This window comes from Natator depressus, chromosome 7 (genome assembly GCF_965152275.1).
Source record: "Natator depressus isolate rNatDep1 chromosome 7, rNatDep2.hap1, whole genome shotgun sequence".
Lineage (NCBI taxonomy): Eukaryota > Metazoa > Chordata > Testudines > Cheloniidae > Natator > Natator depressus.
In genome coordinates this window covers 46,138,024-46,421,301 of record NC_134240.1, presented here as the reverse complement: position 1 = coordinate 46,421,301, position 283,278 = coordinate 46,138,024, and the positions used below count along the sequence as shown (strand labels likewise).

At 51.1% G+C, this 283,278-nt stretch overlaps 6 protein-coding genes across 11 annotated transcripts in view; 1 reads left to right on the top strand and 5 right to left on the bottom strand.

Moving 5' to 3' along the window:
* DNAH1 (dynein axonemal heavy chain 1) overlaps positions 1-100,341 on the top strand; it is a 126,979-nt gene extending 26,638 nt beyond the window's left edge. The window contains exons 11-79 of the mRNA XM_074958318.1: positions 827-1,125; positions 1,633-1,783; positions 2,242-2,435; positions 3,353-3,578; positions 4,336-4,455; positions 5,815-5,897; positions 6,578-6,719; positions 7,873-8,028; positions 9,630-9,828; positions 10,847-11,100; positions 11,891-12,103; positions 17,388-17,552; positions 18,670-18,791; positions 19,473-19,578; positions 21,164-21,343; positions 22,188-22,301; positions 23,443-23,606; positions 24,254-24,367; positions 25,084-25,272; positions 26,274-26,379; positions 27,240-27,353; positions 29,659-29,808; positions 30,337-30,423; positions 30,701-30,887; positions 33,435-33,526; positions 35,783-35,937; positions 37,329-37,506; positions 38,344-38,538; positions 39,246-39,365; positions 40,042-40,200; positions 40,514-40,618; positions 42,562-42,702; positions 43,236-43,396; positions 44,321-44,478; positions 44,675-44,848; positions 45,251-45,289; positions 46,626-46,804; positions 47,655-47,885; positions 49,228-49,424; positions 50,253-50,388; positions 51,130-51,338; positions 52,038-52,209; positions 52,618-52,809; positions 54,166-54,276; positions 61,901-62,086; positions 69,860-70,051; positions 71,437-71,604; positions 74,820-75,011; positions 75,555-75,686; positions 76,264-76,389; positions 77,028-77,147; positions 78,353-78,502; positions 78,849-79,009; positions 79,956-80,181; positions 80,285-80,480; positions 81,697-81,848; positions 83,656-83,852; positions 84,114-84,258; positions 86,565-86,723; positions 87,283-87,414; positions 90,092-90,262; positions 90,781-90,960; positions 91,713-91,889; positions 93,052-93,222; positions 94,616-94,746; positions 95,464-95,608; positions 98,002-98,208; positions 98,982-99,216; positions 100,065-100,341. Coding sequence (XP_074814419.1) covers positions 827-1,125; positions 1,633-1,783; positions 2,242-2,435; positions 3,353-3,578; positions 4,336-4,455; positions 5,815-5,897; positions 6,578-6,719; positions 7,873-8,028; positions 9,630-9,828; positions 10,847-11,100; positions 11,891-12,103; positions 17,388-17,552; positions 18,670-18,791; positions 19,473-19,578; positions 21,164-21,343; positions 22,188-22,301; positions 23,443-23,606; positions 24,254-24,367; positions 25,084-25,272; positions 26,274-26,379; positions 27,240-27,353; positions 29,659-29,808; positions 30,337-30,423; positions 30,701-30,887; positions 33,435-33,526; positions 35,783-35,937; positions 37,329-37,506; positions 38,344-38,538; positions 39,246-39,365; positions 40,042-40,200; positions 40,514-40,618; positions 42,562-42,702; positions 43,236-43,396; positions 44,321-44,478; positions 44,675-44,848; positions 45,251-45,289; positions 46,626-46,804; positions 47,655-47,885; positions 49,228-49,424; positions 50,253-50,388; positions 51,130-51,338; positions 52,038-52,209; positions 52,618-52,809; positions 54,166-54,276; positions 61,901-62,086; positions 69,860-70,051; positions 71,437-71,604; positions 74,820-75,011; positions 75,555-75,686; positions 76,264-76,389; positions 77,028-77,147; positions 78,353-78,502; positions 78,849-79,009; positions 79,956-80,181; positions 80,285-80,480; positions 81,697-81,848; positions 83,656-83,852; positions 84,114-84,258; positions 86,565-86,723; positions 87,283-87,414; positions 90,092-90,262; positions 90,781-90,960; positions 91,713-91,889; positions 93,052-93,222; positions 94,616-94,746; positions 95,464-95,608; positions 98,002-98,208; positions 98,982-99,216; positions 100,065-100,186 — 11,112 coding nt within the window. The 3' untranslated portion in view covers positions 100,187-100,341. The remainder of the gene's footprint in view (positions 1-826; positions 1,126-1,632; positions 1,784-2,241; positions 2,436-3,352; positions 3,579-4,335; positions 4,456-5,814; positions 5,898-6,577; positions 6,720-7,872; positions 8,029-9,629; positions 9,829-10,846; positions 11,101-11,890; positions 12,104-17,387; positions 17,553-18,669; positions 18,792-19,472; positions 19,579-21,163; positions 21,344-22,187; positions 22,302-23,442; positions 23,607-24,253; positions 24,368-25,083; positions 25,273-26,273; positions 26,380-27,239; positions 27,354-29,658; positions 29,809-30,336; positions 30,424-30,700; positions 30,888-33,434; positions 33,527-35,782; positions 35,938-37,328; positions 37,507-38,343; positions 38,539-39,245; positions 39,366-40,041; positions 40,201-40,513; positions 40,619-42,561; positions 42,703-43,235; positions 43,397-44,320; positions 44,479-44,674; positions 44,849-45,250; positions 45,290-46,625; positions 46,805-47,654; positions 47,886-49,227; positions 49,425-50,252; positions 50,389-51,129; positions 51,339-52,037; positions 52,210-52,617; positions 52,810-54,165; positions 54,277-61,900; positions 62,087-69,859; positions 70,052-71,436; positions 71,605-74,819; positions 75,012-75,554; positions 75,687-76,263; positions 76,390-77,027; positions 77,148-78,352; positions 78,503-78,848; positions 79,010-79,955; positions 80,182-80,284; positions 80,481-81,696; positions 81,849-83,655; positions 83,853-84,113; positions 84,259-86,564; positions 86,724-87,282; positions 87,415-90,091; positions 90,263-90,780; positions 90,961-91,712; positions 91,890-93,051; positions 93,223-94,615; positions 94,747-95,463; positions 95,609-98,001; positions 98,209-98,981; positions 99,217-100,064) is intronic.
* On the bottom strand, positions 64,752-68,247 carry LOC141990751 (HAUS augmin-like complex subunit 3). Its single transcript, XM_074958324.1, has 4 exons — positions 67,006-68,247; positions 66,354-66,790; positions 65,223-65,439; positions 64,752-64,967 (listed from the first exon to the last, which is right to left on the bottom strand). The coding sequence occupies exons 1-4, from the start codon at positions 68,245-68,247 to the stop codon at positions 64,752-64,754; spliced, it is 2,112 nt and encodes a 703-aa protein (XP_074814425.1).
* On the bottom strand, positions 99,550-120,045 carry BAP1 (BRCA1 associated deubiquitinase 1). The gene is made up of 17 exons (XM_074958323.1): positions 119,937-120,045; positions 117,046-117,075; positions 116,887-116,941; positions 115,491-115,623; positions 114,358-114,477; positions 113,752-113,813; positions 113,522-113,664; positions 111,668-111,746; positions 109,729-109,852; positions 109,074-109,221; positions 108,440-108,624; positions 107,560-107,693; positions 105,363-105,835; positions 104,949-105,109; positions 103,826-103,918; positions 103,108-103,180; positions 99,550-102,567 (listed from the first exon to the last, which is right to left on the bottom strand). Exons 1-17 carry the CDS (start codon positions 119,971-119,973, stop codon positions 102,434-102,436), a joined length of 2,184 nt encoding a protein of 727 aa, XP_074814424.1. The 5' UTR covers positions 119,974-120,045; the 3' UTR covers positions 99,550-102,433.
* Positions 120,046-131,818: 11,773 nt separating this feature from the next.
* On the bottom strand, positions 131,819-241,456 carry SEMA3G (semaphorin 3G). 3 transcript variants are annotated; one of them, XM_074958322.1, is made up of 16 exons: positions 241,432-241,456; positions 171,452-171,612; positions 165,195-165,257; positions 156,027-156,146; positions 153,293-153,383; positions 152,642-152,758; positions 151,911-152,053; positions 144,755-144,869; positions 143,991-144,060; positions 142,640-142,784; positions 141,715-141,946; positions 138,010-138,101; positions 137,289-137,330; positions 136,009-136,234; positions 135,207-135,346; positions 131,819-133,517 (listed from the first exon to the last, which is right to left on the bottom strand). In XM_074958322.1, exons 1-16 carry the CDS (start codon positions 241,439-241,441, stop codon positions 133,059-133,061), a joined length of 2,226 nt encoding a protein of 741 aa, XP_074814423.1. In that variant the 5' UTR covers positions 241,442-241,456; the 3' UTR covers positions 131,819-133,058. The 3 variants fall into 3 exon arrangements, with proteins under 3 accessions (XP_074814423.1, XP_074814420.1, XP_074814421.1); XM_074958319.1 differs by lacking the exon at positions 241,432-241,456 and adding an exon at positions 198,290-198,497; XM_074958320.1 differs by lacking the exons at positions 137,289-137,330; positions 241,432-241,456 and adding an exon at positions 198,290-198,497.
* A 9,243-nt stretch (positions 241,457-250,699) lies between these two features.
* Positions 250,700-273,590, bottom strand: ACY1 (aminoacylase 1). 2 transcript variants are annotated; one of them, XM_074958316.1, is made up of 15 exons: positions 273,432-273,590; positions 268,842-268,999; positions 263,214-263,278; positions 258,368-258,472; positions 256,955-257,049; positions 256,151-256,227; positions 255,197-255,286; positions 254,651-254,707; positions 254,418-254,491; positions 253,899-253,948; positions 253,176-253,320; positions 252,791-252,859; positions 252,470-252,549; positions 252,104-252,164; positions 250,700-250,930 (listed from the first exon to the last, which is right to left on the bottom strand). In XM_074958316.1, exons 2-15 carry the CDS (start codon positions 268,978-268,980, stop codon positions 250,766-250,768), a joined length of 1,272 nt encoding a protein of 423 aa, XP_074814417.1. In that variant the 5' UTR covers positions 268,981-268,999; positions 273,432-273,590; the 3' UTR covers positions 250,700-250,765. The 2 variants fall into 2 exon arrangements, with proteins under 2 accessions (XP_074814417.1, XP_074814418.1); XM_074958317.1 differs by lacking the exon at positions 273,432-273,590 and adding an exon at positions 272,015-272,103.
* Positions 273,591-280,775: 7,185 nt separating this feature from the next.
* The window catches only part of ABHD14A (abhydrolase domain containing 14A), an 8,274-nt gene continuing 5,771 nt past the window's right edge, over positions 280,776-283,278 (bottom strand). For all 3 annotated transcript variants that reach the window (XM_074959857.1, XM_074959856.1, XM_074959855.1), the window contains exons 3-5: positions 283,084-283,199; positions 282,314-282,549; positions 280,776-281,728 (exon numbers count right to left, since the gene is read on the bottom strand). In XM_074959857.1, the coding sequence (XP_074815958.1) occupies positions 281,546-281,728; positions 282,314-282,549; positions 283,084-283,199 (535 nt within the window). In that variant the 3' untranslated portion in view covers positions 280,776-281,545. The remainder of the gene's footprint in view (positions 281,729-282,313; positions 282,550-283,083; positions 283,200-283,278) is intronic.

Sequence of the window (283,278 nt, the reverse complement as noted above, 5' to 3'; positions counted from 1 at the left end):
CTCTTAGTAGCATTTTAATGAATCAAAGCATTGCAGGACTCTGCTGCCCTTCAGTTAGCACCTTCCCATCACTTTAATCAGTTCCAAAAGAAGACAAATGTCCACCCCTCATTTCTCAGTCATATTTTACAGAGAGTTTTATGGGGGACCCTATGAAATACAGCTTCTGATACTGTTCTGTAAAAAACCATGGGGAATAGTAAATTGGAAATTAGGAGAGCGGTAAGTAATGAAAAGGGCTGATCCAGAGCAATCTGGATTGCTTGGTAGACTGGGCACAAGCAAACAATGTATTTTAAGGTGGCCAAATATAAAGTCATACATATCAGAAAACAGAATGTAAGCAATACTTACAAGCTGCAGGGACTCTGTCCTTGGTAGGTTGTAGTAGATTCTCCATCTCTGGATGTTTCTCTAAAAGACAGACTCTAGATCAAAGAGGAAGTATTTCAGGAAAGTTCTGTGACCTGTGTTATGGAAGATGTCAGACTAAAATATTATCATAGTGGTCCCCTCTGGTCTAATTTGTGACAACGGGGATAGAAAACAGAAGCTTAAGTGAAATGGAGAAACACAGTTCTGATGTTTTCTCAACAGCAGGCCTTTTCATGACCCTTTGTTAAGGAACTAGATATATAATATGTTGGGTATGTATGCATAAATATGAGGGTTATTGGTCAACCAAAATGGATCGGAAATTACTTGTTTCACAGCAGATTGGTATTGGACTGGGCACTAGTGGTCCCTGCCAGTGGTCAGTAGTTGCCCTACTGTTTTCCCATCAGTCCTCTGAGGATAAATTCTTCACTGTATATCTTTGTTCTAGGTTCAGCTGTTTCTCAAGGACACCTGGATCAATACTCTCAAGATAGCAGTAAAGAGCAGTCTGAGGGAGATTGGTAAAGGGTGGTACAATCTGTATCAGTCCAACTGGGGTGTATACCAGATGTCCAAGCTACATAAACTGATGGAGCTCATCAAGTTCAACTTGCAAGACTCTGTGCGCTTCCTGGTCCAGGACTCACTGGTCAGCTTCACTCAGCTTTTGCTGGATGCTTGCGGCAGTGTCCAGAATTGCTCAGAGGATATGGAATGGGGAGGGGACCTCATCAACAGCCCATACAAGTAAGGAGGGGAGAGATGGGAAGGTCAGGCTTGGAGGAGAACAGTGGAGGAGGGAAGAATAGCTATCTCTTTGTATTTGTAATTACCATAGATTTTTACAGTGACACTTTGCATTTGGGTTGGGGTTTCATGGTGGTGCTTATGATGAAGAGCAACTCAGTTCCATCCGTCTCTCTTGACATGTCTCCAGCACGCACCCTGGAGCCAGGGAGGGAGGCGTAGAGCTGGGCGAATCCCCAGCTGTCCTGTTAGTGCAGGCCTTATTGGAGGCCAGGATTTGGTTCAATATTTTCAATGTGCTTTACTAATGTTAGCTAATGAATTCTCTCACACCCCAGGGAGGAAGGTGACTGCTACTAATTCCATTTTAGAGCCTGGGAAAGTGAATAAGGCCACACAGCTGGTCAGTTTCACTGTTGGGAGTTAAACACACAGCACAATAGCAGTGTTGCGGGTGCCATTCTTTCTGCAGACAGCCACGTAAAACCCCATCTCCTCCCTTTGCAGGCCACGAAAGAATCCTCTCTTTGTAGTGGATCTGATTCTGGATAACAGTGGGGTTCACTTCAGCACACCTGTGGAGAACTTCGAGACCTCCCTCATTTCTCTGTTCGACAAGGGAATCCTGGCAACCCACACCATACCACAACTGGAGACGGTGCGTTACTCTGGGGAAATGTTAATATGACAGAGACTAAGTGGCCTAGAGACCCAGAATGTATGGTAGCTGATGAGGGTGGAATCATGAATGGCAATAGCATGTAGACTAATGGCCTCAAACCTGTTAGGGAAAGTCCCTTTGCAGTATATCCTCTTCTCTCTGAGAGGGATATTTGTCTTCCAAGATCCTCCCATCTTTCCTCTATATTTATCTTTTTATTGGGGCTGGGGTCAGATGAATGAAGTAATTCCTGATGCAATGGAGAGGGATGGACCACATAACCTTCTAGAGGTACCTTCCCTCCTGATGATGATTGTATGACCCATCTTACAGAGCAATACATTGTGGAGAATGTGAGTTCTTCACGCTGTAAAACCTGTTCCCCTGCTGGAGACCGAGAAGCAGCAGGTGACAGCTGCTTGTTTTGAATGACCTCTCCTTTTTCACTCTTCCAGTTTGTGCTGGAGAACATGTTTATTAGAGGCACACCACTGCTGGAGTCGGTGGGCCTGCACGAGCCCCTTGTGGAAGAACTGCGCAACACTATCCAATCTGCCATCCGCAAGGCAGTGATCCCCCTCCAAGCCTACGCCAAGCAGTATGAGAACCAGTTAGAGCTGAATAATAATGACATCCATTCCTTTCTAAAGTAAGTAACATCAAGAGCGGACACCACAGACCTGACTTACATGTCTTTAGAAACTTATTACTACAGTACATCCCCATCTCATGTATCCTTGCTTAAGTAAGTATGTGTATTCGCTGTTCTGTGCTTGCAAAAGTGTGTGGCATGCACTTTCAGTGAACAGGTACAAGGGATTAGCCATACCAAATCAGAACACTGGTGTATCAAATCCAGCCTCCAGCAGTGGCCAATAACTGATGCTTTCAGAGGAAGGCAAAATAGCTACTGGTGCAATGCTGTATATTGTTGGTAGCAGTGAGAATTCCTGTCTGCCTCTGACAACAGTCAAATTCCCTTCTGATCTTATTGGTCAGAAAATTACTCATCCCTTTTGAAAGTCTGGTTAGCGTGTTTGACCTCCTGCAACTCTGCCTTTTCAGGCTGATCACATGGTGTAGGAAGTAGTATTTCCCTTTGTTTCAACCTGCCTGTTCCCATGGCTAAAACCCCCATCCACACCTCAGTCATCCTTCTGCCTCATTTACTTTCGCCGTCTTCTTTTCAGGCCTCCTATCCTCGCCAGTCTTTAAATTGAGCTTTAAAACCCAATTCTCCCAGGAATCCCTCCTTCCTACTTCTCTCCTCATTCTCTCTTCCTTGACCAGTTGTCAGTTGGGTTGTGTGTTGTCATCTCTATCTTAGATTGTAAGCTCTCAGAGGCAGGCAATACATCTCACGCTATGGTTCTAAAATAAGTAAATTCAGAGAAATCTGTGGGTTTTTAATAATAAATGCACCTGTCATTAATTTAATGTCCTGGACTTTTGGACAAAGGTCTAATGACATCTATGTGAATGTGTATTTATGACATGTAGGGATGAGTGTTCTCGTGTGCTGTATGGTATGGGTTGGCTTGTCTTTGATTATATTTCTGGTTGTAGAGAGTACCAAGCCCAATGCCCCTCTGCCCAGGACGTGAGAAAAATAGTAAACCTGCACTTGTCTGAAAAGGAGATGCTGGACAATACTCTGCCAAGCTCCATCATCATTGGTCCCTTCTACGTCAGCATTGAAGGTGTCAAGCAAAATCTGTCCAAAAAACGCAAAGTCCTTGCCACCTCCATGTTGGACCTACTGGCTAAGAACCTACACCTACAGGTGGAAAATGTAAGTTTCACACTTCTCTGTTTTGTCTTGCATCTGTCCCCCTATTTCAGGAGGCACCACGGCAGAGAATTTGGGATTGCACAGTGGCCAAATGATAGCAGTTGAGGCCACTCTAATGTGGAAGTTTTGCAACTCACATTGGAATGGTTAGATGGGACTAGTGGTGGAAGCCAATTGAAAAAGACTAGAAGGGAGCTGTGAAGAGCCAGTTAAATCAAACTGTGCCTGCATTCGTAACAAATTCTGTGCAAGAAAGCTATACCTAGTGGCATGGAAATATCTGTGGCTCTCTATCATCTCCTAAATAGTTGTGTTCATGGATTTAAAATTATCTGCCTCGCTGCCAGTTGGAAGTTCCTGCAGGGAGCTGATGAGGTTAACTAGAATATATAGACAGTTACATGTGTGAGGCAGGTGATGAAGGGCTACTAACAGGAAGAACTAGAATAGTATTGTATATTTGTAGCTTTAGACCACCCTTACAGTGGGTTACAGCCAGCTTTTTGACTTACACTGGAGTCTGGCATATGGGAGATTGGTGGCCTGATTTTCAGAGGTCCTGTGCACACACAATTGCCATTAACTCTAATGGGAGTTGTGAGTGCTCCTCTGAAAACCAGGTCTTAAGCCTCTGTTGTAGTCCACTGATTAAAGGTAGTGACCCCATAGGAATGAAACTCTATAGCCCATTAGGGAAGGCTGCAGATGCTCCTCTATTCAGTGTGTGTATTTACACATTCTCTGTGTCCTCCTGCAGATCTGTGAAGCATTCAAAGTCATCAGCCGGAAAATGTATGAGAAACCAAACAGCATTGAGGAGCTGGCTGAGCTGCGGGAGTGGATGAAGGGAGTCCCTGAGCAGCTGAAAGTGCAGGAAGTAAGGCATGCTTTTCTGATCAAAAGGGGGTGCCCAGTAAAGCCAGGGGATAAAAACTTGGGAATAGAGTGGATGGAGATCTCCCATGGTTTTGACATTTTATTATCCAGCTCTGAATCTGTCCTGGAACAATAGCTCATAGAATCATAGAATATCAGGGTTGGAAGGGACCTCAGGAGGTCATCTAGTCCAACCCCCTGCTCAAAGCAGGACCAATCCCCAATTTTTGCCCCAGATCTCTAAATGGCCCCCTCAAGGATTGAGCTCACAACCCTGGGTTTAGCAGGCCAATGCTCAAACCACTGAGCTATCTCTCCCCCCTGGTTCAGCTTCTTAAATAATCCATGTTTGAAGAAATGAGATCTGGCCAGTCAGTCCAATTACCTGTTTCGTTGCTTGGGAAACCTTGCCTCTGATCCAGGCTGCTATGAAGCTTTGAGAGTTTGTGTTCACAAGCTTTGTAGCTACCGAGCCCCTTAGATCCAGATTTTCAGCTGGCATATGAAATTTAAACCCAATGTCATTTATGCAGTTGGGCATGTGTGTATAAAACTAATGTGTCTATGCAAATTGGGCAGTCAGATGCCTAGCTACTGTGCTGGTATGTGCTAAGGCAGCTTATGTGCATGCAAATGTCTTTGCAGGGGAAACCTGCAAAGGCAATTGAAAATGTTGTCCTTAATGTATGTTGTATATCCCTTCTATTTCTTGGTTAGCCATTCAGTACTTCTGCACAGATATTGGATCTTGACTTTTTCTGTCTTCTGAAAATTAATTACAAACTTTCAAACCATAAAAATATTGTGATAATTTTCCTCTCATACCAGTTATAAACAGGTGTAGTGCCGGGGTCTTCAATGAAGTTACTCCTACATTGTACTGGTATAGTATATTAATATTATAATTAATTTGGCAGTAATACCACTAAGTTATTAGACAGAGCTTTTTATCTGTAGATCTCAAAGCACTTTACAAAGGAGGGATGTATCATCCCAATTTTATAAACAGAGAAACTGAGGCACTGAGCAGTGAAGTGACTTGCCCAGGGTCACTCAGGAGGCCAGTGGCAAAGCCTGGAATAGAGCTGGGTTTCCCAATTCCTAGTTCAGTATCCTCCCCACTGGGTCACACTCCCTTTCATATATGTAGTCTGAGGATCACTCACACCACAAGAGGTTGGAGAATCAGACCCACTGCTTTTGTGGTATAGAAGTACTCTGTGTTGGGGTAAGGTTGTGTGACGATGGCATGTGTCATGCAAATGCAGTGTGTATCCTGCCAGACAATCCCAATAAGCAACATGTTCAATACATGTGATTTGGAGGATGTCTACTTTTCTCTCTCTGTCTCCCTGTGTAGGAACTCATAAGTAAGGTCATGGAAGATTATGACGTTATGGAGGAATTCCTTTACAACCTTACTCAAGATGATTTCAATGACAAGTGAGCATTTCTCTTACTGTCAAAGCAGCTTATTTTGCAGCTATTACCATTCTTAATGCCTCAGGGTTTGATTTGTATACCAGGTGCTTCAGATCTTTTCATGTGGCAGTTCAGGCTAGATGTTCATTGAACACCTGATTCAGAAATTGAGTCTGTAGAGGTGTGCAGATTCACACTGCCTCCTGGCCTGGGCATGGGGCAAACTTGTAGTGATCAACCTCCTTAACAAATAAAAGACCTTATCTGTCAGCTTATTTTTATTTTTTGCTTTATTTTATTATTTCTATTACAAAAGCACCAAGAGACCTCAACCAAGATTAGGGCCCCCTCTTGTTAGGTACTGTGCAGACAAATTGTAAGAGGCACGGTCCCACTGGACTTTTTGGAATTGTTTAGCAATCCACTCATCTTTTACTAATATACTGGATTTCTCTCTTTTTTTTTAAATTCCTCTCCCTTTCCTTAGCCTCTTGTTACTGAACAGTTTAGACGCAGACACTGCATATCAAATAACAGAGCACCAAAAATATGCTTTGAAACCATGCACATTTCTGTAGCTGGTCAGCCTCCTTCATCAGTTTGATCGGGTTATCTAATTACTATGCTCATTATCATTCAAGTAATAGGCCTCAGGTTGCTGCTCCTCATGTTTTTTGTATTCTCATTCCATCTGAGCTCAGGTGGGCTGCGAGCAACTGGCCTCTGAAAATCGCCACACAAACGGAGATGATTCGGCAGCAGCACCTGGAAGATGAGGAGAGGTTCCGCAAAATTCAGCTCATGGATCAGAACAACTTTCTGGAACGGCTGGATGGTCTGCAGGTACTAATAATCCAGCACTAGGGGAGGCTGTCCTGAGCCAGCCCTAATCACAAAGACTTGAATTCATTGCTGTCGGTTAGCTGGGGTATCTTCAGGAGCATTTGCAATTCTAAGATCAATGGTAGGGCCAGTTAAATTTTTTTTTCTAAAAACTGCTTTTGGATGAGAAATTGTTTGAATTCCATGGAAAACTTTCATTTTTCATGGAGAAACTGAATGCTCAAAAACAGAAATATTTTTATTCTGAAATGCTGTCACAGTGCCTCGAGGAGCTGCTATGGGCTGAGCTCCCCAGCTAGACTTCATCTCCCATGATGCACCACCTCTCCTCAACAACAGGGAAGACCATGGTGTACCATCGGAGCTCTAGGCTGGGTTCCATGTCCAGACTAGATAGGAGAATGAGACTATGAGGCACCTGAACAACGATTCCCATGAGATGCAATGGCCGTGTTTCAAAATCAAATATTTAAGATTTGATTTTTCACCAAAAACTTGAAATTATCCATAGGAAAAACTCCCCATTTTTGGACCAGCTCTAATCAATGTCTGAACTGATTTCAAAGACTCTCTCCAAATGGATATCACTGGGGTAATGGGTCGAAATTAAGCAAAGAATTTCCTAACAGTGAAGACTGGTTGGCTGTGGAATAGTCTACCAAAGGAAGTGATAGAAGCCCCGACACTTTAGTTTATTAAAAAAGATTGGACAGGGCCCTGGAAAATATAATATAGGGAACAATTTTGGGGGATGGAAAAAATGACATAGCAGATCTTTCATTTTAGTTTCTGTGGTTTCAAGTTGCTGGCTGTACAGCTCAGTATAGACAAATTTGGGCATGGACTGATGAGTGGGTGGCAATCAATTGCAAGAGGAAGAGGCAGCCAGCGCCCACATTTGTTCTTTCTGTCAGCTGATCTTGATCCAAGCTTATCATTGCCTCCTCACCAGCTTCTCTGTGGCCTGAAGAGAGCTGGAATTAGAGTAGGGAAGAGAGAATATGAAATTTAAAATGGGCTTTAGTGAGAGCTGTCCAATTCTTTGCATGCTGGAGAGCAACGAAGAGTAGACAGTGAAGCTGAGATTCTAGAAAGCAGCATTCAGTGTTTTGAGCCTGAGTTCCACATACTGCACCTGCCTTTTCTTTTCCAGCTGGTCGTGGCTGGATTTTCTGTCCATATGGACATTACCCGAGCACATGAGATAGCAAATGAAGCAAGAAGGGTCAAGAAGCAGTTGAAGGAGTCTCAGCAGATGGCACTTCTTTATAACAACAGGGAGCGGATATTTGGATTGCCAGTTACTAATGTAAGTGTCAGATCATAGGTTCTGTTGTGTTAGGCTCTGTGCAAACAACAGGCCCTTGGTCCTGACTGGGGCCTTTGGGTGCTACTGCAATGCAATAAAATAAATCCCCTAGGTAATAACATCCCAATTGTGAGAGAAGGAAAGAAATGATTTAATTTACCATTCTGGCTTATGCATCAGTTCTTATGTTAATTAGAGAGGACCAGCGATCCATTCTGATGGTCACTCCATTCCAATGCTCTCTGCTCATCTCTTCTGTGCTGTGGAAGAGGTGGCCCAAGAAGACATGGAAGGGTGAGCAAGTTCATAGGACATTTAATAGCCACTTCTGTAGCAGAGCTCTATCTATCCATGCTCCTGGATCAAGAGTTCATAGGGCAGTGGTAGTCAGGTGTATGGGAAGCTTGGCTCCTGGATCATAAAGATGGTAACGCTCATGAAGTAGCAATTAGTTACATTCATTACTGTTGGAGAGTTACTGCACAGAATATCCACTGAATGCATCCGATGAAGTGAGCTGTAGCTCACGAAAGCTTATGCTCAAATAAATTTGTTAGTCGCTAAGGTGCCACAAGTACTCCTTTTCTTTTTGCGGATACAGACTAACACGGCTGCTACTCTGAAACCACACAGAACATGGGCATGACTGGCTGTAATTACTTATGTCACTAGTGGTTTATAGTCACATGTACAGAAAAGTGAATTTGGAAGGCAGCGTGTTGTCTTAAGAAAATAATTTTAGTCACAAACATTAGTGGCTCTAGCTACTCATAAATGCTCATGCACATTTTCTCTCTCTCTTTCATTTATGGCTATTGAGTAGAATTATTTTCTCTAATAATTTTCTGTATCTTAACTTTCAATAGCTTAGTGTGAATTTTTTCTTTACTGTTACATCTACAGTTGCAACTTAGGTCCTTAACAGGTACATCCTCAAGATGTGTATGGGTCCATTGCATCCACAAAAAATCTCATATTACTGATGCGACAGAGCATTTGCAAATGAAAATCAGCTAACTGCTCATCAGACTAAGTGTTTGCATGCACGGATATGGACTTCTGCAGGTGCAACTCGAATGTATGCATTTTGGGCGGCATGCCTGATGCTCCCTCCTTTGAGAAGTTGGCACTAAATGTCATAGGAATAAATAAGTCATGGTTTTAACTTGGATTGCAGTTAAATGGAATTGTGCCCGTGTATGTGAGGTTGAATTTGGCCCAGAGGGCCTTTGCTTTTCTGTGTTTGTCCTGTCTCTATTCCACAATTCTGTTTTGTTTCATGACTGATTAGTAAGGGCTAGGTTGTGCCTTGGGAGACCACAGGGTCTGCGCCCTCCAAGCATCCCCAGGGTTGTAAGTCCCCTGAGAGGGAGCAAGCTGGAAGTGGCCCTGTGCCTGTCTGCTCTGGCTAGCAGTGTAGAGGGGAGCCAAATAAATCATCTTAAAGGATATTGGACCATGTTCGTTCCCCTTGCTTACTCAGGAGCTCCAGGTGGGATTGTGCCTTTTTGCCAGGGCCACATGGTTCTGAAAAATATGAGCCACTGTTAGAGGAAAATATGCCCATTGTTCATTAAAACTCTTTTTTTTTTTTCACAAAGTATGATAAACTGTCCAGGATGGTTAAGGAATTCCAGCCATACTGGGATCTTTGGACCACAGCATCAGACTGGATACGCTGGTCTGAGAGCTGGATGAATGACCCCCTCTCTGCAATTGATGCTGAACAGCTAGAGAAGAATGTCAATGAATCCTTTAAGACCATGCACAAGTGTGTGAAGCAGTTCAAGGATGTCCCAGGTAACTGGTAGAGTTTGGTTTGTGCACCCCAGCACACAAGGCTATGAGGAGTGTCGTGAAAACCTCATTCCTGTGATTCAGCAGTTTATCCCACATGTGTTCTGTGTGAAGTGAGCTTGGGTGGTCATATGCAGCCCTGCAGATTTGTGTAAAACTGCTTCAAGTAAATGCCCCCACCCCCAAAAAAAATTAAAAGAGATTTAAATTTGTAGGTAAACTTCCCCATGTCCCAGTCCAGGATTCCCAAAGATGCATCCACCAGTCTTCTGAAGTAGTTCTAAAACCATCTTCCAGTTGGGTTAGAGTAAAATATATCCTGCAGTGGGAGATTTTGATTCATCCTTTTAAACTTGATCTCTCTCCTGAACAATCCAGTGAATCATCCCCAGTGGAGGAGGTGGTGAGTGGATGTGTGAGTGAATATGACTCATGATAAGTGGAAGCAATAAGAATACCTGCTTTTGATCTTTTCATTCCACTGCTCCTCCAGGATATAGTACAATATCCACTAAGGCCATCAGTCTGCCAGTCCTTGTGTGACACATAGCAGGGAGTGCAAGGTTGTTGCACTTCCGATGCAAGTGCAACCAGAGGCCACACTTGGCTGCAATTAAAGTTAAGCCCTAGATGTAATTGACATACTAGATGGAAGTACTACTAAATTTCATGGCCTTTGCATGCTTGCTGCCTTACTCTAAAGGTGCTAGAAAAGTGCAGGGTGTGGGCAGTGAATAGATGTGTCTGAGGAGACGTGTGGTTTCCAATATGCAAATATGGCACTTGACTATGCTCCTCCCTTTTTGGCCTTATTCCTGCTATGAGGCAGCATCTTCATTAATGCAAGCTTGGGTTCACCAATGCTCCCTGTCCTGCTGTTCGCTTTTTACATTGTCAGAAAGCACAGCACCGCTCACCTGCACTGTGCAGAATCCAGCTCTATATGAAGCAGCATCCTCCACCCATCATCTCATTGTTGCTGATGTTATCTTTTTTGGGTTTTTTTCCCTACTTCTTTAAGCATGCCAGGATGTAGCTGTGGAAATCCGGGGCGGGATTGAAGAATTCAGACCATATATCCCCCTGATTCAGGGCCTGCGCAATCCTGGCATGCGGAACCGGCACTGGGAGATGCTTTCCAAGGAGATCAACATCAACGTTAAGCCTAAGGCCAATCTGACATTTTCTCGCTGTCTGGAGATGAAGCTGCTGGATCACATTGACAGCATTGCCAAAGTAGCTGAGATAGCGGGCAAGGAGTTCTCCATTGAGAATGTGAGGAGAGCATCTAATGAGGGTTTCCTTTCAGTGTCATAGTTCATGCCCCAAAGTTGTCTCTAGATGGAAGCTTTCCTTATGACAACTCTATGTTTCATGAGCATTAAAATTCTCTCTGAGTGTTACAGAAATCCCAGAGAAAAGCAGAATGCAGCTGAGAATCTTGGCATCCTCGCATGTCTGGACTAATCCTCTGTATCTGTGTCAGGGAGATTAGACATTGGTATGGTGAATCAGCTACCATACAGTGTGTGTATGAAAACAGGGGAGGGGACTGGATGGCTCAGTGGAGTCATTGGTTATATAGATATCGTCTTTCATCTTCACGTCCCCAGTTCAAATAGGGCCTAAGATGGTCAGGACTGAAAGTCACTTTTTCTTCTGTGAAATGGGTTTGTGAGCTCAGCCCACTTCCCAGTGGGCAGATATCCATACTGCAAAAGCCAACATTACCACGGTCTCTAATGGCGCTGTACTGCCAGACTCAGTGGAGGTGCCATGGCATCAGTGGGCATGGAAATGAAGTTTCTCTTCCTTGAAGATGGTCCTTGAGGAAAGGGTTGAGGCTCTTTGGATGGGGCAGAGGAAATTTGTGCTGCTGCTGAATGTTCTGTGGATTAAATAGATGGCTGTAGTTTCCAGTGTGGAAACCAGCACCTTCCACAGGAACGAACATTCACCTAGTTTTTTAAACGATGGTGTTTGAGAGACATGTAAATGGAGGAAAGCATTATGCAATATCCCTGTACTGAGACCTAAGGTTAAATTGCTTCTCCTCATTTCCCAGGCACTTGATAAGATGGAGAGCGAATGGGTCTCCATCCTGTTTAATGTACTGCCCTATAAAGAGACAGAAACCTTCATTCTGAAGAGCCCTGACGAAGCTTCGCAGCTCCTAGATGATCATATTGTCATGACTCAAAGCATGTCCTTCTCACCATTCAAGAAACCCTTTGAAGACAGGATGAACACCTGGGAAACCAAGCTGAAGATGACACAGGTACCAATTTCCCACCTGCTGCCATGTGGTCAAGGGAGGGATTGGGGCTTTTCAACTCTGTTTGAATAGAAAGAATATGCAGTTGCAACTAAGGAGCTTGGTGCTGTGTAGTTATTCACGGCACATCTGTGCTCAGGGCGTCAGGGGGCTCTCATAATTCTTCTGCCCTTCAATGGGAGGAAGATTCTACCCTGGGTGTAGTTCCTCTCACAGTGAATAGTTCTATTGACTTGCATAGTAGTTAGCACTTTGCCTAGTGATATTCAGGCCCTACCATAGTCAAACTTCATGTTAAGGGCTTGATTCTGCAAGGTGCTATGCATTCTTGTCCTGATCCTGCAAAGCACTTAAAGCACATGCTTAACTTTTATTAGCATATGAATAGTTCCACTGGACTTTAATGGTCTACATACATGCTTAAAGTTAGGCACATTCTTAAGTACTTTGCTGGTTCCAGGGTAGAAGAGAATGCTGAGCACCTAACAGGGATCACACTCTACTTGATGTTAGTTGTAGATGGGAGCAGGAAAAAAATCCTAATTAGCTAATGTTTGTAGAGTGCTTTGTAAATTCTAGAAGTAGCAGCATTGTTGTTTGTTGTTTATAATTATTTCATTTTACTTATGGGAGCTTACCTGCCCATGTGTAATTGGGCAAAGGGTTGTCAAACCTGCTGTACTTGGCTAAAAAGGACACACAAAGGCACCATTGACCCTATGGAAGCAGGTGATGTGGGAATCTGGCTATATATATATATTGTGTGTTAGTGTGTATTTTGGCTGTGACACTGTGTGTATGTTTGTCCCTGGCTGCTGTTCTTCCTTTATGCCATTTATTCCTGTCACTAAAGGTACAGGGCTCCACAGAATGATTGCACTGATATTTCTGCCAGGATAGCAAAACTTCTCCATGTATTTCTCCTTTCTCTGATGTAGCAAAAACAGTCTCTGAAGTCCTGAGAATGAGGGAGATGGCCTTTTAGAATTGAGTGGATCTAAGGGTTGATCGACTTAGTTATTACCAGATGTACTTGTCACATTGGCTGGAGTGTTTCACAACTGAGTGTCAACCTCAGGGCAGACTATCAAAAAGCAGAGCAGACACCCCAAACAGATTGTATGTCTTATCATTAGAGTTCATCAACCCAGTAACAAATGTGAACTCCTGACGCACTATAAAGTCTTACCATAGAGTCACTGACAGTCCTCTTGGGCATTCCAGGCAGCTTGCCTGGGTGTCAAGATTGGACTTAGTGATAGTTGGTTGCCAATACACCAAAGATCACATAAAATTCAGGTTGCTTCCAGTCCCAAAAGACCAGTCACTTACCCCCAGGTCAATTTGTACCTCAGATCTCACACCAAAGACAATGTCTGTAGCCAATCCTATAGTAAACTAATCAAGGAATTCTTAACTAGAAAAAAGAAATGAGAGAATTATTTACAGGTTAAAGCAGGCAAACACATACAGAAATGAGTTACTGTCTAGCGTTTTAAAAGGTGACAGAGATGTAGCAATCTGTCACACTGAATGTCTTTTGGGGCTAACCCAGGTTGACTCTGGGGATGTCTGCTTCGGTTTCCTAGCTCCAGCCCTGTGAGAGTCCAAACAGCAGAGATGAAAAATTTTCACATCAGATATCTTTATTTCCTTCTTCCAGAATTCAAGCTGATGGGACAAGTTCTTTTGCACGTAGCCCGTGCAAGGATGATTTAGCAAAGTCTTTGTATTGTGACATTCCACAATGGCCCATTTAGGTTTGATAGCCCTTCCTGATGGGCAAGAGGTAATACCTTTCATAGGGATTTAGCACTAGGTAAAGTTTCTTATTTGGTGATATACATAGTTCAGAACAAACATTTCACAGCTCTATAGCAAACACTTAAGTATTACCTTATAGCATGGGAAACAGACATTATAAGTTTCAGAGTAGCAGCCATGTTAGTCTGTATTCGCAAAAAGAAAAGGAGTACTTGTGGCACCTTAGAGACGAACAAATTTATTTGAGCATAAGCTTTCGTGAGCGACAGCTCATTATAAGTAGGATTAATACATGTAGCAACTTCCAAGCATTTTGTAAAGTCTAAAGCCACTGTTATATATCCAATACCCATCTTAACCATACTAACATACACTGCACTGGTTTCCAGGGATGAATTTTTCAATGCTCAGCTGAGGCCTACAGCCTTGGCAAGAGCTGGCATTTTGTCTGCCAGTGTCACAGTATGGACTATACTTAATTGGGGTTGCTTTAGACTATTTAAAGACCATCTACACATTAAAAATACATGGTAAATTCCATGAGAATTACTGTGGGATTCTATCCATGGGAATAATAAAAGATTTCCTTATTGATGGGATCACAACCAAAGCCAAAAGGGGAAATCCTCCTTTAACACTTAGGCAGCTTTGAAAATCTCAGCCTAGGAGATTTGGCCACTGAATTCCTAGTAATTTTAATTGGAATTGGGTATCCAAATCCCTTAAATGACTTTAAAATCTCATATTTAGTGGGTTTCAACTTCATCTACACATTTATTTTATGTATAACTTTGTGAGTGCTCACAGAAGCCTCTTTGGCCTGTCTTTATAGAAAAGACACTTAATTATACACCTGTCTGCCCATGCAATATGAAGAACAGTGAGTAAAGTGAACCTGAGAGATCAGCTGCCAGCGAAGTTGAGTGCTCAGCACTTCTGAAGATCAGGCCCCTGTGCTGTGCTTTTCTGTTTTTAACCTGGCTAAAACACTTTGCTAAATTTTTTTTTTAAATTAAAGATTGGGGCCCTCCTGTCTTTAAGTAGCTACTTTGTCCAGCTGCTCATATAATGCATCACTGCATCACTGAAGTTAATGGGAGTTTGGCCACTGATTTCCATGGGAGCTAGATCAGGCCTACAGGCCCAAACTATGCCACTCTTACTCACACTGAGCAGTGCCTTGCGCCATGAAGTCTCATTGATTTCCATAGGGTTATATATGGCATACGGTGCTAATCACTGTGAGCAAGTCTGGCACAGGCTGGCCCATTGTTTTTTCCGTAGTTCCCTTAACTCAATATTTTCCTTCTTCCTAAATTACCACGAGGCATGGTATTTTCAAAAGTGCTCAGTCTTGGTTTAACTCTTCTAATGGGAGCAGAGTTCAGCCAGTGCTGGCTCTTCTGCAGATCCCCTCCAAAGGGGTTGTAAGGAAATGACCCTTGCTCTTTATACCTGTGGAAGCTTCTGTCAGGGTGTGGCTGGCACTGCTGCTCTTGATGTATTCACGCTCTCAGCAAGTCATCAGGTTGCATTCGCTTGCTCCTCCTCTTATATACATGGAGGATTTAGTTAGGATGAACAAATGGTTATTACAAACACAACTGATTTTTCCAGAGTGAATACATTGTTTAGCATACGTTCCATTGTGTTCAGCTTGGTGCTCTGGAAGACCCCAGGGTGAAGTTTCTTAGTGTTAAAACCCAAGTCACATAACACTTAGGAGCTTCTTCCTGAAGGCTGCCATCTTCCTGAAGAATGGCTTTGTTTGAGAGATCAGCAGTAGGAGATGGTCCAGCGAAGAGGCAGTAAACAGGCCCTGTCTAAACTAAAAATAACCCATGTTTAAATGTGGCCGACAAACATGGTTGTGACTAAATCATGTTATAACATGACTTATTGTTGCCTGTATGGACAGGACCATGTTTTAATTTAAGAATCTGCCTGGGTTAATATGTGGTTCTTTAACCTCAATATAAGATGGCATTTTTTTCCTGCCACACAGCTGAGGAAAAAACAGAGTTTGACTGCATCTATGTTTAATCAGTTCTTTATAATTTTTGTCCCTCTGTTTGCCCCTGAGGCTGCATTCAGCATGTTCTCTCCCCAACCCCGGTGCAGCTCCTCCAGTGCTAGCGATGGCAGGAGCACTGCTGTGGGTCAGATTCAGGCATTCTTATCACTGTGTCGTTGACAGCTGCTCTGATCAGGGTTGGCTGACACAGTAAGTAATAAAACCAGCAGTATCCGGTCCACAGTAGCAGGTGCACCATTGCTAGAGTTGGAGGGGCTGTCTTGGTGCCAGAAAAGCACAAGGAGAATTTAAGAAAATCTTCGTGTGGACGCAACCTTCAGTATATGTTGCCAGCAGCTGAAAGCATGTCACATCCTAGGGACACTCTACAAAGCTTTGCAGGATTCTATGGAGCTTGGAACATGAAGTAAATGAACACTGAACAATGAGATGTTATTTCCATGTCTTAGCTGGTTCTTGAACACCGTGTTCTGAATCCCTTTCAGGCAGTATTTCCTGTGTATTTTCTTATCTTAAAGACTTGGAATTTACCCAAATATTTGATTTGAAATGTTCTTAATTGAAGTTTTCATTGAGCATTGTGTGGACAAGGTTAGACTGAGCTGTTATTGGCAGGAACTGTGTGCCAGCACTTCTCTGGCAGCCACATCAGATTCTGCAGCATTTAAGCTTTCATCTTAAAACATAGTAGAAACTTTGCACTTCCTGTTGCAAAGATAACCACCTTAGGACTAGTTTCAGAGTAGCAGCCGTGTTAGTCTGTATCCGCAAAAAGAAAAGGAGGACTTGTGGCACCTTAGAGACTAACAAATTAGTCTCTCTGGAGCAGCAATGCACCCCATGGGGATTTGATTTCTAAAGTGCACTGTGTTGCACATTAATTGGTCCGTGTAGCCCCTGCTGGTATGCAGTAAAGGTTCCCTGGCGTGCCTTAACATAGTACTGTTTGAAACAGCACTTTGTTAAAGCAGACTAGGGAATCTTTAGTGCACACCAGCAAGGTCTGCACAGACCAATTAATACACAAGACATTAGTGTGCTCTTGAAATCACACCCCATAAGGCACATTACCCCACAATTTAGACAAGCCCTTAATGTGACCTGATGTTGTCCTGTGATCTACAGGCAGACGGAAGGAATAGCTCTAGCAGCTTAATGCTGCACCGTTAAGTCTGTGGCTGTTTTAATATTTACTTCAGTGGGAGAAGGATAGGGCCTATGTACAGATGTGAACCACCCACATTCATCCCAGTGGTGCCTGTTAATAAGAATTTAAATGTCAACGTTGTTAGCAATGAAATAATAGGTAATTATTTTAGTAGAAACAACCCGCTGCTCTGGGTGGATTTTAATATTGTGGGTGACGTTTTAGGAGAAGATCACCTCTCTTATTTCCAATCTGAGCCCAGGGCATGTAGAAAGGAACTGTTTTAGGAACTGTACTTATTGCAGTAGGCCTCTTGACCTGATTACATGACTTCCCACCAGGATGTCCTAGAGGAGTGGCTGACATGCCAGCGCTCTTGGCTATACCTGGAGCCCATCTTTAGCTCAGAGGACATCAATAGACAGCTGCCAGTAGAAAGCAAACGCTACCAAACCATGGATAGAACCTGGAGGAAGATCATGAAGAATGCTAATGAGAACAGAGAGGTGAGGCTGTGTGTGCTCACATGGCGTGTGTGTGTATGTTTGCATGTGCACACTTGTATACTGCATGCACACATCTTTGCCTGGGTATTACTATCTTAGCATCTTGAGTATAAATTACAATTAAATCCTTTTTTTCCCTCTTGCATTCTTTGTTCACCTGCTTAGATTGCAGACTCCTCAAGGTAGAGACCATGGGCCAAATTCAGTCCTGTTAGAAACAGATTCAGCGATAGTGACTTATCTGCAATTGTGCACACTTATTCCAAAGCTACATTTGTCCCCTTTTTCTATACTTGTCTGTAAAAGCACCATGTACAGGTATGGCACTGCATGAATAATACCCTTGGTCAGGGAAGCTTGCTAAGATTCTTCTTTTAAAATGCTGTTTACAGAGGCCGAGGTGTTTCTAAACTGTGTGCTGAGCCACTAGCCACGGCTCTGGCACTTTAGTAACTTGCCCACATTTCCACCTCCCCATCAAGGGTGAGCTGCAGAGACCTGCACCTGAGATCTGCCCCACGGTATGCAGTGGGGCGCAAAGTCCGTTGTTTTCCCCTACCTTCCTATACAGCAGAGCCACAGCCTTTAATTTGCTTTGGGTCCTTACAAATAGGGCATCTCGTGACTTGTTCCGCGGGCTAATTCTGTCAGGTGCTTTCGCAGCATGACCTGGCTCTATCCCACCACCCACCTCCTGGTGCCTGATTCCCACTTTCACTTCCACCCACCACCTGGCTTCCTCCCCTCACCCCACACTCTGCCTCCTCAGCCCCATTCCTCTGATGCTGGTACCACCATTCTGCACTCTCCTGCTGCCCGGCCCTTTCCTCCACAGAGACTGTCATTGTCTGTATTCAGTGTCTGAATGTTGATCACCACTGTCTGGTATCTGGACAAATCCATAAATGTCGATTTGTCTTATCTCTGAATGTAACTGCCTCTCCTCCCCCACAAAGCTCGTGTCTCTATAGAGCCATGTGAAAAAACTCCTGTGAATGAGTCTCTTTGAGCCCAGCAATAATATCTCTCTGTAGCCAACTTGCCTCCAATGTGGTTATTGAACTTGGACTAGGACTTAATATACTGATGCTTTTTTTGATGTTCATGTTCTTTCCAGGTGATTTCCCTGTGTCCCGATCCCAGGCTGCTGGAGAGCCTTCGGAAATGTAATCAGCTACTTGACCTTGTGCAGAAGGGGCTGAGTGAATACCTAGAAACCAAGAGAGGCTCTTTCCCCAGGTAATCCGAAGACTGAAGGCCATTCTTAGGTGTGAAGTCAGAGAATCACTCTGATTACGGCTCCCGGGAACAAGTGCATCATTCTTTCTCATCCAAAGCACAATCTCATGGAACTCTCATGAGTTTGCAGGTCTCAAGGAGGCTGCTTCCTTTCGATGGAGGGAAAAATAGGGCAGACTGTGTGGAAGTGACAACGTGTCATGGACCAGGGTTGAGGCAGGGGTAGTCTGATAGCATCACCACACGCCTGCACCTTTAAATATCATCATGAGGAAGGGGGGGATGAAGGGAAATGAGGGGAAATTAAATACTCTGGGCCTTATTCTTTTTAGATCTACATCTAGAGTAGTGTTGATTGCAGTACAAAATGGGAGTAAAATACTGCCATTCATATTGGCTGTTGTTTTACACCCACTCTATACTGGTATAAATGACTGCTCCAGGGGAAGCACATCAGAGAGTCAGGCCGTTTTGTGGCAGAGAGACTCTCATTTAACTGGACTATGGTCACTGCTCTTCTGCACCAATGCAAATAATGGATGCTGACCAGCAGGATATCTTGAAGACCACCTCAGTTGCTCTCACCAAAATCTCAGGACTGTTGCCCAGTATGGCCAGGACTGAGCACCAAACCACAGAGCATAGACCAAAATCAGCTGCTAGCTCTGTCTCTGTTTTCAGGTTCTACTTCCTTTCGGATGATGAATTGCTGGAGATACTGTCTCAGACAAAGGACCCCACTGCTGTACAGCCTCACCTCCGCAAGTGCTTTGAGAATATTGCACGGGTAGGTAAAGCAAGCTATTTCCTCTGGGGCTAGCAGGCATGTCTTGATGTTGGGAGTCACGTATTATGGAAATGTAGAGCAATTCTCAAGCATTGTAGTAAGGGGAGGAGTAGGGTAGGACACAGGCTCGCTGCCTTGTGAAGACAGCACCTGGATTCTTTCAAATAGCCTCTACATCTCCATGTGAAAGAGAAGAGTTGAACTGGCTTTGTTCTCTTCTAAACTGCAGTAAGGTTGCAGATAGTTTTAAATTCTACACTTTTCCTCAGTTGTGATTATCATTAAAACGCATCTCCAACATTCTCGGTGGAGACATATCCACACCACCACCACCACAGCTGGTCGCCTTGTTGGTAGTCTCAGGAGATGCCAAGAACTGAACGGGCCACAGAAGTTGAATTACCCTCTTGGTCCTGGGTGTCCCACCTAAATCAGGGTTGAAGCTCACTAGCCCGGTCATATGGGGGAAGCTTACACAGCTGATTTGCCTGTTTTATTATTTCTAGAACAATATCTCTCGACCTTTCCAGAATACTGTACCCCTTTCAAATGTCTGATTTGTCTTGTGTACCCCAAGTTTCACCTCACTTAAAAACTTACAAAACCAGACATAAAACTACACAGCACACTATTACTAAAAAATTGCTGACTTTCTCATTTTTAACACATAATTATAAAATAAATCAGTTGGAATATAAATATTGTATGCACATTTCAGTGTATAGTATACAGAGCAGTATAGACAAATCATTGTGTATGAAATTTTAGATTGTACTGACTTCATTAGTGCTTTTTTATGTAGCGTGTTGTAGAATTAGGCAAATATCTAGATGAGTTGATCTACCCCTGGAAGACCTTTGAGTACCCCCAGGGGTACATGTGGCCCTGGTTGGGAACCACTGTAGTAGAAGACTTCAAACTCCAGGACTATCAATCCCACATCTCACACCAGCGCTAAAAATACATCTGATAGTCACTAGCCTGGGAATAAGTGGAAAGGAAGCTTAGTTGGGGGTCTGATGCAAAGCCCCTTGGAATCATTAGACAGACTTCCATTGACTTCTTTGAGCTTTGCATCAGGTCCTTACACTTTTATTCTTAACTCTGGGGACAGTGGAAGAACAGAATTGACAGTAAAAAGGATTTACTGATTCCTAGCCATGCAATGAGATGAATTCATCCCATATGTAATTTGTTTCACTTCATTCAAGTTATACCAGAGATGAAGTTGGGCCCCATTTTGTCATAAAATCCTCTTTCACTTCATGGAGAGACATGTTGATTTTGCACATGTGTAGTACGTTTATTATCAGTAACCACAACCAAATTGTGGGCAGATCTATAAGTAGCCTAAATCAATGTAGCTCTATTGACCTGAATGGAGCTACACAGCAGTCTGGTCCTGTGTGGTTATTTTTGCTGTAGACCTGGAGGCACAGCCGTTTTACTGTCAGTAGGACAAAAATATTACACATATTCATATTGAAACAATGTCTCAATTCCTTGTGTCTTGACCTATGTTGATAGGAAGGCAGGGATAGAAGGGAAACTCTCCACTAATATCGTGCTGTGATTCCCCCATTAGCTGCTCTTCCAGGAGGACCTACAGATCACGCACATGTACTCTGCAGAAGGGGAGGAAGTGAAGCTGTTTTTCCCCATTTATCCCACTGGCAATGTGGAGGACTGGCTGCTGGAAGTCGAGAAATCTATGAAGGCCAGCGTGCGGGACAATATTGAAAGATCGATCAGGGTTTATCCACATGTGAGAGTCTTACACCCCATGCTGTTCTTCGGCTCTTCACCTGCAAATACAGGTGGAGTTCAACAGGTGGCATTTGGCATGTCCTGTCTCAAGAGGAAGTGGTCATCGATGACAGCCAGCAGAATTGTTTTTCTTACTCCCTACAGTTTTTATAGTGTAGCCTTTGACCCTGCTATATGATTCCATTTCTACTCCTTGCTCTGTTCTGCTCCCTCCTTGGGATAGGGCTCACTCTTTTTATCTTCTCCTCCAGTACTTGGGTCCATCACACAGTGCAAAGAGATGGTAGTGGTAACATAGGGCCAGATTAATTCCTGAGGCCAATTGATGTACACCAAGGATGAATCTCAGCCATATGTTTCTATGGACGCAGGTAGACAATCAAGATCATACTTTAGTTGGTGGTTGGGAGAAAGGAAAGTAAAAAGAGATGGGGCATCAGAAATCTCAGGCATTATTACACTCTAGGAATCTGATGCTCCAATAAACTGGAATTCACTGTAGGATTGGAAGCTTGTTCTGCTGGTTCCCATGGATTCCCAGTCTTCACCTGCCTTTGGCAGTTCTCCACATCTTGCATAGCCCAATGATCTGTTGCAGAGAAGGCACCTAAGCATCCATTGTCTGGATGCCCAGCATATTAGGGAAGCTTTTTCATTGCAACTGGAGAAAATAGGGTAGACAACTAAGTAGAAATTGTCATATGTGACATGGAATTGGATAGGTTCCAGGCATAGGGCATGAGACAAGGGATCATGAAAGAAAACATATTCATAGTGCTTATTACCAATATAATGTATGTGTGTTTTTTTTAAAGACACCACGTTGTTCATGGGTCTTGCAGTGGCCTGGGCAGGTGACCATTGCTGGCTGTCAAACTTTCTGGACAAAGGAAGTATCTGAGGCCCTGGAGGTTGGGGATTTGTCCACCAGACTGTTTCCACAGCTGAGTGCTCAGGTAGGAAAGATGAATAAGTGCAGACCAGGTTTAGATTTCTCCACACAGAGACCTGGTCTTTTATCACCTTCTACGTGTAAAACAGTTCTGACTTCAAATCAGTCAACAGCCATAACCTGAGATATTGATGCATCAGTATCTAGAGAAATTTTTCAAAGTTAGGTCAATTGTTTTCAACAGCATGTTACATTAGTATGTGAAATAACTGAACTCCAAAGGTAGTGGGAAAAATACTGAATGCAGTAAAATGAGATCTCTAAGAGTTCTGCCATTGTTTTCTTAACCTGCACATAACTCATCAAGCATATGACCTTATCAGAGCTATATTCCCATAACTTAGTCATGCTCTAGCATGGCACTATGGGATACTGTCCTTCTGGAGGTGTGGTCCTATGTAACCATGGGGTGTTTCATCAGTGCACCCACACCCTGCCCTAAGTCACAGTTCAATATCTTATATGAACAGTGATACCTCCCAGCATCTGAATGCCTTGCAATCTTAAATGTATTTATTCTCACAATACCCCTCAGAGGCAGGGCAGTGCTATTATCCCATAGTACAGATGGGAACTGAGGCAGAGAGAGACTGAGTGGCTTGCCTAGTGTCACAAAGGAAGTCTTTGGCAGAGGAGGGAATTGAACCTGGGTCTCCCATGGTCCAAATTAGTGCCCTATCTATTGGGCCATCCTTCCTTTCCTCCTTCAGCCCTCGTTTAGTACAGGGGTTCTCAAACTTCATTGCACCGCGACCCCCTTCTGACAACAAAAATGACTACATGACCCCAGGAGGTGGGACCAAAGCCTGAGCCTGCCTGAGCCCCACCCCCCAGGTGTGGGGGTGGGAGGCGCAAAGCTGAAGCCCAAGGGCTTAAGTCCCAAGCAGGGGGTCTGTAATCTGAGCCCCAGTGCCCAGGGCTGAAGCCCTCGGGCTTCAGCTTCAGCCCCGGTGGTGGGGCTTGGGCTTCAGCCCCATGCCCCAGCAAGTCTAAGCCAGCCCTGGCGACCCCATTACAATGGGGTCCCTACCCACTTTGAGGTCCCACAGTTTGAGAACTGTTGGTTTAGTACCTTGTTGGTTAGAGAATAGAAGTCAGAATGCAGTTCAGGGCCAGTTCTGACTAGCTTCCCTTTCCTTGCACAGCTAAGTGATCTGGTAGCCCTTGTTCGAGGAAAGCTGTCAAGGATGCAGCGAACAGTGTTGTCAGCTCTCATTGTGATTGAAGTCCATGCCAAGGATGTCGCTGCTAAGCTGGTTGAGGAGAATGTGATGAGTGAGAATGATTTTGAGTGGATCTCTCAGCTCAGGTAAGAGAAACAGCCATCAGACCTGGTCTGGATTCCCTGGCCACCATCCATTATCATTACCTATCGGCAGCATCAGTAACATGGAGGGAAATCAAGTGTGTTTGCATAGTGTGTCTATTTAAGACTAATCTTAGAGCCAAGTGGATTGAATGTCTTAGGAGTATATCAGTCAGTTACACCATCACGATTGGTTATCTGTAACCCAGCTCATGCCTGCCTCTGTCAGGATACGTTAAGACAGACCCAGGCTCTGGGGCATTTTCTCCTTGCATGTGATACATGGATTAGACTGTGCCATGACAGTCTAAAGGTCTGCCCATGCCCAGTGGGGAGGCATGATTCTTGACAGTGTCATCAGATGTCCTGACCAGTGAGGATCGTAGACATTCCTGTTGCACAGCACCTCCTGCTTACAATTGTTTCCTGGCACCCAGAGAAGTCAGGATTGTCCTTCCAGCCAACACCACTGCCTTCCTAAAGCAATTACTTATTATCTCTGACCCAGTGCTGAGGTGACACATGTCTCCTAGGGCCTGGAGTGCAGTGAATTTTATCAGTCACAAACAGTGTCCCTTTTAGCTCTTGCTATTATTGTACCCCTGCCAGTACTTGTTTGTCTTTGAGATTCCATTTTCACTCACCATTAGATACTACTGGACAAGGAATGATCTGTACATCCGAGCAGTGAATGCTGAATTCATCTATGGCTATGAATATTTGGGAAACAGTGGACGCCTGGTCATCACACCCCTCACTGACAGGTACAGATTATTCAGAGAATAATAACTAAGCATCTGAGTAGTTCTGGGTGAACAGATTTTATTCTGAGTTAAACCTAGGATCTTCCTCTGCCAGGTTTACTCATGCTGAGCAGCACTTAATTACACAAGTAGCCTTGGGACTGTTTGTATACCCAGGTGTTACTTGAGATGAGGTAGATTGGGCCCTTACTGACGTTGGATCTACAGAATTCCTAATGATCCATGCTCCCACCGACCAGTTAAAGATTTATGCTGTGGCATGATTCTTAGTGAACTGCTCTGAGACATATAAAAAAATCCATTTGAATAACAAAGGGCTCATTCTATTCTTGGTGATTACACACCCTTGGACAGATAAACCAGTACCATGGAGTATGTGTGTTTCCTAGTAACGATAATAATAATACTTAGCTTTCTTATAGTAATCATACTCCTTACAGACAGCCCAACAGACAGTGAATTTCCATCAGACTGTACAAAAGTACAAAGACTGTACTGCAACTCCCATTAATGTTAACAGAACCCGCTTAGCTAAATCCCTGTACACTTTGCTAAATATGTAAGTAAAGCTCTCTGAATAATATGGGATAGATTTCCAGTGATCATGCCAGGCAGATAGATAGAACAGATCACCTTAAATAATTAAATGGGATCTACAGTTCTTAAGCCCAAGTAGGAACACTTCCTAATGCTCACTGGTTTCTTCATTGCTGTAGGTGCTACTTGACACTTGCTGGAGCCCTGCATCTAAAATTTGGAGGAGCACCTGCAGGACCTGCTGGAACAGGCAAAACAGAAACAACTAAAGATCTGGGGAAAGCTCTAGCTATACAGACAGTCGTGTTCAACTGCTCCGACCAGCTTGACTTCATGGCTATGGGAAAATTCCTGAAGGGACTAGCCAGGTGCAAAAAGTGGTTTGGGAAAAATAAATTGCCACCTGTGCCCTACAAGGGGCGGGAGGGGGGAGGTGCTGGCACCCTGGACGGGGGCCTTGGAGCGATAGCCACAAGGGAGAGAGGGGAGCTGTGGCATAGCGTTAAGGCAGAATGAAGGGGGCCTTTCTGCATTGTTTTAATCTAGGAGCTTTGCGGTTCCAAAGCTAATGAGTGATGGGACGGCTGCAGGATGCTAGTCTTATGCCTGTTGGAAGGAAAGATAGAGGCATTGTTGTGCCAGTATAAAGGAACAGTTGGATTCTTGTCAAGCAAAAATAAAATGCTTTGCACCATTTTCATTTGAAGCTGTCTACAAATGCTACCAGCTCAAATGTAGGTCTTTGACCCTTTGCATACTATCTTACATGTCCGGCTAGGGTCAGTCCTCAGCAGAAGAGAACCTGCTGACCCTAGCCATGACTGAGTAGCCAGGAGAGCCTGTTGTGGGTCCCAAGGAATCCTTATAGAATTGGCCCCCTGTTCTCTGCATAACAAACAGAGCTGGTCCAATTGTGCATTGCACACATGTAGCTAATGCATTCCAATATCCTTCCCAGACCGTTTTTGCAAGCAGTTTTATGTCTTTTTTTGAACATCCCTAATGATGAGAGCATCTCTCTCATGCACAGACTTCTCTTCTTGGAATGCAATACAGGCATCTTAGATGTCTAAATTATGCCAGCTGCACCCACATTATGGGTACAAAATGAGAGGCTTAGTTGATGTCCCTTTCAATAGCAGGCCTGTCATATGCTGTGTTTGTATCAGGCTGCCCATGTGGTTACCTCTCCAGGTAACCATGGTGTAGTATCCTAGCAGCAATGCTGAGAACTGTTGGATTCATTTCCTGCCTCTCTCTCGCATGGCCACCCACACACAGAACTGATACTTTGGGCTGGTTGAACTGCTAGAATTTCTCCCTGTCTCTGTGTTCCTGACACTTCTCTGGTTTTCCCTTCCCTGATCAGCTCTGGAGCGTGGGCTTGCTTTGATGAGTTTAACCGCATTGACGTTGAGGTGCTTTCTGTAGTGGCTCAACAGATCACAACCATTCAGAAGGCCCAGCAGCAAAGGGTGAGTCTTCAAAAATAGAGAAGGGCAATCTAGACATTGTCCTTTACTTCTCTGTCCTATATTAGGTTCTAATCTTAGAGCCAATGTGAACACTTAGTGGCACAGATGAGACTGTGCTACCATTCCTGATGACCTCCACTGCAATGCAAGAAGGAAGATGTACTATTGTGACTAGGTACAAGCCAGCATGGTTGCTCATAAGTGATTGCAGGAATTCACGGTGTGTTATCCGGACTCCAGATATTTCCAAAGCAACCCACACACACACACACCTCTGAATTCTTGGTCCCATATGGAGAGTCAGCAATCAGTAATTCTAACAGCCTACCTCTGTGCTGCTCCTGGGAAGACTGATAAAGGTTAAGATCCAAAGTGCTTGACATTGGGTTAGTATTAGAAACTTGCTTGCAATGAATTCTGCTGCTTTATCTGCCACCTGAAACTGTCCCCTCTCTCTTAAAAGGGATTTCAGGCTTTTTCTTGCCTCATGCTACAAATTAATTCTGCCCCCAATTCACAGACAGAATAAATGTGAAGGCAGCTGTCTGTTTATAGCTGGGGGTTGGAAGCTCTTCATGAGCAAAAGACATATTGTAAGTGATCAGTAAATCTTCTGTGTAAGAGCTGGGCTCTTCATAAAAGGAGGAGAAATACTGCTCCTAAGACTGAGTGTCTGTATGGGTGCTGGAGCTAGTGCTTCATACCAGTGGGGTGACCGATACCTGTCCCCAGTAGCTAATTTCAATACAGAGAGGAAAGTGGTTGTTTTTCTGGTGCAGAGGAAGATCCTGTCATCTTCTTATTTAATTCCAGAGTCCCTGCCTTTGTTTATTGGACATGGCCATGTTTTGGTTTTTTAGGTGGACCGCTTCATGTTTGAAGGAGCTGAGATCCCTCTGGTCCCATCCTGTGCAGTCTTCATCACCATGAACCCTGGATATGCTGGACGCACTGAATTACCGGATAACTTAAAGGTCAGTAAACATCATCACTGCACTAGCACAGAGAGGGAGGATGGTTCTGTGGTCTGCTAGTCTGATTTGGGAGACTAGGGTCCAATTCCCTGTTCTGCCACAGTCTTCCTGTGTGACCCTGAGCAAATCATTTAGTATCTCAGTGCCTCAGTTCCCCACCTGTAAAATGGGGATAATAGCTCTGCCCTTTCTCTCAGGGATGTTGAGAGGATAAATACATTAAAGATTACTATGATACTATGGAGATGGGGGCAAAATAAGGACCTAAACTACCCAGATAATTACTGAAAATGAATATATTCTGTAGCTCACCCTCAGGGATGAGAGTTGGATATAACTGCCCACTTGGGATTATGGCAAGTCACAGGAGTTGAACAGACTAAGATATAAGAGATTGAGATACCTAACATTTAATAAGGGAAGCCTGTGGCTGCTGTTCCATACAGTAAAGAGGCATCTTAGAGTGGGCTGACCTGGGGATTTAGCAGCAGCCTGGCATGGAAAACGCAGTTTCAGGAACAGTTTATTGACTTCTTGGTTCTGTCTCTAGAGGGGATTTAAAAGAATGACACAGCTCATGATTACAATGTCTTGTGGCTACAATGCCTTTTGTCCAGGCACACAAATTGCCCAGATGTTGTGGAGACTCCTTGCTACCTCCAGTGAAATTGCACCACCTGAGCACGAGTGTTTGCATTATTTCCTGATGGACCAGTGCTCTGCCAGGGTGTACAGGAGGCCATGTGCACTGCAGTAGCCCTGGCATAGCCAGTCCCACAGCTCCATCTCACAATGCCATACACCCTTTAGCAAGCATGAAAGCTGAGATGCTTGCTGAGGCTGTTCTCTTCCCTGCTGGGGAAATGGCTGGAAAAATACTCAGCACACAGTGGATGCAATAAGAAAAATAAAACGTAGTTAGAAACATCCAGATCTCCCTCTCCAAAGAGCCGAGCAATTTTGGGGGCTCAGCTGGAGACACCTTAAAGGGCCTGATTTCCTAAGTGTGCTGAGTGCCCGCCCTCTGAAAATCCAATCAGGCATGTCAAGTTGGGCTCCCAGAAATGGAGGCACCTAAAATCACTACCTTCTTTAGAAAACACAGGCCCTTAACTTTACAAACTTCATAATGACTGTGAAAGAAGCAAACAGGTTTTCTTGTTGCTTGCACCTGAGCTGAGTGTGGCCTGGCCTGGCTTGTGGGTCCAGGTGAGCATGTGGCACAGATAGTTAAAAATTAATCAGTTATAACAATGTATTATTGAGAAACACTAAACCTGCATCTCCATAATGCCATTTTTATGCTGTACCTTTTCAGAATAGAACTCCACCTTGGTATTTACACTATTAATAGTGAAACTGTGGATTGTGCAAAGTCTGAGGCCAGAGTCACTGATACTGTAAATTGCTCCTCCCTGCCCCACCTGGTGACCCGCCAGAGATTTACCCGAAGAGAGGGCAGAAGCTGTTGCAGCTGCTGCCCTCCTCCAGGATTTTAACTGGAACAGGGCAGCTATCTGTTGTGGTTGGGGATCCATAGGAGTCCACCTGTGGAGGCTGCTGGGGAGATGGACTGAATCAGTCTGTTCTCCGGCTGTCCAGGCTATGCCTTCTCCTCCACCACCATTGTGTTCTATGTGAATAGCACTGATCTCCAGCAGACCTCCCAGAAAAGGGGAGCTTGTGTGGCTTTTTTGTGCAGCTTACCCACCCCAGCTTAGCCAGCATGGACTGAGGTGTGATTCCGAACCATGGTGTCCTCCTTACAGAACAATGTATCCAGTATTGTAAGAAATGGACAACGCTGTGCTTCTGCCAGTCAGTGTAGCAGGGTGGTTGGTGATCTGGGCATGCCCATGCCACAAGAGATAAGAGAAGATGCTTTTGGTAGGATTCTAGGATCATTTTGATATCAAAAACCACATCTGTAAGTAAACACTGAGACTGGGACAGATCCCACAGAAAAGTGTTAAAAAAAGAACTCAATAAATTCATGGAGGATAGGTCCATCAGTGGCTATTAGCCAGGATGGACAGGGAGGGTGTCCCTAGCCTCTGTTTGACAGAAGCTGGGAATGGGTGACAGGGCATGGATCACTTGATGATTACCTGTTCTGTTCATTCCCTCTGGGGCACAGGATACTGGGCTAGATGGACCTTTGATCTGATCCAGTATGGCTACTTTTGTGTTCTTATGTTCTAAAGCACCTGCTGCAGCCCAGGAGTAGAATTCACACAGGTCTAGACCTGCTGGAGGAGGGAGCACTGGTGTCTTCATCCTGTCCTAATGGATTTGTATATTCCAGGCTCTCTTCCGTCCTGTGGCTATGATGGTTCCAGATTACTCCATGATTGCAGAGATTTCTCTCTATTCCTTTGGGTTCAATGAAGCCAAGGTCCTAGCAAAGAAGATCACCACTACATTCAAACTGTCATCGGAACAGCTCAGCAGCCAGGTCCATAACTTCTTGATATATAGCCTTTTCTAAAATGGGAAGGGCCTGGAGTATTGGAGTGTCTCTCTTAATTCAAGACTCCACAGTAGCTTAATGTTTCACAGGCCCTCGATTCTTTCCCACTTTCACAACCACATCTGTGGCCCTCCTTCATCCATTTCATTCTTCTTTAATGCTGATTTGCATCCAATTGTGGCCCAGCTATCTCTCATGCTGTTTCATATACTTTACACGAATGTGCAGAGCTGCTCTTGCATGACCCTTGGGCCCAACAGCAGTTCCTTTTAATATCTCTCTTCATCCAGTTACCCTCTACCTCCTCACCCAGGATAATGCTCCTGGGGCATAAGACTAGCTGTTAAAGGAGATGACTTTTCTAGCTTTTCTAGCAAACTGATGTGGGCGGGAGAGCTGCTGTTCCAAGGAAATACTCCCTTCCCCCTACCTAATAGATTGAGATTGCAGGTTCATTGTTCCAGGATGATACACTAGTGTCTAATTTAGTCATTTCCTCCATGCCTGCTACAGGACCACTATGACTTTGGAATGAGAGCTGTGAAGACTGTGATCTCAGCTGCTGGCAACCTAAAGAGAGAGAATCCTACTATGAATGAAGCAAGTACACTCTAGTTTCATCCATAATGGTTCCACACACATTGTTCTATATTCACTGCAGGGGTCACTGCAGTCAGTAAGAATTCCAGGGAGATAGAATTCTAAAAGGCTTACAGAGGTGCAACCTGAGAAAAAGCAAAGAACAAAATAGACATGACTTCTGTAGTGAAGACCCTGGCAAACCAGGCTGAGGATGATGGATGTGACGGACATCTTGCAAAAGGAAGCAGGAAGGGGAGCTGAGTTCGTTTAACTATTGGTCCTTAATTCTTTGCAGGAGCTGATCTGCCTTAGGGCCATCCGGGATGTCAATGTACCCAAGTTCCTCCAGGATGACCTCAAGCTGTTCAATGGTATTGTCTCTGACTTGTTTCCCAAGATCAAAGAGGAGCCTATTGAATATGGCATCCTTGAAGACGCAATCCGAAAATCCTGCATCAAAGACAAACTGAAGGATGTTGAGGGTAAGTGGAAAAGCTCTTTAAGGTGAATGACAAAGTGAACTAAAGCGTGTGTGTGTGTGTGTGTGTGTGCGCACACATGCATGTGCTGCCACCTCTGTGGCATGTGAAAATAGCTGCATCAACTTTTTTCCTAATGGTTTACTGCTTGTTACAGCAGAAATATCAGGCCCTGACTTCCCTCTCTTTCACAGAGATCTGAAGCAATGTTTGGAGGACTTGGAGAGTGACATCACAGTTGGAGGTTAAAGCCCAAGTGGCAGCCCTCCCATCCCCTAGATGACTGTGTGAAGGAAGTTGACTTGCACTGGGAGACCTGCACCTTGGATTTCAATCTCCAGCTATGGTGTCATTTTCAATGTCTCCAAAACTTGTCAGAGACCTCCAGAAAAATGGAATAAGTCAAGACCTGATATTTCCAATACAAAATAAAAGTCAAAAGTTAATACAACCAAAACACATATTTGAGACGATCTTTATACATTATAAAGGATCAGTAAAGGGCTAAAAACAATTGTTTTTTACATTGTTTTGCTGTTTCCCCTTAATACTGCAGATGATACCAGGTGCTCCTTTTATTCAGTGCCATGCTACTCAGGGACAGTGCTAAACAGTGAAATGCAGGGATCCAATACAGAATGTGGTGTCATCTGTTGTTGTTATTGGATGCATCATTCTTTAATGAGCCATTGAAATACGATATAGATATTAAGGCATTGGGTGATTGATAAGGGCTGAATTACTCTAATGCAGTGATACTCAGACTGAGGCTCCCAAGAACCAAGTGGCTCTTTTATGTGTCTCCTGCTGCTCTTTGCAGCACATGATATTAAAACACTGTGTGATTTAATTATTAACCAATCTAAAGCAATCAGGAGGCTTTTGCTATGTTATGAACCAATTGTAGTTGATAAAATAATAATACTTGGTCAAAAGAAAAGGAGTACTTGTGGCACCTTAGAGACTAGCCAATTTATTTGAGCATAAGCTTTCGTGAGCTACAGCTCACTTCATCGGATGCATAAAGTGGAAAATACAGTGAGGAGATTTATATACACACAGACCATGCAAAAATGGAGGTTTACTATACACATTATAAGGAGAGTGATCACTTAAGATGAGCTATTACCAGCAGGAGAGTGGGGTGGGGGGAGAGAAAACCTTTTGAAGTGATAATTTGGTGGGCCATTTCCAGCACATTTCCAGGAGTTAACAAGAACGTCTGAGGAACAGTGTGGGGGGGAGGAATAAACAAGGGGAAATAGTTTTACTTTGTATAATGATTCAACCACTCCCAGTCTCTATTCAGGCCTAAGTTAATTGTATCCAATTTGCAAATTAATTCCAATTCAGCGTTGAAGTCTGTTTTCGAAGTTTTTTTGTTGAAGAATAGTCACTTTTAGATCAGAAATCGAGTGACCAGAGAGATTGAAGTGTTCTCCGACTGGTTTATGAATGTTATAATTCTTGACATCTGATTTGTGTCCATTTATTCTTTTACGTAGAGACTGTCCAGTTTGACCAATGTACATGGCAGAAGGGCATTGCTGGCACATGATGGCATATATCACATTGGTAGATGTGCAGGTGAACAAGCCTCTGATAGTGTGGCTGATGTGATTAGGCCCTATGATGGTGTCCCCTGAATAGATATGTGGGCACAGTTGGCAACGGGCTTTGTTGCAAGGATAGGTTCCTGGGTTAGTGGTTCTGTTGTGTGATGTGTGGTTGCTGGTGAGTTGGGGGGCTATCACTTCAAAAGGTTTTCTCTCCCCCCACCCCACTCTCCTGCTGGTAATAGCTCTCTTAAGTGATCACTCTCCTTACAATGTGTATGGTAAACATCCATTTTTGCATGGTCTGTGTGTATGTAAATCTCCTCACTGTATTTTCCACTTTATGCATCCGATGAAGTGAGCTGTAGCTCACGAAAGCTTATGCTCAAATAAATTGGTTAGTCTCTAAGGTGCCACAAGTACTCCTTTTCTTTTTGCGAATACAGACTAACACGGCTGCTACTCTGATACTTGGTCAGTCATTTTCCTGTAAGAATAATATATATGTGCACACACATTATGTGTGTATATGTATAGATAGATAAATAGATAAAATAGTAAATGAAACACTGAATTCACACTCTGGTGGCTCTTTTGGGCAATGTTGATTGCTAATTTGGCTTCTGAACCACTGAGGTCTGAGTATCACTGCTCTAATGATTATGGCCAATGACTGTTTGGCCAAAAGAACCAATGATATGCATCACTACCTATGGGGCCCCGATCCTACTTAACTTTGTGGCACCTGCTTAACTTTAAGGATAGGACTAGTCTCATTGTCTTCAGTGGGACTGCTTTTTGCTTAAAGTTCAGCATGTAGGCAAGTGCTTTGCTGGATTGGAGCCAGAGTCATTACAGGCCAATAAAACCACACTGGCTTATGAGATATGGGCAACAAGTCCATTGGTCTGCCAGCTGGAGCATGCAGCCCTCGGATTTTCTGCCAAGTGAAACAGATTACAAGATCCACATTCAGAATCTTGTTCCTTCTCAGGTTTTGTGACAAAGTGCATCCAGCTGTATGAAACCACTGTGGTGCGCCACGGCCTCATGCTGGTGGGGCCAGCAGGCTCGGGGAAAACAAAGGTAAAGGTGATTGAGATGCTGCATTGGGTACAGTCAGCCATTGCATGTATATGAATAGCTAGATGGGAGTGGAATGGGGAATCACAGAAGAGTGTTAAATCTTGCACAAAACACTAATGCTGTAGTATTTTCAGCCTCTCTGTGCATAGGAGCTATAGGAGTGAGAGGTTTTTGTTCTGACTTGAAATATAGATGAAAATTTGGATTTGTAGCTGTGGTGAAGTATATTAGCAACCTGCTCTTCTGGGCTTTGCGATCAGTCTCTGAGGTTTACTCGCTGTGTCCTAAACTTCAGAGTGCCATGCAGAAGTTTTGAGGATGGCTTTGAGGCTGGCCAGCTTCAACTACTATGATGTCTAACAAGGACAGCTCCCAGACTGCTGCGCTGGGCATCGCAACATGGGGAGTAGATGGCCAGCCCTCTGTGGAGAAAGAGGTGGTTAGGGACTATTTAGAAAAGCTGGACGTGCACAAGTCCATGGGGCCGGACGAGTTGCATCTGAGAGTGCTAAAGGAATTGGCGGATGTGATTGCAGAGCCATTGGCCATTATCTTTGAAAACTCGTGGTGAACGGGGGAAGTCTCAGATGACTGGAAAAAGGCTAATGTAGTGCCAATCTTTAAAAAAGGGAAGAAGGAGGATCCTGGGAACTACAGGCCAGTCAGCCTCACCTCAGTCCCCGGAAAAATCATGGAGCAGGTCCTCAAGGAATCAATCCTGAAGCACTTACACGAGAGGAAAGTGATCAGGAACAGTCAGCATGGATTCACCAAGGGAAGGTCATGCCTGACTAATCTAATCGCCTTCTGTGATGAGATTACTGATTCTGTGGATGAAGGGAAAGCAGTGGATGTATTGTTTCTTGACTTTAGCAAAGCTTTTGACACGGTCTCCCACAGTATTCTTGTCAGCAAGTTAAAGAAGTATGGGCTGGATGAATGTACTATAAGGTGGGTAGAAAGTTGGCTAGATTGTCGGGCTCAACGGGTAGTGATCAATGGCTCCATGTCTAGTTGGCAGCCGGTGTCAAGTGGAGTGCCCCAGGGGTCGGTCCTGGGGCCGGTTTTGTTCAATATCTTCATAAGTGATCTGGAGGATGGTGTGGATTGCACTCTCAGCAAATTTGCGGATGATACTAAACTGGGAGGAGTGGTAGATACGCTGGAGGGCAGAGATAGGATACAGAGGGACCTAGACAAATTGGAGGATTGGGCCAAAAGAAACCTGATGAGGTTCAATAAGGATAAGTGCAGGGTCCTGCACTTAGGACGGAAGAACCCAATGCACAGCTACAGACTAGGGACCGAATGGCTAGGCAGCAGTTCTGCGGAAAAGGACCTAGGGGTTACAGTGGAGGAGAAGCTGGATATGAGTCAGCAGTGTGCCCTTGTTGCCAAGAAGGCCAATGGCATTTTGGGATGTATAAGTAGGGGCATAGCGAGCAGATCGAGGGACGTGATCGTTCCCCTCTATTCGACATTGGTGAGGCCTCATCTGGAGTACTGTGTCCAGTTTTGGGCCCCACACTACAAGAAGGATGTGGATAAATTGGAGAGAGTCCAGCGAAGGGCAACAAAAATGATTAGGGGTCTGGAACACATGACTTATGAGGAGAGGCTGAGCGAACTGGAATTGTTTAGTCTGCAGAAGAGAAGAATGAGGGGGGATTTGATAGCTGCTTTCAACTACCTGAGAGGTGGTTCCAGAGAGGATGGTTCTAGACTATTCTCAGTGGTAGAAGAGGACAGGACAAGGAGTAATGGTCTCAAGTTGCAGTGGGGGAGGTTTAGGTTGGATATTAGGAAAAACTTTTTCACTAGGAGGGTGGTGAAACACTGGAATGCGTTACCTAGGGAGGTGGTAGAATCTCCTTCCTTGGAAGTTTTTAAGGTCAGGCTTGACAAAGCCTTGGCTGGGATGATTTGATTGGGGATTGGTCCTGCTTTGAGCAGGGGGTTGGACTAGATGACCTCCTGAGGTCCCTTCCAACCCTGATATTCTATGATTCTATGTTGGATATTCAGATATTTCACCAACCACTAGTATTGGTGATTTAAGTTCTTTCCCTTCTTTTCTGTGATCAGCCTCTTTCTTACAGATCCATTTCCCAGGCTACTTCCAGACACTTGCGCAAAGTCCTTCATTACATCTCCTCCTTCCTCACTATCTTCTGAATCATGTCCCTGTGAGTTTACTTCCCCTCTGATTGCTGTCATAGAAGCCATGTTTAATTCCCTTCCCTTCTGTCTCTGCAGTGTTACAAAGTTCTGGCAGCTGCAATGACCTCTCTGAAAGGTCAGCCTTCGGTCAGTGGTGGGAACTATGAAGCAGTCAACTACTTTGTACTGAATCCGAAATCCATCACTATGGGCCAGCTTTATGGAGAGTTTGACTTGCTAACGCATGAATGGTAAAGGACAAAATCCACCATCCTCCTTCTCATCTGGTCTAGGGCTTCTTGTCGTCCGTCTAGGTCTATGAACTCTCTAGGATACAGTACCTTAAAGAGCTTTACTTGCTTTAGAGGCATGAGTGAAGAATGCCTTTTGTGCCATGTAAATCTGGCTTGTGCTGATGGCCTTCTGTAACTAAGGGAAGATAGTCAAAGAGGAGTTGGGTTCCCAACTCTCCTTGCCTGCCATTGGGAATTAGGAGCCTATCTTTGTGCTTGAATATCTCCCCCATACTTATTATTTCAGTAGTTCTCCATCCCCATTATGTAGACTCCTTATTGAGAGACTCTCTGATGGGTCATCTACCCTTCTCGACAGCCCACTTACCACAGGCGGGGTTTCTAAATGTTCCTCTCTGAAGCTGGCTCAGAAGGGCTTGGTGGATTGATGGAGATCCACATGCTATAATGTAAGATCCACTTGCATTATTCTAATGCTTCCTGTCATACCAGCCAGATGCTTTGGAACAAAGTTAAAGAACATATATTCCAGAAAACTATGAAAACCAAAAAAAAAACCTCTGAGAAAAGCGAAAGCAAATAAATTTCTCATACTGTACCCTGAAGCTCACTAGCTCTGGGCTCCAATGAATCTTTATTGAAGGATATTTCTATAGTATATTCGAGTTAAGCTTGACAGCTTATTTACTATGTGGTTCCTGCCCAAGGGCAGCACATAGACATATCAGTGTGACAAAAAATACAGTCTCCATATAAAACAAATTTAGAGACATAAATCCATCTCTTTTAATCAGCTGGGCTTCAGACGAGTCTGTTTTCTTTTGCACTCGGTAACAAGGGCCATGAACATCTGTGGTGCTATATAAATAACAATAATTATTTAATAATGGGAGTGCAATTGAGGGTCTGAGCAGCAATTTCACTGTAGACATTCACATACAGATTAAATCCCAGACATCAACATCCATCACTCTCTCCTCCACTATCCCACTCATCACCAGCAGCACCACTGGCACTGTATGGCTGCATTATTAGTGTCAATGTTGTGCTATGTACATAGAAGCAACAGGAATCAGGGTCTTCACTCACAAAGTGGGGTGGATTCAGCCACATCATTCCTAAAGAGGTTATGCTAAAAGGCTGTGCAGATTCTAGAGATTTACTGGGGAAGGAGAGAGAGTGAGAGAGAGACATCTTTATCTGCTCACTTTAATAAACTCGTGAGGCACTCAGATACACAGTATATGAACCCAGAGTGAAATCCCGGCTCCAGGGAAATTGGTGGAAATTTTGCCATTGATTTCAACGGGGTCAGAATTTCACTTGGAGATAGATATAGAGAAAGCAACTGTTACAGCTTCTCTTGCCTCTTTCCTCCCATGTTACAGGACGGATGGGATTCTTTCAACACTCATTCGGGTGGGAGCGATCGCCAGTGATACGAATAAGAAATGGTATGTGTTTGATGGGCCAGTCGATGCGGTCTGGATCGAGAATATGAACACCGTGCTAGATGATAATAAGAAGCTGTGTCTTAGCTCTGGAGAAATCATTAAGCTAACAGAGGTGACTAACCTCTCTTCTCTTGCTGTCCTGTTTCTCTGTCCTCTCTAACTGTTCTCTCCTCTGTTCACTCCCTCTAACATGGAACAGAATTGCCTTTTCATTTCCAGTTAACATTATGTGCAGGACGGATTCCTGCAGAGATTACCATCTGTATAGCTAAGAGACCCCAGTGTGCTAGGTGCAGTACAGACAGAGAACAACAAGGCGGTCCCTGCTCTAAAGAGCTGACAAGCTACATTTGGTTCTTTCTGTTTGACTGCAGTATATACGCCGTGCCTGTGCAGGCAGGCACTGAGCCTCAGATTTTCAAAGGAGAGTTAGGCCAAATGCTACTGACATTCAAGGGGCATTGGGAACTCTAACTTCTTTTGCTTCTTTGACAATCCCAGCTTGAGTCTGAGTCCACTGAGGTGGAAATCCCAGGAAGCCCCAGCATTCGCTTTACTCCCCTGCGGCATTACCTGCTTCCCTCCCAACACCAGTGGCAGAGAACTGCATTATTAGAGCCGGTTTCAGAGTAACAGCCGTGTTAGTCTGTGTTTGCAAAAAGAAAAGGAGTACTTGTGGAACCTTAGAGACTAACTAATTTATTTGAGCATGAGCTTTCGTGAGCTACAGCTCACTTAGAGCCGACTCCTTTGAGCCAGATAGGTGACCTTATCGCTGAGCCATGCTGAAAGATCCTAGGATCCTGTCTTTCCTAAGGCTGAGCTATGCTGACAGATCCTAGGATCCTGTCTTTCCTAAGGCTGAGCTATGCTGACAGATCCTAGGATCCTGTCTTTCCTAAGGTTGAGCTATGCTGACAGATCCTTGTTGTCCATCCACGGTTTTCAGATGATGACCATGATGTTTGAAGTACAGGACCTGGCTGTTGCCTCCCCCGCCACAGTCTCCCGGTGTGGCATGGTTTACCTGGAGCCCAGCCTCTTGGGGCTCAAGCCCTTCACTGAGTGCTGGCTGAGGAAAATTCCAGACATCATGAAGCCTTTCTCAGAGCAGTTAACATCCCTCTTCAGCAGATTTCTAGAGGTGAGCTCCTGTCATGTTCCAGATCTCTTCCAGTCTATCTGACAGACCTGGCTTTAGGACGCCAGTGGCTCAGAACCTGTTGGGTTAGTTTGAGAGTAGTCGGTCCTTCTAAAGAGCTAAGATTTTAGCCACATCTGAGATTAAATGCCTAAATGATTAAATGCTACCAGTACCCAGAGTGAATCTGCTGGTCTTAATAGCTTATGTACTCACTAATCCATATAGATGTGACTTCTTCATACTGGTCCGAAGGATTGTGTGGTTTTTTGATAATCAGCACACCAACTTCCTTCCTGCGGTAACTCTGTTTCCTTCTATGGAGTTATTCCATGGAGGGACGTAGCTCTGAATTGTAAAACTGAGTCTTGCTATTTCCATCATTTTGATGGAGAACAACAGAGTACTGTCAGAAATATCTTAAAAGCTATTTATCAGCAATGACGGCAAAAAGAGTAGGACTGTTACTGTATTATAATCTATTCAATATTAAATGGAAAGGTTTACTCAGACTCTTTTCTCGGCCTCCATTCTCTGGCTGAAGCGATCGGTATTTGGGGCACAGCTTGAAATAGCAGAATTTTCAGCTGTGACCTCCCTGATAAATGTAACATGCAGTGAGAAAAGGGGAAACTGAGCCCTAGGAGGTAAATAAACTCTTGAAAGGAAGATTGCCCAGGAGCTGAGCTGTGTCTGCCTGATCCTTGCAGGAGTCCATCAGCTTTGTCCGGGGATCAGTGAAAGAGATAATTGCCTCAACAAACAGTAACCTGACGATGAGCCTTCTCAAACTACTGGAGTGCTTCTTTGAACCTTTCATTCCCATTGAGGTAGGAATTTTTGTATAATCTGTTTATTGTTCTTGCTGCTCATAGCACTAGAGGGTTAAACTGCAGAGTGCAGGAGGAACACCAGAGCTACCAACTGGTGCACATTACAGGATGGAAGTTACAGGGAAACAATGTGTTCTGTGCATAGTGCTGGAGGGAGCTTGGTCAGTTACTCTGAAGCTCATCTACATATAGCATTGCCCTGACTCATGTTGAATGCATGGTTATATTGAGGATTATGTGCAATACACCAGGGAAGGATGACTCTAGCTCTGTACACAATAGAGGATTATACTATAAAGCAAGAGGATAATCTGCTAACTACAACAGTAGCTCCACAATTATAGTGCTGGATGAAATAGGTTGCACATTTATATTTAGGAATACACCTGGGATGGTGGTTTCTTTGAATTGATATTGAAGGAGACAGGAAATTCTAGCATTAAAATCCACAGGCCAAATTCTGCTCTCAGTGACAGATTTACACGAATGTAACTGAAAGCAGAATTTGGCTCACAGTCTGTAATGAATGGACTCATCTAAGAATCATTCAGAAAAGCAGTAAATAAACTAAATGGAGGTGTCAAGATTTTCAGTGAGGTGTCCATATTTAACCCCCAGTCCAACTGAACTGCGTGTGTGAGGATTAAATTTACTCTGCTTATTGGATGTTCAGGGAATTAGGAAGCTTCCCCATGAGAAGACTGACCGACTTGGGGAACTGATTGAACCCTGGTTCATGTTCTCCTTGATCTGGAGTGTGGGTGCAACTGGAGATGCCCAAAGCCGTGTGGCCTTCAGCTTGTGGTTGAGAGAGAAGATGGCAAGTGAACAGGTAAGTGGATGTTATTCGGTAATATTAGCTCATGATGGTAGCACCTGGTAACACGGGTAACAGAGCTCCCTGAATTTCCAGAAGATTTGTGCAAGGGTCCCTCCTGGGGTATTATCTACAGGGGGGAAACTTCAAGCTTCATCAGAACATCTGCATCAAAACCTCTAGGAAAGAGGACAGAGATAAGCCATATGGACTGGACAGAATTTCATTGCTGAAAAGCAATGTTCTCCACATTACCCTGGTTCCTGTTGGTCAATTGATCTGGAGCAGAGCCAGGTGTGACATTCATGCTCTGCTTTATTTCCCACAGATCCAGTTACTTTTCCCAGAGGAGGGGCTGGTTTATGATTATAAACTGGATGATGCTGGGCTCAGCAATCCTGAGGAAGATGTAGATGAAGATGTTGTCAAGGAGGTAAAGACTCTACCCATCTCGAACTTGTGTATTAAAAGCCGAGCAATTCATCAAACTAAAGAATAGAAGGGAGGGACCAGCAGCTAAGGCTAAGGTACTGCACACACAGTAAAATCTATTCACCAAGGGTGAGCAGGAGCCTTGCCATACTGGTTGGAGATGTCTAAGGGTATGTCTATACTACCCGCCGAATCGGCAGGCAGCAATCGATCCAGCAGGGGTTGATTTATTATGTCTAGTCTAGATGCGATAAATCGAGCCCCGAGTGCTCTCCTTTCGACTCCATCGCCGTGAGAGGCGCAGGCAGAGTTGACAGGGGAGCAACTTCAGCTACATTATTCACATAGCTGAAGTTGCGTAACTTAGATCGATTCCCCCCTCCCCGCCCCCGCAATGTAAACCAGGCCTAAGGAGAAACTGAACATTGTGCTTTAAAAAACGGTTTCTTACCCTTGTGATTGTGAAGCAGATCTTCCAAATGCAAGTCTGCAGACAGTTCCAGTACCTCTGCCATTGCTCAGGGCTTTCCCCTGGTTGGGAAATGTCCAAAGTCTGGTCAATTTCACTGCTGTTATTCAGAAGGCTGGAAGGGAAAGAGGGAAAGAGAAGTAAAAATGAGAAAATTCATGTCAATTTCATGGTGCTGGTGCTTGGGATAGCCGTGAGCAAACTGAATATAAGTCCTCAGTGTGATGCAGCTGTAAAAAAGGCTAATATTATTTTGGGGTTTGTTAACAGGAGTGTTGTATGTAAGACACAGGAGGTAACTGTCCTGCTCTAATCGGCACTGCTGAGGCCCCAGCTGGAGTACTATGTCCAATTCTGGGCACTACAATCTAGGAAGGATGTGGACAAATTGGAGAGAGTCCAGAGGAGAGCAACAAAAGGTTTAGAAAACCGAATCTATGAGGAAAGGTTAAAAAAAAACTGGGCATGTTTAGTCTTGAAAAAGAAGACTGAGACCTGATATTAGTCTTCCAGTATGTTGAGGATGGTGATCAGTTTTTCCTCCATGTCCACTGAAGGTAGGACAAGAAGTAATGGACTTAATCCACAGCAAGGGGAGTTAGGTTAGCTATTTGGAAAAACTTTCGAACTATAAGGGTAGGTAGGCTCTGGAATAGGCTTCCAAAGGGAGGTCATGGAGTCTCCATGATTGGAAGCTTTTAAAAGCAAGTTGGACAAACACCTGTCTGGGATGGTCAAGGTTGACTTAGTTCTGCCACAGTGCAGGGGGCTGGACTTGATGACTTCTTGAGGTCCCTTCCAGCCCTGCATTTCTCTGGTTCTCTGAGCAGTGGCAGAGGCAGCATTGGAGCTATTTGCACCTCAGAAATGGAATCTGGAAGAGGATTCTCTGAGCCTCACTGGTGGACCCATTCCCTAATCTTTGGACTGGCCTTGAGCTAGTAGGTTTTGGCCTCTGACTTGTTTTAAGTGGGATGGTAATTCATTTCATGCACACATACAGCCTCCCTGCCCCATACGTTTCAGGTGAACACAGGAATGGAGACTGCAACAAACATAAAGAAAGGTTTCCAAAGAAACAGTCTTCCTCCTTTTCAGTCAGATCTATTTCCCCCTTATGGTTTAGTTCTCTGTCTAATGGTACTGTCTGTTCTTGCAGCTATCTCAAATGTTCTGTCAACATTTGAACCAAGTGTTCGGAAAGAATTAAAGAGCGAGTTACTTTGGGGACAACAATCTCTAACCCTCAGGCTGCCCTTAGTCCATAGTAAAAGTGTCAGCTGCTTTGGGGGACAATAATATATAGGGAGGTTTTGTAGAGAGGAGAGCAAGGGACTGGGAATCAGGACACCTAAAAAATCCATTCCTAATCTATGCAAAGAGCTTTGAAGAGGAAAAGCACAGTATAAGCGCTGACTCTTATTATCACCATTTTATAGGCAGTTGCTTCTTCCAGTAACAACTCTGTCTTTCAGGTGGGCTGGGTGAATTGGATAGATTCCGCTGCACAGTTCACCATAGTCCCTGACACAAGCTTCTGTGACATTATAATCCCCACAATGAATACTGTCCAGATGGCCCATCTGCTGGAAATGCTGCTCACCAATCGAAAACCAGTACGTGTCTTGACCTTGCCTTTGCTTTTGGATTTAACCTTTGTCTCTTTGGCTGTGGTCCCATTTTCTATATGGTGATAGGTGCCTTAGAAATACCTAATATAGTTAGATTCTCCCCCTGCTGCAGACGTTCATTCCTGTAGTTGGACGTGGTACCTGGCTTACAAGCATCATTATTCCTTTCCCTCGGCAACTGAGCGGGTGCCAACTTTACATAGATAGACCGAGGCAGTGCAGATGCTGGGTTCAGCCTCACTTGCTCTAACAGGTCGACCAATCACCACCAAGATTTCCCTGCTCTCCAGGGCTCCCTCCCCTACTTTTCCAGTTTGGTTCTTTTCATTGTGAGAGAGATTTGTTATCCTGATCTGCCTCCCTAACTAAGAGAGTAAACTTTTTGTCCTTGACTGGTTTTGGAAGGAGTCTGTGTCGTCCCAGCTGAGCCAGTGAAAGCAAACCAGTTGGCAAATGATTATTCCATCTGCCCGGGTTTACACTGCAATGATGACTGCATTTCCTTTTTCTCACTGCAGGTTCTCTGTGTTGGTCCGACTGGCACTGGGAAGACTCTCACTATTTCAGACAAGCTTTTGAAGAACTTGCCTCTAGAATACATCACTCACTTCCTAACATTTTCTGCTCGCACCTCAGCCAACCAAACCCAGGACCTCATTGACAGCAAACTGGATAAAAGGCAAAACTCTTATGCTAGCAAAGGCAGCACTCCTGTCGTTGATATACTTCTCTGTTAACACGTTTGCCCTTCAGTTTCATCCTGAGCACTGAAAGGACACAGTCCAAGTGTAACTCTGGCGGAGGGAAATAAAAGGCACTCCAATCCTAACTCTGGATCAGGGAGGGCTAGAAACATTGGATGCAATGGCCAATAAAAGGCAGTCAGTGGTGTGAGTCTGTTGACGTTGCATCGTTCCTTGTTATCCCTTAAATGCTACACAATTTGGCCTAACTTGCAGCGATCATTCTTGAAATCCGGGTACTGGATCTTCAAGGAAACTGTTGAGGGGAAGAAACGTTAGCCATTGCATGCCAAGAATCATCCAGCATGGGCTAGCAGCATTAATTCTTGACCCCAAAGAGGCTTGCTTTATCCTTCACCATTCACAATCTGGTTTGATGCATCCAGTGATCGATTGTGTGAAGCCCATATAAGATATTCTCTCTGATTCACTTCAAGTTCTCCTGACTGAAAATATAACATTTAGGGGTATATTTTGCTACTTGAGACATGCAGGTGACTCTCATCATCATTAATGGGTCACGCATGCATTCCATCAAGGGGGGCAAATAGACTGATGGGACCAAATTCTGGTCGATCTTACACCACTGCAACTGTACAGGCTTCATTGGGGTTGCACAGGTGTAACTTGAGACAGACTTCTGAAGTAACCAGAGGACTTCACCTGAACACTGTGTTGTGCCTTTTCGGGAGATGGAGGGGGGGTGGAATGCAGATCTCCAGAAGGGGGGTGACTCCACAGACAGCTTATTCAGTGGGTCCTTTGGACTGGGTTATGTCAGGAGTGCTTTGGTGATGGAAGCGTTGGGCTGTGCTCCCTTCAGCCATCTCCATTTTCACATACTTTCTCCATCCTTGCAGGAGAAAGGGGGTGTTCGGTCCTCCTCTTGGCAAGTACTTCATATTTTTCATTGATGACCTAAATATGCCAGCACTGGAGACATATGGCGCTCAGCCCCCAATTGAGCTGCTTCGGCAGTGGATGGACCACCGGGGCTGGTACGACAGGAAACAGATTGGTATGATCCAGGTTCTTTGCCTAACACTATTTACATTCTCTAGGGTTGGCATGCTGGCTAACTAGGCTAATGCAGAGGTACCCAGCCTCCAGTGTATATACATAGCTAGCGAGTGAGACTAGGATTCATAGAAAACATTTCTGGTTTAGGCTTGGCATGCAGCTATGCCATTACTCTCCTCTGGACTATTTCCCAGGTACCTTTAAGAGCCTGGTGGATATTAATTTCATCGGTGCCATGGGGCCCCCAGGTGGAGGAAGGAATGCCATCACGCCACGCCTCACTCGCCATTTCAACTATCTTTCCTTTACGGAGATGGAGGACAGCAGCAAGAAGACAATCTTCTCCACCATTCTTGGCAGCTGGATGGGTAAGTTCTGAGGAGACAAGGCTTTTCCTCTTCACTTCACAAGTCTCTGCCCATTTACATCCCCACTTGGTTAAGAATTAAGCTAATGAGGGGATAAAGAAATGCTGGAATCTGGAATGGAAAGTGTTTCTGAGAAACTATCATTTGACTCTGAGCAATGGGGGAGCACTTCAGTCACAGGGCCAAATTCCCTGCCGGGGTAAATTGGCACATTTTCATCATGTTCGGTGGAGATGTGCCAATTTACAACCATAGTGAATCTGGCCTTGAAAATTGTACGTAAAATCTGACATAGCCTAGTCCTCTTAAAAAGGATTTTCTCTGTGGTGGACAGAGTGCTGTGGATATTATTTATCTCTGCCAATAGAAAACAATCTTTGTTTTTCTTCCTTGATTTTCTAGCTGGACTCCTTGGAGAAAGAAGTTTCAGAGATCCAGTCCGTAAGTAAGAGTGGCAGAACACAAACCATACATTGTGAACAGGACAGGGCTCACAGAGTGCTCAGAAGGATTCTAAAACTGTGAGTGACCTGTATCCTGCAGTAGACTGTGACATTTGCCCAGATTACTGGGCAAGATGTGTTGCATGATCTCTGCTGGCTTCAGACTTTGTGGAAGAAGCAAGGGTTTCTTTTATTCTCCAGTAGCTGTAGTCTATGAACAGCTGAGCAGTGAGTATTGGAGTCTGCAAAGGTGCTGTAGCCACCCAGAGAAATGATTTTCAGAATAAAACAGGTCTCTTAGAATTGATTTCGTTTTGTGTCATAGACTCATCATCATTTGTCAGTTTCTGGTTGATTTTTATTCCCATCCATGGGCCTGAGCTGGGTGGTTTGGGACCAAGGTGTGAATTTGATGTCACATCCACAGAGCTGAGTATCTGAGTGTAAACACTGGAAAGGAATAGGAACATCAAGCTGTAACCAAGGGCCAAAGCAGAGATTTCCGGGCACCCATGCAGAGATTCTAAGCAACGACAGGATATGTTGGCTCCTAGGTATGAACTTGGGACTGTAGCAAGGTCTGTGGGTTTGGGTCAAAGGTACAAGCAGTGAATTTGGCCATGTGGGTGGGATCTCAGTGGGCATCGTAAAAAGTGGGCATGATTATAGGGTGTGACAGGGGTGTTACAAAGGTATTTTTTTAATAAGAAACTGGATTAGGATAAAAAATTTTTGGTAACTGGCATGCTTTTAATCCTGCCATTCACCACCATCAAGGGAAATCTTTCCTTGAGGACCCCAAGCTAATTGAGTTTGATGTATGACAAATGTATCCCAGAAACCCAAGATGACATAGTGCTCGTTAGGCCCCCCCGCACCATTCCCTTATTAGTGACATCCTCCATTGCTTCCTACTCTCTTTTCTTTAATCTGTCCCCACACATAAGATACTTTTTTGTACATGTTCAGTCTCTACTGATGCTTCTGAGCTTGACCCTTGTACTGCAGCTGCTGCTTAGCAGCTCAGGGTTGCCCCCTTGGTAGGACAGGATTGATACTTCGTTACTGAGCTCACGTGTGTGGACTAGTTGGACAAAGTCTGGCTATGACTGGTGGAGAGTCTCCCCTTGAGCATTGATCAACACTGTGCCCGTTGGCTGCAGATTCAACAAGAATGGCAAGCTGAGGAGATGGCCAGGTCCTCAGGCAAGGTCCACAATGAGTGTTACTGAACAATAGCAATGGTGGCATCAGTGTCAGTCTGCCTGCCTATTGCGCTTGAATTCTGTCAGTCCTTCACACCCCAAAAATGCCGCTGCCTTCTGTTCCTGCAGCGGGAGCCCCCGGAGTCGAGCACTTGAATGAGCCCCTTGTCGATGCCACCATTCGTGTGTATTCAACCATCACGTCCCAACTGTTGCCTACCCCAGCAAAGTCGCACTATACCTTTAATCTGAGGGACCTCTCCAAAGTTTTCCAGGGGATGCTCATGGCTGAAGCCTGCAAAATCGAGGTGAGTCCTCCCACCATTTTATCTCCCATCATTCTGTACTGCCTGGGGAATTTCAGATCTCACTGTACGCAGGTCAAGGTTCAAAATAGACATAGAAAAGGCAAGAAGCTGCCCGAGGCCTTGCATTATTAGCAGGGGCTTGTTGCACTTCCCAGGTTATTCAGACTTGTGCATTTTGACACTACCCAGCGTGTACTAAATGCACAGAAATACCCGATTTGTTGTTTCTTTTTGTACAATTATAAATATGAAATCACCTGTAACCTGGAATGGATGCTGCTGGAGGAGTTCCAACACCCAGGATGCTGTCTTGGGTCAGTTTCCCTGGGGGCGGAGGGAAGACAGTTTACCTAGGGATGTGGTGGGTTCTCCACCACTTGGAGTCTTTAAATCAAGAGTGGATGTCCTTCTAAAGAATATGCTGTAGCAAGATATGGATTTATTACAGGAATTGCTGGCAGAAGTTCTTTGGCCTGTATTCTGCAAGGCAGGTTAGATTATCATAAAGGGTCTTTCTGGTCTTAATCTCAGACCTTGTGAAAATAGTAATGAAGGAAGAATTAAAATCTAATACGAGATGATGGATTGAATTCTAACAATGTGGATTTTAAAGTTACCCCGGCATGGGAAGGAATAGCACAGATATTTATTGCAGTGTTAATTAACCCCTCTGTAGAGCACCTGCTTTAGCATGGAATGCTGCTAAGAAAGGGGCTTAGTGGTGTCCTTCCAAATTCTTCCTTTTCTAACTGAGAGTTAGAAAATGACCACATGTTCTGGAGGTAACCTAGCAATCCTGCAGGAGGGACTCGTAGCCTAATGGACATATCTCACTGAGATTCTCTGCCAGGACAAACTGCACCTGCTCAGGCTCTGGTATCATGAGAGTTGCCGCGTGTTCCGTGACCGCCTGGTTAATGATGAGGACCGCATCTGGTTTGATGATCTGATGAAAAGCATGATGGCAGAGTGGGACACCACCTTTGAGGAGGTTATCCCCTACCAGCCAGTTCTCTTTGGGGATTTCATGATGCCTGGTGCTGATGTCAAAATATATGAACTAATTGATGACCAGGAAAAGGTAGGATGCTTTTGATTTCTCCCCATTTTTATGATTTTCTTTTACTTGTATTCAGTCCTATTCAACACTAAGAAGGCATAGCTGATACAAACTATGGATCTTCTCTAGCTGAGTGTTTGGAATGTGTCACCTACCCAGTGTTAACATTGCCAGGCTGTGTTGAGGGGGTTAGGATATGATCCCATACCCAGTGCCAACTATGTAAGGCTCTACCAGGTCAGGCTAGGCTCTAAATGTATGATGAACACAATATGAGGACCTGAATGGAATTGAACTAGGAAGTGATGTCTTTCCGAATTCCCCTACTTCTTCTGGTGTTTGGGCAGGTAATAATGATCCTGCAAAGAGCAGTAGGCAACCTTCTGTGCCAACCCTCCTAACCTGAGTGCAACACTCAGAACTAGACTAGGAGGAATACCAGCTTTATGTTCAATAGGACAATGCTAGCCAGTAAGATCTTTACAATTGACCTTTACAAGTAACTATCATTACTGCAGGATTCTCTACTGGGGGGAGAGTAGTACTACTGTGGTAATGTTAATAAGCAAAAGGTAAAATTATAAAGATTTTAATGATGAGCAATATAGTTTGCACTCGCTACCAGAAACAAATAATAATATCATCACCTCTCATCTCATGATTGCTAAATGAAGTACATTCATTCATTAATTCAGCCTCACAACATCCTCTCTGGTAGGTAAATGTACCCATGCCCATTTTATGGATGGACAAAACACACAGTGAGATTAAGCATTTAGACTTCTAATTTCCACAAAAGCATTTAGACTTCTAATTTCCATTGATTTCAATCCGGGCCCAAGAGATTAAGTTACTTGCCCAAGTTCCCACTGTGAATCGATGGCAGAACTGAGAGTAGAACCCATAAAATATTAACCCCTGGTCCATTGCATTAACCTCTGGGCAACACTGTTGAAGAAGACCCTGATGGAATTGGCACAAGATACTATTTAAATAATCATGTGGGTGAGACATTTTGGCTAGGGAGGTTAAACTCAATGTAGTATTTCCTCTTTTCTGAAGGGATGGATTCAGGTGAGTCTTTTTCTGGTTCATTTCTCTCTTTCCATCTTGAGTCCAGAGAATGAGACCCACGTGGCCCCTAATAGATCACTCCATGGCCTAGTCAGCAGGAGATGATCAGATGTAGTGCTGGTGGCCCCTTCTTGGAGTGAGCACCACATCAGGTGTATGTTATTTCCACCTACATGTGGTTCTCAAGGATGATTTCTGCCATGAGAGGCTGGTCTTTCCCTTGGATTGCCTCTGGGAAGCTGCTGCGCTTGCCATGTTACTGTTCTTATCTGTCTCTGTTTGCCTGCAGCTTATGCGTGTGATAGAGGAGTACATGGATGAGTACAATCAGATCAACACCACCAAGATGAAGCTGGTGCTCTTTATGGATGCTATGCAGCACATCTGCCGGATCAGTCGGATCCTGCGCCAGGCACTGGGGAATGCTCTCCTCTTGGGTGTTGGAGGAAGCGGAAGGGAGTCTCTCACCAGGCTGGCATCTCACATGTAAGAAAAAAGACTTCTGTATGGCCAGCACCGAGCAGATGTGCCAGGGCTGCCTTTCTATGAATCTCATATGAATGCATCCGATGAAGTGAGCTGTAGCTCACGAAAGCTTATGCTCAAATAAATTTGTTAGTCTCTAAGGTGCCACAAGTCCTCCTTTTCTTTTTACAGTCTGTTAATTAATACCATATCTGCTATGGTAGTGCTAGCTCTCAACACCTCCCATTCTGTCCCATGAGAAAACACCAAAGACTAATCCAGCCCAGACCAGCGGCCTAGTGGTGTGCTCTACACAACAGTATGAGATACACACACTGGTCTCTCTCCCATGCCAGCAGGAGCTCTGGACAGCAGGAAAGCAATGGCATGAGTTACAAAGTAGTAACCCCTTAGTAAGGCAGGGTTTGGTAAGGGTGTGAAAACAATGCCAAGCCATCCTTCAGAGCCAGGGGCTGGGAGGTATGTATCTTGATAGCAGAGAGGTGTAAACTTGGGGGGGGAAGGGTCCTGGGGACTGATGAATATAGAGAACAGCTCTACAAAAATACACACGGTGTTTCTAAGGAGAATGGACTAATCCTTTTGCGGGGTAAATGCAGATTTTATTCCAACCCTCCCTTTCATTTATCTCTGATTGCACTACAGTACCATGCTCCTAGTGAAATGTGCATAAGGATAGCAACATGCTCATCATGAGGAGGTGTAAGAAAACATATGCAATATGTTCATTTCACATACAAAAAATCCTGGAGCGTCTGGAGTCTCTTATAAAAGAAGCAGAGTCCTGTTTAGAGCATGATTTTTACTTTGAGTCTCTCTCCCCTCTAGGGCCGATTATGAATGTTTCCAGATTGAACTTTCCAAAAACTATGGGATGGCAGAGTGGCGAGAAGATGTCAAGAAGATCATGCTGAAGGCTGGCCTGCAGAGACTGCCTATTACCTTTCTATTCACAGACTCACAGGTACCAGAGTGTTATCAGAGTGGAATGGCTGAAAAAACAGGCATGCCTCTTAGCACTAGTTCCTGGGAAATTCTCCTCGAATTTTAAATACATGATGACTTCACTTTGAGCCAATCATATCCTTCTTTTCCTCAGCATCCCACCAGTCTTCTTTGATGTCATCCCAGGAAATGAAAATTGGAATAGTTGTTTCCAGAGAGACTCTAGGGTTCAGTACATGCCAGGGCTGATTCTGCAGCTGTGGAATTCTCTTTGATGTCAGTGGGTTCCACTTGTGGGGTAACTAAAAAGCTGGGTCTGTTTTCATACCTGGGTGCTTGAAGTTAGGTTTCTAGCCATATTTAGACACTTCACTGGGAATTGATGTTCAAAGGTGCTGAGCAACATGAGGTTACTTCTGTTTAGGTAGCTAAATGTGGATTTAGGTGCCTAACTTTGGGGATCCAAATTTGAAAACATTGGCCCATTTCTTTAAACTATAGTTTAATAATAACAAGGTCATATTTCAGAATTTCACCATGGATTGTGAGCTCTGCGAAATGGTTCTGTGTCCTCAGGAAATGGTTGAACATTGTTTTGTAAATGTTGATACGTGCCAAGCATCATAACACACTCCACTGGAAGCCAGTCAGCTTTACAAGGGATCTCCTATCATGGAAGCTGAGATATTTGGGGTTGTGATTTATATGACATCTGGAGAACCAGCTCTGTTATTACCACTATTTTTATTTTTCCATCTAGATTAAAAGTGAGTCTTTCCTGGAGGATATCAACAATGTGTTGAACTCCGGAGACATCCCAAATCTGTATGCCCCAGATGAGCAAGATCAGATCATGACTACTATGAAGCCCATCGTTCAGGACCTAGGGCAGCAGCCCACCAAGGCTAACCTGATGGCAGCATACACAGGACTAGTTCGCAGTAATATCCATATGGTCCTTTGCATGAGGTATGAGCCCTCCCAGCCTGTGGGTCAAATCGTGAAATGATGTTGGACCATAGAGCTGCCTAGACTAAGCACAAGGCCTCCTCTCAACTAGTGCACAATTAACCCATTTGATCATGGTAATAATGTCTCTAAATAACACACTAATGCATTTGGGGCTCAGTTCCACCACACCTACTTACATAAGTAGTACTTTATCCATTGATTTCAATGGGGCTACTTGAGGAGTAAGGTACTGCGCCCATGGTAAGGATTGCAGGATTGGGGCCTGGTGAAACAAACACTACAATAACTTGCTCCAGATAGACTTAACATCAGTTTTACTTCTCAGATACCATCTTATAAACTGAATATTCCTGTACTGTTGTTGTACTTCAGTAGCCCTCTGACAATCAAAGGAGGTGGATATCCCTGAATACACACCTTAAACCTTCCAAAGAGATACCTATCACTATAGCCATTCCTGCCAAGGGGTCAGTAGTAACCGTAGAGCACTGTATAGAGTGATCTCACTCCTCCTTCCTTTCTCCCCTCACGATTCATCCTGTAATATACTCCCTTACTAACTGCCTCACCTCCTCCTTATGCTGTTGGTGTATAGTATGCGTTAAGTGAGAGTCGGTATTTCACCCAGCTCTTTGGAAGCTATTATAATGTGCCGTTCTCCATTCTCTCACCCTCAACCCAATCCTTGCTGCCTAGCCCTATTGGAGAGGTCTTCCGTGCACGGCTGAGACAGTTCCCCTCTCTAGTGAACTGCTGTACTATTGACTGGTTTAATGAGTGGCCTGCAGAAGCCCTGCAGTGCGTTGCATCTTCCTTTTTGCAAGAGATCCCAGACCTTGAAGCCACCTCTGAAGTTATAGATGGAATGGTAAGTGACATCCTTAAAATATAAGGCAGGGGTCCTGTGTATTCAACACGTATTTGTGCTGGATGGTTGTTAGACACAAGCGATGCAGGATGCATGTAAAAAGTCCTCATTTACCTTGTCATGGAGAAATATTTTCTGGTGGTCTGAGTGAAATTAGGAACTAACTTTGTTACAGTTTGAGATGGTCGTCTCCTTTCCTTTTCTTATACTTCTGTGCTATCTTGGCCTTCAGATGGGACTGCTTAGCCTTTCTCGCTCATTGTAGCCCAATTGTATGTAAGGGAATAGTAGTTTGGCTACTTCTGTGCTCCTCTCCAAGTCTCGTGCCACTTACTTCAATTTTGCTGGTGCATATACCCTATATAGGACGCTCCTAATAGATTGGTTGTCTTTTCCTGCTCCTTGTAGATTCAAGTGTGTGTAGCGATCCACCAGAGCGTAGCAGTGAAGTGCAAAGTGTACCTGGCGGAGTTGGCCAGACACAATTATGTCACTCCCAAGAGTTACCTGGAGCTCCTCGGCATCTTCACAGCCCTGATCGGGAAAAAGAAACAGGAGCTGAACACAGCGAAGAAGAGGATGAAGAGTGGCTTGGACAAGGTTGGTTCCTCAGAATCAGGGGAGCTTTGGGCTCCTGTCATCTATTTAATTGGTGTACTGTTTACAGCTAAAGATCCTGCAGCGATATCCCCTACTCTGCAAGCTGCTGCACTTCCGTTTACTCATAGTTATGCAATGAGAGAAAACATCTACATCTAGCTCATGCTAATATAGTGTGGGGCTTTTCCCCCCTCCTCAAGTGGCTAGTCCCCATCGAGGTTATATGAGCCTGCTACAGCCACTAAGCTTGTCCTTCAGCTCGCGTAGTAGGGGCTCATGTTTTTAGATCCAGAGGCCCCTGAGTTCAATCCCATCTGCCAGTGACCCATCTAGGATGCATACAAGCGCATGTGTTAAGGCTTAGAGTTGTTCCGAATTACCTGGACTGAAAACAGAACTTGAATGACCGTGGGCCACAAATGTGCCTTTTGAGAACCCAGAGCCATATTACTGGGGTCATGGCTGTGCAGCACATGGGCAGTAGCTGCCAGAGGCGTTCTGCCTAGAGAGGAAAGCAGCCTCCACTGTTGCTGGGAGGACTGTATGTAGATGTGGCAACTACTAAACCTTTGCTAACATCTGGTGTGTTCTCCCCTGGCCATGTAACCCCTTTGGGGGTGTTTAGCACTGTGGGTGCCCTTATCTTGCTCATGCGGAGTGCAAGCACATCCATTCTGGCTGTGCTCACTTTGTGTGGAAAGGGCAAAAGAACATAAAAGGGGCTTTCCTTTCCCATTCACTCCCTGTGCAGCTGTTTGGGGTAGCTAGTATCTAACCCTGTGTCCTCCCACCCTACCACTGTGTGTATAAACTTTATACAATCCTGGAGCAGATTCTGAGCTTTCACGAGCACACGCTTGTCCTGTAGGCTTGAAAATAGGATCAGCATTAGGACTAGAAACACCCCCGACCACAGCTTCAGTTCATTGCTTCTGCTCCCGAGAGCAATACTGCTTGCAAGGTGTGTTTTGCCAAATTTTCATAAGGGCCCTTTCACATAAGTTGTGTACCTGTGCAACAGACAGTTGCTCACACAAATGTTCCCAGCTCCACACAGATGTGAATATGTGCAACAGGAGCGCACCCATTTTGCAGGCAGCACTAGGTGCCTAGAGCTGAAAACGTGACCCATGCATCAGATACTGTGAAGTTATTTCACAATTATATTAATTTAAAAGGGCATTCGCGAGCCCTCTGCAAGCACCCACTCATTGTCAGACACCATGCAGCCAATTCCATCCCTGGGGGCAATATTCCTGACCTTCACTTCACCTTCTCAAATGCTATGGCATCGTATTACCTTGGCGTTCACTGAACACGGTACCTGAGGGACTGAATCGCTCTCGCTTCCTCTAGCTACTGCGAACAGCAGAAGATGTAGCAAAGATGCAGGAAGAGCTAGAATCAGCACGTCCCCTTCTGGCAGAGGCAGCCAAAGACACACTGGCAACCATGGAACAAATAAAGGTACAGAGACACAGCCTTTCCCCCAGCAAATGGTGCAGAGGACACAGGAAAAGTTAGGTGGGGTATTTTACACTTTAAAAACAGATTATTCTCCTTTCTCCCTCCCCACTCCCTATAACATGGTATAATTGACGTTAATATGCGGCTTCTTGAATAGGCACCGACTCTGGGGCTGGAGCTACAGGCGCCAACTTTCCAATATGCTGGGGGTGCTCACTGCTCAACCCCTGGCTCTGCCACAGGCCCTGCCCCCACTCCACCACTTCCCACCCCCTCCCCTGAGCCTGCCATGCCCTCACTCCTCCCCTTCCCCCCCCCCGAGCCTCCTGCACGCCACGCAACAGCTGATCGGGAGGTGCAGGGAGGGAGGCACTGATCGGCGGGGCTGCTGGTGGGCAGGAGGCACTGGGAGCGGGGTTGGGGGGAGTTGATGAGGGGCTGCAGATGTATTACTGTGGCCCTTTGGCAATGTACATTGGTAAATTCTGGCTCCTCCTCAGGCTCAGGTTGGCCACCCCTGCTTTAATCTTTCTCGTGGCTCTTCTCTGATCCCTCTCCAATTTATCAACAGCCTTCTTGAATTGTGGGCACCAGAACTGATATAATATTTCAGCAGCAGTCACACCAGTGCCAAATACAGAGGTAAAATGACCTCTCTACTCCTACTTGAGAGTCCCCTGTTTATGCATCCCAGAATCACATTCACTCTTTTGACCACAGCATCATTGAGGGAGCTCATGTTCAGCTGATTATCCACCGCAACCCCCAAATCTTTTTCAGAGTCACTGCTTCCCACGATGGAATCTGCCATCCTGTAAATATGGCCTACAATCTTTGTTCCTAGATGTATACATTTACATTTAGCTGTATTAAAATGCATATTGTTTGTTTGTACCCTGGCAAGCTAGAGCTCTCTGGATCAGTGACCTGTCCTCTTCACTATTTAATACTTTTCCAATTTTTATCATCTGCAAACTTTATCAGTATGATATTATGTTTTCTTCCAGGTCATTGATAAAAAAGTTAAACATCATAGGGCCAAGAACTGATCCCTGTGGGACCCCATTGGAAACAGGCATCGACTGGTCACCTGTCGATGCCTGTTTCCCGTTTACAGTTACATTTTGAGACCTATCAGTTTGCCAGTTTTTAATCCATTTAATGTGTGCCGTATTAATTTTGTATCATTCTAGTTTTTTAATCAAAATGTCATGCAGTACCAAGTCAAACACCGTACAGAAGTCTAAGTATATTACATCAATACTGTTACTTTTCTCAACCAAACTTCTAATCTCATCAAAAAAAGATAAAGTTAATTTGACATGATCTATTTTCCATAAACTCCTGTTAATTTGCATTAATTATATTACTCTCCTTTAGTTCTTTGTTAATTGAGTCTTGTATCAGCCACTTCATTATTTTGCCTGGGATCAATGTCAGGCTTACAGGCGTATAATTACCCGGGTCGTCCTGTTTATCCTTTTTAAAAATTGGTACAATATTTGCTTTCTTCCAGTCTTCTGGAAATCCCCCTGTGCTCCAGAATTTACTGAAAATCAACATTAATAGTCCATGGAGCTCCTCAATCAGCTCTTTTAAACTTCTTAGATACAAGTTATCTGGACCTGCTGATTTAAAAATGTTGATCTTTAGTAGGTTCTGTTTAATAGCCTCCAGAGCTACTAGTGAATGGAAAGAGTGTTATCACCATATGATGAGACTGCACCATCCGTTTTCCCCCAAATATAGATAGAAATATTTATTGAATATTTCTGCCTTTTCTGCATTATTGATAATTCACCCATTTCCATCTAGCAATGATCCAATACCAGTAGCAGGATTCTTTTTGTTCCTTTTAAAAACATCCTTTATTATTTGAATGTGTATTGTCAGGCACAGTCAGCCATATGAGCATTCTATCAATGCATCCCCAAGTACTTGGTATAGAGCATATAAAGTGTTTTTTACCATGACCATGTGTAACCAATACCATGCTGAGCCAGGCACTTTACAGTTAGGAGCCTTGAAACTCACGATTGCCCTCTGCTGGAGACCTGGTATTGATGCTGAGCTCTGTAATTGTGGCTCTACTTTTCTTTGAGAGAGACAGGTGCTCCTCAAGTGGCTGTGTCCCATTTTGTCTAAGCCCTGGTCTACACTAGGACTTTAGGTCGAATTTAGCAGTGTTAAATCAATGTAAACCTGCACCTGTCCACACGATGAAGCCCTTTATTTCGACTTAAAGGGCTCTTAAAATCGATTTCCTTACTCCACCCCGACAAGTGGATTAGTGCTTAAATCGGCCTTGCCGGGTCGAATTTGGGGTACTGTGGACACAATTCGACGGTATTGGCCTCCGGGAGCTATCCCAGAGTGCTCCATTGTGACCACTCTGGACAGCACTCTCAACTCAGATGCACTGGCCAGGTAGACAGGAAAAGAACCGCGAACTTTTGAATCTCATTTCCTGTTTGGCCAGCGTGGCAAGCTGCAGGTGACCATGCAGAGCTCATCAGCAGAGGTGACCATGATGGAGTCCCAGAATCGCAAAAGAGCTCCAGCATGGACTGAACGGGAGGTACGGGATCTGATCGCTGTATGGGGAGAGGAATCCATGCTATCAGAACTCTGTTCAGTTTTCGAAATGCCAAAACCTTTGTCAAAATCTCCCAGGGCATGAAGGACAGAGGCCATAACAGGGACCCGAAGCAGTGCCGCATGAAACTTAAGGAGCTGAGGCAAGCCTACCAGAAAACCAGAGAGGTGAACGGCCGCTCCGGGTCAGAGCCCCAAACATGCCGCTTCTGTGATGAGCTGCATGCCATTTTAGGGGGTTCAGCCACCACTACCCCAGCCGTGTTGTTTGACTCCTTCAATGGAGATGGAGGCAACACAGAAGCAGGTTTTGGGGACGAAGAAGATGATGAGGAGGTTGTAGATAGCTCACAGCAAGCAAGCGGAGATACCGGTTTTCCTGACAGCCAGGGACTGTCTCTCACCCTGGACCTGGAGCCAGTACCCCCCGAACCCACCCAAGGCTGCCTCCTGGACCGGCAGGCGGAGAAGGGACCTCCGGTGAGTGTACCTTTCAAAATACTATACATGGTTTAAAAGCAAGCATGTGAAAGGATTAATTTGCCCTGGAATTCGTGGCTCTCCTGGATGTACTCCCAAAGCCTTTGCAAAAGGTTTCTGGGGAGGGCAGCCTTATTGCGTCCTCCATGGTACGACACTTTACCACTCCAGGCCAGTAACACGTACTCGGGAATCATTGTACAACAAAGCATTGCAGTGTATGTTTGCTGGCGTTCAAACAACATCCGTTCTTTATCTCTCTGTGTTATCTTCAGGAGAGTGAGATATCATTCATGGTCACCTGGTTGAAATATGGTGCTTTTCTTCAGGGGACACTCAGAGGAGCCCGTTCCTGCTGGGCTGTTTGCCTATGGCTGAACAGAAATGTTCCCCACTGTTAGCCACGGGGAGGGGGGAGGGTTGAGGGGGTAGCCACGCGGTGGGGGGAGGCAAAATGCAACCTTGTAACGAAAGCACATGCGCTATGTATGTAATGTTAACAGCAAGGTTTACCCTGAAAGAGTGTAGCCACTGTTTTATAAAATGTGTCTTTTTAAATACCGCTGTCCCTTTTTTTTTCTCCACCAGCTGCATGTTTCAATGATCACAGGATCTTCTCCTTCCCAGAGGCTAGTGAAGATTAGAAAGAAAAAAAAACGCACTCATGATGAAATGTTCTCTGAGCTCATGCTGTCCTCCCACACTGACAGAGCACAGACGAATGCGTGGAGGCAAATAATGTCAGAGTGCAGGAAAGCACAAAATGACCAGGAGGAGAGGTGGCGGGCTGAAGAGAGTAAGTGGAGGGCTGAAGACAGGGCTGAAGCTCAAATGTGGCGGCAGCGTGATGAGAGGATGCAGGATTCAATGCTGAGGCTGCTGGAGGATCAAACCAGTATGCTCCAGGGTATGGTTGAGCTGCAGCAAAGGTAGCTGGAGCACAGACTGCCACTACAGCCCCTGTGTAACCAACCGCCCTCCTCCCCAAGTTCCATAGCCTCCACACCCAGACGCCCAAGAACGCGGTGGGGGGGCCTCCGGCCAACCAGCCACTCCACCACAGAGGATTGCCCAAAAAACAGAAGGCTGGCATTCCATAAATTTTAAAGTTGTAAACTTTTAAAGTGCTGTGTGGCATTTTCCTTCCCTCCTCTACCACCCCTCCTGGGCTACCTTGGTAGTCATCCCCCTATTTGTGTGATGAATGAATAAAGAATGCATGAATGTGAAGCAACAATGACTTTATTGCCTCTGCAAGCGGTGATCGAAGGGAGGAGGGGAGGGTGGTTAGCTTACAGGGAAGTAGAGTGAACCAAGGGGCGGGGGGTTTCATCAAGGAGAAACAAACAGAACTTTCACACTGTAGCCTGGCCAGTCATGAAACTGGTTTTCAAAGCTTCTCTGATGCGTACCGCGCCCTCCTGTGCTCTTCTAACCGCCCTGGTGTCTGGCTGCGCGTAACCAGCAGCCAGGCGATTTGCCTCAACCTCCCACCCCGCCATATACGTCTCCCCCTTACTCTCACAGATATTGTGGAGTGCACAGCGAGCAGTAATAACAGTGGGAATATTGGTTTCGCTGAGGTCTAAGCAAGTCAGTAAACTGCGCCAGCGCGCCTTTAAACATCCAAAGGCACATTCTACCACCATTCTGCACTTGCTCAGCCTGTAGTTGAACAGCTCCTGACTACTGTCCAGGCTGCCTGTGTACGGCTTCATGAGCCATGGCATTAAGGGGTAGGCTGGGTCCCCAAGGATAATTATAGGCATTTCAACATCCCCAACAGTTATTTTCTGGTCTGGGAATAAAGTCCCTTCCTGCAGCTTTTGAAACAGACCAGAGTTCCTGAAGATGCGAGCGTCATGTACCTTTCCCGGCCATCCCACGTTGATGTTGGTGAAACGTCCCTTGTGATCCACCAGAGCTTACAGCACTATTGAAAAGTACCCCTTGCGGTTTATGTACTCGCCGGCTTGGTGCTCCGGTGCCAAGATAGGGATATGGGTTCCGTCTATGGCCCCACCACAGTTAGGGAATCACATTGCAGCAAAGTCATCCACTATGACCTGCACATTTCCCAGGGTCACTACCCTTGATATCAGCAGATCTTTGATTGCGTGGGCTACTTGCATCACAGCAGCCCCCACAGTAGATTTGCCCACTCCAAATTGATTCCCAACTGACCGGAAGCTGTCTGGCGTTGCAAGCTTCCACAGGGCTATCGCCACTCGCTTCTCAACTGTGAGGGCTGCTCTCATCTTGGTATTCATGCGCTTCAGGGCAGGGGAAAGCAAGTCACAAAGTTCCATGAAAATGACCTTACGCATACGAAAGTTTCACAGCCACTGCGAATCCTCCCAGACCTGCAACACTATGCGGTCCCACCAGTCTGTGCTTGTTTTCCGAGCCCAGAATCGGCGTTCCACAGCATGAACCTGCCCCATTAGCACCATGATGCATGCATTGGCAGGGCCCATGCTTTCAGAGAAATCTGTGTCCATGTCCTGATCACTCACGTGACTGTGCTGACGTCACCTCCTCGCCCAGTATTGCTCTGCCAGGTTCTGGTGCTGCATATACTGCTGGATAATGCGTGTGGTGTTTAATGTGCTCCTAATTGCCAAAGTGAGCTGAGTGGCCTCCATGCTTGCCTTGGTATGGCGTCCGCACAGAAAAAAGGCGTGGAACGATTGTCTGCCGTTGCTCTGACGGAGGGAGGGGCAACTGACGACATGGCTTACAGGGTTGGCTTCAGGGAGCTAAAATCAACAAAGGGGGTGGCTTTACATCAAGGAGCATTTCAGGCAGGACTTCACAGAGGGTTCCAATAAGAAATGGTGCACCTAAGTTATTGTTCTTATTGGAACAAGGAGGTTAGTCTGGCCTCTGATTGATACATAGCTAGGTTTACCTCGCTGCACCTTCTTTGTGAGTGACTGCAGTGTGACGTAGAGGAATGAGTCCCCTAGACGGGGGAGGAGGGGAAGCAAATGAGTACAAAACAAATCTGGTCTATTTCTTGTTTTGATCCACTCCATCTATCTTTTACATCTTTGGCTGACAGCAGACGGTGCAGTAGGACTGCTAGCCATCCTCATCTCTTGCCTGCCTGGCAGAAGATGGTACAGTACGACTGCTAGCAATCCGTATCGCCTGCCTGCTCACCATAAGATGGTTCAATAGGACTGACTGCAGGACTAAAGAGAATGACCTGGTCAAGTCACTCCAAATTTAGTCCCTGCGCCCATGTCTGCCCAGGCGCTCCTGGCCGAGATGGCCAGGAGCACCTCGGACATGATGATGACGGCTACCAGTCCTATTGCACCGTCTGCTGCCACAAGGCAATGGGTTGCTGCTACTGTGTAACAATGCAGTACCGCGTCTGCCAGCACCCAGGAGATATACAGTGACAGTGAGCTGAGCGGGCTCCATGCTTGCCGTGGTATGGCGTCTGCACAGGTAACTCAGGAAAAAAGGCGCGAAACGATTGTCTGCCCTTGCTTTCACGGAGGGAGGGAGGGAACGGGGGCCTGACGATATGTACCCAGAACCATCCGTGACAATGTTTTAGCCCCATCAGGCATTGGGATCTCAACCCAGAATTCCAATGGGCAGCAGAGACTGCGGGAACTGTGGGATAGCTACCCACAGTGCAATGCTCTGGAAGTCGACTCTAGCCTCAGTACTGTGGAAGCACTCCGCCGAGTTAATGCACTTAGAGCATTTTCTGTGGGGGGACACACACTCGAATATATAAAACTGATTTCTAAAAAACCGACTGCTATAAATTCGACCTAATTTCGTAGTGTAGACATACCCTAAGGCTATACCCAGCAAGATATGGTAAATCAGCCTGATCACACATAATAAGCTGCTCAAGTTTGCAAACAAGCCTAGATCTATCGTGGCCCTGTGTGACAGTCATTTTCAATCTATTTATTTTCCCCACACCTCTTCCTTTAATTGATCCACTCATAAGAAAGGCCCTGCTTCCATTGCATTTCCCAAGTGTTTTTTTAAACCACGCAAGTCTGAAGCTATTAAAAAGCCTAGGTACGATCAGAAAAGGGACTTAAAAAAGAAGTGCCTCGTTACTCAGAGCTGTCACTTAGGTGTGTCGCAATTCACGTCTGCTCACTGTGCTGCCAAAAATAAGCATTTACTGCAGTTTATACCTGCAGAGCAAACGCAGCGATGGGAGACAGAGCTGGAGTCTCTTCCGGCTAATCCATCAACAGAGCAGTGACATAAATGTCAGCTGAAAAATCTGTACTGCTACCAGTAATGCACAAACTAGAATAGACTCCCATGCTTGCATTCAGATCCCAGTATGAGTCTGTGATGCTCGAGTAGGAGAACGCATCTCGTACCCTGTGCAATTTCATCAGGCATCAATGACTATCTCTCTCTCACTCACACACACACACTGTAGTGGGAAATGCTGGATGTTGTCAATGAAACCAAGGCCCTGAGCCAAGCAGCACAGGTGCATCGGCTCAGGCCTTTGGAAAATGGTGCCCTTGTTCTGAGTCTGTGTCTGGCACTGCAGGTGGACACGGCTGTGGCAGAGGAGACGCGAAATGCTGTGCAGGCTGAAGAGATGAAAGCCAAAGTGAAAGCTCAGACAGCCCAAGCCATTGCAGATGATGCCCAGAAGGACCTGGCCGAAGCTCTCCCTGCACTGGATGCTGCTCTAGCCAGCCTAAGAAATCTTAACAAAAATGATGTCACGGAGGTAATAGAAGGTGGAGGGATTAATGCTTTTCGTAAGTATGTCTTTCTTGTGCAGCCCTCTCTGAATCGCTGTGTCAATGAGTGCCCCGCGGCACTGTGCTATGGAGCAAGGCTGCATCGTAGCTGTAAAGGATACCAGCAGGAGAATCTATACATATGCACAAATCTGCAGTTTCCCCAGCCAATCTCCTTTCTGAAGCCATGACTGGGTTCTAGCATTCAGGATTCCCGGTCCTTTAAAAAACATAAATTACATTTTTGTAGAGCCTTACCTTGCTGAGACACCAAGCTGCTTCACAGTAATGTTTACTAATGTGAATCCATATCATTAGACAAGATGAGCCAAGGGAATAACAGTGGGTAGGGCCCTACCAAATTCATGGTCCATTTTGGCAAATTTCACTGTGGTAGGACTTTAAAAATCATAAAATTAAATGACTTCAGCTATTTAAATCTGAAATTTCACAGTGTTGTAATTGTAGGGGTCCTGACCCAAAAAGGAGTTGTGGGCGGGTCGCAAGGTTATTGTAGGGGGAGTTGTGGTACTGCTACCCTTACTTCTGCGCTGCTGCTGGCCAGAGAGTGGAGGCTGCTGGCCAGGAGCTCAGCTCTGAAGGCAGAGCCACCACCAGCAGCAGCACAGAAGTAAGGATGGCCTGGTATGGTATTGCCCACCCTTCTGCACGCAGAGCTGGGCCCTCAGTCAGCAACTGCTACTCTCTGGCCACCCAACTCTGAAGGCAGGAGCGCAGAAGTAAGAGTGGTATGGAAAATATTTCGACCCTTACTTCTGCATTGCTACTCTGCTCTCCAGCCACTCAACTCTGCAGGCAGTGCAGAAGTGAGGGTGGCAATACCACAACCCAACCTAAAGTAACCTTGTGACACCCCCCCCACACACAACTCCCTTTTGGGTCAGGACCCCCAATTTGAAAAATGCTGGTCTCTTCTGTTAAATCTGTATAGCATAGGGTAAAAGCACACAAAAGACCAGATTTTGCAGGGGGAGACCAGATTTCATAGTCTGTGACGTGTTTTTCAGGGCCGTGAATTTGGTAGGGCCTTAACAGTGGGATTTGGAGCAGTCACATTGAAGTCACCATTTCAAAACCAGCCCAGGCAAACAGTGATCAAAGAGTTGGCTACCAGGTGAAAGCATTTTAGTAGCTTTGCAAAATGGATCTAAGTGAGCTAATGACATTAGGAACTGGACCAGCATCCACATAGAATCATAGGACTGGAAGGGACCTTGAGAGGTCATCTAGTCCAGTCCCCTGCACTCATGGCAGGACTAAGTATTATCTTGATCATCCCTGATATCTCTAACCATCATCACAAGCAGCAGCCCCTGACCCCCTAAGGCAAGGGATGAACAGTCATATAGGTTTGGCTATCTGTACACACCTAAGTGGTCTTATCTCAGCAGCGACAGCTGGCCCCTAAACAGTCCAATCACTTCACAGTCTAGATGCACACTATTAAACAGCAGCTTTGGTCACAGGCCTCTCACTCCTAGCTGGCACATGCAGCTAGCTGGTCTGCCTTCAGTATTTTTAGGCTGTCTATAGGACACCAGGGATGATGTGTTATTGTGACCAGCTGCCAACTGTCCACACCGTCATGGTATAACAGGCCAGTCAGATCAGGTTTGGAGGTTTAATAGCAGGGCAGCATAATGTAGCTTGCACTGCTGCTACAGGAGCTCTCTCTTTTCTGGCCAGAGAGGACTTCAAAGTAGATGCAGGCTTGAGAGGCTAGACACTAAATATCCTTTTATAAAAGGAGGAAGTGAACAGAATTAACATGGTTGAACGTAATTCAATAAGTGTCTTTACTTTAGAGTTAACCATGGAGAAAGGAGGCCCGTTCCTGATTTCAGTAGGTGAGCGTGCCAAGCAAGCCCACCGTCAAAAAAGCTCTGAACTAAGCCACACATTCAGCTCTGGAGCAGTACCGGAAGAAGGTCTTTAGCAGATGGCCTTGGGAAACAAAGGGAAATAAGCTCACCTTGAAACCCCTGCTCCCCATTTCCTTCACAGGTTTGGAGCGGCAGGGGAAAGGAGACAGACGAAACCAGGAAGGACAGAGACAGATACACGCCCCTTCCCCATGATTATGAATCAATATCTCCTTAGGAAAATACCATGAAACATGCCTTTATTTTTTACCTGTCCACTGCTGCCCCACTCACACAATCCTTCCAGCCAGCTGTAGCCCACTGCACTGGGAGAGGAGCAGAGAATTCCAGGCACCCACCCCTCTCCTGGTCTGTCCGCTCAGTGCACTCCCCTCCCGACCCCTCAGCCTGCATGGGCATAATGCAGAGTTCTTCTGTGAGGTTTCCCCACTGTGAATCATGGAAGAACGTTAACTTCTCTTCAGTGGCCTGTGCACCATGAGAAACCCACCCAACCTCAGTGTGACAGATTTTATACATGGTTGGGGCAGGTTTCCACCCCAGTGTAAACCCCAAGTACTAGCCCCATGTGAAATTTGATCTTTTTGCTGTGAGGAGGAGAACAGGACAAAGTAATATGTAACTTATCAGCATAGCAAGGATCTCTGCCCCAAAGGATGGAGAATCACAAACGCTTCCAGAACAGGCAGCAAAAATCTCCTCAACCTGCCTCCTTGTGTGCTGGGTGGGGTTGTTCCATTGCTGAGCCCTAGGAGAAGGCCAAGGCCTGTTTCTCCAGCTGCTGCACCACCTCCCTCAGCCGGTTGGCATCATGGAAGAAGTGCACGTAGAGATTGCGCTCCGTCTGCTGGAAGTGGGTCTGCAGGGATTTCCGTTTGGCCTTCAGGTCACTCAGGAGGTCCATCAGCATCTGATAGAGTTTGGCCTGTGTGGCATAGAGTTGCTCAATAGGCTCAGCCAGCTCCTGCAGGGAAAGAGGAAAAACCCAACTGTGTTGTGGAAGTGTAGGGAAGGAAAATCCTCCTCCTGCTACAGTAATGAATCATGGAGCGGCAGGAGAAAGCAGCTCCACACCAGCCTATCAGGATACCCTATAATCTAAAGGAGATGTTGCAAGCAAAATGCAGATGCCTCCGCAACATGACCCATGGCTGCTGATTGGCTGGCAAGGTCACATGATTTTAGAAGGCCTCCAGAGAGGCCATGTGAAGATGCACACCTGGGCATTCAGCAGTAGTTGGTTGGAGTCACTATACATTATCTTATAGAGCATCTCATTATCAGACTCCAGCATGGGGAGCTGGGCTGGGGACACTGCAAGCTGCACTTCCAGCATCCTCTGCTCCTGGCGCAGGCGCGAGCCACGGCTTGCCAGCGTCTCATAGGTGCGGAAGAGTTCCTTCTCCTGGCCCTGCTTCTCCAGCATCTCCCAGAGCCTGAGAGGGGAAAGACAACACAAGAGTGAGGGCACCAGCCAGAGCTAAGGAGCAATGATTCCGTTGGGGACTGGATGGAGCTAGCACCCCCACATCTCTGGGAGCAAAATCAGATTTTGCAGAATTTAAGCCTTCATTTAAAGAGTGTGACTAGCTCTAACAGTTGTGAATAGGAAAGTGCCCAGATGCAGTAGGGCCTGCCTGAACCTCTAGGCCGAGAAGATAGCGGCTCTGAGTGAACTACACCCATTCATCTCAATGGGGACGTGCGATCTCTCAATGCCCACGAAAGCAAATCAGGCACACATCTAGGGACTGCCAGACTGGATTGGAACCATGATCAGTCCATTCCATTGTCTCATTGCTAACAGTAGTCCGCACCCGGTGCTTCATTGAAACTTTAACTGTCCATTACCAGGTTCTGCCCACAGAGGAAGTTTGTGTCGGCAAAGGTGTTCCAAATAGCCGTACTACCTTCTGGCTGGGGCATGCCCTCTCTTTGGCTGAACGCATGCCTTTATTGATGCATAAGGAGGGAGATGGGTGTGGAAGGTCCATGCTCCTCCCCATGCCCCCAGCTCTGCATCCGTCTGGCAGAAGTGTCTGCATCGTTGGCGCTAGACAATTTTTGGTGCAAACCTGGCAGAGGAACAGTTTCATTTTGTAAGACTGATAAGTCAAACAGGGAGCTTACCACCCAGTTTCTGGCCCTTCCCCTTGTATTATGAGGGGGTAGAAGGAAGCAATAGATTTGCCTTTTATAGACTATTCATTATTTTGGATCCATCGGACCTCCTCTTTTCTAAACATCTCTTCATATGGCAGCATCTCCAGGTCTCTAATAATTTATGACTTACTCCCCCACTGATGGGCATCACACCACCTCCCCAGCTCCAAGGCAGAGCCATCTTTACCGTATGGTGGTGAGATCACTGGGATCTATCAGAGTGCGTGGACAGATCTTGATGTACAGGCTGGAATCCTCAAAGCAGGCAAGCCGCCTTTGAAGATTGGCACTGGCTTCCTGCAGGGCAGCTACTATCTCTTCCAGACAGGTCCCCACCTGCTGCTGCTGCTGCTGCTCCAGCTTCAGCTGTAGTCCCAGCAGCTCCAGGCGGCTGTGCTGGGCCACCAGCTGCCCTGCAACCTCTTCCTGCTTCAGGGTGGTATACCCAAGGTGAACTGCTTCCCCATCGAGCTCTGCTTGCAGGACAGGCAAGTGAAGGAGGCGAGCAGTGGCCTGAAGGAGGGGCACAAGGTGTTGGGTTTGGGTCTGGTCTATGTCACTTTGGAGGGCGCACAGCTGCTCCTGGAAGGTGGCTATGCGAAGGCTGAGCTCATCCTCCACCACCTGCAAAGCAGAGCACAACCAAGAGACGTGCACTCACAGATATGAAAGGTCTTCCTGCACTCTGCAAAAGCAGCCGTGGACAGAGTTTTATCTCCCCTTGTAATATATACTGGCTCCTACCCACACCTAAATCAGAGGCTTTCCCATGGCCCATGTGCCACTGCTACTGGAAGGGTGGAGGACAGGAGCAGAGAGAGAGAGGAGCAGACCCCTACCTTGTTCTCTTTGCTGCTCTTCAGGGCCCTCTCTGCCCACTGCAGTCCAGCCCAGATACCTTCAACTTCTGCTGAGGTGATGATTAGCTCTTTCTGGCTGCAGATGTAAGCCAGTGCCATGCGCTCCAGCTCCTCCTGGTAGCTGCCTAGGCTCTCTAGGAGCTTGGCTTCAGGACCCCCCATGCTCTCCAACAGCATTACATGGGCAGCTTCTGCTAGTCCCTTCACCATTTCCTGGCAGCTGTCCTGACCATATAGGGCTTCCACACCCACAGCCTCTGCTTTGGGGCCATTGTCCTCTTCTGGCAAGGATTTCTGGGGGAGCCCTGCCACTGACTCCCTGACCAGCTCCTCCTGGGTCTCTACACCCACTTTGGGATCTGCCACACACTCATTGAGACTCCCAGTGTTCCCTGGCAGCACAGTCTGAGCTAACCCTGCCGGGGCCTGAGTGTCCAGCTTTGCTTGGGGGCTGCCCTGTCTCTTCACTTCCTGTAAGCCTGCCCCCTCAGCATCTGGAGCCTGGGTGGTGCCTGGCAGTGCCTTCTGGATGAACGCCACTAAAGCCCTTGTAGCCAGCTCCTCCAGCTCCATGTAGTGGCCCAGATCTGCCTCAGACATCAGCACCAGAAGCCTCCCATTCCCAGCTTCCCTGTACCACTCCGCGAGCTGGTTTGCTGCCTTGCAGACCTGGCTCAGAATACTGTTGGTTTGAGAGTTCTCCATCTCCAAGTCCAGCTGGGCCTTTCTCAGCGCCCGGCCCACCTTCCTTTCCTTGTCTGCCAAGTGGCACAGCTGCTGCTTCAGGCTAGCCACGTGGATCTGGAGCTTGTTGCGCCGTCGCAGCTGGCAGGCACTATGGCTATGCAATGCCTGTGCCTCTCGCTCCAGTGCCTCCAGGGGCACAGCCTCATCCTCTGACATGGCACCCTTCAACTGCGGGCATTGGCAGCAGGTTTGCAGCACCTGCTCTAGGGCTTCACCTTCCAGAATAGGCTTCCCTGAACTGAGCAGGGCCTGATAGGCTTCCACTTCCCCAGGACTCAGTACGTTCTCCTCCCCCACTGTGTTACAGAACCACTCGAGGAACTGCTCCGTCTTGGGACAGTCAAAGAGCCAGTCAAAGTCCTTCTCATGAAGGGCATCAGCCTTGGGGTAGACAGTCTTCAGGGTCTCCACAAACTCTGCCCCTCTATTGACCGTGTCCAGTAAGAAGCCCCTGGAGCGTCTCCGGGTAAACATGGCAAGAGTGGTTAATGCTGAAGAAAACAAAAGACATGGCATATTTCTGTTATTCCCCCCCGCAAAGGCACAACACTCCCACAGCTCTGCTCAGCAGCCACCACCTGTGCAAAACTCTCTGGCTCCAGCTCCAGGAAGGACTCCAATCAGTCTCTTCTCCAGTTTGGAAGACAAAGCCCTGAGTTCAGGACACACCTTCCAGCAAACCCAGCCCCCAGGGCAGCAAGAGATCAATAGGAAAACCCACATCTCCCAGGGAGTCAAGCAGTGAAGCCACCCTCACTGCCCATTGTCTCAGGCCTATTGGCTGAACCCATCTGAACACACTAGGTCTGTGTGGTTTCTAATGAAGGCAGATCATATAGCTACCATGCAGTAGCATTTACAGCCCTAAGGAAGCTGGAGAGACATCCATCCCAAAGGATCAAGGGCAGGCTCCTGGTAATACACACCAGCATTATCCTTCCCACTCAAATCTACCAGCCCCCTAAAGTCAGTACAGCACTTGAGGGCCTCACTTAAATGAGTCTTTCCTCATCAATCATGCTGATTTCACCTGTAGCCATGAGGACCCCACTCCCACCCCCTCCTGGATCAGAAGCCACACCTGCTGGCTCAGGTGAGATGCTTCACCAATCACTGTATTCAGTAATAATTTTGCCCGTGGCCTTAGCACTGAAAGAATGACAAAGCAGAAACCCCAAACCCTGTAAGACAGACTGTGTAGCCTTAACAAAAAGGAGGGATAATTACATAGGGGTAGGAAATCATAACATGCATGTTAAGGTTCTGATTAGGTATAGGCAGTAGTTAGGTTATATCACACACCACTGAGATCACTAGCTAGTGATATAATGTGCCTCACATCGCTATTTTACAGAGTGAACGAATAAGCAGTATGCATAAAATCTGCTTGTATGTTAAACACAAGTCAGCATGTGAGTGAGAGATCCTGAGCTGGGGGAATGGCTATAGCAATGAAACAGAGAATCCTGCCAAATAGAGACAGTCAACTCTTACACTGTTGGGCTCAGCAAACCCAGATTAAAAGGGACATTGTAGAGTTCACCATCATAGGGGAAGTGGTGTCTGGCAATCTGAACAGAGGACTTGGTGTTTCCCTGGATGTGGTTCCTGGCTGTGCCACTGACTGACTCTGTGGCCTTGGGCAAGTTGCTCCACCCCTCTACGTGCACTGTATGGAAGGTCGTGGTAAGAAATTCCACTTTGGATAGTATTTGACAATAATACAGGATTCAGTCCCCTCCCTGTGTCAATAGCTGGACTGGGCAAACTGGTGTTCCCTAGTGCTAAGGGAAGGAGTTACATCTCCACATTGGTGCCATGAAGAGACAGCCCCTGCTGCCCATCACCACCCCTGCGAAGAAGACCCTTCTGCAAACACAGGGACCATATAAACAGAGACCACCTTTTGAGGCCTACAAACAAGGAGACAGAGTTAAAGCTCGTAGTGCTCAATTGCTCAGCCCTTATGTGGTGTCAGCACAATCTATTTTTGGCATGCAATAGTTGCCAATATGCAGTGCCGAAAATCAGGTTAAGGGCTGTGCTGACCCACTCCCCGTCTTACAGGGACACTTATTTTTTCTAGGTGCGAGCTATGCAGAGGCCTCCCGTTGGGGTGAAGATGGTGATTGAAGCTGTCTGTATTATGAAAGGAATCAAGCCCAAGAAAGTGGCTGGAGACAAGCCAGGCTCTAAGGTGGATGACTACTGGGAGCCGGGCAAGGGTCTTCTTCAGGACCCAGGGAAGTTCCTGGAAAGCCTGTTTAAATATGATAAGGTAAGTAATGGCAGAAGGAGGGGGGATAGTCGTGCAATTGGAACTCAGGGATCTGACCACGCTTGAGTGCCCCAAAAGTGAGAGGTGATGTGTTAGGCCTACAGGTAATGAGCTGATGTTATGGGTGATGGTATTATGCCAGAAACAGATCATTGGAGCCAACTTTCAACTCAGAAGCCACTAAGGGAAGTAAATTTTAAGGAGTGTGAAGGGGATGCTAGGGTACATGGCCTAGGGTGGGGATTCACTTTTGCTAGATTGTCAGTGGTTCTTGCGTGGTTTTGTTGTTTGACCACCTTGAGCAACAAGAAATTATTAAATACATAATAAATATCCCCCTTCTGATTCTCTCCTTGCCTTGCTCAGGAGCAGCGTTGGAGCACACAGAACTGCAGTTCTAGAAAGGTGGTTTCCTAGTCTTGCACCAGGAGATGAACAAGGAGCCATCATGCCTCTGTGCTGCAACAATTTATTTTGTAAAGCTCTTAAGTGTCAGCAACACAGAAACATAACTGTCCAGCCCAGAGCCCAGTGGGTGCAGTGCTTGGGAAATCCAGGCTCACAAGCAGTCTTGGATTTCTCACTACATTGCAAGTGGAACTGAGATTCCATAGCTTTCTTGGGGTCTAGCAGGAGGATGATTATCTGCTCACTACCCCCAAGTCTCTGGTTAGCTGGTTCAGTCAGCAGCAGTGACATAACAGGAGTCCAAGTGTTCCCCCTCCTGGTGGGAGGATAACTGTAGCCCTCGCTGTGGTCTGGCAGGAATGGGGGAGTTAGAGGCTGAAGAAAGGTCAGTGAGGACTGTGTCTGAGGATATGGGAGATGCTTGCAGCCCTGTTTGAACTGGCCTGCATTTAGTACCCGACATAGCAAGGAAAGACGTTCACTTACAGGGCTTGTGACCGGGACTAGGATAACACAAAAATAAAGAGAAACACAGGTTTCAGAGTAATAGCCGTGTTAGTCTGTATTCGCAAAAAGAAAAGGAGTACTTGTGGCACCTTAGAGACTAACCAATTTATTTGAGCATAAGCTTTCATGAAATAAAGAGAAACACAGTTATTTTAGCCAGATTTTCCTGTTCTACAAAAACCTGCTTAACCACAAGAGTGTTTTTCTACAGCCACAAAGACAATCAGAGGGAATAAATAAACAGAGACTGATTCACCTTTGTCCCAAAAACCAGCGAGGGAAGGGCACCAGCATGGAAAGAGGGGCAGCACACACACTGTTCCACACAACAGCAGCATGGGATTTCACACTGTCATGCCCATAGCACTCTAAGCCCTTCACTGTATCACTGCGGGATCTCCCACTGGACCCCTACTACTCTCAGCCCTTTGCTCACCATCTTTCACCCCTCTCCCCATCATTTCTTCCAGGACAACATTGCAGATATAGTGATTAAAAACATCCAGCCGTATATTGACAATGAGGAGTTTCAACCAGCAGCTATAGCCAAAGTGTCCAAAGCCTGCACCTCCATCTGCCAATGGGTGCGGGCCATGCACAAATACCACTTTGTGGCCAAAGGAGTGGAACCAAAGCGGGTAAGAGCATTGCTTGTGTGTGACATACAGGGTACATGGCACCTGGTGAGCCTGGAACAAGGGCTTGCCTACATTTACAGTGCTGCACCCATGCAGCTGTGCTGCTGTAGAGTGTAGTGAAGATGCTACTTATGCTGATGTGGGAAGGTACTCCACCTCCCTAAGAGGTGGTAGCTGTGTTGACAGGAGAAGCCCTCTCATCAACATAGCACTGTCTACATCAGCGTTTAGGTCAGTAAGTCTGCATTGTTCAGGGGTGTGGCTTTTCCATTAAAGTGAATGGGACTTACAGCCCTTTCTAGTGGGAGGTACTGAAAACTGCCAGCCACATGGGAGAGACCAAAGAGTATTTAAAAATGAACAGAACAAACCTTCCTGGCACAGCATGGCTTTACCAAAGAGTCTGAGCCCAAGCGCGGGGAACCAGGTATGAAATGTCAGCCCAGAACAGGCCCTCTGGAGGAATACAGCAATCCCAGCAAAATCCTTTATCCCAAACATTCCCAAAACTAATACTTTGACCAGTGTAAACCCTATGTAAAGGAGCTCCCCCACGTCCCACTTGTATAGGATGACTATGAGCCACCAATGTGATATGGCCGTGAAAAAAGCTAATATGGTCTTGGGATGCATCAGGAGAGGTATTTCCAGTAGAGATAAGGAGGTGTTAGTAGCGTTATACAAGGCACTGGTGAGACCTCACCTGGAATACTATGTGCAGTTCTGGTCTCCCATGTTTAAGAAGGATAAATTCAAACTGGAACAGGTACAGAGAAGGGCTACTAGGATGATCCGAGGAATGGAAAACCTGTCTTATGAAAGGAGACTCAAGGAGCTTGGCTTGTTTAGCCTAACCAAAAGAGGGTTGAGGGGAGATATGATTGCTCTCTCTAAATATATCAGAGGGATAAATACCAGAGAGGGAGAGGAATTATTTAAGCTCAGTACCAATGTGGACACAAGAACAAATGGATATAAACTGGTCATCGGGAAGTTTAGACTTGAAATTAGAAGAAGGTTTCTAACCATCAGAGGAGTGAAGTTTTGGAATAGCCTTCCAAGGGAAGCAGTGCGGCCAGAAGACCGATCTGGCTTTAAGATTAGACCCAATAAGTTTATGGAGGAGATGAGGTGATGGGATAACATGATTTTGGCAATTAAATTGATCTTTAAATATTCATGGTAAATAGGCCCAATGGCCTGTGATGGGATGTTAGATGGGGTGGGTTCTGAGTTACTACAGAAAATTCTTTCCTGGGTATCTGGCTGGTGAATCTTGCCCATATGCTCAGGGTTTAGCTGATCGCCATATTTGGGGTTGGGAAGGAATTTTCTTCCAGGGCAGATTGGAAGAGGCCCTGGAGGTTTTTCGTCTTCCTCTGTAGCATGGGGCACGGGTCACTTGCTGGAGGATTCTCTGCTCCTTGAAGTCTTTAAACCATGATTTGAGGACTTCAGTAGCTCAGACATAGGTGAGAGGTTTTTCGCAGAAGTGGATGGGTGAGATTCTGTGGCCTGCATTGTGCAGGAGGTCGGACTAGATGATCATAATGGTCCCTTCTGACCTTAATATCTATGGATCTATGAATTTTAACTTAATGCTCTGTACTGGGGGGGGGGCACAGGGAGGAAGGGGAATGCAACCCAGGGCCAGCTCCTCAGCTGGGTGTCAATCAACAAAGCTCCACTGAAATCAGAGCAATGCTGATTTACACCCATGGAGGAGCTAGTCCCTGAATCCTGCTTTACTACTTGGCTTGTGGACTGCAGTAGCCATCTGGAGACTGAGCAGGCAGTTGGATGGGAATTGAAAAAAAGTTATAAAATCATCACATCCCAGCACAAAATCTATTCCTCCATCCTTTACAGTGATGGAAGCGAAGAACACCAGCGATCTTCATTTGCTTGTCAAAATAATTACATGCCCAGGCCAACTAGAGGGTTTGAGAAGTTACTCCAGAAATTCCCCCAACCCCCCATCCCATTACAACAAGTTCCACCCCTTTGGAGGTTGTCAAGCAGTGATCCAAGAGCATCTGAGCTGGATCCTCAGCTGGTGTAACTCTGATTTACAGGAGCTGAGGAGCTGGCCCACGTCTCCCTCTAGCTGTAAGAACCAGCTGGTGGCTTTTTTCAGGGGTAAAGAGTTGATGTGGGTTTAGACTATTGCGTTTGGTGGCGAGGCAGACACTGCTCTGTGCCCACAGAGGGCTTACCTTCCCCTCCTCAGCACATGCACTCTGGAAGGGGTAAGGACACAGGGCCCTGGTGTGATGCGGGGGAAAGTTTAGATGCCATATTTGTCATTGGATTTTTTGTACAGAAGGTGAAATGTAGTTTGTGGTTTAGAGACAATTGTGGTCTAGGGGGCTAAGATGGGATTGGGGATTATTCTTTCATTCTAATCCTGGCTCAGACAGCAGCTCTTTTGTGAGCTTGGGTAAATCACCATGTATCTGCTTCCGTTTCCCTATATATCAATGGATGATAATACTCACCTGTCTTTAGGGGAGTTTGAGGAGTAATTAGTTGATATTTGTGTAGTGTTTTGAACATGGAAAGTGCTACCATTGTATTATTATTATTTTAGTTCCTATGGAACATTATCTTTTCAAGCACCTTATTGGAAAGGTCTTGGTGCTGCATTTCCTGGTTAGAGCTCCCCAAACATCCATTTGTCACCACTATGTACAGTCTGTTTTCTCTGTAGAGTCAGGATTTCGGGGGAGGGGAGGAGTAACAGTAAGTAACAGTGCTTAACTCATGTCTGTGGCTGCTACTACTAACAGCAAATCAGGCTCTACCAGCCAGTGGTTAATATTGATAGACCTGCCCCTGAAAGATATTGGGCCCCCAGCTCTTTCCGCCAGTGGTTTCAGAGGGACCTGGGAATGCTCAGCATCTTTGAACCTCAGGCTGTTTATTTGGGTGCCTAAACACTAAAGTATGTTCTTAACATTAAACACCCTATTAGCCCAAGTGGCTTGGCCAAGGCAGTGATGAATTAACCTATGCGTTGGATGAGCTAAAGCCCATGGTACCTTGGAGATAGGATAGTGGGAAAGCTGTAGCATTCCGGGGTGGGGTTGCTGAATTCTGACTGCATAGCATAAATAGCCTAGGTAGTTTCTCATGAATATAGTCCAGCTCTAAGCACTCTCCCTTGGTGGATGGAAGTCTGATCTGGAGTTCCAGTGCATCTTCTCTTTTCACAGCAAGCCTTGCGGGAGGCAGAAGAGGACCTGCAGGTCACTCAGAAGATCCTTGATGAAGCCAAGGACCGCCTGAGAGAAGTGGAGGATGGCATTGCCACCCTGCAGGCCAAGTACAGGAACTGCATCGCCAAGAAGGAAGAACTGGAGATGAAGTGTGAGCTGTGTGAGCAGAGGCTGGGCCGGGCTGACAAGGTGAGGGACAGAGCCAAGTTTCGACGCCAATTCCATGGCAAACATGCTTTTGGCATATTCCTTACTAGTAATGAGACATTTGCGGGGGGCTCATGGGGCTAACAATAAAGGTCTCATCTCTACATGTTGCTTCTAATGGCATTTTCTGCCACACAGCTCATGCCAGTAACAGGATAGACCCACCGGGCCAGATCCTGGCCCCAACTGTGACAACACAAAGGGGTTAGGAAGCCGGTTTAAACACCCAGCTGCTGATTGCTCTGGCATGGGAGAACCCCTGGGTGACAAAGCTGTCTTCCACCACCTTCCGTCCCAGCCCCAGTGTGGAGGGTGTGCCTGAGATAGGCCAGGGGCAGGACGAAAGCATCACTAAGCCCTGGTGATATGCAGCGTCTGGGGGGCCATTGCGGCTGATCATAGTTTAAAAGAGTTGTTGGAGCTGTGGCACAGCTAGGGCACTCCTCGTAGGGATGTGGGCCATAGGAATGGGGCTGTGCTATGAGAAAGCTGGCTGGTGATCTGATGTGTGTGGTGATTCCACAGTTAATTAATGGACTGGCAGATGAGAAGGTGCGCTGGCAGGACACAGTCCAGAACCTGGATTATATGATCAACAATATCGCAGGAGATGTGCTGATTTCAGCTGGCTTCGTGGCATACTTGGGCCCTTTCACAGTAAGCAGATAACAGGAACTCTTTCTTTGAAGGATCTGAGTACAGCTTTCCACCTCTCTTAATCCCAGGGTCTAGAATTCAGCCTCTCTTCTTTGTTGGTAGATCAGCTTCCAAAAGCTGAAGGGACAAGCAGATCACTGGGGCAAATTCAGCTCTCAGTGATGCCAAGGCAGTTGCATTGAAGTTGAAGGGACTGTGCTAGTGTTACACCACAGAACTCAGGTGCCCAAGAACTTCTCAGGCTCACTACAGTTATCCAGTTCAGTAATTTGACTGCCTGTGGGGTTCCCAAAAGCATATTCTCTATGTCTGACCCTTAAAGAGGGAAATTTCTGATGCAATTTGAAGGATGTGACCAGCAAGTCTAAACCCTGTTGAGGCTGTGCCATGGAGCATGCATGCGGCAACCAGGCAAATGGGCCTCAAGTTTCCCCTTGGTCTGTTGAAGAGGTTAGGCTGAGCCATGGAGCTGGATTTGAACATGAACAGCAGTAGGAGTGTTGATTTTAAAAGCAAATCACGCCAGTGCATAATTCACACTAGTGTCTAGCTGATGGAGCTTTGCTTCCCTTGGCAGGGCCAATACCGCACAGCACTATGTGAGGACTGGCTAAAGAAACTGGAGGAACACAATGTCCCGCACACCAGTGAGCCAAGCTTGATAAGCACTCTGGGAGACCCAGTGAAAATCAGATCATGGCAGGTATGTGGTGGACAAAAGCATTAATGCAAACTGATGCTCTACATCACCCAAAGAGCCCCCTTCACAATGGGAATCCTGAAGTGGCTGGTTATGGTGACTTTAGAGCTCTTTTGAGCAGTGTAAAGGAACTTTAATGTGGTGGAGGACCTGGCCCCGGTCTCTGCACTTCTGTAGCACAGCTCTGCGTCATCGCATGGTTCCTTCCACAAAAGCAAGACCGGATCCTGTTTAAACACTGCTGGTGCTAGCAAGGCTCTAATGCAGCTTCCCTGATAGTGAGGAGAGGGCTTTCTGGTGAGAGTGATGTGTTAGAACCATGCTTGGGGATCTAGCCTAAAAAATGGTTTGGCTAGTACATTTTCTCAAGAAAAGAATCACTGTCCTCCCTGGTCAGAGAAGCATTGTTAGAACCTTGCTAGCTGCAACCATGTTTAAGTGTGGTCGTAGCTGGCCAGGTTCTGAGTCCAGTGTGTATAAGACACTTGTGAGTTACCCAGATGTGTGCATCAGATGTTAATGTGCTGCGAGATGGATAGCTCTGCAGTTTATCAAACACTGAACTGTGGCAGGAAAGAATGCCTATGTTGTAAGACACAGTTGCTGTTAGACATCTGATGTGCGTTTTCGGCTGTGATCAGATTGCCGGCTTGCCTAATGACACCCTGTCTGTGGAGAATGGAGTAATAACACAGTTTTCACAGCGCTGGACTCACTTCATAGACCCCCAGGGACAAGCCAACAAATGGATCAAGAACTTGGTAAGGGTTTCTACCACTCTTGACAAAGGGGTAGCTAAGTTTGCTGGGATCCTTCCATTGTTGTAGCCTCAGGATCAGAAGATTCCCAATGGTTCTTTCTATTTTGTTTCCTCCCTCCCTCTTCCTTTCCTTCCTTCCTTTTACAACAGACTCTGTTTGGAGCTGTGTATAGAGAGGCCTTAAATGCCTTGGGGGTGGGATTTTTACAGAAAAAGGACAAGGAAAAAAATCCAACCCACCCCAGAGTCAGGCAGAATAGATGGGCTTTGCAGTTTCCCTTAAAGGTCCATAGATTCAGGCTACTTTGACTAAGTGGGAGAAGAGTCCAGGGCCCTCACTGAGCACTCCTATTGTTTTATACGAAGGGGGGTCCAGCCTGAGACCGTTTCCTGACCATAAATGTAGCAGGATAGCTCAGGGAGGAGAGAGGAAGTCTCCCTTGCAGGCTTTGAGAGGCAGTGTGGCCTAGTGACTAATGTACTGGACTGGGATGCAGGAGACCTGGCCTGTTGGGTGTCTTTGGGCAACTCACTTTAACCACTCTGTGCCTCAGTTTCCCCCATCTAAAGTGGAGATAATGATACTGCCTCTTGTGTAAAGTGCTTTAATATCTACTGATGAAAAGTGTATAAGAGCTAGGTATTATTATTAGAACCAAAGCACTCACCATGCCTTGTGTTCGCCTGCCAGGAGGCAGTTTGTTCTATATGGTCTGCCTCCAGACTGCTGTACAAGTGGAGTGTTTCCAGAGAGAGTCACTGGTGCTTTAAAGCAGCAGCAGCTCTCTAGTGTGTGTGTGGGGGGGATTTAGCAACTTTCCTTGCTGCTGCTCCTCTACTCCCTGGAGGCTTCTGTAGTCCCACCTTGCTGCTCCTGCCTTGCAGGCTAATCAGAGGCAGATCTTTGAGCCCTGAAGCACTGAAGGGGCGGGATTCCACTAAAGTTGCAGCAATGAACGTAGGAAGTCAGGAAATGCAAAACATGCCCATGTTACCTTGGCCGCATTGCACTTAGTAGGCATTTGCTAAGTCTGATGTAAGGCCCTGATAGGTAACACAGACGAAGCCTTTGTACGTCCTTTTTTTTTTTTTTTTTTGTATTTGCAATCTTAATGCAGTAGCGCACTTATTTGTTTAATGCACAAGCAGTTTGGCTTCCCTGCTTTGCCCACACCTAGACTCCTCTCTCACCATCTTGTCCTTCAGGAGAAGGAGAACGGTTTGGAGGTGGCTAAGCTGAGCGACCGGGACTTTCTGCGCAGCTTGGAGAACTCCATTCGTTTCGGGAAGCCGTTCCTGCTGGAGAATGTAGGGGAGGAACTGGATCCGGCTCTTGAGCCCGTCTTGCTGAAACAGGTTCTTCCCTGCTGTTTGTCTGACGAGATGAGCAGGAAGCCTGGCCAGCCTAGAGCTGGGGTGGAGTGGGCTCTCCAGCACTGGCATGAGAATGGCTTTGTCCTTCCTTAGTGAAGATGTGTTTTGTAAGGTTGAGATTTTGGAGGCAAGGAATTTAGATGCTCAGTACAAATTAATGGAAATTGTGCATCTAAATCTCCTAAATGGCTTCGAAAATCTTAATCTAGCCAGCCTGCAATGGAGCCAAATTAATAGTGGGACTCCCTCTTTCGCAGGCTCTCAACACATCTATGTTTTTTAAACGTAGAGGTTCTGACTTGTGTTGTCCGTGTCCCTCTCTTTACAGATTTATAAACAGCAAGGCAGCACGGTACTGAAGCTGGGTGATACGGTTATTCCATACCATGAGGACTTCAAGATATACATCACTACCAATCTGCCCAATCCCCACTATACGCCAGAGATCTCCACCAAGCTCACGCTGATTAACTTCACCCTCTCACCCAGGTAACCAGTCACCCCTTTGTACCAGTAGCCACTGAACTGTTGCAAACATTGGCCACTCTCCTGTTCCTGAGCTATTGAAATCAAACTCAACATGGAGTGAGTAAGGATGGTCCTGTGCTGAGGGTACTAGCCTGGAACTCTGGAGATCTGGGTTCAATTTTGTGCCCTGACACAGACTTCCTGACCTTGGACAAGTGACTTAGGGCAAGCCTACACTACAGGGCTAAGTCGACCTAAGTGATGCAACTTCAGCTACGTACCTTAGGTCAACTTATTGCAGTGTCTACACCGCACTGGGTTGACGGGATAAACTCTCCCATCGATTTACCTTATGCTTCTTGTTCCAGTGGAGTACTGGAGTTGATGGGAGAGCGATGGGTGGTCAATTTAGCGGGTCTTCACTAAACCCACTAAATCGCCCCCGGGTGGATTGATAGCTGCGCAAAGTGGAGACAAGCCCTTAGTTCCTCTGTGCCTCATGAAGATAATAGCCTTTCTCTGCCACACTGTGCTTTTGTCAGGTGCTCAGGGATTATAGCAATGGGGGCCATGTACGTACCATAGATAGTTGCGCCATGTGGCTCCAGAGCAGATGGGACATTTAGGGCAGTGGTTCTCAACCAGGTGTACGCAGAGGTCTTCCAGGGAGTACGTCAACTCATCTAGATATTGGCCTAGTTTTACAACAAGCTACATAAAAGGCAATAGCAAAGTCAGTACAAACTAAAATTTCATACAATGACTTGTTTGTACTGCTCTATATACTATACACTGAAATAATTTTATAATTATATGGTAAAAAGGAGAAAGTAGCAATTTTTCAGTAATAGTGTGCTGTGACACTTGTATTTTTGTCTGATTGTGTAAGCAAGTAGTTTTTAAGTGAAGCGAAACTTGGGGGTACGCTCTGACATCCCAGCGATAACATCCAAGGGTTTTGTTACAGTGGCTTGGAAGACCAGTTGCTGGGACAAGTGGTAGCTGAGGAGCGACCGGACTTAGAAGAGGCGAAGAACCAGCTGATCGTTAGCAACGCCAAGATGCGACAAGAGCTGAAGGAGATAGAGGATCAGATCCTCTACCGGCTAAGCTCCTCCGAGGGAAATCCTGTTGATGACTTGGAGCTCATCAAAGTGCTGGAGGCATCCAAGCTAAAAGCAGGGGAAATCCAGGTAAGTGACTGATTCACATGCACAGACACCCAGCCCTGGTCAGTTTAATCCTTTACAGGAAACATGAAAATGTGCAGCTGTGATGCCTCTGAATGTTCCCCAGGCCAAAGTGAAGATAGCTGAGCAGACAGAAAAAGACATTGACATCACTCGTCTGGAGTACGTGCCTGTAGCTATCCGCACTCAGATCCTTTACTTCTGCGTTTCTGACCTGTCCAACGTTGACCCCATGTATCAGTATTCGCTCGAGTGGTTCCTCAACATCTTCTTGTCCGGAATCACAAACTCCGAGAGAGCAGGTACCTCTGAAGGGTTAGGGTGCTTGCTGCTGTGAAAATGTGATCATTGCACTCCTTTGCTCAACACCTGGGGGCAAACTCAGCCCTAGTGCAAATGTGAGACTTAGATCTGGCATAGTCACGTTTAGTGGAGTTGCTGCTTATGCTGGATCTAAGTCTGGCCCTAGTTGTTTACTGCCAGAGCTGCTTGAACGTGGTCTCATTGCCGTCAAGCTTGAAAGTTCCTTCTTTTCTGAGACACATAAAGCTGTAATTCAAGATGAGACATGAAGGCATCCTACATCAGCCAGCTTGGCATTGCCAGCATGAGAGAATTCTCTCTTGCTGGGAGCATCTTTCTCCTCCAATGGTTCTCCTCTAAAGGGCCAAATTATTACCTGGTACAAAACAGGGGTAAGCAGCTTGTCCTTACCAGTGAGTGTCTCTGCTCTTCATTTGGGGATTGCTTTTTCCTTGCAGTAAACTTTATTAAGCCCTTCAAGCGCCTCTCCGAGCCTAAGCATCTACCAATTCTCTCACTCCAATGTCCATCAACATGAAGTCATCAGCATGACTTTCTGAGGAGCGAGACAAACCTCAGAGGAGCTCTAATCCACTCTCTGACAGCATTTTTCCGTGCCTCTGGGCCACCAAGCCAGTCCCATGCAAAGATGTTTAATTTCTGGTCAGACTGCTGCTGTTAATTAGAAATACTGAATTTCATGGATCAGGGCATTTAAAATACTGGCAGCACAGAGTAACCTTGAAATTGATGCAAGGGTAAATTCATCTTCCTCAGCCACTCCCACTTTGCTATCATCCCAGGAACAGCACAGATATCATGGCCAGATGCATGTGCCAAGATGTAAACAGGGGGCACAGTTCATTAACATATCACAGCAATATTCTATGCACCTGCGCTTAACAGTAATAGCGTAAGTGTATTTATAATGGGCCACATCTGGAGGTAATTATCAGTGTTTGTCTGAGGCAGTGCCCTCTGGTTTGGATACCCCACTGTTTCTTGTGAAGGAGCAAACTTTCATGGGCCAGATCTGAAGGAAGCTGAGATTGACAGCAGGAAGGAGCTAAGAGGGATGTGAGCTCCCTGCATAGTTTACATGTGTAAACTCATCCACTGAAACATACCCAGAGCCTGGCTGGCAAAGGATCGTGTCAGTAGCAAATGTGGGTCCTTTCTCCTCCACTCTCAGCATTGCTGTTTTGCTCTTTTCAGACACCCTGAAGAAGCGGATAGTGAACATAAACAATTACCTCACATTCAGTCTCTACAGCAATGTGTGCCGCAGTCTCTTTGAGAAACACAAGCTCATGTTTGCCTTTCTGCTGTGTGTCCGGATCATGATGAATGAAGGGAAAATCAACATGGTGAGTAAACAGACTCCCTCATCTGTTTAAATGGGAGGATATCTTGGGACAGCCAAAGTCCAGACTGCTCTTACTCCTGAAACTGGGAGCCAGCGTACTTTGTCTGTACAGATGATTCTCCACTGGTGTCTGATGATTTGGATTATCTGCCTAAATTCCTATTCATAAGGGAAGAGTTACTCATCCTGGTCATCTATTAGTTTGGTGTTCTGAATCTTCCAAATGTTCATACATCAAAACACAGAGCTTACCCTTGTTTTGTACCAGGGGTCTCTTCTAGGTAATTTAGTATACAACACACACCTTTCTCCAGTGTTTGGCTGTGACAAAAACAAAGGGAATTCAGGGTGGTCGAGTCTGGCTCATTCATGGATGATCTGCTATCTGTCCCATTAAAATGGCTTTTCATTGCCACACAGGAGGATTGGCAGATGGTAGAGTATCTTACCATGCTTAAATAACCAGGGGTTTGCAAGGGTTGGGCTTTCATACAGAGCTTTGCTTCCAGAAAGATCAAGATGAATCTGGCTAAAGAGAAGGGATTTTACAGAAAGTGGGCTAACCAAAATAAGATTAAGTATCAGAGGGGTAGTCATGTTAGTCTGTATCCACAAAAACAACGAGGAGTCCGGTGGCACCTTAAAGACTAACAGATGTATTTGGGCATAAGCTTTCGTGGGTAAAAAACCATGCAGCTGAAGAAGTGGGGTTTTTACCCACAAAAGCTTATGCCCAGATACATCTGTTAGTCTTTAAGGTGCCACCGGACTCCTCAAAATAAGACTTGTGGTTTTCTTTCCAGGTTAGATTTCAGTGTCCTCCTTTTCTTGCCTTGTTAATTAGCTTTCTGCTTTAGGCACTGTTGCTGAGTAAACTTAACACTGGATCCCCCTGTGCCACAGTCAGATCCCAAACCTTTTCATCTACTCATAAAACAGGACTCTGTAGTAGGCAATTAACCACCCATTTGCCCATCCTTTTGTAGGGTCTCTAGGGAATGTAATAGACTTTTTCAAATCCTAGAGAGATAAGGATTGAGGTGCATTGGCAGAGTACTGTGGAGGAAATCTAATGATCTGATCCTGTGACTGTATTGTCAGATCTGTCACTTCCCATCTAACAGATGCATGTGGTAACAGTAAGGCAGGGAAACACAGCATGAAGTTACTGTAGGACTTTTGTTCCTTTAACATAGAGTTAGTGCTGCGGGGTGTTGCTATTGCTGCTGGTTTTGGGGGCTCCTGTATACTCGGCAGCAGCGAAGACTGCAGCTTGCTGATTCAGCAGACCTCAATGTTATTCATAAAGAAAAATCACAGGCTTGGTTTGGTGGCAGAGGCGATCAGCCAGGTTTATTGTCAGCAAAGCACGGTACTTGCACCCTGGGCTGCAGGTCATAGGGACACTAACACATGTATGCCCATGACAAGGTAAAGGCTCAGTTGGCATAACAGGATGCTGTCCCCTACGCTGATACAAAGATGCCTCTCCTGTGACTTCTCCTTTTATACATTGATGTGAACAAGTTACATATTACTTTCCATGTGTCATTACAATCCTGTATCGTGTACCTGCTCATTTGAACAAAACTTCCCCTCAGGTCAGGAATGTGCTTACTTGGTTAGCTAATATGTGGTGTGTTGCTATTCTGCCAAGGGCAGGCCTACTTTGGTTCACCTCCTTTGGTTCATACTGTTCTTCATGCCCCAGCAAGGCCACACACAGTAGTGACTGTGTCCCACAGTATGACGCTGAGATCTTCAAGGCCAAACAGGCTGGCTGTAAATGTGTGCTGTGTGGTCCACAGGACGAATGGCGTTACCTCCTGTCTGGAGGTGCCATTAAAACGATGAGAGAGAACCCAGCTCCCGAGTGGCTATATGAGAGAGCGTGGGGTGACATCTTGGCCTTAAGCAACCTGAAGAATTTCTCCAGCTTTATGGATGATTTTGTGGACAATATCCAGGAGTTCCGTGCAATTTTTGACAGTGCTGAGCCACACAGGTGAGTCCTTCACCCCTTAACTGTGGATCTGAATTCTGATCTCTGCGTGGTGGGCAGTACAGACCCTTCTCCCACAATAATACAGCCATATAGCTTGGAAAAAGAATCACTAAAATCCAGGCACTGACCACACGTGATCTCAGAAAATCCTGGTGCATATTCAGGTGGCTTTAAGAGAGTTGTTTTCCTTGGGCTGATGTATTTGGCATCTGTTTCCATCCCCAGAGAGTAACCCAAAGTCAGCGTGTGATTCTCTTGCAGAGAGCCCCTGCCTGGGAAGTGGGACAGCGAGTTGGACTCCTTCCAGAAGCTGCTGCCCCTACGCTGCCTGCGAGGGGATAAGGTCACCAACGCCATGCAGGACTTTGTGGCCATGAATCTGGACCAGCGCTTTATCGAACCACAGGTAACTGGCCAAGATAATGCCATGGCAGAAGGCATTTCCATTGAGAATTGATGGGAATGATGCAAATGGACTGCACGTTGCCCATGATCGCCCCAGCCAGGCTAGGGGCAGGTGCTGATTTAGCTTTAAATGGATGCTTTACAATATCTCTCATTTAGATAATGCCTAGCTCTTATACAGCACTTTTCATCAGTAGGTCTCAAAACCCTTTGTAAAGCAGGTCAGTCTCATTATCTCCATTTTGCAGATGGGTAAACTGAGGCATTGAGCAGTGAAGTGACTTGGCCAAGGTCGACAGGCCAGTGGCAGAGCCAGGCAAAGAATCCAGGCCTCCTGAGTCCCAGTCCAATGCTCTATCCACCAGCCGCACTGTCTGTACTCACTGAGTGAGTACTGGGTGGTGATGGATCCACTCACTGCCCTTTAACCTCAGAATTACTCTTAATCTGGAACTGAAAACCATACACTGAAAACTACCCAGTAGGATCAAAGGCAGAGAGGAGGCATGGCTGGAGGTTACAGCGGAGGTTAGGGACGCAGAAGGCCTAGATTCTGTTCTCTACTTTGCTCTGAGAACTTGATCACACCACTGGAACGATATGTGCCATCTGGAAAAGGTAAGTACTTGCCAGCCTTTTGAAAGCCATTTGAGAGAGGTGGGTGAAAGATGCCATAGGAATGTAAAGCAAGCATCGTCATCAACATTGTGCAGAGCAGAGTTTTCCAATGTAGCATCCATAATAGATCACTTGGAAGTGCAAAGCAGCATTTAGGCATGTACAGTCTTGTCTACACTAGAAAGCTGTACTGCTTTAACTATACCAGGATAATGAAAGTGGCACACCCCCCCCAGTGTGGTTGCATTTATACCATTATGAAGTTACTTTATACTATATCTGTTCTCATATGGGAAAGGAAATAACCTATACAGCTACAAGGCTTCTTCATACCAATATAGCTGCATCCATACTATGGGTCGTGCTGAGCTAACTTAAGGTACATCTACAATTATGGCTGTGCGTAGAGTAGAGACACTGCATGCCCAGCTAACGCAGGTACAGATAGCAGTGTAGGCAGTGAGGCCCAGCTTAGGCGAGTAGAGGAGAGTATGTACTCGATATAGCTTTCTACGCACCCAGCAGCACCTTCCCCATCTACACTGCTATTGTTAGCAGTGTAGTGTCCCACTGCCAGAGCCTTTCTCCTCTGCCTCCCCGCTGCTGGAGGCTTTCATTGCAGTGTGCAGCTACACGTGTCGTACCTGCACGCTATAGGTTGCCAGAAGCATAGACATAGCCTATATCTGTAAACAATCGTACCCCTAGCTGCCCTAGTTACACCAGGACAACTTTCTGATGTAGAGCAGGTCTCGGTAACCAGTTTATGCACCTGAATGCCAGTCAGCAACCAAAGGTGGGATTTTAACATCTTGTGAGAAGTATCCCCATATTTACAAATTGGGCCCCCAGTGTCAAAGCCCTGGCAGAGCCGGGGTAGCAGGCTAAGAAGCAGTCTTTACATATCGTCTGCTTGCCAGTTTTAACATGGAGCAGTTCAAACCACCCTTTCGAGAGCATTCTGTAAAGAAAATGCAGGAATTCCCATTTGTCAGCTAATGGCTTCCGTTTGATTAGGGTAAAAGGGACGTGTCTGGGCAGAAGTGTGTGGCTAGCTGTCTGCCTGCCAAATGCTCCATTTTAAACCAGTTACACATAGGGCCACAATCTTCAAATATGGCTGCCCAGAGTCAGGCACCTAAATCCACATACAAGGGGCTGGATTTTCAGAGAGGCTTCAGTGGTGGTACCAAGCAGTGATTCATTGGAGGCAACAGAAGGAGGAGATCAATGGCTCCTGGAGCACATGGTGGTGGAAGACATTGCCCACAGGGTGAGTGAGAGTGACTGATGCAGGGAAAGGAGGAAGGAGTTAGAATGGATAAATAAGGAAGGGAAGGGGACCAATGCTCTCATCCAAAACCCACCACAATCAATGGAGAGACTCCCTTTGGCTTCCTTAAGCTTTGAATCAGGCCCCCAGGGATACAGTGGCAAATAGGTTAAAAAAGGAGGTAGTGAAGGCCTCTGCACTGGGACTCCTGAAGCATTATCTGGGTCGAAGACCTGTCTCTAGAACAGATTATTTCCACTCATCAGGCTGACTGTGATTCCTGAGGACAGACATGACAGTGAACATAGGGGTAGAGGCAGCCACTGGACCTGAGAGAATGCCTTCTCCCTTTGCTTGCCCTCCCCAGTGCAGGTCATCCGATATTACTCTGAGTGAGCAGTCTTCCTGTCTTTCAGACTTCAGATCTCACTGCAGTGTTCAAAGAGTCCACCTCTACTACGCCTTTGATATTTGTGCTCTCACCTGGGACAGACCCAGCTGCTGATCTCTACAAATTTGCTGAAGAAATGAAGTTCTCCAAGAAGCTGTCGGCTATTTCCCTGGGCCAGGGTCAGGTAATTCACTGGTTCCACTTCACTCATTCAGAGCAATACAAGCATCTCAGTACACAAGGGTTTACTCACGTAGCTCCAGGAAATCCAAATCCTAGCCCACCATTTTGAAAACGCCCCCTTTGGGTCCCAGCCGGGCGCAGAAGTTCCTAGTGGCTTGAGGATTTCATTCAGCAGCGACATCCACTCGCATTTCTTCAGTGGCTTAGAAATGCCTCTAGTTGGACGTTTGTAGTTTCTCTCTCCAGTTTCTCTTTTGGAGCAGAATTTTTTTGTTTAAACCTTCATTATAAAAGCACGTGGAAAGCAAAACTAACTTCAGGCATAGACTTAACTGTGGGCTATGTCCCTCTTATACTGTTGAGATGCTTTTCTGAGACACTGGTTTGGTTGGAATTTTGCCATTTGGTTTGTGCGGGCATCAAACCAACTGTTGAGTGGAAAAGTAGCTTAAATGGTTTGAATGTCTTTTGAGCACTGATGTCACATGCAGTCATTCTAACAAACAATATGGCATATAGTAGGTATGGTAAAGTTGGGGGATTTTGGTTTTCTTCCTTAGGGTCCCCGAGCCGAGGCTATGATGCGAAGTGCTATGGAACGTGGGAAGTGGGTCTTCTTCCAAAACTGCCACTTAGCCCCAAGCTGGATGCCTTCGCTGGAGAGACTCATTGAGAGCATCAATCCTGACAAGGTTACACAAACACACACATGGATTTCTCCTTGAATCTCAGCCTCGTGTTTTATTCCACAGCTTTACCCAGCTTCCTCTGCTCTGGACCAGGAAGGAGACTCTCTTTTCCTGTAATCTCTTTTCCCACACCCATTCAGTGTGGGCAGGGTTAGTTGCCTATTTGGTAGGATGTGGCTCACGAGTCCCATGATGCACTGCTGCCCTGTGGACACCTCCTCCTCCAGCCCAGTGTTAACAATTCTTAACACTTACCTTTTCATATATCAACTCAATGACATCACTTCGATGGCACTATAATTGCTTCTCCTCTACCAGTCCAGTTAAGTACGCTCCCTCCGTTATCATCTTCCCAGTTCCACCCGCTGTTTCCATCCCTCTGATGGAATATTGCACTGGGGTCCTGGTCACTCCATTTGCCTTGTGTTAGGAGCCATCACCCCTTTACTGCCATAATCACTCACTGACATTTCCAGCCTGGGGTGAGATTGAAGCTTCTATGTTACACCTCTTACGGCAGTTACAGATGTGGGAGGAATGATGGTCAGTCCTTGTCACTCTAGAGCTCTCTTCAGAGAGCCTCCCCAATGACAAAGAGCTGCCTGGGCTGGCTAGAGAGTGGATAGTAGCTTATAACACTAGAAGGAGCACAATAGCAGGAGGCCCATGTCCAGTGGAAGAGCCTCCAGTGGATCTGTTAGTCTACAAGCCTGGCCCCATTTTGGGCACTAAGGGGAAACACAGCATCTAGAAAAATGTCATTGTTACCACGTTAGGCACATATCCGGTGGTCATCACCAAGGGGGCGGTAGGTGCTGGAAGCAGTTTTTCTATGTCACGTAATGTTTAAACGTTATCAGGCATCCAATCTGAAAAGAATAATAAAATCACAGAAAGGACCATCACTCATAGAAACATAGCTTAATTTTGAGCAAAATGAGCAGGAAGCTTAATTGATAATGCAACTATATACTCAAAATAGTACAGTTTTGGAAAGTTTGGGAAATATTTAGCCCTGGTGATACATTTTATGCATTTTCCTGTACTTTTGTGTCATTGGTTATGGCAATATGAGCTTGTTTCTACCATGTAATACATCAAAATATTTGCCATTGTTTGTAGAGTGGACTGATTTGAGAAAAAAATTCTGTCTGCGATTTTTAGGAAGCTGTGCAGATAAGAAGACACCTACCCCCTAATATAAAACATATTTTTGCTCAGCCAGAGACAGGTCTAAAGCACACATGGTATAACTGTAATTATCTGCTTACTATCACTGAATGCAGCATACCATGTAAACTACTTATATAACAGAAATGACTCTTAGTAGAAGGACTGTAGAATGTCTTGTATAAATATAGCATCTGAATAACAAAATATAACCATACATTCTTATATAACCCTACATCTAACTATGAGCTACTGAATCTCTAGTGCAACACCCCCTCGAGTTATATTTACTCACAAAAGTAGCCACACTAATTGGCAGATAGTTGAAACATTTCTACTCCCCCACAGAATCTGTGCCCAGTGCATTCAATACTCTGTTGCTACTCTCATCACTCACAGTTGCATACATCGGAGCACACCAAGTCTTCCTGCGGCATTTGCATCTCCTTGTTGCACAGGTACTCTCAAAGCCATGTTGCACAAAGACAAGGATGACTTCTGGAGCAGGTGGCAGCACCGTCGTTTTAGGAACAAGATGTCCTGTGCTATCTATCCCCCATCCATTGTTGACAGGGGACACTTGAATATACATAACTGTATATATGACTGATAAATTGCATGTTCCAAGAGCTGCCTGACAGAGGCCATTGTTGGTGGCAGTTTCTCACTTGTTTTGTTTTTCTGAGCAAACAGCTCATACCCACCTTATCCAGAGATGCTTGCTTCTTACCACAGTATAGTACTGTTACCAGTGAGCCATAGTTGGGTTGGACTGCAGTTACCCACCTTCAAATCTTGCTCGTGATACTGAGCAGGGACTACTTGATTCACCCACTGCTTGGTTCTTCATTAACGCTCTCTAGTTAGGTCAGGTCTGTCCATGTCATGAATTCAAAGTAGTAGTCCTAATTTGTGAAGCCATCAACAGGCGGAGATATAGCTACCTCCTAGACTGTTGTATCATCTTTGATGTCTGACTGAGTCTGAGTGTTTCTGCTCTTTGCCCTCAAACGGCTCACACTTGATACAGAAAAACTGCACCACTTCCAGCAGCTACAGCCACCCTGGTGATGACCACCAGAGATGTGCCCGCCATGTGACAGCAATAGAATTGTTCTAGCTGATGGATTACCCTACCTCATTAATAAAACCCATTTTAAAACCTGGCAGGCAGATTATTGCATTGTATTAGAACTTTGGGAGATAACAATGTGCCACACATCTTGGTATCTAACTGGGATAGGTCTGCTCGTCAACAGAAAAGCCTTTCATGGGGCTGGGTAGTTGAGCAGGCATCTCTGCTGAAAGAGTTTCCAGTGGTTCTGAGTACAGGGGATCTGAGGAGAAAGGGATCCCTCTGGAGAGGTTTGTTCCATCTGAGTTGGGAAGAGCATTGCCTGGTAGTGAGGGAGGAGGACCTCCAGTTAAGAAGGCTTCCACTTAACTTCCTTAGTAAACAGGTATCTTAAACTTAACCTCAGTGCACTTACGGTCCCTTCAATTTGTCTAGGTGCACCGTGACTTTCGCCTTTGGCTCACCAGTTTACCCAGTAACCAGTTCCCAGTGTCCATCCTCCAGAATGGCTCCAAGATGACCATTGAGCCCCCACGAGGGGTCAAGGCCAATCTGCTGAAGTCCTACATTAGCCTGAGTGATGACTTCCTGAATTCATGCTCCAAGGTAAGAACCACAAACTTTCCCCCAGCTCTCTGCCTTGACCACCAGGCTAGACTCGTTCTTCCTGCTACCATTGGATCACCGAGGAGCACACTGGTTTTGTAGGGCCTTACAGGCTGAGTATCCCTCTCCTGGCATGGAACCTCGGGAATATGGGTTCCGTCACATATTTCAAAAAGCAGGAACTGGAATTGCCTCTGGGGCCGCCTATTGGAAATATTGTGGCCTACCTTTTCGAACTTGGATGTCTAAAATTCACCCTCATATCCTTATGTAGAATCATAACTTTAGACACTCAAGTTTGAAAATGTTGGCCCATGACTTTCCAAAATGGCATAGCCGGAGCCAATATTCCATACCTTTGGGCTGGGCTCCTTGTTAGCCTTCTGAAATCAGCAGGTTGGGCACTTCAGCTTTCCACCTGCTGATGGGCCTAAGAGCATACATATCTCATCCAAAAAGTGGAAGCCAACCGCTGGTCAAATACTATTTGCTCCTCTTATTGTCCCCATGTCCTGTAGATCTCAGAGTTTAAGGCCTTGCTGCTGTCACTTTGCCTGTTCCATGGAAATGCCCTGGAGCGGCGGAAGTTTGGGCCACTGGGGTTCAATATCCCATATGAGTTCACCGATGGAGACCTCCGCATCTGCATCAGCCAGCTAAAGATGTTCTTGGACGAATATGCAGACATCCCGTACAAGGTGGGAATGGAGAGCTGGTCTGCCTTACCTCTGAATGGGTGCTGGAGAGGTTGCTGGTGCATAAGGAGGCTGCATGTACTCTGTTGTGAGTGCGGGAACCCTACACAGCTGGGAAAGTCCATGGAAGCAGTAGAGGGTGTGATAACGGAGGGGTGGAGGGCAGCATTGAAGGTGTCTGGAGACAACCTAGGAGACGTTGGTTAGAAAACTAGGATTTCAGAAGCTCGATCTGTCTGTGTGTTCAGGCACATCCCCTCTGACTGTTGTGGAAACTTGCATGGAATTCTTTGCAGTCTCACACAAATCCAGCAGCAGCAAAATATACAAGCACTGATCTGTCCTGCAGAACCTGCGTGGAATATCATAACTCCCATTCCATGGGCCTCTGCCCATACTTTGGCCATCCCTAGGCTTCTGGTGGGCCCCTATGTTCGCCATGGAGACCAGAGGACTGGAGTGCCCCTGAAATGATTGCCCTACACCCACAATTCCAAAAACCATATACATTTAGAGATATTGCATGCAGTAGACTACATTCCTACCATTGCAGGCTTGTTCCCAGCAGTAATTTCCCTCATGCTATGGACTAGAATTTATAACAGACCATGCAGCGAGACAAACTTTCCCAAAGATTTACCAAGTCATCCTTCATTTCCTTTCTTGCTGAGATTCAAGTTCATGTCCCAGCTTGACATTTGCAACTAGTTCTTTGGGGTAGGATGTTGCTTCTAAAGTAACACTGTCCTTTGCAGGTTCTGAAGTATACAGCTGGTGAGATCAATTATGGAGGCCGAGTGACAGATGATTGGGACAGGCGTTGCATCATGAATATATTAGAAGATTTCTACAAGCCGGAAGTTCTAACTGAGGATTTTGCTTATTCCGAGTCAGGGATCTACAGACAGATCAGCACCACCTATGATCTTAATGTAAGTACTCAGCTCGTAAACCCACATGTTCTCCTAGCCACACAGGCACAGAGCAGAATGCTAAATAGAACCTGGGGACTCCAAATGTGAGATCATCTTCTGGAAGAATGTGATATTGTCACAGTGAATTATCAGAAAGTACAAGGTAATAAAAGCCTGCAAATCTTCCGCTTTTATCTGACTCTGTACCTGCATCTCACAGCAAGAGAGTCAACGTAGATTGTAAGCTCCGTGAGGCAGGGCTGTCTTTGTCTGTGTTTGTACAGCACCTAGCACATTGGGCTCCTAGGCACTACCATCATACAAATAATAATGATGTAAAAGTATGTCCAGCTGCACAATAGAAGACTTTTTATTGATGACTTCTGGTGGCAATAGAAGTGACATGAGTGATTCTGCAGTAGCTTGTAGCTGTTGTCAGAATCCCCAAAGTAAAACTCTACCCTTATAATATGTAGTTTGAGTATAGATTATTATCTAGACTAATACCACCAGAAGTGGACACAGAGGTGGAACCCTTACCAGCATTAGCCTACTGATTTTGACACTTGCTTGTCTGTCTTTATGAGTGTAAGCAGTGGTGGTGTAGCCGGGTCGGTCCCAGGATATTAAAGAGACTGAGTTAAGTGATATCTTTATTGGACCCACTCTGTTGGGGAGAGAGACAGAGCTCTTCATGGCTCGACAGCTGGTCTCTCTCCCCAGCAGAAGTTGGTCCAATAAAAAATACCTCACCCACCTTGTCTCTTTAATGAGTGTATGTGCTGCTTCTCCAGATTGCTGCCCTCACATCCCTTCTCCTTTAGTGCGTAGCTGAGCTCCACCCCACATACGCCATTCTCCTCAGCTTCCCGCCCAGGTCAGCCCTTCATCACTCTTGTTACCATTCTCTGACTCCTTTCCCGTCCCCTTTCTGGTGCTGGGGCATCCCAAACTAGCCACGTCTGACAACATTCTGTTGGTGCATCATCGTGTAAGATACGAGGCTGTATAAAAGCCAGGAAATCCAAAGGTTCTCAAACAGGCATGTGTCGTATTCCTCTCCTCTTTCAAACTCTGCTGGGCCAATAACCATCAGAATATAACCATGCTGTTTCTCCCTCCTCCCTCCCAATGCACACTCCCCACCTCAAATCTACCTATTTGGCTGATTTCACCCTAGGGGTACATCCAATACATCAAGAGTCTGCCACTCAATGACATCCCAGAGATATTTGGCTTACATGACAACGCCAACATAACCTTTGCTCAGAACGAGACCTTTGCCCTGCTCGGGGCCATCATTCAGCTGCAGCCAAAGACATCCACCTCAGGAGGCCGCGGCAGGGAGGAGGTATGTAGCCACAGTGGCTGAGCATGCCACATGCTCAGTGTAACATACACTGCTCAGTGGTTTGAATTGCTACGTGGGACAGAGAAAGGTAAAGCCTGCCCTCCACTGATTACTGCTGCCTACTACAGCCATATTCCCTCTAGCTAGATTTTACAAGGCAATCAGGATCGGGTCTAGTCAGTCCTTGGAGGGAAGGTCCTTCGCTCCTGCTCCCCAAGGATAACCCTGGAGCTACAAGATGTGCTATTAGTGAGTCAGTAGCTGGCACTCTTTTCCCTGACTCAGGACTGAAGGTAGGGTGCTCTGCAGCTGGAGGTAGCATTCACAGACAATAAAATAGTGGCCTGACCCCTTCTGCTCATTAAAAATCACACAGCATTTTGCGCAGGGGCATTAGCCTTTGTGTCCTGGTCTGGGGACATGAAACTCCCTTGGTACTGTTCTTCATGTCCTGACTGGAATAGTTGCACAGCATTGCTGAGCACTGCTAAAGCATTGTTGCCTCCCATTCCCAAAGACATGGGGGAGGCACTTCCTGTTCTGGGATCATGTAGGGATTGTGTACGTGGAGTGAAAGCAGCTCTGGGATGGTGAGCAGTGTTGATTATAGGGATGGAATATAGTTCCCTTCCCATTACACCCTTACTGGGAATGAGATTCCCTAAAAGATCTGGCAGGAAGCTGGGCAGTCGTGTAACAACTGATTTGGAGTTAGCACTTCCTGTGGGGTTAGTGCACTGTATTTTGACAAGAAAACGTCCTTTCCTACACACAGCTGTGGTATCAATTCAGCCAGGTGAGTCTTTGCCACCTCCTGGTGGATGAGAGAACAAAATAATAAAAGGAGCTAAATACGTAGGCCCAAATCCTCAAAGGTATGTAGGTACCTAGCTCTAGACATGAAGAAGAGCTCTGTGAAGCTTGAAAACGTGTCTCTCTGACCAACAGAAGCAGGTCCAATAAAAGATATTCCCTCCCCCACCTTAAGTCGCTCAGTGTCTCAAGTCGCTCTTGGCAGCAATCATTTCCTTTGCATGTGGTTTATCACCACCAATACTTTGCCTTCATTTCCCCAATAAGCCTGTCCATTGAGCTCCCCAAGGAGTCCCCTCAAGGATGACCTCTAGAGCATGTCAGGGAGAGGCCTTTACTTCGCAACTCAAGAATTCCCCCCTCAGGGAGCATTTTTTGGAGGAAATAACCAGCAGCAAAGTTACTGTTAACCCTATGTGTAAGTTTGGCCCCAGGGAACAGAAGTGATTCATTTCCCCTTTGACCTTGGTCAGGCTCGTTCCTTCTGCTGCCCAGTTAAGAACGCAGCTGCCTCTGAAGTTCTCTACCCAGAAGCCATTTCCAGAGCAGCTTCTCATGCCTTGTTCCATCTGCTTTATAGCTTGTAGAGGAGGTGTCAAAGGACATCTTGAAGAAGGTCCCTGATCCCATTAACCTGCAGGAGGTGATGCTGAAATACCCGGTGCTGTACGAGGAGTCCATGAACACAGTGCTGGTGCAGGAGGTGATCAGGTAAAGCTCTTACTCACACCCAGCCTTCCAGTCTGCAGGTCCATACCTCCTCTTCAGAACCACTAGAGGAACTGGCACGTGAGCTTCTGCCCCCAGTGGGAAAGGAAATGGCTATGCAGGCTCTCAGAGCAGCTATTGCTGGAGAGGGGAAAAGCAGCAACTTAGCCGCTTTTCAGCTGGTCCTCGTGGAAGGTACCAAGTGCCTCTTGCACCACATGTGGTGGGACTGGAGTTCCGGCTTTGATTAGGTTCAAATGTTGCCTTAGTAACAACAGATCGGGCCTACAGCCTTAAAATCCCACCTGTCCTGCAGAGATCGAGCATCTTTTCAATACAGGAACTCCAGGTTATTCAGTGGAATTCATCCTGCAGTTGAAGTTTGAAGATTCCAAGACATAAAAGAACCCCATAGACAAGAGGTGTCATTTATCGGAAAGAACTTACTACAAGTTCCCATTGTTAGCTAAGCATTCTAGTAGGGTCAGAGTTTAGAGACATTTTCCATGCTCTTCAAAAGTCTCCCTGGGTTGGGGCTGCAGGCCAGAAGGCCACACTCCAGTAGGACTAAAGTCATGCAGCACATCAGAAGGGCGTTGTTTTTATGCATTGATGGCCTCATTCCTCAGAATTGGAAGATCTCAGCTAGTGTTCATAAATCACAGTCTTGGATTGCTCTGCTCCTTCCCCAGAACTTCTGTCTTACTCATTGTTGCTCAGGTACAATCGGCTGCTGGAAGTAATTGCACTGACTCTGCAGGATTTGCTGAAAGCTCTCAAGGGCCTGGTGGTGATGTCCTCCCAGTTGGAGCTCATGGCCAACAGCTTGTTCAACAATATCGTTCCAGAGCTCTGGAACGCCAAGGTATGCATCCACCTGTCTGTTCAGGAGCATTGGCTCATCAGCTTTTGAACATCGCATGCATGGTCCTTCCTTCATGGTGAAGCAGCTCAGGGCTTGAACAAAGGAGACTTAAGAGCTGGCACAGGGGTCAATGAAACTAGAACTTCCCCATTAGAAGGATTCTTTTTCAGACACATACTGAAATGAATTAGTGGGTCTTATGCTAGTCCCCAGGGGGCTCTGAACCACACCCAAAAACCACCCCACAGTATGACATGCATACCTTGGGCTGAAAATGCAGACATGGGGTTGCAGGTCAAGATTGAGGTGCACGAGCAGAGCTCTACAAATAGGTTTGCAAGTCTGACTGCCCTTAGTCCATCTTAGGCAATTGCAGCTATTTCTCTACTAAGTCCCACATTTACCTCTTAAGAACATAAGAACAGCCCTACTGGGTCAGACCAAAGGTCCATCTAGCCCAGTATCCTGTCTTCCGACAGTGGCCAAGGCCAGGTGCCCCAGAGGGAATGAACAGAACAAGTGATCCATCCCGTCGCCCATTCCCAGCTTCTGGCTAACAGAGGTTAGGGACACCATCCCTGCCTATCCTGGCTAATAGCCATTGATGGACCTATGCTCCATTAATTTAACTAGTTCTCTTTTGAATCCTGTTATAGTCTTGGCCTTCACAACATCCTCTGGCAAAGAGTTCCACAGGTTGACTGTGCGTTGTGTGAAGAAATACTTCCTTTTGTTTGTTTTAAACCTGCTGCCTATTAATTTCATTTAGTGACCCCTAGTTCTTGTGTTATGAGAAGGAGTAAATACACTTCCTTATTTACTTTCTCCACACCAGTCATGATTTTATAGACCTCAATCATATCTGCCCTTAGTTGTCTCTTTTCCAAGCTGAAAAGTTCCAATCTTCTTTCTCCTCACAGAAGCTGTTCCATACCCCTAATCATTTTTGTTGCCCTTTTCTGAACCTTTTCCAATTCCGATATATGTTTTTGAGATGGGGCAACCACATCTACAGCAGTATTCAAGATGTGGGCATACCATGGATTTATATAGAGGCAACACGATATTTTCTGTCTTATTATCTATCCCTTTATTAATGATTCCCAACATTCGGTTCACTTTTTTGGCTGCTGCTGCACATTGAGTGGATGTTTTCGGAGAACTATCCGCAATGACTCCAAGATCTCTTTCTTGAGTGGTAACAGCTCATTTAGACCCCATCATTTTATATGTATAGTTGGGATTATGTTGTTCAGTGTGCATTACTTTGCATTTATCAACATTGAATTTCATCTGCCATTTTGTTGCCCAGTCACACAGTTTTGTGGGATCCCTTTGTAGCTCTTCACAATCTGCTTGGGACTTAACTATCTTGAGTAGTTTTGTATCAGCTGCAAATTTTGCCACCTCACTGTTTACCCCTTTTTACAGATCATTTATGAATATGTTGAATAGGACTGGGCCCAGTGCAGACCCCTGGGACACCACTATTTACCTCTCTCCATTCTGAAAATTTACCATTTATTCCTACCCTTAGTTTCCTATCGCTTAACCAGTAACTGATCCATGAGAGGACCTTCCCTCTTATACCATGACCACTTACTTTGCTTAAGAGCCTTTGCTGAGGGACCGTGTCAAAGGTAAATTTTCTGCCATGTTTTGAAAAGCATCAGGACTCTTTTATCTTGTGGTTCCCCATGGAAAGAACCCAAACCACCTAGAACCTTCAGCCCATCCTTCAGCACCTTGGCATTACTTATTATACTTGCCTGGAATTGTCTCAGCCCATCAGAGGGCAGGGATGCTCCCTAAATATCTGTGCACAATGGCATTGTTACTCAGATATGCAATTCCCTGCTGGGACAGGTTGTGGGAGTCTTATTTGCATAAAATCACTGTGCAGTCATTTCTCAGCCTGACACTATGTGAGTCCCTGCACTCCGATTGACTCGCACTAGCTGGAGGGCAGGGATTTGCATAATCACTGTGTAGTTGTTTCCTAAGAACTATACAGTGAATATGCAAATCTGTTTACTCTAAATGGAAACCGAAACCGAAACACTGCACCCCATGAGACACAGAAAGCGTCCAAATTGTTGTGGGGGGGTTAGTGGTGTGCACAGCCTAGACCCTGGCACAAAGGTCCACCTCCTAGCTTTTTTGAAGCAATCCCTTCCCTACCCCTACAGCACCTACCCCTACAGCAGCTGGTCTGGATGGGAAACGGCCTTTTTCAGTTGTTGTAAGACACCCCTTCCCCACTAGTCTCTTGTGGGTTGGTTGGCTGCAGAATACAAGCAGCAGGTGCAGCCTGTTACAGCTGGACGGGTGCCTAAACTAGCATGAAGATTCAGGACTGCACAAAGCACTCCCTTGTTGGTCTCCTCCTGCAGGCATATCCATCCCTGAAGCCCTTGGCCTCCTGGGTTAATGACCTGCTGCAGCGGATTGACTTCCTGCAGCGATGGATCACTAAGGGGATCCCACCTGTGTTCTGGATCAGTGGCTTCTTCTTCCCCCAAGCCTTTCTCACAGGGACGCTGCAGAACTTTGCCAGGAAATCAGTCATCTCCATCGACACCATTGCGTTTGACTTTCAGGTCAGTGACCCAGGGGCCATTACCTTGAATTGGTACTGGCTGGCTCTCCAGCAGTAGAAACCAAACTCAAGCAGAGTAGAGACTCACACCCCTTTGACGCCACTGCCTAACAGGTCAGCCACGGAGCACTACAATTGGGCGCATCCCATAGCCTGGAGCGCTCGCTGTAGACTGCCCTTTGCATACCACTCAGGCTACACTACGTTTAACTGACTTTTGGAAGTTAGGGCTCCAGCACGGGGGAAAGACCGCTCATCCGTCCCAACTAGCCTTGTTGGAAGAGCCCAGGGACAAATCCCAAACACGCGCCTCCAAAAGGCCTCACTCAGCATGCGGGCCCAAAAGCCTGACTAGACTCCTTGCTGAGAGCAAGGAGTGCCCCCACGTGGCAGTTATATATATGTGCACCCACATGGTCACACCCCTCCACTGCAGGGCCTGGTTTCAGAGCTACCGACTACTCACAGCTTCCATTGACTGCAGTGAGAGTTGTGCACGCTCCGTATGCCTGAAAATCTCAAGCAGGGGAGTCCCCTTGGGGCTGTTTCTGGCCACCATTTTCAGAGCCTTTTATGAATGGGACTGACTGGCTGGAACACAGCCCCTCCTGGGAAGCAGCACAGCTGTTAGAAGCAGGAGGTTTACACTAGTTCCTGGTGCTAGCTGGCGGCAGGGCAGGGTGGAGGGGAGGTGTGCTCAGTTAGGAATTGATCGCTGTCCTGATGTTTAGTGGTGAGCTTCTTGTGACATTCTGCTCTTCCTCGGGCCGTTAGGTGATGAGAGAGTCAGTGAGCGAGCTGACCCAGCGTCCCGCCGAGGGCTGTTATATTCAAGGCCTGTTTCTGGAAGGTGCTCGCTGGGATCCCCTCTCCTTTCAGGTAGCAGAGTCACGCCCCAAGGAGCTTTACACAGAGATGGCAGTGATCTGGCTCGTCCCTGTTCCCAACCGCAAACCTCCAACCACAGGCTTCTACCTGTGCCCAATCTACAAGACGCTCACTCGAGCAGGTAAGGAAACCAGGGAGGGCTCCCAAAGCATAAGCTGTGAGGGAACAGCACTAGTACCTAGGGAGATAAAGCAGCAGCTGGGCTCTTTCTCCTTCGCTGCAGGGCTAGTGCTCATGCTCAAAGACCCTGGCAAGATGACACTACATTACAACTCTCATGTGAACAATAGACCTGGTTCCTACTGGCCCCATTGGCATGAATGGCAGGATGACAGAGTGACCAGGTTTCTTAGATGTGTAATAACAGCCCTGCTTGGGTGGCTTTATTATCCATGTTCAAGACTATGCAGGCAGAACCTATTAGCGTGACGCTAACAGAACAAGCAGGAGTATTTTCGTATCAAGCAGAGCCTTATCCATTAACCTCCCCAGTAATCATGGACCATCCCAGCCCTCAAGATGCATTTCTTTGCCCGTGTCTTCTCTAATAAATACGCCTGGTGCTCTGTGGTTTATATTTAATACATTTTAAAAAGCCTTCCAAGGCAAGACACGCCACTGCCCACACTTCTCCCGCTCAGCCCTCAGGACAGGATAAGGGAACCAGTAGATGCGAGATGCACTCTTAGAGGATGCTTAACTAGCACCGTGACGAGTGCTGTATAAAAACTGATACAGGACAGCACGGTCCCACCTCAGCGGCAGAAATGTTACTAAATGACTGGCCCGAGACACACTGTAGGCAGAGTAGTACAAGGACAGGATGCTTCTGCAGTAACTTTGATGCTAGAGCAGCTACCACTTGTCCATGAGTCACAGCAGGGGGTGCTGTGAGAAGGATGAGATTATTGTTTTTCATGTATAGAAACGTACCAGTCCTGGGTTCACCTTTACCTGTTTCCGTTACAGGGACATTGTCAACAACAGGTCATTCTACCAATTATGTGATTGCAGTGGAGATCCCCAGCAGTAAGTCCCAGAGGCACTGGATCAAACGGGGCGTAGCCCTGATCTGTGCGCTAGACTTCTAGGAAGCCACAGCAGCAAGGGGTCTGCGCACGAAGGTACAGTTGTATTGTGTATTTGTATGCACTGCTGCAGTCAGCTAGGGCTAGAACAAGCTTGTAATTAAACCTTGCTCTGGCTGCCCCTGCCTCTCAGAGCTCTTGTTTAGTCATCCGAAATAAACAGCAGTTCTGTTTTACCAATAGCGTGCTTGTTTCTTCTAATCAGGTGCCCCCTTCTCCTCCCACTAGTGTTTAAACTAGGCAGTAGCTCAAATCAAGGGGCCAGGAAATGCAGAGACCAGCATGGTTCCCACAGCAGGGGCTGGTAACTGACTAGAGCAGATTAGGCCGGATGCAATTGTTGTGGCTGCTGATATTCTACCTGCTGCACTGACTGCTTTATATTTCTATCCAAACGCTCCCCTTCACAGTGTTCTATGTACCCAGCCTGCACCCCACAGCCTCTGTTAACCATCCCTTCCCAAAACAGCCATGTGCTATGGGACAGCTTTATTCTTTCCAACAGGGCTGCTATTTACAGCATATGCTATTAGACACAGCCAGAGACCGAGGGATCTTACCCTCAACAAGGACCAGCAATGGTTTCATTCGACAGTCAAGCTCTGTACAAACCGGGATACTTGGTCAATCCAGTTCTTCCCTGAGGAAGGTCTGCTTTCACCTGCATCACCTCCCTCCTCTGCCCTTCCCTTGCAGGAGGCAGTGGCTAGCTGCCAGGCCAGCCATTCAAGGGGAGGTACTCAAGCCCCTGTGTTCCCTTCAAGAGACAAGCCTGAACGCTGCTGCTGGGGCTGGAGAGGAGAAACCCTCTTTCAGCAGTGCTCACAGGGTCACTGGGGGGATAGGCATGCCTGCCTATCAGTCTGTGACAGTATAAAAAGGTAACCTAGCCCCTGTGTGGGAAAACTCTCACTCAGGCAGGCATGAGCCAGAGTCCAGCCTTGGGCAGAGGGGAGAGCAGCTGTGGGCACTAGCTCCTTCTGGTGCTTCCACCTCACCTCAGCTGCAGCACCCTGGCTTCTGTTTAAATAGGCATAGCAGCAATTTTTCATGCCGGTGACTGGGGCAGAGCTAGCTCTCCACCGCAGCCCTCTTTTTAAAACTGTTTCCAGGGATAAGCCCTTCAAAGGCCAGACATCCCTGCCTGAGAAGAAATGCTGTGGAAGGGTTTGGTGTGTTTCACTAAGGGTTCCTGTCCAGCTGCTTCATGGTTTGTTTTGAGTTAGGCACTGAAGTTAGTGGAAGGCCATTAAACAAAGGCTGCCCCTGCAGCCCTTCCCCCTGGGACTGAAGCATGGTGCAGTGAGGGCCTAATCTCAGCATGGAATGACACCAGCTCAGGAACTAGAGCTTCCTCCAGTGGCTGCCTTGCCATGAAGTCACTTAGGCAGTCAGTGCAGCACTCAGCCTAGCACCAGCAGCACAAGCATGCGACTGCAGTGATCTCCATCACAGCTGGAACCCATGACCAAAGGAGTGTGGCTGGGCCAAGCCAATCCAGCAAGAGCAGGGACAGCGGGTAAGCATGGGACAGCTTCAGGGGAAATCCTACCACACCCAGCAGGTGATGGGCTACAGACAGAGAGACACACAGCGCTAACCCCCAGAAGGCACACTCAGAGGTGAGCAGCCCAGCATGACTAACACAAGGACAGCAGCAGCTCAGGCATGTCACTACAGACCAGAGATAGCCCAGAACAGGCCATCAGGGAGCCAGCTATATTCAGGGAGTATGCTGGCAACGTTGGTCAGAACCACAAAATAAACATTTGTGAAATAGAAAATTGATATCGATGTCCCAGAGCAGTGTAGTGCTGAAGGTCTGGGATGCTGGATGATGCAAGGTGGCCAGCACAGACACCCATCAGTATCATCATACCAGCTGCAGCTGCCTTTCCATCAGTCCTGGGCTAGAATGCCATGGAGTATGCAGAGCAGCCTGGAACACTTGCCTAGTAGATCCAAGTGCCTCTGTAGCACTGACCCTAGAACCTGCCCTTCACTGCTGCACGGAGTGCCCATTCCCAGGGTGCCCAGGCTGGGGCTGATAAAATCCAAATTCTGTTTGAAACCTCCACCTCTATTCCCAACACCACTGAGGACATGAGCAGAAAGGACCGAGTCCCAGGGTTCTTGTTGGGTCCATCTCCCCTGGGCACAGGGCGACTGGTCCAGCCGAGTGCTTGTAGATGCTAGCACAAGCCATGTGGGCGCAGAGTTCCGCTCCCCCTCTTGACCACAAGGATGCTACTACTGGCGCTTGGCTTTATACGGACGGGAGCGTTTCCGGCGATCCGGCTTCCTCTGCTTGTGGAGACGCCCAATGCTGACTCCTTGGCGTCTGCGGACAGAGATGTTCTGCTCCACGAGGCTGGCCAGCATTCCTGCAAGGGAGAGCAGACACACTGGAGAACTGGCTCAGAAGTCTCTCAGGGTGGAACATAGACACCTGACACCACATTGTCCCTAGTGAGTTCGTCTAACCCCCTACGTAACAGCCCCAGCCCAGTTTTAGGATTCCTATACCAGCAGCTTAATCTTGACCCTTTCTAAGCTGGAGACCCTGGACACTGGCTTCCCAGTTCATTCTAGGACAGAAAGTCCTCAGGTACCAGAGCAACAGGCCCATGCTTTCCAGGGAGGTGTAGGAATGTCAGCCCCCACACTTGCTCCCTTGCTCAGGGCCTTTCTCCCGCCAAGAGACCATGAGTTAGTCTCGAGTGGACCTTTCAATGTGGCAGCAGTGAGATAGGATCCCCAGCAGAAGCAGCTGATGTGCTCCAGTGAAGTGCGACAACAGGGCAAACCCTCAGCAACTCCGCATCTTCAGACAGGCAAGTGGGCATGCCGCTTCCAAGGGGTTATGAAACCAAGCAGCTCCAAGCCTCCCCACACCCACATTGCAAGGAAGCAGCCAGCCTCACCTTCCTGAGCCAGCATGGAGATAAAGGTGCAGATGAACTCATCATAGTTGTGGGTTCTTCTCTGGTCATCTATCTGCAAAGAGGTGAAGGAAGGGAAAACTCAAGGCGAACAGCTACTTTCCCGGAGCAGTCAGCCAACAGAGCCCAGAACCTGAACCCATCCCTAGAGACAGGAGCCTGGGTTGGTTTGGGTTCTACGCTAACACCCCAAACCCAGCTTGTGACTCCTGCCTGTATTGATGGGCTCAGACAGGAGGGATCAGGGAAAGACACGGTCAAGGTGGCCGTATCCAAGGAGTATCCAAAGGGGATTGTCAGGCAAGGAGAGATTTGCTCCAGTTCTATTTTGCAGACCTACACGGTAAGCCATGTGCCCTCAGGGAAGTGCAGTAGAGATCAAAACTAACTGAGCGGGGAGGGTGGAGGAATTCTGCTACGCAGCCAGGCAGGTTTCAGCCTCAGTTCAGCTGCGCTGCTCACTCAGCATCCCCAAAGTTTTTAATGCCGCTCAGGCAGTTTGTCCTGACCAGACTTTGTCATCTCGGTCAGGAAGCCTTCCTAGCTGGAAGGAGAGGGGTGGCAGAGACCATTCCTTCCTCTCCCCAGGCCTTATCTAAAGAAGTCCTCTCTCTCTATGCCAGTGCAAAGAGCATTTCACCTGGGGCTGTAGCTTGGTTTAGCCTCCTAAGGGACCCAAATAAGCAATCAGCCAGCGCACCTTGAATTTTTTCCTCTTCTCCACCTCCTCCTTCAGGCAGGCCTCATAGTTCACAATCTCGGCTTCCACGTACTTCAGCAGTGCCAGCAGCTCCTGGCAGAGCCAAGCAGAGAGAACATGACCCACCCTGTCCCTGCTGCGGCTCAGTGCCAGGGAGAATGTGCAGGGAAGACCTCCCGTAACGCCTGCTGCCACCACAGCCAAGCAGCCTCCCTAGATCAGTACAACCGGTGAACCAGCCACGCAGCTCCAAGCCACGTTGCCCCAAGGGGGAAGTGCAGGCTTGGAAGCTGTTGACACAGCAAGGCGTGCCAATACCAAGCCCTGTCTTCCAACTAACAGACGGAAAGGGCTCCTCTCACAAGCCACAGGGCTTTGCTGGACAGCAGCATTAGAAGCAGTCCTAAGGGATCGATGCAGTTCCATTTAACTGCAATAGAGTTTGGGACTGCCAAGAGCCCAGGCAGTCAGCGTGGCGGATCTCGCATGGGAAGTCCCAGCACGTCAGGGTCTGAGGAGCAAGAGCACAGCACAGCACAGGTGCCAGGATGGGGCAAGGCACTGGCACCAGCACACACAGCTCTTCACCTCTAGGAGGGGCAGTAAGCCGCCAACAGACACTTGGGCACTGTATGAAATCAGCTGGTGGACTTGGCCCAGTTCCTAGTGGACACGTGTCCCTGTGATGAAGCGAGTGGCAAAGCCTGGCCTGCCCTCCCATTCCCAGAGACGGACAGCAACACCTCAGGTGGTCACAGGGTGCGGTAGCTGCACCGGTGCTGCTAGCTTGGGAGATAAACAGGCTCAGCGTCCACGGCTCGCAGGCCAGCACCTTCCACCAGTACCAATTTAAGGGAATAAAGGTGGCAAGGCTGGTGGACTGAAAGATTGGGGTTAAAGCACAGGCAGGAGCTTCCACAGAGACCAAACTGCAAGGAGCAGGCTGCAAAGAAACCGGACTCCTGGCACACAATGGTTACTCCAATGACTGCACTTGCTACCTGCCCGCAGAAACCAGCTCCTGAGGCCTCTGGCAGAGAGGCTGTGCCCCCAGCCGCGAAAGCAGGACCCTGGCTCCGTGGATCTGCTGCCTCACTCAGAGCAGAACTGGCAGGACACTCACTTTGGGAGAATACTTCTCCCCACAAGGGTGATCGCTGGGCCTGCAGAGAGCAATCTTCTCTTTGCTGTCACTTGGCTCGCTTGCCTCCTTCTCGTCCACTCTGACAGCAGATTGGGCCTCTTCTCTTTGCTTGCTGGAGAGAGGGGAGCTTTTCCCATCGTCTGGGCACACCAGGAAAGAAAGAGTTAGGTACCATGGCCATGTGCTAACACCTGCTCCAAGGGACATGCTGCCTCCCACCTCGGCATCCAGATAGAAGCAACATTCCATCCCTTCCTGGTCATCTGAGGGCCCAGCATCCTGCCCTCTCACCCATGGCAGAACCGAGGTCTTTCACTTAAGCCTACAGCCATGGGAGAGCCCTGGGTCCCTCATCTCCCACTCAGAACGACTGTGGTCCTCCCCACCACCTACCTGTGATGGCAAGAGGGCAAAACACCCCTTCCTCGGTGAGGCACAGCAGGCCGGTGCTGATGATGGGCCCCAGGTCCCTCACAGCCCGGTTGTACCGCATGCAGTCCACGCGCAGCAGGCTGTCCTCCTCCCCAAAGAGCACCTTGGAGATGTGGGAGGTGACGGGGCTGGAGGGCCGGGTAGGGTTAGCCGAACGGATGGGGGAGCGCAGCGGGGAGTTGAAGGCGCTGCCAATCTCCGAGGCAGTGTCCGTGCTCTCATTGCTGGGTGTGGGGGAGGGCTGTGAATGGGCAACCACGGCTACGGTGGCGCCCCCACTCCCGGTCTTGATGGAGAGGGGGATGGAAAGGTCCTTCTGGGACTCCTTGAGTTTCTCCGCCAGAACGTTGATGGTGTTAGGCTGGAGGACTGAGAGCTGGCTGTCTGCTGCCCCGGCCACAAGCTCCTGCTTCCCCTGCCCCTTCCTCTTATACCTGCCCAAGGACACAGAATAGGAGATCAAGCACACATAGCAAGGAGAAGCGAGAGGCGGCACCAGGTCCGGCATCCCAACAGCTGGGAACAGCCGACATGTTACAGCCCCCAGCACTCACAGGCAATTAGCTAGGACATAGAATACAGAAGCAATGCTTGAAGCACCTCCAGGAGTTCAGATCACTCCGAGCCTGGTCCAGTGGAACATGGCAAGCTGGGGAAATGGAGGAAACATCACCGCTCACATGACTGGAAAGGTCATTAAGTGCTTTGCCCCGCACAGCTGAGGGCTTCCTAAAGACACAGACTGATCAGCTCAGCCTTCAGGCTCTAAAGCGTCCGACATGGGAACAGGAGTGTTAGCAGCTCAGGGTAGGGACCTACTCAGCACCCAGCGCTCTACAAACAACGACAGCGGCAGTGTGGACTCACACACAGAAGGCCTGGTCTACACTAGGAAAGTAGGTTGGTCTAACTTTGTGAAAATCCACACCCCGGGCGACACAGTTAAACCAACTAACCCCCAGCGTAGCCAGAGTTAGGTTGACTGGAGAACCCCTCCCATCAATGTAGGTAGTGTCTACAATGAAGCTCTGTTTTAAGCGTAGACAAGGCCAGAATCTGTTTTTTCACTTTCCCGCTCCAGGGAGGCATCACTGATTCGCAATGCAATGGGCCGGTCACAATGTCATTCCGTCTCATTTACAGCGTCACCGGTTTGGAACTCACCATAAGCCATTTCCACCATGCAAATAACACTTCGCACTTCTCTGCTCCCTTCCCTCTGAGGATCTCAAATGCCTCCACAAATCATGGATTTAGCCTCCCAACACCTTTCAAAGCCATCATCTGGATTTCATGGACGGGGCCCAACGCAAAGCTTTCAAAGCCATCGACGAATTCCAAGTGCTCACCTTGTCACCCCAAAGGGCCCAATTCTCAGAGTGGCTGGACACCTGCACTTGTCGCTGACATCAGTGGGAGCTCTGGGGGCTCCCAGCCCTGACAGACAGGCTCCGGGATCCTGATTCAGAATGGAAGCGTTTCATACCCACTGGGCATTGGGGTAAGCGACTGTACAAGATGAAGGGCAACGGGGAGCCAGGGCTCAGGTGCCTCCAGTTGTGCACCCAAAATTAGTTGAGCCTTGAAAATTTGTATGTAAGCCATTTGCCCCAGGCAAGGTCATCCTTCCCCTATACATTCCTGAAACTGATCATCGTTCAAGCACAGCACTGGCCTCCTTTACAGCCAACAAGAGTGCTAGTCCCCACCCTGCCACGCTCCCCCGCCACAGTGCCCCAGGAGCGCAGCATGCTGCAGGAGGCTGGGAGCTGACTCAGTGAGGCACGCTTGGAGATAACCCCCAGCAAGGTGTGGTTTAAGCACAGACTAGATGAAGAGATCAACTGACCGGGGCTGGATGAATATCCCGCAGGGCCTCTTTCGCAATCCAGTCTGTGCTCAGGACACCCCCGCTGCAAGCACTCCATCTGCTAGGCCTGCCTTCGCACCCAGCCAACACAGGAGATCTTGGTTGGCTGGAGCGACTGGTCATCTACCTGGTGAAACACTTCCCTAGGGCATCCTCCGCCTCACTTGTCTGCACTAGGGAACTCGGGGGGGCGGGGGGGGAGTTCGCCCCCTGCTGGTGGCACGCTCTGCTTAAGCAAAAGAAGGTCTTACGCTCCCAGCAGCCTGAGATCTCAGCTCCATCCATTACCTGATGGCAGGGGCAGTGTTACAAACTTCCTCCTCCTCCTCCTCATCATAGTCATCCTCATCATCGGAGTAGTGCTGGTGCTGGCGGACCGGAACCCGGCTACGGCCCACTCCCGCTGCAAGGTCCTCCTCTTCCTGCAAAACACACCCATTCGCTGCCTGAAGGGCCCATCCTGGGCAGGGGATCACATGCAGTCAGCCCTCCTTGGAAACGGGGCAAAGACATTTCAATGCAGGCCTGAGGCTGGCTGCGCCATATCCCTACCCGCAGCCCAGGGGTGGCCCCTTTCTAGGGGAAGGAATTCAGAGATTCGCTCCTGGGCTCTCACCCCCTCCCCTATGCTGATCAGAATCGCCCTCGGGCTCTTCAAGGTCCAGCCGAACATGATCTCAACATAGAACTGAACCCATCAAAGCTCAGGACCAAAGATCCCAGGGCTCAGTGCTTTGGCCTCCATTTCCCCACAGAAACAAGGTGAAACAAACGTGCCTAGAGCATAGTTTATCTGGTCATGTAAATCCAGAACAGGCTAAAAACCCAGAAATGCATCCCCAGAGGGGACAGTGTAAGAGATACCTTTTAACAGATCAGTGAAAACAAACAGAGCGCCCAACTCCATTTGTGTCTTGTTCTCTCTGGTGTATACAACCTGCTTTGCCTGTATTCATTCGTAAGGAACTGTGGAAGTGCTACAGACCTCCAGACAGACCTGGGGCTCTGTGGAACCTCACCCTGGACTCTGGTGGAGTCAGTTGCTCGATCCAGAAGGGTAGAAAGTTTCCCCAAGACTTCATTCATGAAGCTTAAGAGGCACAGCCTAGAAAACTGGCTCTCTCTGGCCTGCAGCCCCCAATTGGAAGAAAGGCCAGGCCTCACGTACCTGCATGGGCGACTTGGCATAGTTGTGGTTATCCAAGAAGGCTGGGAGTCTCTGCACAATGGGATTGGGGTTTGCGGGAGCCCCGTTGATGCAGCTCCCAGATGGCTTTGTTACCAGTTTGGATTTGTTGGGCAGGCTCTGTGCGGAGGCAGGGTGGCCCTGGCTGGTAGAGTCCTCAGTGCTCTCTGTAACACATACACCCTACATCAAAGAAAAGCTTTTCCCGATGGACTTGAGCTCCTTTGATTCTAGATGCTCTACTTAACCTCTTTCCTGCCCCACAACAACAGTTGAGCTTTTGTGCCCCTCTCCAGCCCAATATTCTGCCAAAAGCAATAATAAGCATGGCGTAACTTCTGCCTTTCTCAAATTCTGTAGCTGCATCCCTACCAGCAGCAGGGCATCGGCCAGCAAATGCTGAATCCAGGCATGGGGGGTATAGACCAGAGTAAATCCATGCCCCGGGGCCCTGGGACAGCATGCGCAGCTGTATTTAGAAGCAGAAAATCAAGGCCAAGCCAGCACTGCTCCACCCTATTCCACGGAGGGACCCAGTACTCCAGAGTCAAGTTATCTAGCCACAGCTGGGTGCCTTTGTGCCAGGACTATCATCCCAGCAGAGCGAGTCCCATACCTGGGTGCGAGCTCTCCGGGGCCAGCTGCGCTCTGCTCGTCTCCAGTGCCAGACAGGCCTTGCTGCTGGCTGGCTTGGACTCCTCAGCCGGCTGAGACTCCTGGGACTTTTGGGTCTGAATCAGCTCCGGCTGAGTTACCCGGATAAGCTTGAAAGCAAAAGACAATCTGCACCTGACTGTTGAACCAGATGCTTCTCAGGACCAGTCACGCAAGTCACAGGGCTAAGGGAGGGAAGCAGATGAACCCGCACTGCTGAGCCAAATTCCCAGCACCCATGTGCAGCCAGGAAAGGAAGTAGAATCAGCTGGCCGCTTGCCCTGCTGGAACACCACCAGGTTAGAAGTGATGACCATGGGGCTAAATGGTCAATAGAGCAAACCCTGGGAAATGCAGGGCAAGGCACTGAAAGCCTATGCAGGGAAAGCAGCCACATGGGACTACACTGAGCTCAGCTACAGGATGGAGGCATAGAGCATGGTACCTATCACGGGCAAAGGGCGACTGAAGGTGCTCCTCCCACATGTCCTAGGAGCCACGCTGCCCACAGGCTGGAGTGAGAGAGAAAGCAGGGCCGGGCAGTGCCTCAAGAAGCCAGAAATTACAGGCTGATGGCAAACCCAGCTCATTTGTTCAGCTGGCTCACCCATTCCTACCTGCTGCAGGGCCTCCAGTACAGTCTGCCTGTTCATCTTCAGGATGTGCAGCTTCGATTCGTATTTCATCCTCCGGTCGGGCACCACCGCCATCAGGTTGAATCGGATGTCATGGTACGGCTCCCTGAGGCAAACCACACCCAGCACGTTAGCCTTGGCTCAGCCAGAGGAAGGAGCTGCCCCAACAAACCGCCGATGGGCATTTGGATGCCACCAGCACGCAACAGCAGCAACCCAGGCAGCAATGCAGGTTAAACCAATATACTCATAGTCCACACAGCATTCCATGAGGTAACTAGAACAGCTTCACAGCACCCAGGAAAACAGCGGGCGGTTAACTTTATCACAGTGTGAGAAGAGACGCAGTCGTGCACATTACATGACTTTTATGCCACATGCCTCAGACCTTCCTCCATTTGTGCTCCCCTATAAATGAGGCACAAGGAACCCAACTGGGCGAGCAGGGCTCCAACTGTGTTGCTAGCTGGGTAGGAGATTCCTTAACATACAGCCCTGCCAATTGGCTGTCAGTGAGTATTTGGGAACAAGTTGATGATTTCAAGTCAGATAAGTCACAGGTTATCTCATCTGTGCTTCACAACATGGCCCCTGCTAACCTGCCCCAGCAGGTACATCCTCACTGCACTGCAGGGGTGGGAGCCTGGGGCTGTTACTTTCAGAGGGCCAGCTGCGGGGCAATCAAAACTCAGCTTGTACGGAGGACAAAACCCTACCAAATTTTGAACACCACAGTTTGGGTCACAGAAGTTGTAACTAGGAGGAAGGGACATTCTTACACTTGGGAGTAAGGTTCATTGCCTGCCTCTGCTATTGATTTCTAGTATGACTTTTAGCCAAGTCACTTCACCTCTCTGCACTACTGCGGTTCCCCTCCTGAAAGCGGAGACCCCCTTCCCTCCACCCTGAGGTGCTGGGGAGCGTCAGACACTACCCTGAGCGGAATCATGTAAGGCCCAAGGTAGGTAGTTACAAAGCCATAACAATTCATCCAAGCAGCAGCACATTGGGAAGAGTGTAAAGCACTCATGCTGCATGGTGGCACAGCGCACGCACGGGCTACTGCAGAATCCGTGAGGTTTGGGTTACTTGGTCCCACCTCCTGAGCCACACAGCAGCCAGGGCACTCCTTCGTTAGCCCTGAGGTCTCTCCTAAGGCAGATGACAATGGAGGGAAGGCCAGCCTCCATTCATTCTTGCCACAGACACTTCTGGGAGAAGAGTGGTTTCTTGTTCCCAGGATGGGCATCAGAACATTCACTTCAGGGGTCCCTCATTCACAAGGATGCGCTCTGACATCACATCACAGACAATCATTGTCTGTCCTACAGCAGTCAGGGACGATGAGCCCGCCAGGACATTCCCACACGTGGAAACCCAGTGGCTGCTAAACAACGTTCTGAGTAATCGAGAGCATAAGTTACACAGACCCTTGTGCTGGGCCCTCATGCTGCAGCATTTGTGGGTGCTCTGAGATCACAGCTGGGCCCCTCTGCAAGCTTCCTAAGAGGCCCAATTCACTAACAACAGGGTCAAGCAAAAGGCACCTAACTGGTCTCCATTTTTGCTATGACTAGGGATCTGTGCAAGTGAAGATCCACTGTTACCATCCCTTCTCCTGCATTCTGATTGGCTGCAGCACTATTCGGAGAAATGTGATGTTGCAATGAGAGAACAATTTCCCTGCCTCTTCAGACGACTAGTCAGATTGCAGAAGAGACAAATCGGGTTACACATGAGAAGCATCTCATGCTTCTACGGCGCTATCTGAGTAACCCTCTCTCCTCTACGTGGGGCCCAGTAATCCAGGTCTGAAAAGTTTGCTATTTGCTAAAATGCACCCCTGAGCTGTCACACTGTAAAACACACACCAAGGTGTGTCGAGGGAAAGCCCACCCCCCGAGCTCATCTGGGCATTTACCCTGCTGTGGCCAGGCCAATTCGCTCCATGATCACTCTCCTGGCTTTGTCTGTCCACTCTTCATCCTCAGCCCAAGGTCCTGGGAAAACAAGAGAAAGCACGTCAGTAAAGCAGGCCAAGATCCCCAACTCAGACTGGGCCGGCACAGCAACTAAGCTGCCTGGGTCCAGCAATCCACATAGATGAGTAGCATCTTCTGAATAGTCCGTTCCATCAGCAAATCATGCCAGGAATAGGGACCCACTCCCGTCTCTAAGACTATATCAATCCTGTCTTGGGCTCACTTTACCCAGTCTATGCAACAGGGCTCGATTCTGCTGTGTACGGCTATATACAACGCATCATCTCCTGCTCTGCCCTCCCACAACAGTTGGGTCTGGGATTTGTATGGGTGAACCAGAGACGCAAACAACACACACAGAGAATATGCTTGCCATTCACAGGATAGATTGCACACCGGTCCTTCTGCCAGGAGATTCCCTCCCTTGAAACCTTGGTCTAGCTGAAGAGTGCAGAGGTAGTTATGATTTCCTGAATGGGAACAAGTCTGGAGTCAAAAAGCCCAAAGCTTGACCCATCGAAAGGAAACAGATTTAGATCCTCACAACATAAGAACAGACATACTGAGTCAGACCAAAGGTCCATCTAGCCCAGTATCCTGTCTTCCGACAGTGGCCAGGTTCCCCAGAGGGAATGAACAGAACAGGTAATCATCAAGTGATCCATCCCCTGTTGCCCATTCCCAGCTTCTGGCAAACAGAGGCTAGGGACACCATCCTTGCCCGTCCTGGCTAATAGCCTTTGATGAACTTATCCTCCATGAACTTATCTAGTTCTTTTTTGAACCCTGTTACAGTCTTGGCCTTCACAACATCATCTTCACAACTCTGCGTTGTTTGAAGAAATACCTTCCTTTTGTTTGTTTTAAACCTGCTGCCTATTCATTTCATTTGGTAACCCCTAGTTCTTGTGTTACGAGAAGGAGTAATAACACTTCCTTATTTACTTTCTCCACACCAGTCATGATTTTAAAGACCTCTATTGTATTCCCCCCCCCCCCCCTTAGTCGTCTCTTTTTCAAGCTGAAAAGTCTCTGTCTTATTAATCCTCACATGGAAGCTGTTCCATACCCCTAATCATTTTTGTTGCCTTTTCTGAACTTTTTTCCAATTGCAATATCATCTCTTTTTTGAGATGGGGCAACCATATCTGCAAGCAGTATTCAAGATGGGGGCATACCAGGGATTGATATGGAGGCAATAAGATATTTTCTGTCTTCTTATCTAACACTTTCTTAATGATTCCCAACATTCTGTTAGCTTTTTTGACTGCTGGGGCACATTGAGTGGATGTTTTCCCGAGAACTATCCACAATGACTCCAAGATCTCTCTCTTGAGTGGTAACAGCTAATTTAGAGCCCATCATTTTATATGTATAGTTGTCATTATGTTTTTCAATGTGCATTACTTTGCATTTATCAACACTGAATTTCATCTGCCATTTTGTTGCCCAGTCACCCAGTTTTGTGGGATCCCTTCGTAACTTTTCACAGTCTGCTTTGGACTTAATTATCTTGAGTAGTTTTGTATCATCTGCAAATTCTGCTATTTCACTGATTACCCTTTTCCAGATCATTGAGGAATACGTTGAATAGGACTGGTCCCGGGGCCAGACAGAGATGCCCATTGGGAAGGTCAATTCAATGAGCCTAACGAGATGTCAGGTGTGATGCAAGTGGTCACTGCATGTGCTCCAGCAACACCAAAGAAACATACACAGCAAGTGTCATGTCCTAAGGTCACACACAGGCCAGGTCTTTTCTAGACATCCCTGTGGGTGCTGGGGCTTCTTACCATGGTCGATAGGATAGACCTTCAGCCCGTCCAGCTCAAAGAGCCGCCCCTTGATGGGAACGTAACTGACGAAGTGAAAAGCCTCCATGGTCCGCACAGCGCTGATTCCATTCTGCTTTTCCGGCAGGTGCCGGGGCTCTGGCCTGCAAAGGCAACACATCCGAGAGGTCAGTGCAGCAGCAACCACCCTTCCCCCAGGGAGCAGAGCTGCTGGGGACATCCACACTCACCTGGCATGGCTGTTATGGGCCTTGGCCAGCTCCGGAGCATTCCCAATGGCATAGCCTTTACTCTGCAAAAAGCAAAGGGAGACTATAAAAATCCCTGAGGTGGAGGGACGCGATAGCTGGAATCCCTCAACTCAGCACCTCTAGTCCATGTCTCTGGAAACGCCTCCCTCATCTATGGGCATCTCATTAACAGATTTACACAGGGCTTTACAAGAATGGATCATGCCCTGGAGAGACAAACCCAAGGTAAAGACACAGTACCAGTTCCAGAGTAGGCGGCCAAGGGCATTACCGTGGGGAAGGAAGGAGGAAGTATTTGAAGAGGTGGGTGCTTGGCTAAAGAGGGTATGGAGAATATTGCAGACCTAGGGGACAGCACAGAGCTAGGCAAGAGCAAAGGAGATAGACTAAGGGTGAAGTAAGGAGAAAGGATTAGGAAGAACGTAACAAGTGGGGAGGAATGAGACAAGAAGCTTGGGTGAGGGCATGACTATCTAAGGAGCCATCCCTTTACAAAAACCTCACAGGAAAGGAGCAGGATCCCCATAGCAAGGCACAGCCCTCAGATGCTCCCCCAAAGCCCCACCGCCCCAGGCCACCCCATACCTCTGGGCTGAACCCCTTGGTGAAATCCTTCATGCGACTCAGCGTCAGCCCCAGGTCTACATTGCTGCAGTTCAGGAGGACACTCAACAGGGCATGGGTGGCACAGGAATTGGGAATCAGCTACAGGGCAAATAGACCAAGTTAAACAACAGAAACAGGATGATACTTCAGCATCACCACCTGGGAGTTACCCAGCACCCTGCAGTAGCTGGTGCCGAAAAATAGCACAACAGCTGCCTGGAGCACTAAACTGACCAACACAACCCCTGTCCCGGTCAGTGTCTCCAGGTCAGTCACACCATACCCCTCTGAGCAGCTGTTCACAGCAAAGGCCAGACCTGGTGCAGATTGACTGGACCTCTGCTGTAACAGCTGACTTGGATTCCCTCAACCCCTCCAGCCTGCTGCAAGGTCCTGGAGCAGACAAGGGAAGAAGCTAGACATACAGCCATTTATTAAAGTCTACAGAAAACATGACACCAGGGGAGAATGCAGTTCCAGAACATTTGGGGGCTGGAGTTGCACTTGTTCAAGCTTCCCTCTTCCAAAATGCTGTGACACCCCCCTGATTCACCTCCAAACACATCAGTCAATGCTCTGCAAGACCACAGTGCTGGCTAAACTCCTGATCCCTTTCTCCAGGGCAGGCTGCATGCCTTGTGCACAGCATTCTGGGCTCCGAAGAGATGCCATAGCCCTTAGTAAGTCCTCCAGCCTTTCCTAACAGCCATGTGTTAAGGAGTGATCCAGGAAAAGTGTTAGTTTCACATATCCCCACTGTCCAGGACTCCCAAATCTCCCAATCTCTGTTGTTCGGTCCCCATTCCCAACTGCCCCTCAGATAGCTGATGCCTTCATTATGTCCCAAAATACACCTGGGTGACTAACATAAAAACCAAACACAAGTTGGGACAAGGACTAGTGATCAGCAACAGGCTAAGTACACCGTCCCCACAGAGCCATGCTTTCTACCAACCGGGGTAACTACTAAATACCTATTGACCATTCCTTCCAAAGTCTTCCACATTTTGGGTAGCTACAGATTATACCACCTTATGAAAGCTCCCTCACTGCCCACTCACCCCCAGCGGCATCCTGAGAGACACCTCGCCCTCCACTCCCAGCCAACCTACCTGATGAGCAAAGAACATATTATTGACAATGTCATCATCAATCACCGATGTCTCATCCACCAGGGTGGAGACCTTCCGGCGGGACCGGCGCTCTTCGATCCATTTGAAGAGGAAGATGAACCCGTACACTGGGCTGGCAGGGAAAGAAATGCAATGGGGGTGGAGTTAGCAGCTGAGCCAGTTTAGAAGGGTTTCCATCAACATGAACTGTGCCGCTCCAGTCAGTCAAGCACCAGAGGCGTTTTCAGGCTAAACCACAATTTGTGGGGGGAAAAAAGGAGAGGCATTAAAGCCAACTTCCATCCTACTGGGAAGTGCCACTGCTGTCCTTGTTCCCCACAGTCCAGCTGATTATCCTAGTCTGATACTCAAGCCAGGCATCTCAGTGAGCACCCAAGTCTGTAATCTTTGTGATTTAATGGAAACCCACAGTACAGTAATAAGGAGACCCTATGGAGTGGGGCAGTTACACACTCTCCGGGGAATCAGAGAATCATAGAATATCAGGGTTGGAAGAGACCTCCGGAGGTCATCTAGTCCAACCCCCTGCTCAAAGCAGGAGAGGGATGCCTCGCAGTGTCCCGCAGTGTAGTCGGGTCGTCATCAGATGACCCAGTATTTCATACTGTTCTACACTAGGTTTGCATTGTAATGTTTTTGTGCAGGGTGTGGCATTAGCTTCGTGGGAGCGCCCTGGTGGCTCACTCTTAGATGCTTTACTGATTTTAGGTGACTTTATTTCTAACCATCGAGCCACTGTTTGCAGATTTGAAATTGCCTCTGCCAGTAGAGAAGACAAAGAATGCTAAAGCTCTGAAATCCATCCCCTGTGACCCTGCAGGATCTTTCTCTACACATACTGTTATTCTGGTACCAGCCTGGAGTCCCCATCCCACAGCACTGCCATGGGTTAACTCACTCCTCCTCCTTCCACCTCCTCCTGACCAAGCAAGAAGACTGATCACACATCCTACCTCCCAAGTCTGACCAAATACTTTTCAGAACTTCCCTGTTAAGTGTCTATGACATGAACCACTGTAGAAATCTGATAGTGACAAGCAGGCCCTTCAGAACTGCTCAAGGGGAGCTCCCAGACTCTCAGGGCATGTCTACAGGTGGACTATGGGGATGTGATTCCTAAAACACATTAACATCTGGTGCGAACTAAAAGCTCCCTAGTACGTGTTAACTTCATACTGAACAGCACTGCATTAATGTGAAACAGGGAACTTTTAGTGCGCAGTAGGGTCTACAAAACCAATTAATGCCAACATATTAGTGCCTTTAGAAATCACACCCCCATAGTCTGTGTTACTACTCTGTGTAGACGTGCCTGAGAAGTTTTTGCTTGATTAAATCTACTTCAGCAAGTCGTGCTGCTGAGTCAGTAACTTACCCCTGGCATTTGCTTTGTAGATCGTAGATTTCCTCAACCTGCACCCCTTTAACTCCTACAAAAAAAGAGAGCAGGAATCAGTGTGACGAGACCAGCAGAAGGGAGCCAGAGCCCATGTCAGAGATGAAACCAATCTTGCAGAAAAGCTCTTGTACTCACCAAAATCCTCTACTAACAGGGTGAAGAGACCTGAAGAGGAACAAAACAGAGAGCTTACTTCTGGCTGAGAAGTTCATGCGGCTACATGGAAGGCAGACAGAAAATCTTCTGCCCCTTACCTCTGACTAGTGCTGTAGGGCTCCCATGGCAAATTTTGAAGGAAACTATAAGTTTGGAACTGTGATAAAATGCACCATAACAAGCCTTAATTGTTTTCACTACAGCTTTCCTCCTGACCTAGACACTGCCCCTTAGTTCTTACCTGAGTGGCTTCCTGGCTCATGCTGCCTGAATAGAGATTTTTAAAATATTTGGGGTTTAGCATTTTTAGGAGACCTTCTTCCCCACCTGATCTTCCTGCTCAGCCCTGGTGGTGCAGAGGACACCTACACGTCAAGGTATTGACCCATTACTGCCACCAAACTATCTAGGAAGTAATATGATTCCATCAAAGTAGGAGCCTCCCAACATTTAAAAAGAGAAATCATCTCTCTCTTTAGGAGGAGGAGTTTAATTCATTTATAGGATATTTTATTTATTTATATTTGTATGAAAGTAGAAGAATAACTTATTATGGGAAAGCTAGGTCAAAGAAATGAGTTTGCCAGTTAGATCCGAGAGCTATGAGACGTGTCTTCATTCTTATCTCTTGTGGGAATGAATACCATAGGCTAGGTCCAGCTGCTAGAAAACTTGTTTCCCACGTGTATAAGATGAGAGACTATATCCTGGAATGCCATGACACCAAGACTGTGGGGTATGGTAAACAACCAATCAAACCAGAGTTGCCAGTGTGATGCTGTAGCTAAGAAGGCTAACGTGAACCTCAGGTGCTTAAGCAGGGGGAATATGAAGTAGATCTGTATATGACATCAAAGAGACCATTCATGGACTACTGTGTTCTGTTCTGGTGTCCATACTTTAAAAGGATGTTGAAAAACTGGAAAGAGTTCAGAGAAGAACTAGAAGAACGATTCAAGGACCAAAAAGTAATAGAACTGTAGTACATACATTAATACGATGTCCTAGCCTAATAAAAGGATTCTCTCCTTGAAACCACAAGAGATAAAAGTTATGGCATATCAATTACAACAAAGCTCATCTGAGCACACAATATAAAAGATGCACTCCACACCACAGCCTCAGGTTTATTTGCAGGGCAATATTTGCATGTCTTTGTCCAACAACAGGACAGGACAGGAGCCAGGACTTAGGGGGTCTTTGGTCTATATATAAACAGCGCTCAGGGCTGCAGACAGAACTATAAGAACAAAACTGAGCTAAGAATTCCCCAGTTTCTGTAACTCAGCCCTGAGGAATGCAAGCCCTGGAGCACACGGGGAGGCCTTTCTCCTCATAGACACTAAGGGCTAGTCTACATTGGCAGAGCTTTAATGTGTCTTTTGCAGTCGCAGCGCAGTGCTGAGAGAGCGCTCTCCCAGAGCTCTAAAAAAACACACCTCCACGAGGGGCATAGCTCCCAGCGCTGGGGCACTGTTTACACTGGCACTTTACAGCGCTTCAATTTGCTGACCTCAGGGGGGTGTTTTTTCACACCCCTGAGTGAGTAAGTTGCAGCGCTGGTAACTGCCAGTGTAGACAAGCCCTAAGTGTATGTCTACACTGCAGCTGGGCTGGGTAATTCCCAGCTCAGCTAGACATACCCACACAGGCTAGCCAGTCGAGTACGTACCTAAAACCTTGAAGGGATTGTATTTAGGCAGCTAGCCCAAGCTGCCACTGGTGCTGCCGCAGTCACGCAGCAGTCCAAATTACACCTCCCAGCTGCAGTATAGACGTACGCATAGAATTTACGGCCATAGCAGACCACCAAATCAGCTAGTCTGACCATCTTTTGTGCCACAACACTGGATACGTTACGTCTCCCAGGCTGTTCTTCAAGAACATGTAGTCCAATGCGAGGGCTCAATGTAGGCAGATGAAGCTAGTCTTGACTTCATACATTTTGCTTCTGATTTATCTGCAACCTCTAAAATCACTTTCATTTCACTTCATGCATTCAGCAGTTACTTCAGCATCCAGGGGCAGGAGCTTTTTAGATTAGAAGTTCTGAAGGGGAAGCTACCAGTACAGGGCACATAACTCAAAGCAAATGGCCTGAAGACCCCAAGTTCCCTCTCCATCTTCCCAAGAATCCTCAGTGGGGAGGAAGAATAGTGTTGAGTCACAGCAAAGTAATCATGCAGCTGATGCAATACGTGATGATGATGAATTGAAAGGATACCATCCCTTAGACCATGTCTACACGGACAATTATGCTGGCATAACTTTTGTCGCTCGGGGGTGTTAATAAACCACCCCGAGTGACATAAATTACACTGACCTAAGCGCTGGTATAATTTTATCACAACACAGAACAGTGGGGAATGCCCTCAGTGTTCGCAGCCTGATGGCTCGCTCATCCACCTACCGTCCTGAGCCATCTAAAGGTGCCTGGATCAACTGCAAGTTAAAGTGACCGTTTCAGTACACTCCTGGGGTTTTGAATCCTGGTCCCACGCCAACCCTCCATTTCTGGGAGCCCATCTCGCAGCCTTGGCTCGGAGCTATTTTCTGGACCCCCCAGAGAGCTGGTCCTACCAGCTGGAGAGAGCTGGAGTCTACCAGCGATGCCCAGGGACTGCCCCAGCCTGCAACCTGCGGGTGGGAGGCCAGGACCTAGGCGTTAACCAGAGAGGGGGCCAGGCACTCGGGGGGCCTCAGCCCTTTTCTTTAACTGTCTGAAAGCTGCTCATCCCCCACCCCCTGCCCTTCGCCACAGGTCCTCCCCTTGGCGGGCCCCACAAGCCCCCGCCCCCATGGATCCCCACGACCCCTGTGCTCCCCCCACCTTCCCCCCCATAGTCCTGCCCGGCCCTCCCGCGCCTCACCGGGGTCGCTCTCCAGCTCCAGCCAGCCCTTATTCATCGTCCCCCGGGCCGGGCCTCAGCCAGCGCCATGTCCAGCCCCTCCCCCCTCCGCTGCCCGGACGTTCGGGCCCCACACGCCCATCCGCCTCCGGCCACGCCCCCCAGCCCCGTGCGTCATCGCGGCGCGACCCACGGCGCAGGCGTCCGGAGAGAGGAAGTGGCGGGAGATAAGTCCCGGCCGCGGCTGTCAGGCCGACGGCAGCGTGAGATAAGTCCCCGGGGTGCAGGGGCTTCGCCAGGCCCCCATCTCCAGGCGCATGGCGCTGGCGGCGGGTCCCCCACCGGGAGGCGCGGAGAAGGCGGGGGTCACCCCGCCAGCCCATGGTGTGGGTTCCCGAGCCCAGCCAGGGGCCAGCCTGCCCCGGTCCTGCCCCCCAAGAGCCCGATGTCCCGCCGCGCGGCGCGCTCGCCCCTTGCCCTGCGCCCGCACCTAGCTTCTGAAAATCGGGCCCTGGGAACGCGCAGGCTTCGGAGCGCGGTGCCCAGCAGCTCCCACCGCGGCGCTGACGGCCAGGGCTGGGCACGGCGCTTGCCAATTTGCCATTCCAACCCCCTCCGCGTACCTGAATGGGAGCCCGGCCCTTCTGAAAATCGGGCCCCGATCTCCGCCGGGCAGAGGGGGGCTGAGAGCTGGAACCTGGGCGCTGGCAGGCAGTTAAAGCCAGGGGACGCTCATCGCTGCCCAGGCCACGAGAGGAGCATCTGACCTCGGGAGTATTGGCGAGGGAGCCGAGGAAAGAATAGAGACGGAGGGTGTTCCAAGAAAGCACCCATCTTTCAAACGACCACACGATGGCACCATCACCACAGGGACAATTTAAAGGCTTGCTGTCAACCCCCTACAGCCCTGAGCACACCCGCCCTACGACACCAGCGGACCCTGAGCACACCCGCCCTACAACACTAGGGGACTCTGAACACACCCGTTATACAACTAGGAAAAAGGTCAGCCCCACGCGTTTATTGCACATCTTGGGGAAATGGCCTTTTCACTCTGTCGTTGCAGAAGTAGCCCATCACCAGCACAGACCTTGGAGCTAGAAGTTTAAAAGGATTTCTCATAGCAGGCTTCTTCCAGTTTACTTTGAAAGAGAATAGCAGGTGCTGGGAGGACAGCAAGCCTTGCCCTGGAGCAGTTGCTCGAGAGAAACCCAGAGGAGACTCTGGAGAGACTAAAAAGCTAGGGGGAGCTTTACAAGAGTTGTGCTCAAAGGTGAGTGACGGCTCGGCCCAGGAGCCAATGCGGCAGGCAAGCAGTGCCTGGAGAGACCCATTCTGTGACCAGACTAGCTCTGAGAGCTGCCTCCCTCTATGGCCAAAGTCTCTGGTTATAGGGCTAATGTTGCTGGCAAACCCTGTGGCTCCTGGTTTCTTCAGGCTGCGTTTTCCCTGTGGCTCTATGATAAGTCAATTTCAATCAGTTTCTCGCAAGACTGAAAGTGCTGGCAGATCAGGGGAGTGTAAGCAGGTGCTAGGGAAGATTGCATGCGTGGCAACTCTGCCAGTGCCCTCAATGCCAGCCTGTAGCCCCCTGCTATTCCAGTCCTGGGCTCCACACTCAGCTCTGCCAATGCCCCTCCATCCCAGCCTGTAGTCCCCCTCCTATCCCAGTCCCAGGCTTCTCCTAAGCAGAAACAGCCTGTGGTTCTGTAACATGGAGAACCGCTGCCGTGGACTTAGCCCAGCCCATTGAAGTCATGTCACTAACGGCCTTACCCAGGTCTAGGGAGAGAAAGGCTAGTGCATTGATGAATACATCACAGCACTGCCATGTACAGTGGCCCTCGCTTACCACTATTCCACCCTCCTACCTCCCACAGATAGGCCTGGTCAGCTTGTTGCAAGAATGTCCTCCCCAGTCTGCCAGAAAAAGGAGAAATCATTCGGATTTCTGCCTGGCTTTTCCCTTGTTCCTCATGCCAATCTCCCTCACACACCCCTTTCTTTACATGCTGCTAAATTCTCACGGATCACCATCACCAAAGGGGGCAGGGGATCTCTGATTTGAACCCTTTCTCAGGAAGGCAACACATTGGTAACCCCAGCAGTAAACACAGGAGTTCTACCCTTTGCGAGCCATCCTCATGCTTTGGGGCACAAGCTGATGGTCAGCTGAGGTCAGGAAGCAAATGCACTCCCCACAGCCTAGTCCTGCACAATCAGAGGCATAATGAGGGATTTGCACCTCCTGTAGCAGCTGGCATTGGCTGCTCATACAACGCGCTAGTATAGCACAGCCTGTGTTCTTTCCAACTTGCTTCTTGTGCTGTGGGAAACCCGCCCACAAGCCTTTCCCGTGTGCTAGCCACCTGAGGGCTCTGTTAGGACAGGAGCTGCCACAATGATAAATTGTCTGTTTATTACATCAGCATGTGTGGGGGAGTGTTCCACTGCCCTCCCCTTCAGCCCCTTGCTCGTAAGCCAGGGTCAGCGAGGGGAGATCTGGGCCATCTGGAGGAATCCCACTTGGTAAGGTCACTGGTAGCAGCTGGAAGAGAAAGCCCTCCCCTTCCTCTCCAGGAGTGGCCCATCAAACCAGCGTGTCCAGAGGTGTTTTCATTGCATGGGCTGTGCTCAGCACTCCTGGCTACCGCCACCCCCTCACACCTCCCTCCTGCTAACCAAGCTAGGAATGCTCCCTGCCCGTGCCCAGTGCACTTTCCAGAGGCCTTCAGTCCCGGCCATGGGGCCTGGGAAGCAGGAATGCAGAAAGTGTGGGGGCTGCGTCCAAGACCACTCTTGTTATTATGGATGCATGAGTCCACCTGTACAGCTCTGACTGCAGGATTGCGGCCGTGACAGGGGGCTAATGTGCTGCATTCCTCGGTGTTGTCCTGAGCTGGAGGTTTGGCACTGGCAAATGAATAAGCTGGGGGAAAGTATCCCTTAAGCTGCTGGCTGCCTGGTGAGTCACACCTGCTGGACTGAAACCACCCCATGGCTGTGTGGAGCAGGCTGGGCTACTCAGCACAACCAGGCCTTGGCTGGAGATGGCCATTTGCCAGCTTTGCTGGGAATGGGCACCAAGCTAATCCTGACAGGCTGTTGCTGCCCTGGCTGCTGCTTTAGCAGGGGCCTCTCTCACTCACCCCCTTCTCTCTCTCTGCCAGAGTTCCAAGGACACGGGGGCTCAGACCCATCCGTTCTAAAGCCATAGGCTGCTGCTCCTGCTTGGGCGAAAGGAGACTCCCTGCTAGGCTGGAGGGGCCCCACTCAGCTGCCAGCGCTGCCCAGTGCCTGGAGCAGCACTGCAGACCCTCCCCGCTCTGCTGGGTTCCCACTGCAGGAGGTGCTGGGAGTTGGGGCCTGATCCCCAGTTCATTGAGCTCAGGTCTTAGCAGCAGAGGGAAGAGGGGGTAGAGTGGGAAGGCAGGACCCAGTCTGGCTCTGCCTCTGGCACCCAGAAACCCCTCATTCCTCCCTGCACAGCACCCCCTAGTGCTTCCCCAACACCACACAAAACTGGGAGGGAGGGAGGTATGTAGCTTGCCGTGGGCAGATCCCCTTGCTGGCAGGGCTAGGCAGTCACCAACAATTCTTTCCTCTTACTTCCCCCCTAGGCTGAATTAGCCTGTCAGCTTAATTAAAGCTCAAGCAAACAAGCTCCTGGGTGGCATTTTCCCCATGTTTGCCTGGTGCTTGCTTTAATGACCAGGGAGATTGCCAGGAGCTCCTTGGCTGTGTTTGCTTTGCCCCATGGAAATAAAACCTGCTAATGCCCTTTTAAGTCATGGTATTCCTGGGCCCAGGTTTTCAGTTTGGTGGCTGAACTGAGAAAAAAATCATAATTTTGGGCCGACCTCAAACAAGCAAAAAACAAATTGGATTTTTTTAGCAAAATGAAAAAGTTTAGTTTTGGGTCAGGTGAAATATTTTGGTTGACGTGAAATTAACATTTCATTTGGTTTGAGAGTTTAGACCAGATGATCTAGTGGTCCCTTCTGGCTTTAAACTCAGTGACGTGAGTACTTCTTTGAGCCTGATTTGAAATGTTCCAAGCAAGGGGGTGGTCGCCCCTTCCCTAGAGAGGCTGCACACCATCCCAATACATCCCAGTGGGGGTACCGTGGTCTGAGCGTCTACCGCAATTTCCTCCTAATGTCACAAAACAGAAAGATTCATAGAGTCGTAGATTGCAAGGCCAGAAAAACCCACTGAAGCTCCAAGAGAAGACATAGGGCCTGACCCAACTCCCAGTGATGCCACTGGATGTCATCCCACTGCCTCTGAAGGCCTTTGAGAAGGGGCTGAAGCATTCCCCCTTATTCTCCCTCTTTCAGGAGAAATCTTCCGTGACCTGACAACAGGGAGTGTTGTCAGCAATTCCGTTCCCATGTAGCAGGTAGGCTCTGCAATAGCGTTCTTGCTTGGTGAAGAAATTGCTCCCTTGCTCAGATGCCACCAGATATCAATGTGATATTAACCCTCTAGTGCCTGAGGGGTTCAGACTGGGTTTTGTTTTTCTCCATTGGTCACAGTTACACCCTGGCCCCACCCTAAATAACTTGTTCCCCTCCTTGTTGTTTACACCCATCAAACATTTGTAGTCAGGCATCTTTTCCCCCCCTCCCTCTAGTCAACTCTCAACCAAGCGACACGTATTTCACTCTCACCTATCCTTGCAAATCACCCCTTTCAATATCCCCGATCCTTTTTTTTTTTTTTTTTTTTGTTCTTCATGGAGCCTTCTCCGTGTGTCAGCATTTCTCTGGAAGGAGGTGCCCAGACTGGCCTTCGGCTTGGAGTGGGACATGCACACCTGGAAAAGATGAGCTGAAACAATGTGACTGCCAGGTGATGCAGTGGGCATGGACTTTGCCCTGCGATCTCTAGCCATCACAGAACAAGTCCTGCCTTTTGTTATCTTCTGCAACTCCACCAGTGTCCGCAGCTGAAACTGGGGAGAGACATTGGCCCAGAACCTCTGCAGACCCCAAAGAGCTAACGCTGCAGTACGAGTGGGCTGGACCTTTCAGGAAGGCCAGCTCAAACTGCCCAGTTGAGGGTCCTCTTTGTAAGATGGCTCAGAAGCAGAGTCCGAGGTCTGAAAAGACGTGAACCTCAGAGGTGTTGGGATTCCTCATTGAACCCAGTCCCGAGTGTCACTTCTTGGGCCTGTTGCTAATCTCCAAGATAGACAGCTGCCCCCCAGATCAGCGTGGAGGGTGCTGCTTTATGGACCGAGTACTGAGCTGGTCGGTCCATAGAGCACAGCTTGGGGTGGGGAGGCAGGGCTGGCTGGACTGAGAGGCTAGCACCACCTGAGATCTTGTCTGATCCGGTCCCCATTATAAACATGAACACTACAGCCCCAGCCCCCACGGCTCCATTCCAGCAGCTGAGCATAGCCAGAGCACAGAGGTAACCCAGCCCTGCCACCTAGACCAAGGCATCCTCAGATGGACTGCTACGTTGGCTCCCTGCCAGCCAGGGACCTCCTGGAACAAAGGGAATCCCTGCTTAGCTAGCTGAGCTAGCTCTCCACTCCCAGAGTAGCACACAGCAGAGGCTTTGTATATTTCGAGGGAGGCGATATGGCAAAGATCGGCTATTTAGCATTGCCCAGGGGAGAATGAGGCTTTGGTCTGTGCGCCAGGCCACCCCAGGCCAATGATCACTTCCTCTCTCCCCGACAAACATGAAAGGACGGTTGCCAAACAAGAACCGCCCCTCCCGGCACTGCACGTGCAGTTTTGTTCCAGCCTAGAAGGATCCTCCTGCATCCTGGGGCGAGGAAACTCCAGCAAACAGGGAACAATTCCCCATTGTGCTGCCCTGCGTGGCAGTGGCTTGCAGACACCCACCCCAGCTGGCTGGGGTTTATCGCCAGCCCCTGGTTGGTTTAGGCTCAGCCCAGCCGTGACTTTGGCATGTGATTCCTTTCCGCTCTCTCTCTTTTAACAAAGCCCTTCCCAGCAGGGCCTGTGGTTCACACTATTGTGTGGGGTCAGGGGCTGCAGGAAGGAGTGAGATCCTTATCCGCCTTGGGGAGTTTACTCAGCCAGTGAGATCATGCTTGCCCGTGGAAAAGGAGCTGCTGCTGGCTCCACGAATCGATTTCCCCTCTGCCTGGGCGCTGGAGAAACGGCTCCAGGCAGCTGCATCTCACCTGGCTTCCTGGGGTGGGGCTGGGGGCCCAGCTGCCGGTGAGCTGCAAAGCTCTCCATGCCGGATTCGCCAACAAGTCCCTGAGCAAGGGAACGGGGGCCGGCCTCCCTCCCCTTGCTGCATTCAGACACGGGGGTGACCAATCCCCCGCAATCCTTTGCAGCGGGTCCCGGGCCGGAGCGCTCCACGGACGAGGCCTGAGCGAAACTGCAGCAGACGACCAGAGGGAGGCGAGGAGGAGCAGATTGGTGACACCAGCTAACTGTCCGGGGCTTTCATGGGGGTCACTGCTTCCAGGCTGGGAAGTACTACCCTGGCCTAGGGCTGGGGTGGGGCACCGCAGGCTGCTGAGCCCCCACCGCCCACTGAATTGCCATGGGCACTTCTATTCCAGAGATTCCCTTGGACAGCCCAGTCCTCATCTGGAGCAGGGGGTGGCATGCAGGCGAGCACAGGAAATGTGTTGAATTTCCCTCCCATCTCCCCCTTCGGCTTCTCTCTGCTCAGCCCTGCCCCTGCCCCTGATTCCCCCTCTACAGCCACGAACTTGGGAAAGGTTTAACCATTGCCCAGCCTCTTTACACCCCCACCCCGAGCTGCCAGTGACGGCACTCGAGGGTGCCTTTGCTTCCAGGGGAAACAGCATGGGCACATTCTGCAGCCAAGCCCCCTCCCCGCACACCCTGCAGGTCTGGAATATGGACCGTGGAGCTGAGCCCAAGTGGGGTCGCGTATCTGTATGCAAGGGGCGGGGGGAACATCTGGGAGACAGTGGGCTGTGAGCCACTCCTGGCTGTAAAATACAGACACAGACCCGGATCAGCCTCCCTTCGGGGTGTCAGGCCTGGTGTCCAAGAATCCAACGCTGCACAGCCCACAGACACCCTGCCTCACTCCAGTGCACCGTGGCCAGCTGGAGCACGAATGGCGGTGGGCCCTGGGCCTCTCCCCTGCCCAGAGGTGCTCAGAGCTGTCCCCTGAGCAGAGGGAGTACTGGATCCTCACCCCGACCCGGAGCTCAGGGTTCCCTCACTGTCCTATCAGCTCAGCAGCCACCAGCTTGGGACAGCAGCCGTGTCACGGTTGAGCAGGCGCACGTGAGCACACCTGGCACCTTCGGGATGCCCTGGGGGCATTCTGATGTGCAGTGATCTGCAAGCAGGGACCACCTCTCCCTGCCAGCCCATCTGACTCAGGGCACAAGGGCCAGGCAGGAGGTGAGACCCACAGCGAGGCATGGCCCAGTCTCAACAACTCCGGCTGGAGGGGCGGGAGCCATTTCCAAGTGGGAGCCTAAGGGCTAATGTGAAGCCAGAGCGCGCGTTCTCCTTGTAGGGTCCCAGCCGCAGAGACAAGACCGTGCCAGGAGGAGGAGGAGATTTTGACACAACTTCAGCATCACGGAGGAGTTTCAGCTGCTGCTGTAATGGGAATCGGGAGGCCACCAACTGGGAGCTCGTCACACACAACACAATATTGTGCAGTGTGGATACATACAAGCAGCACCTGGGGAATGGGTGAGGAAGGAGGAGGAGGGTGAGTTGGAAGAAAGAATGAGAAAGGAGAGCAAAGGAGGTGGCCGGGGGGAGGGAGGAGAATCACATGGGACAAGTCAGGAGAGATGGGACAGTGGGAGTCAGATTTCCACTGGTTCTGGCTCCCAGCCCTGCAGCCTCTCCCTGCTAATGAAACCCGCAATGGGATTTTCTGCCTGTTTGAGCTGGAGGAAGCTGCAGCATCAGCTCAGATATGGAACATGGGGGAGCTGGGCCCCATGATCGGAAAGTGGCCTCACGCTGCTGAAAGTCACCTGAAAGCTTGATGGGGACGCCAAGAATTGCCCTGCAGTCCGGCACTCTGGCTCTTCCAAGAGCCACAGCCAATGTACCAGGGGAAGGCACATGAGAGCACTCTCTTCACGATGGACCGTGCCATGTGTGTAATGGCAGGTGTGGGTGGCACCCTTTCCTAGCCCTGCAGGAGATCAAGCCTCCACTTCTCAGCTTAAATTGCACACCTCCAAGTATGAATCGTCCAGGCCCTTTGGAAATGCCACCCCTTGACCCTGATGTCCTCCTGTGGCAGTGAGTTCCAAAGATCAGCGATACATGGCATATGGAACCCTTGGGAGGCACTCCAGGAGGTTGGCATATGAGGCAGGAAGTGGCAGCAGTTACAGTCAGGATTTCACTCCTGAGGAGCGGGAGCAGGGTCAGTTTCTCTCCTTGTGTTCAGGTGCAGGGGAGGGAAGGAGCTAACAAACAGGGAAGGGGAAGCTATGGGACTGGTGCCCACACGCTCCCCAGCCACTTCCCATCCCGAGCTGCACCCAAGGGCAGCTATGGACATCACAGCTCTCGGGAAACGGGATGAGCGGAAGACAATGGATAAGATCTATTCTCCAGCCCTCGCTGTAGGGACAGTACTGAAATGTGTCTGTGCCCCCCTTCCCCCTACCTGGGCCAGGAGCAGCGTCACGGCCGGGGAGGGGGAGGGGAAAGGAGGGCTGGGGCCAGGAGCGGAACCACAGCTGGGGGCGGAGAGAGAAGGCCAGCAGCCGCGATGCAGTCAGGAGTGGGGCCAGCGGCCGGGAGCGGAGCTGGGGGCAGAATGGGGCTGGGGGGGATGCTCCCTCCCCATGGGGGCCGGTTTGGGCCCTGCTGCACCCCCCTGGATGTTCCTTCATGCCCCCTGGGGGACATGCCTCACAGTTCAGGGACCACTGCTGTAGGGAATGCCTGTGTCCCTGCAGATTTCTGAGCATGGCTGAAAACCAGTTCAGCCACCAGGTGGCCCCTGAGGGACAGAATAAGAACTGCTCAGCTGTGTGTCATAGGCCCCACACGGCTAACAGAGATTCTCCCTTAGCTCCATGGCAGGGGTCTGTTACCATCTAAGTCCAAAAGGCCACAGTGGCAGCTGTTATGTGCCTAGATTCATTATACTACTAATGCACTTTACACCTGGGGACGGGGAGGCTTGCATTTCCCCAGATAAAGGTTTTACCTGGTTTCCTTATCCCCTTCTTCCTTCCCCTTGCTTTCAAGGCTGGGGAGGGCAAAGTCAATGGCAGAAGTATGCCTGCTCCCCAACTGGTCAGTGCCCTTCTCATCCGCTCCCAACTCCCTTCCTTTGGGTGAGCTTACCTGGGCCAAGGCTGCCTTCCGTATCACAACCGGCCTGTCCTTCCAGCCATAATGGAGGAGAGGCTATTTATAAACTAATCACCTCCCCTGGGTGGGCTTATGGTAATGAGGGGGGGTGGCGTTAGACAGCCTACACTGTATATAGCTGTGAATTTGCACAGCTGTGGGACTGAGGAGTGTGTTCTGATTGGTTGGTTTTACATGCACTTGACTTTGATTGGAAGCTTTCTGGAGCAGGGTTCTCCTTTTTGTTGTATTTGTACAGCACCTAGCACCATGGGGTCCTGGTCCATGACTGGGACTCTGGGGTCCTACCACAATACAGATAACAACAACAACAACTCTGTCAAGGATTCAGGCCCCTTAGCACCGCAGGCTGCTCGCTACCATTGGCTGCTGGCTTCCAGCCCCATGCCCGCATGGTATTGGATTGTTTGTTGTTTTACTCCCTTTCCTGCTCACTTTGCACATTATAGCCACTTTCCAAAAATAAATGCCCCGTAGCTGCACCCAAGCCAGCTGCAGGAAAGCACTGATTGTTGGACTCTCTCTCCTCCCCCGCACTCAAGCTGCAGGGCCTGTCCTCAAAGCCCTAGATGAAGGCTAGCCAGTTACTCAGAGGAAGTGGGACAGCAAAGATCACTGATCTGGCCCCCTGCAGAGGCAGGAGGGAGTTCCTCATCACAGGGCGTGTCAGATAACAAATATACTACAGTATTAACGCAGGGCTGCATTCCCCTTATTACAGTGCTCTGCAAAACAGCACCTAGCTAAGCGTTTTCCGACCCTTCCATCCCAGTAGGTCTAAGCACCTAAAGAAATTTAGCCCAGCAATCGTCTGGGGGGTAGGTCAGTTTCATTTTACAGATGGGGACCCTGCGGCCCAGAGCAACTCCAGGAGTGACTCCCCTGAGGTCAGGGGCAGAGCGGGCACTAGGACTCCCAGTGCTCCCTACAGCACAGTAGGGCTAGCTTGGTGTAACAGAGAGGAGAATCCAGCCCTCACTCCGTGGAACTTGCATTGCCCATCCTCCGCCCCAGCTGCTCACATTTTCCTCTGTGGCATCGGTGCTTTGGAACGTGCAGATCAGACCCACCTGGCAGCTGGCTCGCTGTGTTTAACCAGGAACCAGTTTGACCAGCGCCAGCACTTTGCTTTTTCCCCACTCCCACTCTCCCAGGTCACCTTGGGTGAAGCAAATATTTTACACTGATGGAAGCCCTCAGAGCGGGGCTAGAGCACGGCCTCTCTGCACGGTTGGAGAGCGCTAGCCTTGGGACAGGACAGGCACAGACAACACCATTCAGCTAAATAGCATAAAGGCTTCCCTTCCCCACAGCTGCCCAGCCAGGGCAAGCTAACACAGAGCCCCACCCCCTGGACGGACCCGAGAGAGGGCACAAGAACCTGGAAGCCAAGAGTATGGGGGAGGTGGTTGGTGCATGGCTCAGCAGAGAACGAACAATGCTCCACTACACGGCTGTTCTGGACAATGGGGCAGGCCAGTGGACACCCCAGGCCAGATCAGGACGCCCTTCCTTGCTCAGGCACCCTGGGCAGTGCATACACCAGTGACTCCCCTACCAGCGCCCATGGAGGAAGGTCCTAGGTGTTGGCAGGCAGGATGCACAACCTGGCCTTAGAAAACAGGGCAAGAGCGCATTTCTTCTGGGTGAGTCAGTTCTCAGCTCAGCCACAAACTCATGTCACAGCAGGGCTGCACTGCTATCCCGCTGCAGCACAGCTTGGCTTTGGGAACAGAGTTTTCATACTTCAGGCTCCCCTGCCATTGCACTCCTGGAGAATCTCCATTAGCACCCAGCTATATAGGGCCTATGGCACACAATTCAAGACAGAGTCTCTTCTGTTCTCATACCTATTGTGTCTGGCCTGGCAAAAGGGAGTTCACAGGTGGTGTAAAGCCAGCATAGCCAGTTCTTATGCCACCCCTCCCCAGCGTAGACATGTGGCTGAAGTGCTACTGCACTCTGGCTATTTTTGACTGGCCGACAGTCCCGCTGAAAGGGTTGTCAGAGGGTGTAACTCAGAGCAGCCCCTAGACTGCTCTAACTGGCACCAGGGCCAAGCGGAAAATCAGGTTACTACAACTGGCTGCCTGGTGGTCTCTTGAAGTGGCCAGGTCAGGTTGAGTGGATCCCCAGCTGCAGCAGAGATCTGATCCTATGATTCCCAGCTAGCAAAAGGCAGCCAGCGATCTGTACTAGCCAGATCATTACAATACCTATCAGCCATTACGCTGGCCTTTCTCTTTGAGGCTGTATCTGTGATGGGTTGGAGGTCAAGCAGTCTGATTTGGGAGAAGACTACAGAGAGCTCTAAAGGATTAATCCTGCAGGGGAAGCCCCTAATAAATCAATAAATACATAAGAGGGATCAAATCCTGACACTTTGACTTTTGCTGCCTAGTCACTGGAAATATGCATTGCTCTAGCAGGAGCTGGAAAAACTCCACCAGCTTCAGTTCCACAGCTCGAACTGTGTTTTGGAAGCAAACAATTTCAGGCATTGCTCACCGAGACAATGTTCATCACCGCAGCCAACCCCACTCAATGGACACAAAGAGGCAAGTGACTCCCTGTCTGCACTTCCACAGCAATGGGTTGGTTTATTTGTTCAGAAAACTGATGGATTTCACCAGCAGTCAGTGGATAACGGGTCTGCAGAGGGGATCGCCTAGCTTGGGGATCTGCAGGGAGAGACGGAGCCTTTAAGCTCTAGATCACGGCATCAGTGAAGACGCCCTCATTCCTGAATGTGCTGTAGGTGGGTGAATGCTGCAGCATTCCTCGAATGTGTGAACCCTGCCAGGACGCCGAGCGGGCAGGGGAGTCCGCGACCGGGTGAACGTTGCCATGACGCTGGGCGGGTTGGGGAGTCCATGGAGAGGTGAATGTTGCCATGATGCCGAGCGGGCGGGGGAGTCTGCAGCCGGGTGAATGTTGAGGTTCGTTCTGTAACCAAGGGCATTCCTGACAGAGCCTGAGGCCACATGCAAAGCGACTAGCTGGCCCCCTTTCTGACTACGGCCCAGTGCCAGGGTGGGGGGAGACAGCAGGGTTCCTGTGGGAGGCAAATAACGTTCAACTCCACTCTGGTGACAGTTCTGTCCATAACTGGGCGAAGCTCTGATGGGACTCACTCCTCCTCCCCCAACTCCCACAGTGCCATGGGAGATGGCCAGAGGAGGCAGACGGTATCCTACTGAACAACTGGTCATAGCCCCAGCTGCGTGTATAGGAATTGGCTCTTCTCTCATTCTCCGGGGCACTCAACCTGGCTACCCCAGCTGCACACCGAACCCACCGAGCCATCCCAATGCTGTGGATGTGGTGGGCTTTTCCTTCTCTCCCATCCGGGATGCAGCCAGCTCCTGCTTACCAGCCTCTCCATTGGCCCTTCTGCTCTGTATCGCCCCCTCGAACTGGCAGACTCCTACGGAACATCACGTCCTTCCGGGGCTGCGCTGAGGGTCGTGGAGAGCCCCACCGTGATCATTCAATGTACCTGCAGCCTGGCCGGAAACAAGACTTCCCCAACTGGGAGAGATGCTGGGGCCGGGTGGGAAACGGAGCTCCCCAAGCCGTCTCCAGTGCTGGAATCAAGAGATGCCCCGTGCCTCCAACGGTGAATGTCTCTAGACTCAGCCATGTGGCGAGACAGCTCCTGGCTTGGCAGGTCCTATTGTTAGGGCAGCCTGGACGCTGTTCCTAGCTGGGTGGATTCTCCCTTTCAGAGAGGGGATTGTTCCAGGGTGGTCCCTCCTCTCTCCCATTTCCCCCCTCGTGTTCGCCCCCCTCCCTTTGGTCTCTATGTGGCCACGGCCTGCCTGGGCATCCGGTTCCTCTCGTGCAGCTTGGCCCTCCCTTTCTTGCCGGCGTCCATACCGCTAAGCGCATTTTTGCTCTTGGGGGACTTGGCCTTGCGGCGCTGCCGATCACCACACCACACGCGCTCACAGTACTCCTCCACCTGGTGCAGATTGGCGTAGCCGATCAGGTGCATGATGTCCTTGAACCAGGCCCTGTGCCCCGGCGGCAGGCGGGGCTCCGGCACCAGGCAGGGTGGGCGAGGGGACTCGTCCTCGTGATCCCGCTGGAAGATGTGCTCCAGCTGCTGGCTCTCGATCACCTCCAGCGTGACCTTGGTGACAGTCTGGGTGAAGCCATGCTCCAGGCTCTTGCAGTAATAGGTGCCGGCGTCCGGGCGGTACAGCCTCCGGAACAGCAGCCCCTGCTCCGTCTTCAGGATCCGCTCGTCCGTCTTCACCTGCAAGCGACCACACGGCAATTAAACGTAGGAACATAGGGACTGCTGGGCTGGCTCCGACCACCGAGCCGCGTAATCCCACATCCCACCTCCCGCCTCACCGGCTCCAACCGCCGAGCCATGTCATCCCACATCCCACCCTGCTGGCTCCAACCGCTGAGCCACATCATCCCACCTCTCGCCTCGCTGGCTCCAACCTCCAAGCCACGTCATCCCACCTCTCGCCTCGCCAGCTCCGACCGCCGAGCCCCGTAATCCCACATCCTACCTCCCGCCTTGCCAGCTCTGACCACCGAGCCACGTGATCCCATCTCCCGCCAGGCCGGCTCCGACCACAGGTCCCCTGAAGCCCTGCCCCCAGTCAAAGGGAACCTGATGGCTTCTGTGACTTCCAGACGTTCCCCCCAAGCTTGCCCTCTAATCAGTCTCCCACCCTCCCCACCTCCATTACAGCAGCGCTGGCAGGTTTCCACTGGTTGGCCAGCTGCAGCGGGAGCTGGGGTAGAGTGGGGCTCAGCCCACACACAGCCTCAGTGGAGCACTGGGATCCTGCTTCCATGGTGAGGGTCTCAGGAACGTCCAGGAGGAGGGCTGGGCAGGTGGAGGGAGCGAAGAGGGGGCACATGTGGGAAGCACTCGGGGATGCCGGTCAGTGGGGAAGCAGTGCGAGAGCCTTGGCTGGCCTGGAGCGAGCCAGACGGGGCTGATCATCAGACAGCAGGGGCCAAACGTGTCAGAGGGGCAGCCCCGGGATGATCTGGCCCTGGGGGGCTGTGTGCACCTCCCCACATGGAGCAAGGGATGCCTGAAAAATATCCCTGCCACTGTCACCAGTGGAGGCAATCAGAGCCAGAAAACCCTCCTTGGGGTGGCCTGTGGAGAGAGGTCCCCAGAGAACAGTTGGCTCCCATGGGTGGTGGGTGGACCTCGCCTTCGGGAAGGCTAGCCCTGCGGCCCTGTCCTTTCCACACGAGGACCTGCCCCCTGCAGCGGGAGCCTTGAGCCCCGACCCCCATCCTGTGGTCGGAGAAGCCCCTGGCCAGCTGGAACCCTGAGGCACCCCCCTCACCCCCCCTGCCAGAGGAGCCCCAGGCTGGCCCCAGCTGGCTGACCGATGCGAGCCCCGGCCGGAGCAGCCCCAACCCAGCATCCCATGGCAGCCTATTATACCCACCGCCCATGTTGGCTCCCCAGTGCCAGCTCCATGGGGCTACCCTGCCGAGGGAACCAGCTCTCCTGCATCTCTGCCTGCATCTGCTTTCCTTGGGCACAGCTGCTCCTTCCTGCCCCCTGCAATCCACTGCTGATGGGGCCATCTTCTACCTGCTCTCATGGCATCAGGCGAGTCCTGCCCCAGGCCCAGAGCTAATCTAACGTTCACTGCGGAGGCCGCTGCAGGTTGCCTCATCAGACAGCGAGTAGCTGCTCAGCGTGTAGAGAATGGTAGAAACCCACTCAGCCAACGCTCCAGCGCCTCCCAGCCCCGAGCACGGACTGTAAGAGAACGCGGAGGGCAGACGACAGCTGCAGGGGCATTGCGCCCTGGGCAAGGGGCAGCTCATCGACTGGGAGGCAAAGAGGAGGGGTGGGGAGGACTCTGCTTTTGGCAATGGGTAAGGGGCACCACGCTGGGTATGTGGGCGGGGTGCTCCGGCACAGGAGGCAGACTGGGGGGGGCGGACGCCTCACCTCATCCCTTCGCTTGTCATGGGGTCTCCAAAGGAACCACTGCACGGTGGCCTGGGGCGACTTGGGGATGCACTCCAGGAAGGTGCCGTTGTGCTCCGTCCCATACACCACCTTCTCCTCGGCGCTGTCGAAATCATCCACTGTTGGAACACAGACATTTGCTCAGTGCCCCCCATGGAGCGGGCAGCCAGTGCCAGCCGCCACCCCACCCCCTGGGGGACAGCCCTGACTCCGCTCAGGTGAGGTCTTCTGGCCTTGGGCCCAGAGCATCTGGAAAGTCCCCGATGACCCCGTGCAGTGCTGGCAGGGCATGTTTGGCTGGATTTGCTCTGTGGGGCAGGGGTGGCTTGTCCCCCTGATTGGTGCCTCTGGCCCCCATCACCATGTGGCACGACATCACAGGGACAGCTGGTTAAGAGAATCTTCATTTGTGACCGCAGGGCCCACGCTCAGTGCCTCGGACTGGCATGTGGGTGCAGGATGTCTGAGCTGGGCCCGGGTGCTGCATGAGTGACCTCCCTGCGCAGCACACATGGAAAGCTTGCTGGGGCAAAAACACCGCCTGGAGGAAGGTGCTGTTCAGCTCAGGAGCCCAGCTACATGGGCGGACAGCCCCACTCGGCCCAGGCATTGCCATGACACCAGTGGACCATCCGTGTGGGCAGGAGAGTCCTGGATGCCTAGCCACCAGCTGGCCCCTCTAGGCCTATTTGCACCCAGCCACCAGGCTGCTGAGTGGGAAGCTGGCCCCTCTCAGTCACGCGTGGGCTGGAACACAAGTGGAGCACGTGGGCCGCCTTACCAGTCAGGTTCTGATCCAGGCACTGGTGCACAGGGTTCCCGGTCCGGATGTCCTGGCGGCGGAACCGGCGCTTGCTCGGCGCTTGGTACCTGGCGCAGGAGAGGCCGTCCCAGGCGCAGTAGGGGTCCCGGGCCAGGCAGCACTCGGCACAGGCCGTGCCATAGGTCTCGCACTGGTGCAGCTTCACCTGGGCCACCCCCACCCGGGAGCCCACGTAGAGCATTTGCTGTGGGAGTAAATGGGAACAGGCTGGTAACCAGTAGGGGGGCTCCACCTAGAGCCCAGATCTCCAGGATGATCCCCTGGCAAACAGGGGCTGGGCAGAGCAGTGGGGTTGGGGCACTCTCCCCTCCCCAGCAGGAGCAGGGTTCAAAGCCTGCTTGGGGCCATATAAGCCTAGTCTCTGAGACTGGGTACCCACATCAACACCCGCCGTGCGGGCTGGCACCATTCTGCCTGCTTTGGCTTCAGCACTGGATCGGAAAGGTTTGTTATTACAAAGACTGAGGTGCCACGGGAAAGCGAGGCCTAGACTAGCCTAGTGCTGCAAGGGCATTGGCAGAGCTGCGTGGGGAGCCCGAGGCTGGAAGCTGTAGAGAAGGAGGGAGGTGCATTGGTGTAGCTTTGGGATGGGGGCCCAGGACTGGAGCAGCAGGGGGGCAGGGTAGGACGGAAGTGTATCAACAGGGCTGCGTATGGAGGCTAGTAACCAGCCAGGCAGATCCATCAAAGAACACATGGATGGAAGGATGATGCTCCCTGCTCAGAGTTCGTGTCCAGGTAGAAATAAACACTCCTGAAGGAGAGGAATTTCCACTGGGTGGGCAAAGAGGATGGGACTAGGAGGGAAGTGGCAAGAGGGGCAACCAAAAGTTTAGGATGAATATCAGGAGAGTTTCCATTAAGCTGGGGAATGGTCTTCCAAGGCATCTGGAGGAAGCCCCATTGTGTGATTGCCTGGAGACATCCTGCACTGGCTGCTGCGATAGACAGGATAGCTTAACACCATGCTCCTCACACTGTGGTCCCCAGAGCTGTTGCTGCCACAGCCATGAAGCATCTGCCAATCGTCATGCACTGATGCTTCCTGCTTGGTCTAGTCCAAGCCGGATGTGGTTATGGTTTCCTGGAGTTTATACGGGCACACACACACCCCCTCATCTGCCCCCAGCATCTCTCCGCTCTCTGTACAACCCCTTTGTGTCCATCTATGTCGAGCACACCTGCTAACCAGGCTGGGTTCTGCCCGACATTTGTCCCACCGAGAAGCCACTACTCACTCGTTTGACAGAGATTTCCATCTCGGTAATGGGCATGGGAGCCTGGGGGAGGAAGAGACAGCCCTCAGCTAGGACACGGCACAGAAACGACTTGCCCCCGTCTCCAAAAACTTCACATTCGGTCTGTGGCATCTTCATCCTTATAGGTTTATTCAGCTCCCTGCCCACCCCCCACCACCCCATCATCATGTATAGCATTTATTGCTTCCCGAGGGCTAACACATCTTCACTAACACAAGCAAGAACTAAAGCTTCCCAGAAGAATGGAGCCAGCCCCTTCCCCCAGCAGCCCACCCAGATCAGACCGGATTCTCCTCTCACTTTCACCACTAGCCCAGCACTGAGTTCGCTGAATCCTTTATCTACGCCAGCATGAGAGGAGATCCCAGCCCATGGCATGCACTGGAGATGGTCACACACACAGCTCACATGCGCACACACTTCCCCAAACGGAAGGCAATATGCCACACACTGCACATACAACAGTCGCACACACAGGCTTACTCATGCACCAGGTGCCACGTATGAAAGGGTCACACCCACATGTCAGCACAGGTGGTAACGTAGTTTACATGGATTGTACATGCATACTATGTGCATGTCACTGATTGCACAGACACACTCCTATACGTGCCACACTCAGACACGCGCAAACATGCAAAGATGCCTGCATACACACACACACCACTATCATTCACACACATGCAGCCATTTATCGCACCTTAAAAACCTGCAGCTCCTCCAGAATGACTTCTTCGGCTGTGGCCAAGTTTCCTTTCTGAAGGGCTATGACCTTCAGTACTGAGCCGGCATCTGGATGGGAATAGAGCAAGAGCATTGACAAAAAAGACCTTCACCTTGGCATCCCAGCCACCGCTGGGGGGGGGGGGGGGGGAAGATCGGTATCATTTGTATGACTAGCATGAAGACCTGTTTATTTCTCATGGAGGGAGCATCAACAAGCAGTCGCTCACGTGTCCCAGGAAAAGAGCACAATGAATTCAGCTAGCCAGCTGAGACTTACAAGACAATGATGGGGGTGTTCTCTTTGATGGCCCCCTTGCCCCGGTGAGCTCACAAGATGAGTGTGACAAGGGGACGGGGCCCCGTGAGGGAAGACAGAGAACAAAGGAGTGTTGTGACTATTGGGCCTACAAAATGTGCCCCTACTGTAAACTCAACCACAAAACGTGAGTGAAAGTTCAGAAGTGATCACCACCTATCATTTTTGCCTACTTGGAAATTAACCCTGAAAATTAGGCTGTTTTCAATAAATGAATATTATAAACAAGTGCTAGCCAACCAGACACAGAAGTTGGATTAGTGCAAACAAAAAGGACTTGCTGATATGATTCAAGGACTGTTGAACTCATGCTTGGTAAAACAGAAGATGTGCAGCAAGAAGTTAATGGACCAAAACTGGTGTGACAGACCTTAGGCCTAATTAGTGGACAAAATAACAAGGGGGGGATGTACTAAGTCTCCCATTTTTGTCCTTTTTGGGTTTCTTCAGGAGTGACTTTGATAAAAACATTTTCAGTTCTCTTCTCCTCCCCTTCCCACCTTGCATCCCAGCCAGTGATTTCCCTACATGCCCCCTGAATTTCCCTAACCCCCCCACCCCAGTTTTGTGAACTAGTTACATGCAGTATTGCCAATTTAGTGACTGTTTGGAAATTTGAATTGAAATTGAAACATTAATACACACTTTAAAAGCATATACAGTGTATGATAAAATACGTGTATCTGAAAAAGTATAATAGATTTGAAAAGTATGAACATAGACTAGCTTCCTTATACAGCTGTTGTTTTTTTATGCCAGTGTTAGTGGATTCATTTCGGTGATGCTGGCCAACCTAATAATTTCAAATGATGATTTGTAAGCAAAATCTAAATGAGCTCTCCCTGGCAGCTAGTGATGAGCTGGGGGCTGGGGGGAAAGTCTTCAGGACCAGGTTGTATTTACATTCACACCTAATCTACCTAGGTATCCAGCAAACAGAGCTGTGTTGCCCAAGTGATTTTGGCTGGGGTTGGGTTACAAATCACTTGAATGCGGGCGGGCGGGGGTTGGGGGGGGGGCTCGACCCAATCTTTGTGCTTTGTTTCCTGGGATGAAAGAAGTAGGAATTCATCTCTTGCTACTCCCAGTCATGACAGCTACAGCTAAGCGTTCTTTTTCTTCATTGAATAGAATTTTGTGTTCTGAAAGAAGTCGCCTTCTGCCTGAACATGTGAATGAACTAATGAGCATATCAAGTGAAGGAATGGAAGTACCAGACACACAAGAAGCCACCAAAGATGAACGCATTGCATTCAAGAAGTTCATTAACAGAGTTGTGCAAAATTATAACAGAACCCAAGAAGGATGTAGCCAACTTTAATTTGTGTGATGATTTTAAAACATGAGTTAAATCTAATAAAATGGTCATGAAACATTTTTCAGTTTTTACTATGGTTCCATACAGCTCACCTTCACCCACACAGTCTCACCCCTTATCGGCCCTGACACCCCCCTGTAAATTCGAGCACCCCCACTAATTTCAATTCCTGGGGAAACCATTGACCAGCTCGCCTCATCTCATCTTTTTCCCTCAGCTCATCCCCAAACCTGCCAGCACTGCAACTTCCTGGATGGAAGGCTGGCTGGCCTTGCTCTTGTTTAAGGAACTTTGTTTTCACCGGTGAGTGCTGAAAGTCATCACATTCTCATGACATCCAGTCCTCAGCCTGTCAGTGTGGCTATCTAACTGCCAGCATCCCAGAGACATGTAAGATCTTGTTTTGCCTCCCTGCCTTGTTGTGTTACATCGTGCCTAACTATATCTTTCCTCCTCTCTTGGCTTTTCATTGAATCCTGAAACCAACTAAACAGCATTCACCCAAGCCTGCCCTGTCTAAGGAAAAAGGATCCAACCAGATGATGGCCCTGAACCAGATCATAACTAACGAGGATCCAAGCAGCAGGTGTCACAATCAACTTGCCAGCCAAACAACCCACTCATAACTAACCAGTGGTCCAGTGTGCTGCAATCTTCAACCAAAGCCATACTTCACCCATATTTTCTATCCTGTCTTTCCTCTACCTTGTGTCTGTCTGTCTGTGAAGAATAGAATAAGGGAATGGCCACATCAGGATTCAGAGTAAAATGAACCTTTTCCTTTTCATCAGAGAAAGATTGTTCTGAAAATCAGAGTCTCATATTTTGACTTCAGAAGGAGAGCTACTTTGAGACGGTCTGATTAAGTTTGTTTTGCATAATCACTCAGCCGTAGTTTCAAGATCAGGGCTTGTTTTTACTTTGTGCTCTTTCTTGTGTTTAATCAATAAACTTTCCATTTGAATAAATGGTTTTGGGTGTTTGCCTAGTAACCAAGTAAAACCAAGGGCTCTGTTTAAAAACAATCCCGAACCCGCCTATGAACGCTTTAATGTTGGACAGTGACAGAGTTTATAAACACTTTTAATTAATTTTTTAGGCCTTTCAGATCAATATCAATACAACTGGGGCCTGCCCAGTTTTAAAGAGACACCCTCCCTGAAGCTCAGGGGAGGCAGGGAACACAGAGGCAGCATTTACAGGGAAGCAGACTGAAAACCAGCCCCCCAGAGGCAGTGAGTGCCTCGAAGCAGCTGGGTCTAGGGTTGCCAACCCTCCAGGATTGTCCTGGAGTCTCCAGGAATTAAAAGATTGATCTTTAATTAAAGATTACGTCATGTGATGAAACCTTCAGGAATCCATCCAACCAAAATTGGCAACGCTAGCCTGGCCAAGCATTGAGAGAAATGCTAAGGTTAAGTCAGACATATGCATGTAAGCCTTTTGTTGTTGTAACCCTTTTCTTTGGGGATGCTATGTTCCTATGGATCAATAAATAAACATTTGGAAGAAGGTGCTTAGAGTCACTGCATCCACGGATTGGTGAGAGTTCCCTTAGGGAAGGCTCTTACGAGTGTCAAAGACAGCTGGACCTGCAGAGACACCAAGGTTGGTCAGCAAGGGTGCTGCTGTTGGGGGCCACAGTCTGAGAGTGGCGGGGCGGGGGATCATGGGATTCCAGCCTGAGAGAAGTGGAGACATAGGGCTTGTCACTGGAAAGGGAGCACTTGGGAGAGACTGAGGAGGGGTTAAAGATGCAGCTAACCCTTTAACTGGGACAGCTGGTCTATTCTACTCAGATACCTAACAGCTAGTGCATGTTCAGCTCCACTGCGGTTAGCAATGTTGGCAGGCCTGGTGTAGACAGACTGACGGCACCATAATCAACATGGTATTTTGAAAGACCCTGCTGTGAGCTGCAGCTGAACTGACCAGGGAGGACAGCCCAGAAGTGGAGAGCCAGGGGAGGGAGCAAAGGGAGATCTAGCAGGAAACGGCTGGCCTTGCTGAGACCGTGGGGGGTTCTCCTGTTGGCGCCAGCTCACCTGTCCCGAGAAACATGACATCATACTGCCCGTCCTCAGCGTCCACCCGGTCCACCACGATCTGCCGCAGCCGGTGCTGCAGGTTGGTCTTCACCAGCACAGGACGACGGTGCAGCGGGTACACGGGCCTATACATAAGTGGGTGAGCACGGGCAAAGTGCAGGACCTCGTCGGGGTAGTCCTTGGTGGAGCTGTACTGCCGGCTGGGCTGGTTGGTGGTTTTGCTGGGACACTGGCAAGAGGCAGAAGAGACAGCATTTCAGCCTGGCATTCCTGCTCTGCTTCCCTGTGCCATGACACTAGGAGATCCCACCTACAGCCTCTCCATCCCAGTGGTTGTGAGCCACCTGCTCGGCCTTAACAAGGTGCCTTGAGAATCTCTACTCCCTGATGCAGTCTGGGTTTCTATGTCCTTCTCAAGCTCAGATCTGTCCTGACGACAGCCCAGGTGGAAGGCTCATTCCCATTAGCTCCCCTGTGTTATCTCCTCCTCCCCTGTCCAACCTCAGACACAGGCCTGCTCGGTGTGGGGGGCGAGACCCCAGGAAGGGTTGTTATACTGAATGGGAAAACATGCCATAGACACTGATCTGCCTGGGTATAGTTCATTTGCCTCAATTAAATCCCAAAGTGGGTCCCACCTCCCGAAACGGACTCTAACGATGGTCCCTGAAAGACCCAGGAGAAATAACTGCTGGGAAGTTCGTGCCAAGGCACAGCCACCACCCCTTCCTGATGCCAAATGGCAGCCCACCACCACCAGATGGGGAAACTAACCAGCCATGGCCCAGAGGGTGAAGCGAGATGGGATTAATAATGGAAATACCAGGCCTTGGAGTGACCATGTGTATCATTAGCCCTCTGAAAAGATCATTTTATGAGTCTTCTCCAGACACCTTCAAAAACAAGGGTGTGAACCACTTACAACTCCTGGCCTGGGGTAGGGCACCTTGCCCTCATATGCTGCCCACTGGTGATCCGGGCCATCCTTATGGGCAAAGGGCCCATTGAAAACTTCCCAGATGTCTGCCATGCGGTACACACAGATGGCAAAGCCTTGGAAGACGTTGCTGAAATGAGAGGAATTGGTCCACGATGAGGATCCATTGTTAGCTACTCACACACACAGGGCTAGCAAACCCTTCCTATTAACAGTGCTGGGGACCCATGTAAGAGATGGGTGTATTGAGGAGGGATAAAATTACCAAACCAGACACCAAATCCAAAAGCTAACTGCAAATCCACGGGCAACAACCCGCCCAATGAGATGGGACTCGGCCTTCCACTCCTGATCAGCTCAGAATTTGTATCTGGCTGCTCAGAGAGTCAGAATGATCAGATCACAGTACAAATCCCCAGAAGACAATGTGCTGAATTCAAACTAAGGCGGCCACCGTAAAAAGTATAAACATTCAAAACAATAAATATCATGAAAGTTACAGGTTAAAATAAGTGAATCCTAGCTATTAAAAAGGCTGAAAAAGGTCAACTAAAGTAACGAGCTAAAGAAATCAAGTGCCTTTACACAAACCCAAATCTAGGAATGGGAATGTTCACATTAGACAGCCCAATAACAACCTTATCTCTGACCCCAGGGCCTAGCAACCAAGAGACATAGTATTGCCATTTTCAGATTACACAAAGACTGCTTTAAAAGACTGAAAGATTTGCTTTGAGACATCAGGTATTAATATTTTAACTGTATCTGTCTTGCTCCGAATTATATAAATCACCACCTTGAAGGTCTGTTGTACATGGATCGGCCCAGCACTGTTCATTTTGAGTCTCAGATTATGCAGACATTGCACCAAGGACACTATTTGGTATCTAATATTGATCCATAACTACAACATATCTATCTGTAGGACCTCCAGGAGCTACGGCTATTTATACCAGCTACAGCTATGTATACGGCTAATTATACATATTTACACCAAAACCAACCCAGTGCATTTGCATTATTCATCATCCTTATGCAGCTGAGCTCTTCTACCATTATATAGTTACTAGACAAACTATCTCTTCTCACTTAGATTATATGCATTTTGGAGCAGGGACTTTCTTTTGCCACTCTGTTCAGCGCCTAGCCCACTGGGCTGGGATCCTCTTGGCCCTACCACAATGTAAATAATAAACAATAATAATACTGAGCAGCATGGGGAAAAGGGGTGGGGTCAAAGTTAAGGATCGTGTTGGAATGGCTGATGTTAATTTTCGAGTGACAGGAGAAGGCCTTTTGTTCATTATAGAAAGTGAGAGGAGCTGTGAATTGTTACCTGATGGTGCTGAAGAGGGCATAGATCTCAGGGCTCTTCCCATCTTTGGTCCTCAGTAAGAAGATGTCCTCTATGGAAGAGAAGGCTGGTCACCCTGTATATCAAACTACCCCCTTCCACAGCATCCCACCTCACATCCATCTACTCCTTGATGCTCTCAGCATTTTGCTGGCTTGTCAAGAGTCGCATCCCAAGGGATACAACTATCCCTCAGCTAGTTCCAATCAATAATTTCCCCCCCCGCTCCATCTCCACCTGCTGGGGGTTGGATAGAGTGAGGCAAGCCCCCCCACCAAGATTCTCCCAAAGAGACGAAGCCCAAGCTGGAGAGCATCTCTGGACTCCACGGCATCCCAGAGGCAAACAGCTGGATCTTGTTCTTGTCCCCAGAGGCCCCAGGTCAGCAGCCCATCCTGATTCAGCAGAGCACTTAAGCCCAACTTCTAGCACAGACTGAACATTCAAGGCTTTCTCCTTCCACCCACCCCTACCAAGTGGCCAGTCCCCTAGCCACGCACACGTATCATAGACTATCAGGGTTGGAAGGGTCTTCAGGAGGTCATCTAGTTGAACCCCCTGCTCCAAAGCAGGACCAATCCCCAATATTTGCCCCAGATCCCTAAATGGCCCCCTCAAGGATTGAACTCACAACCCTGGGTTTAGTAGGCCAATGCTCAAACCACTGAGCTATCCCTCCCCCAGACAGACAGCCCCGATCCCAGAGCCTCACAGCCAGAGAGCGTATGGGCAGTTGCTCCTCTTACCCAGTTCATCGAAGTAGGTGTCTATCCCATCAGGCCCTGGCACAGAGCACACCAGCCGGGCTTTGTTGAAGGTGCTCCATTTGTTGACCAGCACCCGCTGGCCCCCTGCATCATTCTGGAAGGAGAAGGGACATCACTGCACACACTTGGAAGCAGCCTGATAAAAGGTTAGCTTAGAGACCATGAGCTTAGGAGGTTTGAGCCACATGAGCAGCCACAGAGCTAGTTTCTCCAGAGGGGACAAGATCATGGTACCTTGACAGGAGACAGTGGCAGATGGAGCATACTGCTTGACCTTCAGCTCAGATGGGATTATTGCACGTCAGGCCAGGGAAACACTGCTCCACCCCCAGCTATGATCCCTCCCCAGATCAGTCAAGTGACTATAATCAGGGCCCAAGGAGACCACTACTGCCTGGGGGAAAGGAGGACCAAGCTGAGATCCATGGAGCACTCAAAATCAGTAACCACTTTGGCTGCATATTTCTAAAGTCAGGGCCCCAGAAATGAAGCCTCAGATAGTTTGAGGCAAAAATGTGATCCTAAGTGACTTGCCCAAGATCACACAATGGGTCAGTGGCAGATGTAGGAACTGATTCCATTCAGGCCAATTCCCAGTCTGGCGTTTTAACCCCCACACCATCCTTTCTCCTTTTCCAGGCCAAAGCCTTCCATAACCCCTTGCCTTGGCTGAGACACACAGGGAATACAGCACCAATGGAAGAAGCTTCCTATTCCTTGGAAAGGAACGGAAGCAGTTATTGGTAACAGCTGTAAAACCAGAGTCACTTAATGGAGCAGCTCTGGATTGACACAAGTAGAGCTGAGATCAGAATCTGGCCCTCCCTGGAGTCTTTCCATTAATGGTTATAAACATACCCAATGCAAAGAGAAATGAACATCAATGGGGCAATGCGCAGACCTTGCATTCAGCCGGAGTTCTGATCTTTCCCTGTTAGGGAACTAGGCATTCCTTAAACCACCTCTGCCCAGCCTGCTTGGCCGAGTTAGAAGGGAAGTGCCTGTTGCCTAAGGAAAGAGCTGATGTGTGGAAGCAGAAGATACAGGTTCTAGGCCTTGCTCCGACTTCTTGCCCTTCACGAATCCCAGCCTGGCCCGAGTTTATCCATTGGCCTGTGCTCAATGGACATTCCCCTCACCAAGCGCAGCATGCGGCCCCTGATGCAGCACCCTGAGATTGTTGCTGGGATCCCCTGTCAGGCCATCCCTCGGGCCGGCTCCCTGTCCAAGACAGCGTGTTGCCACTGGGCACGTGCAGAGGCGTGAGCTTTGTACCTCTGGGGCATGTGGGGTTTATGTAAATGCAGGGCTAGTAATCCTGACTCTGGGTGATGCACACAGCACTGAGCAAACTGAACCCATACCCCTATCCTTACATGCAGGCCCTGCCTATTCTGACCTAAGACCCTATACCATTCTGCCAGTGCACTTCAAACCTACCCTGCAGCCCCCCTGCTATTCCAGTCCTGGCTCCCCCCCACAGCTCTGCCAATGCCTCTCCAGCCTGACCTGCAGCCCCCTGCTATTCCCGCGCTGGACTCTCACGCCGCTCTGCTGATGCCCCTCCAGCCTGACCTGCAGCCCCCTGCTCTTCCAGCCCTGGCTCCCCCACACAGCTCTGCTGATGCCTCTCCAGCCCGACCTGCAGCCCCCCTGCTATTCCGGTGCTGGGCTCTCACACAGCTCTGCCAATGCCTCTCCAGCCTGACCTGCAGCCCCCCTGCGATTCCAGCCCTGGCTCCCCAACACAGCTCTGCCAAAGACTCTCCAGCCTGACCTGCAAACCTCACCTCCTGGAAATCTGACCCCAGGCCTGTCCTGTGCACAGCCAATCTAATGACCAGACAAACTGAGAATTGGCCAACCAAGTAATTTCACCAGTGACCTCAACTGGGTTTACATAGAAAGGTCAAATCCTCAGCCCAGGCTAAATCCTCTTTGTGACGCTCCAGCTATGCAAAGGGGACTCGAAGCTGCACTCAGAGGGTAGCTGGGGATTCCCCTGTACAGGAATCCCTCATGGCCCAAGATGGGGTAGCCAGTTGTAGATATTATGGTAATAGGAGTTCTGTAACGACCTAAAATAGGAACAATCCATCATCTGGCTAGCAACATAAGTTAGAGCAGCTGTGCGGCACCTCTAACTTGTGCCAGGAGCCAGTTCTGCCCTAGCATTGGAGGAGGTTGAGACGTAGCTCAGAGACACATTTACTTCACCCCACACTCAGCTGCATTGAATGTTAGCCCAGCTCTGAGCCCCAGGTCTGCAGGGCAAGGTCAGTGCACTAACCCACTAGGCCAATTTGTTAGCCAATGTGGATGACCTTTGGCACACGTGCATGCGTATTTTCCGTGTGTCTGAGGCATCGTAGGAAATATATGGTCAGTCAGTTCTTGTCCCCACTCCAGCCTCTTGCCCAAACAAAGAATCCCACTCCAAGCAGGGATTGATCAGTCCAATAAATAAACTCTTTGTTCCCGTGTCTCAGTGTTTATTTCTGGGGTTAGAGCAGGAGCAGAGAATTTGCAGCCAACAGCGTTGCTCTGTTTGGATGGAGAGCTGCCATCCTCTCCTCCGGTTCATGCTGCTTCCAAAGCAGCTGCTTCCACACTGAGCGACCGCTGATGCTGCTGGCCGACAGATGTTTCTCTTCGCCTCCCCAGGATCTCTGGGGCCTGCTAACTTGTGCTTGTGAATGACAGGGCCGGGAATTGAGCCACCGCCTTCCAGGTGCTGTAGCAATTCCATCACGATGCCTTCCTCAGAGCCCACATTCTGCTCCAGCCCCTGATTACTAACAGGTTTCAGAGTAGCAGCCGTGTTAGTCTGTATTTGCAAAAAGAAAAGGAGTACTTGTGGCACCTTAGAGACTAACCAATTTATTTGAGCATAAGCTTTCGTGAGCTACAGCTCACTTCATCGGATGCATTCAGTGAAAGCTTATGCTCAGATAAATTTGTTAGTCTCTAAGGTGCCACAAGTACTCCTTTTCCGATTACTAACAGACTTCCAAAGGTTGGAAAGGAAGGGCAGGGCAGATTTCATCCCTCCGGGGCCGGTGAGCGCAGAGAGCTCAGAAATTCCAGCTCCTCTTCAACAAGGTGCTTCCGACACTGATCACGACAGGATACAAGACTAATCACAGCCCACAGAGCTGACCCCAAAGCAAGTATGTGGATAGCACAGGGGGATGGCAGCTCAGCTAAGGGCTCCTGGGACTGAGAATCACTTACCAGCAGGGACTGGCAAAGCCAAGGATGGGTTTAGTATTGTGAAACTCCGTTGGTCAAGTCTTGGTGGCTTGGATCCATGGGAGTGTGGATAAGTGGTTCCAGGTTTGGCCCGTCTTCATCCCAGATGTTGCATGGAGGCTAGTGGCCAGGAGGCCTGGTGACATGCAGCAGTGAAATGCATCCATCTATATGTTAATTTTGCTATGTCACCGCAGCTGTGAATGCAACAGGTGGGCAGCCCCATGGGGTAGAGAGATGTATGGCTTGACATCTTCCTTACCCTGAACCACTCGAGCAAGCCTATCCAAACAGCACGCTGCAATTCCAGAGGTGGGGGGAGAGGGACAGTTGAACTTCAATGTTCCATGTGGAGGGCAGGGAGGGAGACCGCGGTCACGCTCCGTGTGTGTTACAGCTCAGCGGATCGCACAGCTAATATGCATTCAGGGACGGGGCCGCCACTGAGGTGGAACGTGCAGTCATCTCTGCATATGCAAGTAGGAAGCCCCTGGCTGGAAGTGCCTGATCTTCTAGCTTTTATTTCCTTCTGCCACATCCAGAGCAGGACTGTCCGCAATTCTCTCCACCAGCAATGGAAGAAGGAAACCATAATGTCCACCTGGAAGTTTTCACACAGCTCCCAAAATATCTTAATCCCCCATCAAGGAAGAAATCTGTCCCTTCCGCCCCACACCAAAAAGTGCTGGGAAAAGTGTTACCATGAAAATAGAAGATTTTCACCAGGGTTAAATTTGTGAACAGTCACAATATCTGGAGGGCAGATAGAGGTCACGAGCTGAAATGTTGCCACTTTCAGAACACAAGCTGCATTCCCTAGGGACTAAGCAAACTGTGACCCAGGATGGAATCTGCAAATCCTCACATGGAAGTGGCCCACAGCTCTGACACGCAGGCTACCTGAGACGGAGTGGGACTCAGAACCAGCACAGCTGAGCCGCTGGGCAAAAACAAGAGACGAGTATAAAGAAGAGACTCAAAATCTCAAACTCTCACAGGATGGGAAAACCATTCCTAACCAGCTCTACTGAGCATAGGATCACAATATGAATAAACTCAAAATTGTTTCCTGTCCTGAAAGAGGACAAAAGGTCACAATCTCATAAATTTTCATGAACCGATAATCCAAAAAAAAATTTCAGATCAGGAGAGCGGGTCAATCAAAATGCTGCATTTGGACCATTTCATTTCAAATTCAACCTTCTTAAAATGCTTTAAAACTTTTTTTAGTATAAATTAACAAAAATTTCAATATGCAAAGTTGTTTCAAAATCAGAAGATAAAATTTCTCATTTAGAAATGGTCAAAAATGGGACATTTCAACAATTTTTAAAAAAAAATAAAAATTTTGAATCAGGCATTTCTCCTGAAAGCAGACTCTCGTAAACAGCTTCAGTTTCAAGGAATCAACATTTTCCAAAAACAACAAACATGTTTGTTGGAAAGTTCCCAACCAACTCTAATTCTCATCCACTCATGACCAGACCTCCTCAGAGATGACCCAAATCCTTTGCGCCAGTCACCACAGTACATCAAAAGAAGAGCAGGACTTCACACCACAGAGCTGTGAGTGGAACTTTCCAAATTGTCATGATGGCGTATGGGCTCACTGTGGCCTCCAGGTCTGGAGCGCCCACTCCAGGTAGAGTCCAAAAGAGTGCTGAAGTGGCCCACAGCTCTGACACGCAGGCTACCTGAGATGGAGTGGGATTCAGAACCGGCACAGCTGAGCCACCAGGCAAAACAAGCTGCAGTAGATGGAGAATGATGTCCGGGATGGCTCTGGCTAGTTGCAGTTAACAAGGACCCTCTCACTGCACCAACTCGGGCCATATGGTGCCACCCAGGACCTACCTAGTCACACAGTCCCATTGAACAGACCAAGTAAGACATCACGCAGTAGGAATGTCAGAATCTGGCCCTTCATTATGCTTGCTGTTGCTATTCCGACCCAATTAAAGTCACTGTAGTTTAAATTTGAGGTATGATGAATTAATTGAAATCTGGGAGACAAAATCATGGTTGGTGCGAAGGATGGGATCACAGTGAAGCAAGACAGGGGCCAGGAAGAGGCTCAGGGTCTCTGATTTATAAAGAACAAAAGAAAAGGGGATGTAGAAAAAATGGCCAGGAAACTGGAGAGTTTCCACTTGAAATGTCAGCTTCAATCCCCATCTTTCTCGTCAAAGGCTTAAGTGGGATTTTTGTGCCAACCACATTAAAGAGAGTCATGAAGCAGAATTTCCCTAGCCTTGGCTGGAAAAGAGTCATTTGCAGCCTTGAGAGATTTCCATGACACTCAAGCACCAGGCAATCTGGAGTGTGAGGCCTTGACTGAAGTGTTTAGAAAACACTACAGGTGACTTTGTTCATCTCACTCCTGAAACCCAAACGGAAGGACAAAGCAGCTTTGATTTCACAGTTAAATCTGGAAGAGCCAGAGCCAAAGCCCATTGAAATCAAGGAGGAGGTGCCGTGGGCTTTGGATCAGCTGCTCAAGACCTGCCACTTTGGTGGTTAGGAATTTAGGAGACCTGGGTTCAATTCCCAGCTCTGCTACAGACTTCCCGTGCAATCTTAGGCAAGTCACTTCATCTCTAGGCCTCAGTTGCTCATCTGTAAAATGGGGATAATAGCCATGCCTCACAGGGCTGTTAAGGTTCAAGACTAATGAGGGCCATGGAGAGAGGATTCTGATTGGCTCTCTGGAAGAAATTTCCCAGTGGTGAGATCTAGCCAGCTCCTGCAGGAAGTGGTGTGAACTCCAGCTCTTTGGACATTGGAGGCTGGACCAGGCAAAGCCCTGACAGTTATGGGAGCTGAGCTCTCTTGAAAAATCTACCCAGAAATGTCTGCACCAAGCATTTTGCTAATACCAGGGGAGTGTTCCCCCAGCCCAGGCCCATTGTAGGGCTGCCTACGTTGTCCCCTTCCAGAACATGGAGTGCTATAGACGTTCAGGATTGCATATAGCCCATGGGCAGTCTAGGATGGGCAGCCATAAATTAGAATGGCCAGGAGCTGCTCACACTTATGCTGTGGGCTGTTTCAGCCCCTGGAGCAGTCTAAAACCCAGAATGTGCAAAGGGGTCATAAAACTTCCCCAGAAGCTGAAGCCTGCTGAAGGTGTAGCCCAGAACCAGACCCCAGTGTTCCAGGCACTGCTGCTTTGTGGCTGAGCTAGTTAGCAAATGGGGACCTTTTTCTGTGGAAAATTTCAAATGTTCAGCAAAAAAACAACCAACCAAACCCCTGAAATATTTTGGCTGTAAATGAAAGCATTTTGATTCTGAAATGTCACTGTGGTGTCTCATGGGAGTCGTAGTTCAGATGCCTTATGCTTCCATTCTCTTCTAGAGGCCAGGTTCCCTAATAAGACAACATCTCCCAAGATGCATCATGGGCTTGCTTGTTGGGGGGGAAGCAGGGCATCATGGGAAATGAAGTCTGGCTGAGACACCTGGTCCATAGAGGAGAATGGGGGCATGAGGGACTTGAATTACAGCTCCCATGGGGGATCGTGGCAGCATTTCTGAAGTGAAATATTTTGGTTTTGGAGGGTTGAGTTTGATGAAAAATGGTTTTCCATGGAAAGCGACTGAAAAATCGCATCAGGTCAAAATCCTCATTTTCCACTGAAAAACAGTTTTACCAAAAAATTTCTGACTGCCCCATTGGGCACCTTTGAAAACTTTACCCAATATTTGTTTTCAGAACAAAGCTATTTACAGGAGGATGGGGGCAAATAGGAGTGAGGAGATTCCCCCATAGCTCCCCCCATTAACCCCCAAAGACACAGTAATGCTACCGGGGGGTCCCACCACCCAAAACTCATCAGAACAGTCACTCCAGTGTTACCACACATTCCCTCCCATGACCTCACCACACAGATTCGCCCAACGCGGCTGAAGATGGCGCGGCTTTTGCCATCTGACTCCACTGCTTTCTCTGTGAAGAAGAAATAGACCTTGTCATTGTCCCGGTCGTCATTGTCTGGGATCAAGTAGGCGGCCACAAACTTTGGATCTGCGTGAGAGAAAGCCCAGAGCAGAGCTAGAATATACGTGGAAGAAACATGAAGGACAGCATCCAGCCCAGCACTGCTCCAAATGGTGCAGTCCCTGGCAGAGTCTCCACTGCGAGCGTGGCTGCCTGCAGACCCCCACGTCCTGGCTGCAGAAGCAAACAGGAAGCCGACAGCCAGTCCTGTCAGACGGGGCATCCCCTTCAGTCAGGAGTTCTCAAACTTGCCATAATATGGGCCACATCTTAGCAGGCCACTGTACCATGGGCCAGTTCTGCCCTCCTAAATTCACCATTGGGCAGCCTCCTGCCATGCCTCCCCTCCCATTTGCCACTGCCCAAGCCACACCCTCCCTTCCCATTTGCCATCTCCCAGACCAATGCCGCTCCAGCCTGGTCATGCATACTGTGGCCTTCTGCATGGACCTACAGTGAGCACTGCATGGTGGGGTGGGTGGCATCCAGGAGTTGTATTAAAGAGGAAGGTTGCTGCAATTTGCTTCATTTAATACCAATTAGCTGGGACTTCAAGCTCTAGGGGTTTTGCCGAAGTGCTCCCCCCCCAGGCAAAGTCAGAGAATGTGCTTTTACCATTCAGCAGGCGCTGATCCATCTCAGTGCGTAGAGATGAGCGGGCCCCCATGCTGCGGAAGATCACCGAGTCCCGGCCCAGGAAGTCTGCAGTGAGGCCTGTGTACAACTCCCCTCCTGGGAAAACAGCCCCACAGAGAAAATAAAACCCTACAGCACGGCCCTGTGGACTGCAAACCCATCCTGGAAAAGGAGGGCAGCACCCTTGCAAAGGGATTGGGCTATATATATGCTGTGGGAAGTCTATGGCCTGACCCAGGTTAGAGTCCCCGAGAGGGGAAAGACCCTGATCTGGATTTCTGTGCTCACCTGGAATGGAGCCACTGGAAATGTGGACTTCAGACATTGGCTCTAGCCAGGGAAGAATCCCGAAGTAGATTTCTAACTGGTTATAAATTACTCTAGGCCCAACTGTGCTGTCCAAGAGTGCCATGTCTCGTCGAGGCTGGCAGCTGTCGAATCCCACTGTCCCTAATATGGCTGCAGTTGATGATCTTCCATAATAATTTCTCTTCAGTCTGTGCTTTAGCAGCGGGGACCCAACTGACCTGAGATCTCGGGGTTATGAGGATTTCTATCAGGGCAGCTCAACCCTAAGCAATGGTCAGTTGTGGAGGGTCAAGTCTTTTGCTGACCCAGCAGGACACTTACCAGTGAAGGTGCTTGCAAAGGCCCTGCTGGGCTCATGTGGACACTTGCCCCGCCCATTCTGCACACTCGTGGGATCCAAGCTGAACACATGCTGGGAAGAGGAAGGATACACAGTACATGGTGAGACAACACAGAGATGCCACCAGGCTGACTAGAACACAAGCTGGGTCAGAGATCTAGGCTGGAGTCCAGAAGCGATGCCTAGGGGGGTGCTTGTAACATGGTGGTCAGTGGCTTGGAGCCTGCAGCTCATCTACATGGGAATAAGATACACACTGGAAGGGATGGGATAAGGTGTGTGCGACACCAACACAGATTTACTATGACTCTGCTCTGAATGTGGCCCCATGGGTCTAGTTCTGGGCAGCTGGAGGAGTGGTCTTGGCCCTTGTAGCCTGGGCAGTCTACATCTCCCAACATCCCCACATGGCATCAGAGGATGCTGGGCATCTGACAGCACTGCATTCCAGAATCTGGGGGTGCCCCACCTCCCAACACAGCTGGGGTGGGGGGCTCTGCAGCTAAAGCCTTTCTGGCCATCCTCCTTAGAGTTTAGTCATTTTCAATAAGATGCGAGGAAGAGCCACAGGAAAGGCACAGCTTCAACTCAGCAGGAGAATTGGTCTAGAATAAACGCAGAGAAAACTCTGCCCAAAGAAAACCACGGTCCTTTAGAACAGGAGTCCTCAAACTTCATTGCACCGTGACCCCTTTCTGACAGCAAAAATTACTACATGATCCCAGGATGGGGGACTGAAGCCTGAGCCCGCCCTGGGCAGGGAGACCAGAGCCAAAGCCCAAGCCCCACCACCCCAGGTGGGGGGTCCAAAGCCATAGCCAAGGGCTTCAGCCCCAGGCCAGGGGCCTGTAACCCTGAGCCCCGCCACCAAGGGCTGAAGTCCTCAGGCTTGGGCTTTGGCCCTGGGGTGGTGGGGCTCAGGCTTGGGCCCAGGGGGGTGGGGCTTGGGCTTGGGCCCTGGGCCCCAGCAAGTCTAACGCCAGCCCTGGCAACCCCATTAAAATGGGGTCCCAACCCACAGTTTGAGAACTGCTGCTTTAGAACAAAATCCTCCTGCCGTGTGCCTGGGGCCCCTTGGCACTGGGGGCATGGGAGACTGAAATAGCTCACGCGCTGAGGGCCAGATCCCTAGCTGGCATCCATCAGCTCTGCTGTGGAACTCTGCCAATTGACACCAGCTTAGGATCTGACCTCAGGTGTCTAGAGTCCTGTTTACCCCTCTCCCTGGGTCCCTGTCTATGGCACATTGATGTACGGAAAGCTTGGATTCCCGGCCCAGGTCACAGAGAGTTTGAATAACCAGGCTGGTGCAAGTGGGGAGGCTTGCAGTTCTGTCCCCACCCCATCGCCCTTGCACAGCTGACATGCTGTGCAGTTTTTGGCATCTCCTGTCTGCCTCTCCCCTGACTTTGTGGCACAGAGCAGGCCCTTCATGCAGCCTGGATCTCCGCTAGGCAGCCGTGGCTCCATGCCCCCACCCAAGCACAGCCACGCTATGGAGCAGGGCCCTGCCGAATGTCTGCAGGGGTTCTGCAGTACCAGGAACAGGGCCCCAATTGTGTTCCACTGCCTGGTGTGACTCTGGGAAGGGACGCAGGGACAGGACCATCCCAGGCTCTAGACCATAGATGGCTATGCTGAAAGGGCTCTTTCTCCTCCACACTCAATACAAGAGGCTCAAAGCCTGTGTGGAAGAAGGGGGTCATAGGGAGGCCATGCTGATTAAGAGCAGGGGTCCTGGGCATGGAAAGAAATGTCATGTACAGAGCTGGCCAGGGCGAGGGGGTGGGAGCAAGGTGGGTGGATCCATGCGGCAATTCAGCCTTGTTCAGAGGTGGGGAAGGGAGACGTGCTGCTCACTCTACATGGGGCAGCGGAGGTTCCTGGGTCTTCCCTGGGGCGGGTGGTGGGTTGTTTGCATGGAGCGGCTCCCCTTGCTGGGCAGGAAGCTGGCATTGTGTGGGACCAGTGCTGTGCACGGATTCCCCCAGCAGTGCAGAGTGGCCTTATACCATCTGCTCATCCCTCTGCCGTTCAGGTGGTTTGCTCCAAGCAGGGCAGGTGCCACCTGCATCCCCTGGCAGGCAGGTGGTTTGCTCCAAGCAGGGCAGGTGCCACCCACCAACACCCTTGCGGGGCTCACCCACTCATGCTACATTTTGGCCATCTGCCTCTTCTCCCCCTTCCCCCGCCCCAACAGTTCAGGATTGTCTTTTCCTCCTTCCTTCCCATTCCTGGCTCCTTTTCAATCTGCTTCTTCCCCATTTCTCTCCCCTGCCATTGTACCTAGTGCTGCGGGGCCTGTGCCTCCATGAAGCATAAAGAGAAGAAGCCCAATGGGAAAGAGAGTTAGGCCAGACTTGGGGTTGGAGGGGAATCTGGCATTGCAGCTGGAATCAGCCTCATGGCCCAGCAGAACATATCCCCACTCCAGCCCTTCCCAGGACATTGCAGAGGCTGGATCAGGCCAAGAGACAGGCCCCAGAGTCCCAGCTCTGATGTAGAGCTGAACATTCTCCAGTCCAGGCCCTTCTCACAATCCTGCCATGGCCACGCGGCACCAATAACCCCAGGGCAGCTGCTCTAAGTGCTGGGATTTCCCTACAGTCTTTGCCAGTGATCAGTGGCACGGTCTGGCACCAGCTCTCATCACAGGGGCTCCCGCAGGATTCACTCTGCAGGACTCAGGCCGGCTGTCCCAGGGCGCTGCCTTACCTCGCCACGATGTCCCACGTCAATGAAGGCGCATACAGGGTGGAAGGCTCCTGTCCCGCAGGCCAGCAGGTGGGTTCGGTTGAAGGGGTGAAGTGCTCGGACATAGTTGGCACATTCCGTCTGAAAGAGAGACAGTAGGGAGTGAGGCTGTTTGACCAAGCAGATCTGTCAGCACATGGAAAGGACTCAGCACCGCCTTCCTCTTTGCCAAGCGGCGTAATGTTCGTCTGACTGTGCGTGATGGTGCAGCGGGTTCCTTAGCAATGGATGGTTGCTACAACAAACACCTTGTAAGTCACCACCTTAATTAGCTTGTCTAGTCCACACCCTACCCCACACAGTGTGGCCAACTTGTGTGATTTTATTGGGTTGCCTGATCGGCTGATTGCGAGTTCCTTATGTTGATTACTGAAGAATATCCGGTGGACACTCTGAGGTTTGGGAGGTTGTCGTCCCAAGGTCAGAATCCCTATTAAGCTGGGAACCCCGCCGTGCATGCTTGCAACACTCACACTCAGGAAAAACCTTCTCTACTTGTAATAGTTTCATTACTACAGTTAGCCAAGTTACAAACACTCCAAGCCAGCAAGGTAGCTAGAGAGAATGCAGAATGAGCATCTGAGCATCCAGAGACTCACATCAGCCCTTGCAGAACAATCTGACATGGTAGTCATTATCTTTCTCCTCAGCAGCCGCATCTTCCTTGTCACCACCACCAATGATCATCCTCCTAGCATCTCCCAAGGCACACAGGCCGAGTTACAGCTTCTACAATGCCTAATGCATATTCAAGTAGGGATGCCAGCCCCTTTTCCTTATCTCCATTTCCTCACCCTCTGAATGCTGGGGTGCCCTCCTGCCATAGGTTCCTAGCCCATTTACCTTAAGCTTCTTAGCATAAGCATCAACTCGTTACCATGACATTCTTGCGGTCAGACATCTGTTGATGTTCCTAACTTAAGAGACTGCAAGCGGTTCTAAAGTAGTATCTGTGGCTACCTGTCAGCAGTTTAGTCACCACAGCGTTCTGTCTTGTGATATCTTATGATCTAGGGTTACTGTTGGTTAGCTGCTTGTACTCCAGCTTTTAAGGCCTTGATTGGTTTGGCTAAGCTATTGTCTTTCAAGCTTTGAGACTTGCAGTCTCATTGCATTACTGCCTTAACTTGTACCTATGCCTTCCCTAGCAAACAGCTATACCTAAAGGCTACACTTGCGCATCTTGCCCTATTCGGTGCTTTTCTTAAAGCCCCCAGTTCCTGGAGTCATGAGGTTAACATTTAACAAGCAGAGTCAGTTTCTAGTCCTCCTGGTTGCAGAGAAAATGTGACCCATACAGACCGAAGAATCAGAAGAATATGAAAAAGCACCCAACATGTACTAGTCAAAAAACGTCTCATGTTTTTTAAGGCAACTGCATGGTAGCTGGGGGCTGGCTCAGAGTTTTGAACACTTGGAGGCGGCAATGCTGCACACGCACTGCCACAGGACCCTCAGATGAGCACATGCGCTGACACGTTGCTTGCAAACCAAGCAGACCAGGGGACGACAATGCAGTTTCATGACCCCTGGCCTGGGATGTAGCAGACCCGGGTTCAAGTCCCTGCTCTGCTGATTCAGGGCAGAGTTCTTCATCCCACATCACCCCAAATCAGCTGGGTCGCCCACACAACCCCACAGCTTACAGAACAAGAGTCTCTCTCATTTCATGGAAGCCGATCAGTCTCAGCAAAAACGTTCCAACCAGCCCTATTTGGGAAACAGCTGGCCGGCGAGTTGACAGCGCAAGATATTGGTGCTGCTTTCTGCAGCTGTGCACTTGCCCTTTGTTTCTACAGAGCAGGGGGAAGAACCAAATGAGTCCCAGTGCATTACGTCCACGAAATATTACAGCTCCAAGCTGCTCCTTGCCCCCCCACAATCATCCTAACAGCTCTTGGAAAGCTCCCATCACACTGGGATTTTCCAGCCGCTCCCCCTCGGCTGGGGCAGGGCAGGCAGCATAAACCCAGTCCCTTGTCCTTGGGCACAATAGCAGGAAGCAATACGTGCTCACTCACAGCTGTGAAGGTGGGAGGGCAGTTCAACTGCCACACTGCAGGGAGTGAGACCATTCAAGGTCCCTGCTCCTGCCTAACAGAACAATATAACTCCCAGGGGGCAAACCCCAGCACCAGCTCCTCAAGTCAAATGATTCCTTCCCCAGGCGCCCCATCATGCAGTCATGGGATCCCCATGCCACAGCACTGTCATTGCTTGGAGAGGCAGGTTCCTGTATTGGCGCTCGTCCCCTTCCTGGCTGCTTGGCACGTATCCCATTCTCCACCACTCCAGTCCAAGTGACTCCTTCCCCCGCAGAGAGTTCATGTCATCCCCCAGCCCATTGTAGTATCTCAGGCCAGGAAGTGAGGTCTTCATATTGCTTTGTGCGGGGGCTTCCTGTATTAGTCCAGCGGAGCTGCAGACAGTGCATTCTGCTGGCGGGCCCAAGGAGACAGGCCTAAATCCAGCATTCTTGCTCAGCAGTACCCAGGAGCAAGAGCCTGGCTCCTGGGCCTGTATGCCCAGGGCAGCTGGCCCAGGAGGGTGGTACAAGCTCCAGGATTGTGGACCTGATGCTCAGCTGGTATAAATCAGCACAAGTCCAGGAGCTGTGCCAAGCTGACCAGGCTGAAGATCTGGCCCCCGCATGTCAAAAATCATCTCTATTGGTAAGGGATCCCATGTCTACCCCCTGCGGCGTTTCAGGACACCCCTGGGTTCTTAGCCTGAGCACCTCCCTTCCAGCACGAATGATGCTGGATTGCTCCCTAGCTTCATTACCGGGGAGGGGCAGTGAACATGGATGGGTCTCCACCCAGTGCTGTGGAGTTGGGGGGAATACGGAGATCACTGCTTACCCTGCAACACTTCCCACACTGTTGGGGCAGCTGCAGCGCGTGACCCCAGGACACCATTTTCCATCGCAGCACATGGGCCTTACTGTGAAGGGTGACCTGTGTAGGTAGGTGCAGGCTACTGGCCTGTCTCCCCAGCCCAGGAAAGCCTGACTCTGCACCCAGAGTCTCCCAAGTCCTTCCTTCCTTTATTCTTCAAACAAAACACTCCCAAGCCAAGCAGGCTACAGGGACCCAGAGGCCTCTCCCCTTCCCTGCACCGCTTAGCCCTGTGTCAGGATCTGCCACAGGAACCTACTGGCTTCCTATAGCTTTCTCAGCACTTTTATGGGGATCACCTGACCCCCTTCCCAGCTAGGTCTGATGATCCAACAGGGCTGGCTGGCCCAGGCCCCCTGGCCCTTAAAGGAGCAGGCAACCCTGTTATTCTCAAGTGTAATGCAGAGCCTGCCATAATGCCCAAGAGCATGAAAAGGAGGGGAACAGACTTTCCCCTACTCCATAACAGCAAGCTCTGTATCATGCTCTGGCTGGTCAGATCATACCTCTGTGAGGCCAAGCCCTTTGCTACAGTCTGAAAAGCACCATGGTAAGTTTCCCAGCTCACTCTCCATCCACCTGTCTGTCCTTGCTGAATGATCTGAAAACTCATGGAGGAAATTCTCAGGCCACTGCCTGGAAAGCACCATTTATCCTCTGCCGAAGGCCGGTGCCATCCACCTGATGCAGACACACGACTTTGTCGGCACAGCATTTCCTCCTGCTTTCTGGACAAGGGGAATGGGGGAACAATGGCAGGAAGTGAAGGAGACGGACAGACAGACACGCACAGCTGTCTTCTGGATGAATTAGTCATTTAAAGGGGAGGCTGGCTAGTAACGTGGGGCAGGATGATAAACGGCCTTTTGAGACTGCCCTGGATTAATTGCTCCATTTTCCGGAGCAGCGATCTCCTGGCTGATAAGCACAGAGAGACCAGAGAGACTGTCCGAGCATCCTCTGCCGGGCTCCAAGACTCTATCCATCCGGCATGGCTCAGAAGGAACCAGCTGTGCTGCTTCACACGGCAGAGATCAGTCATCCTCCCTGGTCTCTTTCTCCAGCTCCACATACGGCACCCCTCATCCTGGAGCGGAGATGTTCAGCAGCACTCTGGGTTAACCTAGCCCACTGGAGTCAGCGCGAACACTCCCACCGATTTCTGAGTTAGGCCATAATGAGGCTGGTTCTCCACTCATCTTCACCAGTGCTATTCTGGTATCCAGTGCAGCTGGGATGCTCCGGCTTACTTGGGTGCAAGTGAAAGGAGAGGCAGCCCCATCAGTATCTCTGTTTGCAAGCCCAGCCTGATCAGCCCTGAAACATTTTATGATCCTTACATAGGAAGGACAGGTAGCCCACTGGTGAGCATGTTACGACTCCCCATCGTTGCCAATCCACAGAGGATGTGAGCCATTACAGCCCACAACCACAAGGCATGGGCTCTTTAGCTCAACCTGTAGCAGCTTATGCTTTTAGCCCCCAAGGTCCCCAGTTCAATCCCCTAGTACTTCGGCCAAGATAGCAGCCATCACAGATGCACAGCAAAAAGAGATAGGATGGGATTAGATTTCATTCAGCTGTCAGGTTTATGCATGGTGAGCCATTTCCTTGAGACAGCGGAGCTGGGTTGGTGACAAAACAGCTTCTGTTTGAATTAGGTCCTAGAAGCGCGGTACCAAAAGTTATTCTTCTTAAAAGAAATTCAAAATATTTTCCTGAAATAAGAGGTCATCTCAAGTAACCTTGATTAAGAGAGAAAAATCTACCTTCATGTCCTAGGGAAATAGACAGACACTTCCTTATTGCTAGAGGAACGGAATACAATTTGGAAGAATGCTGACAGTCCGTTTCCATCTGTATCTCTGCTCCGAACCTTAAATTCTCACTGCATAAAGCACTACGGATGCCAGTCGCTTCAACGGTGAGTCAAGTGATTCCTACCAGAACACTGATATAGGGCCATATCCAGCCTGGGCTAAGCCTGGGAGTTTCAGGTCTCCAGCCCCATGGTTTGTAAAGCTTTGAGACACAGTGCTAGGGCCAGGCTATCACAAATGCTGGCTGTTTAGCTGCATTGCCTTCCCGTGATTGTGAGCACAGCTGGACACCTGATTCACGTGCTGGAAACCTCAGCTTTTCCACCCTTCGGTGGGGGTGGTGCCATGCGATGCATTCAGCTCCTGTGATTCTCAGTTATTCAGCAATCATAGGAGACCACTCTATGTTCCTCTCAACCTGGGAGATGGGTTGGGTAATAGCATGTGGACCCTTTGTACCTCTAGATCACTGTTCCCATGTGAAGGCTTTTCAGCGACCTGTGTGGAATGGGTTGGTGGGGTCAGTCCAGTTCCTAGCAGGGTGGGGTCCACTTCACAGGAGCCACCATCAAAATTGACATGGGGCGAACAGGCTATGAAGGCTCCTCTCCCAGCTCTGGGACTGGCCCCCTTCAGGCTGAGGGGCCTTGTGGGGAAGTTTGACCACCCTGTGGATAAATAGAGGCCCTCAGACTTAAAGGCTGGGACCTTTCCTACAACTGTTTATATTCACTTAAAGAAAGCAGGCTGCCTCTGGAGCTCTCGCCTCATCCCCGCAGCATGTGACGCCGAGTGCTTTGCCGGGGGAAGAAGGCGTTCTAAGGACTCCGTCTAAACCTGTCGGCTGTGATGAATGTCTGTTTTCTTTTGGCTGAATTACGGCGTTTGGAGAGAGGCCCTCCGCGGCTGCTCGTCTTGCGTCAGTGTGGCGTGAGCTACATGCTCTTCTCGGGCAAGAGGGCTCTACTGGCAGGTGTGGAAACCCAACAGCAGCAGCATTTAGAACAAAAGTCACTTGTTCTGCTCCCACCGTCCCTGTTTTTGAGGCCTCTCTTCCTTGCTACCCAATGGGCAGGAGAGAAAGATCCTAAAATGGCTGGTAAGTAACTCCCACCAGTCATCTGCTTGTATTTTTCTGTCCTCTGGAAGCTTAGAGACTTCTGGACAGACAAATCAACCAGCAGCAAGAAAATGATGGCAAGAGAGCAATGATGCATAGCAGTCCAGGGGAATGAGACTCTACAGGTGAAATCCTGACCCACATCAAAGCTATTGGCAAAACTCCCATTAATGTCACTGGAACCAGGATTCCCCCCGCCGCATTTCTAACTGCTTGGTTACCATATATTGACACAACCTCTTCATTCTTAATGGCTGGTTGCCATTCCTTAGCCTGTTCTGATTGGTCAATTGCTGTTGCACTAACTCACTGGAAGAGGCTTTGATCAGATCTTCCGCTGAAGGGAATAGTCATACGGCTCTGATGAGTTCAGTAGAGATACGCTGATTTACATCAGCTGAGGATCTGGCCTACAGTTGTTTTTTTAACTTGGGAAATAAAGGTATCACAATCCAACAACTTGTACAAAGGCGTGCTCATCTCTGAACCCATTCAGTCTGTGAGCATGAAGAAACCTGGAAATCAATATACCTACTGGACAATAGCTTGGGAACACTGTTCAATAGGAAAACAGCCCACACAGTGTATCAGCTGGGCAGGCCAGTTTCTAAAACACAAGAACCAACCGAGACCTCAGTTCTAATCTCCAGCTGAACCAATCAGAACCTTCTATTACATGTGGGTAAGTAGCCCATTCCCAAACCAGTATAGGACTGCCACTTTGGCTGAAATCCTTCAATCTCATCTGAACCAGCTTGTATCTTTATAATGTACTAGTTCTGGGGTTCCGTTAGGGTTGGAATCCATGCTTGTTGGGGAGAGGGTATTGGTTAATCAAAACAAAGGCAAAAGGGCTGAAGGATTAGCCTTTGGAGGGAGAAGGACAGGGTTGGTGAAGGAAGGAGAAGGGAGACCTCAGATCATTTGGATATGGATCTGAAACTCGGAGAGATTCTCAGAACCAACCCTCCAGCCTTTCTGAGCCTCGCCTCTTCTTGTTACCAGCAGCAGATCCCAGACGAGACCGGGTTCTGTTTCAGCCCCAGAACCTCTGCCGAACAGGGAGAAAAGCAGCCAGAAGTTGATGAGAAGAACAAAACCATAAGGAAACTGCAGCAGCAAAAAGCAAACATGAACTGTGGATTGGTGAGTAGGGAATACAGGGGAAATGGATAAACGTGTAAATCCTGGGCAAACGCAAGAGGGGAGCAGCAGCAGGCCTTTGATGTGCCTGCCTGTGAAGCTAGTGGAAAGAGTTAATCCCACACAAACAACAAATCCAAGGCAATGATGATAGTTTTAACACAAAAAACCTGACTCACCCACTCCCAGCATGAGCATCACTGGGAAGATGAAAGTATTTTTAACTCCACCCGTACAAGCAGCAGTCAGGTCGGATGAGCCTGGCTTATCTGGAGCTGCTAGTGGCTGGTGAATTCCATGAAGCCAATGTCAGAACTCACTGCCACCCCCACATGCTCCACTCCAAGATGGCAGGAGCCCCGATCTCCCTACTCTACTGAGTACACAGATGCTGAGCCGCCCTTTTGTAGTCCAACTGTTGGTTTCTCAGCCTCTCTGCTGTTTATTTTTCCTCAGAAAAAGTCTCTCAAATAGCAAGGGCTAGGGGAACGGAGAAGGGCCGCCCCAGGGCCTGGATCCACTGGTGAGAGCTTGCAAAATAAACATGTGGAGGCCGAACTGAGTGACAGCCACTCCTGGGAGCAATTAACTTTGGGATGGACTATCAACAAGGGGTTCTCTTGCCCCCTCACTCCCTCCAGGGTCTCAAATCGTGGTTTTAAAATAACCATTTGTAAGGAGCAGGGGGAAGAGTCAGGGAATCAGAGAACTGAAATCTGCCAAACACCCTCCAATAACGAATTCAGCCTTTCCCACCAGCTTCTTGCTGCTCACTAAGGACCATGTACTGCTCCTTATGGCCAGGAGCCAAAGGCCACTGAAGCCAATGGAAAGGCTCCTATTGACCTAAATGGCCTTTGGATCAAGATTTAAGCATGCGATGCACATCACTCCTCAGGGTTCAGCAGGTGAGAGGAGATTTAGTCCACTCCCTGTGCTGGTTCAGTACTACACCCTGCCCCCATCTCCCCAGCCAAGACCACTCACCATCTCATGCACAGCTGTTCTGATGGGTAGACACCAAAACTACCCACAGCTGAGAATGCCCCAGCTCATGCTATGGGATATTGCAGTGTGTAATGCATGTACGGACGGTGAAGAAAAACGGTGTGCCCACACTGTATTCAGGAAGTGTGACTGCAGCATGTGTGAGCTCAAAGCTAGCTCAGGTATATTTACACAGGCTGCAATCAGATCTCCCGACTGCAGTGTAGACACATCCAAAGACTGGCTTCTGCTCTGCATTCACACTAAGCAAACTGCTTTCCATGTACACAATTCCAAACTGTTCTGCTGCCAGTTCTGTAGTTAAAGCCCTGGACTGGGATTCGGGAGATCCGAGTTCAGTTCCAGGCTCCTTGTATGACCCTGAGCCAGTCACTTAGTCTCTCTGTGCCTCCGTTTCCCCATCTGTAACATGGGGATAATAATCTTTTCCTGCCTCAAAGGGGCTTTGTGAGGATCAATCCATTAATGTTGGTGAAGAGCCCAGATGTGACAGTGACAGGGGCCATATAAGAACCTAGATGTGAGCCCAGAAAGGAAAAGTGACTTGTCCGAGGTCACACAGGGTGAGCTGTGACTACACCATCCAGGTTCTATGCACTATCCCCCAGACACGTCCCCTACCAATGGGAAGGGGAACCACAGCCCCGAATATAGAAACAGACACCACCTCTTCAACTTCACAAACCCAGGACAAGGCCTAGTCGTCAACTGCTTGTTATAGTCTGCAGTCAGACACATAACAGAGGGACTCCGCCCCAGAAGCAGTAGCTGCTCAGGAAGGACAAGAAGGGCTATCACACACAAGGAGAATCCTGCTAGGGCGGCCCAATCATTGTTTAGTGACCAGGCAGAGTTGAAGGGGCCAAACAGGAGCCGAGATCTGCTGGGGCCCACTCAGGACATGGGCCTTGTCAGCTGGGAAGCCAAGGATGCAGGAAAAGGGCCCAGAACAGGACATAACACTCCCTCCCGTTTCCAGGGATGGAGTGTTATGGAAGAAGGGGGCCGAGGGAGAGGCATAAATAACCCCTTTATCGCCTTCTTTGACAGCTAGAAGCGCGTGGAAAAATAAGTCAGCACAGCCAAGGTGAAATCCAGAGCGACTCCATCAGGAGATTTTAGGAGGAGCAGAGCAACTTACCGTTGGGTCCTTTCCCTTCTGAAAACACTCCTCCTTCTGTCCAGGGAGAGGCGGCCAGGAAATCTGAAACAGAAGACAGGAACCTGAGGCCAAGTCACTCTGGGGACACAAGCAAGGGGGGGACTGAGGGAACTGGGATGAGGGGAAGTTTTGGGGGGCAGTGCCCCTTGGGAATCCACTTCCTCTAAGCGGTCGCCCTAGAAGAATCAGGGATGTTAGGACGTCAGGGCATTCAGCCTCCTTCAGATGGCTCTGATTTCTGGATTGGGGCAGCGTATCTGGACACAAAAGCTCTTCACATCTTAATCTTCCCTGACAGCCGAGGGAAGTGTCTCACTGCTCGTAAACGTTAAGCATTAATAGAGCAGGCTGCAGGTGGGGGTAACACAGGCAGAGGGTGGGCAGGGTTCCCTCCCCAGTGCACCCTAATCCCGACCTGCAGCCCCCCCCGCTAGTCTAATTTTGGGATCCCAGCCCCCTCTTCCCCAATTTTTGGTCAGAATTTGCTTTCACTTCCACAAGGATGTGGATTGGAGGATGGTGTGGATTGCACTCTCAGCAAATTTGCGGATGATACTAAACTGGGAGGAGTGGTAGATACGCTGGAGGGGAGGGATAGGATACAGAAGGACCTAGACAAATTGGAGGATTGGGCCAAAAGAAATCTGATGAGGTTCAATAAGGATAAGTGCAGGGTCCTACACTTAGGATGGAAGAATCCAATGCACCGCTACAGACTAGGGACCGAATGGCTAGGCAGCAGTTCTGCGGAAAAGGACCTAGGGGTGACAGTGGACAAGAAGCTGGATATGAGTCAGCAGCGTGCCCTTGTTGCCAAGAAGGCCAATGGCATTTTGGGATGTATAAGTAGGGGCATAGCGAGCAGATCGAGGGACGTGATCGTTCCCCTCTATTCGACATTGGTGAGGCCTCATCTGGAGTACTGTGTCCAGTTTTGGGCCCCACACTACAAGAAGGATGTGGATAAATTGGAGAGAGTCCAGCGAAGGGCAACAAAAATGATTAGGGGTCTAGAGCACATGACTTATGAGGAGAGGCTGAGGGAGCTGGGATTGTTTAGTCTGCAGAAGAGAAGAATGAGGGGGGATTTGATAGCTGCTTTCAACTACCTGAAAGGGGGTTCCAAAGAGGATGGCTCTAGACTGTTCTCAATGGTAGCAGATGACAGAACGAGGAGTAATGGTCTCAAGTTGCAATGGGGGAGGTTTAGATTGGATATTAGGAAAAACTTTTTCACTAAGAGGGTGGTGAAACACTGGAATGCGTTACCTAGGGAGGTGGTAGAATCTCCTTCCTTAGAGGTTTTTAAGGTCAGGCTTGACAAAGCCCTGGCTGGGATGATTTAACTGGGAATTGGTCCTGCTTCGAGCAGGGGGTTGGACTAGATGACCTTCTGGGGTCCCTTCCAACCCTGATATTCTATGATTCTATGAAGTGTAAGCCTGGCTTCAGTGGAAGGACCCCAGATTTACACTGGTGTAACTAGAATCACTCTTTGTCTGTAACTCTAGCAGATAGTTATCCTAGCCACTGAGGGCTTTGAAAGTGTCTCTTACAGTAACCTCACTGATGCTGCTTGGCAGAGGAATCTGGATAAACAAGAGACTTGTTCTTAAAAAAGATTAGAGTCCCTGCTGATCTTCCCATCTCCCCAGGGGAGGTCTCACCCCCTCACAGCCACAGGTCTAGAGCTAGAGACACACAGTATGGTTTATCTTTTGCTATTTGTCCAAATAAAGCCAAAGTTACAGCTGGCAAAGACACCAGCTGAACCGAGAAGGCTGAGCCACTTAGAGAGCCCCTTACATGGTGTGTTTCATCTCTTGGGCTCAAAAAATGGAAAGACCGATTTACAAAGATGAGTCAGTTTCATTACTCCCCTGTCGACATGTGGGGAAACTGAGGCACGAGGTGGGGCTGTGACTCATCCCAGGTCCCCCAGCGGAACTGTGCCAGGTTTTTCAAGGCCCAGTTGGCTGTCCTGCCCACAGAATGCTAAGGGATAATTAAACTACCTGGAATATTAGCCTGGTTTGGAGCTTCAGTAAAACAATTCACTGCCGTAATAACAGCAACACTCTCCATTTATACCGAGCTTGTTATCCAAAGTAGGGCACCACTGCTCCTGTTTTACACATGTGCCAAAAGCCCCACAGCAAGTCAGTGACAGATCTGGGCATAGAACCCAGGAGTCCTAGCTCCCCATTCTCAGTGCTAACCACTGTGCCTTACTGCCATCCCAGAAAGGGCCAGTCTGAACCACAGGAAAGTGTCAGTGTGTGTGTCTAACATATAGGTTTGCGGGGGCGGGTGTGTGTGAGCGGGGCCTGGGCATGAAGCGTGAGCATCTTAAGGTGAGGGGTGACTGTATGAATCTCTCATGTGCTCCGAGTGCCCCCGCCTGTGTGTTTGCACCAGAACCCTGCATCTGCGGCAAAGGGCTGGATGCATCTGAACGGAGGCTTTGTGCGTGGTGGGAGCGTGTCAGCGTGGGTACGGGGTGGCGTGTCTTTCCTTGCAGGGTCTGCGTGTGTACTGACGTGCACGTACTGGTGAGCTAGAGAGAGGGCATGTGTGTGTGACGAGGTGGGTGCCTGATGGGTGAGGCAGACTGTGTGCAAGAGCGCATCCTCCCCCTGCCAGGCCTGCTGGCACCCTCGTGGGCGCCTCCACCGCTCAGATAGAGGGCAGGCAGGGGACACAAGCCCTTGACCTTTTCTCGGTGTCATTACAGAGACACTGAATTTCCCTTCTCTGCTGCACACAGTCAGCGAGGCAGGGCTGTGGGGGCCGCTCCAGCTCTCAGCTTGGCCTGACAGGGTTTCCGAGAGGCTGCGGTCACTGTCCTCAGGCAGGAATCCCCTGTGCTAACAGCCCTGCTGTAGGAGAGGCAAGGAAAGCTGTTGGGTGAGGAGAAGCCCACGCGCCCCAGGGGAAGTGGGAATGGGGGCCCAGTTACCAGGCCAAGACACAACACCTTTCAATGTGGGGCTAAGGGCCTCGATCTCTCTGCCGGTCTCTAGTCCGAGCCATCTTCCCTACCCACCCTGCCATTTCCTGTGGGCTCAGGGATTCAGATGCAGCCCTCGGGAGCAGAGGGGTGTCCAGATTGGGCTGATGGCCTGCCATGTGATTCTATGTGGCAGATGAGCTCGAGCACAGTAGAGGGGAGTTAGTCCTGCCTGGCAGGGAATCCAGACTCCCGGGTCTCCTTGCAGGAACGCGCACAGCACCTGGCAGGGGTGGGGTTTCTCCCTGGCACAGCGATTGCATTGCTGCCACCAACTTCTCCCCTTCAAACTGCCCCTCTGAGCCCCTGAAATGCAAAGCACTGCCTCTCCTTCCCCGCTGCCTGCCTGTGGTGTCATTCCGTGGCACTAGTTTGGAGTATACCAGCTTTGGAAGGAGCTGGAGGATCCCGATACCTGGATCAGCAATGACCAGGCACTCTGTGGACCAGGCATGTGCTTAGCCTCTGGACAAGGGCCTGGCAACCCCAGCCTCTGACAGTCAGGCTGCATCACAAACGGACACCAGCCTGAAGATTACACTAGCAAGCACTGCACTGATGGGTCTCTGTCTCCATGGGCTTCCGATCAGATTGTCCCGTCAACAGGCTCCATCTCTTACCCATGTGCGTCATCTTCCTCTGGGGCGAAGGAGGGATTCGCTCCATGCTTACTCACTGATCTCCCTGCCCCAGCATACTGCTCTGCTGACGGACCTCAGTCTGTACCGAGGAGGATGGCACTTCCCACCCCCATGCCCCAAAAGTCAGGTTCGGGGGGTTCCGCCCCCACACTGGCCTCCTTCTGTGCCCCTAGGAGCCAGAGGAGAATTGGCTCAGTTATGCCTGATGACCACAGCGAGAGCGGTCATCAAGCCAACTGCTTGCATCAGCACTCTGTAGACAGAGGAGTACGCCAGGGGTCAGCATTGATTGTAACGCCAGGCCTGCTTGACTCCTTGTTGGCTGCGGAGAAGTCCAGACCCCAAATCTGGACCTCCGCTACCCAGTTCAAATCTCTCCCTAGAGCGGGCTGTAACAGAGCCTCCAAAACCAAGCATCCCTAGACTCCAGGGCAGTTCATACACGGATCCAATCAGGAGCCAAACTTCCCAACTGGGCACCAGCTCTCGTCAGTCCCTAGGGAAGGGTTTTCCATTTGGATCATACACCCAAAGGCTCAGCTGATTATCCACCCACTATCCCAGCTCTTTGGTCTCTTTGGTCTGCAGACAGGGGCTGGAAATCTCATGAGAACAGTCTCTCTTGTGAAACTGGCAGCACCCCTGGCTTCTAAAAGGGCTGGAATAGCCTGTCTCTCTGCATTGTGTCACATTAGCCTCCATGCCTGGCCTGGATCTGGAGGTGCAGAGCCATATGCATGAAAAGGAGAGAGCAATACGTCCCCCTACCGTGGAGATATAGATACAGAAGGCAGTAAATAAGGACCTCATCTGCTCATCGGCTGAGAGAGGGACGGATCAGAACTCATCAGGTGAGAGCCGGTGGGGCACAGAGAGGGTGGGAGCAGAAGTCTCAGTTAACAACGTTATTTTATGTCTATTAGTAGAGACCTTGGCCCCTGGGCTGTTAAAACAATCCTGCTTCCGTCCAAAAATGCCTTCAGCCCACTTAGCTGCGAGGGAGTCACTGCGATAAGGTAGCGTCTATTTATTTATTCTCATAACGTGGTTGAAAAGAGTGGACGTAGCTGGGTTGCCAATGTCAGACGCCTATGGCTCATAATTCAATCTGTGTCAGGCCCCGGGCTCACAGGAAGAGGAGGAAATGAGATCCAATTACGCTGACTTCCCTTGGGGACCCTCCCTCTCGCTCTGTTTCTTACAGGAGTGGGGAGGGGAACTCGTACGCTGACTGATGGGGAGGTTTTCTCCGGTCTCCCCATCCAGAGGAGAGCACGCTGGCTGATAGGCCTCACCACACTCCTGTCAGCAGGTCTTCAAGAGGGGGTTTGGGGACAGAGGGGGGAGGCATATAGTGTGGTTATGGTCCAAGGATCTAATCCAGGGGAAGAGACGGGACTGGGCTGGGGCACAAGCCCCCTGCTCCCCTCTGGGGGGGAACCTGGGGAGAACAGCTGAAAGACCCTTTGATCCAGCTTACACTCAGCGGGCTATGTGGCGATCTAAGCCAACATGCCAATCAAAGCTCAGTAGGGACAGAGCATCAAGGGAAGCAGTGCCACAGAGCCATATGGGAGAGGGATCCGTTGTGCATTAAAAGCAATGAGCCCACGCTGTAAAGTCTGGGGAATTTCAGAGACTGGAGTTGGGGCCCCCCCTTAGCGTAGGGAAATCTGCAGCGTGGGAGGCAGGGCACGCACTCGGTAGCAAAGGGAGCGTTTGGGAAGAACTGGCGCATCACTGTGCATTGAGGGTGGGTTTTTCAAAGTAACCTAACTCTGCTCACACTGACGTCAAAGAGTTTTACCATGGAATCCGACAGGAGCCAAGCTAGGCCAAGGCTGAGCGCTTTGGAAAACCACAGCCCTAAACAACTACTGGACCCAACCTAAACCAATGGGAGCAGTGACAGGAGACAGGGGATGCTCATGTGGGCAGGAGACCCCCTGGATAGCCATCAAAACCCAGGCACAAAACGGGGCAACGAGCCACCATCCTGCTGTGCCTCCAGCGCAGACTGAAAGACTGGTGGGGTGCAATCCTGGGCCCACTGAACTCAAGGGCAAAGCTTCCATTGGCTTCACTGGGGCCAGGATTTCGCCATGGCATCTCAGAATTGCCTGCCCTAATGTCCCCACTTTCTTGTTTTCCGTCCCCACCTGCACGGATTTTACCTTTGGCCCCATCATCGAATGGGCTAATTTGTCCTAAGGGTTCCATTGATCGCCAGTCTGTGCTTCCATGCTGCTGATTACAGTTCATTGCAGGCTGCACGCTTTCCCATACGTGCCCCCAAATTCCATTAGGTGCGATGTTTCCGGCCCCTCTTTAATGAGCTCTGCCTGGGGTCCAGTGCTCCTGGAAGATCCCTGGCACTACTCCTGACCTGCCCGCCCCATCCTATTCCAGTTCTAGCCTCCCCACAGCTCTGCCAGTGCACCTCAGTCCCGATCCCTGGCCCAGTCTTTGGCCACCGCGCCTGGCCCGTCCACACCAGCCCAGCCCTGCGCCACATGCATTATGTGTGCTGTGTGGAGCGACGCTGCCCTGCTCACCCACATAGGTGCGGAGAGATTGGGTGTTACCTCCTTGGCGTCCATGCCGGGCTGATCCAGCCACAGAGAGTAGAGTGTATCTTTTCCCCCGACGAAGAGCCGGTCGCGGTATTCGTCCAGATACAGGGAGCGGAAGTCTGGGAAGCCCCGGTGGCCGAGGAACAGCTTTGAGCGGTTAGCAGCCAAAAGATCTGAAGGCAGAGAACAAGGAGAATCTACTTGTGATGTCACAGCACATGAGGGGCAGGGAAGGCGGGGACACAGCGCAGATCCCCAACTCTAACCTGTCTGCAAAACCAGCACAATCATGCCTGGCTCACTTACCCCCAGGAAGCTCCATTATAGCCAAGTACGACAGCCTCAGGGCTGCTCTAACTTACCCTCTGTTTCCCCTGGCCCACTGTGTGCCCTAAATAGTAGAGAACAGACGTAGTGTAATGCATTCAGGCCATACCCTTGGCATGCCCCCAATTTGCCACCTGTGCTGGAGGCTGGGAGGGGGCCAGTGTAGACTGCCCCCCCCAGCTCTACTCTGATTCCAGGGCTGTTTCTGCCCACTTTAAGGTCTCTTTATGCTGCTGCCGTTGGTCATTGCTGCACTGCAGCTAGAGACCCAGATGTCTTCTCTTGCCAGGGCATCCCTGACTGGGATAGGCGAACCGAGTTGGATCTGAGCCTCGACCCCAAAACTCCAACTTGAGCCATTTGGGTCCAGCTCCTGCCAGGACTGGGATCAGTAGAAAGCCATGTCAAAGGCATGGCCAGCCTGTTTGCAGCCCTAAGAGTTTCACATAAGGCCCTGCCCTTGGGGGTTCTCCCCACCCTTTGGGGTTCACCCTTTGTTAGTTTCACACCCAGCCCAGAGCACCAGGCCCTCGGTGCAGCTGGGAGTGCTCACCGCACTTAGTGGGAGGAGCTGGACGGAGCCATCGTCAGCCGGGAGTGAGGACAGGAGGGAAATTTACTGCTGATAAAAGCCCTGAAGATAAATGTCCTGTAAAGAGTCTGTCAGCGCATCAGCAATTAAACTCCCCACCGCAGACAGCCCAGAGCACAGGACAACCCCAGGGGCTGCTGGGAAGAGGCTCTGCAGGCCAGGAGTGTGAGGAGACCATTGCGAGGGAGAAGATGACAATGCATCGAGAGAGGGGTAATGGGCTGCCTGGGGCGGGAGGAATGGAGAAAGGAATTGCCCACTCAGTATAAACCCACGTGCCCGCTGCTGCCAGCCCCACGCTGCTCCCATACGCCAGGCAAGAGGATACAATTCACTCACAACCCCCCCCCCCCCACACACACACACACACACACAACTCCCAGCTACACATACAGGGCATCTGTGCTGTGCACACTTATGTATTAACCTTACCAGGGCCATAAATCCTGCCCCTTGCAGCACCTCCTAGTGACCCAGAGCACTGGCACACCCTATGAATGTGCCCCCGGCCCTGACTCCTCCTGGGAGGAATTACTCCTCAGTCCCTCGCCCTCCAGGTCAGGATAACACCACACCACCCCCCAGGATCTGCCACCTCCTTAGACACACGCATGGCATCTTCTGTTGCCATGGCACTACCATGCGTATGCCAGTCAAGGGAAGTAACTAACATACAAGTTGGGGATCGGATGAGACATGCCTGAGCTCCGTTTAAAGACCAATTAGATGGAGAACCTCTCTGCGTATATGCAGACACGTTCACTGAACAGATCCTTACTCACACAAAACTACAACGCAATAAAAGTGAATGCTCCTGTCCCCAGCTAGAGCTCAGCACAGTCCCGATGGGGCATTCTTGTGCCCCCATTGGAGCAGCTGGGGGATGGAGTGGAGGGAGAAGGCCCTGCTGTGTTCTGTTCTGCCTTGCTGCCTGGCATGGGCTCCCCAGTGCATTCCTTTTGCATAATGAGTGAAAAAACCAGCATCCTAGAGATTAGGCATCTGGAGCCTGTGGTGTATTATAACAACCCAGGAATTGGGACTGCGGAAGGAAAGACAGAGACTTGAGGTTTGCCACAAACGAGCCACTTGCCAAAGACAGACCCAGCCAGCTCCCATTAAGGATCCTAGTTGACCAGGCATTTCCTGTACCAAGAAGTACAGCAACTGGGACGCCGGCTAGAGGGCATTCAGAACACCAGCTGTACACAAGAACCTGTGCAGGAACCTGAAGCACAGAAGTAACCAATGGATGGGAATGGAGCAGGGGTGCTCCCGGGAGACTTGAAGGTCTTCCTCCTGACCCCACCCTTCCTCTCGTTCTGCTCCTTTGGCCCAGTGGCTTTACAGCAAGCTGGCAGTACCTCTGAGGGAATCCACACTCAGATGGCAATTTTCCAGTCCTCTGCTAGTCCTTATTCCCTCCAGGACACAGGAAGGGGAACAGGCTGCGTTCGGCACGATGGGTGTTACACGGACCGGGTGGACTCACTGTGAATACGTGGCTTACGGTCTCTGTACACTCCATCCTTTGGAATAAGGGTCAGGGTGGGAAGGAATGATGGGTAAGAAGCAGATGTGGGGAGCTGGGAGAAGGAAGGGGGAAGAGGAGCTGGAGAGAACAGGGAGAGGTTGAGTAGAGGAGTCAGAGAAGGTAGGGCAAGACTGACATGTAGCACGTCAAAGGAAAGCTCAGTTGGCAACACCACTATGCCACGCTGATACTGCCTGGGACAGACCATGTCCTGCTCCCTGGAGTTTTCCTGTCATTCTTCTGCCACCAAGTGCACCCCACTGAGGGAAGGGGATTGGAGGGACAGGTCCTGGCAGCTGAAGAGCACGTGTGTTATGGCGGCACACCTGTTCTGAACGGGGGTGGAGGTGAAGAAAGGGGTGCAGATTGTGACGCCAAGTGACCTTCACAGAATCACAGCTCGGGGTGGGGGCAGGGAGACTTATCGGAGGCATGTCTCCGCCGTGTGGTGCGTACATTTACAATTAGATAAACTGAGAGAGCAGGATCTTGGCACCAGGCCCCGGGCTCAGGAGACAGAGGTGCTAGTTTCCAGCCACTCTCTCCTTGTTCCTCAGTTATTCCTGGTCAGCTCAGGACACAGGCACACAGGAGCAGCTACAGGCCACCTTCCTGCGCCAGCACCTTGGGAAGGGAGCCAGCAGGGCTGTTCTATCTGAGGAAGAACTTCACATTAAGAGTCTCTGAGGTCATAATGCCCATCAAAAGGCCTCCCCGAATTCCCACACAGGAGTTTAGAGCAACCGGAGCAGAGAGAGGTTCAGAAGAGCCCATGCAGGCTCCCCCACACTCTCTATGACCACGTTGGCAATGGTTCAGTCCCATCCACACTAGTTCACCACCAGCTGATGGGGGAGTTGGGGAGGATCCATGACTGAGAACCACAGTTATCAGTAGAGGATTTTCCTGGGGAGTGACAGCCATTGGCAGTAGTGCATCAGTTCTCTGGAGGTTTCCAGCCAACCTAGACGTGTTCAGCAAATCCCCAATTCTTTCTTTTAATACCACATCTAAGGGCATCAATTAAAGGTCCCCGTTAACCTGAGATCCCGTACCCAAGTCTCTTCTTGATTTTTCTCTTTTCACATAGCCAGCGCTAGCTTTGGACAAGGACTAAAGCTAGCCTGACCTCTGCTGTTATCTATCTCATCCAGTCCAATCTAAATTCCATGCCGACAGCTGTTTTAAAAGAACATTAAAGTTGCAAAGTGAATCACGCAAGAAGTCAAGAAATGCCAGAATTCAGGTTGTCTATATGCAACCTTAGCTTTGCCCTTTGTACGTATGCATTACAAGAAAGTCTTCAACTACACAATCTCATACTATTTTTTCCCCAGGGCCCCTGCCGCATTCACTACACAGGTTGCACAGTGTAGTGAATGAGGAAGCTATTGACTGGTGCATTCACTACACAACCCTGAGTCACCCAGCGTAGCCCCTGAGGGCCCATATATGCTCACATTAAGGTAACTTCAGATTTGCTCCATATTTATCCTGTGGCAATAGCAAATACAAAGATAAGGCCATGAGCCACAGGACCCTGTCTCATTCACTTCATGCCCTGCCTCCTTCTCTGCATATCACCCAGCCAATGCACTGAGGGTGAAATTCCCTCTGAGGCCTAGGCATCACTTACACCTATTTTAGGAATTAAAGAGATGCATACGCATTGTTTAGACAATCAGCATAGGGGTGAATTATACCTGGAATGAAGCAGTGGGACCTTTCATTTGCCTTCTGGTGTTTGAGCATTTAAGGTTGGCATTTGCAAGCTTTTCTCCATACCTGGAGGCTAGGAGCTTACCTTAATTTTAAAACGAGAGCCCCATATCACATGATTCCATCAGGTGAGGCCATAAGACAGGATTTCTTCATCTCTAACCTATGTGAGCTTTGCGCCTCAGAAGTTCATTGAGCAACTGGAGCAACCTCCAGCTGTGACGTCTCCACAGCAACAAGCTGTGTTGTCACCAGCAGTGGATGATGACATTGGCCTGGGGAATAAGCAGCAGGAGCAGGTTAACCCTAAAGAAACAAAGATCCCCGTTCTGGGCAATGAAGAGGGAAGAACAGGAGTGAAAATATCAGCTTTCCCAGCAGAAGTGCCTCCAAAGAGGAGAGTTTCGGCATTCTCCAGGCATCAGCAGTGCTTTAAAGATGGTCCCTTCTTGTTTAACAGTGCTGTCCCCCGCAGTAATAATTCTGTATAAACTGACCACTAAGCCCTTTATCCCCAGCTGTGTAACTGATACACACACACACACCCTCTTCTCAGTGCGCTCAGCCACTAAAAATCCTCCTGGATAAAGGAGAGGGGAGCGGAGAAGGGCTGTGAAACCAGGACTTCGCCAAATCCACCTCCAGTTTGTTAATCCCCCTCACCCACTCTGATGTCAAAGGGAAGCATGAATGGCTCCTTTGTGTATGGCTTGGAGATGTGGGCAGGGTGCCTTAGAGAGGGAGGTGGATTGATAAACTGGCCCATTTGCATCCAGGACCTGTGCTGGTTGTCCCTGAAGTGAGCTTAGGGCCGTTCTCAGCCATAATAAAAAACGATACGTGCCCAGCAGGGCTGTCAGCTGGATGCCCCATCCCCATAACACGTACCCTGAGAGGCTGCCATTTCTCAGGTTCCAGGGTGACAGTGGCGGGGTCTGTCCTATGGCTCCCAGTGACTCAAAGGAGAGGAAACCCTCCAGGATAACGGTGAGTGCATGTGGAACCAGCACCTTGTAGCGCTGAGAAAAACGCAGCTGAATCAGGACTGCTCAAGGCTCTTTTGCCAGCGTACCAGCCTTGCATGGCGTTTGCCATGGGATCTCAAAGCACTGATGGACTTATGTCTGGCCCTGCACCCAGCTGTCCTCCCTTAGCAAAGCCAAGCACCTCCTCTCCTGGATCAAACACTTCACCACTTGCTGGGTGGGGAAATCAGAGCGACCCTCCCATCACCTCTTCTGGCTTCAGGAAGAGGGTGACAACGCAGGGCCCACTGCTGCTCCCAGGAGTGGGAGCAGAGCACTAGTGTAGACAGGGTGCAGGAGGCATTGTAATCACCATATCAGCTAAGCTTACTGTAAAGAGGGCAGGACAGCGAGGTGGTTAAACTAGCTTTTTGTCTACACTAGGGCCTCCCCCCTCTGCTGCCACCCCCCAACCAAAGCAGCCCAAGAGAAATGTTCAGCATGAAAGCCTAGTACAGTCACAGCATTAGTGGGCAGAGGCCGGCGGGGGAGAAATAAGGTAATTCGGGGTCTCAGTGTGCAGTGAGCACCAGCCAGGTTCAGGGCAGCCCTGTAAAGCATTAGTTCCACAGCATAGTGATGGTAAAATAGGAGTCTGGAGTGGACAACTCCCAGGCAGGCCCCCGAGGGGGACTGTCTGCCCGGTACTGAGACCCTGCCCTGAGCGCAGGAGGCCGTAATTCACCGCAGTGACACCGAGCTCCCAGCATGGCGAGGGGAGACGGGGGTAATTTGTCATCAAGTCCTGGCGTTGTTCCACTGATGCTGGCTGACAAGGACACTGGGCCAGAGGCAGCTCCCTCCCCTGCCTTTGCTTGGGATCCTGGTCGCCTGTTTCCCCTGGGGCAGCTGGAACTATTGGATCAGGAGGAGAAACTAGGATTTTCCACAGTAATGATCATTGAGATGGACACGAGGAAACCCAGGAGGATAAAGCTCCATTGTTTCCTGCACTCAATGTCTATTTTCTAAGCAGCCCTGATAACTTAGGATTCCACCAACTGAATATTAAATTCACACCCAACTACTGCCCAGATCCAGTGCCACGGTCTCTTACCCTGAAGTCCCCAGGTGGCTCTGCCTCTCCCCTGTTGTGGTTTTGTGCAATTCTGAGAACAGCTGCCCTTTCCCACCCCACTTCCAAGTTCAATGATTTCCCAGTGAGATTATTTTCCCTGCTGTAGCAGGATCTCTGATCTGAATCAGGAGTGAAACAGGGCATCAGTTAGAGCAAGCGAGGATGGGGAAGGAAAGAGGAGGAAGAATATGGTGCTAGCCGGGACAGGCAAAGTAGGCAAAATACAATCAAAACTGGCCTGATGGGACCTCACCAGATGGGACCTCAAAGCTTTGAGTGTGTTTGGTTAATTTCTCTGTCTCATTATTTACCATTTGCATGGCCTAACTCTGCACATGGGCTCTGACTAGCAACCTGGGCCCAGATTCTGATCTCAGTTCACACTGGTGCAGACCAGGGAGAACTCCTTCGAAATCAGTGGAGTTCTAATGGTGTGGCTCCAGAAAACTAGAGATCAGCATCGTGGGTCATGTACCACTCCAGTCTGCTGGCTTGTTTGGGCAGAAATACCCACGCTGGCAGGGTGATGATACCCACAAATATTTTCACTCCTCTTAAACAGCCTCACGTACAACTAATTCTGTGCACAGCTACCCACCAACACACGCCAGTTGCTCTGCTTATCTACACACACCAAGTGCACTGAAGTTTGAGAATGCAGCTCCACATGCCTAATTCATGATGTGGAGTGACCCATACTGCCAGTCATTCGGCTCTGAGGGACGCTAGGGGCTGGAATCAATGAAATCGGCTTGGTGTTAATTACAAGCAGTAAGGTTGTTTGTGTTGCTGACACAAAACTTCCATTCTAATCCTCATTGTCAGGAGGTTTAGAACATGGCTGGGTCAGGGCTCCTTGGCCCTTCTTCTGAGAGTTATCTATTCCAATGGGAGTTAGGTGCTTAAAGATGCATGAGGGGGAAAGAGTAATGAATATTAGTCCACGAGCAATGCCTGCTCGTCTATAACCAAATTTGGAGGGATTTAGCCTGGCTTTGTCTGTTTTAAGTTAGGGAATTTTATGGCTTTCAGCTGCTTTTGAAGGGTCCCTATAACTCAACCGCACCTTGTGTTATTTTTAGATGAACCTTCTGCAGCCCATCAATGGAGCATGCAACATAAGGGCCTCTGGGTAGTTTGTAGGGAAAGGGGGAAATAATGTGCAATGCCCCCAGGTGTTTAAAAGGGTAGTTAGCACTGGGGCGTGACTGGAAAACCATTCAGTGCTCCTCCACACCATCAGAGGGGCTGTAAAACCCACTGAGTCACTGGGCAGGTGCGAGCCACGGACATCAATCAACGCACGCTGCCATAGCCCTGAAGCCAACGAGATGGAACAGTGCATGCATCTTGATCAGACCTAACTACCTTCTCTGCCTCTGGTGGCCAACTACAGAGAAACAAGGGAGGAGTCTGCTGCCCTGGGACCACACGAAGGTTCATTCCCACTGCTGGTGCAGTCTAAGCTGGCGAGAGTGGTGGACTGGAGCCCTGTCCCCAAAGCTCTCCCCTGCCAATCCCACCCCAATGCCCAAATCTCCACACTGGCTGCATCCCTTGGCGAATGAGCGCCTCCAGGCTGGGTAGCAGGGTGGGGGGAGAAGTAGCAGTCCTCCCCCATCTCCCTCCACCCACTCCAACTCTTCCCATTAACATTCCCACTCCCTAAGAGCGCCCCCCGGTAATGGCCCCTCTCCACCACATATCTGGTACGGGTTTTATAGCCTCCACGTTTTAATTCCAGTAAAAGGGCTGATATTTCACGCTTCTTTGCCAGACCCTATAAGGCAGGGCGACCCCCTGCCTGTGCCTGTCAGACAACGATTAGAATATAATGGGGAGACGGCCATTCAAACAGGCTACACATCAATGGGATCGCCGCAGCCTGCCAGCCCAACGTGGGTTACGGCCCTGTCCTGCCCGCACAGACTGCAACAGACTCTCCCTGGGGTGAGAGCCAAGGGGGTGACACCCCAGCCCTTAGCACACTGGCACAGGACTCAGTGCTGGCTCTGGATGACTGGCAGATGTTTGGGGGGTTACTGCACCTTATGTCCCATCAGAGGCCATGGTATGCCTCCATGCTGGAACCCTCTGAGGGGAGGGAGCCAGGGAACAGCTGAGAGTCCACCACATGTCCCTCACAGGCCTGACAACAGTCGGGCACTATGGGCCCTGCACTCCAGTGTGGGCCTCAGAGGTGCCCCAGGCCCCAATATAAGTAGACTCTCCAGCTTCCCCCCCGCCCCCTCATTCTCTTCTTGTTCAGCCCCGCCCCTTTCAGCCCCCCTCTTCGTCTCCCCCTTCTCCCTTTGATGAGGTTTATTTGCAGAGCCCAGTGTTCCCCCCGGTTTGTTTTCTTTAGCTGTGTCATTTATTTCCAGTTGACTCTTTGCTTATTTGCACTGGGTTGTGTAATTATTTCTCAGGAGAAGCCGTCTTGGCCCCGCCAAGGGGGGCAAAGTCACCCAATCCTGCGAGAGACACAGAGCCATTTATAACCCAGCCAGACACCCCGTCCAGGGACCACAACCCACATCCCTCCAACAAGGGCAGGTGGGAGGCAGGGCAGCAACGAGACAGCTGGAAAGAAAGAGGAAAGGCCAAGAGAGACGGGTCCCGTGGAGAGAGGGGAAGTGGCAGAAGGATTTAGAAGGGTTAGAATGGAGAGTGTGTTGACACCAACCCAGGAGGCCACAGCAGTGAGTGAACTGGCCAGCTGGCTACCTTGTCCTTGAGATGGTCCAAGGTGCCCACAAAGCTGCATTGCTTCCAACAGAGCCATTGTGGTGTCTGCATGCACTGAGGCCCTTTCAAGGCTGTTCTCTTGGACACCTGCAGTGCTTACTCCAGACCCCGCAGGCTGCTGGATCGCATGCTAACGGGTGTAGCAGGACAGGGTTAGGAGAACCAGGCGACCCAGTGCCACAGCAATGCTTGTGACTTCCCACCGCAGCTCAACTGAAGACCACAGCCCAGGCCCCATTGCACCCACTTAAGCTGGCTGTTGTGCACAGATGCAAGGTGTTGCAAGGTCAGCAGGCTCCAACTCAGGACTTTTAGCTTTTAGTGTGGACAAAGCTGCAGGAGGAGGACAGCAAGGAAGAGGGGAGATGGAGAAGAGAAGAGGTGTGAGAGAGGCAAAAATGGGAAAATAAATTGACTTTTCAACTCCCAGAGCAAAGGGTGTCCAGATTTCCGAAACCATCTGTGACACCCTGGCACCCCAATATTCACCAGTCATGTAATTAGGATGCGTTTTGTACAAAGTATGCCTTGTAAGGTATCATTCTAAAAGTCTTGATCTGCTAGACATGGATAGTTCGTTGGATTGTATGTGCTATCGTCGTAAGGGAAGTTATGAAGTTTGGCTATGTATGTGTGCTGGGAGGTTGAAAACACCCACAAGCAGCCTTTCAGGTACAACAGTAAAAAGGCCAAACAAACAATCAGAATATCAGGGTTGGAAGGGACCTCAGGAGGTCATCTAGTACAACCCCCAATGTTAATAGCTTATTGAGGAAATGCACACAAGCGTTACCCCAGGAACTGTGTACAATAGAAACCTCTCAGAGATAGCACTACACCATGGGAACTGTTTGACCCAGGGCACAGCAAAAGAGCTTTCCAGCAAGTGGGAAGAAGTTATAAAAGGGGAAATGCCATCATGATGGTACCTCACTCTCCCTACAACACACCTGGAAACACCTGAGGAACAAGGACTGAACTGGGGAAGTGATAGTCCCAGGCTAGAGGGATTTTTAGCCTGTGTATGAAAACCTGGAAAACCAAGATGCAGAGCCAAGGCAGCCTGTGCCTTAAGAATCTGCCAGCCTGTTTATCACTCAGGGTGAGAATCTGCTAATTCATATCCTATCCATCCAGTGTGTTAAGATCAGTTTGAGGTTTTATTTACTACAGTAATCTGCTTTGATCTGTTTGCTATCTCTTATAATCACTTACAATCTATCTTTTGTAGTTAATAAACTTGTTTTTGTTTTGTCTAAAACCAGTGTATGGAAATCCTAACTGGGGACAGAGAGCTGTTGCATATCTGCCTCCACATTGAGGGAGGGGGCAAATTTCATGAGTTTACGCTGTACAGTTCCCTGTGCAGCGCAAGACAGTATTATTTTTGAGTTACACTCCAGAAGTGGGGGGGGTGCCTTAGCAACTGGGAGGTACTTTAGCTGAGCCTTCCCATGCAGAACTGATCTCAGCATCTGTGTGAAGCTGAAGCTAGGTGTGTCCCTACCTGCGTGTGTGCTGGTGAGAGAGCAAGCTTGGAGAGCTTAACAACTTGTCACAGTGACACAGTGTGAGAGGGAGCCCAGGCTGGTCGGTCAGGCAGTCTCAGTGGTACCCCAGTTCCAGGTGGCACCCTAGGGGGAGGAGGGGGAAACCCGTCACACCATCATCCCACAGGCATGTGCTCCAGCCTCCTTCACCTGCCTCTCCCCACAGGCTCCTCCTGTCATCTCCCAGCCCCTCATCTCCCTCCCACCATGGGAGGGGCTGACTCCCTGCCCTTCTGCCAGCTCAGCCTCCCACATCCCTCCATGCACCCACCTCACTCCTCCAGCCCCACCCTCCACCTCCCCTGCTTCTGCTGAGCCCTATGCTCCCACCCCAGCTGCCCGATTCTCCCCATGCCGTTCAGGAAGAAAGGGGTTCACTAAACTCAGACAGAATTCAACAAACTTTGGGTGGACCCAACTCATGTCAGGGCAGAAGATGAGGATCTCAGGGAGGCGCTGGGACGCACTCACCATCACTGTCCTCTGCACATCCCTTGAGTGCAAGATGTGTGTGTCATTAGCGCAGAGCAGCTTCCTCTCCCTGTGCTGGCCCTGGGGAGAGATTCGGGACGTGCTGCTGCTAGTACTGTAACCATGTTTTATTCTATTTGGGGAAGGCTCCCAGCAGCCTCTGGGGACAGATGTCAAAGCTAACCCTGAGGTTATTATTCTACTTCCAGCTGATGTAGTATGGCTGGATTAGCACCAAGCAGAAGCCTCAGGTACCAGGGTTGAAGCGTCTCTCACCCATGAGAGCCTGGCAGTCTTGGAAAGAATTTCAACTCCAAGGGCATCTGTAACACAGCCCTGCTCCCCAGCTTTGCCCCCCATTCCTGCCTGTCCCTCTCCTAATGGCCTCTGCAGCATCTGATCCCTGAGGTTCGGGGAAAGGGTTGGGAGGAGGGTCTGGCAGCTGGAATCATGTTGCTCTAGGTTCATTTGTGTAAACGGTTGCTTTTGCTGCAATGGATTCCCTCTCTTGGCCCAGTCAATCAAAGACAGGGAAGATTCTACAACTGGTCAGACAGATGAGGCCAAGGTACAGGGATGAGGAGGGTAGGAAAACAGCTGAGCCTATGGAGAGATGCTCCGGGTCTTTCATCCCAGACCGGGGAAAAACCAAAGCAGAACTTGTGCCCTTATGTATGCATCTCCCCACACTGATGCCCTAGCAGGAAACTGACTTGCCTCCCTCCAGGGGATCGGCTCTGCTGCAGCGGAGCCAGGGAAGGGTTGGTTGGGGCTTGCAAATTGGGCAAGCTTCCAGTACACACGCACACACACCCCTACGACTATACAAAGCCAACATGCACACCAACCCACACACAGAGCAATGCACTCACTCATCCACACATACCCCTGGCTAGCTGCTTACCACCACACATTGCTGAGAAACACACACACACACAAAGTATTTACCTACACATACCAAACCACAAAACCAGACTGCACACCAGAGAAACAGAGAACACAAAACACCAACACACAGGCAGAATCCAAAGACACACAGCCAATGCACAGGCATACGCAGACACAAACACACCACCATGCAGACCCTAACACAAATGCTGTCAGCCAAGTAATTACAAAAGGCAGCATTAGTTTAAAAAGAAATCAAAGTGGATGCAAGAGGAAGATACCAATGTACATGCACTCACACACACACCCAGCACCTCCCTCCCAGCAGAGAGGGGAAGTCCCATTCACAGGTTCTGCCCTCTGGGTACAACGTCAAGCGAGAGATGGAGCACATTAGCCCCAAATCCTCTATTAGAGACCTAGCCCGTCACTCTGGCAATGCCCAGTGCCAGGAAAGGAAACCAGAAGAGATGTCTCCAGGCCACAACCCTCGCACTGTTATCCTTTCCCGGAGAGCTGGTTTTAAGCACCAACACCTGGCCCCAGCCTGCCCACGCCCTCCCCTGCTCCTGTCTCCTCTGCCACAGAGTCCTGTTTGAGGATTATCGGGGAGGGCAGGGGAGCCGAGCCGGGATCTTAGTGCAGCTGCTCTATAAGGCAGACAGACCCCTACTCTCCCTTCTCATTCCCATGGAGGTCAGGACATGCATATATGAAAGGGGTGGGGGATGAGTTGCTGGTAGGTTCCTTCCTGGTCACGCTCAGACCACCAGCCCAGGGGGAGTTCTGGCTCTGGATCAGAGCTACATGGCTGGCCCCTCTCTGCACGCTGGCAGATCCTACCCACCAAGCAGTCGGTAACGCTGCAGCTCAGGCCCAGCCTCTGAAGCCTCTTTGGATCCCATGTTTGGGAGCCAGTTGTGCTGGGGAATCAGGGATCCCATCACTCAACACCCCACCCCTAGATCTGCAGCCAAACTTCAAGCCAGACCCAGCCGGAGTGGGAAAACAGTTGGCTCTCTCCCCTCCCCCATTGCTGGAGCCTCTACAATTTCCCGTTCCAACCTGAGCCCTGATCCTTCGTGCTCTTCCCCCCTGCACAGCCATTTACACCAGTGCAGAGTAGGTGCTGAACGCTCCCATGGTGATCACGCCCGCTCTGTGCTTGAGTACGCAACACAAGGTATGGGGAGAACGAGGGTCCAGCCAGGGCTGTTCAGATACCCCTGCAGTGCAGCCACACAAACAAAGCTTAGAGTTACATGCTTCACTACCCAACCTCAGTACCGAACAACCAGGGACATCAGCCAATGGAGGCCAAATCCACTTGCCACCACAGATGCACCCTCCCCCCATTCTCCGTGTAATGCCAGCTGTGGAGTTTCTGTCACTCAGCCAGGAAGTTTCCCACAGTGGTGGATGGAGGGAGCCAGGAAGATCTCAGCATTATACCTTTACACTTCTTTACCATATGTTGGTGCTGAGCTAATGCAGCGTGTTCTATGGAGGAGACACACACACTGTGCTCTCTTGAGGAGACTTCTTTGGTCTTTCCCTTAACCTAAACTAAAGGGTATTTTATGGAGAGGCAACCTGGTCTAGTGGGTAGTGCACCAGCCAGCAACTCAGGAAACCTGGGTTTCTAGTCCCAACTTTCCCCTGGCCTGCTGGTAAGTTGCTTCTCTTTCCTCTTCCTATTTAGGCTGCGAGTTCTCTGGGCCAGGGATGGGTTTGTGCAGCACTTGGCAGCATGGAGCCCTGATTTTAGTACCGCGGTACGGAACAGTAGTGCTTCAAGCTGAAAGGCTCGCAGACGGCTGCTGTGTTGTGCATGGAAAACATAACACTCTGCTCCCTTCCAAACCAACGTCCTTCCCCTTCTCACAAGGGCTGCTTGAGTCCTTCTGCTTGCCCCGTCTGATCGCACACGGGCCCCTTCTTCTCTACACCACCCACGCCACCGCCTCCTCCTCAGATGCGCCCTGGACGGACATGCTCTCTTCCAGGGATACAGCCTGGGCAGGGAAAGCGAACTGCCCTAGCATCCCCAGAGCCAGGTGCTGGCTCCGTCGACTACAGATAGCCTGGCCAACACGCCGCACTCTTCTGCGCCAGTCGCGGAGTTCTGCAGGTGCCTGAAACCTAACCCCACCAGAGCAGGGGTCTTTGCTTCCTCTTTGGCACAGCACCACCTGCTGACAGGGGCAGGGACGAACAGCTGCAGGCTCGCCCAACATCGTGCTGAATCTCAAAGCAGCGCTAGACTCCCAGCTTAGATTTGCTTTTCCATTTGCTGCAAAGGGCACAGTTATAGCCCTGCAATTTCCTCAGCCCAACAGGATTTCCCTCCCTGTGGTTGCTGACAGGTCTTCAAAGAGCCACAGAGACTGGCACAGCTCCTGGCCAGGAGATTCCCAGGGCAGGAACTTGGCTGTGCAAATCAACAGGATGCACGCATACAGCAAGCCATGCTGCCGCCTGGGACAGGGGTGGGGATCCACTGTCCAGCCACTGGCTGGAGGCACGGCATCAACACCGATGCCCAATGGGCAGACCCACGGGCCGCACGCACTCTCCTACACACACTCAGATACCGAGCCATTCCCCCAGGGAAAAATCCAGCCCCAAAGTCACATCCATGCTGGGCACCTGTTGCAACAAAACTCCATCGAGTTCAACAGAGGCAGGACTGGGCCTTACCTGTGTGGTCACTGGCTAATCAGTTGCCAGGCACGGCTCAAGGTTCCCCCAGCTACCCAACTCACCTTGCTGCTGTTCCCCACCGCACCATCATACCTGGCTGCCCTGCCAAGCCCTCCCCCACTATGGACCTGGCCTCAGAGGTCTCCTGGTTCCTCCAGCCCCCTGGAAGGGGCCCTGGTGTTTTTCTGTTATTAAAACAGCAATAATATTTTCCTGTCTCAGAACAACATTGGCAAAGCCCCTCACTCTTGTATTGTTTCAGAAAACTTTCCCCCGGCAAATTCCTCCACAGGCTGGGAGCTTTTATATTCGCATTAATCCTCCAGTGCATCTGCGATGAGCAAAGGGGTGGAGTGAAGGGAGAGGGGCCTGATCCCTGCCTGAGACCGAGGACCTCCTCAGGGAGTCTGGGCTTCTCCCCAACTTCCAGGGGAGCCATGGATTTCCCCTCGGTATGATCAGCTACAACCAAAGCTCCTCTCGTGACCCACAGTGGGAGGATTCACCCAGGCGCGCTCACTCTCACAGCAGGGACACCTCAGACCTACCACTCTCCACACCCCAGACTCTAGCTGGAATCTTGGACTCTGTGGATTAGGTCCGGCTCGAAAGGTGCCATACCCAAAGGGTATCAGTCCCTCTCCATCATAGTAATCGTACAAGGTCTAGAGGGGGTCGTGCTGCAGGAGGCGAGACGCAGTGTGATCCATCGCACAAAGACCCCACTCTGGAGGGAGGCAGTGCTGGGCTGCGGCAGGGGAGCTGTGTTGCTGGAGATGCCATCTAGAGTTAGACACAAAGACCGACATTTGGATTTGGAGCCAATTGTCCCCAAACTTAGCTCAAAAGTTCTGGTTCAGGCCCCCTCTTCATATTTGGGCATGCTCCCTCAAACCACCTCATCAGGGGAGAGGAGGCATGGCACTGCCGTACTTCACTTCCCACCGCCCTGGCCTGGGGCTGCAACTAGGAGAGGTCTGAGCAGAACAATGTACTGCCAGCTAGGGGGATGGGAGAGGTACAGTATTGGATGCAATTGGGTGGGGGGGGAGAATGGGGATGTAAAGTATTCACCTATGGTATGCACAGGATGGGGGGATGGGAGAAGCAGCACCATACTGGCTCCACAGTGAATTTCTTCCCATTGATTTGCAGGGCTGTTCAGATCCCCCCGGACAGAGAAGACCTCCAGAGTTAACTCCCTTAACACTCCCCTCTTTACCGCCCCCACATACCAAGCCAGGGGGAAGAGCCAGGACTCTGTGTCAAGAGCCCTTCCCTCAACCCCATAACTGCACTGCCCAGCACTGCTAGCAAAGAGATCCCACAGTGCGGAGCCAACACAAACAGCTTCTCCAGCCATTCACCTTGCCTCTTGACATGCTCCCCCCTCTTCCAGCCCTCCCCCCGTTATTTTGTCTGCACGGTATTTGGAGAAATGACAGGAGCCCAGCTCTCCTGACACAGCCTCTGTTTTGTCTAACAGCAGGGCCGTGAGCGGGATGGAGCAGGCTGCTGCTGGCAGGATGGATGGGAAACTGCAGGGAAGTGGGGCATAGGTTCGGAGCCCGTGTGATGCAGTCTGAGCATCTCCCTCCCTGTCTCTCTGGTCCTTCCCCTGGAGCTCCTCTCTCAACCATTTCACTTTTGGGAATAGTCACTCATCAAAGACACCCCCAGACAAAACCCAGCCCTTGAGAACACTGATAGGCCAAGTGATTCTGTGATCCCCACGCATCGCAGGGCTACAGCGGCTCGAGATCACCCACACACTCCCCCACCCAGAGCACTGCAACCTTCTTCTCGTGAAGCTGGCTCTGCAGCACCTCATTCCTTGCTCCACCCCACCCCCCCCATCCCTCTTCCCTGGAGTTGTTCCTGGCTTCCACTGGTAGAAGGGAGAGGGGTTGGCATCAAAGCATCCCCACCTCCATGACAAGGGAGGAGAAACCTTCCTCCCCTTGCTTGGTCCTCCGGCGGGCTCTACCCTGGAAAGGAACTTGAGTGAAAACCAGCATGTCAACAGTCAGACTCCCAATGACACACTTACACCTGTTAGCCTGCCCTAGCCTAGTCCAGCTTGTGCATCAGCAAAAGTCTTGGGTGGGTTTTGCACAGTACCCAAACCAACAGATGTCACACGGGTGTCACTAAGGCAGCATTTAGTCTAAAAAGCTTTTATTACTGGGGATGTTGCAGGAGAAGAAATGAACCCAGCTTGACTTTCAGATCCCAGGGTGAAGGGCGGAGCCAAGGGGCTGGGGGAAATAAAGGTATCTTGTTAAATTTTAACTGAACACATGTGCTCTGGAGCCCCCAGGAGACACCGAGCATGGCAACCCAGGACTGCACTTTAAATGAACATCAACGCCCTGCTGGGGAGGAGAGGAATGGCAGAGCAGACGCTAACGCCTAGCTGGTCTCTCGCTCCTTCCATTGGAGAATCTCAAAGCACTTTTAACAACATTCATAATTAAGCTCCACCCCCACCCCATGTGACAGGGCCATATCAACACAGATGGGGAAACTAAGGAACATGAAGGCAACGTGGCTTGCTCAGAGTCATAACACCAGTTAGCAACCGAGCCAGAAGAGTAGCCAGGTCCTCTGCCTCCCAGGCCTGTGCCTTACCCATGCTCCCTCTCTTTGCTTTTAGAGCACAAAGCCTCATTTCATGTCTGGCTGGTCAGGGAGCAGCACATGCCCCGTTTTCTCCAGAAGGCAGGGGATCAAAGGGAAGGCCCCCGGCCACACCACCGAACTGCTAATAACCTGGAGTTTCTTTCCTCTCCAGAAATACCCAGGTTATCATTTTGACTTGGCTACTGTAAACCCAGTAGTGGAACTCTGGGGGAAGGGAGAAGCCTCTCCTTTTAGTCCCATCATGTACTAGTGACAGAAACAGTGAGGACTCAGGACAGCTATGGCAGGTTCGTGGGGTGAGAGGGATGTTCCCCTTGCCAGTCCCAGCCACGGGAACATCATTCACACCACACGCACTCCCAGTACCTCCCTCACTGGGAACCAGCCTCTGGCCCCTCTTGATCCTGCAAAGAACACAAAGCCAGAGCCCGCTTGCCAAGTCTGTGGCAATACGAGATGCAATCACAGCATAAGGAGTCAATAAACGTGAGTTTAAGTCCAGGCTCTATTATGCCCTCTCTGGGTGACCTTGGGCAGGTCATGGCACCTCCATGCTTCAGTTTCCCCATCTGTAAAACGAAGATAATGGTACTGACACTGCTAGGCTTTGAGATCCTTCTATTGGAGTGACGCAGTATTAAGGTACTGGGACACGGGGCCCTGTAAGCCATGCACTTCGTCAGTCTGCCCCCTCCAGAGAGCAACTTTGACAGCAGGGAGTGCCTAGGTGCCAACCCCTTTCTCCTAGCCAGATCTCTGCCCTGACTGGCCAGTTCTCTGCTGGCATGATACAAGCAGCAGAGCATTGGGATCCCCATGTAATTCAACCCTCTACAATAATGCATACACGCAGAGTTTTCATTACTACAGTGCCTTTCCCTTGGAATTCCCTGACTTCACCACCTCATAACTACTTGCCCGAGACTGCAGCCCATACTCAGCTACAACTCCCATGGGCTGATGGGAGCTTTGCCTGGGGAGGACAAAGCAGGAACCACAGGATTGGACCCCAGGTTTTGGCTGAATTATTGCAGGACGACAAGACGCACAGGTTGGAACAAGAGCAGTGTCTCCGTGTAGCATTTGATGGCGTAAATCTCCAATCAGCCCTTAATTTACTCCAGCCGAGGAGCTGGTCTTATACATTTTGAGTGCTTTCCAGCTGTTAACTAAGTCAAGCTCACATCCGCATGGGGAGCATTGCTCTCACCCCTTCACTGGTGGGGAAACAGAGGCACCGTACTACATTACTAATTACAGTAGCACCTGGAGGGCCCCTAAAAATAACAGACAAAGGATGGGAGGAGAAATGGCTCGCACCAGGGCAGAGTTTGTCAGTAACCAACCCTGGACTAGAACTCAGGCTCTCCTGATTCCAAGGCCAGGGCAGGCTCCTGTAGGCCATGCAGTCTCAGACCCAGGATTACACAGCAAGCGAGTGGCAAGAGGCCCAGGATTCCTGGGTCCGCCCACGCTGCCTCTCGCTATAAAGGCTGGTGGCACAGAGGGGGAAAGCACAGGCTGAAATGCTGAAAGCACATGCTGCCTGAAGGATTTCGCTGCCCAGCTCCTGTAAATTTCAGTGGGGTGCACGAATCCATCAGCTCTGAGAATCTCAGCCATCTTTCCCACGGAGGCAACAGCCTATCGCTCTCCAGAGGAAGCAGCAGCTCGGCACCCAGCCAGCCCTATGAACCTGCTGTAAACAGGCAAGGGCACCTTGAGAAGGTGGGGGAGGAGCGGGACCTTCCCAGCCACACAGCTGGTGGTGCCCTGGCACTGGGCACACACCCCCAGGAAGGAAGCTGCAGGGAGGAGTGAGAAGGTGCAGTGAATGCTTTGTTCCATGCAGCCCATGCACCAGGGAGAACTAACTGCTCCCACAGCACCAAGGGCTGGAACAGCTTCCTTCCGTCCCCCCAGCCAGCCAGATTCAGGCTCCAGGCACTCCAGCAGGCTTTGGCATCACCTCTGATTGTTGCACAATGGGCTCTGTTCTTCGAAAAGGCTACTCTGGCTCCCTGTTCCAGCCAATCACAGCCTCCTAGCAGGAAACTCCCAGCGAGCCACAGAAGAGACTATATTCCCCCTATTGCCAGCCACTGGAGTTATGCTGCTTCCCTGAATAGCAGGAGAGCAGCCCTGATGGGAGTTTCTTTTAACTACAGAAAATGTTTCCAGCCAGGCACTGGGACTCAGGACTCCTGGGATCTCTTCCTGTCTGCCAGACTTGCTGTGGGACTCCAGGCAAGTCACCTCCCCACTCTGCACGGCAGCTCCTCCAGGGTAACATGAATGATATTGACCCACTTCCCAAGGGGAACTAGAAGGCTCCATTAATTAGTGCTTCTCAAAAATCACAGCTCAGCTGTAGAGATTAATCCTGGCCGGGCCAGCGATTGGCTGTTCCAATGGACAAACGTGTCCAACTGGCAACGGAGCGGCTTGTATAGCTGAGGCAATGAAGAGCGCCCTTTGGCAGGGCCATGACTAGGCAGGGCAATTTGCAGAGCAATCAGGGTGGGGATTTGAGAGTGTCTAGAAAAACCAACTGTTAAACAGCGAGTCTCAACCCTCACTGCAGTACTAGAGTTGTTCTGGTTCACTAATGTCATCATTGCAAAGCAAAGAGATTCAGGGGCTGAGCAACGTGCTTGGGCAGCTGGGAAAAGAGAGGGGGTGGGGAACATGGGGAAGAAAGGGGAAATAAATCCCATCGGATCTGTTTTAGACCCAGGTGGACCAGAGTGGTGGATTAGCCGAGTTCAGCAATGGAGAGGGCCCACTGTTGGTAATGCTTGCCAGCAGGGGTCACTGCAGCCATGGGGAGGAGGCAATATGGCCCACACAATAGACTGGGAGTCGAGGGGCTGTTTAGCCACTGAGAGCTGCGATGGAGCAGGCCTGCAGCTGATCCGCTCTGCCCTCCCTAGCAGGGGTCGCCAGTGAGCATAGCACTACAGGGGGCCCCACTTCAACCAGCCGGGGACAAGCAGGCACAATACAACATGTGTACGCACAGCTGGCGACAGCAACAGCCGTCCTGCTTTACAACCAACGGCTCCCTGCGGAGAGCTGCGGGAAAGCTCCGAGCACATCCCCAGGCAGGAGGAAAGGCGTCCAAAGCACCAATAATTGCAGGGCTCCAAACCCGCTCCAGTATTTCCTGCCAGGGTGGGTGGGGAAGTGAGGATGGTGCTGGAGCCAGCTGGTTCATGCCACCCTGCCCAAGAGTCTCCTTCTTTTGCCAGCTGCACTGGGTCCGGGCGAGAGGTTCGCCCCCCCCAGGCCAAAGAGCATTTGTGCTCTGTAGGAGCTGCTCTCTTCCTAGCGGCATGCTGCTTGCAATTACAAAGCACAGGGATACAGCCCTTGGAATTTCCAGTGCAACACTCTTCCAAACTCCCCTGCACATTTCTGCAGCACCCATCCAGGAGGTGCCGGGCTCTGGGAGCTGCCCTGCTGGGGTCTTTGCCAAGTGGGAGGTTCCCAGGCTCTGCGGGCATCAAATCAAGGACAGTTTGTTTTTTGTGGGTCTGTTTCTGACTGACGAGCAGCAGCATGTTGTGTACATAAATCAAGGGGATACATCATTGCGCTAGCAACCACAGGCCGGTGGGAAGGGCCAGGAGCCACATTCCTTTGCAAGCGATCACAGGAATCCAGTCCAGGTTCTTCCCCTCCTCTTACAGGATATATCTAGAGTCCACTCCAGGCGGGCACAGGATTCCAGCTCGTTTTCTCCCTACACAGAGTCCTCTCCAGTAGGACATGGAAATCCAGTTCAGGTCCCCTCCACACAGGTGCTGCACTCAGTCCATCCCAGGTGGACAGTAGTTCCCAGTTCTGATGGTTCTCCTCTCACTGGGCTCACACTTTGTCCTCTCCCAGTGGATCTTCTAACTGGCTTAGGCCAGCTCCATCCCCTGGGAGCATTTATCAGCGACAGCTGCTCTGGGGCAGGATTGTCAACAGCACCAGCCTGAAATCCCATGCAGAACCAACCCCGGGTGCGCTGGCCTGTGCTTTGGCTGCTTGGCTCTCTGTCCTTGAAGCAGCCCGGGGCACAAGGTGCAAAAGAGCCAAAGCACCTGGAGGGAGGCTGAGAGAGACAGTCCAGGCAGCCCCAGCCAGAGAAACCGAGCTCAGTCGATCTGCCACGTGCTCAGGAACAGCTCATCAGCTCTGGGACCGGAGCCCCTCATTCGGAGGGTCACACCCATTTATCGCTACGCGAGTCCCTTAAGTCCCATGAACCCCACTCCAGAGAGAAAGGCAGGGTGCTATCTTGCAGCCTCCTCATTCCCCGGAGCCACATTCCCCTCCCACTCACACCAGTGCAGGCTCCTTAAAGCCAATGGGTGTAAGCAAGAGTTCGGCCCCAGGTGAGTGGCTGAGACCTGGGAATCATGCAGCGTTGGGCCAGCATGCCCAGCAGCGTCCGAGTGTCCATCCTGTACAATGGCATGGCTCCCTGCTGGAAGCAGGAGATACGGTGGGAACTCTCTGCAGTAGGATGGCCTGACAACATGCTCAAGTTCAGGAACTATTTGGCTGGCTCACAGCTGAGTGGATTAGCCCCTTGGGGATGGGGAAGCAAGGTGGCTCGTGTTCAACCTCATGGCACATGAGCCAGCTCCAGCCCTGGGGTAACTCTCCTGACTTCAGCAGTTACATCAGGGTTAAGACTAGCCCGACATGTTCACAGCCAAGTAGGAGAGGAGAGTTCAACTGCCCCTAGAAAGGAGGGGCTCAAACGCTTCCTGCTCATTGTAGATACCAGCCAGCATCCCCCCCACACACACTGCCGGGCACTCCCTCCCAGAGCCTCCCCTGCCCCATCCCTGACATAAACCTGCTTTGCCTCCCGCTGGCTGACAGCCCTGCTCACCTCCACCCTTTAGCATGTACCCCGCACAGCAGCCTTCCCCTGGAATGTAGCCAGACCCCCCACCCAAGAGCTCTGGAGCCACCTGCCTTTCACCTCTATGTGGAACCAGAAACACCCCCAAGTAGGGTGGCGAATGGGGGTGGCGGGAGCCATGGGGCGCACCCCTGCAGTGCTGAGCAGCAGGGAAGTCTGGGCAGGACCCCACAGCAAGACATGCTGCACGGACCACAATGTGTCACTTTCCACGCTAAAGGGGCTGTTTGATTTGCCTTCCTTCAAAGCAGCGAAGCCAAAACAGCCTCACCTCCAGTCTGCCTAGGACGCCGCTGCGGCCTCCCTCGCACCTCTAGCCCTCCCGGCTTCCTTTCCCTTGTAGTCTATTTTTAAACAGCTAATCGTTCCGCGCTGGAGTTTATTTTTTAAGCAGGAGATTCTCACGGTCGCCCTGGCAGATTTCCCCACGCAGCACTCCTCATAAAGCAATGACGAAGGCAGCACAGAAAAAGCCAGCCCATTACTCCCACCTACCCTTCTGTGTGGGAAAAGCTCCCAGGCAAAAATCCTGAAAGCCATCAACTTATCCTCCTTCAAGGCCCCCCTGGAAACTCCCCTCTGCCTTGATCCACAGAGAAAGCTGCCAGCTGATAATCATTTGGCAGGTGGGGAGCTGAGATTGCTGCTCTTGAATGGCTAAGAATTGCCTACATCCTTCTATCATAGATCCCCTTCAGTGCCAGATGGTTTGTCTTTTAGACTGCAAATTCTCTGGGGCAGGGACCAGTACAGGAAGGTTAATTAGGGATACATTTCAAAGGTAATGTTAATTAGTAACTAGATACATTTCAAAGGTAGTACATTTAAAGGGGGAGGGAGAAAAAGATTGTTTTTAAATGCAACACAGTTAACTTGTGGAACTCACAGCTGCAGGAAATTATTGAGTTACGCTGCAGTAAAGGAGAAGATGCTCCTATGCCTAAGAAATGGGTATCATTTTCAAGTGACTTAGGAGCATAGGTCTCATTTTCAAAATGACTCATGCACTTTTTGAAAATGTTACCCAGCAAATAAAGTTGCTCAGATACAATTATAATCCCTAGCTCACATCTAGCATTTTTCATCAGCAGATCTCTCAGCACTTCACAAAGGAGGTCAGACTCATTATCCCCATTTTACAGATGGGGAAACTGAGGCACAGGGAGGTCACGTGACTTAGCCACAGTCACCCAGCACGCCAGTGACAGAGCCAGAAATAGAACTCAGGGCTCCTGCATCCCAGTTCAGTGCTCCATCCACTAGGCCACACTGCTCTGATTTCTCAGGCTTAAGGCATATGCTGTTTAACAGCCGGGCTCAGGAAGAGCTGTCCTCCCATGGGACAGTACTGCACAAGACCCAGACACTGGCTGGTGTCAGCCAGGACATGGGTCTGCCCAGCATGGCAGCTGCCATGTGCACGGTAACAACGGCCCCTGCTCAAACAGCAGGAACCAGTTCAACACCCTCAGTTCTTTGAGTCCCAGTAGGACAGCTTCCCAGAACAGGGGTCTCCATGTGCTCCATTTCCCTCCCCACTCCCTAAGCAAGTAGCAGGCATGGGACTAGGTTCAGAGTAGGATAATTCTGGTCTCCACCTCCCCTGGCCTACCCCAGACCAGGTATGCATGGCCCAGTATATGGAGTAAGGCAACGTTCCTGGCTTAGTGCTTTACTGCCACTGGGATTCAGAGGAGCAGAGCAGGGCAGCCACCCTTGAGCAGTTCCACATCCTTCCCTCCCCTCCCCTCCCCCCCCCACAAACTGAGCCATTCATGGTTTTCAGGGGAACCTCTCCTTCTTCCGCCTGTAGCTCACATCTATGCAAGTGGCCACCTAAGGAGAGAGAGCCTTGACATTCCACCCTGGACAGAGGAGCTCTGAGCCAAAGGCCAAGTCAGCCTCCCCACCGAGTCCAGATCTACAAGGAAGCAAGTCACTGTAAACAGCAGGATCACTTTCCCCAGCTCTGTGGGCCGTTAGCCACCAGATCCACAGCGACTTGGGTCACAGCCACCCTGACATCTGTCCTCTGGGGCAGTGTGCAGCAAACCCGCAAGAGACTCGAGCCAGCTCTTCTGTTTCCACCACTCTCCCAGCTGGACTTTCCCGAATCCCACCCCTCCCCGTCTTTTTGAGGGTTGGGAGGCCAGGAGGGAGGGACTATATTGGCTGGCCACAAACTCTTCAGAAATCTCCCATCTAATGCAATTTGATCTGCAGTCCCCAACCAGAGTCCCCCACAGACAGTGCCTCTTCAGCGGTACCACATGCACCCAAGTGCCCACGACCCCAAGCCTATGTCTGCTCATACCAGAGTCAATGGGAGTTTGACTTACTAGGAGCAGGCCCGGAAAAGGGGAAAAATAAAAGCCAGCCTAACCCTCCAGCTGCAACTCCAACCCCAGCTGTTTTGCCTCTGTCCAGCTCCTAGCTCCAATCAACACAAGCTGGCAAAACTCCATGGCAAAGGCCGTTCTTGAGGTGTTTCCAGCTGCAGCAAAAGGAAGCAGCATCTCTGATGGCCAGAGAGAGCCCACCCTTGGCAGTTTCCCAGTGTCGCACAAGGGGTGTGAATCAAGCCGCCGCACATCCCAGGGAAGCATCGGGCGATACAGGGGAATGCTGGCTAACGACAAGGTGCCAGCCTTGCATTCCATTCTCACACGTACCCAGCACTGGGGCAAGGAGCTCCAGGAAGGTGGCTCGCACCTGCCAGTCCAGTGAGCAACATTCCTCCTGCTCCTTCTGGAGTGGGGCTGGCACACAGTGCGTGCATTAGAAAGAGCCTTCTCTGGGCAGAACGCTGAGAGAACCAGGCTGCTCTGGCTGCAGTACCAGACACTGGTCACAAGGGGGTGCTGGCTGCAGACAGAGGATATGTGTCTACACTTCAATGGGAGGCAAGATTGCAGCACATGGAGATATAGCCCAGCTAACTTTGATCAAGATCAAGGTTAGCTTGAGTAACAATAGCGGTGAAGCCGCTCCAGCACAGCCCAAGACACTGGGTACATACTCCGTGGCCACAGCTTCACTGCTATTGTTACTGGAGCAAGCTGGATCAAAGCTAGCTGGAGTATCTACAAGTGCTGCATGCTGTACAGACATGCCCTGAAAGCCATCAGCTCCCCTTTTACACCATGCTCCTGCTCTCAATTTCAAGGTGTTCCCTCACCCATGCAGGACAGGAACAGCCCCAAATCCTCCAGTTACCCACGGTCCCATTAGCTGCAGCTGCATGCAGCCTTGCAAACTGATCACTGCACTGTGGGTCCCCCAGGGACCCACCACACGCATAGTCTCACCCGGGGATGAAGAAGGACAAGGGACCAAGGCTGGTAACATTCATGTTAGCCAGGTTGGGGGATCGTTTCAAATCAGGATCCCTTCATTTAGGCATTAATCCTGACCCGGGCACCATTCCATTCCAGCAGGGCACACCAGAGAGAGGGAGTCTTGCAGGTAACACAGACGTGCAGGGTAGCAGACACTCTCCCCACAGAAGGCTACAATCTCAGTTGGCCTATGGCTGCTAGGTTAGCCATTGAGATAGACCCCTGTGCAGTCTGGGGGCAAGCAAAGCCTGGCAGTGCCTGAAGGCAGGTGGGGCCACTGCCCACTGCTAAAAAATGAGAGAATGACATTTCCCAGCATGTCGGGGAAGGGTTCACCACCCCTCCGTCATTGTAGGAACTCGCTTCTTGTTCCCATTCCAACCACAAGAGGGGCAGCAGACCCCCGGGGGCAGTGAGGGCAAACAGGGCAGACTATTTATAAATCTTAACACTCCCCAACACACACATACACACCGCTGTAACTAACCCAGTAAGTGCCATGTGTCAGACTCCCACAGGATGCTCTGCAGTTCCACGGGGCACCGAGAGTTTGAATACACGCATGCAGTGCACAGACCGGTACAACCACAGGGTGGAGGGAGCTCATTTGTCAGGCATACAGTGTACACCCAGAGGGAGGAGTGAAGGAGTTAATTGCCAACACTCCCACTCTGCCCTCAGAAGGTCTCAGTGTAACTGGGCTGAGATGGGGTTAGGACAGCCAGGGGACACCACAGTGAAATGTACACCCTTGCTCAAACCCACACCACCTCACACCTGCCCAGTTGTTCATTATCACCTCCCTGCACCTTCATTGCCGCACAAACCCATCCCCACATCCAGCTGGCATTGCTTCCTGCAGGAGCCCGAAATCCCCCCCTCCCCATCCACCAACACCTCCTCCCTATCCCCAAGGCGCTGGAGATCGCTCCGATGAGGCCAGCGCATGCCCCAGCACTTGTTCAGACCCAGGCATAAGCACATGAAGCCAGCAAGTGCCAAGTCAAAAGCGGGAGGAGAGCCAGGGGGCAGCCCGGTGCGGCTTTCAGGTTTAGATCCTCACCACCATCCCCAGAGAGAGAGCATGCAGCAGCTCCCCTCAATACAGCTCCGTAAGCAGTATTACCTTTGCAAGAGAGACAAGGGGGGGGGGGGTAATATCCCATATTGAACCAACCTCTGCTGGTGAGAGAGACAAGCTGTCGAGCTTACATGGCGCTCTTCTTCGGACCTGGGGAAGAGAGTGCCTGGCCCACCTCGTCTCTCTAATATCCTGGGACCATCATGCCGACACCACCCCTGCGAATTACCTTTATAAGACAGGCGGAGTCTGGGCACGCTCCCCTTGGTGCCTTGGCAGCTGGCGAAGAGATTCCAAAAGAGCCACCAGCTTGCCAGGAGCTGGGAGAGGCAGCTCCGCTCCATGCTCACGTGCTGCTGGGCTCTTCCTTTCGAGGCCCCCCTGGCCTGGAACTCAATGGGATTCCTTGCCGACCCCCACCCCCCTGCAACGCCGTCCAGGGAGAGACGGCTGCGAAGCGCCCAGCTGGCCAATATGCGCTCGTGCAGCCTTCCCCAGCCCGCCTGCCACCAGCGGCTGGCTCCAAGGCGTCTACTGGGAAGTTTTATACAGGCAGGGCTCCACCCAGCTCCTTGCAAGGCGAGGGACTGCCACAGAGCAAGAGATGGGGGAGACCCGCCTTCCCAAGGACTTCCCCAGCAGCTGCCGCTCTCAGGGATTGAATTCTCTGCGGCTTCTGTGCTCTCTCCCCTACCGAGCTGGCAGAGGCAGCGGGGTTAGTCAGGCCCCGCGGGGACGCCTCGGAATCCTGCACAGTTACACCGGAGATGGATTCGGTCCTGGCGGGGGGAGGAGTGCGAGGAAAGGCAGATTTCTTCCTTGCTCTCCTCCAGTATTGGCCCATCAGCCAACCCGCAACCCGGCAGCAGCCTGCCTTCCCTCCCGCAGGCCCAAGAAGACACATTTCTTCCTTGAAAAGGAAGGAGACAGCAGGGTAAAAACAATGAGCCGGGGGGGAGAGGGAGGAGGTGTCGGCCCATTTCCCCCTGGAAGCTCATCCTGTGCTGACCACGGCTGCCAAGAGACTGAAAGGATCCCAAGGCCTGACCTACCCACTCATGCCTAGAACGGGTGCGGCCAGGTCAGGGATCTAGTGGCTTGCAGGAGGCAGGTTTTATTGCCAGCGCCCATGCTGTCCCTGTCCTGTGGATCACTCCCGGGCTGCTAATTCAGCCCCAAGCGCTATACTAAGGGGCAACAAAAAGATAGCTAATGCTGCTCCGTCTGCTAGCTTGTCTGTCTGGGCTGGGTTTTACACCCACCCATCCTCGCAACAGGTGGATATTCCCGCTCGCTCAGGGAGCGGCACCGTGCCGGTACCAAAGAAATAGGAAAGCTTCTGTCTAAGCTATTTAATATGGCCCCCCTCACTGCAGTCTCTGAACACCTCACGTTCTTTCTGGCCTTGGGCCCTGTGAGGCAGGGCCAGGCTATTATCTCCATTTTACAACTGGGAAACTGAGTCACAGAGACACTAAGTGACTTGCCTGAGGTCACCCAGGACATCTGTGGCAGAGCACGGAATTGAACAGAGGTCTTCCAAGTGGCTGGCTAGGGCCCTAACCACTGGACCATCCTTCCGTTAGCCCAGCTTTGCCATTGACTCTCATCATCTTGTGCAAGTGACTAGAGCCACCATTTTCCAAAAGGAGCCTCTGGCTGGGGATGCCTCCATTTTGGGGTGCCCGATATGAGATACGTGGGGCCTGGGTAGTTTTCACAGGTGCTGACAACTCACCGCTCCAGCTGAAGTCAATGTGCTAAGGAGGCACTTTACAGACAGAGGTGGAGAGACCCTCTCCCCCAAAGAGCATACAGCTTGGAGTACAAAGAACAAGAACAAGGCAGGGGAAGGGCCTGGGGAACATACACAGTGTGGTCAAGTTGTTCATAGGGGCACATCTTGTTACATTTCCACCACCGCCAACCCCAAGTGTTCAAAAATCGTGAGCAACATCACGAGATTGAGTTAAAAATCACGAGAACTACAAAAAAGTTGGGGTCTTTTTCTTTGCCTTCCAAGCGCACACAGATCACGTTTTCAAGCTTTGCTCCACAGCCCAGGGCTAGAAACTTACTTTTTTAAAATTTAGATGAAAACTGAGATTCTCTCATAACCCCATGACTCCAGGATCTGAAGCTCTAAGAAAAAACACCACATACAACAAGACTCGCGTAAAAACCTAACAGCTGGCAACACTGCCTTTCCCCCCCAAGCACTATAAATTACCCACTCCTTAAATCCCTTTCTCTTTGTCAACATTCCACCATTTGGCCACCTCATCTCTCAATTTAATAATCCCTTGCTTCTATTCCAGCATCCATATGTCCATCCCTCCAAACAGTCAGCCTTTCCTCTACAAAAACCACTCATCAGAAAATGAAACAAACCAGTAGATGACTGAGTCATCTAGTTTCTTGCAGGCATTGAGTATGCAGATATTTACAAACCTTAATATGAAAAGAAAAGATCTCATATTTGAGGATGTTCCCCCCCTCTCATGACATTGAATATATTCTTCCAATAGCAAAAACTTCCCCAACAAGGCTAGAAAACCGAACACAGCCGCAGTCTTGTGCTAGTGTAGGAGAAATCCAAAGTGAAACTGATTCAAAACATAATAAGAAACTAACCAGCTTAGTTTCAACCACCAACCTGGTGAAGTGCAAATACTAAACAAACAGCATTGCCAGGGAAAGTAAAGTTTAGATTTCCTTCCTGTTTTAATCAGCTCCAATGTCCTGGCTAGGAACTCAGATCTGAAACGTTTTGAAAATGACAGGTTTCAGAGTAAAAGCCGTGTTAGTCTGTATTCACAAAAAGAAAAGGAATACTTGTGGCACCTTAGAGACTAACCAATTTATTTGAGCATAAGCTTTCGTGAGCTACAGCTCACTTCATCGGATGCATACTGTGGATGCACAGTATGCATCCGATGAAGTGAGCTGTAGCTCACGAAATCTTATGCTCAAATAAATTGGTTAGTCTCTAAGGTGCCAAAAGTACTCCTTTTCTTGTTTTGAAAATGATTTATAATTGGGGGTATGTCCTTGAATCCCTTGGTAAGGATGGGCAGGTAGCATACATGGTCCCATTCTGTGAGGGAGTCAAACGTAAGCTTTTTAACATCAGATACCCGCAGCCCCAGCTGGGCACCAGAATAAACATGGCCCAATCATTAGAGATGCTGAGACTTCAGTGAGGCAGTGGATGCATGTAGCCTCTGAAAATTAGGCCATCTGTTCAGGAGTTCAAGCCCCCGGTGCTCTGCAGCTTGGCAGTCACTTATCCCAATGCAGCATGGAGGTAACACACTACAGGGCTCATTCTCATTTACACTGATGCCACTTTCAGTGGGTGTCTCTGTAATTCTTGCCCACTTTAAGGAACCTTCACATTGCCAGAGGGATGGGAAGTGGCCCTAGGAATGGTCCTACAGGACTGGTCTACACTACAGAGTTTGCTTAATGCTGGGAAAAAATTCACACCATGTGATGCAATTAAACTGACCAAAACCCAGACGTAGACACCACTAGGTTGTAGGAAGAATTCTTTTGTCGACCTTGGTGCCGCCTCTCGGAGAGGTAGATTTACTACCGGGATGGAAGAACCCCTCTGTGGTAAGTGTCTGAACTACAGAGGTTCTACTGCAGCATTGATAGTTTACAGTTATACAGGTGTAACCTCAGGGCCGTCCTGAGGATTTATGGGACCCTACGCAGTATTATTAAACTGGTGCCCCTACGCCAGCGCATTTGGCTCTGTGAATACAGCTCTGCCTAGTAAGGAGACTGCAGCACGTGCTGGGTGTGTGGGAGCACCCCCTGGCAAGATGAGAAGTGGGCACCTATGGTCCCAGTGGTGCCCCAAATTTGCGGGTGCCCTACACAGCCGTATATGCTGCATACGCCTAAGGACATCCCTGTATAACCTGGGGGGACTGTCTCATTCTGGTATAAGTGGCCTCTTTCTGCTATAGCTTGCGTGGCTTGGAAAATGGCTGAAGCTGTACTGAAAAAGGCCTTTCCTAAACTGAACGAATGTCTATACTGGCATAGCGACATCGGTGACCCTTTCCCTCCCGTCTGTTCTAGGCATTCCCCAGTCACTGAGTTGGGAATGCTCTAAGCAGTATGGAGGAGACGAGACGAGATCTGGACCACCCCTGAGATCTCACCTTGGGAAGGGTTTCTGAGATACCGAAGTGCTGGGTTCACCCCTGTTTTAAAATGATCCATGTGGTGAAGGCAGGGGATTGGGACTCCTGGGATTTATCCTCAGTTCTGCTCCTGACTCTTTGTGAGGCCTCAGTCACCTCTGTGCCTCAGTTTCCCCACTCATGAAAGGGGGATCAATAATACCAGCCTCAAGTCTCGTTCATTAACATCAGTAAAGGGCTTGGAGGCCCTAAGATGGCAGGTGCTCTAGGGCAAAGAGTTATTATAATGGTTTTCATTTACATTAGACACAGCCCAAACCTCAGAGCCAAGCCCTCTGAAACCTGCCCAGAGCCCCTTTGGCAGTCCAGCTACCTGCCCACTCATCCAGGATTCATTCCCCATCATGGGGTGCCAGGGCTGCTGGGATCCCAGCTCTCATCTGCATCCTTTCAGGACTGGAGGAGCGGGGAAGCACTTTCACCAGCTGTCAGAGCTGGCAAAAGGAGCGCGGGAGGGCCTGCATGCAATCAATTACCGCAGGGAGGGCCTGCATGCAATCAATTACAGCAGGGGAGTGTGTGTGTGTGTGGGGGGGGTGCTAATTGAATCCAATTAGTTCAGGGCTTGCCCCAGAAGCCCAGGGGAGGAGTCTGGGAAGATGAGAAAGGCAAAGGTCTTGCCTTCAGGCTGGGCAGAGCAGTGGGGAAGTTAGAGGTGGATGAGACCTATTAGGGCATCCAAGTCCATCCCCTTTGGCCAGTGCCGAAGTGTTCTCCACAGCCCATTATGCAGCCAAGTTCGACACATCCCCACCAGTCCTGGAGGGAGCGAGCAGGCCGAAGCTGGCAGATCAGCCTCCTCCGTACTCTGCACACCACAGCCTTCTGGCTAGATCTCCTGATGCAGCTGGCAAGACAGAGCTGCCAAGGAGGGGAAATCAGTCTCCTTTGGGGCTACGAATAGCTTCGCTCCTTGCAGCACCGCGGCGACAAAGGACGCTTCCCCTCACAGCCTCTCTCCCAGGGGAAGCCAAGGGATTGGGCACATGCTCTGTGCCCGGCCTGCCAGCTGGGACTGCAGCAGAGAGAGCACACCCCAAGGCTGCCGCTTTTACGTCCCACTGCCTGGATTTCCTCCACAGCAGTACAATTTACCCACAGTGCAATGGGCAGCTTCCCCCGGCACAACCGACACCGTGTGGCAGGGCCAGCTCCACAGGGCCAGGGCCGCAGGCTGCTTCCTAGCACACGCAGTCAGCCAAAGGAAAGAGAGCCCTGCAGAGGCTGGGGGGATGGCCACGCGGGTCTGCTATGCCGCCACCTACCCTCTCTCCAGGGAATGATGATTTTGGGGGAGCTGATGGCCACCCCTCTGTTTCGGTGCCTAACACCCTTCAGAGAGAGAGACCCCCCTAAGCTACAGTCAGAGGTAAAAGCTCATGCAATGGGTTGACACTGCTGGCACAACGGCCTCATTTCTCTGTTCCAACTCCCCTCCCACCATTTCTCATTTCTTCACCAGAGCTGAACAGACAGCTGGCAAGGGACAGAGCCTGCATTTTTGTCCCTGTCTCTTCCCCCTGCTCTACTCCTTCTCTGACCCCATCCCGTTCCTCTCCCCTCTCACCACCTCTCTTCAGATATATGAGCCCAAAGGCCAGAGCACTTGTGATCATCGAAGATTCCTTGGCATTTATCCAGGCAACCCCCCCGCCCCACCGCCTCCCCCCAGATCCTAGCCCCAGTTCTAACTCAAGCAACATTGGGCCCACCTCAAAGAATTCTCCCAGTAGTTTCAATGGGAGAAGATCACTTCCTGGCCAAACCTTTTGGGTCATGTTGCAGTAGACTATTATATGCTCCACCCAAGCAGTGGATGCATTTGGAACTCAGTCTGCAAAGGGCCTCGCAATCCTTGGGAGCGGAAGGCATGAGATAACCCTCAGGGCCTTTTCCCCCCTCGCTCATCTGCTCCATTTTCCTCTCCTCTCTTCTTCCTCATGATTTCCTGATCTCTCTTCTTTCCTCTCTCTCTCTCTTTCTCTTTGTGCAATCTTCCCCACCCCCCTTTTTCACTCCCTCTCCCATACCCATTTCTCACCCACCTCTATTCATCTCTGCACCTCCCTGTCTTCCCTTCCTCAGTCTCTTTTCTCTGCCCTCCATTTTCCCCTCTCTTCCCACTCCCCCATCCCTCCCTGATCGCTTGCTGAAAGCTTGGGGCAAGTTAACTAGTCCCTGCTGCCTGGCTGTGTCTGTACACTCGCCCTGCCAAATCCCTGCCAAACCACAGCACAGAGACCCCACAGACACACACACATCCAAATCAGTCCCTCCTTCCAACAGGGCCGGAAGAAGGGAGCCCTCAGACCCCCTGGGCCAGCACACGCAGCCTTGGCGGCAAAGCAGATCCTCCTCTATGGAGATGCCAAGACCTGGCCTGCAGCCTCCTGCCAAGAAACAGCTGCTGACGCTCCCAGACTCCTTATGGGACTCTGGGCAAGGAAGCGTGACAGGGCTCCAAGGGCCAGGCTTGCTGCACAGCACGTAAGAACCACAGAGCTCAGCTGTGCTGTGGTTTCCCTGGAACTGGCAGCAGAGAATTCCTGCCAACTCCAGCACCCAGTGCATGCCCGACCGCCCCACCGCATGCATCCCTTATGCTGAGAGCCCCACCATGGTGCCCTTGCTGGGATGGCCTCGACGGGCCAGACGCTGGAGCGGTGAGGGTTTCACCTTCCAGCACGGTGGACTCACTCCCTGCTCTTGGCTGGTAAAGCCGCCCTTGGTGCCCATGACCCAGAGCAGAGCTACACCTCGTCCTTGCAGGCTCTGGCACCGGCTGCTCCCCAGCCACGAAGTGCAGCTCAGGGCTGGGCGTTTCCGGAGCAGAGTCAGCCCTGGATGAGAAACTGCTGTCGGGTCACTGAGGCCTAAACGACCCTTGGCCAGCCCTGGGGACATGGCAGGGGCACACGGGACTCTGCTCACGGTATTGCCCCCTCCAACAGGGCAGAGCCTCATGTACTGCACTGACCCCCTGGTCCCCCTGCCCAACCTCGTCCTCAGCTCGCACAGGCTCCTTGTGGCATCACACTGCACAGATGCCCCCCATGGTACCCCCTTATTCCTGCCCTCCCAGAGCATCACACTGCACAGACCCCCCTCCCTGTGCCCACCCCCTTATTTCTGCCCCCCCAGGGCATCACACTGCACAGACCCCCTCCCTGTGCCACCCCCTTATTCCTGCTCCCACTCCTGGGCATCACGTTGCACAGCTCCTCCTCCCCCCACCCCCGGGATGCCAGTGGTTCCCTCACCACACCAAAGGTATCAGACTCCCTATCACCACCACACAGCAGAGACCCCTGGATCTCCCAGGGCATCCCCAGATCTCTCCTCCCCACAGCCTTCTCTTGCATTCACACCCCAGGTGCACAGTCCAGCAGCTCACTGAACCAACACAAGGTAGACAGAGGTGCCCCACCCCTGGTGGCTACCAACGGCCAGAGGGGCACAGAGGGTGCAGCACACCCTGCTGTGCTGGGGCGGGGGGTGAGCAACAGGCTCCCGCCACACACACCCCATGGGTACCCTCCATTCTGCCCCCCATACGGTCCTGTCACTCTCCCATCATGAGGAGGCCGGTTCTGAACACTGGGTCCTGAGGATCCCCCCACTCCCATTGCACCCCAGAGGGTCCCCTGCCAGAGGTCACTGACCCATCAGCTGGCAATGCTGGGGCGACGCTGACCAGGACGGCAAGGACAAGGGGCCATGGCGCCTTCCAAACGGGCCAGGATCCTGTTGGGAAAAGGCACCCAGCCCCCGGCCTGGGACAGCCGGGGTGTCCCCCCCCCACGCCTGGGATGGTCAGGTTGGAACAGAGATTGCTTCCTAGAGACAGAGGAAGGACAACTCTCAAGTGCACAGGAGTGTAGCAAGCTGGCAGACTGGGTAGCGAGTGCCAGCTGTTCACCAGGGTCTGTCCTAACCCTGAGGAACCCAACCCTGGATGTTCCAGTCCTGACCTGCAACCTGCCCCCCACCACACACACACACACACCCCCGCGCCTGATCTGCAGCCCACTCCCCACCACATGCGCCATCCTGACTTGCACTCCTTGTTACTTCAGTCCTGCCCCCCACCATGGCCCTGCAGCACCCCCCACATTCCAGCCCTGGGCCCCCCACAGTCCAGCAGTACCCCCCACATTCCAGCCCGGGGCCCCTCCACAGCCCTGTAGTGACACCCGCTACATTCCAGCCCTGTCCCCGCCCCCCCATGTCCCTGCCAATGCCCCTCCCTCCTGCCCTGCAGCCCCTGCTGTCCCAGCCCTGGCTCTCTCCTAAGCAGTTCTGGCTCATCCTGCAACCTGGGGTTTGGCATATATCAAGCCTCCACTGGGAGGCAGGGACATGCATGATCAGAGCCCTCCTCTCACATATGATCTCCAGTAGGGCAAGACTCAGCTGTCAGCGGTGAAAGATCAGCCCCTTACTCCACTTAAGCCTCCAGATGGCTCCTTTACTGGCTGGCCTATGTTTACAGGGTGCCTTGTTTTTTCTGCAGGGGGTGGGGGCTTCCGCAGCAGTGGGTGGCAGCTCACCAAAATCCACCTGCCTCCCCTCCCTGCTCCTACAGCGTCTCCTTAACGCTGCCAGCTACAGGTTCAAGCGAGGGCATGGCAGATGCAGCTTCTTGCCTTTCCTTCTGAGGAGCTCAGCTGGGAGAGCACGGGTGGTCCCAGATCTATGGAGCCCGCCCAGCCCAACTCCATCAACCTCCCATGCAAGAGGACATCACAGCTTAACACAGTCCCTGGGCCCTCATACTGATCGCACTGGCCTTCCAGCATCCCATATAGTAGCACTGGGAACCCCAACTAGGGATCCAGGCTGGTGTGCTAGATGCTGTACAAATCCACAGCAGAGAGACAGTCCCTGTTCCCTGCTACATCTGCCCCTCTTCGATTCCTCAGTCTCCCCCTTTCCATGTCCTCGCCCACTTCTGTCTTTTCCATCCTGACTTAAACATGTATCCTGGCCAGTCTCCTAAACCCCTTCCCACAACCACTTTTCGTTGAGGCAGCAGCAGGAATGGAGCCTGATCTCAGTCTCTGCCAGGCCCCCAGACTCCAACATAATCCCCCTTCCCGCAACTGGGCATTTGCTTTGCATAACACTGGTCCCTGCAGCTGGCATAATGGAGATGACCTCATCTGGGTTGCCAGTGCTGCCAGGAATTCTGCCCCCTGCCCCCCGCCCCCAGCCGCTTAAGAGCCAGCCTCAGCTAGTTTTCTGCCATCGGCTCCCCGCCCAATCGCTCCTTGGCTCTCACTCTCTCAAAGGCATTAGCCTAAGGAGGGGCTGCAGTGGCTTATTCCAAACAGTTGATTGTATTAATTCCCCGACAGAAAAAAAAAAAAAAAAAAAGGAAAACATTCATCCCAGGGCATTGTGGGGGAAGTTATGCAAATTAATCCCCTGGAAGCCAGAGGTGCAGCCCCCTCACTTATATTCACGTTACATTAGCACTGAGAGGCCACAGCTGAGATCAGGGCTCCATCGCACCAGGCATGGTACAAAGTCACGGCCCAGAAAACCTGACAGTCTAAATTGACAAAGTATTATCCCCATTCTACAGATGAGGAAACTGAGGCACAGAGCCATCAAGTGACTTGCCCAGCATCATACAGGAAGTCTGTAGCAGAGAAAGAAATTGAACCCAGGTCTGCTAAGTCCCAGCCCGGGGTCCCCAGCCACAAAACCATCCTTCCTCTCCTCGGTGCAGTTTCACTTCACTCACCTCCTTGCTGTCTGGGAAAGCAAGCCGAGCAATAACACCAGCAGAGCTCTGGCCGACAGCTCCCAAGCCCCCATCCCATTCCAATTTAATGAGCCCCTTAGTTACGGTGTATTCTATAAACACCACCGCATTATTAGAACCAGATTCATTACAAATTAGCAGTTAGGTCATAAAGAGAACCTGGCTGCAGCCTGCTCCCAGAGCCCAAACACCCCCAGGCAGCAGGCAGAGCTTGGAGTCCCCCAGATGTTTGCATTGGGGCATGACGGAGCCCTCCAATACTGACCTGGCTTCCCCGGGGTCTTTTGACAACAGTGGATAGGTCTCAGCAGGGGAAGGCTGGAAGACTTGGACTGTGCAATGCCAAACTGGGCATGTTTAGTCTAGAGAAGAGACGGCTGAGGGAGGACACAATCACAGTCTGCAAAATATATTAAGGGCTTTTACAAAGAAGATGCAAAAAGAAAAGGAGTACTTGTGGCACCTTAGAGACTAACCAATTTATTTGAGCATGAGCTTTCGTGAGCTACAGCTCACTTCATCCGATGAAGTGAGCTGTAGCTCACGAAAGCTCATGCTCAAATAAATTGGTTAGTCTCTAAGGTGCCACAAGTACTCCTTTTCTTTTTGCGAATACAGACTAACACGGCTGTTACTCTGAAACAAAGAAGATGGCGAGCCATTGTTTTCTGTGTCCGCTGACGGGAGGACAAGAAGTAATGGGATTAATCTGCAGCAAGGGAGAGTTAGGTTCAGTATTAGGAAAAACTGTCAAACTATAAAGATAGTTCAGCTCTGGAACAGGCTTCCAAGGGAGGCTGTGGAATCCCTGTCACTGGCGGGTTTTCAGAACAGTTTGGACAAACACCTGCCAGGGCTGGTCTAGATTTCCTTGGTGCTGCTCTCGAGGTCCCTTCCAGCCCCGCATTTCTCTGATTCTATGCAAGGAAGTGCTGTCTCCAGGGCTGGGGCCTCAAACTGCCCCTGCCTGGGGCACGGGATGGCAGGAAGAACGCCCTCGCTGGAACGCATGCTGGTGCTCAAGACTGTAGGCAGTCACTCGGCAGCCAGCTCTCAGCCGTGCGCCTCGGCTCCGTGACCTCAGGACATTTCGGAGTGCATGCTCTTCTCTGTCGCAAGGCTGGACAACCACAGACCACAAGACTCAGATGCATCCTTAGCAGCTGCCAAGAGAGAGTGCAGCAGTCTTCAGGCTGCAGTCCCCCACCCAGCCTACACCAGCCATCCCCAGGCTCAGCCTCTGTCCCCAGCTCCAGGTGTTAGGCTCTGCTGTGGGGTCCCCTGTGTCAGGCCAACATCGGGCGAAGCAATGGTGGAAGCCACCGAACAATCAAAGCCCTGTTCCCCAGTGGGATGAATGCACTCAGGGCCTGTGTTCTCCATGGTCTCCTTTACCGCATGCTCCCAAGCCGCATATCAGGGCCTTTAGCACTGAGTATGGTCATGTTCAGAGGGGCTTCCCTAGCTGGCCCCACAGCAATGCCAGCTGCCCTGTGGCACAGCTACACAGGACAGATTTGGGCTCACACACAGTCCTTGCCCTCGCGGGCACGGCAAGCCCACCCCTCCAATGTTCAGATGTTTCTCCCCTTCCAGGATTACCTAACGGGCCAGTGCCAGAGAAGTGGGGGAGCTCCCCACTGCCCACCTCACCACACAGGGCTTGGTGCAGGCTGCTGGAGAGCCAGCTCCTTGCAGGGGCTTTGGAGCAAGTGGAATGATCAAAGCTGGGGCTAGATCCCAGGGCCAGGAGCAGATGCCCAATTCCCACAGAGATCCTAGGAGAAAGGGTCTTTGTCCTAGACAAGTTCTGATGGGCCACAATCCTTGCAGGGCTCTTTTTGGGGCCTGTCGGGTGAGCAGCCAGCCACTGGCCCACAAGGCTAGATACCGACTGGAGGCAAGAGAGACAGGGCCTTTGACAAATGCTAACGCCCATCGTGATTAAAAGCACTGACCTTCTCCATCTTTGACCTCAAGGTCCCAGGGAGTCAAAGGGCAGCACAGAGTTCCCGACAACACAGCAGCCAGCGCAGACTCTGTTGTGACTGGTGTATCATGGGGAGGGGATTCCAGCTCCCCCCACCCCACACACGTGCACACACACACCGACCTCCAAAGGGTGCCCTGTTTTCACTTTCACTTCACGCCCTCCGTGAAGCTAAGCCAAGGCAGATGAATCACGCTGAAGCAGCGCAGAGATCAGCCCTCTAGCACATATAGCCCTAGCCCCAGACAGTACAGCACCCTGGCAAAGACAGCTCAGCCTCAAAGGGTGGGAGCCATCGTACAGCGCGGTCTTCACGCTAAATAGGACCCACACACCTTCAGGAGCACTTTGCAGACACTGACAGACAGTATCTCCCAGCATCCCTGTTTTCCTGCCCTTCACCTGAATGGGTCTTGGCAGCCTGTTCCGTTCACTCTGCAGGGCCGGCCTACAGCAGGCTCTGTACTTGGAAAGTGCCTGGCACATTCTGGGCACTACCCCAAGCTGATGAAGCTGTGTATTATGGCCTGGGGAAAGTGAGGCAGAGAGGGGAAAGGACGTGCCCAAGGAGTCAGAGTCGGGTGATGCTCAGGCTCTGACACCACGCTAGCCACATCCAGGCTGGGTCCTGTGCTGGTGTGAGCTTATAGACCACGCTTCTCTCTTGTGAGTCCAGAGATGCCGAGGCCAGGCAGGAGGAGGAGAGAGGTCTCTGCAGAAGCTAGCACCCGCTGAAATTAATGAGGCTCATTTCACTCCACCTTTGGGCACCTCCAGAAGGAGAAAATAATATTAGCATTGCCATGGTAACCAGCCACGCGAGGCAAAGAAAACAAACTGCTCTTCAACTGCCCATTCTCCACCCCACTTTAACAGGGTGTCAGCAGCCAGAATGGAGGGACCCTGGTGGAAGCCAGCAGGCTGCCTCACTCAGCGCTGAGGAGGGTCCCCGGAGCAACGCTCGCTCCTCACTGTTCAGAGATGCCACCCGCAGGCTGACGGGTTATGCCAAACCCTCCTCTTCCACACTGCCCCGTCACGGCAGCTTGACAGTCTGCCCAAAGCACCCCCTTTATAGTCACTCCACCCACACCCCAGCTCATCTTGACCAGGAGGCATAGAACAACCTCCCTCCTCCACCCAGCTCCTCTCCTCTCCACGTCATGGACCTACCCAGGCTCCCCTCCTGCCTGAAAATACAACGCGAGCGGTGTCACTCTTTTGTCCTACCTTATGGAGGGATGGAGCCCCCAGCTGCTGTTGCACCATTAAGCCGTGGCCTTCGGGTTAGTTCCCTGGTCAGGCTGATTGCATTACCAAGTCAGTGGTGAGGCCATGGAACAATTAAAGCCCATTTTATATTAGGAGGCCTTAGAGTTAGCTGGATGGGGAAGGATGGTCTAGTGGTTAGGGCAGTGGCCTAGGCGGCCCAAGTTCAAGTCCCTGCTCCCCCACCAATTTCCTAGGTGACCTTGAGCAAGTCATTTCACCTCCCTGTGTTCCCCATCTGCGGAAGGGGATAATTGCATGGCCCTGCCTTACAGGGAGGTTAGATACAATAAAGGTGTGAGGTGTGATGAGGGTCAGATAAGGAATTGAGCTCTAGCAGGAAGGCAAAGGCAGCTGGGGCTAGTGGAAAGAAGAGCCCAGCACATTGGAGAAGATTTTCCCAGGCTTCGGTTAACAATTGACAGGACAGTCCCCGAATCCCATCGTTCCTCGTGGCGTGACCAACTCAGCCAGCCAAAGACGCCATGCCAGGGTGGCCAATTTCAAAGCAGCGACTCCAAGCGTGGCTGATCAGAGGAGTAACGGCTGACAATGTCCTGCTGCAGCACAGCAACCTGGCATCAAGGACTCACGATCAATCTCTCTGGTGAGAAGAGGGTGGCACCAGCTCAGGGTGTGAAGGAGCAGAAAGGAAACCTCAGGCCCTGCCCCACTGAACATACAGCAGGGCTGCTGCAAACAGCTTCCCTGAACAATCCTGTTACTATTTGCCGGCAAAGAGGGGGCCCCACTGATCTAATCAGAGACACACATGGCCCCCCCAAGGCTTACTTGTGCATTACAGCATATCGGAAGACCTGGCCTCTCCCCTCTGGCTAGATGCTTGCAAAGACAAACGAGCTGCTGCCTTTTGCATGTCACTTCACAGACAGCCCACTGCCCACCAGAAATTCGGATGGGGGGAACTGCAGTGTGGGCAAGAGCTTCAGGTTGGGATGAAAGATCATGAGCAGGTGAGAACAAGGCCCAGTGCATACTTTAAAATGAGATCCACCCACCTAGCTACATCCCAAGTCCCCTTGCGTACGCCAGCTGTGGACGCAGCTAGCTGGATGGAAGGCTTTTTTTGTCACACTAGCTCCTGCCGCCTGGAGAGGCAGAGCAACTTCAGCAATGGAAAAACCTCTTCCATCACTGTGGGAAACACCTCTGCTACAGCATCACAGCTGCAGTGCTGTAACCATGCCACTGTCATGCCCGTAGTGTAGACGTGGCTCTAACTAGCAGAGTGGCTAGGAGATGGAGCAGGGCAATACAGCCAGTGGGATTTCACAGCACTACTCCCACGTCCACCCCGCCACCTTGTCTCTGTTGAAGGAGCTGGTCAATTTTCCCTTGCTCAGCAGATGTGGAAATTTATCTGCCTGATAAATGAGGTCAGAGCAGATGATCTAATGGTCCCTTCTGGCTTTAATCTATGAATCTCTGCCTCCCTCTCAATACAGTACTCACCAGAAATTAATCAAACAAGCCTTTATAACCTTAAAGCCCAGACACCGCAAATATTTCCAAATCTCTATAAGGCTCCAGTGATGGGTGCTATTAAAGAAACCCCTCAAACAGCTGAACTGGGCATTTCTCTCATCCCCAGGGCTGCCCGTTTAACGATAACGCCTACAAGAAACGCAGCATGACAATACAGGCTGTGTCAGGACTGGAGGATCAGAACTGAAGCCAGAGACATGGGACAGCAAGGGAAAGCCTGGGCTCTTTTAAGCTGAGTTATGCAGTTTTATGGATGAAAGGATCAGAGGGAGGAGTCATTTGTTTAAGATGGGTGCACACACTGAGCAAACAAACCAGACTACCTAAAAAGAGTCACTTGCCATCTCTCTACTCTGTTTCTAGCTCAGATTTTCCAGTCTTTCTGTCTTGATGCATCCCATCAGGCTGACAATACGACTGCTTCCTACTTTGTGATTTAATAGTTATATTTTGTATACGGAGGGCATTTACGAGACAGTGTTAGCCATGTTTTCACATTGGGTCAGGCAATCAGAAGCTATTTATTATCCCTAACAGCTTTCTCCAAATTAAATTATTAGCTTTATTGTTAAGATGTAGGGACTAAACAAAAACAAAAAACAAAACAAAAAAACACATCCAGGGTGGATCTTAACCCGCACAGCTATTTTAAAACAAAGTATTAAACTCTACTGCTGAAAAGACTCTCAGAGGAAGAGCAAAATGTGTTTACAGAACGTTTGCAGCCATAACATGCAATATAATTTGAAATAAAAGATATTTACAAAACACAGGCCCAGCCAGAACGCTGATCCTGACAGGAGATTGCAGGAGAGACTCGAGAGCTAGGAAAAGTCAAACAAACCCATCACCTTCCCCCAACCCTGGATCACCCTCCCCCTACCAGACTGCCTAGGGAGTTCGCACACAGGTTACACAGAACCCACGCAAGAATTGTCTGACTGCCATCCAGAGTCCAACCCCAACAGCTCATCCCGAATGAAGCTCTAGACTCCAAGTGTCTCCAAGTTTCCAAAGCTCTTGTACTTCCCAGTTGCTGCTGGGGACTGGGCATCTCCAGTTGTCTGGGAAACATAAGCCAGTGTTGCCATGGAACTGGAATTCAGCTGACCACCGAGCTGCTTCTCCCAGCCCACCGCATCAAACAGACTCGCGCTGAATGTTCAACCATAGCAGATAAGGGTCCCTTCACCACAGAAACCTGGCTACTAAATCCCACTCAGCACATTTTATCATTTCCGCATATGGCTGAGATCCTGGTATAGGCATTCACCACTGCATATCCCCGCACCACAGCTTCTGATTACAGGCCCGGCTTAGGACGAACTTGACTGTTACGTCGGCTCCTAATTCATCCCCCGGGGGGGCTGGAGACCCCAGCGAGACTTCCAGACTTGCGGGGGGGGAGGGAGCAGTGGCGTGGCGCAGTTGGCCTCTGAGATGTGACTCAGGAGATCCCGGCAGGCCCAGAGCTGCTCAGAGCAGGTTTCCCTCCTGGCTCCATAACCCAAATGCATCCCACCCTCATGCCAGCAAGCCACTAGCCTGCGCGTGTGCGGCAGTGGCCTGAGTGGAAACACAGGAGAGATTGAATCTAGAGCCCATGTCCACCGCCTGGGCTCCACCCACTGCATGGCACCTACACACTAAACGACAATAAACGGGAGCCTCAGTTTACCCTCTTTGCTTCTCCACCTTCTTCCTCCAGCACTGAGGAGCCACCTCAACAGCATGGCTCAGATCAGTGTCGTTTGCATTGCCCCCATTCTTCCTGCTCAGCTAGCCCCCACATTTAACCTCCCAGTGAACTGACTGACCCTGCCACGTGTGTCTGGTGACCCAGAATTACCTGGCAGGGCGGCCCACAAGCCTGGATCACTGTGACATTGTAATAAAGTTACAAAACAGCCCATTTCCCAGGCTCTATGGGGAAATGGCACCACAGATTCCTCCCAAACGGGGCACACTTTTTCCCCAAGCTTCAGGGACGGCCTGGGAACTGAAGTAACCTGCATATTAAGCCAGCCTCTGTACTCCCCCAACCACCCAGGCTAGCTATCCAAGTGACCCTCAGTTATCCCCACAGCCATGGCATGAAGGAATCATCCTTTGTCCATGTTCACTCATTCTCGTGACTCCCATCAGTAGGCCTCCAGCCTCTTCTGGGGTGGAGCTAAATTCCTTCATCATCTTCATGCGATCTTGGGCTCCCAGACTAGGCCCTCAAGCTCTGCCTGAGGAAAGCACCTTCTGGGAGGAGAGGGGGAATTCCTGCTCCACATTGCTTAGTCATTGACTCCCCTCTACCACCAAGGAGGAGTCTCATCCAAATGATTTGGACAACGCTTCCCAGGGACTGATCTGAGAACTGCCAGACTCGCTGCACTGATTTTTAGTACTGTCACTGGGAACAGCCTGAGCCCAGTCCTGGCTTGGGACTCACCACTCCCCCCTTCCCGCCTGAATTCAGGGACAATGGGCCCAGCGGCCATTTCAGGATCTATCCCCCAGCTCCCCACAGCCTTGCCTTGGACACTGGCCAAGCCTGAGCCAGCAGAAAGGACAGCCCATGCCTGCTGGGAGGGCATCAGCGTCAGCGTTCTCCTCGCCGCATGGTGGAGGACGGTGGTGTGCGGGAAAGCCTGGCAGTGCTTGGTCACAGAGTGCTTTTGCTGCTGTCCCTCCCCGTCCCCCCCCGAGCTGCGTCTGATATGTGACGAGTTGGGTATTTAATTTTTCTGCTATGCCGTTGGGTCTTGGCTGCTGCACCTCGACGCTGGATGCTGACCACAGAGATGGGCCACTCATTTGGAATGAGCCCACGTTCCAAAACAGCAGAATTTCCTGCCCAAAGGAAACTCCAGTTCCTGCCACTCGTTGGGGGTGTGGCACTAGCCATGCCAGGGCACCCCCTGCACAACAGCGCTCTGACCCAGGGCACTGGCTCCTAGCTCAAACCCGTCCGTGGGCTGTCAGATCCGCAGGTTAGGTACAATTCCATCCTCTCCAGATTCGGGGCTCTCCGCCTTCCCCTGCACTTAGTTTGGTCACCGTCATTCCCTGTCTCTCCCCAGCTCCTCCAGTCAGCATGGTGTCCCTTCCCCGCTCCAGCAGGGCTAGCCGTGGGTCATTCGGTGTATAGCAGGAATATAGGGCTCCTCACCCAGTCCTCGGCATGGGCAAAATCCAAAGGACGTGAGCGCCCAAGACAGTTGCCTGCAGCTAGGAGCTGCCTCTGCCTCTCCCCTGCCCTCGGTGCAACCTCAGACAACATTTACTCTCCCACCCGCCCATCAGACCCACCGGGGCAGTGTTCACTAGGCCATCCACCCCCGTCACCTGCTACGGCCCAGCTCACAGGGCAGGACTGCAACCTGAGCAATGCACATTGCCACGTTTCAGCCCCCTCATCCCGGAACCTGGGAGGGTCACGTTAATGGGGGTTGGTTCACCCCAGACTGAGGTTAGGACCTATGGGAGCTCCCCAGCTAGGAGTTAAGGACAATTAACCTTAAAAACTAGAAGTCAGATGGATGCAGAGTTAGCCACTTTCTATCAGACAATTAAAGTCACAGTGGGGCCTATGGCATTTGGATCTGAATTTGGAACCAAACTGGAACTTCTCAATTGTTCTGCTTCAGACCAGTTTTCTCCGAAGAACGACAGAGCAAAGGGACGTTGTAAACTGGATCCTAGCGCAAGCCTTCCTCTATTATTTATATAGCATTAGCAGCAAGAGGTCTTTGTTGGAGAGGAAAGCCTCACTGTGCTATGCATTATAAGCACACAAGTGTGCAACATCAAGACTGGATGCCATGCTGGAAGACATGCTTTGGTCCAATATAAGTTATTGGGCTTGATATAGGAGTAACTGGGTGAAATCCATGGCCTGTGTCAGACTAGATGGTCTAATGGTCCACTTCTGGCCTTAAAAAAATAAAACTGGGTAGTCTCTGCCCCACAGAGCTTGCAGAACTAGAAACAGAACCGTGCTGAGAGGCCCATTAGGGAGTGTTTGCAGGACTGGGCCATTGGTGCTTCCGTTTCTAGTTCTGCTTCTCTCTCCGTTCCTTTCCACAAGTTCATCGGTGCATCTCCCTCTCTCCTATCCACGTTCCCTCCATCGCTGGAGGGCATCACCCGCGCTGCCACCATAGGTGGCCAACCTTCGCTCTCCTTGCCTGCCAGATGTCCGACCCCTGGAGAAGGGATGGCCATAATTAAAAGCTTCCAGCCAACAAGGTCAAAGAGAAAAACAAAAAGCTTCCCTTTCCCTGAAACACTCAAGGCTTCTTTGACCCTTCACCTTCTCCAGGGGCAGGCTCTCCAGGACAGGAGAGGCCGCTGACTTCATAAAAGGCTCATTAATACTAGCCCGCCTCTGCCCCTTCCCCTCCCTATAGGGTTTCAGCAGCCCTAATTAAAATAAAAGCCAGGAGCACGGGGTTCACGGCTGGCTTACGCAGCCCTGGGAGAGCGCTGACGGATGGCGCGCTGGGCCCCCTGGCAGCAAGCAGGCCCCGGGTGGATTGTCCTAGGAAGGGCTGCTCCTCCTCTTGCATTTCCTAATATTGCTTTTGTAATCTATCCCAGAACCACAGCTGCATGGAGGGAGTGAAAATTCCCTCTGATCCTGCTGCCAGGACAGTTATTTCAGTGGAGACGGAGGCTGGTAATTTGAACAGAACTTAAAAGGAGCTGGGGGAGGGGAGAGAGGGAGAATGTCCGCTCATTAGCCTTTGGTTTTTCTTCCACATCTCCGGGCCACTGGATGTCTAAGACACTGCATCTTGGTGAAGGAAACCAGAGATCCCAATAGACCAAGGAGGGCTCTTCCCAGAGCCACCGGCTCTCTCAGGGACAGGAAGGTAATGGCAGGCATAGATTTAACTCAGACTCTACCTAGCCATGAAGAGCTTGTGGAGATGCAAGGGCCAGCAGTCCAGGTGGTATTTCATGGAAGTTCATACTTGGAGCATCTCCCTCCATGAAGCGAGGTGTTCAGCATTACAGGATCAGGTGCCGTGCATGGGCTGTTAATTCAGGTGACGGCTGGAGGATTGTCAGAACCAGGTGATGGGAGGTGGGAGAGACACGCGAGGCCAGCTGCTGCAGGAGAAGTTGGGAAAGGAGCTAGCTAGCCTGAGCTGCGGTGGCCACACGGCTATTGCTAGGTACTAGCTCAAGCAGAGGTTATGTCTACCTGCCCTGGGAATTACTCTAAGGGTATGTCTACACAGCAATGGAACACCCACATCTGGCCTGGGCTAGGGCTGCGGGACAATACAATTGCAGTGCAGATGACCAGGCACAGGCTGGACCGCAGATTCTGGGATCCCATGAGGGAGAATGGTCCCAGATCTCAGGCACCAGACTGAGCCTGGATGTCCACACTGCAGATTGATAGCCTCACGAGTCCAAGTCAGCTCCCCCGGGACAGCCACAGGTGCTTAAATGCAGTGTAGACATACCCTAAGTGCCTTGCCCAGGATCACATGCCATCCATGGCAGAACAGGGAATTGAACCCAGGTCTCCTACTTGGCCAGCTTTCCTCTCTGCTATGGGGTTACATGATTGCTGCGGTCCCTGCAGGAAGCCAAGCTGTTCCATTGTTTGCACCTCATGTGGGGAAGGTCTCCAAGCAGAAACCTAATGAATAAAGTCCTTCAGGGTGGAGGGGGGCAGCACCTCCCAAGGGGAGGCCTCCTGAGCAAAACCTCCCGGACTGAGTGGGATGGTGCTGTGGAACCTGCTCCGATCACGCCCGGAGCGCTGCCACTGGTGAGATGACAACAGTCCAGGGCTCTTTCCTCACTGGATTAAGGCACAAATCCCTTGCTGGCTCCTGCACTGCCCGAAGAGATGCAGAAGCTCTTGATAAAAAAGGAGCCCACTGCCCTCTTCTCCGGGCCCGGCCCACACAGACATAGGCACAGACTCTTGCCCTCAACACAACAAACCTCACCGTGGGCCCAGGGGTGCAACAGGGAGGAGGCCGGGGCCTGCTTCCATTCATCACCTATGACAGGGGAGCTGGCTTTCTGGAGAATGTTTCCTCTGCGCCAGCCCAAGGTGGGAGCGATTCGTGGGAGGAGAAGAGCATGGCCATGCAAACCCCCACCCACTGAAAGCAGCCAGGGCCCGTCGGGCACCTCCCAAAGCACTCAAGAGAAAAGCCAGCCGTGCATTCCCTGACACTACCAGGATGGATTGCTCAGCCGCCTGCCTCGACCTCCCCTCCCCTCTCCCCAATACCTGCCACTACCCTCGCAGCTGGGGAGCCCAGCATCTGGAGGGGTGTTGGGGGAGCAGATGGTTCGGGGGACTGGGTGTGGGGCTGTGGAACATTTCCCCTCCAAGTCACTGCTTCAAATCCTGCTCAGATTGCTAGCAGCCAACCGGCAGTGAGGGCTGGTCAGGAACGTCTGGGGAATGGGTTAACAAACTCAGCCTGGCTCTTGGTAGGTAGATGGTGGGTAGCTCCACCTTCACCACCTGGACCTAGCCTGTCTTTTGCTTGTAGCCTCACCCAAGAAATGGTGGCCTGAATGGGCCACAGAGACTGAACTAAATGTGCATTATCCTGGCCAGGGCTGGTGTGTCAATGGGATGAGCGAGGGGGAGCAGAGACTGAACTGATCCTGGCAGAGGACTTCTGCTTCATGGGAAGTCCAATTACCTTTTACCAGCCTTATATTCACTTGAACAAACAGGCGGCCTGCAGTTAGACCCCATCACCAGGTTACAGGTTGCAGAGTCCCAGAGAGGATCCTGAAGACTCCATCCGTAGCAAGACAAAGTCCTGGTGATCTGGGCCCTTTAGCCCACTCTCCACCGCAACACCGGTTCTTCTATGAACACCAACACAGCATGCAGGAGCGAGGGCAAGATCCATCCCCAGTGGGGTTAACACCCTCTGCTTACATCATTAATTATTAGTCACTTGCTGTTAAAGTAAAAAACAATACTGTGTAAAGTGATCCCAGTGGGATATAGCAATAATACAATTAGGAACAAGCAAGGACACTGCAACCAGGTTCTGTTTTCCCTGATCTCATTTGCACCTATAAATATTGCAAGGCAGCATCCTATACTAACTTCAATTGTTTCCCCTTCAGTCCTCTACAAAAGTTCAGATATTAAAGAGAGGCAAATGGTAGAAACACTCAAAACAAATCAGAGTTTAAGCAGCTAGTAGAAATGAAAGCTCCATCTTCTGAAAGAGGCAGTTTTCCAATACACTGCGCTAATAATTCCTGAGAGTTTCCTCAGCTTGATGACTGCATAGCCACTAAGAGAGGGCATCACTGAACATGGCAGGGGTGAGGGTGGCACTGCTGCAGTCATTGGGACTGACTGTGCCAGCAACAAACCTATGGTTTATTGAACATTAAGGGACAGATTTGCAAGCACTCAGCGACCACAGTTGGGACCAGATTTTCAAGAGTGCCCAGCACCCAGCAGCACCACCTTGTGAAATTTCTGGCCAGATTAGCAGGAGCTCAGCATCAACAGCCAATACGTTCTGTTGGAAAACTCTGCTCTAGCATGTGGGCTGAGCAAGCAAAGACTAGGGATCTTCCCGGGAGCTGGGGGTGGGAATCCTTCCTCACCAGTTTGCGGGACTGTTCTGCTGCTCCAGCCCGAGGGCTGCGGTTGTCCCTGCAGCTCCTGGCAGGCGAATAAGCACAGTGGCAGCCCAACCAGAACTGCGCCTGCTTCTCTCCCTTCCACCCCCAAACACCTGTTGCAGACTGGAGCACAAGGATCTCTCATTAACACGCTGGTGCAGCCCGGCAATGTAGAGTGCAGCCTCTCACCGGCCCTTTGCAGGGGACAGGAGCAGCTTGCTGCTCTCTGGGCTGCAAGGCGGAGGTAGGATTTATCCCCATAACAATTGGTAAGTCCATGGCATTGAAGGTATCCCATGTGAATTAGCAATCATCCAGCTGGAATGAAAGACAACAAGGCAGCTGACCACCCAGCCCAGCCAGGGGGCAGTCACAACCTCACACGCTGCTGGTGCCGCACCACACCCATTGCCGCCATTCTGTTAATTCTGCCATTCTCAGTCTCCTGGGAGCAATGGAACTTAGGACATCTCTGGAATGTTCAGCAGATGAACATTCCAGGGTTGTCCATGGCAGCCCAATGGGCACGGTCTTCCTAGATGTCCACAGAATGTTCATCCACAGTAAAGAGTAGTTCAAAAAGACAAGGGAGAATAGTGCAACTAGAAGGGGAGTTATCGAATTCCCATCTCATTAGAGCCCGACACCACATCACATGCTAGAATAGAGAGAAAATGTCTCCTCGGAGGCTTCTCTAGTTTCTGCCAATGACCCACTGTTTGTTCCCTTATGACTCCCTATTGAGAGGGTGGGATGTTCTTTAGAAGACTTATATCCAGTGAGAGCCTCAGAATTGTTAGAGGGCAGGGAGAGGTTGGGTCATGGGAGGGATCTCCTTTTAGGAGGAACCAGCAGGAACATAAAGCACCTGGCTAATGCAGGATTATCCATCACACCAGCTGAAGGATCCAAGGTGACAGATCCCAGGTGGGCTCATATAAATCTCTCAGAGGAGATCCACCACTGCTCTCCAGCCAAAAGACCCTTGAGAGCAAGGCAGGAGGATCTGCATCCTCTAGCGTTCCTACTCAAGTGTGTAATACAACATAGCTATTGCTCAAAAGGTGACAGCCAGAAGCACTGATTCAAGGAGAGCCAGCCGTGGAGTGTTGTCAGGATGTTGTACGCAATTATTTGGTTTAAAATGACTGACAGGCATGGATCAGCCAAGCGTTTTAGTTAATTTTTGTTACTCTCTGTCTGCAAAATCCACTTAATTCCTTCTCCCCTACAGGGTTTAATTCCAAACAACTTCACGCTGCTTTAAATGAACTCTGACAGCCCCACCACTCAGCAACAACCCAGCGTTCATCGTAAGCAACCCCATGACAACCCATCCCCATGGGCATGTCTTCACTGGAGCATTTACCCAGGAAAACCAAACCGGCCGGAGGCTCTGCAGTGTGGATGCTCCCACGGGGTTAAGATTAGGCTTCTACAGGTTATAAACCATCAAATGTTTATGTAAACAGAATTCCCTCTGCAGACAACTTTGCTTTAGGTGCTGGGCAAGTCTCTCACCCCTGCTTTGCCTCTGTCCCCCGTCCTGCCCTGCCCAACTCCATCCTTCCCTCGTCCTGGGTGAGGAAGTCCTTGTATGACAAGGGCATTCGCCCAGGCTCTTTGAAACCAGATCACTTGAGCCCAGCGCTGCAGATTAGGCAGCGTCAAAGGTTGGGCCCATAGCACGGTCCGGCTGGTGGAGCGCGAGGATATTGGCCGAAGCGGCACTTAGTGTGGAATCCTGCGGAGTGGAGGAAGGCAGAGCCTCTGGATAAAGCCCTCCATAGACGCCATGGAGAGGTCTGTGCTATGCTGCAGCTACCACCAGAACTGCTCGGCAAGAGCCTAGTGGCCCACGCAGGCCTAGTGTACTTGACCCCTCAGACATTAGGGGGGCCCGGGTCAAACAGTTTTAAAGGAATTGTGACTCGAGAGTACCAGTGGGGCCAGAATAACCTTGAGGAACAATTCTGAAGCGTGGCAGCTGATCACAGTCAGGAATCATATTGGCTGACTAACAGAGGGGCGTGGGGAGCAGTGCCAGACAGCCCCTTGCTGCCCTTCCACTGGGCCACATGTCCTGTGAGCAATGGAGGGAGGGCTCCGGAAAGCCCACTGAGGGCAAAGTCCCCTGCAACCCTGCACATAGAACAATAGAGAGGTGGCACGCAGCACGTAAGAGCTCTGGATCTTTCCACCGCAGCCCAGGGCTTTGGTAGTTGACTTCCTCTCACCATCGCCAAACCCCAGTTCATCCACCATACCTGCTACCACCTTAGACATCCCAGCAAGCAGGCATGGTGGATGAACTGGGGTTCGGTGACGGTGAAAGGGACCCAGCATCAGCCCTATGTACCTCAGCTCAGAAATTCTGCCTTCTCTCCCACCACTGACCAGTGGTTTGAGACCTGTGGGTTCTTCGCTCCCTGGGAAGCAGGAGGGAGCAAGAATTTCACACGTGCCTGAAATTCAGCTCATCAGTGACATGGCGGAGGGCTGGGCAGAGGGGAAGCTACACTAGGGGGCAATGCCATTCCTGCTGGGGTTCCCAGCTGTTGCTGGTTTCGAGACACTACCTCTCAGAGGGAGAACGTCTCTGCTGATTAAACGAGAGGGAACCTCCAGCTTCAGAATACTAATATAGTGACAGAGATTAACAGGTCTGGAAGCAATTCCACTCACTGGAGAGCTAAGAGAAAACATGTGTTCGGAGGAAGAAGCAAATGACACAGATGTGGAGGAAGGTGAAGCTGGGGACTAGCGGAGGAGAAGGGGTCCTAAACCAGCTTCCATTGCTGTGTGCTTTGAAAGGAAGAGGGTCCTCTGCTTGGCAATGCACCACCCAACTCCCAGATGCTCGCTAATAAAAACACTTGGAGTTTGTCCTGGTGGTCAGTAGCACCACAGACAAAGCGAGCGAGTGCAACGAGCAGCCAGTTTTCGTACATGGCACACAGGGCTGGCTCTACCGTTTTTGCCGCCCCAAGCCGTGAAAAAAACTGCCACTGCAGACAGCAAAGGGGAGAAGCTGCCGCCGATTTGCCGCCCCTTTCGAACTGCCGCCCCAAGCACCAGCTTGGAATGCTGGTGCCTGGAGCCGGCCCTGAGGGCACAGCTGCAAGGGGTGCTTTGGGTGGGCAAGGGGGCACACATGATGGCATCAGGCGGGCACTGCAGAGACCTGAATCGCCAGTGAACCTGCCCGTCCAACATGCGTCTCCACATGGCTGTTTCTTATGAGAATGCCACCTACGCAGACACCGTCAAAGAGCTGCAGGCTGATGGAACCACAGAGATGCAGCCTCATGTCCTCCTCTTCCTCGATTGGGTGGCCGCAAGCACAGAGCCCTCCCAATGTCAGCACCCCCTGGGAACGAGCTTTCCCTTCGCTCCTTGCAAGTGGGGGAGCGTGTGCGGACCAGTCATAGGTGCCCATGTCTACATAGGGCTGCTGAACCAAAACGGGCCGGGTGCTTAGAGGTGCTATGAACCCACAGTTCCCATCAGCACCAGCGAGGTTGCCCAGCTAAGTCAGGACACTTGGATTGAGTTGTCTGGCTTTTGATGGCCAAGTTTGAAACATGTGGGCTAAGTGTGCATTGTAAGTCATGATCCCAGCAGCCACCGTGTGACCTGGTGCCCAAGGCACCAAAGCCCCCCTTCTCCCCCAGATGGCATCCTCTCATGAAGCTCTCTGAACGAAGAGGGAGTTCTAGCTGGCGGAACATGGCCCTGGTGCCAGGGGGTTCCATACAAGTGACAGGAACAGAGATCGGTGCAAGTCGTTGCTGTTAATCTGCTCTGCAATAGCTGCCCAACTGGAAGGTAAGTGGCCCCAAAGAAGATCAGATCCAAGGTGCCATGCCCCAGCCAGGCCTGTGCTCTGAGATGGCTGCATTCCAGCCATGCCCGCTGCAGGAGGAGGAGGAGGATGTAGCAATGCAAATTTCCTCACATTGTGCTGTAAACTCTGCCCGGCCCAGACTTGTCAGACTCAGGTTGAGTTCAGTGGGGTCAGGGGACAGAAGATGCGTGGGAGGATGCCACAGGAGCAAGCTGGCCCATACTAAAGATCGCTGTCACTATAGGGCTGCGACCATTTTTGGCTGCTCAGCTTTTCTCCCCCAGATGTATGTAAAGAGGCAGTGTTGTCTAGTGGGTAAGGTACAGCACTGGATTACAAACCCAGCTCTGACAGCGACTTGTGTGACCGTGGGCAGGTCAGTTCATCTGTGCTTCAGTTTCCCCATCAGTGGGACACGGGATAATTAGCCTGAGGTGATCGGATACCATGAGGATCGGTGCTGAATGCGAACCCCAACAGAATGGAAAGTGACTGAGGACAAACTATGTTTCACGCTCCGGAGAGCGGAATCCCTATCTGTGGTTTGGCCCGGATCCTCACCCAAGATTTGTGTAGAACCTTGCCTGGCCATGCAGGAGACATGTGGATACAGCACTTTATAACCTCGCTTTTTGATTTTGACTGTTGCTCTGTGAGAGAGAAGAGACCCTCAGAGATTTCCAAGGGCCCATTGGCTTCCAGTTCTCAGCATAAACCTGAGACTGGGGGCCAGAGACACAAAAACCTCACAGGAACAGGCCCTCAACCTTCCAGCCCTTCCGCTTCTGGTCCTGGCCAGGAACTAAAGTGGGCAAAAGTGCGGGGGGGGGGGGGAGGGAAGGAGCCTTTATCTGGAGTTTTGGAATGTCCCTAATGGTTTAGTTCCAATTCATGGCCAAAGGGAAGTCTTTACAGGCAGGCTATTTCACTTCTCCCTAACTCTGCACTTCTGGGTGCTGGCGAGGAAACACTGTAGTAATATACAGCAGGGGAGATGTGTTCCTGTGACATTTCCAATCCCAGCCCAATGCTAGGCACCCAACAAGCCTGGCATGCCGCATATAGACCACCCGGCTTTTTGGTGTCTTTGCCAAACCAGACCTCTCCAGCTTTTGACCTTCTCCAGGTGCTGGCCATTCAGCTGGCCTGAGCTTTGGAAGCAGTACCGTTCTAAGGGGGAAGTGCACATGTCCCATCTCCTGCGATGGAGAGGCAGGCAACATGGCCTAGCGGTCCAAACACAGGACCGGGAGCCAGGAACTGCAGAGTTCTGCTGCAAACTCCTCCTATAGCCTGGGGCGAGTGATTTCAGCAAGAAGCGCCTCTCTCAAATGTGGATTGTGTCTGATGGACATTATCTCCAAGTCAGGACAAGCAGAGGGGCAGCAGCAGCCGTCAGGGCTGGCCAGTTAGGAAGGGAACACAGGTTTCTCCCAGGCTCCCGGTTCAGACCACGACTGCGGCAGGTGATGGAGAGACATAAGCTCTCGGCAGCTCTGTTTGCTCGCTCAGGTGAGGAGCACGGACAGATTGTCCTGTGCAGGCCAGCAGCTCTCTGGCCGTGTGGGGTTTAATGGGAAACACAACTTCGTGGGTGTTGGTGGAGGGAGCTCTCTGCCAAACAGGTCATGTCAGCTCAGAATAACTTGAACAATAACGGTGCTATTTCCCCCGGAGGCTGGCACCGGGCCAGGCAGTGTCCTGCCACCTGCATACTCTGCTGCTGGGCCTGGAGAGATGGGCTGAATGGGAGGAATGGTTCCCTTACACTTCAGAGCCCTGCTGCCTCCCCACCTCTGAACTAGGACTCAGGAGACATGGGTCTTAGTCCCAGCACTGCCAGCTGGCCCTGGGCAAGTCATGTCCCCTCCCTATGCCTGTTTCACCTCCCTTCTTTCGTGGATTTAAACAGCAAGTCCTTCAGGGCAGGAACTGTCCCCTACTGTGCATCTGTACAGCGCCTAGCACAATGAAACCCCAGGCTGAGTGTGGGGGGCTCTGTCAACTGACCTGTTAGTTGCCATGATGGTGACAAAGAATTAAGGGGTGGAGATAGTATAGGACATTCTGCAACACTGCAGACCAGCGCCCATATAGGACCTGATTTTCTTCCCCTGCTCACTCTCCTGCCAGTAGCCCGGCTCATCTCGGCTCTGGCAGCGGTCGATGACAGGTGTTTCTAAAAGATGGGCATCAGCCCAGGCTATTAGCTAGGCAGTGCAACACCCCGGGGGAGGCACTGTGCCAGCTGATGGTCCATTCCTGCTTGTGCGTGAATGATCAATGCCCCAGGCAGTCTCCATCCCAGAGTAATGGAGACAGGGAGCGGTTCTGCTCCTGCTCTTGGTTGGAGCAGCTGGATGACTGTTTGGTTTGCACCAGGGGTTGGTCCCCGCTCAGCTCTCCCCTAGGACTAGCTCCTTCACATCTGCATAGAAGTTATGCACTGAATAGGTTTGAGTGGGTGACTTGCTGTTCGCTGCCTGGGGGGGGGATGTGTCCCCTGACACAGCTTCAGATTACTTTGGCTCCTCCTCCTCCTCCTGACCGCGGCTCCTGCTTCTTTACTTTGGCTTCCCCTGCAGGCCTATGCTAAGCTGCACTCTGCTCCCAAGTGCTCCAAGCGAGCTCCACTCCCATCTCATGCCAGCCACTTCTGCAGAGCCCGCCTGCTGGGTACACTGAACTGGGAAGGGGCAGTCAGGCCCAGTGGTTGGAGCAGGAGCTGGGAGTCAGGAACCAAAGGCAGAAGTCAGATCCAGCAGGTCTGTACAGAAGCAGGCCTGGGGACAAGGCAGGCACAGGAGCAATCACAGCTGGGGCATAGGCATTGAGCAGCCAAAGATCAGCTCGTGCTCTTGGGTTTAAGAACAGGCTTCCTCGGCCAACCAGGCTGCGTGATCAACCAGGCGGCCCTGCTGTGGCTGAGTTGCGCTCGTACGCTGCCCAGAGCCTGGGCAGGAGCAGCTCTGAGGCCTCATTCCCGACACTGGGGAGCTGAAGGCACTGTCTCAAAATCACTCATCTCCAGTGCTCATTCTGGCCCATGCGGCAGACTCGGGCTTCACGCTAGAGCTCCTCAGGAATTTGTTCGGACAAAATTGTGTTGACAAATGTAGATTTGTTGAAACCGGGAAAGGGTCCATGTTTTGGTTTATTTCCCCTTTTCAAAAAGGAAATGGAATGGGACTTGCCTGGGTTTTACTATAAACTTACAGTTCCAACACAAAGTTGGTTTGACCCCAAAATAGAACTCTTGACCAAAAAAGTCAAAACATTCCAAAGGTCAAAATCCAACATTCTGAGGACCTGGCTGAAGTTTCTGGGTTTGTGAAAATCTGAGATTGATTTTTTTGGTCCCAGTTCAGGATAGGAAAATTTTGGAAAGCTTGAAAATTCTCATGGGCCAGGAAATCCATTTCCCACCCAGCTCTTTCTTCAGATCATGATACCAGCCTGCCAGAGCAGCACCTAGCCTCTCACTGCCCCAGTGACTCAGGGCAACTCCAGGCAAAACAGGGCAGAGCCCAGGATTCCAAGCTATAAGGGGCCACATCCTTGCAGAATCCGCTGGCTGCTCCTTGGTTTTTCATTTCCATACACACTTTACAGCAGTGTTTTAAATCAGAAGTTAGTGCTTTGGGCCTGACTGATGGGCTCTACAAAAGGAGACTAGCACGGAAAGAGCAGTGCCGACTTGCCGTATGCTGTCGTATGGCCAAGCTCCCTCCTGGGTGTTCCCTGTGCCATTCAGCCCCTGGGCGCCTCTATCTATACAGGTGCCAATGTATCCCAACAATGATGGTGGTGTTTGCTATAAGGACTCCTGCTTGTTAGACTCGGCTGAGATGGCCAAGTCGTCTTTTCTGGGAGTGGCTAGTCACTAAAGCTCAAGACTGGGACCTCTGAGTTCTAGTCTCAGCTTTGCAATGAAAACTTGGACAAGTCATGTCTGCCTCAGTTTCCCCATCTGTCAGCTAGAACTCACATGGGGCTCAAGAGGCTCAGATTAAGGTTCCTAAGGTACTTGTCTCTTCTTTAGCCTCATCTGCTAACCTCAAAGTACATGGTACTTCATGCAGGCCAAATAGCCATTGTAGCAGTGAATTTTAGTCACTCCTGACCCATCCTAGCTTAAGGCATTGTTACCAATCCCCTGAGCTACCCAATATTAATTTCAGCATGTGGCTCTCTCCTCTTCTATCTGCTCTACCTCTGGCAGCAGTAAGCAAAGCAAACCAGGCCCCAGGCCATGTTAACAGAGACCAGGACGGGATCGTCAGTGCCGCACAATGGCTGGTGAGACGTCCCAGCTGGAGGACTGGGCAGAGATTTTGAAATACTGCGTCACAGGAAGGAGCATCAAAGAACTGGCAGCACAGGTGGACAGGAGGGCAGCTAGGAAGTTGAGGCCATAGGGGTTAATGCTGAGTGCAGCAGGAAGGCTGTTTAAGAGAGCCATCAGAGGCATAAAGTGAAGCTATGGCAGAAGGACCCTGGCTTTGGAGGATATGCCTTTTCCAAAACGGTGAAGTTGGGAAGAGACTAAGAAAGGGAAAGATGCGACTCAGTAATGTTCAGGAGAGAGTTAGACACTTGTGGTCCTATTTTCAACTAACCGTGGTCACAACTGTGCCTCAGGTTTATGTGCAATTACATACCGGCGTGCTCCGATAGCACACAGAGGCCCCACTCTGCTAGGTGCTGTACAAACCACACAGTAAGAGCCCCTGCCCCAGAGATCTAACAGCCTAAAGTGTCAGGACAGAGGACATGGGGGAGCTGGTTGGGAAGAGAGGCTCCCCACAGGGAAAGTTTTGAAACAGTTTCAATTGAGTCTGTTTTCCAACCAAACAATCCAAAGGCTTTGCAGAAAACGTCTCTCCTAGAAAATGTTTGTTTTGTCAAAACGCTATTTTGTGGCAAAAAAAAAAAAAAAAAAAAAAAAAAAAAGATTGATGGGAAGGTTTTGACCAGCCCCCGTTATTATCCCCTTTCTAGAGGCTGGGAACTGAGGCCCAGAGAGATGAAGCCAGTTGGCCAAGGTCACCCCACGAGTCTCCCCTAGAGCCCTGAACCCAGCTCTCTATAGCCCTTAGTGACACACTTCCTCCCCATTGTACACAGATGCCAGATTTGTGTCCTGCACAAACACTACAACAGTTAGACCTGCAATTGCACGCCTGGCTGAAAAGCACACAGCCTTCACAGGGAAATGGCAGCATTAGAATGGACACAGGTGCCAGGACACCAGTGATGGGGGCACGAGAGAGGGATTAGGTGGGAGGGTGAGTAAGCCTCAATGGGCTGCATAGCACTAGGTCGGGGTGGGCAAACTGTTTGCCCTGAGGGCCACATTGGGGTGCAAATCTGTATGGAAGGCTGTGCCTCCCCAAGCAGCCTGGCCCCACCCCCCTCTGCCCCCCTCAGAACCCCACCCATCCAACCCCCTCCTGCTCCTTGTCCCCTGACTGCCTCCTCCTCCTGGGACCCCCGCCCCCCCGGGACCACACCTCCATCTAACCCCCCCCATTCCCTGTCCCACCCCCAGAATCTCTGCCCTATCCAACCGCCCCCTGCTCCCTGTCTGCCCCCCAGGACTCCCTACCCCATATCCAACCCCCAGCCCCCTTACCATGCTGCTCAAGAGCAGCATGTCTGGCAGCCACGTCACCAGGCTGGAACCAGACACACTGCCATGCTGCCCTGCATGAGCAGGCGGCAGCGTGGCTGCGGGGGAGGGGGAACAGTGGGGGAGGGGCCAGGGGCTAGCCTCCCTGGCCAGGAGCTCAGGGGCTGGGCAGGATGGTCCTGTGGGCCGGATGTGGCCTGCGGGCCATAGTTTGCCCACCCCTGCACTATTGATAGATCTCCCATGGCCAATCTCCATGCAGAATTTTCCTCTGTCCACGGAAGAGAGGGAGTGAGGGAAGAGATCGGGGAGAACAAGGCCCAACCGAGAAGGACAGAGTGGAGAAGCCAGCACGACAGACTGACAGGGCTGGGGACAGCATGACTGCATGCATGCTGGGTAGGAGATAGGGACTAGGCCAAGGACGCAGTGGCAGGTCGTGTGAATGCCTCTTACCAGATTTCACACGTCGGCGCAACCCCGCTGCAGCACCAATTTTCCAGCAACGCCGGGGCTGATAAGACAGGAAGGGGAGTGCTGGCAGCATTGCTGACCCAACATGCAAGCCCGCCCATGGCTCCCACGTTCCCAATCAGAAGGAGCAACACGTGCTTGTTGGCGGCTCAGGGCTGCTGCTTCCTGCTCCAGACTCACAAGGGTCTGAGTGAGAACACGTGCCTGGAAGAGGGGTAATACACGCAGGAGTCCCAGCTCTAGCCCACTAGCAATGCAGATGCGTTGGGAGAGGGAGCATGCCCAGGTGTGAGGGACGGCGCTCCTTAAGGCCACACAGGGCATGTAGAGAGATGGGACATGCACAGGACGGAGACAGCACTTCTAGCAGCACAATGCTGCTAGCATCATCCTGGGGCATGGGGAGATGGAGTGTTGGGAGGTGATAGACATGGGTTCTAGTCCCTGCTCTCCCCCAGCCCATTGTGACACCTCAGACACTTCCCTTTCCACCCTTTGTCACCTCATCTATTTCAATGATAAACTCCCCAGGGCACGACTGGGCGTTCCATGGTTCTGCAGAGCTACCCGATCACCGTTCCCCTAGACCCACCTCACAGACCCACCCACAGTCAACATTTTGTCCCAACTGCAATATACAGAAACCATTAGTTTGGTGCATCATTTGCAGGCTAAGAAACATGGAGAAGTGGGAGCTGGAAGCAGAGAGAGTGCAAAAGCTCCCCAGAGACCTCGGTGGGGTTCGGATACAGGCATTCGTTACTCCAGGCGACTACTGCTCAGCTACAGAGCTGCTCTCTCCACACTAGAGTGTGGATCATGGACAGAGCACAAGTGATGGGTGACGGTCACACGGGTGGATGGTATTGATGGCTGATGATTATTGCTGCCGAAAGTTCACAGGGGGCTTTTATTCCTTCCATTGAAGGCAGCTAGAGGCTGTGGCAGGGGATGGACGTCCCTGCGCAAAATAAATGGGTATCCACATATCAGCTAGCGATACCTGGCAGCGTCTCAGAGAAGACGTAAAGGGACCTAGAGACTGAGCTGCCCTCTCACACCTGGGCAGAGGAGGGATGGGGCATGCTGGCTGGGAAGCGAGGGATGCAATGCGGTGACAGATGTGCTGCCACTCTCCATGCGGTGCCTGTCCAGCAGAGAGCCAACTCCAGTTTAAGGCAGACGGTAAGAGGAGAGGCTCCAAGGAGACAGGCACACAGCAGGTCATCCCGCCAGAGAGGGAGTCCTGGCTGTTGAGGTTTTGCAGTGGGAGTCCACCCCCATAGACCTGGGCTCCTTCCAGCCAGATCACAGGAGCAGCTGGCAGATAAGGCCAAAGAGGGAAGCCAGCAGAAGTACCAGATGCTGCCTGCACAGATACAGTTCCCCTTGAAGTTTTTATGGAGCATTTGATAAGACTCTGGGAGAGTAGGGAGAACGGGGAGAGATCAGAGCGGAGAGCGAAGGTGTCTGGACAGGACCTGAGGCCCAGCCCTCTGGCTGCTCTAGTAGATAAGCAAGATCTGGCTGTCTGACCCTGGGCGATGGGGCCAACCATTCTTTATAGCTCAGATAACGGCACACCTATTCCAGCAGGATCCCATAGCAAGGGCATGGGGGGGTTAGCCCCAATGCTCAGAGCAAGTGTTAGGTCTCTCCCATCACACCCCTCAGCACCAAAGCAAATGTGGTTGTGAGCACCAACCCTACATGCCTGCGCGTACCCCAGTCCATCACAGGTTAGTCAGGAGCATAGTTACCCCGTGGAATAATGCTTCTCGTGCACATCCTACCAGTTCCATGACAACACCCCCAGAGCCTGTCCTTTCCTCCATCAGTTTCCTCACACTGGCCATCTCACAGTGTGAGACTGCTTCTCCCCCACCCCCCAGCAGGCTGAGTAAAGAGGATCTCTTTCAAACACCAGGAGCCCAGAGCGATTACTGAACACCTCACCTGCTGAAGATGAGAGTAGGCCTGCAGTGTGGCTAGCTGAGGAGGCCAGTTCTTAGGGGAAGGGGCTGTGTTTCTCTCAGAGCTGCGTACAGCACCATGCACATGCTATCAGCGGTCAGTAAATACAACATCTACTGAGCCAGTAAGTACTGTTCACTTTCTCCTCTCCAAATGCTGGTGCTCCACATGCTTCCCAGTGAATAGTCAGGTTCAAAGTCAGAGCCCCCATTCTTCCTGTTGCTCTTCCTATGAATCTTTCCCTCTCCCAGTTCCTCTTTCCACGTGCTCCCATCACTTCTTCTCCTTCACTGGCTTTTTTCACTCCAGCAGCAGAAGCAGCTGCCAAGCAGCAGCACTTGACACACAAAGGCTGCAGCAAGAAACTGACAAGAATCTTAGTCAATGTCACACAGCCCTGCCTTAAGTAAAGGCCCTTCTGAGCTTAATGCAAAGGCAAACAAGCTTTCCCTGGCCCCTCGGGTGCCACTTTCTTTACCGCTGAGGGGTTTCCAAGTGGAGCTGGCTGCAGAGATATTGTGCATTCCTGGCTTGTTTCCTCTTGGTTAAAGGCAGGGCTGTTTTAGCTACTGCCTGACACCCGGGGGGCAGCTGCATGGGCACCAAGCAGCCACAGAGTGGGGCCAAGGTGCCCACAATCACCCAGCCACTGCAGACAATGTGGTTGGAGGTTTTTCCCCCAAGGCAGTTGGAACCCCAGCCAGCCCTTGCCTGCGCAACAAAACATTAGAAATCAGCACTGCCCATTTCCTCCAGAGCCAGCCGTTCCCTCCCCATATACCCAGCTCCTCCTGGTCACGCTGAAGGCAAGGCACCCGTCTTTACACATAGCGTGCAAGTCTCCACTACTTCGCACCCCGGCCAGCCATTCGCACCTGTGCAAAGCGAGTGTGGAGTAGCACCAGATCCAAACCATCTGACGTTCACTTTACACGGTTCCAGGTGACTATGCAAGATACAAGAGACTAGGGGCCGTGGACCTGATTCGCCCCAGCTTCTCCCCGCCCAGGAGAACCGAGCTGCAACCCAGCAGCCTCCCATGCCCCAGCCTCCCCAACCCTTAAGGCCCAGTATTCACAGCGAGTGGAAATGGCCCCAAGACAGAGGAGTTGAAGTCTGTAGTCGGGGGTGGGGGGTGGAGGTGATGGCTTCATTGAACCCCCAAGAGCCTGGGCAGCCAAGCAATTGCAGGCTAATTAAACCCACATTAGGCAGATGAAAGGCTTCCTCTCACTTCCTCAATGAAGCAGAAATGCAAATCCAAGCGAGCAGTAATTGGAGTCAGATGCTGTCATTAGGCAGCACACATTGCTGCTATTGTCTGAGCGCAGGGCGCCGCGGGGGCGCTGCCTGGGCCCTACTGTTTGGGAAATGGGTCAGGCAGCATAGGCTGCGTGGGTGGGGCAAGAAGCCTCCAGAAGGGAAGGTTACAGCACAGACACGGGTCAGCCCAGAGCAGGGCTGCGGCAGGCCCACCAAGCAGTGTGACACACGTGGGCATGAGCCTGCCATGCTTCCAGTCCCATCATATGGCCCAAAGCCCGGGCACATCAGCCCTGCCTGATCCACGGTGGGCCAGGCACATAGGGGTTTGTTCTGGGACCCAGACTGGTTCCAGTGTAGCTGTCCCCTGGCAGGGTCAGTGTACTTTAACTACATCCCACTGTATACTCCCAGAGATCCCATCCCTCAGCACAGGAGCTGCTGGGCTGGCCACCCATGCCCCAGGAGAGAGCTTCTGGACTCCTTCCAGCTTGCACCATGAGGTCAACCATGGTCCACACGTCAGCAATGTTCAAGGCCGCTGACTTCCCCATGCATTGAGCGCTCTGCCTGCTCAGGGCTCAGGCAAGGCCTCCCTTGTGACGCAGGCAGAGCCGTCTCTTGGGTAGGGCGAATCGGGGCGACTGCTCTGGGCCCCGTGCTTTGAGTGGGCCCCACGGGCTGGTGCGATTGGCCAGTGCGGTCGGTCCCAGAAGATCTAGGCGCAGGGGGTGCTGCAGCACTACTGGGGTCTGAGCTGCTGGCCCCACGGGCCCAGGGCTCTGCTCCCAGCCTCAGCTCCGGGGGCCAGGAGGCTGGCTTTCAGCACCCCTATTAAAAATGTTCCAGCACCACTGCTGGAAGACGAATCCGTCACTCCTGCAGGGCCCACCGTCTTGCTAGCAGTTAGCAGAGATGGCACCCAGCTTGGCCGCCCATGTTTCGGTGCAGCGAGTCCCCCGCCCTGCCCCGAGCCCTCTGCCACCATGGAGCTACGGCCAACAATAGCCCCGCGTTAGGTGCCAGCAACTGCCAGCAGCAGCAGGCGGCCCAGCACCAGGCTGTATGCAGAGCGGGGCCCCCAAGCTGGTGGGGGCTGATTTGTCCCAGGCCCAGCACCCCCTTAAGGATGGCCTGGATGCAGGGACAGGTGGAACGCATGCCATGGCATTGCTGACATCTGCCAAACCAAACCCAGGATCTCTCCATTCTGCCCCTGCTAACCCTCCGCCCCCGTTTAACCCATTAGGACCAACCATTTGCATTGTGGCAATGCCAAGGACTCCTGACCGGGGCTGAGCCCCATTCTGCCAGGCACTGTACAAACAAATACAAAGACAACAGTCCCCGCCAAGACGCACTAACAAGTTAAGGACAAGACACAGGGAGGGGGCCAAGGAGGGAGAGGACTCCGATCATGCAGTAGCTAGGCTTGGTGGCATAATGAGTAAATTTGCTAGCCGGCTTTCTTTAGCCTCCCGTCCCAGGTATGGTGGGGTGAATGCTCGCCTGTCTCAGAACACCTCAGTCGGATCATCAGTCTGGCCAAAAGACCCGAGACAGAGAACGGGGGGGGGGGGGGCAGCTGCAGGACAGGAGGGGGTTTGCAGACCAAGGCTGTGTGGGGAGCTGCACCCCTCAATTGGGTTGCATTGTCAGAGATGTGTGGTGACCTAGCACGGAGGTGGAGGCAGCTGGGGCTCTGGATTGGGTTGCATGGGGCGTACAGAGCATGGGCAGAAGTCCCCCCCTCCGCCCTGAGGAGGTAGGAGAGCTGAGCCAGGAAAGCAGGGCTCTGTTCTCTGGGGGAAGAGGAGTCACTCACTCCCACTGTCCTGGATCGGACAGAGGAATGGGCTGGCTGAGGTTGCAGAGGGAGCCGGTCCAGTGGGTCTCAACTCCTGCAGGGAGCGGAGGCCTCCACTGACATGGGGCCCCAGGCCTTCCATTAACATTCCTCACCTACCAGCAGAGCCCAAAGTCACAGGTCAGTGATCCGGAGAGAGGAGCTGGCTCCACTCCCCCTGAACTCGCTTGGGACCCCTTGGCAGACACGCACCCCGCGGGTCAGCTCTTCTCGCCTGCATCCACTTTCACCACTCTCCAGGGCTCCCCCAGAGAAGAAATGAAAGGAAGAAGCAGCTGCCAGCAGTGAATTTTCCACTCCACAGGTATCGCTGACCCAGGTCAGGGCTCGGGCATTCCAACCGGCCGCAGTGCTTGGGCGAGACACCAGGCCATGGGGAAACACATAGGAGAGCGGAGGCGGGGGGACTTACACTACCACTGCCTGCATCTGTCTGGGGATAGCTGGGACCTCAGGCTCCAGGGAGGACAAGGTGAAGGCTGAGCATAAGGGGGTACAATACCCCCCTCCCACCTATTAATCTCCAGCTCCTATCCCACTAACCCCAGCACACACCCCGGCTATTCCACAACCACCCTGCTCAGAGAGGACAGCTCCCCTTTGGGAGGCTCCCCAGTCTTTTCCAGACACCCCTAGGAACGGGACCCCTCCACCTCGGAGCAGCCAGCATCCCCTGGACACCTTCCCTGGGAAGCCTGCTTTTCCATGGCGTCCCGGGCCAGCAGCAGTAGTTCACCAAGAGACTGCTGCCAACACAAAGAATCTGCTCAGCATCAAACATCTGATTTCATCCACCCTGCATCCTTTGGCTCAGAGCTTCACCGTGAGAGAGCTGGCTGGCTGTTTGGCTTGGATTTGGGCCTGGCCAGCGTGACGGCCCGACCATCCCCAGCCTTTTTGACAGGGGTGGGGATGCGGGCCCAGCAAACAGCTGAAAAAGAATAAATTTCTGAGGATAAAAGTTTTGGGTAAAAGATTTTTGAGGCTCCTGAAATGGAGTCTCTACTAGCACTAGTCAGAACAGGGCATCGGGTACTGTGCAGCGTCCCAATGCCCACCGCTCTGCCAAACCAGCTCATTACCTGGTGTGCAGGACCCCCTGCTATCCCGGCTCTGGGCTCCCTGCATAGCTCTGCCAATGCCCCTGAATCCTGACATGCAGCAGCTGCAAACATGGCCACAGGGTTCTGATGGCCAGCGTGTTACATTGGGCAGAGTGCAGGCGGTTGCATGTTAATCAGATGCGCGGTTAGCCTGTCACATTGTGGCAAATTCCAGTTGTGTGGCAAGTGTACAGTTAGCCTGCAGACAGGGTGACACTCCAGCTTTGTCTATGCAGCTGTGAATGGACAGCCATTCAGAGGGTCTCACCCTTGCTCAGACCCAGGCATCTCTAAGTCACTACCCCAGCCACTTATTGCAACCTGCCTTCATGGGTTTGCTCCTCCTACTGTCCTTAAGCCATCTGACCATTCTGCTGCTTGGCATAAGAAACTAGGTCTGGGCAAAATCCACCCAGAATAGTTTCTGGCTGAGATGAGCTTAGCCTGGTTCCTAAGGTTCCCTTTGGCTCCAGAGCGGGGGCAGTTGCCTACAGACTAGGAGGCTGCTGGTTCAGGGCTCTGTCCCTCGCAGTTGCAGGGCAAGTCAAGCCAGAAAGCAGGAAAACTCCATTTCAGCAATGATCCATCCACTAGCTGGCAGGCAGAAGAGCCCGTGCAATTCCAGCTGTGCCCAAGTCTCCTCTCTTCTCAGCAAGCCCCGAGTCCGCTGGGTTTGTATTTTCTTGGTTCCTGCTGATTTCGTTGGGGCGGGGTTGTGCCCAGTTTCAGAGTGTTCAGAAATCTGGTGGTTCAGTGCAATGTCATCACGCAGTGGCCACACCAGACTGTGACAACACAGCATCGGGAGGCTGCCATGCAGCGATGTCACAATGGCCATTTGTGAGGCAACAAGCGTGCTTGTAAGAGCAAGTGTTTCCACCCAGGGCGGGCTGCCAGCCAGCCCCGTGCAGCTGTGTCAGCTGACACTGCATTGCACTGTATTTCAGATGTACGCCAAGTATCTCAGTGAATCTGGATGAAACAGCTTCATCTACTTTTTCCAAGAAAAAGGGCACCTTGGCCAAAATGAAGATTTTTTTGCACTGAAGCAGTTTCAGGGTTTTTTCAATGGAACGGGGAAGATGCAGGGTTTCATGCACCAAGGATTTTGCTCGTGACCTATGGGATGGGAGGAGAAAGGTGGGTAAGGCTAGGGAAGTAGGGGGAGAAGATAATAGAGGTCTGTTTGGAAATCTCAACAGAAGCCACATTCACAGCTGTGAAAAAACACGTAGAGACTGAAATCTGGTCTTGTGTACTTTTACCCTGTACTATACAGATTTCATGGGGGAGACCAGAGTTTCTCATGCTGGGGGTCCTGACTCAAAATGGGGTTGCATGGGGAGGGGGCGCTAGAGTATTGTAGGGGGGTTGAGGTATTGCCACCCTTACTTCTGCGCTGCCTTCAGAGCTGGGTGGCTGGAGAGTGGCGGCTGCTAGCCGGGCACCCAGCTCCGAAGGCAATGCCCTGCCACCAGCAGCACAGAAATAAGGTTGGCAATGCCACACCATGCCACCCTTACTTCTGTGCTGCTGTTGGCCGCAGCCGGCACCCTCCAGCCACCCAGCTCTGAAGGCAGTGCCGCGGTCAGCAGCAGCGCAAAAGTAAGGGTGGCAATGCCATGACCCCCCCCCCAAAATAAACTTGCAACCCCCCTGCAACCCTCTTTTGGGTCAGGACCCCTACAGTTACACCACCATGAAATTTCAGATTTTAAAATCCTACGACTGTGAAATGGACCAGAATGGACTGTGATGGCCTTAGCCACCAGTTTAGTAAACTGCTCTGCTTGCTCACTCGCTCTCCTTTGCTCAGCCAGCATTCTTCATTTCCTACTCTGCCAAGATCAGGCCTCCAAGAAATCGGAGTGGGGGGGGGGCAGCGGGGAGAGTAGGGCATGCTAATTGCCAGCATCTGCTCAGCAGACCACAGTCTCAACTCCAAGGAGATCTAGGGCACGGGCTGGTGCCAGTGGCCATGTGCTAACACTCTGCAGCCTGGAGTGTCGGGCCACCATGGGGCAGGCCCAGAACTTGCAGAGATGTGAGGAAGGCAGCGGGTCTTGTTCTACCACTGGCCCCCCCATGTACTCTGGCACGTGGATGCAGAGTTAAGGATCATCTAGAGCAGGGGTGGCCAACCTGTGGCTCCGGAGCCACATGTGGCTCTTCAGAAGTTATGTGGCTCCAGCTTTCAGGCGCCAACTTTCCAATGTGCCAGGGGGTGCTCACTGCTGAACCCCTGGCTCTGCCACTGGCCCTGCCCCCACTCCACCCCTTCCCGCCCCCTCCCTTGAGCCTGCCATGCTCTCGCTCCTCCCCCTCCCAGAGCCTCCTGCATGCCACGAAACAGCTGATCAGGAGGTGTGGGGAGGGAGGGGAAGGTGCTGATTGGCAGGGTTACTGGTGGGTGGAAGGTTTTGGGAGCTGGGGGGGGGACGGGGGACACTGATTGGGGCTGCTGACATATTATGGTGGCTCTTTGGCAATGTACATTGGTAAATTCTGGCTCCTTCTCAGGCTCAGGCTGGCCACCCCTGATCTAAAGCCTGGAATACAACATGCCTGGGAGCCAGGCAAATTTCCTCCACACAGCATAGCCAATGCATTTCAGTCCTCAAGGACAGCATCCCCTGCAAGTCGCCTCCTGGCTTCTGTTCAGCTTTGCCAATGCACCTCCAGCCTGACTCACAGCCCACCCTGGGACTTCTCTTCAGCATGGATTGCCTGTCCTGTCAGTCTGCACAGTGATTTTTGCTGTGTATAAACAGGGATCACTGAGCCACCCCAGACTCACTTGCTTGTTACCTACGGTGGGATTTGAACCCAGTTCTCCCATGGTGAAAGGTTTTTCAGCATTTATACCAGTTCTCTCCATTTGGTGTCTTTCCTAGTGTTCCCTGAGAATTTTCCCAGCCTTGATCCCCCATCTCACAGCTCTTACCTGCAGTGTTAGTGGTGAACGGACCCAAAACCGCCAACCACCATACAGGATAGTTTTGCTTTGTAGCTTGGTGTTGAACTAACGCTCCTTCCCTTTTTCAATGGGCACATGCTTTTCCTCTCCGTGTCCTGGTTCCAGCAGGACCAGATCTGCAGTACCAAGACACCGCAAGGAGCTTCCAACCTGGTTCTGCAGACCCAGTGTGGTTTGGATTACTCAGGAAGACAACCCCACATCCAGCTGCTAAGCACAGCCAACCCACCCAACAGGCTCAGGTTCCAGTCTACCCCAGTGCAGTTCCCTGTCAAAGTGCAGCATGAAGCACACCAGAGCGGTCATGCTCCTGGCTAGAGCAGCCTGGACACCAGAAGTCGGGACAGATAACAGGGTGTTTAAATAATGTATTGGGTAAATATTTGACCAGCTGAACTCAACAGCTGGGTGAAGGAGACACTGCTGCCTGCTCCTGTACACCTGCTGGATAGAATGGAGGCTGCGTCTAGAGGGGTGGGGTCCATCACCCCACCCCACCGTGCTGCCAGAGGCAAGTCTGATGTTGAATAAACTTGTTCTAAGATCTAGCTGATCCCTGTCAGACCAGACACTACTTCATTCACTCATCAGCTAGACAGATCTTCAGTTACAAGCATTACATAACATCACTGAGATCAATTCTCCAGGCCAGGTCACTTAGCAAGTGAGAGCTGATTAATCCATTCCTACAGCACTGTTGAACTCGGTCCTGTTTTCTCCACTGGTCAGTTAGGCCCCTGCCCCTCTTTCAAAAGGCCAGTAGTGCCCCACCTTTGAAAGCAGACCGCGATTGGCTTCGGCTGGAATCCCCCAGAATGGGTGTGATGCTATTAGTTAGGCATGTTGCCATCTCAGCATGGGAAGGTTTGCATTAGTTTTAGCTTGGAGGGCTGTTAACTTTCCAGCTGCTAAACTGTTATTCTTGGTAAGTGTCCTTTGAACTGAAGAACAGTTTTCCTCCAGGCTGCACCTAGCTAATTAGCCCCATCTCTAAGACAGGCGTTTATTTAACTAGTAACTCCAAAAACAGGGACCTGTGGTTTTGGTAACTCATCTGGCAGCCGGCTGGAAACCCTACCCTCTCTCTGCTCCAGTGGATCCTACTCCTTCGCTCGCCTGATCTAGAAAGGCAGCCGTTTCCACGGACCCCTCAGATAATCTGCACGGCACTCGGCTCTGTCTACATCACACAAGTTCACGGGCAACAATTCAGGAGCCGCTTCCTCCACTCAGCAGCTATACCCAAGTGCCATAGGAACTGGCCATAGAAATAGGAGTCAGAGCTCACGCCAGGCACTGAAACCACTATGGGTTCTTCCCCTAGGGGAGGAAAGAGTCTCCATTGGAGATGGACAGAGAAGCCACCTTTTCCTCCCACAAAATGGGATTCTGTGCACACCACTCACCCACAAAGCCCCAACAGAGAGAATTAGGGAGAAAATGGCTGCAGCTCCAGAATCCACCGCAACACGGAGCGCGTACAAGGATGAGAGAGGGGTACAAGAATGTACCATTACAACATGAGAGAGGTTAACCAATAGCAGTTGGTGGACATCCAAGATCAAAGTCAGCAGACATAATTCAAGAGACCAGCTTGCTGGTTTAGTTGCATCTATATTAGCAGATAGAAGAATTAGAGCAGACAGAAGGAGGACACTTTTGTTTCACCCAAATGTAATTTCTCCTCAAAACTAGAGGGGAGTCCAAGGGGCCAATGGGTGCAGACTTTAGCGTAGTCGAACTCCAGGACTAAAGTCTCCCCACATTTAGACCTGATTCTCTCCCCTCACCCCAATCTCTAATCAGCATTTTCCTGTCTTCCCTTCCCCAGTGAGACAGACTCTTACCTCTCAGCATCACTGCCTCAGTTTCCCCTTAAGCCAGCTGGTGGCCAGCAGTCTCCTGGGTGGTTTGGTGAGTTGAGGTTCAGCCCTCCAGAATAAACCTCAAACACTTCTTTTCCCTCTCAGGGGTAAGAAAAGGTCCAACAAGAAGCAGCCTTCCACCCAGCCTCTTATGGGTCACCCCTTCCCTGGCCTCCTTAGGGCACTCCACCCCAATGACACTGGGAGCACCCATCTGAGCCTCCTGAATAAGGTGCAGGTGTTATCTGAGGCCTCAGCCACAGCCTGCAGCTTACAGGGCTCTTCCTTTTCACTTCGCCTCTCCTTGCGGGTCTGTCTACACCCTGTCCCAAGCCCCTTTCCATCAGCCCCACCTCGCTGTTTTCCAGCCTAGCGACTCTAGAGCCTTTCCCCACATCTTGCCCCCACTCTGAATGCTCTCCAACTGAGCACAGGGCTTGCCTTTTATACAGCCCCGCACGCACCTGACCTCAGTCACCTAACTCTGGGCTACAATTCCCAGCATCCCTTTGGACTACATTTCCCAGCATTCCATCACCTTAAAGGGCCACACACCAATACTATTTGGGCTAGCGTGTGTCCACCACCCTTTGCTTTTCAAATGGCTCAGTACACTTTGGTGTGCCTAGCATTGCTGATGGGTCAAGGATTTGTGCGCCATCAGCTGCTCTAACTGGCCAGTTCCTCCTGGCCCCAAATTAATGCCACGGTATCACCACCCAAAACTGGTGACATCACTGTCACAGCCCTGGTGAAGTCAACTGGTGGGCTGTGACATCCTGGAATGAATGAGGCAGGAAGAGGGGCTCAGCTGATTGACCAGCTCCTGTGCACAAACATCCTCGGGACCAGCTGGCAGGACGCAAGGAACGCCAGGGAGCGGACAGCGCTGCTCGCTGGGGTTTAGCAAACTAGGAAAGCCAGTGAAGTCCCCTATAGGGTGGCTTCAGTTCTCCAAGTCTGAGGTCACCCACCTCTCAAGCCATCCCCACAGGAAGGGGAGGTGGCAAAGCCTGTCCGACCCACTCCACATGGGCTAGAGAGACATCACAGCAGCATCCTCCTCAGGCGACTGACACTCCAGGGCATGCAGCCACTCCACCCTGCCTGCACAGCAAGAGGGGAGGACAGGACCCTTGGCTGGGGGTTAGCTGGCCTGTCCATCCATCACACTGCTGAGACCCTCTAGGAAGGGTCTGCTAGTGATGGAGGGGGCAAAGACCCCTCCCACTGAAGGCCAATCCTCTTCCCCTTCACTGGGGTCTGAGCATGGGTCTCAGAAACAAAGGGATGGGGGTGGGGGGGAATCTCCCTCTACCTCTTGGTTGCCATCGCATGGAGAGGCTGCTGTCCCTGCCCCAAGGAAAGGGGACACCTTCCCCATTCTCCTCACTAATGAGAGGGAGCTGTCATCTCCTGCCAGGACTGACAGGACCCTCCCCAGACCTCCTACATTGGTGCCTTGAGAGTCAGGTGCTTGCACCCCGGTTCCTGCTTTCCCTACCCTGTACTGCCCTGATACCCACTGCCTGCTCCTTCTCCATCTCCCACTACTCTCCTCTCCCATTAGCCTTCCTCAGGACTCTAACCTCAGCCCCCTTTCTCCCCACTGCAGGTGACTTCATCCGCGCCCACAGCTACTACCTCTATGGTGCTGGCTCCCAGACTGCTCCTCCCCCCTCCCATTGCCGTATCTCCAGCGTCTCCAGCTGGCTGTTCCTCTGCCACCTGAAATGCACAGTAGCAAATCCTGACCTCCCCTTCACTACTCAAGCCCTCTCCACTCAACCCTCATTGGCAGCCTCACTTAGTGATCCAAGATGGCAACCTCTGTGTCTAACCTGACTCCTAACTGACACTAGGAAATGGCTCCTTGTGGGCCTGCCAGTCCAACTTCCTCAGCTGTTGGCTTCTATCCAGGGGCACGGTCTGGGGGCCCAGCAAAGACCCCCAGTCCTGGGAGAAGGGAAGGGGAGTTCAGATACTGCACATTACCCTTCACATCTCATCTGATTTCAATTTCAACCTGCGAGTGACTCCACTGGCTGCTGTGTGGATCGCAGACAGCAGGGTGACAGGGCCGGGGGCTGCTCTGGGACATTTGCGTATGGATTGGGCCCACACACTGCCATGCTTTGCTCAAATATGTGCCCTACCGTGCCCCAAGCTTTTTGCCCACTGGATTTGCTCTTGCTGATGCCTGGGCCACAGCTCATCTTTGTACAGGTGCCTACAGACACAAACAAACAGACTGCTAAGAAACTGCCCAGAAATCTGGAAGGGTTAGAAACTCTCTTTCTTCAGAGACCACCCCCATCTTGGAGAGGGTCAGGAAGGAGCTCTCCCATCTCCACCAGCTAGTCCATAACTGCCCACTTCAGAGTATCTTCCTTCTTCTTCTGAAATGGATGGGGTTGGTCCCCTGGCCTGTCCCGACCAGGCAACTCCTCCACCATACTGCTTGGACCATCTTTCCCTGCTAACTCGCTGCCTCTTTAAAAAAAGTCTCATCCAGCCAATCAGGCAGCAGAAACAATGCTGCGGCATTTGGCTGACCAATCACAGAGCAAGGAGTTTGCAAACAACCCAGAGTTGGATCATTGTTCCCCAAAACCTTTTAAATAACCTGTCTGCTTTGGGGTGGGGAGGGCAAATCCTGGCTCCATGAATGGCAACGGCAAAACTCACATTAACTTCCCTGGGGCCAGCCTTCCTCCTGTGAGGTGCTTCAGGGAGAACAACGGGCAAGTTTATTTGCAGCCAATATCTGGAGCAGCAAAAGCCAGCTACGAAGAGTCTTCTCATTCGGCAGGGCACAGAGACGGTCCCAGTGCTGGATGCACCCAATGCCTCACAAGCAAGGGAGTAGCTAGCACTGTCCATGCAATAGTTGAGCAATTTCCGCCCCCACTCCAGCCCTTCCCTGGATGGCCCTGCCGTTGTGTGTGTCCGGGTCAGTCACGCAGCAGGTGCCATTGGATCTAGCTGAACTTTAGAACCAATCATCCTGTAAAGTGCAAAAATCCCCTGGCTTATCGTAAGACACTTCCCTTGGACCATAAGAACCTTGTCCCCCACGAGCCAAAGGGGCACACACAGCTGAGTCTGGGGGATTGCTAGCATACAAGAAGCAAAGCCTGCAGACAGGAGTGGGGCCAGAGCTGTGTGCGCCTCTCACATCGGGAGCAGTGGCACTTGCTGAAGAGTAACTGTGCAACAAGAAACACCAGGACCCGAGGCCTTGGAATGAGCCAGTGAGGCTCCTTGCATGTCAGCACAGCTGCAGCAAATCTCCCTCTGTCACCCAGGCCCCTAGAGCTGCCAGCTCCAGGGGGGGGGGCACTGAATTTCTAGATACACAGCGCCACCTAGTGTACGGTCATGCCTCACACCACAAGCACCCCAGAAGCCAGTCCAGCTGTTGCTGGAATTTAGTGTGGGGTTTGACCCATAAATCCCTGACTGGTTTGACCCCGAGTAGGGACTATTCCCAGGAAGGGCCTTGACCCTGAACCGCCTGCCCCTTGGTCTAGCAGAGGGAGATTTTGCTGCTCTTTAGGACACGCTCCAGCTTAGCCATGATCCTGGGCTTTGGATGAGGGCCGGGGAGCGCTTGGATGAGGGCGGGTGGGTTGGGGAAGGTATCGTACACAAGCCCCTTAGTTTCATATCCTGGCATGATCAGCTATGGCTTGTTGGGATGGGCACCTGGCGAGACAGCAGCCTTGCCCCTCATATGAACTTAGCTTGGTGTGCAAGCGTATGAGGTGGCAGGAGGGCACCACCCAAGGAAATGCCTGCCAAAGGCCATGGTTATGTTACAGCCGCACTGCTGTAGCCCTGTAACATAGCTGCTGCCTATGTCCACAGAAGGGGGTTCTGCCATCCACACAATTAATAGCAGTAGTAGCTCGAGCAATGGAAGAATTTGTCCAGAGACTAGCAGCAGCTACGCTGGGTGTTGGGTTGGGCTGTGATGCACAGGTCAGGAAATTTTTCACTGCCCTGAACCACATAGTCAGGTCGAGCTAATTTTTAGGTGTAGACCAGGCCAAAGTGTGGCCCGCCTAAATATAATCATTAGGCTATCACCACAAAAGCAAAGGTTACCAGGAGGATAAGGACTGAGTGCTACCTAGTGGTGCTTCTGGGCCGTCAAATGGAGCCATGAGGCATTTGATTCCAACCCACTGCGTTTGGAAGAGTTGTGTGCCCCATGCTAGAGCCCAGGGATGCTCTACAGTTGCATAGAATAGCAGGATGCTACTAGGCAAATACTGGCATGACCAATTGCGAAGGGAATTGGGCAGACAGCAGCTGGAGCACTGTCATTCAGGCGCCGTGGGGCAGCTTTCGATTTGGAGAGCAGTGGCCACTGGCAGATGAGCGCAGTGCTGACACAATCGCCTGTCCTCTGGAAGAGATCGGCCAGGCCAGAGACTCCTCGGATGAAGCTTCTCTTTCCCTTGTGGAAAACTAAGGCCCCTCTGACTGACTAACTATATATTAGTGGTGACCATGTGCTCAGAGGGTGAGCTGGGAGCAGGAGCAGAAGCAAGTCTTGCAACGTGCTTGCTCCCACTTCCCACACCACACCTGGCTGAGGTGAGCTAGCTGAGCTCCATGGGGATTCGTACCACAGGCAAGGTGCTGGCTCACACCCACACTGTGGGGGCTCCATGAGAGGCAGCGTGCCCTAGTCGATAGGACAGTAGATTGGGACTCAGGTGACCTGGGCTCTGACGCTGACCTGCCATGTGAATTTACCTCCCCCTCTCTGCCACCCTCGTCTCTTTAGAGAGCAGGCACTTTAGGGGAGTGCCTGTCTCTCATCATGAGTATGTACAGCACCTAGCACAATAGAGCCTGACCTTGGCTGGAACCTCTAAGCACAGCTGCTGTGGTGTTCTGCTCCCCTCTCATCTAGCCTGCTGGCTTTCTCCTACCCATGCCCCTGAAGGCCAAGTGCTGCTCTGACTTTCCAGCCCAGCGTGCCAGGACGACTCGCCCATGTCTCACTGGCCAGCTGCAGTTCACAGCCTCGCCAGCCTGGCCGCAGGGGCTGGAATCCGCTGACAAACTTCCCCAGCTGGTCTGTGGCTGGGCCACTCCCCTGGCTCACCGGCTTCCCCTGGAGCCAGTGAGGCCTTTCACTAACTGCTCATCAGCTGCCGTGGGATTGGTTGTTGCCTACCAGGCTAATCATTCACCTACCACCGCCTGTCCCTTCATCTCATTTCCAGGTGCTGACCCGCTGTCCATGGCCTGGCACTATTTAGGGCAAGGTCTCCATGAATTGAGTGCTGGGTGCTCCGGCCCAAGGCGAGCTGAGGCTGGGTCCCAGTTGGCTAGAGCCAGGCAAACGTCATTATTTGCTTGCCCTGAGCATTTTGCCCCCTATCCTCCATCCCTCTGCCCCACTGATGCAGGCTACAGAAAGGGGTCTGGCAGGGGCACGGCCTGGCAACACTTCCACCCTGTGATGTTGGGGCAGGGGCTACAGCTCGGATCCTCTGACCGTGCTTGCTTCCCTGCACTAACTATGCCAGCATCGCCGCCCCTGTCTTTTCCTGCCCCTGTTCCTGGCTTTGTGCCTCTACTTTGCTGTCCCATGCCTGACATGGCATCCCAGCCCACCAGGCGCCTACTCTCTGCATCAACCCACCTCCAAAGCTGTAGGGAGGAATGGAAAAGGAGCCTTGGGTACAGGCAGATGGAGCATCATGCTTCTTCTGCTGGCCAGATGGAGATGCCCTCGTTTGGCACGCTGAGTGTGGCATTTTCCAAAAGGCAGGCAGACCCTGCAAGAGGCTGCTGACAGCATGAGGCTCCCTAGATGCCCAAGGTACTCAGCTCCCAAGGGGAGTTCAGACCCGGTGGGCAGAAAATGTCCTGTTCTCCTTGCCTCTTACCCAGCATTGCCAGTTGCCCAGAGTCTGCAGCCATGACTTAGTGGTGGCTGGCACTGCAGGAATGAATCAAGCTCTCCCCACAGCCCTGCTCTGGCTCCGCAGCCCTAGTGCTTCAGGCCACGGGGCCCAGCTCTGCTGCTCCCAGAAGGCACAGGGTGCAGAGCGGTTAGACACAACGGGGCACTTCACCTGCTCAGAGACTCTCCTGCAGGAAGGGTCTGGTGCTCCATTTCCAATCTCAGTCCCCTAGGCTGTCCCTATGTCGGGGACTTCACGCCCCAGGTCGAAGGGCCGGTGGCTCAGAACCAGCTGGTGGCACAATCCCACCGGTACAGTCAGCCCATGGGCTGAGCTGGCTAATGGGGCCATGTAGGCTGGAGTTCCAGGAACAATAATAAAGCCCCTACATACGAAGACATAGGAGAAGTATCATTCTGCGAATGGATGCTCTTGCAGGACCCATTCCGGAGCTTTAATCCAGAGGGAGCCTGCCAAGTTTGGGGGCGGGGGGGTTTAAGCCTGGAATACAGACTGATCCAGCAGCTTGGGGCTAGTGCTGTGTTAATGCCCTGGGCTGCACTGCTGCCCTCTACTGGACACAGACACCCAGGCAAGATTTAGACGCTTTGCATGACAATTGTAGAAGCTCTGGAGCTCGTAATGCCACATCATTTCTCCTCTAGCTCAGGGAGCAGCAGGCTCGGCTTGGGGGTCCAAAGCTGAGAGGTCTAGTCTTGCTGCCCACGGGCTGCTCAGCTGATGACTTGGTGTGCACAGGCCCCCATTTCTACACAGCCAAATCCACAAATTTGGGTGTCTTGCGTTCTCTCCCTCCAGCTGTATTTAGGCACCTAAATAACCTGCTTGCTGCACTGCCTCAGGGATTTAGGTGCTTAACTTGAGGCTCATGCATCTCAGGAAGTGTCAGCGAAGGGTCTGGTACTTGTCAGAACAGCACATCCAGTTACACTGGGAGCATTTCATGCTGAAGCTCCAGGCCACAAAGGGATCAGGAAGAAATCCTTAGCCTTGGATAGAGCACTGCAGACCTGGAGACTCCAAAGTGCCCAACACTGAGCAGTGAGAGAGACATGATCTCAGAATGGGACAGTTCAGTGCAGTGGGGGAAGACACTGACCCAATGACGTCCCTGGTTGTAGCAATTCTTATGGTGCAACAAGGCATGAAGTTGACCCCAGAGCAACCAGCTGGACGGCTGATGTAATGGGGAGAGAGCGCATTGGAGGGTGGATTTCAAGATCAGACAGACAGACAGGGAGAGGCCAGCCCAGGAGTTACCACACCCTTGGCTGTTCTTTCCAATCAAACAGCTTTATTTAGTAAAATCACAAGCACCGTGGAGACACACACCGACAGCTGGCAGCTTTGGCACAAGCTCGGCAAAGAACCGGACCTGATCTCCCAGCCCAAACAACTGGAGTTAACGCTGGGGTGAGGGAGCGTGGGTGGGATGACCCCCACACACACACGCACACCTGAGGAGAGACCTCTGTAGGTCCCCTACTTTCCCCAGACCCCCCCCCAGGGAGCTGCTCAGCAACAGCCCATCCTAACCACTGGGCCGTAGGCTAGCAGTCTGCCCCTTGGAATTTGTCCCATCCCCCAGCAGGATGCCAAACTCCCTATGCCCATCCGCCAGGCAGAGGCCTAGCCAGGAGCATCAAGGTTCTCTCGCTCCATGACTGGCTCACAGAGGGGCAATGGGGTGCTGCAGGTAGGTGGGCGAGGGCAAGGGTGGCACATTGTCCCTGAGCATCAAGCCCCTAGTCGTAGCCACCGGCCCCTGACTGCAGGAAGCTCCCACCTGGGTGATGGGGCCGCAGCCAGAGAGCTGGAGCTGGGGATTGGGGATCTGGAATGTAAGTCCCCATTGAGGCTTTCTGATGTGCTAGAAGACACGTCTCCACCCCGAGACAGGGTCAGTCCTCTGGCCTGGGACTCCAGGCTACCATGCGCAGCAGCCCATCCACGCATTGCACTCTGATTTGCATTCACCAATGCAGTGATTCATTAAGACAACAATTAACTCCACCACCACCCCCATGTGGGCAGAGCGCTGTGCCCAGTGGCCCCGCCCCAAGGAATGAAAATTCATAGCATGGTCACACAGGCAAGGGACTTGGGCACCCCCTCCCCCCACGGCCCTGCTGCTAGCCCCAGTATGGCTGGGAAACACCGCTCCCTGCTGAGCCAGACCCACTACTGCCAGCTCAGAGCTGCTTCCTGTCTTTGCCAGAAATTGGCACAAACCCTCTTTGCTAGTCAGTGACAGTCTGGGGCACTCGGGAGGAGGTGCCAGACCAGCGGCTTTCCTGCCACCTCCCTCCAGCTGGTGGTTTAATGACAGTAGGCAGCAGGTACATAGCATCACCCAGCCAAGGGTCTGAGAGCAGCGCACCAGGGGTTTGGGGGGTATGATGATCCGGGGAACGGAGGCACATAGAGCTCAGGTGACTCACCCAAGATCACACAGGGAGTCTGGACTAGAGCCAGAAGTGGAACCCAGGTCTCCTGAGCCCCAGTCCAGTCCCTTATCCACTAGGCCACCCTGCTCTCAATGCCTGCGTCCACCCACAGCTACACCCGCTTCCAGCTCCCCGCCCTGCCTGGGGCAAGTGGTGCTGCTTAGCCCCAGGAGCAGGGAGAGCCACTCGGCAGCCAGGGAGAGCCAAGGGGGGCCCAAGGGAGGGGCAGGCTCCCCAAGGGGTGCCCCATGCCCCCAGTCAATCCCTGGAGGCTGGGGGTGGCTCTGCAGAGCTCTGGGGCTGGAAGCAGCAGGGAGAGGGCCTCTGGGGCCGGGGAGGGGTTGGGATGGAGAGATGCAGCATGGGGAATGGAACCCTGCCCCCACCCCGCATAGACCCCGGTGGGTAGGACCCAGGCCTACCCTCCTTGGGAGGGGAAGGCTTGCGTTACTGCTGCAATGTGGTGAGGGGCCCTTCCAGGAGCCAGAGGAGGTAAATGCCGGGTTGGGGGCATGGGGCACTCAAGGCGTATTCCCCACCTGAAGTGCAAGCAATGGGAGAAAGCCTGGCATGTCATGCCCCCGGGGTGCAGCCTTTCCCCCACCCCCAATCTTGAAGAGCCATGGGCTGGAAAGCTGGGCACCAGGTGTAATTTCATAGGGCTCCATGGACAGGCCCAGAGCACCTGGAGCACAGGCAGGGACACAAGCTGCCCCTCCCCCTGGACACAACAGGCATCTGCCCCTCCAGGCTGGCACAGCTGGGTGGTTCTGCAAATGGTGCTGCCACCAAGGAACCCTGGAGTCCTGCCCACCCCCAGGCAGCTGCTTCTTACCCCAGCCCCTGTATGTACATTGCCCCCATGAATTTTCACTCCCCATCTCTCGCTTTGGTATCCCCCACCCCCTGCTGTGCCCCTCAGCCCTCCACCGGCAGAGGGGGGACGCTGGCCAAGGAGGGGAGGAGGCAGGCGTAGATCTCGATGCCCCGCAGGAAGACCTGCTCGTTGAGGTACTCGTTGTGGTCGTGCAGCAGCACCGGGGTCCGGTTCATGGGGGAGAAGCCAAGGGCCGGGTGACCGGCCTGCAAAGCAGCGAAAGGAGAAGTCACTGCCACCGCACAGGGCCTAGCGGCCATATCAAACTATATGAGATCCAAGGGGTGGGGAACCAATAGGGGGGTGGGGCTGGACTGAGCCACCTGCAAAGAGGCGATGGTGCTGTGTATTCCCCACCCCCCACTGACATTCAACCCCATGCGGAGCCCCCTCCTGGCCAGCCCCGGCATTACTGCATTCCCACCCTTCACTGGCCCTGGCCCTTGTCCCATGCTGGCCTGAACTGTGGGAGGCCATGCCCGTCTGCAGTGGGAGGTCTGGCTCAACCAGCAGGGGGGCTCCCATGCGGCATCCGGCCCACGTGCCCGCCTCTCCGAGAGAGCTTTGCTGTGCGATGGACCTTCCCAGCATAGACGCCCTAGGGCGGCGATGGCTGTCACAAGAGGGACAGATACCATGGGGCAGGACAGACAGAGGGACATCCTGCACTGGGGATTGCAGGAACACATGGCCTTTCCCCCTTCTTTAGTGTCTTGGGGGAGGGGACAGGACCCGCAGAAAGAAGCTCCCCTGACTAGTAGACATCTACCAAAACTAGGGCAGAGGTGGGCAGCGATCTTCTCTTTTACCAGGTTGGCACCACCCAGACCCCACATTCTCACCTCTGGGAAAGCAGCTTCCCCTCAACCCACTGCCTCAATACCCTCACCCTCATATATCTGAGACCATTCTAGCCGCAGCCCCAAGGACGCTGTTTCCTTAAGAAGAAACAATGTTTGTAGCGGGCCTGGCACAAGGCACTACCGTAATACAGCTAACCAATGGGAAGGATAGTTATATAGCACATTTACAGAGCACCGCTAGTCAGAGACTCTCAAAGCACTTCCTGACAGCAGGTCAGTTCCCATTTTACAGGTGGGGAAACTGAGCCACAGGGGGCCATAACCTGCTCTAGGGAATTGGTGGCAGAGGCAGGAATAGAACCCAGGAGTCCTGACTCTCAGGCCAAGGCCATCCCCACTAGACAACAGAGCAGAGTAAGAGACCAATTAAATTAAGATAGAGAGCGAGAGAAAGAAAAAGGGGATGGGGAAGAGGCCAGAGGAGGGGATGGGAGAACCAGGGAGACCCAGACAGAGCCTGAAGGACTTGCAGCAGGCAGGGGAGGAGGCAGACCGGGAGGAGGCGCCAGCACTCACTGCTCGGATAAAGCGGCTGTCTGTGGCGGCCGGGAAGATCTCGTGCTTCAGTGTCATGTGCCTGCCAACAGAGACAGAGCCTGGGTGAGCCACCCCCCAGTGCGGCTATTCCCTCCCCCTGCCACGGGGAGCCAGGGCCTGGGGGATGCAGTGGAGCCCATGGGTGAGGAGGCAGGGACAGAGGGCACCCCCATGGGGCAGAACTGTGGAGGACCATGTTTAGCTTGCCCCTGCACCCCAGGCCTGCCTGAGAGGCATCTGCTTTTGCAGAGCTTCCAAGACCCTAGGGTGGGGGCGCAGGTGAGCCCAGCCTGCCAGCACTGTACCAGCGGCATGGCTGGGGGGACAGCCACAAGTCCTACTCACATGTCTCTGCAGGCCCCACTGAATGCCTTCCACCACGGGTCGGACTCCTCGGTGCAGGTCACTGTCTGATCCATGTATTTCTACACCAAAGGAAAGAAAGGAGAGGGTTAAATCTTCCTCGGTGGGTGGAGGGAGGAGGCTGGGGTGGTGGCAGAGCAAGGAGGGTGGGAGGGCGAGAGGCTCAGGGGCAGCGTGGGGTAGGGGGGTGAGGGTCCAGCTGGGATGGGCTGCACAGGGAGAGCGAGGACAAGGAGGTGCCCAGCCAAGTTACACACACCCAAGCGGATTTCAAGGGGCGGCTCCTCAGTTCCCTGCTGTTACCTGGTAGAACTTGTAGGTGACACCCTCTCCAGCTGCCCGGCACCAGGCTGTGAGCTGCTCCTCAAATGCCTGCAGGGGAGGGGACAAACCAACAGGGGGCATGAGCAAGGGGGGGTTCTCTCTCACGTCCATGCTGTCAGCCCTTGTTCTGCCTCTCTGATGCCTCCCAGAATCCTTTTGTGCCACTGCTCGGCTCCAGAGACACTGCAGAAATCGACGCAGTGCATCATGGGATGTTAGCAGCGAGTCAGCACCAGCTCTAGACTTCTGGCAGGCACCGCTGAGGTGATGGCTGGCAGATCGAGGTCCCCCCCAAACCTGGGGGAACGTGCACCCCGACCGCAGCCCCGAGCGAACGGGACTCCTGCCGGAGCAGGTACCGTACCTGCAAGTTGACAGTGGGCGGGATGCGGATGTCGAAGGTGGCGGATAGCTCTGAGGGCAAGACATTGAAGGAGACGCCCCCACTCAGCATGGTCAGGTTGAGGCAGGTGACGTCACCCAGGGTGAGGTGCTCATCACACTTCAGTCTGCAGGGGGGAGGTCACACCCAGTGTCTGTGATCTGTATCTGTTGGAGCCTTTCACCCCCCAACTACTCCCCTGGGAAAAGACTCCGCCCCTAGGCCGAGGGGAGGGCAGAGCTAGGTCCAGAGATATGCCTCGCCTGGGCTGGGGTCATCAATGTGACACCCATGTGCACTGACACATGGTGCCAGGACACGCGTGGGTCACTGGGACGGCCACACTCTCTGCCACGTGGAGCCAGACCCTGGATCCTGCCCTCACAACGACACTCCCTGTGTCCTCTGCCTGGATTTCAAAGTGCCTTACTGACATCAGTGAATTAACCCTCATGCCCCGCCCACTCCAGGAGGCAAGTCGGGGTCATCACGGCCATTTCCCAGATGGGAAAAATGAGGCACAGAGCAGTGATATGATTCGCCCCAGGACACAGAGGGAGCCCGTGGCAGAGCTCAGGACAGAACCCAGGAGTCCTGAGTCCCAGGCCCGTGTGTGCGTCCCTAACCCATCCTCTGGAGCTAGGACATCCACCTTCTCCCTGGGGACCAAACGAGCCACAGGTTTCACGCGGCGCTGCCTCTTACCTCTGCTTCTCGCTCTCTCTGAACTGCAGGAGGGAGGTGATCACTCTGTTCTGTGGTGGGAACAGGGGGTGTCAGTGTCCTGACCAGCGTATTATAGCTACATCCCAGCTCCCCGAGACACCTGCACCCTCAGAGCAAGCAGCTCTGCCCTTCACCCAGGGCTGCCCAGAAACAAACCAACTAGCTCCCACACAGGAGCCACAAAGGGGTGCTGACTGAGAGAGGCTCGGCCTGACGTAGCCGGGAGCTCCCCCAACAGCCAGCGCTCCTGCCCCACTCCCCATAGTGCCCCCTGCTGGCACAGACTGGGGTTGGAATGCCAGGGATCTCCCCTGCACCCAGGAACTCTGCACCATTCCTTGTTGGAGAGAAGCTGATGGTCTCTCCCTTGGTGCAAGAGGACTGCAATTTACTCTCTGTCACACTCACTTGCCCTTCCTGCTGAGAGGGCAGGTGGTGAAGCCAGGGTGGGTGGCAATGCAAGTCCCTCACCCCCCAGAAGAGGGCGCCCTCTCTTACCAACTTCTCAGCAGCCGTGTTCTCAATGAACCGGGATCCATGGCCTGGGTTCCCCTCGCACTTGACTTTAATCCCTGCAAGTGCCAAAGAGAGGGGGAGACATGTTAAGAGAGAGAGGGGAGGGAGAGAGAGAGTGGGCGAGCCTGGTGCCCAGACACCACAATGATGGGTAGGTTAGAAACGCACAGAAAGACAGACACAAAGTGAGGGGACATGTCCTGGACCCTACTCACACCAGGCGCACTTCTCCCCGTAGAATACAGTGAAGGCATCTGTCGGGTTGGCCAGGCCTGGGGGAGGCAAGGAGAAGACAGGTCACTGTGGTGGAGTGGGAGCCAAGCAGCCACTGCCAGCTGCCGCCGTGGCGATGCAACAGGGGAGCTGCTGGCTGCCGTTTAGGGCCTGGAGGAAAATCTCCAGATCCCCAGCCCTGCCCCAGTCAGGCACCGTGAGTGCAGAGGGCCCAGCCACATAATGTCCCTCACCCATGAGACAAGGTACCTGCCAAGACAGGGTGTGAGGCTGGACCCTGGGCTGAGGGAATGTGCCTTTGCAGGACCCTCTTTTATCCCCACCATCGACCCTTCATGCATCTCAGCCCATCTCCCACCTAATGGCCGGGGGGCCAAGCTCATCTCCGCAGAGGGACCGGCAGCCAGGGCACAGCTTAGTCCCTCCCTGTCCACTCTCCCCTCGCACAGTGCACTGTGCTCCGCCCCCATCTCCCCCTCCCCCTCCTCCCCACTGGCTCCTCCCCCATCATGCCTGGAGAGCCACACCTTCATCCAGAACGAAGCCGACGTTGAGAGCCTGGAACTCGGGCCGCTTCACAAACAGCTCCATGCCCTTGCTGCCCCCGATCTCTTCGTCTGTGCTCAGGGGAAGGGCACGGGGTTAGTGGCCACCAAGCTTTGCCAGGCCCCGTGGCTGAACCCAGCCCTCCCTTTCACCCCAGCTGGTGGCACAGCCAGAGCACCCCATGGCAGACTGGGACCCACAGCAGCTTCTGGCCAGTCCAACTCCCACAGCAGCCAGCTTGTGACTGATGAAAGGCGGGGGAAAGCAGCTGTTTTCCCCAATGCTAGCATTTCCAGCTCCTGCTAAAGCCACGCGTCACCCTCCTCGGCGCTTCTCCATGGTGATGCCAGGCCCCAGCTGTCTGCCATCTCATGGGAACTACTCAGCTCATGGCGAGAGTCCAGAAAGCGGGGTGGAGGTAATGCTGGAGCCGTGGGAGGAAGGGCCAACATCAGTGCTTTGGCCAAACGCACAGGCATCAGTGGGACTGAACTGGGGTCTGCAATCTCTCCAACCTACCCCATGTAACAGCTCCATGCTCTTCTCCACCTCCTTCCCCAGCGTTCTCACGCTGCCTTGCCAGAGCTCCCCATGAGAGCCTAGAGCCTGGCGCAGTCACCCACGCCAGCCTGCCTTAAATGCAAGCAAGTTCGCGGAGCAGGGCTGAACAGTGAGCGAGGAGGACATGTCAGGGCCTGGATCCGGCCGGTGCTTTCCAGGCCAGGAGCTCAACGTGCTTTACTCCCACACATAAACACACTCAAGGCTTGATGTGCTTGGTTTCTCTGAGTGTTTCACTCCCAGGAACACGCTGGTCAGGGGAGTCCCAAAGCTAAGGAAGAGGCAGGGCAGCTCACATCTCTAGCCCCATCTTCCCACCCCTTCCAGCCAAACTCTAGCAACCAGCTGGCCACGAAGAGCAGCCAGTCACTTACCAGGCACGAATGTCATGTGAACCGTTCGGGGGAAGCGCTTTCCCTCAGCCTTCAGTCTCCGGATGGCCTCGATGTACCTGAACAGGGAGAGACTGGTCAGGAAGCTGGATGCCCCAGGTACCTGCAAGAACCTTGAGCTCAGGCAGTGCTCCAGGCCAGGTGTGAGATGCATGGACAGAGCTGAACTCCCAGATTCCAGCCGGCACCAGCACCCCCAAGTTTTCCCACACCCTGATGTCAGCCAAAGATTCAAGGGGCCTAGTGGGGAGCAGGTAACATACTGGGTGTCCAGGAATGGGGGGCAAGTGTCACGGGGCTTTGGCCACCCCAGCCAGCCAACGCAGGGAGCAGAGCCCCCCAGCCCTGTGCTAGTTATATGACCAGGCAGATACAAGCTGGGACAATATATAAATAACTAGACCTCCACGATAAGAGGCATCTGCTGAGCTTTCAGGATCTCCAATGTCTATTGCATCACTCAGCTACTGGCAAGGATTGCCAGACTGGCCCAGCCTACCTAGCCCAGTGGCCCGTTTCCAGCTGTGACCAGCAGCTGCACAGCCAGGGGCAAGGCGCCCGGCAAGGGACGATTCCAGAACACCTGCACACTGAGCTCAGGGGAGTTCCTCCAGATTTACGCTGGTGTAACCAAGATCAGGATCTGGCCTGCTGGTTCATAGCAAGCATGAGTCAAGAGGGATGGAGCTATGTGCAGAGGGGGACGTTCAGCTCCATTCGATTGCCCCAGAGAGGCAATGGCAAACTAAGACAAGACAGAGAATGGAGGAGGCCAGCTGCACTCACTGGATGGAGACACACTTCATATCCTGGGCCCCGCGGGCGTAGATGTTACCCTGAGAGTCCTTAAAGGCTTCGAAAGGATCGTGGGTCCAGTGCTCCTGCAGGGAAGAAACCAGCGCTGAGTGTCACAGAAGGGCTCCCCATGGGGAGCAGGTGCGGCCGGAGGGCACAAGCACAGTCCGGCTGGCTCCCAGCATGGCACCCTGACTTTTCCATGGAGGAGAGGGGCAGGACAGGAAGCTGATCTCCCTCCCACCCCACCTGATCCCCATCCCCATAAAAGAAAGGGACAGAACCCTGTTCGGGAGATGGAGAGAGGCCTGGATGAAGGGATGAAGCAGCAGACAGGGCTTATGTGGTAGGTGGCACCTCAGCCATTAGGAGGTAGATTGGGGGGGAGGGGGGAAGGGGCAAAAGGGATGGGAGTGCGATTTAATGCCAGCCTGACAGTGCTGGAGACTGAAGGGCAAGACAGGCTTCTCCAATGCACTGCTGTCAACACACCTCTACCCAGATCTGAAGGGACAGGAAAGCAATAATGGACGATACCAACCCCCACATGTGCAACACTGTTAACGGGAAACGTCCTGGGCAATTTCAGCTCAGTAGCGGGGCCTCCTGCAGTGGGGCTTCTCAGAGCAAATTGGACTCCAGCACACCCATGACAAAGAGCAGGTGCACGTCTAATCGAGTGCAGTGAGAGCCTAATGCAGCCCATCAGAAAATGGGACTTCATAGTCACTAAACCCCAAAATACCAGACGGTAGCAACTGAAGTTTGTGGTGGTGGATGGTGAGTGCCAGAGACCCCTCCGGGAGGTTGCAGCCAGACACGCCAGGGATCTGATCAAGGGACAAGCATCAGAACTTCATAGCCGCAGTTCAAGAAGCAAACAGGGGAGTCCCGTGCACAATGGAGAGATTTTTAAAAGAACAAGGTGACAGGCTCTGAAGGCAGCACTATCCCAATGGGCGTCTTTTGCCATCGCAACAGACAGGCCAAGGGCTAAATGGGGCCTTGGATCAAACCAGCCTCTCAGCTTGAAAATCAGCACACAGCAGGGGTGAGGTAAGGGGAAGCCCCAAATGGAAGCGGAAGGTATTTTCCCTGGACAGGCCCCACGGCCTGCAACAGCAATCCGGACAAAGGCTCGCAGTTCCCCACATTCTACTGTAGGTGGCGCTGTGTTTGCATTAACAAAGGGTGCAGATGGCACTGACCCGCCGCAGGTCCTCAGCACAGATGACCCAGGTTTCCCTCCGGCCCAGCGGTGCCCCTGGGCATCCTCCTGAGCTGCTGAGAAACACTCTGAAGAGGGACACTCCCACTTCCCTTCTGGGCAAATAACTGCCCCCTGCCTGCCCATGGGCAGCAGCCAAACCCCAGCTGTAAGCTCCCCTCCCCACAACCACTCACCTCAAATACCGGCACGACATCCGTGTGTGAGTTCAGCAGGATGGAGCGGAGCTGCGGGTCCGTGCCCTGCCAGGTCATGATGGTGACAACCCGGCCCGGGCACACCTGCGAAGCAAGAGGGAGTCCGTTACAGCAGAAGGGCATGCTCCGCTCTGCTGTGGGTCCAGGAAACTGGGCAGATAGAAAGAGATGACAGAGCAGCCCATGGGTGGGGAGGATGAGGAGGAGCAGCGGGGTTCGCATATAACATGTGGTTGCAAAGGGAGGGGTTGTTTCAGCTGGGAAGGAGCAGATTTCAAAGGACAAGAGACTCCTCTCCCTTCTAGGAGGGCAGGAAGGAGGGTCTCACAGACAGGGCACTGGCCTGGGAACCAGGAGACCTGGGCTCAATTCCCAGCTCTGCCACAGACTCCCTGAGCGACCTTGGTCAAGTCACTGCATCTCCCCAGTGCCTCAGCTCCCCATCTGTACTATTGGGATTACAACTCCCTGCCTCACAGGGGTGATGCAAGGAATAAATCCATCAGTAACTGCGAAGCACTTGGATAGCGATGGGGCCCTCCGAGCAACTGGATCGAGAGATCCCAGGCAGAACACGACCTCCTCCCATAAGGACGCCTCAACTATGGAGGTTTCAGAGTAACAGCCGTGTTAGTCTGTATTCGCAAAAAGAAAAGGAGTACTTGTGGCACCTTAGAGACTAACTAATTTATTTGAGCATGAGCTTTCGTGAGCTACAGCTCACTAAAGCTCATGCTCAAATAAATTGGTTAGTCTCTAAGGTGCCACAAGTACTCCTTTTCTTCTTTCAACTATGGAGGGCTCCCAAGGCATATCCAAATGATGCAGCTGGGAGTGTGAAGATCTGGAAGGGGATTTCTTCCGCTTTTCCGTGCTGCCCCAGGCCGAGAGAACACAGAGGAGTCACTCAATTAATGACCGATAAACAGGCAGCCAATCAAAAAGAAACACTTCTTCCCACAGGGCAGGGTCAGCGTGTGGGACTCATGGTCAGGGAGGCAAACCCGGGGCTGGGATGGTGTGAGGGGGGGAGCAGAGAGGAGGTTACAGGTGTATCTGGCTAGTGCTCAGCCAGCACTAACCAGACACACCTGTACGGATTGCTCTGCCTGGAGGGGGACTAAGGGAAAGGCTATGGGGACAGGTCAGCACAGAGGAAGACAGTTGCAGACCCAGTCACTCCTGAGACTGCATGGTCCAGGCATAAAGCCGAGGCTGGAGGCAAACCCTCACCCTGAGCAAGGACGCCAGAAGCTACAGATAAACTGAACCCCAAAAGGGTGACCCAAAAGCAAGGAGCCCCTGGGTTCTTGGTCCACTAGGAACTGTACCAAAACCCCCCATTTCATTTCACTGAAGAGTGAACACCCTGGATTGCTGTGCCTGGAATAAGAAGCTCTAGAGAAGGGCGGAGTGTTACCACAGGAGCTGGTGAACGAGCAGGGAACGCTCCGTACCCCCGGAACCATCCAATCCCCCAAGCAAGGGACTTAAACACTGATCTTCCCCACCCCAAGGGCCACCCCAGGGGACACTAGACACAGCTGATGAGGGCAACAGCAAATGCCAGTGGCAGGAGGCCTTGAAAGAATATGGGCTCAGCAATCACTGAAACTACTGAAATGCAGGCACGCTCTGCATTTCCAGATAGCTCAGGGGATCCAGCCAACATGCACACAACTGAGATCCCGTCTTCAGGGAACTTCCCCACATTTTCCCTAACCCAAGTTTCTGCCGGTCAGGATTCACGCACCCATGAGCCAGGACAAGTCACAGGGAAAGTCGTGTCACCCCAGGCCTCCTCGGAGGAATGTGACCTTGCTAAGTCCCAGTCTAATTACAGCACATACAGCCAGGATGGATCGACTCAAAAATAGACCGAGAACCTGTAATAGCAGATTAATGGTCTGGCCAAATCTGCAGGGGATTACCGACCGCCAGGGATTCGTACACCAATGGCAAACAACCGCTCGCATTGTCATGTTTTGCAGGGTCTCTCCTGCTATGAACTGGGGGGGTAGCAAACAAACAGCACCCTGGCCCGTCCTGGACTCCCAATGCAAGGATCATGGATCAAGGGTCTGAGAGGGTAGCCTCTCCTTGCCCAGAACTCCCCCTAGAGCCAGCGAGAGTGTCATGCATGGGAGGGCTCCTGTTCCCAGTCCTACGGGTATGTGCCAATGCAATGCAGCACAGTGAGTCTCTGAAGTAGGGGCCAGAGGGCGTGCTGGCGGGAGGACTCACCGGCCTAATTATTAATATCGATCCTGTTCTATATCTAGACTGGCCAGTGCAGGTTGGGACGAAGGACACCGAGTGCACCACGGAGCAGATAAAGGGCCAACTGCTGTCTCACCGGTGGAAATATAGAGCAACTCCACCATCTCCAGACTTGCACTGGGGTAACTGAGGTCAGACTCTGCCCCGGTGTATCTAGGATAGATCTACGCTTCGCTCTACCCAACAAGGCTGAGGTTTAGCTCCTGGTGGCGACCCACGTATTCACTCCACGCAGGAGAATGCTAATGACCAGGGTGACTCTTCCATGGGTGCAGGTGGGATGGATTCTTGTGCAACATGCTCAGGTCGCTCTAGCCGTTTTTACGGGGATTGATTGCTACTGAAAGACCGGCATCTGCAGACAGGAGTCCTCTGGTTACCCAAAGAATGAGTCTGGCACAAGCAGTGCAGGCCAGCTCCATGCTGCTGCCAATGGCCTTCAGCCCGGATCTGGAAGGACCGCCAAGGGAAAGGGACGTCCACTCTGGCAGCGCCCACAGGGGTACCAAAGAGTGCTCATTGCAAGGCTGAATTTGGTGATGAGGACACGTCCTCTGAGAACTGGGCTGAGACCCAACAATTCTTTTTAGATGGGAACGGCTGAACTATCCACTCAGTCATTCCCTGGTTTGCTGAACACCGGGCTCCCGGAGTATCCCAGTCAGTGCCACTTGAGCATTGGAAAGAGACAAGAATCATAGAACATCAGGGTTGGAAGGGACCTCAGGAGGTTATCTAGTCCAACCCCCTGCTCAAAGGACCAATACCAAGTAAATCATCCCAGCCAGGGCTTTGTCAAGCCGGACCTTAAAAACCTCTAAGGAAGGAGATTCCACCACCTCCCTAGGTAACCCATTCTAGTGCTTCACCACCCTCCTAGTGAAACAGTGTTTCCTAATATCCAACCTAGACCTCCCCCACTGCAACTTGAGAGCATTGCTCCTTGTTCTGTCATCTGCTACCACTGAGAACAGTCAAGATCCATCCTCTTTGGAACCCCCCTTCAGGTAGTTGAAAGCAGCTATCAAATCCCCCCTCATTCTTCTCTTCTGCAGACTAAACAATCCCAGTTCCCTCAGCCTCTCCTCATAAGTCATGTGTTCCAGTCCCCCAATCATTTTTGTTGCCCTCCGCTGGATGCTTTCCAATTTTTCCACATCCTTCTTGTAGTGTGGGGCCCAAAACTGGACACAGTACTCCAGATGAGGCCTCACTAATGCCAAACAGAGGGGAATGATCACGTCCCTTGATCTGCTGGCAATGCCCCTACTTATACAGCCCAAAATGCCATTAGCCTTCTTGGCAACAAGGGCACACTGTTGACCCATATCCAGCTTCTCGTCCACTGTAACCCCTAGGTCCTTTTCTGCAGAACTACTGCCTAGCCATTCGGTCTCTAGTTTGTAGTAGTGCATGGGTGCAATCCACAACATCCTCCAGATCATTAATGAAGATATTGAACAAAACCAGCCCAAGGACCAACCCTTGGGGCACTCCGCTTGATACCGGCTGCCAACTAGACATGGAGCCATTGATCACTACCCGTTCTATCCACCTTATAGTCCATTCATCCAGCCCATACTTCTTTAACTTGCTGGCAAGAATACTCTGGGAGACTGTATCAAAAGCTTTGCTAAAGTCAAGGAATAACACGTCCACTGCTTTCCCCTCATCCACAGAGCCAGTTATTTCATCATAGAAGGCAGTTAGATTAGTCAGGCATGACTTGCCCTTGGTGAATCCATGCTGACTGTTCCTGATCACTTTCCTCTCCTCTAAGTGCTTCAGAATTGATTCCTTGTGGACCTGCTCCATGATTTTTCCAGGGATTGAGGTGAGGCTGACTGGCCTGTAGTTCCCCGGATTCTCCTCCTTCCCTTTTTTAAAGATGGGCACTACATTAGCCTTTTTCCATTCATCCGGGACCTCCCCCAATCGCCATGAGTTTTCAAAGATAATGGGCAATGGCTCTGCAATCACATCCGCCAACTCCTTTAGCACCCTCAGATGCAGTGCATCCGGCCCCATGGACTTGTGCTCATCCAGTTTTTCTAAATAGTCCTGAACCACTTCTTTCTCCACAGAGGGCTGGTCACCTCCTCCCCATGCTGTGCTTCCAGTGCAGCAGTCTGGGAGCTGACCTTGTTCGTGAAGACAGAGGCAAAAAAATCATTGAGTACATTCGCTTTTTCCACCTCCTCTGTTGAGCAACCCAGACCTCTCTGGCAGGAAGACGGCTCCCCAGCAAATGGGAAGTGTTACGTTTCTAAGTCATGAGTTACAGCAGCAAAAGCAGATACAAAAGAGCTGGCTGAGGTGAACGAGCCCAGACACATGGTAAAGGGGAGCGTCTCCGAGGTGGGACTTGGTGCGGAAACATCTGCCACCTGGCAGTGCTGGCTGCAGCACCATGACTGGAGCTGTGCTGTACAGAGGAGGCCAAGCGGGGGACACCCCAGACATCCCCTGGTGGTTTCAGGCTCGGACAGATCAGGAATTAATTTCAACGCGGGGGCAGAGGAGTGGGTGGGTTCACTTTTCCTACCTCCACTTTCTGACACCCCAGGCCAAGATCGGCTGCAATCCGCTCCAGGAACCGCACGGCCACATCTGAGAGAGAGAGAAAGCGGGAAAGTTACAGACATTCAGCTGGAATCCCCTTGCTGTTTCCTTGCACCTGTTGTATCTCTCCCATCCGGGAATCCTCATCCTGCACTAGGAAGGGGCTGTCTGCACACCCTAGCCCCTCCCGTCCCATCTCCAGAGGCCCCTTGCCACAAGGGGGAACCCTTTGGAGCAGCAATGCTGCAAGAACATCAGAAGCGCAGACCGCAAAAAGGTTGTCATGCCTAGGCTCCATCCTGGTGAATAATGTGGCACGCAGCCTATGCGGTCGATAGGCAGGTGCACGGTCTATACAGCCAAGCACACAACTCCCAGCAAAGCGCTGTCAGTAACGGAACATGATTGCAGCACTAAGCCCCAAGAATGGATGTATTAGCAGGCCTACCATCAACAATCTACTCATGCAGCCTCTGTCACGGCTAAGAGATCTGCTACATAGCGGGGCAAGCCTCAGCTCTCTGCTCTGTACAACACCTAGCACAACAAGTTCCTGATCCCTGGCTGGGGCCTTAGGTGCTACCACAACACAAATAATGAACCACCATAATCTGTCACTAGGAAAGCAGCTGGGAGGGGGAGCTACAAATAACAGAGCAAAGGCATTAAAGAGACACTGAACACATTTAATAGACTTTATCTCCCCAGGTTCTCAGGATTTTGTCAGGCCCGTAATCCCTGCTGCTTCTCCCCTTTGCCCCATATGCCCCCTCTGCTCCTTTAGCTGCCACTACCTGCGCCAACGGGAGTGGTTTTCCCATCAGCATAGGTAATCCACTTCCCCAGGAGGCGATAGGGAAGTCAACAGAAGCATTCTTCCGTGGACCTAGCAATGGCTACAATGGGGTAAACAACACCATTCCGGGTCGGGTAAACTAAACTACACACCCTGCATGGCGTAGTTAAGCCAACCTGATTTTCTAGCGCAGATCAGGCATGAGTCTTCACTAGACACTCAGCACAACAAGGGGAGGGGCTCGCCCATCGCTGTAGTTACTCCGCCTCCCCGAGACACGGCCGCAAAGTCAACAGAATTTTCCCATCAACCCAGCGCTGTCTACACTGGGGTTTAGGTTGGCTTAACCGTCGCTCAACGGTGTGGATTTTTCACACCCATGAGCAACAGAGCTGGGTTGACCCAACTTTTTAGCGTTGACCTGGCCTATGGTTCAGTACATTTGTGGATCTGGGTGTTAAACCCTTCTGTCCTTACTCAGGGAAAACGCCCACTGAGTCAATAGGCCTTTTGCATCAGTAACAACTGCAGGATTTGTCCCCTAATTAGAAGCTATTTAATATTCCCAACTGAGCGTGCATGTATCGGGAGTGCGGGGCAGTTAATTACAAGTGAATTGAAAATAGCCAGAAAGAGGCTGATTTCGATTGGTGGAAGGAGCTGCTAGTTTTCTCTTTCCATCCAGCTGTACTGGGACGAGCCATTTTATATCTTCTCAGTAAAGAAACTGAACTGGGAACCTTACATCAGCTCCCAGTTTGGCTTTTTGACTAAGAGTCTGATCCAATAACCACTGAAGTCAACGGGAGTCTTTCCATCTACTTAAGAACATAAGAACGGCTATACTGGGTCAAACCAAAGGTCCATCTTGACTTTAGCAAAGCTTTTAATACGGTCTCCCACAGTAAAGAAGTATGGATTAGATGAATGAACTATAAGGTGGATAGAAAGCTGGCTAGATTGTCGGGCTCAACGGGTAGTGATCAATGGCTCCATGTCTAGTTGGCAGCTGGTATCAAGCAGAGGGCCCCAGGGGTCGGTTTTGTTCAACATCGTTATTAATGATCTGGATGATGGGATTAATTGCACCCTCAGCAAGTTCGCGGATGACACTAAACTGGAGGGAGAAGTAGATAAGCTGGAGGGTAGGGATAGGGTCCAGAGTGACCTAGACAAATTGGAGGATTGGGCCAAAAGAAATCTGATGAGGTTCAACAAGGACAAGTGCAGAGTCCTGCACTTAGGAAGGAAGAATCCCATGCACCACTACAGGCTGGGGACTGACTGGCTAGGCAGCAGTTCTGCAGAAAAGGACCTGGGGATTCGAGTGGATGAGAAGCTGGATATGAGACAGCAGTGTGCCCCTGTTACCAAGAAGACCAATGGCATATTGGGCTTGTAGTGGGGCGGTGTGGTTCCCCACCACCCCGGAGAGAGACTGGACACCAGAGTGGGCGGAGCCAGGGAGCTCTGAGCCCGCCCCCCAGAAGGTCAAACATTGCCCCGGCAGTATAAAGGCCTGACCTCAGAGGTCACTAAGAGAGCAGTGGCCGGGGAGGCCCAATGCCTCCGGCCTACCTTGTGATTGGGAAACCCCAGCGGCCTGTGGTACGCCCAAGGACTGGCCCAACCTGCCCCGCAGCAGCTACCCAGACTGGGAGTTACCAAGCCTGCCCCGCGCCAGCTAGCAGGAGTTGCTGAGTCTACCCCTTGCCAGCTATCCCGAGGAACTCATGGTGCTGGATCCCCCTGAGGACACCACCCTGACCCAGGTACCTCAAGAGGGGGAGTCGGGAAGTAGCCAGGGGGCAGCTGACCCTAGTCTGGCTGCAGCACTGCCAGAACCCATGTCAGTGTGTTGCGCCCAGGATCCCCACTGACGCAGCAGCGGGTCCTCTGCTGCTGCTAGGGCCCCAGGCTGGGACGGAGTGGAGTAGGAGGACCTGTGTACCCCCTGCCACCCAACTCGCAGGTGGCAGTCTCCCCCTCTCCCAAGCCCTTTGGACCGAGGACCTGGGCTCACTGTTTACGTGCTGTTGTTGCTCAGCCCCTGCCTGAGGGCAGCATCTGGCTCAATGTTGCCCCGCCATGACCTAGGGCCTGGGCTCACTATGTTTATTTCTGCCCTCACAAAGGCCGCAAAGGAAGACTCCCACAGCCGAACTAATTCCCCACAAGACATCTTCCTGAGTTTAGTGAGGCGGTGTGGTTCCCCGCTGCCCCGGACAGAGACGAGCCCCGGCTAACCTCTCTACACACTGTATTAGTAGGAGCACTGCCAGCAGATCGAGGGAAGTGATTATTCCCCTCTATTTGGCACTGGTGAGGCCACATCTGGAGTACTGCGTCCAGTTTTGTTCCCCCCACTACAGAAAGGATGTGAACAAACTGGAGAGAGTCCAGCGGAGGGCAACGAAAATGATTACGGGGCTGGGGCACATGACTTATGAGGAGGGACTGAGGGAACTGGGGTTATTTAGTCTGCAGAAGAGAAGAGTGAGGGAGGATTTGATAGCAGCCTTCAATTACCTGAGGGGGGTTCCAAAGAGGATGGAGCTCGGCTGTTCTCAGTGGTGGCAGATGATAGAACAAGGAGCAATGCTCTCAAGTTGCAGTGGGGGAGGTCTAGGTTGGATATTAGGAAACACTATTTCACTAGGAGGGTAGTGAAACACTGGAATGGGTTACCTAGGGAGGTGGTGGACTCTCCATCCTTAGAGGTTTTTAAGGCCCGGCTTGACAAAGCCCTGGCTGGGATGATTTAGTTGGGGTTGGTCCTGCTTTGAGCAGGGGGTTGGACTAGATGACCTCCTGAGGTTCCTTCCAACCCTGATATTCTATGATTCCATCTAGCCCAGTATCCTGTCTTCTGACAGCGGCCAATGCCAGATGCTTCAGAGGGAGTGAACAGAACAGGCAATCATCAAGTGATCCATCCCCTGTCACCCATTCCCAGCTTCTGGCAAACAGAGGCTCTAGACACCATCCGTGCCCATCCTGGCTAATAGCCATTAATGCACCTATCTGCTATGAATTTATCTAGTTCTTTTTTTAACCCTGTTATAGTCCTGGCCTTCCCAACATCCTCTGGCAAAGAGTTCCACAGGTTGACTGTGGATTTTGTGCAGAAATACTTCCTTTTGTTTGTTTCAAATCTGCTGCCTGTTAATTTCATTTGGTGACCCCTAATTTTTGTATTATGAGAAGAGGTAAATAATACTTCAATGGGCTTTGGATCAGACCCTTGGAAGACATCTCTTCTGAGATGCACGCATGTGCGCACGCGCGCGCACACACACACACAGTTACTAACCCACAGCCATGTTACATGCTGGTTTAATGAGAACTGTATTTCACTCAATATGAAACTGAAGCTCCAAGTCCGTCCAAGACGAGGATTAATACAGCACCAGCTAAAATAGCTTCAACCGGGTTTGGCTGGCCAACTCCAACAGGGGGAAAACACATTATAAACATATCATCTGTCTTAACTCTGTTGGCTCACAGACTGGGCAGACACTGTTGCCATGACCCAAGGGTCAAAATCCATCTGCTCTGTGATTGATTAATGTTCAGAACAACAAGGAGATGTGGCCCCATGTGGAAGAGAGCTCCGAAATGTGGGCTTTGTGCAGCAGCTCAGTCCAAAGAGCAGCCACATGCCTCTTAGGCAGACAGACCGGTGTGAGTGAGTGAGTGAGTGGAGGGGTCTGATCTGGTGGCATTTTCCACCCACTTTGCCCAGGCGTGAATGACAAGGTGTGATGCAGTGGAGAATCAGTCTAAGCATCATCCCAGCCATGGGTGAAACAGGTGGTGGAGGCAGCTCCTGCAAGGAGGTTCCCAAATCCCAGGGGGAGCAGAACGTGCTGTTCAAGGAAGGCGGCTGCCAGGAATTTCAGTCCCCATCTCACATTACCAGGGATTTTCCCATTCTAGAGGCCAGCCTGAGTTGTGAGGCCAGATCAGCCTCTTGGCTGGGTTGCACAATCACTAGCAAGTCTTGCTAGGGCTCCTTCTGCCCCCGGGGAGCGGCTCATTTGCCAAGGTTCAGGGAACTTTCTGACCAGTGTCGGAGAGATTAGCATACCATTTCATTGGGAATTGCCCCGCCCACTCCATTTTGACTGCTGTCTTCTTTTTAAGGTTGCACATCTGGCTGGTATTTTTGGTTCTTTGATGAAGTGGGTTTTCGCCCCCTCCAACAACACTCAATATTTTCAGCATTCATTTGCCGTCAGCGATAGAGGTCTCAGGCTCTGCATCAGGCAGACCCAGCGCAGGCAGCAGCAATGCTATCTAGCTTTCCCCACATCGCACTGAGCCTGGCCCTCAGCCCTGAGCTGGCGGGGCAGGACACTTCAGCCCCCGTGGCCCACTCCACGTTTGGCCAGTTGCGAGGAGGCCAAGCACAGCCAATGATGGGGGTGGTTTGGGTGACATGGACTCCTCTGGATTCACACCCACCGACTCACTTCCACCCACGAGCGGGTGTCTTTACAGGGAGGGGACAGTTTTAAGAACTAAGTGGTTCTACCAGACGATCACGGATTCCTCTGCAGATGATACAGGGCAGCACCCCTGTCCCGTCTCCTGCAGGAGAGTGCTGGGAGCAAAAGCCCAGCAATGCTCCAGAACGGTGCTGAGAGCTTTCTGCCTAGCATGTGAGGTAAGAATGTTGCCACCGGCCGTTGCAGCAGCGAGCCAGTTGCCTGGCCATCTCCCTTGCCGGCTGGTGGCATAACCCTCCCCCAGTGCTCATGCTGCCTCAGCGGCTTGCCCTGGTTAAAAAAAAAAGGGAACCAGCCTCCTTACCATAGTTGGGCTCGGGCTGGACTGTCTTGATTCTCAGGTACTCTCGGAAGAGTGTGACTGAAGGATGCTCTCCAGGCTCCTGGCTTCTGACCTTCTCCCCTGTCCTTTTAGGGTCTCCCTCAGGCAGCATGACGTCCATCTGCCGTGGTATCGGGGCCCTGTGAGGAAGCAGAGAGGATGCACAGGGGAAAGGAATAAAATCGCCATCCTGAACAGCTTTGAATAGACTTTGTCATCAAATGTACTGGCCAAATTTCCCCCGGCATGACTCCACCATCTCCAGTGAAGCAGCTGTATGCAGCAGGGCTGAATCTAGACCTGTAAGTGTAAGGGGAGCGTTGGCTCAAGCTTTCAAAGCTTCCCCTGTCAGGATTCGTTCCAAAGCCACAGCACCAAGTCCGCACCCAAGCATGTCCCTCCTGAAGCTCTGCCTGCCGTCAGCAGCTTAACTTGCAGGAAACATCGCGACGGATTCTCCAGCGTTAGACACAGAGCCACCGACGGGGGGAAGCAGCCAGAATCCCCATCCGGGATCGTTCCTCACGACAGCAAGGACCCTGGGAACTTTGGAATGCAGCATTGTGCCACCGTGCCCAGAAGGAGCTGCCATGTTATCTGTGGCGGGAGGCAGTTAGTGCTAGGGACCAGAGGATGCTAGAGCTGCTTGTGGGACTGGTGAGGTGTCCACCCAGCACTGAGGGGTCAGTCATTCCACAGCCAGCTTGGCCCAACAACTCATAGACTTTAAGGCCAGAAGGGACCATCATGATCCTCTAGTGACCTCCTGCCAGAGGTGAAAGTAAGCCGGTCCGGTCCAGCATACCGGCAAGAGCCAATACACCATGCCGGACCGGACCAGCTTCCCCAGGCTGGCGCTTTAAAGGGCCCAGGGCTCCCTGCAGTGGCTGGAGCCCTGGGCCCTTTAAAGTGCCACCCGAGCCCCGCTGCCGGAGCCCCACCGCTCCCTCCCCCAGGACTCCGGAATACCGGTAAGTCCTTTCACCCCTGCCTCCTGCACACTGCAGGCCACAGAACCTCACCCACCCACTCCTGTAACAGACCCCTAACCTCCAGCTGAGATACTGACGTCCTCAAATCATGATTTAAAGACTTTAAGTGACAGAGAATCCACCATTCACACTATCTTAAACCTGCGAGTGACCCATGCCCCACACTGCAGAGGAACACAGCTAAGTTAAAAGCCTTGGACACCATGTGATCCCCTCCAGACCCCCACATGGCAACAAGGGGGAGAGTGGCTGCCCATCCCCATTCTCACGGGCATGTCCCATGTCCTGCAAGCCTCCTGGGGCCAGTGGATCTTTATTCGGACCATGCATTATGTTATTCCCCCGTGTGCCAACACAAAAGGAAGAGAGGTCAGCTCCCAATGCCACAGCATAAAGACTTTGCCCCGTGGTCAGGTGGCAACCCTAGGAGATGGGGATGAGCAAAATGGGATGGCAGATTGCAAGGGAACATGTTCTGGACCTACTGTCAGGACTCCTGGGTTCTATTCGCAGCTGTCCCACTGTGACACTATGGCAAGCCACTTAGGCTCTCTCTGCCTCAGGATCCCTTTCTGCAGACAAGGATAAGGGTAGGAGTAGGCCGCTGGGGTTAGCGGAGGTGAAAGGAAGGTAAACCAGGGGGTCTGGGTTATGTTGGTGCTGTGGGGACTACAGTGGGGTGTTGGGGTGAGTGGGAATGAGGGAGGGGGGTGGAAGCCGGTATGCATATGAGGCAGGGGTTGGGGGAAGTGTGGGGTATGGATGTTAGGGGTCCATGGGGGTAAGGGTTAGGGTGGGGGCAGTATAGACTGGCTAGGAGTAAGAAGGGTGGGTGGGGTACGTGGAGATAGGAGGGTGTCTAGAGTGGGGGGTTAGGGTGAGTGGGGTGCAGGGGTAGCCCAGCATGGGGAGTATGAGGATGTGGGGGGGGGGGTGAAGGTTGGGGTAAGAAGGGGGAAGTGGGGGGTATGGATGTTAGGGGTCCATGGGGGTAAGGGTTAGGGTGGGGGCAGTACAGACTGGCTAGGAGTAAGAGGGGTGGGTGGGGTACGTGGGGGTAGGAGGGTGTCTAGAGTGGGGGGTTAGGGTGAGTGGGGTGCAGGGGTAGCCCAGCATGGGGAGTATGAGGATGTGGGGGGGGGGTGAAGGTTGGGGTAAGAAGGGGGAAGTGGGGGGTATGGATGTTAGGGGTCCATGGGGGTAAGGGTTAGGGTGGGGGCAGTACAGACTGGCTAGGAGTAAGAGGGGTGGGTGGGGTACGTGGAGGTAGGAGGGTGTCTAGAGTGGGGGGTTAGGGTGAGTGGGGTACAGGGGTAGCCCAGCATGGGGAGTATGAGGATGTGGGGGGGGGTGAAGGTTGGGGTAAGAAGGGGGAAGTGGGGGGTATGGATGTTAGGGGTCCATGGGGGTAAGGGTTAGGGTGGGGGCAGTATAGACTGGCTAGGAGTAAGAGGGGTGGGTGGGGTATGTGGGGGTAGGAGGGTGTCTAGAGTGGGGGGTTAGGGTGAGTGGGGTGCAGGGGTAGCCCAGCATGGGGAGTATGAGGATGTGGGGGGGGGGTGAAGGTTGGGGTAAGAAGGGGGAAGTGGGGGGTATGGATGTTAGGGGTCCATGGGGGTAAGGGTTAGGGTGGGGGCAGTATAGACTGGCTAGGAGTAAGAGGGGTGGGTGGGGTATGTGGGGGTAGGAGGGTGTCTAGAGTGGGGGGTTAGGGTGAGTGGGGTGCAGGGGTAGCCCAGCATGGGGAGTATGAGGATGTGGGGGGGTGAAGGTCGGGGTAAGAAGGGGTGCAGGGAGGGTGGGGAGTTAGGGGTAATTGCAGGTCTCGGGGGTGCATGGGGGTAGGAGGTAGACGCATGCATGGCCTGGGGGGAAGTGCAGGTCTCTAGGGGTGGGGAGGGGGTCCCGTGAGAGGTCGGGGTACGTGGGGGAGGCAGGAGCACGCTCGGAGCAGGGGTAAGTGCAGGTCTCAGGGGTCGGGCAGGAGTTTGGGGGCAGCCCGGCTCGAGGAGCACGGGGCGCTCGGAGTGGGGCCGTGCCCGGCTGGGGGAGCAGTGCCAGGCCCCCCACGCGGCCCCGGCTCCAGCCCGGCTGCCCAGCCCCAAGTAAACATGCGGGGAGCGGGGGAGGCTGCCCCGGCCGCTGCCCGGGCCCGGGCCCTACCTCCGCGCTGCCCCCAGCTCCGGCCGCCGCCGCCGCCTGCTCCTCCCCGGCTCTGCGCTCCGCGGCACTGGGGCTGGGCGCAGCCTGAGTCCGCCCGCCCGCCCGGCCAATCCCGCAGCAGCCCCTGCCCCGCGCTAGGACAGCCCGCAGGCAGCCGCCTCTCGCCGGGGGCAGCAGGGAGAGGGGCAGGCACTGCCCCTTCCCCCCCCCCGGGGACCGGCAAAACTTGGGGCCGGACCCCTGCGCGCCCAAGCGTGGGGCACCTGCAGGATCGGGCCCTTGCACCCCACAGGCTGCCATGACGCCCCTGCAAGATCGGGCCCTTGCACCCCAAACCCTGCCCCCCAGGATGCTCAGGACTTAGGGTGCAGCCTTTTCCTTACACTCCGAAGTCCAAGGGGATGGCACAGCTCCAGGACCCAGTTCCATCAGTGCTGCAAGACAGAGCCGGGCTTGCTTTGCTCTCACCCAGGATAAAGCCCGGGTACTGCCACTGGATCCAGTCTAAGGAGACTCACGCCCTGGCTTTAACCCATTGATAAGGACTGCTGCTGAGGTATTAGCATTCATTATTTCTAGTGCCACAGGTGGCGCTTACAATCCCCAGGCACAGGCCAGCAGCCCCTGGTGCCAGCGCTGTACAAACAGAACAAAAAGAGGGTCCTTGCCCCACCATTTACAGTCTAACCCCATCTCTTCTCCACGCCCTCTGTTCTACACTATGCACAGCACCAAAAAAGCACGTGTGCTTGCATTAAAAGCTAGAGATGGGCCCATAAACTGGCGCATTTTCCCTGAACCCCCACCGAGCTTCTGTGGGTCCAATAAAAAAAGCCCTGGTTCCAGACTGCTGCTGGTTTTGCAAGCCCAAACCCAGCCACCTCTTCCCCCCCACCTTTGCCATTTCCCTCCCCCCCAAGAGCTTTTTTTGCTGTTACCCCAGAAACTTTTCTGCTCACACATCTGTGCAAAAATAAATCCAAACTGACAAGTCCCACTCCAGCCTTTCTCAGCTTTAAGGCAGGCTTTAGTTTTTGGAAACAAAGCACAGTTTATTAAAACTTTTTTTCTATAATGAAAAGCAAGATGGAAAAATAAATGACATCTGAATTGCTCTTCCACCTGACTGACGTGCACTGGGCCCTGCACATACACGCATGATAACAACAATCAGCACATGAAGCGTTAAACAGATGATGCAAACCAAACCAGGCCCCAATCCTGCAATCAGATCTCTCCCCATAGACCCCTGCACTTCTTGTGGGCCTCCATTGATTTCAACGGGGCTCCATGCAGCTGCAAGATTCCCTCCATGCACATCCAACTGTAGGACTGGGGCCTAAAATCTTACAAAGTTACAGTCTCAATTTTAGCATGGCAGGGCTAGCCTAAAAATACTCTTGCAAAATGTCCTTACCTCTGTGAATAACGTCGTCAATTACTGCCAAATGAAAGGATTTTTCAAATCCAATTTTTCTTTCATCATGTAAGAACCTTTAGTCTTTCCCCACAGAACTCTGCCAACTTAACTATTTGCTAGTTTCACTGTAGTTTCACTTTCAGATTCCCCTGGCCTCCTACATTGTTGCAATCTCTGGGGGGAAGATTAGCAATAGTGCTAACCCAAAACATTGAAAAATCAGGAGTCCAGCAAAAACAGCCATGTGATTGATTGAAAAAAATAAGATTTATTTTTAAAACAACACATTTGTGTGGTTTTTTTTATTTGCTGGTGTTTTGAGCTTTCATGGGGCACTCAGGTCACATCTACCCCCCTTTCTTTTTAAAATGAAAGCAGAGTTGCTCAGATAATCACCTGATGCCAGGACCTGGGACTTTAAATAAAATTACAAGAGGTATCAATGCTTTTTTTCACCTAAGTCTAATTTTGATTGAAAAATAAAAATTCATGAATGCATGTCCATTAACATGAGGCTTTCTCAGACCTTTTAAAAATAATTATTATGCAACATCGGGCCTAATCCAGATGGAATATCGGGCCAGGTCCTGCAAACACTCCAATGAGTCTACTCATGGGAGTAAATTTATTCGCACACTTAAGTGTGTGCAGGATTGGGGCCTAGGTCCCTTTAAAGAGCCGAAACCAAACCTCACACTCAACACAATCCTCATTGCAACAAGGAGCTGCATCATCTACTTAATGCGTAAGCTTCTTACCCGAGAAACATTCTGAGACTTGATTCCATGAGACATTTAAAATCTCATTCATCAGTTTTTTACAGATCTCGCTACTTTCCCCTGCTCATGAACTCCATTGACACAGCAAAGGAGGTTGGGCATATTAAGAACAGCTGAACACTGGGACACCAGACTTAGAAAACCAAATTGCACATTTGCAAATCAAGGCAAAACTGTCCCGCATGGCCCCGCTTTCCATGCCTACCTCCCTGTCTACACTAGGAAATGACCCATGGCTGACAACATGGTACCGGTTCCAGAGCTGTACCCTCAGGAATGGGTGATGAAACAGTTTAGCTCTATCTACCTTAGCAGCTGAATAGTTTTCATCCCCCGTTGAGGATGCAGCAGGGTGGGGAATCCATGGTTAACACTTTCCTAGCATAGCTAGAGCCAAAGACCACAGTACTTGGTGTGACAGTTTATGCAAATTATGTAATGAGCGAATGTGCATCTAACCCTATATGTCTGCTAATGGTCAAGACAACCTGCACCAAAGCAATGTCAGGAGTAGGAGGATGTGGAGTTGCACAAAACTTGACAGCTGTGCTGAGGTAGGTGGGAACAGTGTTACCACCGTTTGTGATTTTAGTGCAAGTCTTGTGATATCTGGTGTCTTTCTTAAGGCCCCAGCTCCTGGAGTCATGTGATAAGGATTTTCATAGATTCCAAGGCCAGTCATCTGATCTGACCGCCTGTCTGACACAGGCTATAGAACTTCCCCCAAATCATTCTGGATTGAACGAGACCCTGTTTTTTGGAAAAGCCTCCAGTCTTGATCTGAAAATGGTCAGACCTGTGGGTTGGGGTGAGGTTGTTTGCTGCACAGATGGGGACAGTAGCATTGCTGAAACCCAGAAGGGATGACACATGGGAATGTATTGTCATCATCTGGACTTAGGTCTTCATCCTTTATGGCTTCGAGCTGAAGGGGGCTGGTTTGGTTGAAACACCACAATTTAGGGGGAGGCAATTGACCCCTTTCTATTCTGCAGCCATTATTGCTACCAGCCCTGTGTGCCTGGAATAGCTGTTGGTTGAATTGCAGAAGTCAAGTCTCTCTTGGGTTTTATCCCAATTCTTGTAACTAGCTAGTAATGCTGGACCCCAGACTTTGCTCCTGTATAGTAGAATGGGTTGAATAAGACCAACAGCTAGTTTGAGCAGATTTAATGATGCCCTGGGGTTTATCCATTTTGTAGCACTCCTGTATGCCGGATGTATGGACTAGTGGCGATTTACTCCAAGAACAGGCTCATCTCATCCTTCTTCCCCCTCAATCCTTTTATCCACTGATTGCATCTTGTCATTAACCAAACATGGGAGCTTGTCAGAACTGGGATTGGTTTGTTATTACAGGACTGGACGGTACCTACCCCAATCCATAAGTGCTGCTGTACAAATCATCAGTAATCATCCCAGAATATGCTGCTAACACAGATACCCACCGGGCATTTGCTGAGCTCAGGAGAGCATCTTTCCTGTTGTGCCCTGGGGTAAAACCCATCTGGCTTGGAAGGCTGTTAAAATAACTTGAGAAGGGCTTCCTGGCTGCCGTCAACGCTGTGCTGCGCTGCAACATATAGTACTGGTGCCCCAGGGCTCCAGCGTGCGAGCCAAGTTGGGGAAGGTTTCCCTTGAGTCCCTCTATTGTTGGGGGTGGGAGCACACTAGGTCCGTCATGTTGAATGGTCCAGTTATTAGTGGTGGGACACAGGGAACACGCAGGAGGCAGGTCCCCACTAGATGGTGCTGAGTGGGAGTACTGGGACTGCTCCGGGACGGAGTGAAGAGACGCAATCTCACTAACTTCCCATGGGCTGGGGGAAACGAGGGACCCCAATAGGTTCTAATTTCCTTCTCCCTGTGGCCGGGCATTACCTGGTCTTAGTATCAGCAAGAGCCACATTCCCTTCCAGAGGGAAGATTGGTCATATGCTTGACCCACCCTGCGTCCCACAAAATCCAGCCACTGCCCAGCACTCAGCCCAGGCCCTGTAAGGCATGAGGCCTCCTGGTGAATGACCCAGCTGGGTCACTCCCACCAGGGCATGATGATCAACAGAAAGTTTAACCAGCTGCAGGGGAGAGGGGCAAGTGAACATTGAACTTTCCACAGCCCAGGGCCCGCATGGCTGCCCTAGTCACCTAAGGGCTTATTGCTCAACTAGCTCTTTGAAGATTACCTTGAGCAGAGATGGGACCAGAAACTCCCTCTCCCCACCACCTCAAACACAGGAGTAGGAGAGAGCTGGGTCCTGCCATTCCAGCTCTGGTCCCTCTCTTCTGATTATTTTCCTCTTCCAGGGTCACTTCCTGCCCTTCTGCAAACCCAGGGCAGAGAACTGGAATGGGGTAGGGAAGGGGGATCTTTGCTGGTTCTGAATTGCCCAGTATGAACCTGTAGCACCTTAGACAGAGAATACCGTTCCCCTGACCCCTCCCATGGCCCCTTCCAGCTGAGGAATTCAAAGGGACAAGCCTCCCAGCTGCTCTCTGGGGCATGTCAGTATCATCAGCCAGATTGTACAGACAGGGAAACTGAGGCGCAGAGATGCAGAAGCACCAATACTTTCCAAATACAGGTGCATAAATGGCAATGGCCCGCTTTCCAGCAGGGACCCTAGCCCTCAGCACTAGTGACTGCATTGGAGCGGGAGCAGCCCCTTGGAAAAAACAGGCCATTCCTACGTCCTTGCCTTTATCTACCTTTAAGTGCCTCATTTGAGGCACAAGAGTCTAAATGTGGGAGCCACTGTGGCTTGGCCGGGGTAACGTAGCCCATCAGTGAGAGGTTTCAGACTAGCAGCCGTGTTAGTCTGTATCCGCAAACAGTGAAATCTTCGGTGAGCTTAAACTCAAAAAGGAAACTTACAAGAAGTGGAAATTTGGACAGATGACTAGGGAGGAGTATAAAAATATTACTAGAGCATGCAGGGGTGTAATCAGGAAGGCCAAGGCACAACTGGAGTTGCAGCTAGCAAGGGATGTGAAGGGTAACAAGGAGGGTTTCTACAGGTACGTTAGCAACAAGGTGGTGGTCAGGGTAAGTGTGGGACCTTTACTGAATGGGGGAGACAACCTAGTGACAGATGATGTGGAAAAAGCTGAAGTACTCAATGCTTTTTTTGCCTCGGTCTTCACAGACAAGGGCAGCTCCCAGACTGCTGCACTGCACAACACAGCATGGGGAATAGGTGAGCAGCCCTCAGTAGTGAAAGAACAGGTTAAGGACTATTTAGAAAAGCTGGATGTGCACAAGTCCATGGATCCAGATCTATTGCATCCAGGGAGTTGGCTGATGTGATTGCAGAGCCATTGGCCATTATCTTTGAATATTCGTGGCGATCGGGGGCAGTCCCAGATGATTGGAAAAAGACAAATATAGATTCATAGATACTAAGGTCAGAAGGGACCATATTTAAAAAAAGAGAACCCGGGGAACTACAGCCTCACTTCAGTCCCCGGCAAAATCATGGAGCAGGTCCTCAAGGAATCCATTTTGAAGCACTTCGAGGAGAGGAAGGTGATCAGGAACAGTCAACGTGGATTCACTAAGGGCAAGTCACGCCTGACCAACCTGATTGCCTTCTAAGATGAGATAACTGGCTCTGTGGATATGGGGAAAGCAGTGGGGTTATTTAGTCTGCAGAAGAGAAGAGTGAGCAGGGGGATTTGATAGCAGCCTTCAACTACCTGAAGGGGGTTTCAAAGAGGATGGAGCTCGGCTGTTCTCAGTGGTGCCAAATGACAGAACAAGAAGCAATGGTCTCAAGTTGCAATGGGGGAGGTCTAGGTTGGCTATTAGGAAACACTATTTCACTAGGAGGGTGGTGAAGCACTGGAATGGGTTACCTAGGGAGGTGGTGGAATCTCCATCCTTAGAAGTTTTTAAGGCCCAGTTTGACAAAGCCCTAGCTGGGATGATTTAGTTGGGGTTGGTCCTGCTTTGAGCAGGGGATTGGACTAGACGACCTCCTGAGGTCTCTTCCAACCCTAATATTCTATGATTCACCCCCCACCTGTGGGTTTAGGAGCTCACTCCTGCTTCTGGCTGCCCTCTGGCCAGGATTCCAACCCATAGGGCCTTTCCCTCTAGCCCTTCGGCCTTCAAACTCCTCTCGGAAGAGTACACCAGGCCTCCGTACTCTGGGTGTCTCCCTAACCCCGAATAGGGCTCCTACCTGGCCCGCCTTGCTCCTTCTCTGCCCCAGAGGGCCTGCAGAGGTTTTCCCTTCTCTCCTGAGCTAGCTAGCTCACTCATCCCTTTTATGGGAATCCACCCAGTTTATAAAATTCCTTTCCTTCCCACCCTGCCATGCCCTTTCCCGGTGCATCTCTTGAGCTCACTTCAGCTCTTCAGCTGTTCGTTCAACACCCAACACCCCCTTCCCCTGATCAGCTCCAGGCCAGTTAGCCCAGGCAGAGTGTCCCCATCCCCCTGCAATACTTGTCTTTAGCGCCGCTTTTCTGTGTTCCCCGTGGCAGCAGCCCAGGGAGGCTAGGCCAAACTGAAAGCCACACCCAGGGGGCACCTTAGGTTCAGTGGAGCCCCATCTGAGCAGTCCATGCACAGGACTGGCAGCCAGGAGATCCTGAGTTCTGATCCTTAATCCGACGTTCACTCCCCCTCCCACCTTGAACAAGTCATGTCACAGCCTGCCTCAGTTTCCACATCAATCAGGGTTAATGCTCTTCCCTGCCCCCAGCAGCATGGTGAGGCCAGTGGTTACTGGGTGTACAGAGCTTTGGGGGTGGGAAGCATTACAGGTGACTTACTATGAGTTGTAACTGTTTAAACAACTCCTCGCCCCCTCAGTGGGGTCCTAGTGACCCCAGCCCCTGCCCTGAAGGCAGCATGGATCATCAGTGCAGTCTCACTGTAGCTGCCAGTCCAACAGGAACACTTGGGGAATGCAGAACACCCATAGCTGCAATGTGCCGCTGCCAAGATCCACCCCAGACTGATTTACATCTTGCTGCCTGGAAATCCACAATCATGGCCCACGTCCTGCTGAGTTTAACTGTGCTCTGACTGCTGGGCCGTCCCGCTGCTGCACAGCCTGGCTGAGCAGTTGCCAGATGCTAAGCTGTGCGTGCAATGTGGGGGAGTATCTATACAGTGCATTTTGGGGATATCTGGCATGAAGGCCACCACTTTCATTGCTGCACAGTGACCCCGCCTTGCCTGACAGTGGCAAAGAGAGTCCCATTCAGTATCAACCTAAGAAAAGTGGCTTTGCGCCGATACATTTGGGAGAGGATCAAGGCTCCTAGTAGACGAGCATGGACTTCCCTTCAGAACTACTGCTCCCACTTTGCTGGGGACCGTGGGGCAGGGAGCTTACCCCACAGCGCTTCCTCTCACGGCTGTTAGAGCTACCCTGAAAGGTCCCAGGCAGGATTCATCTCGGAAGACATGGTATAAGACTTAGCCAGATTCACCTCCTAAAATGCAGCCAGGTCTGGGGTGGAACGCAGCACACACAGGGGATGAATCGGTCTGATCAACTCCTCACTGGAGGCTGGGTTCACCGGGTAACAACTTGTCCTTTCCATTCAACAGGGAGGGGGAGCAGTAAAGTCAGCTCCCGGAGGATGGGAAATGATTTCTTAGCCAGCTCTTTGGAATATCTGCAGAGAGGCTAATTACTGGAGTGGCAGAGTTGCAATGTTAGCAGAACCAGACAGAATGTAGTGGGCAGGACAGGGCACCAGGAGGAGGCTTGGCAAGGAGACTGGAATCATTCTAGTTCAGAAACACCAAGTGGCAATTAGCCCCTCGCCACCAAAGTCTGAGCTGCGGTGACGGATGGACACCACCTGGGGGGGCTGGCCGGCCCAGGGCTTGCTGTGGTAGAAGTCCCAGCGCTGGACAGGCTGCGTTTGTTCAGAGAAGTTTTGCAACAAGTTCTGGAGTGGTAACACTCAACTGAGGCCACGAGCCCCCGAGAACAGAGAAAAGGGGGACCTGCAGTCATGGACTAGGGAGCTATTCCATGGTTAGAGCCAGCAGAGAGATACTTCGGGCCATGGAGTTTGCGAGTGCAGACAGCAAGTGCACTGCTGCCATTGGTCCCCCCACTGCTAGTAGGGACCCCCCTGAAGGATCAGGGCCTATTCGCCTAGGCACTGCCTGGACAAGACAGTCCCTGTCCCAGAGAGCCAAGCTCCCACCGCCCCACCCAGCAGCGACAGCTCCATCGCCCGTGGAGCTGCACGCAGGGCGGCTCTCTGCTCATCTACTGCAGGATGGGCTCAAGCGGCCAGCGCCCCCTTGGCTGCTCTGGGACCTGTCCTAGAGGAGAGGCAGGCGACAGGTGGAGCTGAGAGCGCCCAAGGCCACTCTGCATGCAGCCGGCTGGCTGCCACTGCACGCAGGAAAGCAGCTACGGACGCAAAACTCTGGTGTGGCACCCAGGGCGCACAGTAGTTAGGAGCCAGCCTCCTCCCTCAAAGCCCCAGCTCCGGGGTGCAGGAGTTACCCACTGCCAGGGTGGGTGGCGGGGGGGCCCAAACACAGACAGCCCGGCATGGCCTCACCAGAGAGATGCCCAGCAAGCACTGTACAAATGGTTTATTGGCCTCATACCAGACTCCTCCACAGAGCTCCCTCCTCTGGGCCTGGTCAGAGCAGCTTACCCACCCAGGAGTTAAATCATTCACCCCCCGGAAACATGCCAACAGCCCTTGCTTCGCGGGCAAAGGGCCCATTTAACGCCCCCTACAAACAACAATCAGACACAACCGCTAACCCATCGGAGCCATTGGTGGGGACCAAGCCCCGCCGCACCTCAGCCCCTGCCAAGTGAGATGCTCAGCTACTCTACAGTGACGCTTTTTGGAACAAGCCCCAGAAAGTCACCTGGCCTGTCCTGCACCCCTCGGGCGAACACGCCAGCCCATCATTCAGCAGCAACGGTCCAGGGCCCTAGCGAGGGCTCCTTGCAGAGAGGCAAGGCAGGGGGATGAGAAAACAACAAACACAAGGACCGTGCAACAGGAGAGCACAGCCAGAAGCTGGCAGGGGGCCGGTTACCTCCTGACACACACAGCAGAATCATGCCCCTAAGCAGGCAGAATCCCAGCACCTGGCACATCCCCCTGCAGAGGCTGACGATATCCAACAAGTCCCTTGCCAAGCCCCTGGCTCCCACACCTCCTCCAGCCCGACTTGCCGCAGGATCAGAGACCCAGGAGGGCGGCAGCGGTGAGAACTCCCCACCCCCGGACAAGTCCCACAGCCCTCAATGACAGGGTCAGAGAGTCAGCGTCCCAGCCACGCAGCCAAGGCTCAGCACAGCCAGGCTCCGGCCCCAGGTGGGTCCACGTTCACTGCAGCTCGCCCAGGAAGGCTAGCAGCACCTCGTGGAACTCGCGAGGCTTCTCCAGGTAGCAGGCATGGCCGGCGTCAGGCAGCACCACCACTTTGTGCTTCGGGAGCTGCTGCAGGCTCTGCAGGGACTGAGTGCCCAGGCCGGAGTCGCGCTCACCATAGATGATCAGAGTCGGCGTCTGCAGAGAGACAGGGAGAACTTCAGCCGTCAGACCTTCGCCACCCCTCAGCAGCGGGAGGCCGGCAACAGACCCCCGCCCACCTGCGCTGCCCCGAGAGCGCGGCACAAGGGACTCAAGTGACCTGGAGAGCAGCGTAGCTCTGAGACAGGGCAGAGGTGTCCAGGCAGAGTGTATCCCAGGGCCCCCTGGGAGCCTGGGGCTCAAACCCTCACCCCAGAGCCTTGGGGAGCCTGCGACCATGCCCCCCAGCCCCAGAGAGCATGGGGTCTAGGGCTGCCCTTCCCACACACAGCGCCCCGGGGAGCGGGGTCCACAGCCTCTTCAACTTCCCCTCCACACACACACAGCCTCCTAGCCTCAGAGAAGGCTGTAGCTGAGATGGGGAGCTGTACTGCAGCAAGCTGGGCTGACAAGCCGTTGCTGCAGTGACTGGAGAAGCTCCGGGCTGCAGTCACAAAACTGGACAAGTTCCTCTGTGAGTCAGGCCCTGATTACCCCCACCGACCAGCTGAGAAGCCTCTGCTCTAGGGACCAGCTCTGTCTCCTGCCCCAAAGCCAGATGCTTCCCCTTCCCTGCCATACCTGGACCTGCTGGTACTGCTGGGCCGTGTATTCCTGGGTCCCCACAGGCGCAATGGGCACAAAGCCCTTCAGCTGCGCCCCATGTACCAGGACAAAGGGGACGGAATAGTGGCCACTCATGGACGGGCTGATCAGAACTGGCCTCTGGATCCCCAGCTCTTTCAGCACACGCAGCAGGAAGGCGACACGGCCCTGCTCCGTGGAGACAGAATCGGAAAGCGGGGAGTTGCCATAGCCTGCGGAGGAGGAGGAGGAGTTAGCGTGCCCCGAAGGCCCAGGCAAAGGCGTCTGCATGGGGAGCCAGAGCCCGTAGCAGGAGGAAGGTTTCACCATCCTAAACCTTTCCTCCCTCACCCCCAACAGCCCTCACCCCAGCGAGGAGCCAGTGCAATAGAGATTTCTTGTGGGACATGCAAGTTAATTAGCAGACGTGCTGGGTTTGGATGCCAGCAGGACTCACATATGCTAGTCTTGCCACATCTCCAGGGCAATGTGGAACAGTGTCGCAAAATCAAAATCCCTGCCAAAGCCCCAGCCTTCTGCCCAGTGCGTACGGGCAGCACCCCGGGAGAGGAACAGATCCGGAGGCACAAGCATGGTGTATGTAGTGAACATCACTAGAACATGTGACTCCCTGGAACTGACCACTTAAAGAGGCATGGGGCTGTACAGTCTCTTTGGCACATGCCAGCTGGCTGGCGGGCAGAGGGAGACAGGAGCTATGGCTGCAGGCAGAAATTAATTGGGATATGTGGGTGGCATATTCCTACCAGGCAGGTCGATAGCAACGGAGCGATATCCTTCCTCTGAGAGCAGGGTCAGCGTCCCCAGGTCCTCCCAGGTCTTGGAAGTAAAAGCCTGGCCGTGCAGAAAAACCACCTCCAGCCTGCAGAGGACACAACAGCAGGTAGAGGGGCACCTGCCAGGAGGGAAGTGGGACCCACCCTGCTGTGGCTGGGGCAGGG

Excerpts from the sequence above, each read along its gene's own strand:
- LOC141990751 (XM_074958324.1), bottom strand. The coding sequence starts at position 68,247 with ATGTTTACCCGGAGACGCTCCAGGGGCTTCTTACTGGACACGGTCAAT. Across the intron at positions 66,791-67,005 it reads AGAGCAGCAAAGAGAACAAG|GTGGTGGAGGATGAGCTCAG; the intron begins GTAGGGGTCTGC and ends TCTGCTTTGCAG. Across the intron at positions 64,968-65,222 it reads AACTACTGCTGAATGCCCAG|GAGCTGGCTGAGCCTATTGA; the intron begins GTGTGCATCTTC and ends CTTTCCCTGCAG.
- BAP1 (XM_074958323.1), bottom strand. The coding sequence starts at position 119,973 with ATGAATAAGGGCTGGCTGGAGCTGGAGAGCGACCCCG. Across the intron at positions 114,478-115,490 it reads ATATGTTCTTTGCTCATCAG|CTGATTCCCAATTCCTGTGC; the intron begins GTAGGTTGGCTG and ends TTTGCCCTGTAG. Across the intron at positions 113,665-113,751 it reads GCCCATAACAGCCATGCCAG|GCCAGAGCCCCGGCACCTGC; the intron begins GTGAGTGTGGAT and ends TTGCCTTTGCAG.
- SEMA3G (XM_074958319.1), bottom strand. The coding sequence starts at position 198,404 with ATGGAGCGGAGCTGCCTCTCCCAGCTCCTGGCAAGCTGGTGGCTCTTT. Across the intron at positions 165,258-171,451 it reads CCGGCATGGACGCCAAGGAG|ATTTCCTGGCCGCCTCTCCC; the intron begins GTAACACCCAAT and ends CTTCTGTTTCAG. Across the intron at positions 137,331-138,009 it reads AGGAGCTGCAGGTTTTTAAG|GCTCCCATGCCCATTACCGA; the intron begins GTGCGATAAATG and ends TTCCTCCCCCAG.
- ACY1 (XM_074958316.1), bottom strand. The coding sequence starts at position 268,980 with ATGGACGTCATGCTGCCTGAGGGAGACCCTAAAAGGACAGGGGAGAAG. Across the intron at positions 252,550-252,790 it reads TCACCTACAAGTTCTACCAG|AAATACATGGATCAGACAGT; the intron begins GTAACAGCAGGG and ends CCTTTGGTGTAG. Across the intron at positions 250,931-252,103 it reads ACAGCCGCTTTATCCGAGCA|GCCGGTCACCCGGCCCTTGG; the intron begins GTGAGTGCTGGC and ends GCTGCTTTGCAG.